Below are 220927 nucleotides of genomic sequence, written 5' to 3' on the forward strand. Positions count from 1 at the left end.
TACGCACTGGGGCTTGGGGAGGGAAGAAAGAATAAGACTGGCAACAGATGTTAGCTCATGGTGAATCTTCCCCGCAAAAAAACCCACACCACCACACCTTGGGCCAGGAAAAGTTTAGGAAAAAAAAGAAAAGAGTAGGGTCAGATCTGAGGGACAGGGTTTGGGTGACAGTTGAGTTTCAGGGTCAAGGTCAGAGTCTGGTTTAGCAATGAGTGAGTCAGGGTTACGGTCAGATTTAAGTGACTTTCAGGTTTGTGGTCAAAGTCAGGTTAAGAGACTGGCTGAGGATCGTCAGAGCGAACACAACGTCAGTGTTAGAATCAGGATGCGGTCAGTCAGGGTCACGGTGAGGGTCAGGATGAAGTTTGCAGAGTGAAGCTCCGATTCAGAGCCAGGGTTATGGTAAATGTGAGGGGCATAGTCAGGGTCAGGGTCTGCTCCACCAGTTAAACTTAGCGTCAGTCAGAGACATGGTTAGGAGAGGGTCAGGTGAGAACCTTGGTCAAGAGTGAGGTTCAGGGTGAAGGTCAAGTGTGGGCAGGAGCAGGGAAAGCATTAATCAAGAGTGAAGGTAAGGCTCAGGGTGCAAAGTGGAGTCAGGATTAGGGTGTGTGTGGTAGGTCGAGGTTCAGAGTCAAGTTAAGGGTATCAGGGTCATGGTCAAGCTGAAGGTCAACAATTCCTGCTCCACTTCCCAGCACCATATGCAGCTTTTGCAGATGCCACTGTCTGAAATGCTCTTCCCCCAATTTACCCATGTCTACCTCTCGCACCTGCTTGGGTCTTCAATGCTGCCTAACCCTCCCTGCCCCAGTCCACTGGGTACAAATGTGACGAAGGCAGGCATCTAGGACAGAATGTTTTGTTCACTGATGGTTCCTAAGCACTTATAAGAGTGTCTGGCACAGAGAAGGTACTCAATTACAGCTTGTTTAATAAACAATAAGTATGCATTAAAATACTGCCAGAAAATAAGTACATCTGGAAGTAAAATACAACGAACTGTCCGTAGTAGTTCTCTCTGGGGTAGAATTACAAGCAAGTTTCATGATCGATTTGATACATGTCCACATTTTGATTTTTAAAAATTAACATTTATTACTTCATAGTCACCAAAGATGGATCTTTCCATTTGGAGAGGAAACAAAGAGGTTTACATAAAGTTCCTGACACAGTGATTGGCTGAAGATACTCACTGAGCTGTAGCTATTACCTAAACCGCAGACAAGTGGCAGCCTTCCGGGAGTCCTGGCGCATCCTCCCAGAACCCTATCCTAGTTCCCTCACCTAAAGAGGAAAGACAGACTGAGAGGCAAGACACATGGAGTCTATTTATTCAACAGCAGCTTTGACGACGAAGCCTCAGCACTCTGAGTGGATCTATTTCCCCCACTTCCCTTCACTCTTTCCCCATGTGATTCTGTCCTTTAAGGGCTAGAGCTTGATGCGAAAAAGGCGACTGTCTTAGAGGTACTTATACACAACCTTTGATGGCACAGTTTGGAGGTGCAGACGCACAGGACACTTGTAAAAGTGGGAGAGCAGAGTTTCACTGTAGCCCACGAGGAAGTAGAACTTGTGTGCAGGCAGCTGCCTCAGGACCAGGGCACAGATCTCCACCTGGTTAGCCCGGCGCTTCAGGATAATCTGGTCGGCCAGGCAGCCCGGGAAGGTGCCCAGCATGAACTTGCGAAGGAAAACATCTTCCACCGTTCGCTCTGCAGCATGGGCCTCTCCATCCAGGTTACCTGATGAGAGAAGGGCACCAGGAGTTGGCCAGAACTCCAGAGACAACAGCCGAGAGCACTGGGCACTCAATTCCACCCCCCAACCCCGGCTTCTTCTCTTCTCTTCTGTAAGCAGAGTAAGAAGAATAACACTTTAAAGTCCAAAGTACGTTATTTCATTAAATTCCCAACCCAATCCTGTGAAGGAGGTGTTATCATTATCCCTGTTTTACAAAAGGGAAGACTGAGGCCCTAGCCAGGGCTCAAAACTCAGATGATCCCTCCATGTCTGGTCCCTTTCCCACTCTTTCTCAACTGACTGCCTTATTGAAGCAATGGTCAGCCATGGGCCAGAGAGATGAGGCCACCAGCCACTTCTGAGATTAGGGACATGAGCTCTCTCACCAGCGAGGGCCATGGCCTCAACCAGTGGATTCTCAGTGTGGACCCTGGAATCCCTGCACCTCTTAACTATCTGTTAAGAGTCTCCAGGGACCGGCCCGGTGGCACAGCAGTCAAGTGCGCGCATTCCGCTTCGGCGTTCCGGGGTTCGCTGGTTTGGATGCCGGGTGCGGACATGGCACCGCTTGGCAAGCCATGCTGTGGTAGGTGTCCCATATATAGAGTAGAGGAAGATGGGCATGATGCTGGCTCAGGGCCAGTCTTCCTCAGCAAAAAGAGGAGGATTGGCAGGGCTGGCCCCGTGGGCGAGTGGTTAAGTTCGCATGCTCCGCTGCAGGCAGCCCAGTGTTTCGTTGGTTCGAATCCTGGGCGTGGACATGGCACCGCTCATCAAACCACGCTGAGGCGGTGTCCCACATGCCACAACTAGAAGGACCCACAACGAAGAATATAGACCTATGTACTGGGGGGCTTTGGGGAGGAAAAATAAAAAGTTTAATAAAAAAAAAAGAGGAGGATTGGCAGCAGATGTTAGCTCAGGGCTAATCTTCCTCAAAAAAGAAAAAAAAAAGATACTGAGGTAAATAAGGTACTGTTCTTAAAAAAATGTATCCACCCCCACCGCAGACCCACAACCTGAAAAGGGTAGGGGACAAGAATCTGTATTTTAAGTTCTCTAGATTTAAGCATCTCAAACATTCAAGCTGAGAACTCTCATACTGAACAAAATACAGCTGATTCTCATTAATTCGCAGTAGTTATGTTCTATAAAGTCACCATGAACAACGAATTGCTCCTAGAGGAAACACACGGTTAGGTTTCTGCAAGCCTTTGGTTATAAAATGTTTGAAAACAGATAAATACATAACGTCGTTTCCTATGTGTGTCTGTTTAAAGACACCTTGGTTGTTACACATGGCTGGCTAACACTGAACTCGCAGCCAACAGCGCTGTAACTCACGCCTGAAGGAAGCTTATCCAACACACGTTTCCTCTGAAAGGCACATCACAGCCTTCTCCTGCTCAGAATCACTAGACAGTACTTCAGCATTACAGGCTATTTTAAGGCACTGGAATCACCAACAAAACCACAACACCGCGAAAATGTGGCACTAAGAGATCTCGAAAAGGACCTTGTTTACAGTATGAAAGCTGAAAGAAGGCAGAGAGCCTTGTTCAACCTCAGCTGGGAAGCTGCATGTGGGGTTGCTGCTCTGCCCATAACTGAGATAGAATGAATTCACAAATACAGAATCCGCGAATAATGGGGGTCCACTGCACATACTCGTAGAGAAAAACGTGTGCTTCGAGGGAAAACGTCAATGTTTAGAGCACACTCTTCCGGACCATCGGATTCTAGGGGGTTTCACGCCTTTCACTGCTTCTGAGCTATTTTACATCTCAGTAGATTAAAGATTATTGATAGCAATGCAAAATAATTCTTGTTTTTAGGAATGCAAATAATTTCGGTGGAGGTTTGAATCCTTGCTCCCTATGGAAAAAGCCAGTTTTGCATTCCATTCAAATACATTTCGACATTCCTGATCTACACGTCTCTGCTATTTTACTTGTTTGAACGTGTTTAAGTGATTTCTGACTCTCCCATTAATTCCTGAGTTGAACAAAACCTCTGACACGCGTTCATTTCGTGTTTGTGTGACAGTCACGAGTGAGAACTTCAGCTTCGGTGGGGCCTGGGGTCGTACCGCGGGCCTCCTAGCATGCTGTCGTCCTCTCCTGCCGCCCAGACAGCCATCGTCCCCTCACCTGTGTGCAGCGACAGCCAGCCCTTGCGGTGGGCGATGTGGTGAGGCGCGTGTGCCTCCTCATAGGTCACTGGCTTGTCCCCCTTGCTTACTCGGACTCGGGCCGCCCGGTTCTAGGAGCAAAGAGAGATCACGATTCCGTGCGCCCACCGCCCCTGACCCCGCCCCCGAGCCCCTCGGGTCCCCGCCCCGGCCCCGCCCCGAGCCCCCGAGCCCCCGAAACCCCCAATGCAGACCTCCGCCCCTGCACAGCGCCCACCCGGTCCCAGCCCTGGCCCCGGCCCCGGCCGCGCTCACCTTGGCGCAGACCGCGGAAGTGTGCAGGGCGCGCCAGGCGCACGGCAGCTCCCGGCTCCAGGGCAGCACCTGTGGAGGTCGGGGGGCGTGAGATGGAAACTGGGGCCCCCACCCCGTCCCGCCGGGCCACGCCCGCGTCGCCCACTTACCCGCGGCCCCAGCACCCGGCTGCACAAGGGCGCCGCCATCTTGGGCCGAGCGGAGCGCGCGGAGCGTACCACGGCGCCGCGCGGGGGACGGGGCGGGGCGGGGCGCCCCCAGAGTAAAGGTCAATCGTCGGAGGTCGCGCTGCGGACGAGACCAAATCGGAGCCGGCGCGGGGGTGCGCGCCGCTTGGCCGGGGCGGGGCCGCGCGAACGCGGGCGGCGACCCAAGTGAGGGCTGGCGGGGGTCTCGCGGCGCGCCCCCCGTTTGCGAGGTGGGCTGCGCGGGGCCGAGTCTTGCTGGGAGCTGGACCTTCCCGTGCCCCCGCCAACCTGTAACCCTTATCCTTGCCCCTCCACGTCCTGCAGCGGGCGTTGTTTGCCACGTATTCCAGATCCGGAAATTTGATGATGCGGAACGTGAGGTTTCCCCCTCAGAGAGCTCGCGCTGGGTGTCCTGAAGAGGGGACGGGCCGGAGGGAACAACGGCTGCTGAGTTGTCTGCAAATAATATTCTTAAAAAACCAACCAACCAACCAACCAACCCCCTCTGGCTTTTATCCACAAAGAAGAAACATGTTTTGGTTAAAACTTCACCCAATTCCTCAAGGATGAGTTATGTGGAGGGTAGGGTTTCACATGTGACCATACTGGCCTTGGGGAAGGAAATTTTAAGTCAGGGAGAAAAGGCTGGATGATAAGGAAATTCGTGGGGATATCACAGGGCTTGTAATAGTCAAACTAGAGCATTGCCACTGTAATTGGTACCCAGTAATTATTAATGTCAGAAAGAACCATAGCAACACTGGCTATCTTATTTCAGAACTCACCATAGGAATGGAAAAAACACGGGCTCTGGAGTCGGGCCCAGATGTAACAATCTGTGTGCAATTGAGCCTCAGTTCCATTTTCTATAAAGTGGGTTTTTCTGCCTCATAAAGCCGTTAGGATAAATAGCTGTTACTAGTTCTGTTAGTTCGAATCATGTGAAATTGCCAACATTTGGCCGTTTTTGACCTACGTCATTCATCCCAATGCTGCTTATATATGGCTGTGGTTTAATGGGAGGGAGAACCCGATTATCATCCATGAGGAGGGGAGGGAAATGCAGGCACAGATGGACGCTGAGTTGCCCAAGATCACACTGGGGAGGGGCAGAGAGGGCCCAAACCTAAGTCTCTTAGCTTCAGTCCAGTCCGTTGTCCATGATCAAGCTTCCTCTGACCACTCGAAGCCGGGTCCTCAGCCTGTAATAAAGGGACAGCATCTTTCATGCCCATTTCACTGGGACTGTTTTACTTCTAAATTTTTATTTTTTATTTTTTGAGGAAGATTAGCCCTGAGCTAACTACTGCCAGTCCTCCTCTTTTTTGCTGAGGAAGCCTGGCCCTGAGCTAACATCGTGCCCATCTTCCTCTACTTTAGACATGGGACGCCTACCACAGCATGGCGTGCCAAGCGATGCCATGTCCTCACCCGGGATCCGAATCTGCGAACCCCGGGCCGCCGAGAAGCGGAACGTGCGAACTTAACCGCTACACCACCGGGCTGGCACCTTAAATTTTTAAATCGTGGTCTCAAGGGGACAGAACAGGAATGAGAAGTTCTCCAATTACAATACTTTGCAAACATAAGAAGTTTCAACTTTTCCTGATGGGCTTTTAAACTGGTAGTATCTTTTTTTTTTTTAAGTTTCCATAAAGTTTTATAATTTGATAAGTTTTCTAATTCTGCTCCAAAGTGGTGAGGAACATAGAATCTGGTGTTTGAATTACTGCTTCCTGGCTGTGCAATTTAGGCAAGTGACTTTTCCTGAGCCTCACTTTCTCTCATCTGTAAAATGGGGACAGTGATGGTTGTTGTGAAAACTACATTGTGAAATGCCTGGCAGAGTCCCTGATATCTCCATTCTCACAGGGAGATGAGCTAGCTATTAAGGGTTCCTGAGAACTCACAGGAACACCACCCTTACCAGAGGAAAGGAGAAGAGGCTGGTTTTCCAGTAAAGGTGGTAAGTCGCCGACTTCTGTTGGACCAGCAGGAGGCAGTGCTGGCCAGGGGAGCCGGGGCTGTTGTGCTAGGGGTTCAAGTTTTGCGCTTGAGGGGATAGGCAATAACACAATCAAATTTGTGTTTTTCTTTATTCAAGCCACTCTTCCTTAGGTGTCTCCCAGGCATTCCAAACTGATGCAGATCTTTCCTGGTTCAAATATCCTGTTACCTACTTTTGTTTATTGTCTTTATTTATACCATGCCTTGTAAAAAGGGTTTCAGCTGGTTCCTTGATGAGGGGCACATGTGAGTGTGTTTGCGTGATTAAAAGAACTTAACGCAGCATTTTAATATAGTCGTATATATTGTTACATTGTTTTAAATCGCCAGTGGAAAAACTTTAATGGGATGTTTTATTTATCTGAAATTTCCATTTGTTAGTGTTCTGGCACTTTGCTTCTCCCATGAGTGCTGGAAAGGAAGCAGTATTGTCCAGGGTTTGCAGATCACAAGATGGAGGCTCAGACACTCACCTGAGGTGACAGAACTAGCAAAAGGCAGCAAGCCTTCCCGTTCCAAAGCATGTGCTCGTTCCGCCTCTGGGGTTCCACTGCATCAGTGGGTGGGGATGAGCGTTCAGAACCATGTAGGATGGGGGAATGGCCTGCCTTTCTGTGGCTGGGCGCAGACCGCTCAGGACTGGCCCTGCGGACTTCCTGGATATGGAGCAGCCACATCTAGAAACAAGTGACCCACACGAAGGGCCCACCTGCACCCCTGCTGGGAGGTCCGGACCAGAGTCCTGGGGAGATGGGGAGGTACAACTGTTTCTTCACCTCTGTTTTTCATGTTTGCTCTATGATAACCAGAGTCGCTTTTATGTTCTCAACTCTGGTTGCACGTTGGAGTCCTCTGGGCCCCAAACCACAAGTACGGAGAGGTGGTACGTGTGCTCTTTCAGTGCTCCTTAGATGATCCCGATGTGCAGCCAGTGTTGAGAAGCAGTGTCCTAAACTCCAAGGCTTGTGGGAAACTCCCAGAACTGATTGGTAGAGATCCTTTTTGGGGAGAGGGCTGTTGGATGATCCTTACTCCCCTTTTCTACCACAGGTCCTACAAGACCATGACAGCTCTCACTCTGGGGGGAGCGCCCTTAGTCCAGGCCCGCCTCTCTTGGGGCACAAGGCAGAGGAGGGGCCTGCTGGGTGGTCTGGACTTCTCTGAGACTCTGTCTGCTGGGTCCAGTGCAGGCCAAGGGCTCAGCTGTATCAGGACACAGCACTGGCCGGGCTGTGGGGCAACACTGTAGGAGAGGCAGACTGGGCCCACTTGGACTTGCAGAGCACAGTCCAGCCTGGGACATGGTGTTTATTTCCTAGAACTCACCAAAATCTAGCCTCCGGGAGGGGCACCCCAGCTGGAGACGTCTGCCTTCTTGTTGGCTGCGGGGCTGGCGGAGACAACCCCACTCTTGATGGTTCTCCTCACAAGACTGACCTCCCCTAACTCGGAACTGCTGACACTTTACATTTTGTAAACCTATGGCTTCTACATTACTCCTGGCAGTTTTCTCCCAATAACCAACCTGTTCACCAAGAAGAACCCCAGAGGCTGTCAGCTCTATTCTGGGAACTAGGTCAACCGTCCACTGAAACCGAGTTAAAGCAAGAGTCTTGATTCGTCCTCTTTCTCAAACAGGTAGCCAGCGGGGTCTACTCCCATGTCTCCCTCTGAGCTCCTGCTCTGTTCTCCCGCCCCCTCCTCTGTTGACGCACAGGAAGAAGGGGTAGGTTCACTGGGTTAGGTCCCAACTGTAATTACTGACTTCAGTTTGGGGCACCGAGGAACCCATTAGAAACACCCTGCGCCACACGGGGGCCCTGGGCTAAAAGTCAGAGCTCCACAGCTTTGGGTAGGTGGCGAGGAATGGGCCTCATGTGTGCCGGCAGTTGAGACCTCACTCCCTGGGTCTCAGACACCGTGCTAGATTTGGACACAAAAATGGGCGAGATGCCATGCCTTCCGTAGGGAGCTCAGACGGGGAGGGCAGAAAAGCAGACAAGTGAAATTAGGTTAAGATAAGGACCATAACAGGAGCACACAAAGGCCCCTGACCCCCTCAGGCGGCAGAATGGAGGTGGGCTGCCATCAGAAGCCGTCCTGAGGGAGAAGCGCTTGCCAGAGTCAGCCAGGAACAAGGACAGGTGGCAGGAGGCCCCAGGCAGATGGCATGAGTGAAGCCAGCGAGTCCAGAGTGTGGGTGCTATGGGGTGAGGGGTGGGAAGTTGCCAGAACCAGGATCAAGATGACCTTGGCTCTCTTCTGCAGTCCTGTCTCACTGGTGCTTGCAAAACCGCATCTGATGTAATTTTGTTGAAGTCTTAGGAACTCAGGATAGATTTACAGCCAAGATCATTTTTTTAATTACTGACTCAGAAGAAAAAAGGATTTTTCTTTACTGGGCTAATTCACATCTGAGGAGCTGGGGAGAGCTACCACATCAGGTTTAGATTGGTACAGATTTCTCAACACCAGCTCTTCTAGGTGCTGTGTTTCAGTAAATCTAAGATAACACTGATTAGAAGACACTGCTTTATATACCATTAAAGAAGAGAAATGGCTGCAAATTAATTTTAAAATACCACTGATTGATTACAAGATAAATCCTGTTTGGCATGTTAAAATGTTTGAGATTGATGTAGAAAGCAGGGAGTTTCCTTTGCAGGAGCCTCATGCAGACTGGTGTAGACACGGCTTCTGGTGCCTTGCTACATGCCCAGACCGGCTCCTCCAAAACCAGCCTTTGTGCACTCACCACAGAGCAGGTGCTAGTAGGGGGACTAAGGCCTAGCAAAGTGGAGTGATGGTGCTCAAGGCCCACGGTATTAGCAGGAAGCAAGGCCAAGGTTCAGACCCAGGCCAGCATCCTGCATGCTGGCTGAGGCAAGCTACTGCCCCTCTCCCAGGAGAAGTGCAGGCACTCTTGTGCTTGGTCTCAAAGACTCCCAGGCCCATTTACTCTAAGATCACTGACATGGTTCATGCTTTCACCAAAGTACACAGGTCCCCTGCAAGCAGCACTGTCCACCTTTCCATGTCTGAGTGGCTCTCGCATCACTAAGCTTGGCTCCAAGGACATTACTTGGCAAGTTCTGGGGCCTCTCAGACCATGAAGATGTCTTCAGGTCTGATGCTTGGGGGGCCCTCTGGCCGTGGTGAACCCAGAAATGGTGGGGCACACTGATGCTGTGTTTTGAGCTCCAGGGCGGCTAGGCAAGAACAGAATATTGTGGAAATTTGAATCACAACAGTGGCACTGACTTCAGGATCTGAAGATGAACCCCTTTAGCAGGTCATGGAATTGAAACATCAACCCCTAAACAAGGATGAAGGGAGCATCATAACTGACTCTTTCTGGAAAAATGACTCCGCTCCAGGGCAGCCTATACCTGAGAGGTGATGGTCTTTCGACACTGCTCAGGCAGTTCCAGAATTCCTTGGCTGCTTGACTGCGTGTCCTCCACAGTGGTCCTACCCAGGGCAACCTCTTGCTCAAAGTCTGTTACATCCGGTCTTTAGATTGGTCTGTTTTCAAAAGTTTAAATACTGTGGGCAAATGATGTAATTTCATAGTATCTTAGGTCCCGGGGATGTACAGAATAATTTTCCTGGTTACTAAGCAGTTATTAATCTATTTTGGATCCTGCATCCTTTTGAAAATCTTTGAAAGCTATGAACTCTTTCCCCAGGAAAAAAAAAAAAAAAGCACACACCTAATTTTCAGGAATTCAGTGACTGAAGCTTATCTTTGCACGATGTATAGACCCAGGGTAAAGACTCTTTGATTAATAAGGAACCAAGAGGGCTGCCTTCCCTGTTTCAGATTTCAGGAATAATAGAATCCATTTTTAAGGGAACTGGTTGACATTCAACAATTCTAAGAGAGTTTCCAGTGCCTGGACGCAGGGCCCAGGAGTGTCCTGGGTGAAATCCCTACAGTGCTGGAGAAGCACCTGGTAGGTTCCATGACTCTAGAGGGAGGAAGAAGACACGGTTTTGGTATTTCCAGGGGAACCAACATCTTAAAATTTGTTGTTATTTACGATCCAGGAAGAGATGAGTTTCTAGGGCCTGAAGATTAGAGATTCTTTTTGAGTTTCAGAAGGGAAAAGGTTTTCCTAAATTTATTAGCAAAATATAAACTGCTTCCAGCCTCGGTTTCACACGTCTAGATGCTGGTTACCAGAATGCAGGGGAAACATTTTTAACACCAAGGGAGCAGCAGGGGTAGCGTCCTGGGACTCCAGAAAAGGGACCAGTGAGTCTGCTGTTCAAGAAAGGGTTCCAGTCCCGAGGGCTCCCTTGCTGCGTCTGGCCAAAGGAGTACAAGGAACACAGAGGAGGACCTGGTTGCCACCTGGGGGCCTAGTTTCCCTGAAGTCACAAAATACAGAGGGAAGGAAGCCCCAAGCCTAAGCAGAGATTCCCGGAGCTCATGACACAGCGGGGGTTTGGGTCAGAGGCTCAGCGAGGTGACCCTGATCCTTGGGAAGGGCGAGCACAGGGAAAGCTTCCTGCTAAAGAATCGAGAGCGGAGGAGCCCTACATTCCAGCTTGAAAGGTGGCAAATGGGCCAGGGATATGAGGGAGGATGCCTGGCTCCAGAGACATGGAAGTGAGACGAAGGGCTAACACTGAGGGGCCAGGCTGGGGGTGAGCCTGGCAGCGTGGGAGTCTGGGGAAGATGAGCGGTCAGGAAGCAGAGGTGTAGGGCTGAGAGCACTGGCTTACCCGTCGGTGCCTCAATACCTCTGTGTGGCTGGGCTGTGCTGCTGAACTGCTCCAGGCCACCTCTCCTCATCCATCAAACGGGATGATGGTGGAGAGACCTCAGACTTACTGCCAAGACAGTTGGTTCAGTTTCCCAGCAACAGCCTGAGCAATGGATCTCCACTTAGAGAGGAACAGCAAGGCCTTTTCAGGCCCTTCTCTCAGGTGTCCAACATTTCAGACATTCTGTTTTGCATGCTCCTCAGACTGACACTGATCCTCTTCAGGAAACAGGAGAATTAAGGCACAGAGAGGAACCTTCCCATTACCATCATTTGTGCATGCATTAATTTCATTCATTCAACACACATTTATTAAGCGCCTACAGTGTGCCAGGCCCTGGGGGTACAAAGCTGGGTAATATCCAGCCCCTGCCCTCAGGGAGCGCACAGCCTAGGGGAGGGGCAGGCGTGAACAGGTAAGTCACCTGCACTGAGTGTTGTGGCAGAGGTGTAAACAGAGTGCTGCGGGGCGCGACAGAGCGAGCAGGAACTCTTCCTGGGGCGGGCAGGGAAGGCTTCACAGGTCAGTCAATAAATAGAGTGCCCCGGCAGCCCTGCGCTCCGCGGGCCCTCACTGAATGGCAGCATCGAGCCACCGAGGCTGGGGTTCGCCAGAGGAAAGGCCTCCCTCTGCTGCCTCAGGGCACCTGTCTGCCCGGGCTGCAGTGATGCAGAGCTGCTCTCCGCTCCAGGGGCAGATGGAAGAGGGCAGCTGCCCAAGAGGCCGAACCCCCAGGGGCCAGGAAAGGAGCTCAGAGACAGAGGACAAATTCTTGCTGTGTCTCCACCCCTAGCCCAGGGCCCCTAACGCTCCCGAGAGCATCTCGGAGCTGGTCTGTGAGGTGACTTCCTTTCTTAACACTGTTTAGGAAACTCCAGAGCTCTCTTCTCGTGTGGGTGGGGCACCAGCGCCCCTGAGGGGCCAGGCCCAGCCCCTCGCAGGCACCCCATCAGAGCAGGCCGCCCACAGCAGGCCTCCGGCAGCTGAACCTCTGTTCTCTCGACACTCACAGCCGTCTCACCAGCTCAATGAGCTGCTGAATGTTTTTGTTTTGGTTGGACAGGCCATTCCTGATGTTTTCTAGCAGGCATCTCTTCAGTTCAAAAATGGCTTCGCTGTACCCCAAGCTCACAGCAGCCATGGGAGGCACTCCGTGCCACAGGCCAGGGATGTGCCAAATGTGCTGCCTCTCAGGGTCACAAAAGGCCAGGTCAGCCAGCGTCCGGATGCCATCGCCCTGTTTCTCCATTTGTGCTGCAGCTCTGCTCACGTCACTGGGCTGATCCAGGAGCTGCCTCCTCTCTCTTGGCTTAGGGCCAGGGGCAGACACCTCATGAAGGTTCTGGTATACAAACTGATAGTTGGGCATGTGCCCCGTTTTTTCCAACCTCAGAAATGCATGCAGAATAGCTGGCGGAATGTCCCTTGTTTCAGCTAAACTGACCACGGTGACATTGCTCAGCCCCATAATCAAAGTGGCCAGGGAAGCCTCCAGCTCAAACCTCTCCCCAGCCGCGGTCAGGGTGCCCCCTATCAAGCCCCCTGAGTCTATCACCAGGATGTGGTCACAGCCCAGGTCCTGGCTGAAGCTCTCGGCCACCGTGATGAGCTGCATAAAGGCCCCTCGAGGACCACAGCCCCTCCCTGTGGCAAACCGCAGCCCGAACATGGTGTTGAGAAGGGTGGACTTGCCCGTGCCTGGCACACCCAGTGCCGACAGGACCACCAGCCGCGACCGTCTCTCCAGGCGGATGTGCAGCTCCTTCAGGAGCCCCGTGACCCAGCGCAGGGGAGTGCTCAGCGTGCTCCCATCGATCAGCTCCAGGGGGAGCCCTCTCAGCAGCAGCTCCAAGGCCAGGCCTGGGAAGTGGGCAAATCGCCTCTGGCCTGCTGGCAGCTTCCCTGCCTCCACAAGGCAGCTTTCTGCCTCGTAAAACTGTCCCATCTCCCGCAGGAAGTGCTCCACCCCCAGGGGCTCAGGCCAGAGCGCCTCACTGAAGTCCACGGCCCCACAGTGTTTTGGTCTCAGGGTAAGAATTGTCTCCGGAGGCTGTCTCAGCCTTGGCTGGGCCACCCGGGCCAGCCCCCACTCCATCCACCTCAGGAAGTACTGCTTCTCGCCCAGGGAGGGGCTGCTGACACCCGTGATGAACTCCTGCACCCCCCAGGCAGGGTCATGGCCATTCTGCTGCATTCGAAGTTCCAGTAAACGATGCCGCAGCTCAGCCCTGTGCTTCTCAGGAGGGTCCCCAGCCCACTGCACCTGGCAGAGCTCCTTCTCCACCTGGGCCGCCTTTCTCCAAGGATCCCCCTGCAGCCTCAGCTCATCCCTTCGGTAGGCATCCAAGTCTTTGATTTTCCTGGTGATCCGCTCCATCCGGTCTTTCGCTCGCTGACACTCCTCGCAGTCCTCATCGACCTTCAGCCCCAGCTTGCGGGCTGCATTCGCCATTTCCTCCAAAGACAACCTCCTGCAGGGGGACCGGGCCACGTGGGCCACGATGGAGCGGACCCTCCGCACAAAGCTCGCGCTGTCCGTGCTGCTGACCTTCACGAGGACGTGCGAGTGGTCCATCTTCAGCACAGGAATTAACTTGTTTAGGAATCTCAGATTTGTGTTTCGTTTCCCACGGTAGGGACTCAGGATGAAGTAGTATTTCGTGGCCGACCCCTTCATGGAGTACAGCAGTTTGTACTCCTTCTTACTGATGTTGTCAGTCAAGATGAACACCGCTGAGGAGATTTCTGTCAAGAGCTTAAACTGCAGCCAGTGAGACCCAATGTCGCCTCTCAGGTTCAGAAAGGCCACCGGCTCTGGGAAAATGTCCAAGTCTTCCCTGCCACTGGGAAGAAACCAGGAAATTTCCACCAGCCCGTCTGCAATCTCCCGAGGGTTTGTGCCCAAGTTCAGATCTCGATGCCAGAAGCAGTCCCGCTGCCGGTGGCCCGGGCTGAGCACGGCGTTGAGAAGCTGCGACTTGGAGTTGCTGCTGACCTCCATGCGCACGAAGGCAAAGGCGGGCGCCCGGAACAGGACCACGCTGTCTTCTCTGAAGCTGCCCACCCCCCTGGGGGGCTGTGACCACCAGGTCCGCACAATGCCCCTCATGGCCCACAGCAGAAACGTGTGGTAGTGGTTCTCTGAGTCGGGCAAAACGAGAGGGAGTGCAAACTGGCAGAGGGACATCTTTACCACGATTTCTTGTTGCAGGAAACTATCGGAGGAAAGCAGAAGGGCACAGAGAAGATCCAAGGGGTTCACAGGTGTGTCGGGGGTTGGCAGCTCAGAGAAGGAATAGATGTCCGCAGAGATGTCATCAGCCGTGTCCCAGTAAATAATCTCCTCTTCCATCTGGCTCTCCTTCTCCACAGGCCTGGCATCTGGGGGCACGTCCAGCACCATGGTAGTGTTCCTAGCTTCAGCATTGAGGGCCTGCAGCTTCCTGAGGAAATTCCAGGGCAAGTCTTTGGGAACCTGAGGAGCCCAGTTCTTCATGCTGTCACTACTAATCTGCAGGGAGTCCTGGAGGCTGAGTTTCTGGAGCTGGTAAGTCTCTAGTCCCAAAAGCGACAGCATTTCTTGCAGTCTGCTCCTCTCCACTGTGGAGAGAAATGAAGACATAAGTGCTCACCCTGCGTGTCAAGGGCTCAGGTTAGAGGTGGGGAGGGAGAGCCAGCGTGGGGGTTGGGAGATGGCCTCCTTCAAAGAGCAGGATATGGATATGCCTAGGCCCACCAGAGCCCAAGAAAGAGGTAAAATCACACCACCCAAGGCCCAAATGTAACCAGATACGTGTGATATTAGAGAGGAAATGTGACACTCAGGGGCGACATTAAGAACTGGAAGATTTCATGTCAAAGTCTACATGTCTGGTTTCTCTTCAAACCTGTAAGATCTAGCAACACAAGTCCAAATTTAATTGGCTAGAGTGAGCAGCTATGCACCCTCAATGTGGAACGCAGGCCCCGTTCTTCCAACACGCCCCTACTCCAAGATACTCCTGTGCTTCTGGCCCCACACTCCAGGCCCAGCAACAGGTTCCCTCGTCCTGACCCCACACTCCGGGCCCAGCAACAGGTTCCCTCATCCTGACCCCACACTCTGGGCCCAGCAACAGGTTCCCTCATCCTGACCCCACACTCCGGGCCCAGCAACAGGTTCCCTCGTCCTGACCCCACACTCCGGGCCCAGCAACAGGTTCCCTCATCCTGACCCCACACTCCGGGCCCAGCAACAGGTTCCCTCGTCCTGACCCCACACTCCGGGCCCAGCAACAGGTTCCCTCGTCCTGACCCCACACTCCGGGCCCAGCAACAGGTTCCCTCGTCCTGACCCCACACTCCGGGCCCAGCAACGGGTTCCCTCGTCCTGACCCCACACTCCAGGCCCAGCAACGGGTTCCCTCGTCCTGACCCCACACTCCGGGCCCAGCAACGGGTTCCCTCGTCCTGACCCCACACTCCGGGCCCAGCAACGGGTTCCCTCATCCTGACCCCACACTCCGGGCCCAGCAACAGGTTCCCTCGTCCTGACCCCACACTCCGGGCCCAGCAACAGGTTCCCTCATCCTGACCCCACACTCCAGGCCCAGCAACAGGTTCCCTCATCCTGACCCCACACTCTAGGCCCAGCAACAGGTTCCCTCGTCCTGACCCCACACTCTGGGCCCAGCAGGGGGTTCCCTCGTCCTGACCCCACACTCCGGGCCCAGCAACAGGTTCCCTCGTCCTGACCCCACACTCTGGGCCCAGCAACAGGTTCCCTCGTCCTGACCCCACACTCCAGGCCCAGCAGTGGGTTCCCTCATCCTGACCCCACACTCTGGGACCCCAGTGGGTTCCCTCACAGTGTCACCAGGAATTTCCCACAGCGGACACAATCACTGATTCACTCTGATTTTCTAGTTAATGTTTCTCTTTACAAATAAGTTGAAGAATTTTTAAAGGAAACAGGGAGTTACTACTAAGTATAGAGTGACAGAAATCATAGCTAAACAACCATCTTGCAAATCTGAAGCCAATAAGATGGTTTTAAGTTTTTACTGTATTAAAATATTTGGTAGAGATGATCATAAGTCTGCAATTATTTGTTCAGATCTTCAAATATCACTGAAAACCATATGAATTCTCACAAGCACTAGATGCTGAGAACAGTAATGCCCCTCCAACAGTTTTACCCACCACCCCTTTCTTGGCCACGGCATCTCACCAATTTTCATACTGCATATGATTAGTACATTTTAAATGTTAAATAAATTAACAAACTAAATAAATACAAATCCTGCTGAACTCAAGGATTTTCTCATTCCTTTCTCAAAAGAAGGAGCGACACCGGTGATGTTTCCTTAGCTGCTCAGATAACCAGCAAGAGGAAGCACAGGTGGCCAGCCCTCTGCTTGAGTCCCAAGAAGTCACAGGACGGGCTCAGGACCACTCCTGGGTGACCAGCAGGCTCAAAACACTGGGACTCAGGTGTCTCACTCCCCAGTAGGGGTCCACCTGCTACCTAATGTCTCTCTTCAGAAACCCCTCCTTCCCCAGGGGCTCAGAGTGCTCTACGCACAGAGGGGCTTTGGCATCGCCCCAGAGAGAACGAGCGCTGGTGAACTTGTTGCAGAAACGAAAGAACTGTGTGGGGAGAGACACACTGTAGTAGAAATCCTTCACGGGTGCTACTCAGGTTTCTGAGTTTTGCCTGAATGAAACCAGGAACATTGTGTTTCTTATCCAGACATGGAACAACCGTTTTGATTTTTTAAGCGGTGTGGTAGTTAAGTGCGACAGGAAAAAGCCAGAGTAAACAAACCTATTTATATATATACCCATGCCCAGTCCGTGACCCTTGGCAGATCTGTAAATGCAACCACTGGATCAGACGAATGGTTCTCAAACCTGGCTGTGCTTTAGAATCACTTTGGGAACTTGTTAAACATAAGATTCCTGGGCTTCCCCTCTCTGGCTGCTAACTCACGATGTTACTCTACATGGGAACAGCTCCCCGGGGGGGTGTTCTTCTGGCCATATTATTAATGGCACATAAACAGTTAATGGGCTAGGGGTGACTTGGATGCAGTCAGGTGTGGGAACCACCAGTATAGATGATGTCCTTCAAAAGGACAGGAAGCTAGAGCAGAGAAAAAAAACAGAGAGAAAACGCATACCTGCTGGAAAGTCACCGTCTTGAGCCTCATTCGTACCATCTAAAAAAGCAAAGGAAAATGAAGTGTCAATCCAATCAGGTGCCCTGGATTGACACAAATTAATTTAAGCTAAACTCAGAAGCCTCTCTCTTTCTAAGACAGCAACTTCTCCCAGTTGTTCGAAATATAAAATCCCAGTTCTTTTTCTTTTTTTTTTTAACTTCATTTTTTTTTCCTGCTTTTTCTCCCTAACCCCCCCAGTACATAGTTGCATATTTTAGTTGTGGGTCCTTCTACTTGTGGCACGTGGGACGCCACCTTAGCATGGCCTGACAAGTGGTGCCATGTCCGCGCCTAGGATCCGAACCAGCGAAACCCTGGGCCGCTGAAGCGGAGCGCACGAACTTAACCACTTGGCCACGGGGCCGGCCCCCCAGCTATTTTTCACTTTACCCATTCCCTCTCTCTTTCCCCAGTCCAATCTGTTGCCAAATCCTGTAGTTTCTACCTCCATAATGAAACTCGCAATCATCTCCTTCCATTTCTCTCCATTCCAAATCTGGAAGAAAAAAACACACACACATTTAGTTTTATCAGCAAGTTAGGACCTTTCTACCAAAAAGTTTAAGTGAGGATGTGGTGGCTAATGGTTATCTTTAGTGCTATTATTGGCTTCAGTTTTTCCTATGTAAATTTCATTTTTTTTCCAACCCAAAATATGACACAAAGTAGGAACAGCTAAACACAAGACAGTGATTTGCTCTAGGATATAGTCTTAGAGAATTTACTAAACTTTGTGAAAATAAAATATAAATAACTTCATGAAACTTACATAGGTTAATCTTTGATTTTAGAAACTATTTAAAATATAAGTTGATATAAATTCCTTGGCTCAATTTCAAGATTACTTCCTATGAACATTATTTGTATTCTGCCATCAGTTTTTGTAATCACTCATAATGATGCACATATATGGGGGGAGTGGGGAAGAGTTATAACCTACAAGTAAACTGCTATCTGTCCAAAGTCTCTAACATCATGATATGTCCATCAATACTAATATGTTACAGAATGTATTTAATTTAGTGCTATTCAGATATTTGCATTGGGGAAAAAGACCTTAAAACTCTATAGATGTGCTTACAAATGTGGGACGGTGGGAGCAAGACTTCTATGTGCATATTTTTATTGTTTTGACTTCTGATGTAAGTAAAAGTATCACCTATTCTAAAATTAAAATTGTATTTTTAAAGGTTTATGAATCAAGACAAGACTCTGACATTTTCAGATTTATTAATTCTTTCATGATTTCCATATAATCAGGTAAGTAAATCTGACATTTCAGACAGTCGTCTTTGATGTCTCTGGGAGACAGACATGAAGAGTAGGAATGAGGTAAACAGTAGAAAAGGGAGGGGACTCAGCAAGCAGGGGAGCATCAGAGAAGACACAGATGGTTCACATAGATCAAACCAAAATGCTAAGCAGTCTAAAGATATTTTATTCAAAGAGGAGAAAAGACATCAGCATTCTTCCAACAGATCCAAAATGCCATATGAGAAGACACCACGGTTGAAGAAGAGAACAGGAAAGCTAGAGAAGCCTGGGGTGGGGCTGAGGGGGCTCTAGGAGAGCAGTTTTGAGCTGAAATCAAGGAGGAAGCTTCAGACCCAGAAAAGACAGGACCTTGCTTTGTTAGGCATGGGAAACAGCTCTGATTTGGACCAGAGAGATAACAAGTAGGTGAAGGCAAAGGTGCTCAAAGTGGCCAAAGGGTCGGGCTATCAAACTGAGGAAACCGCTGACGAAGGGTGGGAGAGCCTAATGCTCCGCAGGCAGAGAACGCTGGAAGCCAAGATAAACATCGGTCATCAGCAGACCACAGAAGAGGTAGGAGAGGAGGCAGCAGGGCTTCAGGCAAGGACACAAGTCAGCAGCAAATATAGGGGCCAGCAAGGGCTAGGCACTGTGGGCCAAGGTCTCCACCTCCGCTATACTTCAGCTGGACAGGAAATAATTAGGATGGGACAGCTAAGCTCAAATGGGGCCGAGTGTGGGCCAGGTCCTACCACTGAAATGAGCTCTACACGGGGCAATTAAAACCATTCTTATCCATCAAATTGAATGACTTGTTCCCCTAATTATTATAATATCCAGTACTCATGCTATAGATCGTTTCACCAAATTTTGGAATACTTGTTATTGGGCAGTAAATGGACATTTAAAACACAATTTGACCCCTTACGGCTGTTAGTGTTAAGAATGAGCTATGGATACCTACATGCAAAAGAATGAAATTGAACTCCTACCTCACACCATATATAAAAATTAACTCAAAATGTATCAATGACCTAAATATAAGAGCTAAAACTACACAACTCTTAGAAGAAGACATGGGCGTAAGTCTCCATAACCTTGAATTTGGCAATGGATTCTTAGGTATGACACCAAGAGCAGAGGCAACAAAAGAAAAAACAGATAAACTAGACCTCATCAAAATAAAAATTTTGAGTGGTATCAAAGAACATTATCAAGAAAATGAAAAGAGAACCTACAGAATGGGAAAAAGTAGGTGCAAATCACATGTGATTAAGGTCTAGAATGTAAAATACACAAACAACTCTTACAACTTCACAACAAAAAAGACAAACAACTTGATTAAAAAATGGGCAAAGGACTTGAACAGACATTTCTCCAAAAAAGATATACAAAACAAGAACATGAAAAGATGCTCAACATTACTAGTCACTAGAGAAATGCTAATCAAAACTCCAATGAGATACCACTTCACACCTGCTAGGACGGTGATTTAAAAAAAAAACAAAACAGAAAATAACAAGTGTTGACAAGGATGGGGAAAAACTGGAAACCTCGTACATTTCTGGTGGGATTGTAAATGGTGCAGCTGCTGTGGAAAACAGTTTGGCTGATCCTCTAAAAGTTAAACATAGAATTGCCATTTGACTCAGCAATTCCACTCCTAGGTATATACCCCAAAGAACTCAAAGCAGGGACTCAAACAAGTACATGTACATGCACGTTCACGGCAGCACAATAGCCAAAAGGTGGAAACAACGCAGATGTCCACCAATGGATGAATGGATAAACAAAATGTGGCTATCCATAGAATGGAATATTATTCACTTGCAAAAACGAACAACATGGATTAACCCCAAAACATTTTGCTAGATCAAAGAAACTAAACACAAAAGGGCACATACTGTATGGTTCCATTTATAGGAAATATACAGAATAAACAAACAGAGACTTAGCATAGATTGGTGGTTGCTATGGGGGCTGGGAGGAGGGAGAGAGAAGGAGAAAATGCTTAATGGGTATAGTTTTACTTTCGAATGATGGAAATGTCTTGGAACTAAATAGATAAGAAGTACAACTTTGTGAATACACTAAATGCCACAGAATTACTCACTTTAAAGTGGTTTTTTTCTCCAATGTTTTATTCCTTTTAAAAAAAAAACCTTTTTTAATACATATAAAATTTACTATCTTAACCATGTTTAAGTGTACAGTTCAGTGGTGTTAAATATATTCACACAGTTGTGCAGACATCACCACCATCCATCCCCATAACTCTATTCATCTTGTAAATATGAAATTCTTTACCTATTCAACAATAACTTCCCATTCTTCTCTCCCCTCAGCCCCTGGCAACCACCATTATACTTTCTATCATTTTGACTACTCTAAGTACCTCATATAAGTGGACTCATACAGGGTTTGTCTTTTTGTGACAGACTTAGCATAGTGTTCTCAAGATTCATCCATGCTGTAGCATACTGCAGAATTTCCTTCCTTTTAAAGGCTAAATAATATTCCGTTGTATGTATATACCACGTTTGGTAATCTATTCATCAGTTAATGGACACTTGAGTTGCTTCCATGTTTTAGCTACTGTGAATAATGCTGCTATGAACATGGGTGTACAAATACCTCTTCGAGACCTTGCCTTCGATTCTTTTGAGTATATACCCAGAAATGGAGTTGCAGGATCATATGGTAATTCTATTTTTAATTTTTTGAAGAACCTCCATACTGTTTTCCACACTGGCTTCACCATTTTACATTTCCACCAACAATGCACAAGGGTTCCAATTTCTCCACATCCTCACCAACACTTTTTCTCTTCTGTCTTTTTGATAGTAGCCATCCTAGTGGATGTGACGTAGTATCTTATTGTAGTTCTGATTTGCATTTCCCTAATGATTAGTGATGTTGAGCATCTTTTCATGTGCTTATTGTCCATCTGTATATCTTCTTTGGAGAACTGTCTGTTTGAGTCCTTTGCCCATTTTTGAATCGTGTTGTTTTTTTGGTGTTGAGTTTTAGGAGCTCTCTATATTCTGATATTTTTTCTTTTGTTGCCTGAGCCTTTGGTGTCGTATCCAAGAAATTATTGCCAAATCCAAATTTGTGAAGCTTTTGTCCAATGTTTTCTTCCAAGATCAAGTTATATGTCTTAAATTTATGATTACATTGATCCCTTTTGAGTTAATTTTTATATACAGTGGTAGGTAAGGGTCCAACTTCACTCTTTTGCACCTGAATATCCAGTTTCCCCAGCAACGTTTGTTGAAAAGACTGTACTTTACCCATTGAATGGTCTTGACACCCTTGTCAAAAATCATTTGACTGTATATGTGACAGTTTATTTCTGGGCTCTCTTTGTCTGTATGTCTCTATCCAATACCACATTGTTTTGATTACCATAGATTTGTAGTAGGTCTTGAAATCAGGAAGTATGAGACCTCTGGTTTTGTTCTTCATTTTTGAAATTGTTTTCAAGATTGGCTATTCACTGTCCCTTGAGATTCCATATGAATTTTAGGATGAGTTTTTCTACTTCTGCAAAAAATGTCATTGGGTATTTGATAGGGATTGCATTGAATCTGTAGACAGCTTTGGGTAATACTGACATTTTAACAATATTAAGTGTTCCAATCCATGAACGTGGAATGTGTTTCATTTATTTACGTCTTCTTTAAAAACTGTTTTGTAATTTTATTGTACAAGTATTTCACCTCCTTGGTTAAGTTAATTCCTAAGTATTTTATTCTTTTTGGTACTATTATAAATGGAATTGTTTTTCTAATTTCCTTTTCGGGTTTTTCTTTCTTAGTGTATAGAAATGCAACTGATTTTTGTGTGCTGGCCTTGTATCCTGCTGCTTTGCTAAACTCAATTATTAGTTCTAACAGCCTTTTTGTGGATCTTTAGGATTTTCTACATATAAGATCACATCATCTGCAAACAGAAATAATTTTACTTCTTCTTTTCCAATTTGGATGCCTTTTATTTCTTCTTCTTGCCTAATTACTCTGGCTAGAACATCTAGTTCTATGTTGAATAGAAGTGGTGAAAGTGGGCACCCCTGCCTTGTTACTGATCTTAGAGGAAAAGCTTTCAGTCTTTCACCATTTAGTATTACGTTTGCTGTGGGTTGTTGATATATGGCATTTATTATGTGGAGGTACTTTCCATCTTTTCCTATTTTAAAGAGTGTTTTTATCATGAAAGGGCATTAAATTTTATCAAATGCTTTTTCTGCATCAATTGAGATGATCATGTGGTTTCTTTCCTTCATTTTGTTGAGGTAGTATATTACTTTGATTTTCTTATGTTGAACCATCCTTGAATTCCAGGAATAAATCTGACTTGGTCATGGTATATTGTCCTTTTAATATGCTGCTGAATTCTGTTTGCTGGTGTTTTGTTGAGGATTTTTGCATCAATGTTCATAAAGGATATGGTTCTGTAGTTTTCTTTTCTTGTAGTGTCTTTATCTGGCTTTGGTTTCAGGGTTATGCTGGCCTCAAGAATGAGTTAGGAAGAGTTCCCTCCTCTTCAATTTTTGGAAAAGTTTGAGAAGGACTAGTATTAGTTCTTTAAATGTTTGGTAGAATTCACCTGTAAAGCCATGAGGACCAGGGCTTTTCTTTGTTGGGAGATTTTTTTATTATTGATTCAGTCTCCTTACTAGTTATAGGTCTATTTGGATTTCTAATTCTTTATGATTCAGTCTTGGTAGGTTTTGTGTTTCCAGGACCTTGTCCGTTTTGTCTAGGTTACCCAATTTTTTGGCGTACAATTGTTCACACTACTTTCTCATAATCCTTTTTATTTCTGCAGAATAGGTAGTAATGTCCCCACTTTCATTTCTGATTTTAGTAATTTGAGTCCTTTCTTTTCTTCCTAGTCCATCTAGATAAGCTTTGTCAACTTTGTTGATCTTACTGAAGAACCAACTTTTGGTTTCAGTGATTTTCTCTATTGCTTTTCTATTCTCTATTTCATTGATTTCTACACTAATCTGTATTATTTCTCTCCTTTTGCTAGCTTTAGGTTTAGTTTGTTCTTTTTTTTCCTAGTCTCAAGTTGTAAAGTTAGGTTGTTGATATGAGATGTTTCCCGTTTTTAATGTAAGCATTTAGAGCTATACATTTCCCCCTTAATGCTGCTTTCACTGCATCTCATATGTTTGGTATGTTATGTTTCTGTTTTCATTTGTCTCTAAGTATTTTCTAATTTCCTTGTGATTCCTCTTCAAAAACAATTTTGTGAGCTTTTCAGTTTTCTTTATGTCATTGATTTCTAATTTCAACCCATTGTTGCCAGAGAAGACACTTTGTCTTATATTTATCTTTTTAAATCTATTGAAACTTAACTTGTGGCCCTATATATGATTTATACTGGAAAATGCCACATGTGTACTTGAGAAGAATGTGTATGTTGCTGTTGTTGGGTGGAGTGTTCTTTACATGTCTGTTAGATCTAGTTGGTTTACTGTGTTGTTTAAATCCTCTATTTCCTTACTTATCTTCTGTCCAGTTGTTCTATCCATTATTGTGAGCAGGGTATTGAAGTCTCCAACTCTAACTGTAGAACTGTCAATTTCTCCCTTCAATTCTGTCAGTTTTTGCTTCAAATATTTTGATGGTCTTCCATTAGGTGCATAAATGTTTATAATTGTTATGTTTTCTTGCTGTATTCAGCATTTTACTAATATGTAATGTCCTTCTTTGTCTCTTATACCTTTTGTGATTTAGAGCCTATTTTGTCTTTTATTGGTATAGCCACTCCTGGTCTCCATTGGTTACTATTTGCATGGAATATCTTTTTCCATCCTTTCACTTCCAAATGGTTTAATGTTTCTTGATCTTAAGTGAGTCTCTTGTAGACAGCATATAGTTGGATCATGTGTTTTTATCCATTCTGCCAATCTGTCCTATAATTGTAGTGTTTATCCACTTAAATTGAAAGAATTATAGACAAGGAGGAACTTACTTCTGTCACTGTGCTTTCTGTGATATCACTTTTTTGTCCTTTATTTCCTGCATTCCTATCTTCTTTTGTGTTTAATTGATTTTTGTAGTGAAATGTTTAAATTCCTTCTTAATTTCCTTTTGTGTATATTGTATACCTATTTGCCTTGTAGTTGCCATGGGGATTATATTTAACATCCTAAAGTTTTAGCACTCTATTTTGAATTTATAGCAGCTTAACTTCAATAACATACAAAAATTCTGCTCCTTTACACTCTGTCCCTACCCCCTTTTTGGTTGTGATGTCGCAAATTTACATCTTTATACAATGTGTGCCCCAAAACATAAACTAATAATTCTTTAAAATGCATTAGTCTCCTAAATTATGTAGAAAACAAGAGTTGGAATTACAAACCAAAGTTACAGTAATACCAACTGTCACATTATTTATTTTTCTTAAGTGTATTAGTTTCATAAATCATGTAGAAAACAAAAATAACAGCTACAAACTTGTTCTACTAATGCTAGTTATTATAACTGTCCATGTATTTACTCTTATTAAGATTGCTATTTCTCCATACAGCTTCAAGTTACTGTCCACTGTCCTTTCATTTGATCCTGCAGGACTCCCAGGAGCATTTCTTGCAGGACAGGTCTAGTGGTCAGGAAATCCCTCAGGTTTTGTTTATCTAGGAATGTCTTGATTTCTCCCTCACTTTTAAAGGACAACTTTGCTGGATTTAGAATTCTTGGTTGACAGTTTTCTTCTTTTAGCATTTGAATATATCTGCCCACTATCATCTGACCTCCAAAGTTTCTGATGAGAAATCTGCAGAAAATCTCTTTGAGGATCACTTGTATGTGATGACTGCCTTCTCTCTTGCTTGTTTCAAGATTTGCCCTTGGGCTTAGGCTTTTGAAAGTTTAATGATCATGTGTCTCAGTGTGGGTCTCTTTGAATTCATCTTCCTTGGGATCATTGAGCTTCATGGATGTTTATGTTCATGTCTCTCTTCAAATTTGGGAAGTTTTCAGCCATTATTTCTTCTAATATTCTCTCTGCCCCTTTTTCTCTCTCTTCTCCTTCTGGGACTCCCACAATGCATATCTTGGTCCTTTTGATGGTATCCCATAGGTCTCTTAGGCTCTATTTACATTTCTTCAATCTTTTCTCTTTCTGTTCCTCAACCTTGATAGTTTCCATTGTCCTATCTTCAAGTTCTCTGATTCATTGTTCTGCCCACTCAAATCTGCCTTTAAATCCTTCTAGTGATTTTTTTCATTTTGGTTATTGTACTTGTCAGTTCCAGAATTTTGTTTTGGTTTCTTGTTAGGTTTTCTATCTCTTCATTGATATTTCCATTTTGTTCACACATTATTTTCTTGACTTTGTCCATATCTTCCTTTAGTTCTTTCAGCATCTTTAAGACCATCATTTTAATGTCTTTGTCTAATACCTGTTCCAGTAAGTCTTTTTTCAGGGACAGATTCTGTTGTATTATTTATTTTCCTTTGAATGGGCCATGCTCTCCTCTTTCTTTGTGTGCCTTGTGATTTTTTGTTGAACACGGACATTTGAATCTAATAATGTGGTAACTTTGGAAATCAGATTCTCTCCCTTCCTCAGGGTTTGCTGTCTTTTGTTATTCTTTTAGTTTTTTTGATTGTTAGAGGCTGTCTCTGTGCTAAGGATCAGCCTGAGACATAAACTTAAGGTCTTCTCAGGTCTTTTCTGAGCCTTTTTCTGGGCATGCATAGTCACTTTCTAATTTTCCCTGTATAGGCAGTTGTTTTTGAATGTCCTAGTCTTTAATGTCTGGCTCCCAAAAGGGAAAAAGCCATAAGTTAACAGGGGAAGAGTGTTGGTCTTTTAAATCCCTTGGAAGTCATTTCGGCTGGAAGAGGAGGAGGGAAGTACAACAATGAGGGGAGGTGTAACAACAGTGGCTGCCCCACTCTTTGTTTGCACCTCTGTGCTCAGAAGCAGCAATCAGCAATGAGAGCACATCCCCAGTACTTGGAAGTCAGGGTTCTTTTTGCCTGCCCTGGCTCCTGCAAGCTTCTCCAGGATCATGTGCACAGCTGCTGCCACTTGGCTAGGAATAAGAAATGGGTAGTTGCTACTGTGCTAAGAGCTAAAATTGACCAAAATTAACTGCAATTTACCCTCCAGGTCTTCCCCTGGAAGCTGCAAGCCTTCAACAGACTCCAGAGTTCCAAAATGATCCCATCAGATAGATTCTGCTGGTGCAATGGTTGTCCAGGTGGGAAGAGGGATTCCTGGTGCTTCCTGCTCCATCATCTTCCCAGAAGCCTCTTAAATGGTTTAAAAAAAATTTTTTTAAAGAATGAGCTATGAAGTATACTCCTCAGACTTGAGATAAGGTAAATAAATTCTATAGGATGATTATATAAAGCACAAACCAGGCAAAACTAATCTGTGCTTGTAGAAGTTAGGAGAGTGTTAACTCCTGGCAAAGGACAGGGAAAGTGATTAGAAGCAGGGCTTCTGGGGTGATGGTTTTGTGTGGCTTCTTCATCAGGATGCTGGTTAACATAGGTCAGTTCATGTTTGTGAAAATTTATCGAGCTTGTAATATGGGAACTTTTCCATTTGTATATTATACTTCAATACAACTTTTTCTTTAATCCTATAGTTTGAAGAGCTTGCTTTAAGTCTTAAAAATAAAATATATGCAGAAGAGGAATTCACATACCTTAGGAAGAAAATTTGTTAAAATAATTAGAGGAGGCTTATTCACTGAAGAGATACATAGAGATGGAACTTTGGGGAAGGACCAGAGTGTCTCTGAGGCTCAGTTTCCTCAAATGAAACAAAAGACCAATAATAACTATCTTACAAGGTGGTTATAAAAACTAAATAAGACAACCCACCTCATAGAAGGCATCTGGTAAGGTAATTTCTTTTCCTCAGCCCACCCCCAAGCTTTCTTTCCTGTTTTCCTAGAGCAACACTCTCCAACAGAACTTCCTGTGATGAAGGAAATGTTCTCTATCTGCACTGTTCAATACGTAGCCACTAGCTACATGGTGGCTGAGCATTTAAAATATGGCTAGTGCAGCTAAGGAACTAAACGTTTAATTCTGTGTAATTTTAAATTGTGTGCCTAGTGGCTACTGTCCTGAAAAGCATGATTCTAGATCTTGAGAAACTGAAGGACTTTGGGCAATTACTGATTGATCCCAACTTTGCTGTAAGACTTGACTGACTAGCCATTAATTTCCATGGTGCCTACCTTCTAGAATTTAAGTTCCATTAAGATAAGGATTTTTGGCCATTTCATCTGTTATTGTTTACTAGATTCACAATGCCAGCACATAGTAAGTGGTCAATAAATATTTGTTTGATTGAATAAAATAAAACAAAATTTGACTAACCCTAACTTATTTGCATATTATTGTGGGGGTATTTTTGCATAACACTATTAATATCCAATAGGACACATTCATTTTGAGAAGGACCAAATTAAAGATAGATCTAAAATGAGTTACTAAGAGAAATTAAGATGTCTACAGTGTGGCCACCACATCTTAAAGTTGAAGTCATGAGGGGCAGCTGCAGCCCCACTGCGCAACTCCCAAGAAAGAAAAACCAGCTTATGTGGAGGACCATCACCAGAAAGACCACAAGCCCCAGTCTGCCCAGGACATTCCCAATTTATACCTGTTGTCCCAACAAAACACATCTTTCACTCTCAGAAGTGCCCAGTTTAGAAACTAGACAGTCACTGTAAACATGACTCAGGGTGGCAGTTATGACATGCTCACACTGGAATCATGTGTTCCTAGTAAACTGTGTAATAATCATCTGTTTAAAATTGAATCCTATTTTGAATGTATGACGGAAGCTTAAAAGACCTTTAGATGGAATCTTCTTGTAAAAAAAACCAAAGGCCTTATGCTTATTTATTTTTGAGGTCCGTGATCCCCAGCCCAGGGTGGTGCTAGAAACCCAAAGGGGTAGAAGAAACATATCTGCTTCACAGTGGGCCCAAGCCCAACCTTACCTGCAATGGCCACAGCTGTTCGTCTCTCAGATGCTTTTATTTCTGGGGCCACTTCTCCCAAATCTGAATGTCTGAAACAATTTCAGAAGAAAATTATAATTAAAATAAATACCACTTTCACCTATCAAATTGGCTGCATATCAAAATCTCTTGGGGAGCTTTTAAAAACCACAAATCCTGGTCACACCCCAGATCCTTGAAAGCAGAATATCGGAGCCAGGCCTGGCCATCACTGCTTTTAAAAGTGCCCTCCGTGATTCTAATGTGCAGCCACAGTTGAGAAACACTGGTCAAAACAACACCAGCACTCTCAAAAACTGTGGGCGAGAGCATAAATACAGCCATTCAGAAAGACATAAAAATATACATACCCTTTGACCAGTAATTCCACTTCTATCCTAAGGAAATAATTAAGATTTAGTTACAAGGATGTTGATGCCAGCTTTATATATAATAGCGAAAAATTGGACGCCTGTTAAAATCAAAGTCCAACAGCAGGGAATTATGGTACAGTCTTATTGTGCAACCATTACAAAATATTCTATGGATCTCATTTTGTGGACAAAAAGATGTTGGATGATATGTTACAGAATGATGTTAATATGTTCCTTAGTGGAGGGAAAATTTAGATTAAAGAACAGTATGTATAATGTGATTACAATTTAATAAAATTGTGCATATTTATCTACAGGTGTATAAAGGGAGATCTAGAAGGATGTTCATCAAAAGTTAATAGTGTGGCCAGGAAGGGATGAACCTGAATTCTTTTAAGTACGTTTGATAAGTATAGTCCATTTAAGAATAAACTGTTTTAGGTATCTCACAGGAACGAGTAAATGTGGTGATCTGGCAGGAGCCAGAGGTCCACTGTTGAAGAAAGGGCATACAAATCAGGAATTGAGGATGTCAGAGAAGGAACTTGCGGAGGGACACTGCATCGGAAGTACCAGTGTGAACTCGTGATCCTTCCATGCATGCTTGTGTGCATGTGTGTATGCACACTTGTGTGTGCATGCATGTATTTCCTGGCTACGGCCCCTGAAGGGCTGAGAAGCAAAGACACTCTTATAGCAATGAGCACACCGAGCACCCTTTAATGTCATTCCATGCGAAAGATAACAGGTCTCCTTGGAGAAACGGCTGACTCTGGAGCTGGGGCAGGGAAAGAATAAGATGAACCTGAGCATCTTATTTCAGAAAATAAGGAAGTGCTCCAAAAAGGGATGGGGCATGTCACAGGACACAGGAGCCAGCTTGAAGGGGCTCCCACTGCCAAGTTTGGGATAATTTGAGCATGAATATAATTAAATATAGTAATTAATTAAAAACCATCGAAAAATAGGAATTAATGAGTCCATATAGATAATAAATAGATAAACAAATGGGAGAGGAAGAAAGAGGGCTCTTGCTTACAACAGAACGCTAATGTGGAGGGGTGCTGCAGTTGGAATAGCATCACTTTGCAACCATCTTAGTCAAGCTTGGCTCAAGGAAGAAACATCAAGGAATGCCAGCTCCTGGAGGAAAATGTTGATGAAGTGCAAGATATGTCTCAAAATGTCTCCTCGCAGACTGCTTATTAGGTGCCAGGGAGAAAAAACCTAGTACTGGGGCCAGCCCGTGGCCGAGTGGTTAAGTTCGTGCACTCTGCTTTGGCAGCCCAGGGTTTTGTTGGTTCGGATCCTGGGTGGGGACATGGCACTGCTCATCAAGCCATGCTGAGGCAGCATCCCACATAGCACAACCAGAGGCACTCACAACTAGAATATACAACCATGTAGTGGGGGGCTTTGGGGAGAAGGAAAACAAAAGATTGGTAACAGTTGTTAGCTCAGGTGCCGATCTTTATAAAACAAACAAAAAACCTAGTACTTATACGTGACTGGGTGATCAAAGCCAGTGACAATGGGGACAGATGACCATTGTGTGCCCCCAGCTGTAGTACCCTGAGAAAGGACACAATGTAACCTATGCAGTATTCTGGCTGAGAACGTAGAACTCTAAAGTAATCATGTGGACAAACCCAAAATAAAGCGTTATGCCAGAGGGGGAGAACTGTATTATCCCAAAGTATGGATGTCATAAAAGACAAAACGATTGAGGAAATGTTCCAGATTAAGAGACATGAAAACAAAATGCAATACTTAATCCTAGACTGGATCCTAAACTAGAAGGAGAAATTTTGGGGTCCACTGACAAAAGTGAAATACGGGTGCTATCAATGTTAAATTTACTGACGTTGATAACTACTGTAGTTATGAAAGAGAATATCTCTGTTCTTAGGAAATAGACACTGAAGAATTTAGGCATAAAGGGTGATGATGTATGCAACTTATTCTGTAATAGTTAAGAAAAAAATTACATGTGTGCATTTTTACGTGTATGTGTGTGTATACAAGAGAGAAAGAACAATAAATGAGAATGGTAAATGAGTTAAAATGTTAAGAATAGGAGACTGGATAAGGGGTCTTTTTATTTTTGTAATTTATCTCTAAGAAATAATTTCCAAGTAAAAAGTTTAAAAAGTTAATAGTTTTCTATTTTTAAATAAAATTTAAACAAATTTCTGGCTAGTGTGATAGTTTATTTTGTCTTATTTGAATTTTTTTCAATAGAAGAAGCATGTATTGATTTAATAAAACCACAAGAGCTATTAAAAGGATGGTGAGTGGGGGGTCATGGCCAGAATAATATGTGGGTGCCCCAAGAAGACTCGATAATCAGGTAGGTGCCCTTCAAACCGACGTTCTTCCAATAACATACTTAAACTAGCTTGTGGCAGGCCCCCTCAGAGACAAGCGATCTCGTTCCACTTAATTCAACAGCAAGACAAACACTGTGTGTTCATCAAATCCACCTCCCAGAGGAAGTATCAGGACCCGTGCTTGTTATTCCAGCATGTTCCTTGGGGGGTCTCTTCCTCTGCTCTCTCTGAGGAGAGTTCCAATAACTAGAGTGGTCACTGCATTCATGGCTGTTTTGGCCTCTTTATAGTGCAGAGCACTAAGCAACTCTCTGACTTAGCTTGACACTGATTATTGATAAAAATGGAAATTTTCATCACCTTCTCTTCACTTTTCTGCAAAGAACATATGTTGCTTTTGTAATAAGGAAAAAAGTAACCTTAAAAAAAAGAAAACAACAAGTCAGTTAAAAGTAGTTCCCCAGAGGGGAAGAAGCAGGCCTGGCCGGGCAGCAGCCATGGGCACCATGCCTGCGACCCCAGGCAGGCAGGGGCCGGAGGACAGGAATTTACGGCCCAGGGCATTGCCAGTCCTCTTCCCACTGCACACGGGCTCTCAGGACACACTCTGCAGGTAGTTCCCAGGACAGGAGCTTAACTTCAACCCTTTCTTCCCACGCAAGAAAGCAGGGAACAAGAGTGACATTATCACAGGACGACCTTGAGTTTGTGCTAATTTATAAAAATATAAATAGAATTCTGTACTTTATTCTTGTCAACAAACTTCACACCTGATTGAGTCCCTGTGCTGTAAACTGAAGGCAGTGCCAAGCTTTGAGGAGAGAACAGCAACAGAATCTCACCTTTGTCCGGTGCTTTTTAATTTCCAACTCTGCTTTCAATACTCATATGGCCTGAATAGTGTCCCTGCAAATTCCTATTGAAACCCTACCTAATGTGACTGTATTTGGAGATGAAGCCTTTATGGGGGTAATTAAGGTTGAATGAGGTCCTAAGCGCGGGGCCCTCATCTGATGCAATTGGTGTCCTAGAAGAGAAGAACATCTCTATACGAGCTTGCTCTCTGCAGACACACAGAAAAGGCCATGTGAGGACACAGCAAGAAGGTGACTGCCTACTAGCCAGGGAGAGAGGCCTCAGGAGAAACCCAATCTGCCCACACCACGATCTGGGACTTCCAACCTCCAGAACTGCGAGAACTGAATGACTGTTAAGTCAGTCTGTGGTACTTTGTTATGGCAGCCCGAGCTGATTAATACAACACCCGAAACCATCCTGCAAGGTGGAAACAGGACCCAAAGAGGTCAGGCCAAGGGATTTGCCCAACATCACCAAGCTAGCAAGTACACAGCCAGAACCCAAACATGAATCTTCTGGTTCCCTTCTGGCTCATTATTTTTAAGGCTTAGATAGGTTTCAGGTAACTTATAATCACAGCTAGTAATTATAAAAACCAGCCCATCCGCCAACTCCACGTCCAGTCCTCTTCTCAGCATGCAGCCTTGCAAAGCCTCCTCCTGCCTGTCCACAGGCAGGCCAGACCAAGACAGCAAAAACCAACCACACTTCCAATGGCCCCAGACATGGGCAAGGGGGCCTTCTGTAAAGGAGATTTTGAAAATTACTAACATCATTAATATCTTTTTCTGATTCCAAATATAAGACAAGTATAAAATATGGAAAAGTACCAAGTGAATGCCTTTGCTCTTTGAAAATTACTCAATAGGTTATCCAATCCTCTCCCCTTTTTACTCTATTCATGTTGCTGCTGTTCATTCCATTAAATGATAAATAGGACTACACTCTACGTGCCCCGTTTTACTCCTTTATTAGGGGCTGTATAGGTTTCAGTCTCCTCCTGAGGCCCACCCCGGTCCTCTCAAGAACCCAGGGCATGCAGCCAAAAGTGGAACCCAGCTCAGGCACTGCCTGGGGACTGCCAGCCCAGAGGCCTGGCATGGGCGTGGGCTCCTGGTCTCCATGCTGCCCAGGCCTGTGGCCTCACGTGGTGGTGGCACCACAGCTCGCCTTCCCTCCTGGGGGCCCCTCCCCACACAGACTTCTCTTCAGGGAAAGGGGTGATCTGATCACCATCCTGAGGGCCCAGTGTGTCTAGCAATTCTTTCTCACTAAGTTAGTAAGTAGACATCCTGGTTGTACACAGGGCTCATTTCAAGTCTAGCAGGCGGAATCAAGACCCTGACAACTGCCTCACTGGCTTTTTCTCTAGGAGATGGGACAAGGCACACTTTCCTTGTCCTTTTTTCTTTTTCCAATTGCCCAGCAGAATTGCCTGAGGAGCTTTTCTACGCTGAGGAATTAATAAAAGAAACCTCAACTAAATTAGGGTCAGGAAGGCCTGTAGGGGGAGCCCTCACGCTCTATCACACATCGTCAATTACTCCAAACAGGCAGAGACAGCACACTTGCACCTCCACAGGACAGTGTTTACTACCTTACTAACCAACAGGGGGAAGGAAGATTTCTCTTTCCGCCCAGCAACAGCCCAGCCAACAAGAGACTATAGCACCCCAGCCAATGGGAAGCATCTACACTTTGGACGCCCAATTTCCTCCAATGGACTTTTTATTACAGCCCCTCCCCACTCCTCTTTCCCTGTGAAAGCAAGCTCCCCTCCTTTGATCTTCGGATTTGCCTCCTGTCTGCCATAGCCTGCACATCCCAAGTTGCAATTCTTTTGGTTGTTCCCAAATAAAGACATTTTGTGGGTAAAACAACTGGCCAATTCACTTTTTCAGTTGACATAAATGGTGCCAGAAAGTGGGATCCAAAGGAGGCAACCCCTGGAATCGAGCAAGGTACCCACACTGAGCCCCTTGTGCTCGTCGCTTCCATGAATCACCATCTACTTGCATTTTAGTGCATCTCCACTCCCTTTGCGTTTTGAGCTCTATTTCTTTATTTGGGATCAGGAGAGGCTTTGTCCTTACTAGTTCAAGGCTCTGTCCTTGAGTTCAAGGCTTCACTCCTGGGCAGTACTCAGTAATTTTCTGAAGCAGGCAGTGGGAGGGTTGCCTTTGGGGACTGAGCTTGCTGAGAATCCAGCAACTTTCTTTTGTTTTGGATTCCTTCTGGATTCAGGGCTGGGACTCCAGCAATTCTTGGGTTGTCAGAAGAATTTCAGAAATGGGATCTCAAGTCATCTAAAGGTTCTGAGGGAAACCCTCCTTCAGGGACCTTGGCCAGGTTTATGTTTAAGAACCAAGGGCTCCCTACATGCACATTTTTAACTAAGTGGGGTAAACGGACCAAGAATAGTCTGGAATTACAATGGCCATTATAGGGAGCTTTCAACCTCCTCAAACTTGTTTGTCTTAAAACCGAACTGGAAGACCACGGCTCTAAAATTAAACAAAATGAATGGTATGTTTATTGTAATTGGGACCTGGAGGCTTCCAACTGTGCACAAAACTCTAAAATTGCCTCACTACAAGATAATGTATCTAAATTAGCCAAGACAACTAAAAAACTGAGGGAAAACAAAATGGCTTCTCAAGTCTCAAGTTCCCTTGGGACCCCCTCCTTCTTTGTCTCAGGTGCCATGTTGTCTGTCTTCCCAGATTCCTTTGTCTCAGACTCTGCCCCAGCAGCCAGCTTGTGCTCAGACTTCACCCCTGATGCCATCTTCCTCTTTCTCTTTTGCCCCTCCACTCTTACTCGTTTATTAGGGCAAGATTTATTAGAAAAATACCATGCTGGGATTTCTTTCTCTCAGAAAGGGAAAAAAGTTCTAGAATTTGACAGCATACAAATAAAAATCTTCGGTTAAAAAAAAAAACTCTGGCCATCTAAGCAGTAACCTCAACTTTTAGTCTATCTGCCAGAAACACAGTTTGAATGCAACTCTTTCTTTGAGTTTTGTACCTGAGACATGACTAAGATTTTTGAAACAAGAGCTGTAAGATCTCCGTTTACATCTGTCTGTGTGTCTATGGAGGTATGATATGTGATTTTTTTTTTTTACCTCCAGATGGTATTGTCAAAATTAATTTGTAAAGGGGCTGGCCCCGTGGCCGAGTGGTTAAGTTCGCACGCTCCACTGCAGGCGGCCCAGTGTTTCGTTGGTTTGAATCCTGGGCGTGGACATGGCACTGCTCATCAAACCACGCTGAGGCAGCGTCCCACATGCCACAACTAGAAGGACCCACAACGAAGAATATACAACTATGTACCGGGGGGCTTTGGGGAGAAAAAAGAAAAAAATAAAATCTTTAAAAAAAAAATTAATTTGTAAAGAGCTCTATTTAATTATCTGAAAGAAAATGAAGCACTTATGTAAATCAAGTATACTCAGAAATATAGAAACTAACCCAAATGGGCCACCTTTATGTGATCTGGAATTAATCTTTAGTAAATAAAAGCTAGCTTAAGATTGTTGGTTTAACTGAAACAAGCATGTCTTTAGAGTTATCAACACTGAATATAATGCAGACACACAACTTGCATTCTACCTGAGTTTATTAGGTTCATGTTATCTCTGTTGCAAAAACAGTCAGCAAGGAAAATAACTTTAGATGATGGCTACCCGCTTTAATGTCACATGAAGTTTTTGTGAGTAATCTAAACATAATTGTTGGAAACAAATGATTTAGACAGACAAAAATGGCAGAAGAGTTTTTAGGAGCAGTAATTATATTTTACGGTATGTGTGCTCAAAAAATAGCTTCCAAAATCCTTTTGGTGACTTGAAACTTTAGAGGTTTGCTAAGTGAAATTAAATGATGGAATTTCATTGAATATCTGGATCATTTTCCAAACAAGATAAAATACTAAAACATTACTTACTGAACAGAGGTTCATCTACTGTTGGCTTTCTATTGCAAAGAAACTAAAGATAAATTTGGATCTGTCAGTAACCAAGTCTTGTGCCATACTGAAAGATTATAAATTTGCCAGCCCACAATTGCTTACTTCTTAGTTTTCACTGGAAATTAAGGATTCTAAGGGTAAAGAATTCTAATATATGTAACTAAAGCTACTATAAACAAAAAGGGAAACATCTTGGTATGCAAAGAAAGTAGGATGTGTGTTTTGGTAAAGGAAGGTGTAAGGAACAGAAATGCATTTTGCTGAAGTGGGAAAAAAGCAATTTTGTCCTACAGAGAGGCTGTTTATTTCAGAATGGGAAAGAGGAAAACATAGGACATAATCTGAATGTAAAAGAAAGTTGTAGACAGTTTACAGAAAGGAATCTTGGGAAAGGAATTTTATATGTGGTCAGGACTGGCTAAGACTGGAAAAAGTGAGTTTTAATATCAGAAGTAAGATGATGCAAAATTAAAATTTGGCTTTCTTTTCTGTGAAAGGACAAGGTTTTCTTGGCTTATTGGTCTGCTTTTAGTAACAAATTGTAAAAGCTTCTTTACCTTTTAAGTAATATACCTAGAAAACAGATTTTGTATTTTATCAAAATAATTTCCTGTGATGTTTTTATCAGGTCTTTAATTATACAGTCATGAGCCACATAACAACGTTTCAGTCAACACATATATGACGGTGGTTCCCTAAGATCTGTACCACATAGCCTAGGTGTGTAGTAGGTTATACCACCTAGGTTTGTGTATGTACACTCTATGATGTTTGCACAATGGCAAAATTGCCTAATGGCACATTTCTCAGAAGGTATCCCTGTCATTAAGTGACACATAACTGTACTTAGGAAAACTAAGCTTTCTTAATATTAAAGGAGTTAAGTTTTGCTTACAACTATGTAACCTTCTACATTTGCCTTTGAAATCTTTTATGGTTACTTTGGTCAAAGAGATATAATATTATCACTTGTAATTCTAGTTACTATCTAAAAATGTATGTCACAAAAATACACAAATTTCCCTTTCAGTTGCATTATGATGAATCCTTATCTGATCTCTACCCATTGCCTTTTTAAAAAATCTTTTGCCATTTACAGTTATTGTTTGACTCTGATGCTTTTACAAATATGTTTCATCTTCAAAGAGATTCATGGAGAAGACTTTGACAAGTACTCTGGAATATAAGTTTTTGATCAGTTTAAGATCATAATGATGAACTGGATAAGAATTTCTAAAACTCAAATGGAAGACTAAATGTTTTAATGTTTTGTTTTCCAGATGTGAAGGATCCCTTTTTTCTCCTCTCCTTTAAGCTATCTATAATTGACAGCAATTTGATAAAGTGTATCTTTACAACAAAGGTTGAAGCATTTATCTTTTTCTCCTTACCTGATCCCTCTAGAACTTGGAAACTCTTAAATATTCTCTTCATGACAATACATGTATTGGCATAAATTCAAAGAGAATCTATTCTCCTTATAACAGGACATAATTGGAAATAATGGCTAATGATACCAAGACTTTGATCAGATTATCATATTCAAGAGAGACGTATATAGACTCAGAAGTGACCAGATAGTTTTAAGGAGCTGCTGGGAAAAATCGATCTAGTACCTTTCTTACAAAGTTCCAGCAAAACAATCTTTAAAAAGTGAGCTTATATGGTTAATTGCTAGTCTTGCTGCACTTCAAGATCACTTCCAATGCTTATGACCTTGATGAAATATAGACTTTAGATGGGAAATGCCTGAGAGTTCTCCCTCCTAATCTTCCTTGTTACTCAAATGTGGCCTAAATGGTTTCTAATCATTGTGCACCTTCCTTCCAACATGGGACATAATAACCAGGAAATGTCCTTCCTGGCACTGAGGGACAAGACCACTACATGCAGAGAACCTGACTTTTCATCAGTGATGCTTTCAGAGAATGATCTTGATTGAAAGGGGAAAATGTGGAATTAATCAAAGCAACCGCAACTAGATTGGAGTTGAGAAGGCCTATAGGGGGAGCTCTCAAGTGCCATCATACATCTTTAATTACTTCAACCAGGAAGAGAATTATGTGTGCATCTCCACCAGGAAAGTGTTTACTACTCTACTACTCAGCAGGAGGAAGTAAGATTTCTCTCTCTGTCTAGCAACAGCCCAGCCAACGAGAGACTAGCACCCCAACCAAGCGGAAGCCTCTACACTTTGGATTCCCAGTTTCCTCCAATGGACTTTCTGTTTATTACAGCACCCCCTTCACTCCCCCTCTTTCTCTATAAAAGCAAGCTCCCTTCCTTTGCTCTCAGGATTTGCCTATGGTCTGCCATAGCTTGCATATCCTGAAGTGCAAGTCTTTTGGTTGTTTCAGAATAAACTCTTTTTGCAAATAAAACAACTGGCTGATTCTTTTGTTTTTCTGGTGAGGAAGATTGGCCCTGAGGTAACATCTATTGCCAGTCTTCCTCTACTTTGTATATGGGACACTGCCACAGCATGGCTTGATGAGCGGTGTGTAGGTCTGCACCCAGGATCCAAACCTGCAAACCCCAGGCCACCAAAGTGGAGCATAGGAACTTAACCACTACGCCACTGGGCTGCCCCCCCAATTCAGTTTTTACGTTAACAACTTACACCTGGAAATTCTGATTCAGGAGACCAGGGTGTTCCACACACGTTGACCCACCTCTGAAAATGGAGATGCCTACTAACACCTCAGAGTCAGGCACTCCTTGGACAGTGTCCCTCAATGCCCAGAATAAATTGTCCAAACCTTGCAAGCAAGGCTAATTCTTAGCAACGAAACCAGCTCCTTCAATGAGTGGTACCAATAAACCAAGACAGCACAGAAAACCATTCAAAACAGGAGTCGTCTAGATAAACACAGGTGCAATTGCTCACCACAGTGTAGTCAATGATATATTAATTGCTTTGGATAATAAAGAGTCGGACTCAATTTTTGCTGTTTGATGCTGGCAGTTTTCAGGAGCTGCCACTTTCCCTCCCGCCCCATATCTGGGCCAGCTGATGAGAGAGCCAGGGAGATCCTTCCTTTGTGCTGGCTGGGGACCCTCACCCCGTTACAACCGCCAAAACAAAACAAAACCCAAAGCCAGATGCTCTGCCCAGAAAGCCTCACTAAATCAGTAATAAACCTTTTCAAACCCTCTTGATGTGTGTTATGGGTTGAAGTGTGTCCCCCAAAAAGATATGCTTAAGTCCTAACCCTAGTCAAGTGAATGTGACTTTATTTGGAAATAGGGTCTTTGCAGATGTAAAAAGCTAAATTAAGATGAGGTCATACTGGGGTAGGCTGGGCCCTTAATGCAATGACTAGTATCCTTATAAGAGGAAAATTTGGATACATGGGGAGAAAAACGTGTGAAAATGGAGGTGGAGATTGGAGTGAAGCATCTACAATCCAAGGCAGACGAAGGACTGCTGGCAGCCACCAGAAGCTAGGAGAGAGGCATGGGACAGACTCTTCCTCAGAGCCTCCAGAAGGGACCAACCCTGCTGAAACCTTACTTTCAGACTCCTGGCATACAGAACTGTGGGAAATAAAATTTCTGTTTTTTGTAAGCCACCCGGTTTGTGGTACTTTGTTACAGCATCCCTAGCAAACTAATACAGTGTATGTGTGGCTCTTGACAGCTGTATTCGTTTCTGCCTTGTGTTGACATGCTGTTCTCCCCCATGTGTGTCTGTGTCTCTTCTCTGCTTCTTATAAGGGTGCCAGCCATTGGATTAGGGCCCACCCTAACCCAGTATGGCTGCATCTTAACAACCACATCTGCAAAGAGCCCATTTCCAAAAAAGGTCACATTCACAGGTCCTAGGGGTTAGGACTTTAACATGTTTCAGGAGGGACACAATTCAACCCACAACAAAATCCAACACAAAACTAGGGGCCATCCCACCTCTGCAGGATGACCACACATTCTGAGAAGTTTAAAACTCATCAGGAAGCAGTGGGGACTGCCTGAGAAAATGTAGTGAAAAGGTTCCATGGAGCAGCACATGAGGACAAACAGATGTCAGATATTATAATTCAGGTAACAGACAAGCAGCCAGCCCTGCTGGTCCAGTGATTAAGATCTGGTGCTCTCAGTGCCACAGCCCAGGTTCGTATCCCGGTCAGGGAACCACACCACCCAGCTGTTGGTCATCATACTGTGGTGGCTACGTGTTACTGTGATGCTGAAAGCTGTGCCACCTGTATTTCAAATACCATCAGGGTCACCCATGGTGGACAGGTTTCAGCGGAGCTTCCAGACTAGACAGACTAGGAAGAAGGACCTAGCCACCCACTTTTGAAAAAACTGGCCATGAAAACTCTGTGAATAACAGCAGAGTGTTGTCTGATACAGTGCTGGAAGGTGAGAGGATGGCACAAAAAGACCGGGCAGGGTTCTGCTCTGTTGGACACACGGTTGCTGGAGTAGGAATTGACTTGAGGGCACTAACAACAACAGACAAGCACTGTACAGCCTGGTAGTTTAGTCCCCAAAAACATGCTGGAGTGTGTGGGTAGCCTGTTGGGGGGTTGGGGGGACCCACTGTTGTCCTAATGCTTTTCTGCACCTGGAATCTCCTAAGGGCAGGAGAGGCGGCATACTAAGAATGGGTGTATTCCGCACATGCTGGCAATGATGTCCTGGCTGCTGGCGATGCCCTTTCAGCAGGGCCCTGGGGCGATCATCATTGCAACACCCTGGCCCAAGAGTGTTCCAGGACAGAAACGGCATAACGAGCAAGCAGTCTTTGTTCCGGGCTCGTGCAGGGGCCACCATACAAGAGGAGCCAGTTCTAATCCTCCAGGAGCCAAGGTTGGGAAGATATTATGTACACTCATTACACACACTCTACAAAACACACACATGATAACCTATAAAGCAAGGCTGCCCAGCCCTGCCCTGCACACCACGAGGCAGTCGATGTTCTCTTGGATTTATCCGCACATTTATTTACCGCTAGAACTCTTCTAGGAGTTTGGGATACATCAGTGAAGAAGGCAAATATCCCTGCTCTTAGCTTACATTCAACAAGCTGGGGCAGACTGACAATAAACCACTTTTAAAGGTTTTAAGCAGAGGATACACTGGAAGACATTAAGTGCTGCGGTAGAAAGAAGGCGCAGACTGGGATCAGGGGCTCGGAGTGTGGTGAATGGGGGACAGACTGCTGTAGCTAAAAGGGCGGTCAGGGTGGGCCTCCCGGAGAAGGGGACATGCGAGTACAGGCTTGGCAGGAGGTGAGGGCATAAGCCGTGCGGCTCCCCGGGGAGTGATCCAGGCAGAGGCACAGGCCAGCTACAGCCAAGGCCTGAAGGTGCTCAGGGATCAGCAGGAGGCCAGTGTGGCTGGCATGGAGGGAGCAGAAAGAAAGCAGTAGGAGAGGTCAGGGAAGACCGAGCTTTCTAGGCCATAGAAAGCTGGCTTTTACTCTGGAAGATGCTCTGAGTCCAAGGTAACATGCAATTCAAGAGATGACGAAGGTCAGACCTGGGTGGCAGCACCAGAGGGGACAACACAGGGCTGGGCTCTGAATGTCTCTGTGAAGGATTTCAGCAGACTGGACAGAGCGTGTGAGAAAGACAGAGTCCAGGAAACCTCCAAGTGTCCAGGCTCAATGGAGCCGCCACCATCTCAGATGGGAAGGTTGTGGGTGAAGAGGGCTGGAGGGGATCATGAGCAAGTTGGTGCCATGGAGAGCTGCACAGGCATTGGGGCTGGAAGGGGCTGGAGGACTGAGGAAAGTCAGCCCTCCACTGTGTACCTGAAAGACCACTGTAGGTTCCTTTCCCAAAGACACACACTCTACCTACAACAAAGGGAGAATCAACTTGTTATTTATCCACGGTAACAGAAAGAAATTATGGTCGGACAGACATGGAAAACCCAAAAAATCAACTGGAAAACTGCAAAGAAACAATGAGAGAATTTAGTAAGCTGGGGACATAAAACAATTTTTTAAAACCCCAACTGTCTTCCTGGATATAAACAGAAGTTTAGAAATGTAGAAGGAAATTCCCATTTATAACAACAACATAAGAGAAAATTTAAGATATATGTAATAAATGAGCAACATCTATGTGAAAAGAATTTCTAAATACTAAAGAATATAGAAGATTTGAACAAATGAAAGGGCATACCCTTTTTGGGGAAAGGAAGGCTTAACACGATTTTTTAAATCAATTCTCCCTGAATTAACCTGTAAGTGAATTTAGGTTCAAAAACAGATGAGCTGATTCTACGGAGAACAGTTTGTACAATAATCAGGAAAATCCTGAAAAAGAACAGTCATGAAGGAGGACAAAACCTGCCAGATAGTAAACACAGTACAAGCCACAGTAAATTAAGGCTTAGTGCTGGCTCATGAATAGACAGAGTTCAGTAAAAGGAGAGCCCAGAAATAGGCCCAAATACAGTTGGGAATTTCATCTCTGATCCAGGCAGCTCCGAGTATCTGCTGATTATTCAATTACAACAACCCGGGAAAACTAAAGGTAAATCCCTACTCCTTTCACCAAAATGAATACCAACTGGATCTAAGATTGAAATTCGAAAACAAAACAAAAAATGCACTGAAAGAAAATATTAAAGACTTATTTTTTTAAAAAAAGATCTCAGTAGAGAAAGCTTCATAAGTCAAAAGGCAAATGACAGACTGAGGGAAAGTATTTGCAACACAAACGACAAAGACTCGGTTTTTTGGTTTTTTTTTAATGTACGAAGATCTGCAAATCCATAAGAAAGAGCCAAGAATCAAAACAGAAATGAAAATGACAAAGACCATCCCCAAATGCATTTTGGGTTTAAAACAAAACAAGGAGGATCACACAGAACCCCCACTGCACCCTGCCACCCTGGGCAATGCAGTCCCAGTTCTCAGCTGGGAACAGGATGCAAGGCGCCTGAATTTTCTCTTAAGTCCCTTCTATGCCTTTTGAAATTTGTACCATGGGCATATATTACTTGCTTTTAAAAATAAGGCAACTAACAATTTTATAAAAAGTTATAATGCAGAGAATCTAAAACAGAACCACCATGTCTGAACATGAGCAGGAAAGGCCTTCCCAACAAGCAGGCAGCTCTCAGGATGCACAACCTCTGAGTGGGAACCCTTCTATAAAGCAAATGATCCACTTCTAAGTTGTTTCATTTCCAGGCATCTTTTGCAAAACCATAACTCAAGGCACAGCCGCTCTGCTAACACAACTTCTTACTCCAACGAACCATACAAACACATCCTTCCTTCAGCTTCATCTGGAGCACAGTGGAGAGACATGGCATGTGCTCTGTGGTCACAACAAAATACGGAACGCAACATTTTTGTTTGTGCCTCAGTAGCCAAATTTAAACCAACTATCCTTAATGGGGTCATTCTGCATCAAGTTTTAACTTGCACTGCTTAGCTAGGCCTCAGTTTCCTCATCTGTGTAATGGGTGTAATAACAGTACTTATAGGTTGGGTTGTTGTGAAGATTAAATAACATAATAGATGCAAAAGCACTTAGAATAACACACTTCTTGGAAGTAGGCAGGATCTAAATGGAAAAGAACATTCCCTTGGACTGTAAAGCCTTTGCCACTCGTGGTTCCGGGTAAGAGGCCCTCCTCTGAGCTGAGCAGAGGTTGGCTGCGTGGCGATTCCACCCATGGACAGCTAAGTCATGGCTGGTGAGCTGCTCTGAAGGGCTAGGGACACTGCAGCCTACAACACCCTCCTAGTTCTCCCATTTCACCCAGTGGGGACACACTGGGGTGGCTGCTGGCTCGTTGGGCAATTCAAGATCCAAAGTGGGAAAAGCATAATCTGCGTCCTGCGGGCAAAGCCATGTCCCTTCTTCAGAAGCCACAGCAGCTCCCGACCAGCTATGGGCTCCTGTTGGACTTCTCCCAGGAGCAGACACACACATTATCTGAGTTCCTCAGTGTTTCCTCTCCGCAGTGTGGCCTCTGGGCCTTTCCTCCCCTCCCTGGCCTGGCCAGAGCAGCCATCCTCCACCCAGCATGAAGAGCCCGGAGCTCTTCTGGCCCATTTGGACCAGGCCAGGCCCCAGTGGGAAAGCAGAGCCCTCCCCAGAAGGCAAAGCCCACGATCCTTTCCTTCCCCACAAAATGATGGTGTTGGGAGAGACTCTTCCTGGACAGGGAACACAAAAGGTTAAAATTAAGTCTTGGGTACTTTTGAGTATTCCGTGCTAACGGGAGTGCTTTCGGCTGTGAACGGAGGCGAGCCCTGAGAGGAGTGGCCAGGAGGGTGGATGAGGTCTCAAGTGGAGCTCCTTCACCTCCTGGGAGGGTCTCCTGACATTGCTCCTGGCCCAGCGCACAGACTACTCAAGCACTCAATGACCACATTTTCTGAAACAAAAACCTGAGGGGTATGAGTTCACTTATGGGATGTGGGTGGTTAGAACTGGATGTTACCAATAGGACCAAAGAAACTGCGACTATTTGTGAGGGAATACAAGGGGTCAGAGATGAAGTTTCTGTCTTTAAAGACAGGGTGAATGAAGATGCCATTAGCTTATTTCTTGACTCAATAATTCCACCAGACAAGGGCTGGCCCCGTGGCCGAGCGGTTAAGTTCGCACACTCTGCTGCAGGCGGCCCAGTGTTTCGTCGGTTCGAATCCTGGGTGCGGACATGGCACTGCTCATCGAGCCATGCTGAGGCAGCATCCCAAATGCCACAACTGGAAGGACCCACAACTAAGAATATACAACTATGTACTGGGGGGCTTTGGGGAGAAAAAGGAAAAAAAGTTAAAAAATCTTTATAAAAAAAGTAATAATTCCACCAGACAGCCTAACTTTTAAAGTTTGATGTCATCACCTGTTGGGAGGTAGAGAGAGACCTTACAATCTGGTGGTAGAAAAGAAAGGTGGTACAACTGTTTATGAGGATACTTTGGTAGTATCAATTAAAAAATGGAGAGGCTCCCTGACCACAAGCTCCAGTTCTATGTATCTACTCTAGAAACACACTTGTGCATGTCCAGAGGGAGACATCAGTGTGCAGCATTGTCATTCAGAGAAAACTGGAAACATTCTTAACTAAATAACATAACCATGCCATAGACTATTATAAAAATGTCAAAATTTAGATAGATCTGTTCCTTGTTCTGACATGGAAAGAATTTCAAAGCATACTGTTGGGTGAATAAAGCAAGCTGTGGAACAGTCTGAGAACATTTATGTAAAAAGAGCAAATCAACGGTTAAGATAGCAAAGTGTATTTTAATGTATTTTATAATATAAATCATAATTTTACAAAATATAATGTTTTAAATAATTTTAATATACCACAATAAAAAAATTGAGGGGAAAAACAGAGCAAAGAACAAACATAACATGCAGATGTCTGTCAGGATACTTGCCTAAGATGAGGTGGGGGTGGGGGTGACTCTAGCTGTATGCGTAAGGCTGTCTCTCTGATAAGAATAATGGCCTAATTAAAAATATATCAAAATTTTGGGGGCTGGCCCCGTGGCCGAGTGGTTAAGTTCGCACGCTCCGCTGCAGGCGGCCCAGTGTTTCGTTGGTTCGAATCCTGGGCGCGGACATGGCACTGCTCATCAAGCCACGGTGAGGCAGCGTCCCACATGCCACAACTAGAAGGACCCACAACAAAGAATATACAACTATGTACCAGGGGGCTTTGGGGAGAAAAAGGAAAAATAATAAAATCTTTAAAAATATATATATATATACCAAAATTTTAAGAGGAGCATCTATGGAAACTCCGGTTACGTGTGAATTTTATTCTCTCTTTTTTTGTTTTTCAAATTATCTACCATCAACAATCTGAAAAATATATATACTTTGCACAGGTAACCCAGGTTTGCTATCCCTCCAGGCGGGTGTGGAGAGATGGCTGTAACACTACTGAGGGTAGGAGCCCCTTCAAGATGGGCTACAAATGATGAAGCTCTTGGGCCCAGGAAAATACACACCCACCTCCAACACTGCATACAATTTCAGGGAACACAGGGACCCCGGAAGCCCACCCACGAATTGTGGACCCAGGGTTAAGAACCTCTGATTTAGACGACATTTAAAGCTGCAGAAATGGATGCAATCATGCAGAGAATGTGTGTTGGGATTAGCAGAGATGGACTATACAACCCAAGGAAACCCCAATAATGAAGGAACAGACACAGTAAGGAAGACACAAGATGGGGGCCATAGGAGTGGAAGGCAGTTGGTGGCAGGGTGATGAGCTCCATCTCTCCTGCCCCCTCGGCCTCCTCCACACTGGTGTCACACAGATCCTCCGGGAGCTCGAATGACAAACACCCTTCAGTGAGCGGGAGGCAGTGAGCCCACACACGAGGCAAGGGCCCACAGTCTGGCCCAGCCTCCTTCCCTGGCCTTTCTCCACTTAGCTCCAAACACACTGGGCTGTGGGTCATCTCAAATATATCCTTTCCTCTGATGCCTTCATTCTTGCCACTTCCTTTTGCATAATGCCTCACACCTTGGTAAGGGCCTCAAAAACTGTCAGGAAATCTTTCCTTCCCAACTCTCTTGTAGAGATTGTCACTTTGGAAATAACACGGGATTTGGAGGCTCCTCCACAAACAGCCCTGCAGAAATCATGGCTACCCTCCCAGCCCTGCCCTGAGTTTCTGGACTTGTTCCCAGAGCACCTAGTCAAGTCGGCTGAATGTCCGCTGATCAGCTGAGACAGGCCACAGGATCTCAGGAAGCCACGTCTCCCTGGCTGGACTCTGATCTACCAGTGAAGCCTGCAGAGTGGATACTTGGGGGTTACATCTAGAGATGTCAACTGTCCCCAAATTTGTACATAGCATAATAGGTGCATAATTCTCTCTATAAAATGAAATAAAGTATACCAAAAGTTTGTGACCTCAGCTTTGCAATGGGTACCCCTCAGGAAATTACAGATTAGTACCAACTGCAGACTCATGGGGTCACTCACAAATAGCTGGATCTGCAAATATCAAATCTGCATTATTGCCACCCACAGGGACACAGTTTAGTGTCTACTGGCTCACAGAAGGGCATACCAGTCCAGCAATAAGTCCATCTCTGACCCCTGTCTACAAAGTAGTGGGATTGGATGCCAAATGCACCCTCCCTTTTAAAATGCCTCATGGCAGCCCCACACAGGCTCAGCCATCCCTGCTGCCTCCAGGCCACTTGGCCTCACCCTTTCTGACAAGAGGGGCAGTACGCAGTGGAACCTTGAACCCCTGGGTGAATCACCCTGGCCTTCTGAGGGAGGGGCCGTTGTTTACTCTATTTATGAGCTCAAAGTACTGAGTACTTGGTGACCACTGCTCCCCAAACCGAGAAAGGCAGCAGGCAGAAAAAAAATGTCCATGACTTGGCTGGAGTCAAATCCAGCATGCTCCATTAAGGCCCACTGCACTGAGCAGCTCACTTCCTGGCATGGCTCAGGCCTCACCTGTAAGAGGCCTACTATCCATCCTCTCTACCCCACAGGCCTCTGCACCTGCAAATGCCCTTTTATGAAGTGTGAAGATTTACAACTTGAATTGCTATCACAGCCAGTAGGTCAAGATCCTCTGAATGGTGGACGAGGGTCAAACGAAGAATTTTACCAACTAAAGCAATGACCTTGAGACTAATTTTCCTCCTCTGTGAAGGTGCAGGTGTTGGATTAATTCTGTTATTCCCAGCTTTCATGACTAGTTAAATTACCAAAACAAAAAGTAATCATAATGAAATGCTGAGGTTTTATTTTGCAAGTAATGATGGAAAAAAACCACAACTCTGTGTGTCACCATCATTTCCTAAAAGAAGGAACATCTCAACAGGAAGACAGCAGAAGGGAGCTGATGTGAGAATTAGGGCAGCACCCTACCAGGGCCCGCGGCCCGGTCGACCGGGCGCCCCGGACCGGGCCGGCGCGGGGTCCCCCAGCCCGCGCTACTGACGTTCGGTCCGCGTCCCGACGGCGGTAAGAACCCAGCATCAACTCCAACGCGAGCAAGTGGGAAAAACAAGAGACGGAGGGCAGGGCGGCAGGCGCCGGCCGGCGCCCGGGGCGAAACGGCTCCGAGGCCTGGGGCGCGGGGGCCGCGCCGCGCACCCCGCCCTGCCGCCGGCCCCGGGCCCACGCCCCCGGATCCCGCCCCCGCGCCGCTCTCCTCCCCCCGCGCCCCCCGCCGCCCCCCGCCCCGGCCGCGGCCGCCCAAGGTCGGCGGGAGTGGGCCTGGGGCCTGGAGGCGGCAGGGGGCCGGGCCGGCCCGGGGCGGCGGGCGGGGGTCCCGCAGGCCGGCGAGAGGCCCGCACCCGCAGCCCCCACCCCGCAGCCCCCCCTCGCTGCCCGCAGCCCCCACCCTGGCGCGGCCCGAGCGCCGCACTCACCCGGGCGACGCCATGAGCGCGGCGAGGTCTCCGCGCTGCCACCGCCTCCGCTTCCTCCGCGCCGAGCGACTCCGCCGGGGAGGAGCCTCGCGCCGGCCACCGGCCGCCCGCCCGGGCCGCTCCAGGCGGCGGGGCTCGGGGAGGGGCCGGGGGTGCAGGGAGGGGTCCAGCGGCCCGCGGAGGGGGTCGGGGGGCGGCCGGGGACGGGGTGGGGAAGGGGCCCGGGGTCCACCCGAGAAGGGGTATGAGTGGGCCCGCAGCGCTCGGGGTGCAGCCGGGTATCGGCGGGGGGCGGGGTGTCCGTGGGCCTGGGGTCAGCTCAGCGGCCTGGGGGCGGCTGGCGCGCCGGCAGCACGGAGTCGGCACCCGGGCCGAGGGGGGCGGCCCACGTCGGCCTGCAGCCCGGACCCGCCCACCTGCCCAGGTGCCCCAGGTGCTCCCTCTCTGGGACTCGCCGGGAGGCTCCTCCGGTGCCAAACCACCCGAAAACCTGCCCTCGGGCCACGAAGCAGCTGCGGGACCCTGGTGAAGTCGACACCTCCCTGCGATTTGAGTTTAAGTTCCGTAAGAAAAGCCGCCTCTTTAGTCCAGGAGTGCAAGGCGTTGTTATTATTATTATTAAGCAAAACAATAGCTTTGCTATTTCTTACTTGCTGTGCTGTCTTGTGCGAGTTGCTGGCCTCTCTAAGCCGGTTACCCCGTAAAATGTGTGTAAAATCACATTGTGAAGCCCTAAGGACTGTGGGCACTTTTATTATTATTTACATTGCATTATTAAGCAATAACAATGAGTCTGGAATTCCTGCAGTGGTGTTTCGCAGCATCACTTGTGGGTACTTGACCTTCAGTTCCTGTCTCAGCAAAATGAGTTTTCAGAAATAATTGAGCTCTTGTAAGTGAAAACACTTAACAAAAAGCTCTGAACAATGTAAACCATTGTTGATCACATTTTTGTTATACTAAATATAATCAATAATCAGTATTTTATTATTTTTACCAATAAGAGTAAGAGGCAACAAAGCAGTGACTGAAAGCCTTGCCTCTGTAGCCAGAACACCTGGGTTGAAATCTGGGCTTCACTAATTACCAGCTCTGGAACCTCAGGCAAGATAGAAACGTCCCAGAACCCTAGTTTCCTCGTTTGAAAAACGGGGATAATAATAGGTTCCTTCCTCTCTCTGAGGGTTGAATGAGTTAATATTTATAAAGTGATTTAATACATTGCCTGGTACATGGTCTCGTTCCTTCCCTGAGAATCCATCCTTGTTCTCCTCAGTAAAATGGAAGCTCATAATTGCTGTCTTGAGTTCAGAAGATAATTAATGATCTGTAAATGTGAGCTGATAAGTAAAGCCACAGGGGTTTATGAGACCCAACTTAAATATAAATCCAAGAGGACTACGATTAGGAAGATTTGGGGGCGTGGGCAACCACTACATGGCCTGATTGAAGGCAGCAGTGATTGCCAGTGGAGTGAGGGAGGTCAGATAATATTTTTAAATAAATTTTATTGTAAAATATATTTTAAAATAATTAATATATGTTCACTGAAATTACATATTCTTCCTGAACATGAGTTTTAGTGGCTATGTGGCATTTCACAGCCAAACACACATTCTTCTCAAGTGCAAATGGAACATTCTCCAGGATAGACCAGATGTTAGACCACAAAACAAGTCTTAATAAATTTAAAAAGATTTAAATCATACAGAGTAACTTTTCTGATCACAAGAGATGAACCTAGACGCCAAAAATAGAAGGAAAACTGGAAAATTCACAAATATGTGGAAATTAAACAGTCTCAAACAAGTGATGCATTAAAGAATAAATCACAAGAGAATTAGAAAGCACTCTGACAAAAATTAAAAACAGTATACCAAAACTTATGTGAGGCAGCAAAATCAGTGCTAAGAGGGAATTTTATACCTGTAAATATCTGTTAAGAAAGATCTCAAATCAATAACTCTATACCTTAAGGAACAAAGAAATGAAGAGCTAACCAAACTCAAAGCTAGCAAAAGGAAGGAAATATTAAAGATTAGAGCAGACAAAACTAAAACAGAGAATAGAAAAACAATAGAGAAAAATCAATGAAATAAAAAGTTGATTCTTTGAAAAGATCAACAAAATTAACAAACCTTTAGCTAAACTCACCTAGAAAAAACGGAGAGAAGTCAAATTACTAAACTCAAAAATGAAAGTGGGGACGTTACTACTGATTCAAAAGAACTGTAAGAAGATACTATGAACAGATGTACACCAACAAATCGGATAACCCAAGTGAAAACAAGTTTTCTGGAAACACATAATCAACCATAACTGAATAATGAAGAAATAGAAAATCTGAATAGCTCTATAACAAGTAAAGATACTGAATTAGTAATCAAAAAACCTCCCAACAAAGAAAACCGTGGACCAGATGTCTTCACCAGTGAATTCTACCAAACATTTCAAGAAGAATTAACACCAATCCTTCTCTAACTCTTCAAAAAAAATTAAAGAGCACTTCTCATTTTATGAGGTCATTACCCTGATACCAAAGCCAAACAAAGACACTACAAGAAAACACAGACCAACATCCTTTATGAATATTGATATAAAAATTCTCAACAAAATACTAGCAAACAGAGTCCAGAAACATAAAAAAGGATTATACACCATGACCAAGTGGGACTTATTCCTGGAATGCAAGGATGGTTCAACATATGAAAATTGATTAGTGTAATATATGCATTAATATGATGAAGGAAAAAACCCACATGATCATCTCAATTCATGCAGAAAAAGCATTTGACAAAATTCAACAACTTTTCATGACAAAAACTCTCCAACTAGGAATAGAAGGGAACTTCTTCAGCATAATAGAGGCTGTATATGAAAAACCAGAGCTAACACCATCCTCAGTGGTGAAAGCCTGAAAGTTTTTCCCTGAAACAGAAACAAGAAAAAGATGCTCACTTTTGTCATTTCTGTTCAACATAGTGATGGAAATCCTATTCGGAGCAGTTAGGCAATAAATAGAAATAAAGAGGATCCAGACTGGAAAAGAAGAGGTAAAACTATTTCCGCTTAAAGATGACATGATCACGTGTGTACAAAGCCCTAAAGATTCCACAAAAACCAAACAACAACAACAATCTATTAGACCTAATAAACAAATTCAGGAAAATTGCAGATAACAAAGTCAAGACACAAAAATCAGTTGTGATGATGGCAGCAGGCCACATACCTGTGGACACGTGCAGCAGGCCTGCCCAGAGACCTCAGCAGTAGGTCCATCCATAGGTCCATCAGCCAGTCCACCCAGAATATTTGACCAGGCTGACTGAAGAGGTGTTTCCCTGCTGAAACCAGTCAGTAAAGACTAGAAAAGGTAACTGCTTCTTCAAACGCACAGATACCAAACCAAAGCTAAAAGGATCACAAAGAATCAGGCAAGTATAACACCACAAAGAAACCTAATAAAGCTCTAGTAACTAACTCTAAAGAAATGGAAATCCATGAACTCTTTGACAAAGAATTCAAAATAATCTTCTTAAGCTCAGTGAGAGAACAAAAACAGTCATCCCCGATGAACATAGATGAAAAATCCTCAACAAAATACTAGCAAACTGATTAAATGGCATATTAAAAAGATTGTATACCATGACCAAGTAAGATTTAGCCCTGGGATGTAAGATGGTTCAAATTATGCAAATCAATCAATGTGATACACCACATTAACAGAATGAAGAAAAAAAATCACATGATCATCTCAATAGATGCAGAAAAAGCATTTGACAAAATTCAACACCATTTCATAATAAAAACTCACAACAAAACAGGTATAGAAAGGACTTACCTTAACACAATAAAGGCCATTTATGAAAAGCCCACAGCTAATATTATACTCAATGATGAAAAGCTGAAAGCTTTCCCTCTAAAATCCAGAACGAGGCAAGGAGCCCAATCTTGCTTCTCCTATTCAACACAGTACTCTAAGTCCTAGATGTAGCAATTAAGCGAGAAAAAGAAATAAAAGGCATCCAAGTCAGAAAGGAAGAAGTAAAATTATCTCTTTGCAGATGACATGATCTTCTACACAGAAAGCCCTAAAGACTCCACACAAAAAAACTTTTAGAACCAATAAATGAGTTCAGTGAAGTTGCAGGATACAAAAATCAGTTGCATTTCTATATGCAAACAACAACCTATCCAAAAAGGAAATTAAGAAAACAATCTTATTTACAACAACATCAAAAAGAATAAAATACTTAGAAATAAATGTAACCAAGAAGGTGAAAGGCTTGTACACTTAAAACTTTAAAACCCTGAAGAAAGAAATTAAAGAAGACACCAAGAAATGGAAGGACATCCCATGTTTATGGATTGAAAGAATTAATATTGTTAAAATGTCCATACTACTCAAAGTGATCTACAGTTTCAATGCAATCCCTATCAAAATCCCAATGGCATTCTTTACAAAAATAGAAAAAATAATCCTAGAATTCCTTTGGAACCACAAAAGACCCCAAATGGCCAAAGCACTTTTGAGCAAGAAGAACAAAGCTGGGGGCATCACACTTCCCAATTTCAAAATGTTTTACAAAGCTACAGTAAAAATAGAGAGCCCAGAAATAAGTCCACACATCATCAACTGATCTTTGAGAAGGGTACCAAGAACACAAAATGGGGAAAGAACAGTCTCTTCAATAAACCGTGATGGGAAAACTGGATATCCACAGGCAGAAGAATGATGTTGGATCCATAACTCACACCATATACAAACATCAACTTAAAATGTATTAAAGACAAAAACATAAAACCAGAAACTATAAAACTCTTGGAAGAAAACATAGGGAAAAAGCTAAATATTGGAGTTGGCAATAATTTCTTGGATATGACACCAAAGCACAGGCAACAAAAGCAAAAATAGATAGGTAGGATTATATCAAACTAAAAAGTTACTGCACAGCCAAGGAAACAATCAACGAAATGAAAAGGCAACCTACGGAATGGAAGAAAATATTTGTAAACCATATATCTGATAAGAGGTTAACATCCAAAACATATAAGAAACTCCTATGATAAAAAACTCAACAATGAATAAACAACCTGATTAAAAAATGAGCAAAGGACCTGAATAGACATTCCTCAAAGGAAGACATATAAATGGCCAATAGCTATATCAAAGTGTTCAACATCACTAATCATTTGGGAAATGCAAATGAAAACCACAGTGAGATATCACCTCACTCCTGTTAGAATGGCTTTTATCAAAAAAACCACAGAGAACAAGTGTTGGTGAGGATGTTGAGAAATGGGATGCTGTGTACACTGTTGATAGGAATGTAAATTGGTGCAGCCACTACGGAAAAAGTATGGAGGTTCTTCAAAAAGTTGAATGTAGAAACACCATATGATCCAGCTATCCCACTATATGTTTGGTATTTATCCAAAAGTATTGAAGTCAATCTCAAAGAGATACCTGCACTTTCATGTTCATTGCAGCATCATTCCCAATAATCAAGATGTAGAAACAACCTAAATGTCAATGGATGAATGGATAAAGAAAATGTATATAAATTGTATATATAAATACAATGGAATATTAGTCAGCCTTTAAAAAGCAGCAAAGCCTGACATTTGCAACAACATAGATTTACCTGGAGGACATTATGCTAAGTGAAATAAGCCAGGCACAGAAGAACAAATACTGCATGATCCCACTTTTATGAGAAATCTAAATTAGTCAAATTCAGAACCAGAGCATAGAATAGTGGTTACCAGGGACTGTGAGGAGAGAAAAATGGAGAGGTGTTGGTTGGTCAAAGGGTAAAAGGTTTCAGTTATGCAAAATGAATAAGTTCTGGAGATCTACTGTACAACACAAGGCCTATAGTCAACAATACTGTATGATATACTTAAAACTTTGCTGAGAAGTAGTTCTTATGTTAAGTGCTCTTACCACAAAAGAAATATACATAATAAATAAACAGATAAATAAAGGGAAAGGAAACTTTTGGAAGTGATGGACAAGTTTATGGCCTTAATTGTACTGATGGTTTCACAGGTGTATACTTATCTCCAAGTTGTATATATTAGATATGTAGAGCTTTTTGCATGTCAATCATAATAAAGTAAAAAATGTTAGTTGTATTTCCAAACGCTAACAATGAGCAATACTAAAAGTAAATTAAGAAACCAATTCTATTTACATTATTATCAAAAAGAAAAATATTTAGAAATAAATTTATCCAAAGAGGGAAAAGATGTGAAAGCTGAAAACTACAAAACAATGTTGAAATTAAAGATATAAATAAATAGGAAGACATCCCATGTTCAGATTGTAAATCTTAATATTGTTAAGATGCTAACACTACCCAAAGCAATCTATAGGTTCAATGAAATTCCTATCAAAACCCTAACATTTTGGGGGCCAACCTGGTGGCACAGCAGTTAAGTTCGCATGTTCTGCTTCGGTGGCCCAAGGTTCGCTGGTTTGGATCCCAGGTGCAGACCTATGCACTGCTTGTCAAGCCATGCTGTGGCAGGTGTCCCACATATAAAGTAGAGGAAGATGGGCACAGATGCTAGCTCAGGGCAGTCTTCCTCAGCAAAAAGAGGAGGATTGGCAGCAGATGTTAGCTTAGGGCTAATCTTCCTTAAAAAATAAAATCCTGACAGTTTTTACAGAAATAGAAGAACGCATCCTAAAATTCACATGGAATCTCAAGGAACACTGAATAACCAAAACAGTCTTGAAAATGAAGAACAATATTGGAGGACTCTCACGTCCTGATTTCAAAACTAACTACAAAACTACAGTAATCAAAATAGTGTAGTACTAGCATAAAGACAGACATATAGATCAATGAAATAGAATAAAGAGCCCAGAAATAAACTCTCACATATATAGTCCAATATAATTTCGATTCAAGTGCTAAGACCATTCAATGTGGAAAGGATAGTCTTTTCAACAAATGGTGCTGAGAAAACTGGATATCTACATAGAGAAGAATGAAGTTGGACTCATACTTACATCATACATAGAAATTACTCAAGATGGACCACAGACCTAAACATGCAAGTTAAAACAATAGAAGTCTTGGAAGAAACACACAGGGGAAAAGCTTCATGACATTGGATTTGGCAATGACTTTTTTGGATATGGCAATGACTTTTTTGGATATGACAATGATAGTACAGGCAACAAAAGACAAAAATAGGTAAATTGGACTTAATGAAAATTAAAATTTTTTGTGCATCAAAGGACACTATCAAGAGAGTGAAAAGGCAACCTACAAAATGGGAGAAGATATTTGCAAATCTATATCTGATAAGGGATTAATATCCAAAATACCTAAGAAAGTCCTACAACTCAACAACAACAAAAAACTCAATTAAAAAATGAGAAAAGGACTTGAATAGACATTTCTCCAAGGAAGATATACTTAGGGCAAAGGAGTACATGAAAATACGCTTACCACCATTAGCCATTAAAGAAAGGAAAATAAAAACCACAATGAGATACTACTTTCCACATACCAAAATGGCTATAATCAAAACCACAGAAAATACCAAGGATGCAGAGAAATTGGGGCCCTCATACACTGTTGGTGGGGATGTAAAATGGTTTAGCCACTGTGGAAAAACAGTTTGGCAGTTGCTCAAAAAGCTAAACATGAAAAAAAAGGAAACTTGTTCTCAATTTCTATATTAAAAAAAAAAGCCAAACACAGAAATATTATATGACCCAGCAATTCCATTTCTGGGCATATACTCAAAAGAACTGAAAGCAGGAACTCAGATATTTGTACATCAGTGTTCATAGCAGCAATTATTCACAACAGCCAAAAGGTTTAAACAACCCAAATGCCCATCAACTACTGAATGAATAAACAAAATATAGTAGAAACATAAAAAAGAGCGTTATTCAGTCATAAGAAGAAATTCTGACACATACAACAGCATGGATGAACCTTGAAAACATGCTAAGTGAAATAAGCCAGAGACGAAAGGATAAATATTGCGTAATTCCACTTACATGAGGTACCTAGAATAGGCAAATTAGGAGAGACAGAAAGTAGATTACAGGTTACCAGGGGATGGGGACTTATTGCTTAGTAGGTAGAGTCCCGGGGGTGATTAAAAAAAAGTCTTGGAAATAGATAGTGATGTTGTGGTTGCACAACATTATGAATGTAATTAATGCCACTGAATTGTATACTTAAAAATGGTTAAAATGGTAAGTTTCATGTTGTATATATGTTACCACAACATTTTTTTTTAAAAAAAAGAGAATTAGAAATCTCAGAAATTTAAAAACATATTGTTGAAATAAAAGGTCTGAAAGAGTGGATTTTAATTATCAGAAAATACAGGCTACATACCTGATTTGACCCTAACACTAAAAAATTTAAAACTCTGGATAATTTTTTTAATATTAAAACTCTCCAATGAGTTGGTAGGAAAGCTGGGAATTCTCTAGTCAGGTCCCAAAAGCAAAGAAGTGAACTTAGAGAGCAACTGCAGCCTCCTTCTCCTTGGGAATCTTTGCCTTACCAGGTGAACCTGAGTTTGGGTTTTCACAGTCTTGGGTGTTTGAGGAACAGAAAACAACTCTCAGGACCCACCCAAGAAAGGACTGTAAAAGAATGGCCTCCATGCCTAAAGCTGGGACCCCAAAGGACCATACCCACAGTACTGACAGTGAAACAGAAATAAACTGGCCTTCACCCCAGATGAGAGTTGATCGTCTCCAATTTGGCTTAAAAGGATTACCTCTGAGAATACAGAAATGACAAGCGGCCCTCACATGGTTTTGCAGCCTCAGTTCATACCACCTGGGTAATCTGAAAATTGAGAAGTAACTTTAGAGTGATCCTGGTTTGGGAGTCCTTCCAGGAACCTGGCAGACACAAACATAAATCCCCTCTGGAAGAATCCACATTTATTCCAAGCTTCACATAATTTCTTTTTTTCCCTTAGTGGAAGTATAGTTGACATACAATATTATGTTCATTTCAGAATACACAGTGATTCGATATTTATATACATTACAAAATGATCACAAGTCTAGTAACCATCTGAGACCATACAAAGTTATTACAATATTATTGACTATATTCCCTATGCTGTATATTACATCCTTGTGACTCATTTATTTTATAACTGGAAGTTTGTACTTCTTAATCCCCTCTACCTGTTTCACCCAACCCCTCACCCGCCTCACTTCTGGCCACCACGAGTTTGTTCTCTCTATCTATGAGACAATTTGTTTTGTTTGTTTGTTTTACTTTTTAGATTCCACCTCAAAGAATTTCTGAAATAAAATTCCAAGAAAAATGAGCATCTGATAGTCAAAAATGACAAAAACAGAAACAAGGTACCATGAATGACAAAAAAACTGAAACAGACCTTCAAGAATTTCAGATAAATGGAATTATTAGGCACAGACTTTACAGTAATTATGTTTAATATTTTGAAAGAAATAAAAGATAATCTTGAATATATGTACAAAAAAAGAATGAGATTTGAAAACGAATCAAAACTTAAAGAAATAAAATATAATTAAATGGATGAGTTTAACAGCAAATTAGACAAACTGAAAAGAAATTAGTGAACTGGAATATAGAACTGAAAAGATTATCTGGAATGGAGCAAAAAGTCAAAGAGATGGAAAATATGAAGGGGTAAGAAACACAGAAGATAAGGTTAGCAGGTTTAACATATATGTGATTATGGACCCAGATGGGAAGAGAGAGAAAATGGAGAAGAAATATTTGAGAAGATAATGACTTAAGAATTTGCCAGAATTGATGAAAGACACAACTCACAGATTCAAAGAGCTAAACAAATCTCAAGCAGAACAAGTAAAAAGAAATCCACACCTGGTTACAAAAAAGTGAAATGAGTAACACCAAGAGGAGGTACTTTGGGCAAGAGGAAATTGGCAGATAGCAGATCTGGGCTGCAAGCGGTAGTAAAGAGCACAGAAAATAGCAACTGTGTGGGTAAATTTAAACATTGGCATTAAAAACAATGACAATAATAATAATATATCATGGGTTAAATAAAAAAAAAATTTAAAGCAAGAGAGGTAAGCAAAGTAATGATCCCCCAAAGATGCCCACATCTTAATTCCCATAACCTGTGAATATGTTATGTTACATGGAAAACGAAAATTAAGGTTGCAGATGGAATTAAGGTTGGTAATCAGCTGATTTTAATATGGGGAGATTATCTGGATTATTGGGGGGCGGCAATGTCATTACAAGGGTCCTAACAGGTGGGAAAGGGAGGCAGGAGAAAAGGTCAGAGTGATGGGTTGTAAGAACGACTTGACCTGCTGTTACTGGATTTGATGAATGAAGAAGAGGCCATGAGACAAGATGTACAGGCCACTTCTAGAGGCTGGCTAAGGCAAGAAAACAGATTCTCCCCTAGGGCGCTAGCAAGGAAGATAGACTTGCCAACACTTTGATTTTGGCTTGATGAGATCTGTATTGAACTTCTAACCTACTGAACTGGAAGATAATAAATTTGTGTTGTTTCAAGCCACTAAACTTGTGGTAATTTGTTACAGCGGCAATAGAAAACTAATACAAAGAGTTAAAATACGTGTCAACAATAGCATAATAGTCAGAATATGGAGTTAAAGTATTCTAAGGCTCTTTAATTTATTAAGGGTGTGAGTGGTGTGAAACCAGCTCAAAGCCATTTACAAGCCATTGCTACATGTCTCTGTCCAACTCCACATTCAGTGACGGTAGCTTGAAAGCAGCCATGATGAGAGTACTCCCATCACAGAAATAGGCAAAGGCTACAATCAGACTTTTATTTATTTTTTCATTTATTTATTTATTACTTTTTGTTTTAAGAGAGAGCATGTAGTAATTCTTAGAGTGAACAACGAAAGTATCATAGCCCTAACTCTAACTTCCAAACTGATGGGGGCAGGGAGTAACAGGTGAGAGATGAGAAAAAATATTGAATATATCCAAAAGAGGGCAAGAAAAGAGAAAAATAAACATGAAACAGGTAGTACAATAAAAAGTACAAAATAAGATGTTAGTTATAAATTGAAACATATCAGTAATTACAATCATGTAAATGTGCTAAATGTTCAAGTTAAAAGGCAAAGGTTGTCAGGCTGGATTTTTTTTTTAAGTGTATTACATGCGGTTAAAAAAGAACTTCTGAATCCTATTTCAATGTTGATATGCATTTAGGGAGGTATCAAGAAGTGAGAACGTACCCTAAACATGTAAGAATTTATCATTTTGGCTGATATTTTTTCTTTAAAAATAGCAGGAAGGGAATGTTAGCTCCCACACATCTGTAGCCTAAATAAGGGCACAATAAAAAGGCAATGATGAAAAACTTCTGAAGCATAAGGATACTGAGGTTGAAAGTAAATGGATAGAAAAAGATATTTATGGGAATTCTAACCAAAATAAAGTTGCTATAGCTACACTAATATCAAATGAAATAGACTTCAAGGCAAAGTCACTGCAAGTGATAAAGAGGGAGACTTCATAAAGATAAAATATTATTTCACCAAGCAGATACAGCAATTTTAAATTTGCATGTGCCTAACAATATAACCTTAAATATATAAAATAAACATTGATATAATTATGAAGAGAAATAAACTAATCTACCATCATGGTGGGAGATTTTAACACACCATTCAGTACTGAGAAAGACACAAAAAATCAGGTAAGAATATAGAATATATAAACAAAAACTTGACTTAAGGGACATTTTCAACGTACAGAATAGTTGCAGTGATTGTATAATATTCCCCTATGCTCTTCACTCAGCATCCCCTAATGTTAACATCTTACATAACCTAGTACAATTATCAAAATTAAGAAATTAACACTGTTGCAACACCACTAACTAAACTGTAGTTTAGTCACTGACCTTACTTAGATTTCACCAGTTTTCTCACTAATGTTCTTTTTTTGTTCCAAAATCCAATCCAAGATTCCACTTTAAATTTAGCTGTCATGTTTCCTTATTCTCTTCTAATCTGACAGTTCCTCAGTCTTTCCTTGTCTTTTATGTCCTTGACACTTTTGAAGAGTACACATCAGGTATTCTGAAGACTGTCTAGGTTTGCCTGATGTTATCTCATAAATAGGTTGAGGTTATGGATTTTGGAGAAGAATACTAAGAAAATGTTTCTCGAATTGTTCCAGCTGTGGCCAATGGCAACTCTTTCAGGTTGGCTCCTGTGTCTTTTTACGTGCCCTCATCCTTCTCCTTTTTCTAGCACTTCCTCACTTTCTGCCACCAACGAAACTTTAGAATTATCTTGTATTTTCCTTGCTCCAGCCCTGGAATCAACCATTTCTCCAAGGGGCCCTGGTCCCTTTAACTGGAGAATGGTATTTAGAAACCAAGATCTGGGTGCTGAGGGTGCTCATTGCTACTGGCGAGTTACTGTGTCTAGGCCCTCAGCTGAGAGAGCAAGGAAATGTGTGAATACTAAGTCATATATACGCACATCTGTATTTCTAAATCTATCTCTGTGTGTATATACATGTATATATAAACTAGTGTGTGTATGTGTGTGTGTATATATAGACGTGTGTATATATAGTCATGTGCCACATTAAGAAGTGTTGGCAAGGATGTGGAGAAACTGGAACCTTTGTGCAGTGGTACTGGGAATGTGAACTGGTGCAGTCATTGTGGAAAAAGTATGGCAGTCCTCAAAATATTAAACATAGATTTAATAATTGATCCAGCAGTTCCTCTTCTAGGTATATAGCTAAAAGAAATGAAGGGATGGACTCAAGCAGTTATCTGTATGTCAGCGTTCATAGAAGCATTATTCACAATAGCCAAAAGGTGGAAACAATCCAGTTGTCCATAAATGGATGAATGGATAAAGTATGATGTATACATACAATGGAATATTAGTCAGCCTTAAAAAAAGAATGAAATTCTGATACATGCTACAATGTGGATGTACCTTGAAGATATTATGCTAAGTGAAATAAACAAGGAAGTACAAATATTATATGAGTCCACTTGTATGAAGAACCTTAAATAGTCAAATACATAAAGACAGAAAGTAAAACAAAGATTACCAGGGGCTGAAGGGAGGGAGAATGGGGAGTTATTGTTTAATGGATGCAGAGTTTCAGTTTGAGATGATGAAAAAGTCCTGGATATGGTAACAGTGATGGTTGCACAACAGTGTGAATGTTCTTAATTCCACTGAACTGTACACTTAAAAATGGTTAAAATGGGAACTTTTATGTTATGTATATTTTACCAAAGTATGAAAATTTGCATATAAACAAAGAGTTCCTACTGATACCTCAGAATCTAATCCAGCACCACAGGGTAGCATTCCTCCTTTGTGTGCCTCTAACTTCTTTCTGTGACAGTGAGAAACCCGACTCTCATTGTCTATAATATATTTACCTATTTGTTATATATGTAAAGTAGTTTCAGAATTGCTAGCCCATATCCTGTGGGTTACAGAATGTGAGAAACAAATTTACCAACCAACATCAGTGTATATGGACAGTTTTTTTTGTCACTAGGCTTACAGTATCCAGTCAAAACACTGTTCTTGAAAGTTATATAGGTTAACCCCTTCCTTCCCATTCTCTTCAAGTGTGTATGTCACGTTTATAATACAGGTAAATTCATCTATCACAGTCGGCTTTCCATCTTGGGTTTCCCCAACAGCATGGTATTTTTTAATTTGCATATACTAAAATGTACTCTTTGTGGTATACAATTTTATGAGTTTTGACAGATGCATAGAGTTATGTATTCACCACCACACTTCCATCACCCAAAAAATTCCCTTGTGCTTTGTAGTCACCTTCTTCTCCCAACCCCAACTCCTGGCAACCACTAACCTTTATTCCATTACTATGGTTTGGCTCTTTCTAGAATGTCATATACATGGAATCATATAATTTCTATCTTTTTAAGTCTAACTTCTTTCATTCAGAATAATTATTTTTAGATAGTGATAAAATGGTAAAGATAAAAGGTCATAAAAATGAAATGTTAATTTCACCAGGAAGTTATAGCACATTTTAATTTGCATGTAACTAATAGTATTGCCTTAAAATACATACAGCAAACATTTATAGAATAATGAAAAGAAATAGATAAACATCGTAATGGAAGATTTTAACACATCATTCAGTACTTGAGAAACACACACAAAAAAATCCATAAGTTTGTAGAATACATGCAAAAAAACCCCTGACCTAACATACATATATAGGATATTGTACTCAACATCTATAGAATATACATTCTTTCAAGTGCATGTGAAACATTTTAAAACGTTAAATATATTTTCAATAAGTGATGCTAGGACAACTGGATATCCACATGCAAAAGAATGAAGTTGGACTCCTACCCTACACCATATACAAAAATTAACCAAAAATGGATCAAAGACCTAAATTTAAGAGCTAAAACTGTAAAAAACTTGAGAAGAAAACTGGTGCAAATCTTTATGACCTTGGAGTAGGCAACAGTTTCTTAGATTATGACAACTAAAAGCACAAGAAACCAAAGAAAAAACAGATAAATTGGATGGCACAAAATTTAAAAACTTTTGTGATTCAAAGGACATTGTCAAGAAAGTGAAAAGAGAACCCTTGGAATGGCAGAAAATACTTTCAAATAATATAGCTGACAAGAGTCTAGAATCCAGAATACATACAGAATTATTACAGCTTGACAATAAAAAGACAAATAATCCAATTTAAAAATGGGCAGAGGATTTGAGTAGACATTTCTCCAAAGAGATATACAGTGGCCAATAAGCACATGAAAAGATGCTCAAGATCCTGAGTCATTAGAGAAAAGCAAATCAAAGCCATATGAGATACCACTTCACACCCACCAAAATGGCTATAATCAAAACGACAAACAATAATAAGTGTTGATGAGGGTATGGAGAAATCAGAACTCTCATACATTGCTTGTGGGAATGGAAAATGGTGCAGCAACTTGGAAAACAGGGTGGCAGTTCCACAAAAAGCTAAACACAGAGTTACCTTTGGACTCAGCAATTCTACTCCTAGGTGTATACCCAGGAGAAATGAAAGCATGTGTCCAAACAAAAACATATGCACAAATGTTCATAGCACCATTATTTATAATAGCCAAAAAGAAGGAAAAACCCCCATGTCCATCACTGATAAACAAAATTATGGGATATATATATAATGGAATGTTATTTGGCCATAAAAAGTAATGGAGCACTCATACATGCTACAAAATGGATGAACCTTGAAAACCTTATAAGTAAAAGAAGCCAGAGACAAAAGGCCACATATTTTATGATCCATTTATATGAAATATCCAGAATAAGCAAATCCATAGAGACAGAAAGTAGATTAGTGGTTGCTAGGGGCTGGAGGGAGAGGAAAATGGACAGTGACTGCTTGTGGGTCTGGGGTTTCTTTTTGGAGTGAAGAAAATGTTCTGGAATTAGCTGGCTTGCCAAGTGGTGTCACGTTCCCACCTGGGATCTGAACCAGTGAACCCTGGGCCACGGCGGAAGTGGAACGTGGGCACTTAACCACTGCGCCACCAGCTGGCCCCTAATTGATTTCTGTTCTTACGTTTATTACTTGCTTATGTCTTGTTTTGATTTTTTCTAACTGTTGTAAAAACACATTACATAAATAGTACCAGCCTGACCATTTTTAAGAGTGCATTTCAGTAGTGTTAAGTCTATTCCCATTGTTGTGCAACAGATCTCCAGATCTTTTTCATCTTGCAAAATTGAAACTATACACCATTAAACAATTCTCCATTTTCCCCTGCCCCCAGCCCTTGGTAACCACCATTCTACTTTTTGTTTCTATGAATTTGACTATTTTAGATACCGCATGTATACAGTGGAATCTTATAGTATTTGTCTTTGTGTGGCTGGCTGATTTCACTTAGCACAATGTCCTCAAGGTAACTTTGTTGTGGTATGTGACAGGATTTCCTTCCTTTTTAAGGCTAAATAATATTCCATTGTATATACGTACCACATTTTTTTAATCCATTCATCCATCAATGGACATTTGGGCTGCTTCTATCTTTTGGCTATTGTGAATACACTGTTATGAATATGGGTGTACAAATATCTCTTTGAGACTCTGCTCTCAATTCTTTTGGATATATACCAAGAAGTGGGATTGAAGGATCATAGAGTAGTTCTATTTTTAATGTTTTGAGGAACCACCATACTGTTTTCCACAGCAGTCACACTGTTTTACAATTCCACCAACAGTGCACAAGTGTTCCAATTTCTCCACATCCTTATCAAGACTTATTGTTCTCTATTTTTTTTCATAGTAGCCAGCCTTACGGGTGGGAGGTGATATCTCATAGTTTTAATTTGCATTTCTCTAATGACTAATAATGTTGAACACCTTTTCGTATGTTTGTTGGCCATCTGTATCTTTTGGAGAAATGTCTATTGAAGTTCTTTGTCCATTTTCCAATCAGGTTACTTGGAGTTTTGTTGTTGTTGTTGTTGTTGTTGTTGAGGTGTAGGAGTTCTTCACGTAGTCTGAATATTAACCAAGGGGTCATCAGATATTTGATTTGCAAATATTTTCTCCAATTTCATAGGCTGCCTTTTTACTTTGTTGTTTGTGTCCTTTGATACAGTTTTTAAGTTTGGTGTAGTCCTATTTATCTATTCCTACTTGTTTAGATTTTAATTTGCCTTTTTCTAGATTTTTGAGGTGAAAAGTTGATTTTTAAATTTTTTATCTTTTATAAAATAATTTTTGATCATTGATTACTGCCTTTTCTTCCTTTTTCATATAGGCATTTAAAATGATAAATTTCCTAACCTTTTAGATACATGCCACAAATTTTGAAATGTTGTATTTTTATTATCAGTCAGTTAAAAACAATTTTGAGTCTTGAGATTCTCATGAGTTACTTAGAAGTGTGTTGTTTAACTTCAAAATATTTGGGGCTTTTCTACCAGCTAGAGAAAGATAATCTGTGTACGACTCCACTCATATGAGGAATTTAAAATTATGGACTAAGAACAGTTTAGTGGATACCAGGGGAAAGGTGGGGTGGAGGTGGGCCCAAAGGGTGAAGTGGTGCACCTACAACACCTACAACTAATGACAAACATTAATGTACAACTGAAATTTCACAAGATTGTCACCTATCATCAACTCAATAAAAAAAAATATTTGGGGCTTTTCTAGATATCATTTGTTATTGTTTTCTAATTTAACTCCATGGTGGTAGAGAACAGCCTGTGAGAACTCAGTCTTTTGAATGTTATTGTTTGATGGCCCAGCATTTGGTGTCTTTGTTGATTCAGGTTGCTATAACAAAATACCATCAACTGGGTAGCTTATAAACAGATATTTATTTCTCACAGTTCTGGAGGCTGGGAAGTTCAAGATCAAGGCGCCAGCATGGTCACATTCTAGTGGAGGCCCTCTTCCTGGCTAACAGCCAGTGCCTTCTGTGTCCTCACAGGGTGGAAGGGGCTAGGGAGCTCTGTAGAGCCTCTTTTATAAGAGCACTAATCCCATTCATGTAGGTTCCACCCTCAGGACCTAAGCACCTCCCAAAGGCTCCACCTCCCACACCATCATATGGGGCATTAGGACTTTAACATACGAATTTGTGGGGGGACACAAACATTCAGACCACGGCAGGGTCTATCTCAGTGGATGTTCCCTGTGCACTTGAAAAGTGTCTTCTGCTGTCATTGGGTGAAGTGTTCTATAAATGTCAATTAAGTCAAAGTGGTTGATGATGTTGTTCAAGTCTTCTGCATCTTTGTTGATTTTTTGCCTAGCTGTTCTATCAGTTACTGAGAGAGGGGAGTTAAAATCTTCAATTTTGATTGTGGATATATCCATTTCTCCTTTCATTTCTTTTTCTTTTTTTTTTTTTTTTGAGGAAGATTAGCCCTGAGCTAACGTTTGCTGCCAATCCTCCTCTTTTTGCTGAGGAAGACTGGCCCTGAGTTAACATCTGTACCCATCTTCCTCTACTTTATATTTGGTACGCCTGCCACAGCATGGCCTGACAAGCAGTGCATAGGTCTGCACCCAGGATCCGAACTGGTGAACCCCGGGCCGCTGAAGCAGAACGTGTGAACTTAACTGCTGCGCCACTGGGCTGGCCCCAATCTCCTTTCATTTCTGTCAGTTTTTTGCTTTATATATTTTGAAGTTCAATTATTAGGAGCATAGACATTTTTCATTGTTACATCTTCCTGATGAATTAATCCTTTTTCCACTATAAAATGCTCCTTTTTAATTCTGGGAATTAGACCAAGTATGGCCACTCCAGCCTTTTTATGTTTACTGTTTGCATGATATATCTTTTCCATTCAATTGCTTTCAACTTCTCTGTTTTTAAACTATAGCTTCATTGAGGTATAACTGACATACAGTAAACTGCACATCTTTAAAGTATATAATTTGAAAAGTTTTGATGTATGCATAAACACACAAAACCATCACCACAGTCAAGATAATGGATACATCCACAACCTCCAAAGTTTCCTCATGTTCCTTGTAATCCTTCCTCTTCCCTCCCCCACCCTCCTAAACCACTAATCTGCTTCAGTATATTTTCCATTTTCTAGAATTCTGTGTAGATGGAATCATTTTAGTATAAATGAAAAGAGATTTCTTAACTAGCAGACCTGCACTAGAAGAAATGCTCAAGGATGCCCTGTGGGCTGAAAGACAAGGAGTCAGCAATAACTGGGGCCCACAGGAAGGCCGGGCGCCACCCCCAGATGTCCTCCACGCAATGGGCTCAATGTAGCTGCTGCCCTGGCCACCAGGTCTTGGTTGTCCATTGAGGATCTGGGAAGAGTTTATATACAGTTTAGGGGTTCACTCCCTTGGCAGGGCCCTCTCCTGGAATTTCTCCCCGTTTTCTCAATCAAATTGAAGTTTTGAGGTCCCCAAGACCACCTAGCAGTACAAACCTGGGCTGGAAATTAGAAGTCACTTCAGGCTCCCACTTACCCTAGAGCCATAGGCCTTTGGGATTCAAATGTATTTAGACTCTGGTACAGGTCTTTGGTTTTGATTTTTGAGCCCATTACTCACAAGGCTGTCAAAACTGTAAGTCTGTTGTGAACATGGCTCAATTATCTTTTTTCTTTTCATTTTTTTTTTTTACTTCAGTGAAATACACATAAGATTTACCATCTTAACCACTTTTAAGTGTACAGTTCAATGGTATTAAATACATTCATATTGTTGTGCTACCATCACCACCATCAATCTCCAGAACTCTTTTCACCTTGCAAAACCAAAACTTTGTACTCATTAAACAACTCCCCATTCCGCCCTCTCCTTAGCCGCTGACAACCATCACTCTACTCTCCCTCTCTCTGAGTTTGTCTACTCTAAGTACTTCATATAAGCAAAATCATATATTATTTGTCTTTTTGTGATTGGCTTATTTCACTTAGCATAATGTCCTCAAGATTCATCCATTTTGTAGCGTATGTCAGAATTGCCTTCCTTTTTAAGGTAGAATAGTATTCCTTTGTATGTATATACCACTTTTCGCTTATCTATTCACCCATCAATGGACATTTGGGTTGCTTCCACTTCTTGACTACTGTGAATAACACTGCTACGAACATATACAGGGTGTTTAAATATCTCTTTGAGACCCTGCTTTCCATTCTTTCGGGTCTATACCCCAGAAGTGGAATTGCTGGATCAAATGGTAATTCTATGTTTACTTCTTTGAGGAACCGCCATACTATTTTCCACAGTGGCTGCACCATTTTACACTCTCACCACCAGTGCACAAGTTTCAACTTTTCTACATCCTCACCAACAGTTGTTATTTTGTTTTTGTTTTCTTTTTTTAAAGATCGGCACCTGAACTAACTGTTGTTCATCTTTTTTTTTCATTCTTCTCCCCAAAGCCCCTCAGTATATAGTTGTATATTGTAGCTGTGAGTGCCTCTGGCTGTGCCACGTGGGACACCGCCCCAGCATGGCCTGACAAGTGGTGTCATGTCCGTGCCCAGGATCTGAACCTGCAAAACCCCGGGCCACCGAAGCAGAGCACGCGAACTTAACCACTCGGCCACAGGCCGGCCTGTTTTCTGTTTTTTTGATGGGAGCCATCCTGACGGGTGTGAGAGGGTATCTCACTGTAGTTTTGATTTGTATTTCCTGAATTATTAGTGATGTTGAACATGTTTTCATGTGCTTATTGGCTATTTGTGTATCTTCTTTGGAGAAATGTCTATTCAAGTCCTTTGCCCACTTTTTAATCAAGTTTATTCTCTTGTTTAGTTTTAGAAGTTGTCTATATATTCTGGATACTAATCCCTGATGAAATATATGATTTGCAAATATTTTCTCCAATTTTGTGCAATGCCTTTTTACTTTGTTGGTAACTTTTGATGTACAAGGTTTTTAAATTTTCAAGAAATCCAATTAGTCTATTTTTATTTTCTTATTGTTTGTGCCTTTTTTGTGTCATATCCAAGAAATCAATAACAAATTCACTAACATGAAGCTTTTGCCCTATATTTTCTTCTAAGAGTTGTATAGCTTCAGGTCTTACATTTAGGTCATAGATCCATTTTGAATTGCTATGAACTGAATTATGTCCCACTCAAATTCCTATGTTTAAGCCCTAACCCCTCAAGTCAATACATTTGGAGATAGGGTCTTCAGGAGGTGATTAAGGTTACAGGAGGTCATAAGGGTGGGCCCTAATCCAACAGGGTTAATGTTCTTATAAGAGGAGGAAGAGAGATCAGAGCGCTTCCCTCCCACCCCTGCCCCACCCTGCCACCATACAAACTAAGGAAAGGCCACAGGAGTAAGCAAGAAGGCAGTTGTTTGCAAGGCGGGAAGAGAATCCTCCCCAGACACCAACCCTGCTGGCACCTTGATTTTGGATGTCCCAGCCACTGGAACTATTAGAAAATAAATTTACACTGTTCAGCCACCTAGTCAGTAGTATTTTGTGTTAGCAGCCCGAGCTAATACATGAGGTGATTTTTGTATATGGTGTTAGGGTCTAACTTCATTCTTTTGTGGATATCCAGTTTTCTCAGCACCATTTGGTGAAATAGTCTTAGCACCCTTGTTGAAAATCATTTGACCATCTATGTGAGGGTTTATTTCTGAGCTCTCCATTCTATTCCATTGGTCTATATTCTGGTCTTTATGCCAGTACCCTTATTTTGAATACTGTAGCTTCATAATAGATTTTGAAATCAGGACAGGTGAGTCTTCCAGCTTTGTGCTTTTTCAAGATTGTTTTACCTATACAGAGTCCCGTGAGATTCCATATGAATTTTAGGATGGGTTTTTCCATTTCAGCAAAAAACTGTCATTGGGGTTTTGATAAGGATTTCACTGAATCTGTAGATTTCCTTGGGAGTACTGACATTTAACAATATTAAGATTTCCAATGTGAACATGGAATGTACTTCCATTTATTTATGTATTCTTTAATTTCTTTTAGCAACATTTTGTAGTTTTCATTTTACAAGTATTTCACCTCCTTGCTTCCTAAGTATTACTAAGTATTTTCTTCTTTTTGATGCTAATGTAAAGGGAATTGTTTTCTTAATTTTGGAGGGAGTGTTCATTGTTAGTATATAGAAATGGAACTGATTTTTGTGTGTTGATTTTGTGTCCCGCGACTTTGCTAAGATTGTTGATTAGTTCCAACAATTTTTGTGCGTGTGTGAAACCTTTAGAGTTTTTTACCTGTGAGATCATATCATCTGCGTACAGAGATCGTTTTACTTCTTCCTTTCCAATTTGGATGTCTTCCATTTCCTTTGTTTCGCCTAATTGCTCTGGTTAGAACTTCCAAGTCTAGAAGTTGAACATAAGTGGTGAAAGTAGGCATCCTTGTCTTGTTCCTGATCTTAAAGGAAAAGTGTTCAGTCTTTCACTGGTGAGTATGATGTTCACTGTGAGTTTTTCATATATGGCTTTTATTAAGTTGAAGTATCCTTCTATTCATAGTTTGTTCAGCATTTTTATCATGAAAAGGTTAAATTGTGTCATGCTTTTTCTGCATCAGTTGAGGTGATCATGTGATTTTTTTTCCCTATCCTCTGTTAATGTGGTGTATTACAATGATTGATTTTCATATGTTGAATCATCCTTACATTCTAGGAATAAATATCACTTAGTCATGATCTTTTTCTTTGAGAGAAAACTTGTCACAAGGCAAATTTTATTTTACTTTTTTGAGTTACAAAAATATTAGCATGTGAAATATACAATCTAGTCCATGTAAGAGTAGTAGAGTAGTTGTAGCCATTTAAAAGTTATAAAGAATTTGGAAAAAGCAATTTATATACTAGTCTTAAAACACACAACAATTAATGAATAGTATACAACCGTTCAATTCAGTTACTGCTAGTTATATGCAGCCTTTAAAAAGTTTTAAAAAGCCAATCCAAAATAAGAATAAGCTCATTTTAAATAGGATATAATGAATATGTTTTGATCAGTACTACAAGAAGGTGTGATCTGAATTTCAGTTCCACCCTTTCTCCTATTTAATTCTCTTTCATTATTATATCAGAAATATAGTGTGTAATTTGGGGCAAGAGTAAATGAATTACTGGTTTTTAATTTTAGCGATAAGAAACAAACTTTGAATTGCAATGTGGAAAGAAAGTAAGCACATCTACATTAAAAAAATAAATTATAAGAATGGAAGAGAAGTTTAAAGTTTAACTGAAAACCAAAGTGAGGTTCTTCTCTTTAGAAGTTGAGACAAAATTAATCCACTTGTTCTTTTGAACTTTATGGATTTATAAATGTCTGCTGCTCTCTATTTTCTCTCTAAAAAGACAGAGTTAGCCACACAACAAGAACATGTTTTAAAACAGGTCTATTTGCTCAATGCCATATGGAAGAACAAATCATAAAATTAAATAATTTTAACTTTAAATAACTAAAAACTAATAGTAATATAAAATATAAGGAAAAATTACTCATTTGGGGAGTGGGTAATCCACAGGAGACTTTTGGCTTGAAGTTCACATGGGAGACTTAGAAGTTAATGGTGTCACAAAGAGATATTAACAGTTTTTTTTCCAACTTTCCTGTTAGACCCTGCTACAGAGTTAGGCTTATGGCTGACATTTTATCTCCATAAGTTCTCAAATAAATTGAGACATATATTGGTGATAAGTATGAGATGAAGTGGAAAAAACTTCAGAACAAAAGTGACACTCACTTTGGTGAGTATACTTATTACCTTAGTGATTTAAATCCTAAAAATAGGCTACATTTTTATGAGGTAGAAAACAAGTATCAAAAACTTACCATTTGGTCATCCATACTTACTTTGGGCTCCAGCCCTGGATTGCTACATTTCTCATTCCCTATTCTGTCATTAAAACTATTAGTCCTTCTACCATTCATTACCTAAAGTTATGGACCTGGAACTGCCAAGAAAAAGGTTTTTAAGAAGCTTTGCTTTGGGGCCAACCCTGGTGGCCTAGTGATTAACTTTGGCACGCTCCACTTTGGCAGCCTGGGTTCACTTCCCAGGCATGGACCTATACCACTCCCCAGTGGCTGTGCTGTGGTGGTGGTTCACATACAAAATAGAGGAAGGTTGGCCACAGATGTTAGCTCAGGGTGAATCTTCCTCAGCAAAAAGAAGAAAAAGAAGGAGAAGAAAAAGCAGCAGCAGCAGCTTTGCTTTTAAGTCACCAAATGTATCCCATATTCAGGTATCAAGTGAGAACATTTTGCACCTCTCTAGTTGATCTATTTACTTCATAAGAAAACATGCTAACGTAAAAGACATTACTTAACATGAAAAAGACTACTGCTTATCTCTATATGCAATTCCAATGTCAGAGTAGTTATGCAAACCTAAATTAGGGATGTTTTAATTGAACTGATTTGAAAAAACCATATATTAAAACTGCATTACCACTGTTTACTGAAAATAGGCAAGTGTTTTACTACAAAATTAACCTACTAGCAATAACAAAAAAAGCCCCACTTCCTCCCAGAGACTTACATTATGCTAATATCTCATAGATAACATTCTAGCAGGATTGAATTTCTGCAATAGGCTGGGCTCACAGTGAGCATGTCAGTATAGAGATCATGTGTTTAATACTGCTATGAGAATGCCATTAGTAGAATGTATACAAGGCATGTAAAAAACTAGCATTAAAGCTCTTAACAGCAAAAATCCAAAATGGCAGCTCCTAGAAAAGATGCTCCTAAGAATTTTAAAACTTAAAGAAATTTAGTTTCAGCATGAACTAGTTTATAGTGCCTCTACAATCAAATTAATTACTTCACACAAATTTCTGTAGCTGGAAATAATGAAACAAAGGAGTATGGAATTTTGCCACCTCTAACAACTAGCCCAATCTTGAAAATGGAAGCAATCACTTGCAATCTTCTACATGGTGTTGTTATGAGTGGACTGAGCAGTCAACAGGAAGTTCTGGTTGACGTAGTGTTGTTTGTTGCCATCCAACTTCACAGTTCCACTGGTCAAAACAAGAACTGTACTTTGGGCTTGGGTAGTGAACAGTTTGGCAATCTACCATATTGACTGGGAACATATCAAAAAAATTGGTTAACATTAGCCATTCCATATTAATAGGGCCTTGTCCATTTACAGCCTGATTGGTGCCCATCTCTTTAGTCCATTGTCCCACAGTAAATATTGACAAATTCCTCAGCATCTCTATATGCCTGATCTACGCAAGTTTTAAAATCGACAGACATGGCCATCAGGGAGCCCAGAGCAACCTGTTCCAGCAGAAGCAGTGACACTACATCCTCATGTGTCCAGCCCCCTTGGCATGCATGACTAGATTGTGGCTCCTCATGAAAATGGTCACTCTTTCCTTGGTGCCTTCTTCTGTCTCCCTGAGACCAGTCTTTTCTGAACTTCCACATAGTTTTAATCTTATTCTGTCTCTGGCTCTCCTCCCTTTAGCTCTAATTGCAGCTACTTCTCAGTGTTCCTTCTTTCCTCCTCTGCTCACCTCTTACTTGGTGTATAATCCTTTTAATATGCTGCTGAATTCAGTTTGTTAGTATTTTGTTGAGAAATTTTGCATCAATAATCATAAGGGATATTGTTCTGTAGTTTTCTTGTACTGTCTTTGTCTAGCTTTGGTATCAGGGCAATGCTGGCCTCCTAGAATGAGTTAGGAAGTGTTCCCTCCTCTTCAATTTTTTTGAGAAGTATGGGAAGAATTGGTTAGTTCTTCTCAAGATGTTGTACAGAATTAACCAGTGAAGCCGTCAGGCCCAGCGCTTTTCTGTCAGGAAATTTTTTATTATTGACTCAATGTCCTAGTTTTTATTATTGATTCAATGTCCTTATTAGTTATAGGTCTATTCAGATTTCCTATTTGTGATTCAGTCTTTGTAGGTTTTGTTTCTAGGAATCTGTCTATTTCATCCAGGTTATCCAATTTGTTCACATACAATTGCTTATAGTTCTTTTATAATCCTTTTCATTTCTGTAGAATTGGTAGCAATGTCTCCATTTTCATTTCTGACTTTAGTGAGTCTTTTCCCTTCCTGCTTTTTTTATTGAGCTAAAATACACACAACAAAAAATTTACCATCTTAACCATTTTAAAATGTACAGTTCAGTGGCATTAAATAAATTCACATTGTTGTGCAGCTATCACCACCATCCATCCCCATAACTCTTGTAAACCTAAAACTCTATACCTATTAAACAATAACTCCCCTTTCTCCCTTCCTCACAGCCTCTGGCAATCACTATTCTACTTTCTATCTTTATGATTTTCACTGGTCATACGATTTTCCCTCATATAAGTGAAATCATACAGTATTTATCTTTTCGTGACTAGCTTATTTCACTTAGCATAGTGTTCTCAAAGTACATCCATGTTGTGGCATATGGCAAAATTTCTTTGCTTTTTAAAGCTGAATAATATTCCTTTGTATGTATATACCGCATTTTGCCTACCCATTCATCAGCCCATGGACAACTTGGGTTGCTTCCATTTATTAACTATTGTGAATAATCCTGCTATGAACACAGGTGTACAAATATCTCTTTAAGACTCTACTTCCAATTCTTTTGGGGTTGTACCCAGAAGTAGAATTGCTGGGTCATAGAGTAATTCTATTTTCTTTTTTTAATATTTTATTTTTTTCCTTTTTCTCCCCAAAGCTCCCTGGTACATAGTTGTATATTCTTCATTGTGGGTCCTTCTAGTTGTGGCATGTGGGACGCTGCCTCAGCATGGTTTGATGAGCATTGCCATGTCCGTGCCCAGGATTCGAACCAACGAAACACTGGGCTGCCTGCAGCAGAACACGCGAACTTAACCACTCGGCCACGGGGCCAGCCCCGAGTAATACTATTTTTAATTTCTTGAGGAAACGCCACACTGTTTTCCACAGTGATTGCACCATTTTATGTTCCTATCAACAGGGCACGAGGAATTCAAATTCTCCACATCCTTGGTAACACTTGTGGTTTTTTCTTTTTTTGATAGCAGCCATCCTATTGGGTGTGAGGTGATATCTTACTGATTGTTTTGCATTTCTCTAATGATTAGTGACGTTCAGCATCTTCATATGCTTAGTGGCCATTTGTATATCTTCTATGGAAAAATGTCCATTCAAGTCTTTTGCCCATTTTTGAATCAGTTTCTTTGTTTTTCTGTTGTTGAGTTGTAGGACTTCTTTATATATTCACATATTAATCCCTATGAGATGTATAATTTGCAAATATTTTCACCCATTCTTTGGGTTGCCTTTTTACTCTGCAGATAGTGTCTATTGATGTACCGACTTTTAAATTTTCATAAAATCTGTCTATTTTTTATTTTGTTGCCTATGCTTTTGGTGTCATATCCAAGATATTACTGCCAAACCTAATGTGGTGAGCTTTTGTCCTATGTTTTCTTCTAAGGGTTTTATTGTTTTCAGTCTTACATTTAGATTCTTGACTCATTTTGCTAATTTTTGTATATGGTGTTAGGTAAGGGTCCAACTTCATTCTTTTCCACGTGGAGATCCAGTTTCGTTGAAGAGATGTCCTTTCCCCATTGAATGGTCTTGGCACCCTTGTTAAAAATGATTTGATAGTATATGTGAGGGTTTCTTTCTGAGCCCTCTACTCTATCCCATTAGTCTATATTAGTGTCTTTATATCAATAACGTACTACTTTGATTACTGTAGCTTTGTAGTAGGTTTTGAAATCAGGAACTGTGAGTCTTTTGGGTGTATTCTTTTTCAAGATTGTCCTGGTTATTCACTGCCCCTTGAGATTACATATGAATTTTAGAATGAGATTTTCTATTTCTGCAAGAAAAATGTCATTGGGATTTTGATAAAGATTACATTGAACCTGTGGATCACTTTGGGTAATACTGACATTTTAACAATATTAAGACTTCCAATCCATAAACATAGGATGGGTGTCCATTTATTTATCTCTTCTTTTATTCCTTTCAGCAATGTTTTGTAGTTTTCAATGTACAAGTCTTTCACTTCCTTGGTTAAGTTAATTCCTAAGTATTTTATTCTTTTTGATGCTATTCTAAGTGGAATTTCTTTTGTAATTTCCTTTTCAGGTTATTCACTGTTAATGTATGGAAATGCAACTGATTTTTGTGTATTGACTTTGTATTCTGGTACTTTGCTGAATTTACTTATTAGTTCTAACAGTTTTGTGGAGTCTTTAGTATTTTCTACATATAAGATCACATCATCATCTGCAAAGAGATAATTTTACTCCTTCCTTTTCAATTTGGATATCTTTCATTTCTTTTTCTTGCCCAATTGCTCTGAATAGAACTTTTAGTACTACATTGACTAGAAGTAGTAAAAGTGAGCACCCTTGCCTTATTCCTGATCTTAGAAGAAAGCCTTTCAGTCTTTCACCTTGAGTATTATGTTTGCTGTGGGTTTTCATTTATGACTTTTATTATGTGGAGGTAGTTTCCTTCTATTTCTAGTTTGTTGTGTTTATTATGAAAGGGTGTTGAATTTTGTCAAGTACTTTTTCTGCATCAATTGAGATGATCATGTGGTTTTCCCCCTTTCATTTTGTTGTAGTGTATTACATTGGTTGATTTTTGCACATTGAACCAGCCTTGCATCCCAAGAATAAATCCCACTTGGTCATGATATATAATCCTTTCAATATGCTGCTGAATTCTGTTTGCTGGTGTTTTGTTAAGGATTTTTGCATCAATGTTCATAAGGGATATTGGTCTGTAGTTTTCTTTTGTCATAGTGTCTTTGTCTGGCTTTGGTATCAAAGTTATGCTGGGCTCATAGAATGAGTTAGGACGTATTTGTTTGGCTTCAATTTTTTGGAAAAGTTTGAAAAGGAATAATATTAATTCTTCTTTAAATATCGGGTAGAATTCACCAGTGAAGCCATTAGAACCAGAGCTTTTCTTTCTGGAGAGATTTTTTATTATTGCTTCAATCTCCTTACTAGTTATAGGTCTATTCAGATTTTCTATTTCTCCGTGATTTGGTCTTGGAAAGTTTTCTGTTTCTAGGACTTTGTCCATTTCGTCTAGGTTATCCAATTTTTTTAGCATACAATTGTCCATAGTACTCTCCTATAATCCTTTTTATTTCTGTGGAATAGGTAATGTCCCCACTTTCATTTCTGGTTTTAGTACTTTGAATCTTCTCTCTTTTTTCCCTAGTCCATCTACCTAAAGGTTTGTCAATTTTGTTGATCTTAATGAAGAACCAGCTTTTGTTTTTATTGATGTTCTCTATTGCTTTTCTATTCTCTGTTGCATTGACTGCTACTCTAATCTTTATAACTTCCCTCCTTTTGCTAGCTTTGTGTTTATTTTGTTCTCTTTTCTCTAGTTCCTTAGGTTAGGTTGCTGTTTTGAGATCTTTCTTGTTTTTACTGTAAGCTTTTATAGCTATAAATTTCTCCCTTAGCACCACTTTCAATGCATCCCATAAATTTTGGTATAGTGTGTTTCTGTCTTCATTAACCTCTAAGTATCTTCTAATATCTTTGTGGCTTCTTCTGTAATCCTTTGATTATTTAAAAGTGTTTTGTTTATTTTCCACAATTTTGTGACTTTTCCAGTCTATGTTATTGACTTCTAACTTCATCCCATTGTGGTCAGAGAAGATACTTTGTATTATGTTTATTTTTTTCCATCTACTGAAACTTCATTTGTGGCCCTACATATGGTTATGGTCTATCCTGGAAAATGTCCCATGTACACTTGAGAAGAATGTGTATGCTGTTGTTGGGTGGAGTGTTCTGTATATGTCTGTTAGATCTAGTTGGTTTATTGTGCTAATTTATCTTCTGTTTGATTGTTCTATCTATTATCCTCAGTGGATTATGGAAGTCTACAACTATTACTGTACAGATATCTATACAGATATCTGCAGAGATGTCTATTTCTCCCTTCAATTCTGTCAGTTTTTGCTTCATATATTTTGATGGTCTATCATTTGGTGCATTAATGTTTATAATTGTTATCACTTCCTGCTGTACTGAAATATTTGTTTATATGTAATGTCCTTCTTTGTCTGTTGTAAATGTTTTTTATTTAAAGTCTATTTTGTCTGAAATTAATATAGCTGCTCCTGCTCTCTTTGGATTACTATTTGCATGGACTATCTTTCTCCATCCTTTCATTTTCAAACAATTTGTGTCTTTGGATCTCAAGTGAGTCTCTTGTAGACAGCATATAGTGGGATCATGTGTTTTTATACATTCTGCCAATCTCTGTCTTACGACTGTAGAGTTTAATCCATTTACATTTAAAGAATTATTGGTATGTAGGGACTTACTTCTGTCGTTGTGATAGTTGTTTTCTCTATGTCCTATAGCTTTTTTCTCCCTGATTTCCTGCATTCCTGTCTTCTTTTGTGTTTAGCTGATTTTTTGTAGTGAAATGTTTAAATTCCTTCTTAATTTCTTTTTGTGTATATTCTATAGCTGTTTGCTTTGTGGTTGTCAGGGGATTACATTGATATCCTAAAGTTGTAAACATTCCATTTTGAATTTACAGCAGCCTAACTTCAATAACACATGAGAACTCTACTCCTTTACACTCTGTCCCCAACCCTTTTAGTTGTCGATGTCACAAAATTACCTCTTTATGCATTGTGTGCTCAAAAACATAAACTGATAATTCCTTTAAATGCATTAGTCTCCTAAATTATGTAGAAAAAAAGATTTGGAGTTACAAACCAAAATTACAGTAACACTAGTTACTACATTAATAACTGCTTTTTCTTTAAATGTATTAGTCTCATAAATCCTGTAGAAAACAAAAAGTACAGTTACAAACCATTGTTACAATAACACTAACTTTCATAATTGTTTGTGTATTTATCTTTACTGAGATCTTTATTTCTCCTTATGTCTTCAGGTTACTGTCTAGTGTCCTTTCACTTTGCAGGATTCCCTTAAGCATTTTTTTGCAGGACAGGTCTAGTGGTCAGGAAATCCCTCAGCTTTTGTTTATCTATGAAGGTCTTGATTTCTCCCTCACTTTGGAAGGACAGTTTTGCTGGATTTAGGATTCTTCGTTGACAGACATTTTTCTTTTAGCACTTTGAATATATCCATCCACTGTCTTCTGGTCTTCAAAGTTTCTAATGAGAAATCTGCAGATAATCTCTTTGAGGATCACTTGTATGTGATGACTGGCTTCTCTTTTGCTTGTTTCAAGATGTGCCCTTTGTCTTTGGCATCTAAATTTGATTATAATGTGTGTCAGAGTGGGTATTTTTGAGTTCATCTTACTTGGAGTTCATTGAGCTTCATGGATGTTTATGTTCATGTCTTCAAATTTGGGACGTTTTCAGCTATTATTTCTTCAAATATTCTCTCTGCCCCTTTCTCTCTCTTCTCCTGGGATTCCCACAATGTATATGTTGGTGCTTTTGATGGTTTCCCATAGGCATCTAGGCTCTGACAGCTTTTCTTCATCTTTTCTCTTTCTGTTCCTCAGCCTCAATAATTTCCATTGTCCTGTCTCCAAGTTCACTGCTTCATTGTTGTGACTGCTCAAATCTGCCTTTAAATCCCACTAGTGATATTTTTCATTTCAGTTCCTATACTTTCCAGCCTCAGAATTTTGTTCTGGTTTCTTTTTAGGTTTCCTATCTCTTTATTGATATTTCTATTTTGTTCACACATCATTTTCTTGACTTTTTCCAGATCTTTTTTTAAATTCTTTCAGCATCTTTAAGACCACTATTTTAAAGTCTTTGTCTAATATATCTTCCAATAAGTCTTTTTCAGGGACACATTCTGTTATATTGTTTTTCCTTCCTTTGAACAGGACATACTTTCCTGTTTCTTTGTATGCCCTGTGACTTTTGCTGAACACTGGCCATTTGAATTTAATAATGTGGTAACTCTGGAAATCAGATTCTCCCCCTTCCTCAAGGTTTGCTGTTTTTTATTTTACTATTATTATTGTTCTTGTAGCCTCCCCATGCCTAGGATTAGCCTGAGGTGTAAACTTAATGTCTTCTTATGTCTTTTTTGAGCCTTTTCTTGGGCATGCACAGTCACTTTCTAATTTTCCCCCATATGCAGTTGTTTTTTTAATACCCTGGTCTTTAATATCTGGACCCAAAAAGGAAAAAAGCAAAAAATGAAGTGGGAGAAAAGACTGCCGGCCCTTTAAATATCCTAGAAGACACTCAATCCAGACTGGAGAGGGGCTTGCAATAATGGGAGGAGGTGCAACAATGGCTCTCCCGCCTCTTTATCTGCACCTCTGTGATCAGAAGCAGAAATCAGTGACCAGAGCACAGATCCCTATTTGGAGGACAGGGTCCTACTTGCTCCCCTACCCCTGCTTGGGCTCCCAGAAGCTGTGTCCAAGCTGCTCCAGGAACAAGTGCACAGATGCCTGCCACATGGCTGGGGGTTGGGGATGGATAGCTGCTACTGTTCTACGAGATGAAATTGACCAAAATTTACCACCCAAGCCTTCCCCTGAAAGTTGCAAGGTTCAACAGTCTCTAGAGTTCCAGGATAGTTAACATCAGATGATTCTGCCAATGCAATTGTTATCCAGATGGGAGACAGATTCCTGGTGCTTCCAACTCCACCATCTTCCCAGAATCCTCCTTAGTCTTTTTTTTTCTTAGTCAATCTAGGTAAGGGTTTGTGTATTTCATTCATCTTTTCAAAAAAATTTTGTTTGAATTTTCTCTACTGTTTTTCTATTCTATATTTTGTTCATCTCTGTTCTAATCTTTAGTATTTCCTTCCTTCTGCTGGCTTCAGGTTTAATTTCTCTGTCACTTCTGAAGGATAGTTTTGGAGGATAAAGGATTCTTGCTTGACAGTTTGGTTTTTTTTAAAGATTGGTGCCTGAGCTAACAACCGTTGCGAATCTTTTTTTTTTCTGCTTTTTCTCCCCAAATCCACCCAGTACATAATTGTCTATTTTTTTTAGTTGTGGGTCCTTCTAGTTGTGGCATGTGGGACACTGCCTCAGCATGGCCTAATGAGCGGCGCCATGTCTGCGCCTAGGATCCGAACCAGCAAAACCCTGGGCCGCTGAAGCACAGCACGTGAACTTAATCACTGGGCCATGGGACCAGCTCCTAGCCCACTGACTTCTGGCCTCCAATTTTCAGGTGAGAAATCTGCTGATAATCTTATTGAGGATATCTTTTATGTGACAAGCCACTGCTCTCTTGCTGCTCTCAAGATTCTCTTTGCCTTTTGCTTTTGACAGTTACATGACTCAGTGTGGCTCTCTGCAAATTCATCTTATGTGTAGCTTGTTAAGGTTCTTGGATGTTTATATTCATGTCTTCAAATGTGGGAAGTTTCCACGCATTATTTCTTCAAACAATTTCTGCCCCTGTCTCTCTCTTCTTCTGGGACTCCCAAAATGACTCCCAAAATGCATATGTTGATCCTCTTGAAAGTGTCCTACGGGTTCCTTAGGCTTTGTTCAATTTTGTTGAATCTTTATTCTTTCTGTTCATCAGACTTGATAATTTCAATTGTCCTATCTTTTAGTTCACTGGTTCTTTCTTCTGTCTTCTCAAGTCTGCCTTTGAATCCCTCTAGTGAATTTTTTATCTAAGTTATTCTACTTTTCAGTTCCAGAATTTTTTGGTATGTTCGTATACATTTTCCCTATTGACATTTCCATTTTGTTCAGATATCATTTCTTGACTTTCTCTATGTCTTCCTTTAGTTTTCCGAGCATCTTTAAGACAGCTGTTTCTGGGGCTGGCCTGGTGGTGCAGCAGTTACATTCGCACATTACGCTTCAGTGGCCCGAGGTTCGGCAGTTTGGATCCCAGGTGCGGACATGGCACTGCCTGGCAAGCCATGCTGTGGTAGGCATCCCACATATAAAATAGAGGAAGATGGGCATGGATGTTAGCTCAGGGCCTGTCTCCCTCAGCAAAAAGAGGAGAACTGGCAGCAGATATTAGCTCAGAGCTAATCTTTCTCAAAAAATAAATAAATAAATAAAAAATAAAAATAAGACAGTTGTTTCAAAGTCTTTGTCTAGTAGGTCTGCCATCTGGCCTTTCTCACCAGGCAGTTTTTGTTGAGGTTTTTTTTTTTTCTTTGAATGGGTCATACTTTCCTCTTTGCATATCTTGTAATTTTTTTCCTGAAAACTTGACATTTGAATCTAATAGTGTAAGTCTAGAAATGAGATTCTCCCCTTTACCCAGGGTTTCCTTTCTTTTGTTTTAGTTTATCTTTTTTAAAATTATTGTAGGCTGTTGCAGTGCCAGGAACCAGCCTGAGGTATAAAATTAAGGTCTTCTTGGGGCTTTCTGAGACAGTCCTCTTCCCTAGTCACACATGCTGGCTTTCTAAATTCCCCTGAATATGTGGTTACTTTTAAATGTCATAGTCCTCAAACGTTTGGCTCCCAACATTGGGAAAATAGATAAATAAAGATAAGGGGAAAGTGCCAGCTCTTTAAGTCTCCTGGAAATTGCTTTAGCTGTAAAGCAAGGGACTTGTGCCATGTGGGGAGGGGTACAGCAATGGCTGCCCACCTGTGTCTGTACTTCCATGATCAAAAGCAGCAAACAGCAATCAGAAAATAGATTTCTGGTATTTGGAGAACATCCTTATTGTCCATCCTGGCTCAGCAAGCTACATCTAAACTGCTCCTGGACAAAAGCATGTGACTGTCACAAAGCTGAGGGGGAGGGATGAGTGGTCACTGCTGAAATTGACCAAAATTAACTGCAATTTCCCATTCAAGCCATCTCCTGGAAGCTACAGTCTTTCAATAGACTCCAGACTTCTACCATAGTTATATGAAGCACATTCTGCCTGTACAATTGTCTGGGCAAGAAGAGAGATTCCTGGTGCTTCCTACTCTGTTATCTTCCCAGAATCCCATATCTCCTTTTAACTATTGCTGAATTCCACGTATTATGTCCTACTGAGAATTTCTGCATCTGTATTCATGAAAGATATTAATCCATAGTTTTCCTTTTTTGGATGGTCTTTGTATGGTTTTGGTATCAGGATAATACTGTCCTCATAAAATGAGTTGGGTAATCTCTCCTTTTCTTCTCAAAGAATCAACTTTTTATTTTCTCTTTTCAATTTCATTGATTTCTTCTTTTATTATTTACTTCCTTTTGCACCTCTGGGTTTATCTTGCTCTTCTTTTTATAGTATCATAAGGTGAGAGCACAGATGATTTTCTTGAGGCTTTCCCTTTTTTCTTTTTCTTTCTTTCTTTTTTTTTTTTTTGAGGAATATTAGCCCTGAGCTAACATCTGCTGCCAATCCTCCTCTTTTCACTGAGGAAGACTGGCCCTGAGCTAACATCCGTGCCCATCTTCCTCTACTTTATATGTGGGATGCCTGCCACAGCATGGCTTGACAAGTGGTGCATAGGTCCACACCCAGGATCTGAACTGGCAAACCCCAGGCTGCCAAAGCAGAACATGCGAACTTAACCACTGTGCCACCAGGCTGGCCCCCCTCTTTTCTAATACAAGAATTTGGTGCTATAAATTTTCCTCTCCACACACTTTAGCTACATCTCACAAATTTTGGTATGTTTTACTTTCATTTTCATCCAGTTCAATATGATTTTTATTTCTCTTGAGATTTCTTCTTTCACCCATACATTATTTAGTAATTTGTTGTTTAGTTTCCAACTGTTTGGAGATTTTCCTGTTATCTTTCTGTTACTGATTTCTATTTTGGTTCCACTGTGGTGACAACACACACAGTATGATTTCAATTATTTTAAATACATTAAAACTTACTTTATGGTCCTATCATGGTAAATGGTCTATCTTGGTGTACTGTCCACGGGAACTTGAAAAGAATGTGTATTCTGCTGTTGTTGGGTGAAGTGTTCTGTGTGTGTGTGTGTGCTGGATCCTATAGATTGATGGTACTGTTTGTTATTATATATCCTTATTTTCTGTGTAGTTCAATCAATTATTAAAAGAGGAATATTGAAGTCTCCAACTATAATCATGGATATGTCTATTTCTCTTCTCATTTGGCCCTATTTTTGCTTTATGTATTTAGCAGCTCTGTTGTTTGGTGCATACAAATTTAAGATTGCCATGTCTTCTTGATAGCCTGACCCTTTTATCATTATGAAATGCCCCTCTCTGTCCCTAGTAATTTTCTTTGCTCTGGAGTCTACTTTATCTGACATTAATATAGTCACTTCTGCTTTCTTTTGATTGTTTGCATTGCATATCATTTTCCATCTTTTTACTTTCAACCTATCTATACCATTACTTTTGAACTGAGTTTCTTGCGAGGAGCAAAGAGTAGGGTTCTGGGTTTTATTTTTCCACCCCAGAGCCCCAGTACATAGTTGTATATTATAGTTGTAAGTCTTTCTAGTTCTTCTATGTGAGCTGCTACCACTGCATGGCTACTGACAGATGAGTGGTGTGGTTCTGCACTCAGGAACTGAAGCCCAGCCGCTGAAGCAGAGTATGCTGACCTTCAACCACTAGGCCATCAGGGATGGCTCAGTAGGGTCCTGTTTTTTTTTTTTGAGGAAGATTAGCCCTGAGCTAACTACTGCCAGTCCTCCTCTTTTTGCTAAGACTGGCCCTGAGCTAACATCCATGTCCATCTTCCTCTACTTTATATGTGGGATGCCTACCACTGCATGGCTTTTGCCAAGCACTGCCATGTCCGCACCCGGGATCCGAACTGGCGAACCCCGGGCTGCCGAGAAGCGGAATGTGCGAACTTAACCGCTGCACCACCGGGCTGGCCCAAGGGTCCTGTTTTTTATTCATTCCTCTTTTTAATTGGTGTATTCAGAGATTTACGTTTAATATAATTACTGATATGCTAGGACTTCAGTGGGGTTTTTGTTTCATTTTGTTTTCCGTTTCTTTCCTCTGCTCTTCATTTCTGTTTTTTTCTGACTTCCTTCGTGTTACTTGTACCTTTTATTAAAATTCCATCTTATCAATAGTACTTTTGAATGTATCTCTGTACAGATATTTAGTAGTTGCTCTAGGTATTATATTATGCATACAGAACTTTTCAGTCCTCTGGTGTCGACATTTCACCAGGTTGAGTGAAGTGTAGGAATCTTAAAATCCTTTAAGTTCCTTTACTCTCTGTCATTTATAACACAATTGTCCTAAGTATTCCCCCTACACACCTTGAGATCCACATGAGACAACCTTACAATTTTTTTCAACAATCAAATATAATTTAGAAAACACAGGAAGAGAAAAAAATGCATTGTATTCAGTAGTATTTTTACCCTTTCTATTGTTCTATCTCACTTCCTGATGTTTTAAGAGCCCTTCTTTTATTATTTCCTTTCCAATACAAGAATGTCTTTAGCCTTTTTTTTTTTTAACGGTAGATCTGCTCTGCTGGTGACAAATCCTCTTACTTTTCCTTCATCTGAGAATGTCTTGATTTTCACTCTGTTCCTGAAGAATATTTTCACCAGATATAGAATTCTGAGTTACAGATCTTTGTTTTCACTACTTGAAATTGCCATGCCACTTCCTTCTGGTCTCTTTGGTTTCTGAAAAGAAATCTGCTGTAATTCAAGCTGTTTTTTACTTACAGGTAAAGTATTATTTCTTCCTGCTTTCAAGATTTTTTGTCTTTAGTTTTCAGAATTTTGACTGTGATGTATCTTGGCATGATCTTTTTTGCAGTGTATCCTATTTGGGGTTAGCTCAGCTTCTTGAATGTGTAGGTTTATATCTTTTGCCAAATTTGTGGATTTTTCAGCCATTACTTATTCAAATACTTTTTCAGCCCCATCTTCTTTCTCCTCTCCCTCTATGACTTAGATGAAATGACTGTTAGATCATTTGTTATACTGCCACAGGTCCTTGAGACATTATTTACTTTTTTTTCCAAACTATTTACTCTGTATTGTTCTATGGGTTAGTTTCTCTTGTTTTATCTTTACTTACACTGATCCTTTCCTCCATCATCCCCCCTCTGCTGTTGAGTCCATTAGTGAGTTTATTATTTCCTTTATTGTATTTTTCAGTTCTAAAATTTCCACTTGGTTCCTCTTTGTATTTTATATTTCTTTGCTGAGACTTTCTAATTTATTTGTTTCAACCATTTTTGTAATTGTTCATTAAAGCATTTTTATGATGCCTGCTTTAAAATATTTGTCAGGTAATTCCAATCTCTGTATCATTTCTGGTTTGGCATCTGATGATTGTCTTATCTTATTGTCTTACTCAAGTTGAGAGAGTCTTAGTTCTTGGCATGATGACTGATTTTCAATTGTACCCTGGACATTTAGGGCATTATGTTATGAGACTCTGGATCTCATTTAAATCTTCTGTTCTGCAGACCTCCTCTGACATCACACCAGCATAGGAAGGAAGACCCCACCTCATTAGTGCAAAGTGGAAGTCCACCACCCTGGCTGGGAGAGTGTATGATTAATTTTATGTGTCAACTTGATGGGGACACAGAATGCCCAGATAGCTGGTTAAAGATTTCTGGATGTGTCTGTGAGGGTGTTTCCAGAAGAGATTAGCATTTGAATTGGTGGACTGAGTAAAGCAGATAGTCCTGCCCAATGTAGGTGGGCATCATCCAATCTGTTGAGGGCCTGAATAGAACAAAAAGACAAAGTAAATTTAAATTGGCTCTCTGCCTGAATGCTTGAGCAAAGACATCAATCTTCTCTTGCCCTCAGTGCTCCTGATTATCAGGTCTTCAGACACAGATTGGAATCCACACCATTAGTTCCACAGCTCTCAGATCTTCAAACTATACCACCAGCTTTCCTGGATCTCCAGCTTGTAGATAGCAGATCATGGGATTTTTCAGCCTCCATAATCCTGTGAGCCAGTATCTTACATCTTTCACCTTCTTCCCACCCTCTCTAGTTTCTCTGAAGAACCATAATACAGAGGGGGAGGAATGCCTTGTATCTGCTCCCCATGTGACTTTCATAGACACTGTGAGGGGAGAAAGGTCTCATTACCACTGGACGGCCATGACAATCCCAGCTCCTCTTGGCCTTTTCTGACATCACCTCAACAAGGGAGGAGGACTGTCTCTACAACATGACTATCATGGAAGTCTAGGGTCCCCACTTAACCTTTGCTGATCGGGATGGGGCGCTATTTTGTTCCATTGTATTTGGCAGGAGTAAAGCAGTTATTGTCTGTAAGTTTTCTATCTTGCTAAGTTGCCTGGTCCTTTGGTGAAAGTGAGGCTTTTGTTGGGGCTTTTTTTTCCTGCTCGCACTGGTGTTTCCAGGTTGCTAGCTTCTCCAGCACCCAGTCCAGGATATATTGAGCTAAAAGAGAACTCACTGCCATGTCTCTCAGGTCCCAAAGTTCCTTACCAGTCTGCCATCTTCTCTCTACCAGAGTTTTCTTATGTTTTGGTAAAGCCCAATTTATTAGTGTTTTCTTTCATAGTTGGTGATTTATATTTAAAATACCTTTGTCAAACCCAAGGCCATAAAGATTTTCTATGTTTTTGCTAGAAGTTTTATAGTTTTAACCTAATTTAACAATTAGATCTAAGATCCACTCTTTTTAATCTTGGCGTATAGTATCAGATAAAGGTTGAAGTTACTTTTTATGCATATAGCTATCCAGCTGTTTCAGAGCCATTAGTTGAAAATATTTTTTCTCCACTGAATTGCACTGGTAACTGTATTAGTCCACTTGGGCTGCTATAAACAGAATACCATAGATTGCATGGCTTATAAACAACAGAAATTTCTCACAGTTCTAGAGGCTGGGAAGTCCCAGATCAAGGCACCAGCAGATTCAATATCTGGCAGGGCCCACTTCCTCGTTTACAGATGGCTCTCTTTGCACTGTATCCTCACATGGCTGAAGAGGCAAGGGAACTCTCTAGGGTCTCTTTTAAAATGGGACTAATGACATTCATGAGGACTCCGCCCTCATGACCTAGTCACTTCCAAAGGGCCCCACCTCCTAATACCACGACAGTGGGGGCTAGGATTTAATATATGAAATTTCAGGGACACATACATTCAGCCTATAGCAGCACCTTTTTCAAAAATAAATGTGTGGGTCTATTTCTGTACTCGCTATTCTTTTTCACTGACTAACCTATCTTTATGCCAACACCACAGCTTCTTAAACATGTAGCTTTATAGTATAGCTTGTAATCATATAGTTTGAGTCCTCCAACTTGTTCTTCTTCAAAGTTGGTTTGCTCATTCTGAGTCCTTGATGTATCCATATAAATATTAGAATCAGTTTGCCAATTTCCACCAAAAGAGCTTGCTGGGATTTTTATTTGGATTGTATTGAATATATAGACTAACTTAGGAAGAATTGATATCTTAAGAACAGTGAGTCTCCCAACCCATGAGCATGGTTTAGCTCTCTGTTACTTTGATTTTCTTTAATTTCTCCAAGCAATGTTTTATAGTTTTGTGTAAAGGTCTTCCACATCTTTTTTCAAATTTATTCATAAACAATTCATATTTTTCTTAGTACTGTAAATGGCATTAAAATTTTTCAATTTCTGATTGTTTGTTGCTGGCACATAGAAATACAACTGATGTGTGTATATTGATCTTGCATCTGTCACTGCCTAACTGTTAACAGTTCTAGAAGTTTTTGTAATCTCCCTCAGATTTTCTGTGTAGACAAGCATGCTATCTGAGATAAAGACAATTTTGCTTCTTTCCACTCTGTCTGCCTGTTTTCCTCTTGCCTTACAGAAATAGCTAGAACATCCAGTACAACAGTAGAGAGTAGTGACAGCAAACTTGCCTTATTCCTGATCTTTGCGGGGGGAAACATTTAGTCCTTCATCACTGTTATGGACTGAATGTTTATTTTCCCCCTAAAATTCATGTTGAAGCCCTAACCTCCAGTGTGGCTATATTTAGACATGGGACCTCTAAGGAAGTAATTACAGTCATGAATCACTTAGTGATGAGGATACTTTTGAGAGATGCATTATTAGGTGATTTTGTTGTTGTGCAAACATCATTGAGTGTACTTACACAAAGCGAGATGGTTTAGCCTACTATACACCTAGGCTATAAGGTACTAATCTTAAGGGACCACCATTGTATATGCAGTCCGTTGTTAACCGAAACATTATGTGGCACCTGACTGTAAGGTTAAATGAAGTCATGAAGGTGAGGCTCTGATCCAATAGGTCTCATGTCCTTATAAAACATCAGAGAGCTAGCACTCTCCACCAACCCCCACTCCCTGTGTTCACCCACCAATAAAGACCATGTGAAGATAAAGACAAAAATGAGGAGGCCATCTAGAAACCAGGAAGAGAGCCCTCACCAGAAACTAAGTCAGCCAGAACCTTGATCTTGGACTTCTAACCTCCAGAGCTGTCAGAAAATAAATTTATGCTGTTTAAAGTCACCTCATCTGTGGTATTTTCTAGGGCTGTCCTAGCAAACTAATACAGATTCCTTGGACTCAAGGATTTTCATGGGATTGCAGGTAAGCTATCAACCAGGATCATCCTAAGGCCTGAATAAAGAAGGATCAACTTCCAAGCTCATTCACATGGTGTTGGTAGGATTCAGTTCCTTGTGGGCTGTTGGACTGAGTGCCTTAGTTTTTTACTAGCTGTTTTGCCAGGAGGCCTCTCTCAGTTCCTTGGCACAGTGGCCTCTCCACAGGGAAGCTCACAATATGGCAGCTGGCTTCCATCAGAGGGAGGGAGAGGGAAAGAGAGAGGGAACGAGGCAGCAAGAAAACGAGAGGGAAAGAGAGGCTACCCAAGATAGAAGCCAGTCTTTTTCTTGCCCTAATCTCAGAAGTGACATCTCATCACCTTTCCAGTTAATTAGAAATGTCACTAAATCCAGCCCACACTAAAGGAGAGGAGATTATACAAGGGCCTGAATACTAGGACGTGGGGATTCTTGGGGGCCATCTTAGACATCTAGGACAATTTGAGCAATTTATAAAATAATACTAATGGATTAAAACTGATAGAATAAAAATACATGAGTCCACACTGATATAAACAAAATAACTGAATAAACAAATAAACAACAGAGAAAGAACAGCTCTTCCTTACAGTAGAATTCCTCTTAATAAATGCAGAAAGAAAACTAGAAAAAGAAAATTAACATTTGATAAACACCACAATAATAACTGCTGTAGGCAAGAATGGAATCTAAAATTAGTAGATCAAAGCATGATAAAAAATAAAGTATTCACATAGCTTCAAAGTTTCTCCCCACAAGCTACTTATTAATTTAAAAAGAGATTTTTTTATCTTCACTGTGTAGAAATCTGACAAATATCAACTTAACAAAGCGATCAGACTTAAGCAGTAATAAGACTTATAAATGTCACATCCCTCTGGTATGATGCACTAACAAGAGCAAAATATCACTCTGTAATAGGCTTGCCAAAAATGCATAACCTTAATCTTATCAATCAGAAAACCCAAACTAAAGGATATTCTACAAAATAACTTTCCCATACTCTTGAAAAGTGCCAAGGTCATCAAAGACAAAGAAAGACTAAAGAAGTGTCAGGGCCAGCCCGGTGGCGCAGCGGTTAAGTGTGCACGTTCCACTTCGGTGGCCCGGGGTTCACCAGTTTGGATCCTGGGTGCAGACATGGCACCGCTTGGCACGCCGTGGTGTGGCAGGCGTCCCACATACAAAGTAGAGGAAGAAGGGCACAGATGTTCACGCAGGGCCAGTATTCCTCAGCAAAAAAGAGGAGGATTAGCAGCAGTTAGCTCAGGGCTAATCTTCCTCAAAAGAAGAAAAGAAAAAGAATTGTGTAGGATGGCAGGATGCTAAGGTGACAAGATAAGCAAATACAACATGGGATCCTAAATCAGATCCTGGACCAGAAAAAGGCCATTAGTTCGACAATTAGCAAAATTTGAGTAAAGTCTGTAAATTAGTTAATAGTGTTGTATACACGTTACTTTTCTGGATTAGATAATTGTATTACAGTTATGTAATACGCTAACATTAGGGGAAGCTGGGTGAAGGGTTTACAAGAACTCTGCGTATTGTTGTTATTTTATTTTAAACAGTGTTACAGACACAAAATTCACCCATTAGCAATCACTCCCTATTCATCCCCTGGCCCCTCCCCCCAGCCCTAGGCAACCACTAATCTACTTTCTGTCTCTGTAGAGTTGCCTATTCTGGACATTTCACATAAATTAATCATATAATATGTGGCCTTTTATGACTGGCTTCTTTTATTTAGCATGTTTTCAAGGTTTATCGATTGTTATATGTTGCATTGTGTCCCCCCAAAACTTGTTGAAGTCCTAACCCCCAGTACCTGTGAATGTGACTTTATTTGAAAATCGGGTCTTTGCAGATATCAAGTTAAGATGAGGTCATTAGGGTGGACCCTAATCCACTACGATTGCGTCCTTACAAAAAGGGGAAATTCGGACACATAAATTGACACACAGAGAGAAGACAATGTCAAGACACAAGGAGAACACCAACTACAAGCCAAGGAATTCCTGAAGCTACCAGAAACTAGGAGAGAGATGTGGAAAGGATTCTCCCCCACAGCCCTCTGAAGGAACCAACCCCACCAATACCTTGATTTCTGACTTCTAACCTCCAAAACTGTGAGACAATAAATTTGTTAAGCCACCCAGTTTGTTGTACTTCGTTACAGAAACCCCAGCAATCTAATACATCCATGTTGTAGCGTATATCGGTACTTTGTTCTTTTTATTGCCAAAAATATTCCATTTTGCAGATATATTACATTTTATCCATTAAACATTTGGGTTGTTTCGACCTTGTGGCTAGTCCGAATCATGGTGCTACAGACATTTGTGTACAAGTTTCTGTGTCAACATGCTTTCATTTCTCTTGGGTATATACTTAAGAAAGGAATTGCAAGGTCATAGAACTTTAACTTTTTAAGGAGCTGCCAAACTGTTTTCCAAAGTAGCCGCACCAAAGTGGGATCTCATCAAGATGGCGGCGTAAGCAGCCTCTGAACTCATCTCCTCCCACAAACACAACCAGGTTACAACTATTTTTGGAAAAATTACCCTGGATAGAAAACTGAAAACTGGATAAAAAGAACTCCCTCAACAAGGGACAGTCCTAAGGCAAAGGAGCTGCACCATTTTACATTCCCACCAGTAAAGTGTGAAGGTTCCAAATTCTCCACATCCTCACCAACACTTGTTATGGGCTGTCCTTTTGATTATAGCTATCCTAGAGGGTGTAAAGTGGTATCGCACTGTGGCTTTGATTTGCATTTCCCTAATGACTAACAATATTGAGCTTTATATTTTATGTGCTTATTGGCCATTTCTATATATTCTTTGAAGAAATTCCTACTCAAATCCTTTGCTCAGTTTTTAATTAGCTTGTCTTTTCTATTGAGTTTTAAGAGTTCTTTATATATTCTGGACCCTTATCAAATACATGATCTGCAAAAATTTTCTCCCCTTCTGTGGGTTGTCTTTTTGCTTTCCTGATGGTGCTGTTCGAAGTTTCAAAAACTTCCACATTTTTATTAAGTCCAATTTACCAATTTTTATCTTTTTTTTGAGGAAGATTAGCCCTGAGGTAACATCTACTGCCAATCCTCGTCTTTTGGATGAGGAAGACTGGCCCTGAGCTCACATCTGTGCCCATCTTCCTCTTCTTTACATGTGGGACGCCTGCCACAGCATGGCTTGCCAAGCGGTGCCATGTCTGCACCCGGGACCCGAACCAGCGAACCCCCGGCCACTGAAGTGGAACGTGCGAACTTAACCACTGCACCACCAGGCTGGCCGTATCAATTTTTAAATCTTTTATTATATTTGCAACACTTCTGTACATCTGAAATTACTTCAAAATAAAAAACTACATATAAAAGTTTATGTAATAAGTTTAGAAGACTATGCACTAAACTACCAAAAGAAGTAGAAATGGAACTTTTCATTTGCTATTCAACCCAATTCTGTTTCTTTTCTTTTTTTTCTGGATTATACAAGCGATGTAGATTCTCTGTGGAAATTTTGGAAATTAACATCATTAGTAAACTCACCATCCAGAGATAACCATCATTGTCATTGAGGTTTATATTCTTAGACAAATATATAACCATTTATAAAAATTTAGGGTCATCTGTTCTGAGGGAAGAGCCATGTAAACAATGCAAGGAGGGATAACTCATGGACTAACAGGAAATTGTGCTGCAAAGTAACACCAAAGAGAGGTGCTCAGCCAGGGGCATTCAGGGGGATGTTGCTTGAGCCAGTTTTGCAAGGTGAGTGATGGCTCTGCTTTAGGGAAAAGAAAGAGGGAACTTTCCACACAGAGGGCAGCCAAGAGTAAAGGAAAGTAGTGGGGGCAGTGATGGAAACTCTCGATAGTAAGCCCAAGCTAGACCATACCAGATTTTGATGTGCCTTAGATGACACTGGATGTAATCCTTGCAGGCCATGGGGCATCCTTGAAGAGTTTTTGGTCAAGGGGCTGGGGACCATAGAATTGTCTATAATACACTTTATATTCTGACTGAATACACACATATAGGTGATTGTATGTTGGTCAGAGACAGCCCCAGATTACACCTTTGGGCCTAGAGTAATTATGTTGCACCCCCTTTGCCTCTCAAAAATGTCACATTGTGGAGGATAAATGTTATCATCTACACACATACACACAATGGAACTTTCACCATTCTTCCCTCTACTATGTGAGATGCACTAATATTTTGTATTCTATATTATTTCATTTTTTAAATGTTGGCTGCAACCCATTAAACTGATTTCATGACACTAATTGTTCCTAATCCACAGTTCGAAAAATTCTGACCTAGATGCCTGCCAGGTCTTGGGAAAATGGAAAGGAGAGAGAAAATCAGGTTTGGATATGCAGCGGAAGGCCGTGGTTCTCAACCCTGGCAGTGCCATCAAAATCACCTGAAGCATTACTGAAAATGCACATCTCCAGGCCCGCTGCATTTAAAGATTTGTCATGTGTATTTCTACGGAAAGAGCTGTAACATATTTGACACATAACACGTAAAAGGGCAGGAATACTTACAGACTTAAGTTCAGAGCAGAGCTGAGAACCACTACTTTCAGGAGTATGTGACAGCCTGGTAGGGAGCCCAGGAGGCGGGGACCGAGAGCACGGCCGCCGGCACCTCTTAAGTGCTCGGCGAGTCGCTATTATACCAGCGAGCGCCCCTCTCTCCGCCGGCCTCCCCAGGCCCTCGCTGACCCGGGGGGCAGGGCCGCAGCCGGCAGACAGGCGACACGGCCGCTCCCGCTCGCCAGGCTCACTCTGCTTGCCGGCGCCGGGACGCGCCAAACGCGGGGCGCCGGCCCCACAGTGCCCCGCGGCGCGCACGCGCAGGCAGCCGTTCCCGGCTTGCAGCGCTGCGCCGCGGCCGAGCCGGCAGCGGGCCGCCCCTGGCAGCCCGGGGCCGGGCCGCCCCCGTCCCCAGCAGCGGGGGTAGGATGGCGCTCAAGCGGATCCAGAAGGTAAGGGGCCCTCTCGCTCTCAGGCTTCTTGCGAGACCGAAGCGTCGGGGTCTGAAGGCTTGATTCGCGGGCGTGGGCGCCACAGCGCCCAAGCGAACAGCTGCCGAGGTGCACGCAGCACGGGCACACCTGCCAGGAAGGGAGGCGGAACGGCCACCGGCGCGGCCTTAAAAGGGCACGGCGCGGCGCGTGGGGCGGGGCCAGCGTTACGTGTGGCGGTGGGGCGGGACTGGAGGGGCGGGGCCGGCGTTACGTGGGGATTGCGTCATGCTGGCAGGTGAGCCAGTGGGCCGGTAGGCCTTGCGGGGGCGGCAGGACGTTTTTCCCGTTGCGCTTGCGGCGACCTTGGGACTCGGGATGCCTTCGTTGCCTGCCCTGGGCCGCGAGATGGCGCCAGTTGCCTGAGGAAGGAGGGCTTGCTCTTGTGGAAGTGTCTGGAGGGTTGAGCGGAGGAGTTGTGGTTGGAGCTGGGTCCTAAGGAATGAGTTGAAACTCTGCAGATGGAGAAGAGGGACAAGGGCGTTCCCTGCCACAGAGAGACCGCGTGACTCGGCTTGGGGCCCGGGGAGGATGACCGGAGCAGGATGCTGGAGCAGGGGATGGGAGTGGGTTAATGGGCCTGGGTCTTAGGGGCAGTGCTGGGGTAACTGTTTTTTTATCCTGTGTAACTGGGAGTCTTTATAGGGGGTTTATATATTGTCAAACTAAAAAGCAAATTCCTCTGTTGTTTTATCCTCAAAACAAGTTTATACCAGAACACCCAAAAGAAATGCAATTCAGGATGTACATGCTATGGCGAGCCATAGGCAAATCCGGAAAACAAAGGAGAGCTGCTTTTATAGAGAAAAAGGACTTGAGGGGGGGCTGTTCAAAATGAAAGTTCATTGCAGGAAGGTAAGAGTTCAGGGCAGCAATGGCTTCTCATTGGCTGAGTTTGTCATTTCTCATTGGCTGGGCTGTTGCCAGGCAGAGAGAGAAATCTCCCTTCAGTAGTAAGGTAGTTTTACTTCTTATCCAAGATGGAAGCAGGTCTCTTCCTGTTTGGTGTATAATGGGATGTGAGATTTCCCTCTACAAGGCTTCCCAACTCCAATTTAGTTAAGGTTTTTTAAATTAATTTCCACAATATTAACTAGAATTTGGAAAATGCACACAGTAGAAGAAAGAAAACATATTCCCAATTCTGCCACCTTACCATTTGTTGACATTCTAGCGTATCTACTACCAGGCTTTTTCCTTACTTTACAAAAAATAATCGTACTGTGTTTTGTATCCCACTTTTCCACATAGGATTAAAAGTGAGCATTTTCCATGTTGTGAAACAGTATTCATAATCATAATTTTTAACATTAACTTTCCATAAGAACATGACCAATAACTTATTTTATCATTATCTGTAGGGAGTAAACACATGGACATGGGTGTCAAGGGACCTAGGGTAGAGAATGAGGTCACCTATGGTAGGACTGGAGGCAAGGCGCTTACTCATTTCCAGCCTCTGTGTCCTACATGTTTACAGAGTTGTTTTGAGACTTAGATGATACATGTTTAACACGTACTTGGTATATATCAGGCACTCAATATGAGTTAACTGCCATTGATACTCTAAATTCTTCATAAAAGTGCTGTGATGAGCATCATTGCGCAGTAAGCTTAGGTTTGATTACCAGAGATGGAATTACAGGATCTCCAAGGGTATGACTCATTTTTTATAATTAGCCCTCCAAAAAGGATGTGTATTGGCAAATTATTCTCTGAAGGGGTTATCTGTCATCCTAGGACTTTGAACTAGTGAATCACATGCTCCGATCTGTGTTATAAAAATATCCTTCTGGTAGTGGTGTGGCCCAGAGTAGAGCAGAGACTGGAGGAGAGGCAGAGTAGAGGCTATTGTGAAAGTACAACAAAGGCTTTGCCAAAGTTAATGACGGTAGAATGGATCCCAAGGCAAGGGCAGTACTTGAGTGACCTGGCAGAAGTAGAATTGACAGGACTTAAAGAAGAGTTTGTAGTGAAAGTGAGAGAGGGAGGTACACAAGATGGATAACTGGGCGGATGGTGGTGTCATTGCCTAAGATGAGGAATCAGAAGTTTTGAGGACAGGGAGCAGGGTGGAGGAGATAAGGAGTGTAGGTTTGAACCTACCTGTTTGAACACTAGGCTGATAAGATTTCTAAAAGGCAGAACTAGGAGAAACAAGTTTGACCAGGAGGACGAGATGGCAACCATAGATATAAGCTAATTGAAGTCGTAAGGCCAGGGAGAACTTGCCTTGATTGGAATCAATAAAGGAAGAAACCAGAGCTGGCTTCCTGAGTATGTGACCCATATTGTCTCCATGTGCCCTTGGTTTAATGCTCTGCAGTTACTGTCTTGAAATTCTTAATAATTGTTGAAAAAGAGACCCTGCATTTTCATTTTGCATGAGGGCCCTGCAAATTATGTAACAAGTCCTGGGAGAAACAACGCAACTATGGGAAATACTAACTTGAAAAGTGTGTCCAGAGCACGGTGGTGAGAAGACACCGCTAGGGCAAGTTAGGAAGCCTTGGCTGGAAGTGACAGAGGCCCAGCTGCCCTGGCTACAGAGTTGGAGGTCCACAAGACTTTGGGAGAGACTTTGGGGCTCCTGCTCAGTTTCCCTAAGATTCTCTAGACTGAGCTGCTCTGGGCCCCACAGTCCGCTGGACATCCCCTAGGAAGAAAGAGACGCTGGCTTCCAGAAGTTCTCAGAAAGGCCAGCAAATCTTTTTCTTAACTTTGCCTCCTTGCTATGAGTTGTCACATGCTCATTCTTGAGCCACTGAATGCCAAGGCTACTCTTAGAATGTCTGGCTACTCTTAGACCTGGAGCTGAGGGTGAGTGTGCGTCTCCCGGGGGACCGGAACTGAACAGGAGCTCTGCAGGAAGGAGGAAGGCAAGTGGTGCCAGCAGTCTAAGGCCCGGGTCAGGACAGTGGCTTTGTGCTAGCTTCCCCCTTAGCTCCCAACCCACAGCCCTTGCCAACCAACTTCATCCCTTTTTTAAAAACTGTCTCCAAAGAGTTCAATATTTGTAGATGAACTTTCACTTTATTGATAAAATATTACCTTCAGTTAAACAAGAATGCTCATTTAAAAGATCTGAATATGTGTCAATGTAACCTTTCTAAATGTCTTCAATATGGACAGGGATTTATGTGGCAGCATTACGTTTATGTTTATACTGTATTAATGGCAATTAATTTTTGCGTTCTAAAGCAATACATGTTCTTTAAAGAAAATTTGGAAAATATCCCAAGATGCAGTTTCTTTTAGAAAGTCATCTATAGCCCTGTGAGATCATTGTGGTTAATTTAACATTTTGATAGATTTCATTCCAGTCTATTTGCTGTGTGTGTGTTTCTGATTGTCGTAGTCACATGGTACATCAAATTTTACATTCTGCCTTTTTCCCATCTTTTTTCCTTAAGATTGTATCATAACATTTTCTCTTGTTACTCCATAGTCTTTAGAAACCATAATTTCCTTTTTTTCGTTTTTAAAGATTTTGTTTTCCTTTTTCTCCCCAAAGGCCCCTGGTACATAGTTGTATATTTTCAGTTGTGGGTCCTTCTAGTTGTGGCATGTGGGATGCCGCCTCAGCATGGCCTGATGAGTGGTGCCATGTCCGCGCCCAGAATCCGAACCCATGAAACCCTGGGCCGCCGAAGCGGAGCGCAAGAACTTAACCACTCAGCCACGGGGCTGGCCCCATAGAAACTATAATTTTCAATGATTGCATAATGCTTGATTTAGTTTTTCAAAACAAGTTTAGTTAACGTTTTCTGATTATAAATGGTAATTGTTCTGTAGAGAGATCTCGGAAAATCAGGAAAGTATAAATAATACTGTATTTTATCTGCTCTAAGATGAACATTTTTTCACATCTCTGAAATTGGGATGCTTCTTAAAATCACTGTCAGCCAGGCAGCAGTTGTGACTTAGTTGTCACCATTTGTTTGCATGAACCAGATGATGGCAGTGCATACTGATGTAAGTGTATTGTTGGTGTGTTGACTTTAATTGCTTTGAAAATGTCTTCAAAAAGATACTGTGATTTAGCACTGAAAAGAAAAGCTTTTGTGAACACAGGCACAGAAACAAAACAGTGGGAAGTCAACTTTATATTCATGGAACAAATATTTATTGTTAGAGCAAAGACTGCAATTCCCTCTTTCCCTGCCAAGCCAGCCAGTGCTCCGTAGACCCCAGAAAGGAAGGTGCCATCGACCCTCAAGTCAGTGAGGCTGGGTCACCTTTACCTGCTGAGGTTTGTGCAAAGAGATTGTGTATCATGGACTTTGCAGAATGGGTATCAATGGCTTGGAAGAAAACTCCAGAAACAATAGTGGAAGTCTCTTTAAGAATCACCACATCACCACTGCCTGGAAAGCACACAGGATGATTGTGAGGACGTCCATGACCCAGGGCTGGCATTGGACTCTAAATGGGAAGAAACAATTTCTTTCACTTGAATTTCTTTTTTTTTTTTGTATGCATAAGTGATACTTGATTAAAAAAACAAAATGAAACCTATGTCCAAGTAAGCTTAAAAGAGTTCTTTCAATAAAAATAATTTAAAAATAAAATTAAAAGTTTTAAGTGTGAAGAAAACATTCGGTCTTAGTTTAATTGCCAGTGTGTTTTCTTTCTTAGTTGTACATAAAATAAAATCGTGACTGACAACTGGTGCCATCTTGCATTCGATGAAACGAGGCAACAGAGCTGAGCGTGTCCAGTGGTTTGCTTAGCTGCTCTCCTCTGTAACACACAAGACTTTTCTCTTTCCTTTTCTGAGGGAAAATAATTATTACACAATTTTAACATGCATATTCCTTTACAACTAATAAAATAGTTTATTTATGTACTTATTGAATAGGTAATAAATCCCCATAGTTCAAAACTCAAAAGGTACAGAAAGGTCAACAGGGAAAAGTCTCCCTTCTGCATCCTCAGCCATCCAGCTCCTCTCCCCGGGGTCAACCGGTGTTAGGAGGTTCTTCAGTATTCTTCCAGGACTAGACAGCTTCCACGCAGTCCTCATCCCTCTTTTTACGACACTGATGAAAGCATCCTCTATGCACTGCCTCATTGATTCTTTACTGGGTGCACTGGTGTACATTATACACATTACAAAATTTATAGCCTTACAGTAGTGCTGGCCAACTGGCAGGCAACTGTTATCATTACAACTTAACAGATAATTATACTGAGGCCCAAAGAGATCAAAGTGACATTCTCAGTGACGGAGCTGGGACTCAGGTCTGCTGGCCCCTATTAGGTAAGCAGAGGAATGCAATATAGGAGTGAACTGTTTTCTCTCAAATCACACTATTCTTCCTTCAAATGCCAGTTAGCATTTAAAACTCCTTGGTGCTGGTTGGAATCTATCAACAGAGACCCACTTCTGGTCGTTGAGGAATCGTTAAATCTTAGTAACCATTCACCACACCCCTAAAGAGGGACATGCATTCTAGGGACGGGAACAGCCTGTGCAAACGTGTGGAGGTGTGGAGAAATCTGGTGAGCTAGGGGCAATTAGCCTGTACTGCCAGCTTTTCCTGCCCCCAACTGTTCATAAAGTCTCTCTAGGATTTGCCTTTAACAGTCCTTCTGTCAAAGAGCTCATTCGTTCAAGCAGCATCGCAGAGGGTATAAACAATCCCCTACAGGTGGTGGTGAAAGTAGGTGCTGAGGGCACAGCACAGAGATGAGCAGGACTGTTCTGCTCAAGTTTCTGTAGCCATATGGCATTTCTGAGCATGTCCTCGGGTCCCCTTGCATGACCTTAGTTGTTCCCCAAGTTCATTTCTACTGTGACGACTAGCAATGCTGCTTACAGAGTGCTTACCAAGTGCAACCATTTAGATCCATCAGATACTGAGAACTGACCAGTGCTGTTTAACCTTCTGAGAGAAAGCGTGGCCTTGATTGGTAGCACTTGCTGACTTCTGCAATGTCAATACTCCCACCACGGCCAATTATATTTGGGGGGAAATGGATGGCCAGAGAGGCAGTGGTTACTAGAATGATCAGCATGCCCAGACATAAAGTGGGATGAGGAGGAACTCTGGATGAGCTCAGTTTCAGGTTTAGTTCAGGTAAGGTGGAATGTCATCAGCCAGGGTTGAACTTCATGCATGTACAGCAGACCTTGGAGTTTGCCATCCCTTGAGGAGTTTCCCTGCCACCCAATGGACCATTACTTGTGCCTCCTTCCTTCCCTTTAGAACCTTTCTGGAAACCCCAAGAAATTTACCCAGATATGGAACCTGGGGAGGATGGGGAATATTAGGAAGCATGCAAGCTAGAGTTTGAGAGTCACTGCCCAAAGGCTTGGGCCTTGAGGCTCGTGCTGGGCCAGGATACCTTTTGGGGGTTGTGGCCAGAAGTTGGTGTCCCATAAAGGGAATCCAGTTATGGTGAATTTCCTGTTCCCCTGTTGGTACATCGGGTAGCATTGCTAGGCTTACTCGCATGTCCTTAGTCTCGGCTCAGAGCTCTAGGGCTTGCCACGCACCCAGGAGAGGTAGAGTAAGTGAAATACGGGAGCCCTGCCCTTGATTGAGCCCCTCCTCTTGGCTGAAAGTTTCCATGTATTAACTCAGGAGCCCAGAGCTAAAACCCTGCCCCTGCCCTTCTCCACCTGAGTTGGGGAAAGGCTAGGCTTGAGCGTAAGGCAAACGCGCTGGAGACTCCTCTCCCTGCCCTCTTCCAGCTTTGTGACCTTGAGCAAGTAACTTAACTCTTTACATTTCCATTTCCTGACTTGTAAAATGGAAATGGTAATGCCTACTTCTCAGATATCTTTGCAGCCTTGAGCAGACCCTCAGGTCACTCATTTTCATTGGCCAGGCCAACCCCCCCCACCCCACCCCCCACCACCACCAGAGCCTAGGAGCCCTTCCCACCAGGAGAATGCACTTCTGGCCCAGAGGTGTGGGCTAGAGCAGCATCCCCAAGGCACACACCAGCTGAGCTCGCTGTCTTTTTTGTTCTAGGAATTAACCGACTTGCAGAGGGATCCCCCTGCCCAGTGCTCCGCAGGACCTGTGGGAGATGATTGTAAGTAGTTTTCAGTGCTCCAGATCAAATTTATCAGCCCGGCAGTCTTTTAAGGTTTTTTGTTGTTTTCCCTTCATTTGCTCGTGAAGTGCTTTCTCATTAGAAACATTGAGACCGTCACCTGGCTAGTTAAGATACTGCCAGAAACCACCACCTCCCTCCGCTGGGGCACGAGATAGCTATCTTGTCCCGAGGTACACTGGCTTCTGGAAAGTGCCTCTGACCAACTAAAACTTGGGTGTTTGTGTAAAAACGGTCATGAAGCTAGTCGTGGAGGACCTGCTGCTGCTGTATTTGAGGGTGGAGCTGGAAGGTTGGTGAGGGGCAGGGGGCCTCCTCCTTGCCTCTGCCAAGGGGAGGGGACAGTTCCTGTTCTTTTCTCCCCCTTCAGCACTTCCCTAAGGGAGACTGAAGAAGCAGCACTGGCCAGGCCAGAGGCCAAGTGGCCCAGCCCATGGCTTCCCCAAATCCATACTCTGCTCCACACCTCACCTCTACTCTCTGAGATTCTTAGGCTCTGGGACACTCATCCTTTCCTGGAGGCTGCAGTAGCTGCAGCTGTAGGAAAAATAGGTGGGGAAGGGAGAGGCTGTGTGTCAAAGAGCGTGGTGCCTTCTAAGGACAGCAAAGAATTAAAAACAGGGACTCAAACAGAACTTGTATGCCAGTTCTGTCATTGCACCATTATTTACAGTCGCCCAAAGGTGCCCAAGTGCCCATGAACAGATGAATGAAGCAAAGTGTGGTATGTACATCCAATAGTGTATTATTTAGCCATAAAAAGAAATGAAGTTCTGACATAAGCTACAACATGGATGAACCTTGAGAACAGGATGCTAAGTGAAATAAGCCAGAAACAAAAGAACAAATGTTGTATGATTCCGTTTATATGAAATAGCTAGACTAGGCAAATTCATAGAGACAGAAAGCAGAGTAGAGGCTCATGGAAGCTGAAGGGAGGTAAAAATGGGGAATTATTTCATGGTACAGGATTCCTGTCTGGAGTGAAGAAAAAGAAACTTTGTCTATATAATGGTGGCGGTTGCACAACAGTGCAAATGCGTTTAATGCCACTGAATTGTACACTTAAAAATGGCTAAAATGACATATTTTATGTTACATGTTTTTTTCACTTTTGTTATTGTTAAAATACACATAGCATAGTTTACCATCTTAACCATCTTTAATGTCCAGTTCAGTGCATTAAACACAATCACCTTATTGTGCAGCCATCACCACCATCCATGCCCACAATTTTTCATCTTGTAAACTGAAACTCTGTAGCATTAAATGCTAACTCTCCATTGTGTTACATATTTTACTACAATAAAAAAGAGAGAAATTTCACAAAGTTGGAAGAAAAGAGGAGGTGGTGTCCCCTGCATGTGTGCGTATACATCCTGTGGGCTGAGGCTTAGAGCTAGGGTGAGCTGGGGTGGGGGGCAGGCGGAGCTGCTGAGCAGAGAGGCTCCACAGGTGTTATGTGAGAGTTGAATGAGCAAGGGTAGCTTTAGTTCCACTGTTTTCTGGCCCTGCTTGTCACCCAATCTGTGGCATCCTTCCGAGGACCCCAGGTCTCCATAGCATACGTTCCCCTCTTACCTGTCACTTAAGATCCCATCAAATTAGGGTTACTGGTAAGATTGAATTGGTTCTAATTTAGCCTTAGCTTTCTAAAGGCTCCCTCGATGCTTGCTCTGCACCACGCACACTCTCCCTTCACCATGGCCCTGTGCTGGGAGGCAGCTGTCATTCTTGGAGAGGCTAGCTAGCATCAAGGCCGCCCTCATACTCAGTACCTCAGTGGATGGGGTTTGTACAGTCTTGGACACTAGCTAACCTTTTGGGGCCATTTCATGCCTGCTCTGTGGGCAAATAGCTCCTTTCCAGCATCGCTCTGCAGTTTCCTTCCTCTTCCTCTCTCTTTTGGGGACTTTTCTTCTGCCTGTGCCCCCAAGCCCTCCTTAGCCCCCAGCAGCCCTCAGGGGTTAAAGTGAATGGGACCAGACGGTCCCAAACTGCTCACCAGAAGGAGCCTCTTTTATTAGCTATCCCTCCCCATGGACTGTTATTTAATAAGGAGTTCCATTCCATATTATTATTAGGCAAAGGTAGATCTGTTAACCACAGCTAATAGTTAGCATGAATTGGAATAAAAACATCAAAAGCAAAAGAAGTGACGCTTCCATCGACTCAGGCAGCCGTCTCACAGATGAAGGTGTTGTCTTCAGTCACATTTCTTTGAAATATTGAGAAAGGTCATGTGCCGTCTTGACTGCGTTTAGACATGTAGAGGTTTGGGGAACCTCGCCTTTAATCCCGGCACTCACCTTCCTCACGCCTCAGCAATTTCCTGTCCTGCTGTCAGGGGTAGAGTCTGTGGGTATTTGAAGGAGTGGCAGGAAACCCAGGACAGGACCAGGTGTGGAACTTTGGGCTAATTCCACCCCATGATGGATCATAAGACAAAATCCATAGAGAACAACGGACCCCTCACATGGTCTCAGAAGCCACTCCAGTGGGTGGGCAGGCACTTCCCACAGAGACTAAATTGCCCTGGGAGCCTCGGAGGTGAGTCACTGGCCCTCCAATGACTGGGCCAGCCTTGCTGAGAGGACAGGAGCTTTCGTAGGGATGGGTAGAGTGGTAAATGTAGCCTGAGACGCCAGGGAGGGTCCCAGGCATGATGTGCGGCCAGAGAAGGCTCTGACCCACCAGTGAGGGAGCCCAGCCTGACTGCCAAAGGTGGGGGGACCTGGAAGGGAAGAACAGAGGGGCTTGTCTAGGCCCATCCCCAGGTCCCCAGGGCACAGGGCCCTGCCTTGGGACTATGTGGAAAAGGACACAGATGGAAGGTGGCCCCACTGAGGCCAGAAGTGAGGGCAGTATTGTGCGGACGATACCCTCTGACCTGAGCAGCTCCCTTTTGGTGGAGTAGACGTGTTTGTTGGGAAGTGTCTCACATTCCCATCTCTCTTTTGTCTTGCAGTGTTCCACTGGCAGGCCACCATCATGGGCCCGGTAGGTAGTCGCTGCTGCGTGCACCACCCCAGCTTCGCTTCCTGCACTTTACGCTTTTGTGCGTGCACTAATCTGCCTTCTGTGTCTTGTCCTTCTAGAATGACAGTCCTTACCAAGGAGGCGTTTTCTTCCTGACCATCCACTTTCCTACAGATTACCCTTTCAAGCCCCCAAAGGTGAGGACAGGGACAGCGTGTAATGAGGGGCCTTTTCAAGTCACTGCTGCACATGGGGCTTCTCCCACCTCCAGGGTTACAGCCTCTCAGGACTTTAAACTCTGGACTTTCACCATCGATCCCTGTTGTGGTGAGGGCCTCCCTACAGAAACCACACTTTCAGCAGTGCTCCTCTTGTTGCGGCTGAGTCTGGCCAGGTCTCGGGCTGCAGTCCCCTTCTCTGCGGTCCCTTTCAGTCTAGGACAGGGGTTCTCAGCCCCTGTCCCAGTGACATCGGGCAATGTCCTGGGATATTTTGGGTTGTTAAAACCTGAGGTAGGGGGTGGGGAGGGGATTGCTACTAGTTCCAGGAGGCTGCTCAACACCCTACAGTGCACAGGACAACCTTGAATGTCAGTAGGTGGAGACACCCTGGTCTAGGGCCCTGGCTAGTCACCACCCTTCCCACGCACTCAGTTTCCTGTATCAAGTTACAAGAGTAGTGGGCCTTCCTTTGCCTTCACACACACCCCAGCCCATCAGTGGGGCCTCAAGAGAGGACAGTGCCACCAATAGGAAGGGGAAGCCTGAGGGGAGCTACTCCACCCTGCCTCACTCCCCTGGGCACCACACAGCCCTGCCCAGGGGAGTCCTGCCTCAAGAGGCTCATAGTCCTATCAGGGAGACTTTTGGTATGAGAGCTGGCCGGTGCTGAGGAGAAGCACAGAGAGGGAGGTGGGACAGGATGATGAGAGTGGGTGGCAGCAGGAGCCAGGGGGCTGGGGTGGATCTTCCTGAGCATGGGGGGATCACAAGCCTGTGTGCAGGGGTGGAGAGAAGGCCAGAGGGGTGGCCTGAGGACTTGTGTGGGCATTGACTTCTCTGCTGCAGCAAGGAGCAGAGGCTAAGTGGGGCCAAGGCTGGGATCATGGGGACAGGACAGGTGGCATGAAGGTGGGAGAAGAGGCAAATTCTGGGGTGTTCAAAGGTGGAGCTGACAGGACGGGCTGCAGGTCAGATGTAGTCATCCAGCAGTGTGTATGTGATTCACCTCATTTTTAACATCTTTTATTTTTCTGATTGCAAAACTGGTATAAATGGATTTTTTTTTTTTTTTTGACAAAGATTAGCCCCGAGCTAACTGCTGCCAATCCTCCTCTTTTCGCTGAGGAAGACTGGCCCCGAGCTAACATCCGTACCTATCTTCCTCTACTTTATATGTGGGATGCCTACCACAGCATGGCGTGCCAAGTAGTGCCGTGTCCGTACCCGGGATCCAAACCGGTGAACCCCGGGCCGTCGAAGGGGAATGTGCACACTTAACCGCTGCACCACAGGGCCGGCCCCTAAATGGATTATTTTTAAATTAGAACATTGGAGAACTAACTAATGTACAGATAGGAATCAGTCTCCTATAAACCTACATGGAGAAGACCACAGCTAACAGCCCGGTATACATTCCTCCAGGTTTTTTCTGCATATGCCAATACATATTTTTCTTTTCTTTTTTTAAAATAAAAATATCAATTGTGGTCGTGAACGAGAAAACTGAGGCTTTGAGGGGCACGTCATTTCCTGGAAATGGCACAGCTCATAGAGGAGGGGGACACTTGAACCCAGATGTGTCAGCTTATTTTTTAAAAACATTTTATTTTGAATTAATCTTAGAGAAAAGCTGCAGAAATAGTACAGAGTTTCCATGTGTGTCTCATCCAGCTTTTCCTGAAGTCAACATCTTAGGTTACTATAGTACAATTATCAAAACCAGGAAATCACTGTTGGCCACAATGCTCTGAACCAAACTGACGACCTTATTCAAATTTTACCAGTTTCCACTAATGATCTAGGACCCTGCGTGGATTTATTGCCATATCTAGTTCATCTTCACAATCTGTAACAGTGCCTCAATTTCCCCGGTCTTTTATGACCTTGGTGCTTTTGAGGAGTGTTGATTAATTATGTTGTCAAATGTCCCTCATTTGGGGTTTGTGTGATGTTTTCTCAGGATTGGACTGAGGTGGTGCATTTTGGCAAGACGTGTCAGGGCCCCATATCTCAGCCCGTGATGTGTCTCACTACCCTGAGGTTGGCCTTGATGGCTCCGTTTGAGTCAGACCCTCAGCCCTGTGTGTACATTGTATCTGAGCCTGTGTGAAGAAGCCTCTCTGGGCTCTCAGCCACAGCTCTGCCCAGGCATTGCCACCAGAGGCCACCCAATGCCTCAGTATTTTAAATCACGGGTAAATGTGGTCAGGATTCTGGAGACCTTGCCAGCTTTTAGCAGAGGAGAATGGAGTGTGCTGGGCGGGGAGGGACAGATACTAAAATAACTCTGCCAGATTCCAGGGGGTTTGGTTGAAAAGGCGTGCTTCATGGTCACTAATCCACCCCTCCCTCCCCTTTCCCTGTTGGGAGCTGCAGTGTCTTATAAAGTAGTAATTTTCCAGCTTATCTCCTTGTTAGCATGTGAGCAGCTGAGGATCTTTCTTAAAATAAACAGATAGGGTGTAGTCCTGTATATCTGTTGGGCATTTTCAGGATCCCTAATTGCCCAAGGGCAAAGCAAACACAGTGGCTATTATTACAAGAGGAAGAAGTAAGCTCTGAGAGTTAGGACCACTTTAACAAGGAGGGATGTGAGCTGAAAGGTGAGAGTAATGCTCTACAATTGAAGAAAGTCTCTGTCTTTTTAAAATCTCCTTCCACGGGAGAACAAGATAAAGTAGATTGATGTTTTGGCAGGAATTTTCTGACTCTAAAGGGGGAATCTAGCAACATTGCGTGATCTTCTTTATAGGAGATGTTGAAGAATAAGGCAGATACTTAACTGTCTGAGACGCTTTGGAAGTTTGACCCTTCCTGGGACAAATCATTTGGTACTAGATGACAAACCTCACATGTACACAGTCTTCCTCTCCCCATATTCTAAAGTAAGTGCTTTTCTTAAAAAACAACACTATTTTATAAACTATTTTAGGCATGCAAAATACTGTAGATAACAACAGGATGGACACCCACGCATCCACCATCCAGCCTAAGAATTCCATTATTCAAGAAGACTTCCAAGTCCTTGTCACTGCCCCTCTTACTGCTCCTCAGAGCGCACTGCTTTGGGAGACATGCTGTCAGTCCCCCATGTGCAGAACAAGAACCCAGCAGGGAATGGTCAGGGGTCTTCTCTCGGGGTGGCCCCTCCTCTATCCCTTTAGGGTTCAGGATTGGGGGCCAGCTCACCCAGGACTGTGCAGGGCCAGGTACGGCCCAGCAGCAGTCACTTCTGCCCTAGTTGGTTCATATTCCAGACAGACACTGTCTAGGACGTCCCTGTGGTCTGCCTGACTTAAGGTCCCTCGTCTCTGCAGGTTGCTTTCACGACCAAAATTTATCACCCCAACATCAACAGCAACGGCAGCATCTGCCTCGACATCCTGCGGTCCCAGTGGTCTCCAGCACTGACAGTATCAAAAGGTAGCCGCATGTGGCTCTGACATGCTTCACGTGCCCTGCCTTGTGCCTGCCCGCTCACACAGCAGCGTTTCTACCCCATGTTCCTGGGAGGAAACGGAGGCTCAGAGAGAGCAGGCAGCTCCCCACGGCCCACGGTCACAGCTGTAGGGGAGGAATCCAGGTTATGTTCTTCCCCATGGATCAGTGCTCCAGCCAGACTGTCGCATGGGTGCAAGAAGGAAATATTGATCCTGTTTATACTTTTTATCTAGAAATAAGAAAGGCGAATATCACATTACCTTCTCTGTTCCTTCATTTATTCGTTCATCCAACATGGATTATGATTCAGCCCTGAAGGAGGGAGATACAGGGTCTGTCCCCCTGGAGAAATCCTCCCTCCCCAGAGCAGTGTGTTTGTTGAGCACTGGTCTTTGGATGAGGCTGAAGAAACCAGTCCAAACTGGGTTTTATTTATGCAGATATTCCTTCTGAACTAAGATGGGCTGAACGTGGCTGTGTGTGCACTGAGACCTGAATGTAGACGGTGTGAGCGTCCTGTCAGTGGGTCGAGTGGGATGGCGAAAAAATGAACCAAGAGAAACAGAGTCGCAGAGCCCAAGAAATAAGAAGAGAGGAGCGTGAGGCAATGGAGGCAGCAGAGCTTCAGGCAGCCGAGAGGGGCCGTGAGGCACCCGGGCAGCTGGTGGGAGGAGACTTTTGAAGACTCTGCATCCAGCGGGAAAGCTGCACCCACCACCCACCCCCCTGACCCCCAGATGGTGGTGCAAATCCCTGTGGTGGCAGAGCGAGCTCCAAAACTCAGGCATTTGAGAGACAGCCCAATGTCTTGCGAGGTGACTCCATACCCAGGAGCCTCCTCCTCTCTGAGCTGAACCCTCACCCCACTGCCCCGGAAGTACTAGGAGGAAGGGCCATGACAGTCTACCAGCTTCATGTGCCTTTGGCTGTGGGGGGCAGGACACTTCCCAAGCCTGAAGGAGGGCGAGCAAATCAGAGTGGCAGGGCGTAGGCCCTGAAGTGTGGAAGGAAGCAGGGCACGCACAGGTGGAGCCCACCAGCCCTCCCATGACATGGCCTCTGAGCTCAGAAGAGCAGGCAAGTAGAATATCTTTAAAAGGGTAAACCGCCCCTCCCACCTGTAGCTTACCTGTGGGGGACTGTGGTCAGGACTTGAATGGACTCACTTAAGTGAGGATGACACTTGTTTGCGGTCATACGGTGGGTCCAGGGCAAAGCCAGGAATGACAGTACCTTTCCGCCTGGGGCCCTAAGAATCTTGGCAGCACAGTTCCCTCCGCTCCTCACCGCAGCGCTGGTGGGGTGAGGGTCCTCAGGTCCAGAGCGTGCCGGGAGGGCTCAGGGCGGGACAGTGCACATTTGCTTGGCAATCAGACCTGGTTCAAAATCTTGTTTTTTCCAATATGCTGGGTCTTCCAAGTGACCTTGGACAAGTTACCCTGAATGCTCCAGTTCCCATTTCCTTATTAGTAAACAGTGCCTGTGGGACCAGACAGCAAAGGGGGGTTGTTTAGAGCTGAAGACAGCAACGCCTCATTGAGCAGAGCAGGGAGTGAGGGCCAGCACCACGGGAGGGCATGCCCTGGAGCAGATGCTTCTGAGACTGGATTGCACAAGGATAAAATGGCCATTCAGCCAATGGCTGCCAAAGCAAACACTCTCATGACTATTGGGGTGTCAAGCAGAAGAATTTTGAGGGGGCGTTGAAGGGAAGACAATGGGTCTGTCAATACAGAGCTTGAGTTGGGGGCTCACTGGACCTGGGGCGACCTGAGCTTCATGGCTGAGCTGACCTCCTTTTCTTTTCTTCCCAGTTCTCTTATCCATCTGTTCCCTGCTCTGCGACCCCAACCCTGACGACCCTCTGGTGCCAGAGATAGCCCACACCTACAAGGCCGACAGAGAAAAGTACGTGTCCTCTTTGGGTTGCCTCAGGCCTTGGCTGCCCCAGGTACCTCCTTGCGGTACCCACCCTGAGCTGGTGCTTCCAGGCTAACCAGGTTCCCTCAGACAGCTTCCTGCTATGCCAAGCCCATGCAATGCGTGAGCCCTCGGCTTGGACTCCTGGCTCTCTCACTAACATTTCCTTTGACTCTGAGGAGGGAGAAAGAGAGAAAAGCTGTTCACCGTCCTGGATAGCTCATCAACTGCTACTACTGAACCCTAAGATATCATTGCCAAGCCTGCCCTTGAGGCCAGCAAGGTCAGTCGTCAACCAAGAATGGACTCAGAAGGATCTCACAGCAAGAAAATTCTGGATTAAATTATAAGGTTTATGGCATAAGACAAGGGGGTGTCTGATCAGATACATCCAGGATGAGGCCAGGGCCAGTCGAGGTGGGAAACACTGCCATGGTCAGTTTACTGACGGGGGCTCAGAAGTCAGCCGTGTGTTGCTGTTTTACCGACAAACTCTCACTGTCAGCTCTCTGTTTAAACACCGATTACCAGCCCAGAATTGTAGAATTCTGCCCCATTTGACTAGGCATGAATTGTGCACTGTAGCATGGGGGGAATGTCTATGGCTAGTGAAGCAGGTACAGGGAATGACTCACCTTCACTGTCGATAATGCCTGAGCATTGACAGCATGGTGAGAAAGGGTAGGAGAGGCAGGGGCCCAGGCATCAGGGGCAGTGGCCTTATGAGGTGCACTGGATCTGTGTATGGTGTGGGGTGGGGGTAGGGGGTAATTGCTGGCTCTTTTAAAGAACATCTCCAGTGACTCTTTTAGTTTGTTACTTCTCTTCTGTCCAAAGAGATTACAATAGAATGTGGTTATTCCAATTTATATTTTTCTTGAAACCTTTATAGGTCTCATTATTTCCCTCACTGAGTTTTCCTGAATGACAAAGTGATTTTTAATTGGCTAGGTTTTAAACTGTATTATTTTAACACTTGTTATAAGATATTTTAGACATGCCAAAAGTGATTTTTTTTCATTGCCTCCTCCAACTACAAATCTCTCTTACTTAGAGTCTCATGGCATCAGATCTTATTACAATAATGAGGATAAATGTGCACACTTACATAGCCCTATATGGGTGCCAGGTCTGCTTCATGGCTGCTGAGGGTGGCACTGACTCACACTCCAGTGGCCAGGCTCCAAAGCCTGGATCTTGGAGTCCACGTGCTGGACAGCCTGGGACTATTCCAAGCTGACTTCTGTATCTCTTCCTGATCCTCAAGCATCCATGTTGTAGGACAGGAGAGAGGAAGGGAGGAGGCTTGTGGCATTATTAAATCTTCCACAGCAGATAGTTATGGAGAACCATCAGGACTCACCAAGCTAGGGGTTTATGGCCACAAATGACATATTCTTGCTCCAGGCAGTCTTTACTGTACTCATTCATCAGTCCGAGATGTTTGATAAGAAGCAGCAGCATCTCCTGTGCATTAGTTCTGTTCTCTACTCTGCATTGAGAGGAAGTGACCATTCTGAGTAAGGGTGTCACCCACTTCTGCTTTTTTCTTCCAGGTACAACAGACTAGCAAGAGAATGGACACAGAAATATGCTATGTAAGTGCCTCAGAGGTTTTAATGGGAGACACTGTCCAAGTGAAGCTAGCCAGGCAAAGAGGGCCTCTCCTGACACTGAAGCTGTTGGCCGAGCCACTCACAGATCGTCATCTCTTCTGCAAACAAATGTTGGTCACCCACTTTCTCCAACTGCAGCCTGTTGGTACCACTGTCAGCCATCATGGCTTTGACAACGTCACATTTTGATGCCAAATCAATAGCCACTGTTAGGATTTGCGGCCTTCCTGGCTACACTGGAATCAGTCCCTCTGCCCCAAATCACTGCTCGTCTCTTGTGGGGACAGTGTCCTGTACGCCTCCCCTGCTCAGCCTCACTCAGAGTGACACTGCTTGCCATGGTGCCACATGAGAGCCTCGGCCTGACCCCTCACCATGTGCTCTTTGCTTCTAGAACTCAGTGCCATCCTGGAGCCCAAGGCAGAGTGGGCAGGCTTCCCTCACACCCCATCTGCGGCAAACTGTGTCCCAAGGAGTCCCAGCTTATCCCAGGAGGCTCCTGGGAATTGGCAACAGTGTCACTGGGAAGTGGAGCCCTCGCCCTGCAGCTCCCACCGGTCTTGCTCTGCAGTGTCACACGCTGGCATTCTCCCCTCACACGCAGAAGCACCAAATAGAATGTCAAGATATAAAGCCCATATCTCCCCATGAGAGATGCCTTTTTAGAAGCAAGAGCAAAATTATGAAACCTGGAGAGATTTGAGTTATGGTTTTCTATGTGAAGTTTTTCACCACCCCGACCTTCTCCCAGTCAGAGCCTACACTACGTCCAAGTGCAAGCCGTTCACAGACCAGAACACAGGGAGAGGGAGAGACTTTTAAATGTAAATAAAAATGTAATTCACTCGTAACCCTAAATGATAACTGACATTTAAGTCTACTTTTTTTTCTAAGCAGAACAGAAGATACGGAAACTTTTAACAGGTCCTTCAGAGCCTTGAATTAGCTAGCCTGTTGGGTAACTGGCCTCCTCTCAAGTTTCTGATGTAACACATTTGAAGGGTCGCCCTTAGATTTCAGAGCTTTGAGATTAGGTTAGCTAGGAGAAGGGCAGGAAAGGGGTTATTCTAATTTAACTTCCAAAGAGGGAGGAAAATTGAGGAGCTTCAAAGCTCTCAAGTCCAATTTGGCCTGGTCTTTTCTAAGTGGCTTACAAAGCTGGTCTCCCCCGACCCAGGACAGCCATGGAAGTAATGCATGGGTAAGTAGGAGCAGGGGGGTGGAGAAGCAGTAAAATTCTGCAACCAAATGGCCAGATGCAGCCGTTGCAGGGCTGTGGAGTTTGAAAGGAAGCCTACAGACTTTGTCCCTGGGGATCAGCAAAAGGTGACCATGGGAGGTTGATCTGCTCCAGAAACTCCCAAGTTGGAGCACGACTTCACTGCTGACGCTTTCCAGCGAGAACGCTGGGATTGGTCACGCCACTGCTTCCTCAACAAAGCAGGCAGCAGTCGGAGCCTGGTCTGCTTTTCCTTTATGGGGGTCCCCATTGGGATCCTCTTACCATGAGGCTACTTTTTGGGTTCCATGGGCCCCGTTCCCTGCCTCTCACCCTGGTAAGGATTGCCTTTTTAACTTTTGCCTCTTTGCTACCCCTTTGGTCTTTGCTTAAACAAAATGATAAATTTGAACAGATGAGGAGAATGCCATTATTGCAGTATTCCCTGGGAAGGCTACCAGCATACAGCTCTGTCACTTCCGGCAGTGGTCACGGTGCACCTTGGAGCCAAGAACACAAAGCATGGAAAGATGGGGTGGATTCACATTTCAAAGACAAGTCAGAGGCTGAGAGAGGAAAGATCCAGGCCCAAGCTGGTGTTGAGACGGTGGGTGCCATACTTGGCCTTTCCAGAGTAATAGCTTATGACTCCCCAGAAGCTGATGAATTTTCTCACTCCAGTCAAAATTTCCCCGTGCCTGCTCCTCTGTTGGAGATGCGTAGTAGGGAAAGTAATATCAGCCCTTTGGGATGCCCTGTGTAAATTATCATTCACCCTTTGTAAGCCTATGTTGTGCTCTGTACCTGCCAGACCCCTTGGAGAGGCCACCACAGTGGTGCTCCACAGGCCTGTCCCCAGCAAATCTAGACTCTCAGCCTGGGAAACTCATCTGTTTGTTATGCCTTCTAGGACTCAGGTCAGCTTGAAGAACAGGCTTCTTAGGTTGAAAATCTTATTTTAAGATGCACTGTGGTACAGGTGGCCCCGATGTAACCCACATGAGCAGATGTCATGTTTCCACAGCGAGTCCCAGGTCAGCAACTGGATAGCACATCCAAAAAAGCCAGTGCAGGGTGATATGTTTTTCTCTGTGGACCAGAGAGATCAGAGAGATGCATGATCTTAAGCAACTGATCCACCATGAGCAAATGACTGTTTACTGAGGCTGGAAGTGCCTGGGTTTGCTGGATGGTGCTGAGATCTTGATCCTTTGTCAGGCTCCAGGAACACCTAGGAGTTTCAAGAATATGGCAAAGGGTCAAAGTCTCCAGACAAGGGATTAAAATGCCAGAACACAATGTCCAACAGGCCTGGCAGCTTGCAGCTGAGCCGTAAGTCAGTGCCGTGGGATTCCACACCACCTCACTGCAGATGCTCAAGGATGGGCAGGTTTATGTTCCCGAAATTCAGGAGAAAGTCTCCTTAAGTGCCAGAGAGGTACTTGTGGACTGTTCTGCAGAATCCTGGCCTAACATCTGTCCCTGGTACCCAATGTGGGGCAGAGAAGGAGCATCAAGATCAGCATGAGCCACTTGTCTCTCCTGTGCCTCCATTCCTCCTGCCAGCTCTTCTCGCTGTGACGCGCACTTCCTCTCCAGCAGTGCTGGGTAAGGGCTGGACCTGGATTAGATCTAGCCATGAAAGCTGGTCCTCTGAGAAATGGAGGACATGGCTGCCAGCACCCCCAAGACAGCAGCCTGGTGCCCTGTGGGCATGGGCAGCAGGCCCTCCCTTCCGGAGCACTTGCCCCCTCACCTGTCCATTGGCCAGAGGAGGGAGGACCTATTGTTCTCCCTGGCCAGTCTGTTGGCCTCATTGTCCCCACCACCCAGGTTTCTGCCTGTTGACAGAGAGATTTTATTAATAACAAAACCAAAAAGCTATAGAGAATCTGCAAAACCCCCCATCAGACCAGATAGCAGCTTCTTGATTTTCCCAAAAAATGTCTCCTTCCTTCTCCATCCCCCACCCACTTCTCCCAGGCCCCCACTCCCCCCACCCCTCTTCAGACAGGCCCACCGGCTGGGCTCCACTTTAGGAGGAAATGACAGAGCTGCCTCTCGGAGCCTGCCTCTCACCCCTGCTGCCTGCCCACCCTCCCCACTGCCTCACCCCCGCCCACCACAACAGCTCAAGGGGCTGGCCATGGTCTCCCAGCCGTTACTGCTGGCCAGTCATCCTAATCCCTTTCTAATGACGTTCAATGGCTTCATCCAAGCATTGATCGAGCACTTACCACATGCAAGGTATGGAGGGGAGGGGAGGGAAGAATTATAAAAAGAAAGCATGAAATGGCTGCCTTCTGGGAGCCCACTGGGGAGACCCCAGGTGGAGAAGGCCTCAGGAAGAAGGGAGGACTCAGGTTGGACTGGGAGGAGGGCCCTGCAGGCAGAGGGAGCGCTGCAGTGATGGCTGGGCTTGGAACAAGCACAGCACGTTCTAGGAGCTGGCTCAGCACCCGAGGATTTCCCAAACCAAAGCCCTGTTACCTTCCAGGAGCCATGGCGTGGGGGCACCTTCCCAGAGCATTGTTGAGGGTGGAGGGGTGGCAGAACGAATACGAATTTTCATATTAAGTAGATGGCAGAATAAATAAGCTGGTGCGTGAGACCATCTCACACCCTAGATCCCCAGGAAACAAGCACTGTTATTGGACCAGGGACCTTTTAGTGGCACAGACACAGGCACAAAGCTGCCTCTACCCTTCCATCCTTGTGAAGAAAGGAAAGAAGTCCTGTTAGGCCTGGGCCTCGCCTTGCCTCAGAGAGTGTTCCTCAGGAGCAATAATGGCCTGTCCAGGGCCCAAGAGGGCCAGCGGTGCTCAAGGGGCAAAATGATCCACCAGCTCCAGAAACAAGGATGGGGCTGGAAGCATAGGCTGGACTGTGGTCAAGGCAAGGAATATAAGGCTGGCCACCCCTGTGGGGGAAGCTGGCCCTTTCCTCATTCGGTGTCAATGCCTAGCAATGCACGCTTGGGAGGCCTTCACCCTGAAACAGGAGGGACTGAGAACCTGTCAACATCTTTGGGTGAAAATGTCAGCAAAGTTCTAGTGAAACTGCAAAATCCCATCAGCTGTGTCTTCTTTTCCCTTTGAGGCTTTCGGGGTTTCTGCCGGCTGCTTGCTCTGCCCCACCCCCCGCCCCAGCAGGGAGCTTGGCTGAAGCATGCGTGTCTCTAGGTCTTCTGGGTTGACGCTTCATGTAAGACCTGAGAAGCCAGAGACCCTCACAATAGCTATGTGAGCAGCAAGCACGCCCGGTCTGTGGTCTTTGTAAATGGTTAAGGTGGCAGGAAGAACACTACTCCTCCTGAAGGATGCTTTGCCCTTCCTGTGAGCCACCTCGTACTGACTTGTGGCTGCCCCTCAGGGCCAAGCCTTATGATGAGCAGTCATAAGCCCACTCTCCTCCTGAGGGCCTGAGTCCCAAACCAGGGTCAGGACTGCAGCCCTCCCACGTCCTTGCCATTGACTGCTTACTCTCTGTTCAAATCCCAACAGGGACTCAGATAGGAAGGTTTTTTTTTTTTAATCTCTCAAGATGTAAAGTATTTGTTTACTAGATTCCACTTACCATGCAGCATAAACAAGTTTTCTTTTTAGGGCAGGCAAAGCAATGATTCCACTTCTCTAACTCCGTAGTAATGTGTCCACGCGTGGCTGGGGCAGAGAGATGTAATCCTGGTAGTTTTTAAGACAATCATTTTCTTGCTAATTGACATTTCTGTTGATGAAGACCTGAATAAACAGCTATTCTTTCTTACTGATTGCTATGGTCTGAATGATTGTGTCCCCCCAAATTCCAATGTTGACATCTTAACCCCCAAGGTGATGATCTTAGGAGGTGGGGCCTTTGGGAGATAATTAGGTCATGAGGGTGGAGCCTTCATGAATGGCATTAGTGTACTTATAAAAGAGACCCCAAAGAGCTCCCTTGCCCCTTCCACCACATGAGGACACTGCAAGAATATGGCCACCTATGGACCAGGAAGTGGATGCTCACCAGACACTGAATCCACTGGTGTCATGATATTAGACTTCCAGCCTCCAGCACTGTGAGAAATAAGTGTCTGTGGTTTTTTTTTTTTAAAGATTTTATTTTTTTCCTTTTTATCCCCAAAGCCCCCAGGGACATAGTTGTATATTCTTCGTCGTGGGTCCTTCTAGTCTTGGCATGTGGGACGCTGCCTCAGCGTGGTTTGATGAGCAGTGCCATGTCCGTGCCCAGGATTCGAACCAACGAAACACTGGGCCACCTGCAGCGGAGCGCACAAACATAACCACTCGGCCACTGGGCCAGCCCCGTGTCTGTGGTTTACAAGCCTCTGAGGCTGTGGTATTTGTTATAGCAGCCAGAAGAGACAAAGACACTGGTCTTACTGTGCTTCTCAGACTGTTCTTTTTCTTAATGCCATTGGTTCCTTCTAGATGGTTGGCTCCAGAGGGAGTCTGACAGCAAGATCCTCCCTCCACACTTGGACTCAGGCATCTTTAGGACACGGTCAACTGCCCTTAGTGTGGAGGACACTGACCATTCAGGGCTCTGGTTCTGTGCCCCGGATCTGTCATCTAACCCACCAGGAGAGCATCAAGAAGTAAAGCAGATCTGAGTTTATCCACATGCAAGAAAAGTATAGAGGCTTGTGCAAATAGCAGAGCAGTTAGTTCAGGAGGAGAGAGGAGTCCCAGGAATGACCTCTGGAGACATCTCACATTCTCAAAATGCGGAAAACCAACCAAAAAGAGAGAGAGGCCAAAAGGAAACAGGAACACTTGAAAGCAGGAGTGGGAGGGAGACGGATGTGGAGATGGTGTACACACAGCAGCCAGCCAAAGGGACCTTTTTGAAAACATCTCCAGATCACATCGTCTCTCTTTAAAGCCCAGCAGAGATTTGGTTACACCTAGAAGAAAACCCAGAGTCCTTCCCCTGACCCCCAGGGTCCCACGGGATCCAGCCTCCTCCCACGTCTCCTTCCCTCTCCTTCACCCTGTGCTCCACCCTCAGGCCCATTAGGCTGGCTCCCACCTCAGAGCCCCCACACACCTTGTTCCCTCTGCCTGGAACACCTCTACCCAGAGCTTCCATAGCCACACCTCCCCACCCCGGTTCCTATATCCAGTCTCTGCTCCAGTGTACCTTCTCAGAGAGGCTTTCCCTGGCCTGTCAAGCTGAACTAGGTTCCCTCACCCTAGAGCAGGAAGTGGAATCCGGGCGCTCTCACACTCCCACACCAGGGACCCCTCCCCATAGCTTCTCTCAGTGGAGCCTGGATCTCCCTGATTTTTCCTCATTAGTGTCGATGAACCTGGTCACCACAATGAGCTGATCTACTTCCAAAACAAAGAGACCTGTTTCTTTGGCCTGCACAGCCTGATTCAGGCAACGTGCGGTTCTCCCTAAGTTGACTAAAATGTTGAAAAGTACTCCCAGACCTCCGTAGGGGTCCAGGGACCCCAGGCTGGGGACTGGCAGCCAAGTGGATGAAGGACACTGGTATTTAGGAGGTGTTTAGATAGGAACATTCCCAGAGAAGAAAGAGAAAACAAAGACACGTGGGGTCAAAGAGAAGAATGCAGAAGACCCATAAGACCGCGGCCGAACTTTCCCCGGAATGTGGGGGGGTTGTGACTGGAGTGGAGCAGGAAATCACCTGACAGTCAGGTCTGAGAGAAAAACAAGGACAGCAGAGATGTTACTGAAGAAAAAAAGACTAGAAATTGGGAGAGCTGGGAGGCCCCATTACTAAAATTCATTTTTCCAATGCAAACACAGTAGTGAAGGCAAAGTGGGGAAATGGGGACAACAGCATGTTGTACAAGAGAAGACCCAGGATGGATTGGGGGACAGAGGGAGGCTGCAGATGGGAGCCGCTAAAGGGAAGGAGGGTTTGGCCAGGACCTAAGACTTCCCCATTTGGGGACAGGGTAACTGCTTTGCCCAGCAGAGAGATGTCAGAGCTTCTGCTGTAAAAGAAGCAACAATGATGTAGACAGATATAAAAATGGACGTAAATGAACAACGTTTCTACCCAAATAAGGTTTACAAGTCCTTATCGGCAAAATCCAGACCCCAACTCTTTAAGATTTTGGTAACTCGTTTGGCAGCAATACCTGACGTGAATTGCCCTAAGGCCATTTAGGGTCTTTCTACAACCCGGTTAGCTGATTTTTCACAGACATCACCGCAGAAGTATGAACGTGTTTGATTACCAGATGCTGCCCAGGTTCAATATTACTTTTCTGAAATCTGAAAAACTCTGAATTCCGGGGCTGGCCACGTGGCCGAGTGGTTAAGTTCGTGCGCTCCACTGCAGGCGGCCCAGTGTTTTGTTGGTTCGAATCCTGGGCACGGACATGGCACTGCTCATCAAACCACGCTGAGGTGGCGTCCCACATGCCACAACTAGAAGGACCCACAACAAAGAGTGTACAACTATGTACCGGGGGGCTTTGGGGAGAAAAAGGAAAAAGTAAAATCTTTAAAAAAAAAACAAAAGAAAAAAAACCCTCTGAATTCCAAAGCCCGTCTAAGGGACTACGGGACTGTTGGGTCTGTATTTTAGGGAGGTGGGGAGTTCTTTGGGGCAAGGAAGGAAGCTGTGAGCTGCCTTGGGCCCTGGCATGTCTCCTGGTTTCCCTCCAGGCAGGTCAGTCGTGACTGGCACATTTGTGCATGGAAGGAACTGGTGCTCCCTGCAGGAAGGAAGCCGGTTGAGATATTGTGGGCCCCTTCCCTTGAAGCTGAGCACAAAGTTAAAAAATCTTTCCTAGATCAAAAAACTTTGAGATAAGCTTTGCTAACTGCAGCTGCGCATATTCAGCATAACCAACTGTTTAAAACTAACCAGGTCCTTCTGTCCCTCCTTAGTATATGAGTGAGCTGTCTTTCCCAGGTAGTCAAGGTCCAAACATCAAGATTCAGCCTCACAAGGCCAAACACAGGCTGAAGATGAAAACTAACCAGAAAAGTCCAAACAGTCAAGGGAAAAGAAATCTAGTCTTCGAGGCCAAACACATGCTGGGGGGAAGGCGCCAACCAGCACGGCCACATGCTCCCCGCCCCTTCCTAAAACCCCAGCACACACTCTCCCTCCCCTACCTAAAACCCTAAAAACTCCTACCTTTTTCCCTTTGACAAATTGAAATGGCAAGCAGTAGGATATATTGGAGTATATGAGGAAGCCATTTGGTATAAGCCTAATTCAGCCTGACTTTGTTTTTTCCAAAAGGGCCTTATGTGGCCGTTGAGCACGCATTGTACATCTGCTTTAAACATTTACTATGGCAGGAACAAATGCCCTTAAGATAAAGGTGCAACTCCGCCCCCCCCCCCCCCATACATTGTCGTTTCCTTAAGGATAAGCATCTTTCCTTAGGCTAGGAACTGATTGCTGTGCTCATCTGTGACAACCCAGCTTGAGACAACAGAACTGCCACCTTGTTGTGTCCACAGAGATAGCAGACCTACCTGCTGTGTCCATCAATCGCTGTGCCGCCAGAACAGTCTCATGACTATTGTAAAAGGGACATTTCAATCACATGTGAAATATCTTCTTTGGGGTGCCGACGAAAATAATCCATAACCAATCTATAAATGAAAATTTGGGTGAGTTTATTCTGAGCTTAAATCTGAGGATTATAACCTGGGGCCTTTCTTCCCGAAGGAAGAAAGGGCATCAAAGAAGTGGGGTGCACAGAGTGGTTATATACCCCCAGAGAGGATGTTTCACATAGGATTGAAATGTCCCTTTTACAATAGTCGCGAGACTGCTCTGTCGGCACAGCAATTGATGAAACAGCAGGTAGGTCTGCTGTTTCAGTGAACACAGCAGGGTGGCCAGTCTGTTGTCTCCAGTTGAGTGGTCACAGGTGAGCTGAGTGGTCAAAGGTGAGTGCAGCTGATGCGGGGTCTGTGAGCCGAGGAGTCGAAAGAAAGATTTCTTAGACTCTTAAGATCTGGCAGTAGTGCTCTTTTATTTAGAGAGTAGAATAGCATGGGGACAGGACCCACGGGCAGGCAGAGCTGGTGCGTGGGGACAGGACCCACGGGCAGTCAGAGCTCCTGCTGCTGCCCCGAGTTGAGGGTTAGGGCTAAATTTAAGGCATAGGTATGTGAGTCATCTCTTTACGAAGACAAAGGAAAGAACATGAAAAAAAGTTAAAATGGTATCAGTGCAGGTGGGGTCTGGTCGTTGGGTGATCCCATGACTTTTAGACAAGAATCAAATCGGATTAAGTAAAGGTCAGAAGCCACCACCCTAAATCAGTTACATGAGATTGCCAGACAGCAACCAACTTAAGTTCTTGCCTTCCCCATTAAGAGTTTCTAGGGACAAGGTCATCTCTCCTCTTCTTCCTGGTACAGAGAGGGAGGCACCTTTTACAGATAGAGATTTACCTTACAAATGTAAATGTGTCCCAACAAGGGCAAGTTCCATTCCCCAGAGCCTCCTTCCCTGTCCCAGTTTATCAAAAGCAATCAGCCCCAAACAATCCCGATGCCAAAGAGACATATCCTGGGGTGGCCAATTTCAGGTCCCTACAAGGTCATCCCCCCTTCCTTCACAAACGCAAATGTCTCAAAAGAGCAAGCAAAATTCCAGTCCTCGGAGCCTGCTTCTCATCTACAGTTCTAAAAGTAACCAGCCTAAAAATCCTCATCATAAACCATTTTAAAATTAAGCAGCCTAAAAATCCTCATCACAGCAATTAGTTCCTAGCCTAAGGAAAGATGCTTATCCCTAAGGAAATGCCAGTGTGGGGGGAAGTTGCACCTTTATCTCAAGGGCCTTTCATCGGGCCATAGGAAATGTCTAAGCAGATATACAATGTGTGCTCAATAGCCACAGTTAGGCCCTTTTGGAAAAAACAAAGTCAGGCCAAATTAGGTTTATACCAAATGGCTTCCTCATATACTCCAATATATCCTATTGCTTGCCATTTTTATTTGTCAGGGATATATAACCACTCTGTACCCACTTCTTTGGTGCCCTTTCTTCCTTTGGGAAGAAAGGCCTTGGGCTATGTGGTCCTCACATTTTAGCTCAGAATAAACTCATCCAAATTTTCATTTATAGATTGGTTATGGATTATTTTTGTTGATACCTTCTGGGAGGTAGATCTGAACTCCTCTCCTTGTCTGGCTGCCTTTTGATAATACTAAACTTCTTTCCTTGCCACAAGCCTGGTGTTTCAGGGTTTTTTCCTTTATTGGCCCTACCATGCCGTGGGTAAATGAACCTGTGTTTGGGCTGGTAACACCCTCAGTCGGCCAGGGCCTGGAAAGAATAGGATGAGCACCAGGCACTTTCCTCCGCTACCTCATCCTCAACCAAACTAGAGGGGGAAATGCAGGTGAGGTCGAGGAAGCTCGACACCACTTTGAGTTAGGTTTGCGCTGGTGTGATATTGATGAGGATCTTTAGGCTGGTTAATTTTAAAACTGCAGATGAGAAGCAGGCTCCGAGGAGCAGAGTTTGCTTGCCCTTTGTTGAGAAACATTTACATTTGTAAGGGAAACCTCCATCTGTAAAGATGCCTCCCTCTCTGTGCCAGGAAGAAGGTGGGATGGCCTTATCTCTGGAAACTCTTAATGGGGAAGGCAAGGACTTAAGCTGTTTACTGTCTGGCAACCTCATGTAACTGATGCCCCGCCCCCCCTCCCCAAATCCTCCTTTGTCTGTAGCTGAAGATAATACTTAAGCGGTGACTTCTGCCATTGACTCAATCCGGTTTGATTCTTATCTAAAAGTTGTGGGACCGCCCAATGGCCGGACCCTACCGGCACTGGTACCATTTTAACTTTTTTTTGTCTTGTAAAGAGATAACTCACATACCTATGCCTTAAATTTAGCCTTACTCTCCACCCATGTTGGCAGCAGAAGCTGCGGCAGCAGCAGCTCCCCATGGCAGCAGCGGCTCCTCCTGCCCATGGGCCCTGTCCCCACACAGCAGCTCTGACTGCCCATGGGTCCTGTCCGCATGCTATTCCATACTATTCTCTAAAAAAAGCACTACTGCCAGATCTTGAGAGTCCAAGAAATCTTTCTTTCGACTCCTCGGCTCACTGACCCGGCATCACTATCACTCTGTTTTCATTTGAGTCATTAATTCATGCATGCTTCATTCATAGATCAAACTTCTGTTGAGGGTCCACACAGAGGCTCCAGGAATTCCGTGTGGAGGGAGACTCATGAATTTGAGATTCTCAAATAAGTGCATGAAGGGTCGGCCCAGCGGTACAGCAGTTAAGTTCGCAGGTTCAGATCCCGGGTGCAGACATGGCACCACTTGCCAAGCCACGCTGTGGCAGGCATCCCACATAAGTAGAGGAAGATGGGCACAGATGTTAGCTCAGGGCCAATCTTCCTCAAAAAAAAAAAGTGCATTAATTGTGACAACAGTTACGACACATACGCACGGTGCTCCGAGAGAGCAGCTATCAGGAAGCTTGGTTGGGTGCCTGGGCCAGACCCACAAGGCGAGCCTCCGGCTGAACGGGGCAGAGCACAGGGAACGGCGCAGACGGACGCACCCTCCCTCTTCCTCCGATCCGGCGTTGGAAGGTTCCCACCCCTCCCGCGGGGCTTTTCCGACGCCCGACTGGGAGACGCCCGCTTGCCCCGCCCCGCCCCGCCCACACAGCTTCCGCTTCCGGCCGTCAGGGAGGGCGGGGCTTCCTCTCATCGGGGGCGGGCCGGGCGCAGAAGCTGCAGGAGCGGCGAGAGCACCGCGGGGGCGGCCATGGCTGTAAACCTGAGCCGGAACGGGCCAGCTCTGCAAGAGGCCTACGTGCGGGTGGTCACTGAGAAGTCCCCAACCGACTGGTGGGCGTCGAGGCGGGCTGGGCCGGGCGCGGGCCGGGGGCGGGGGAACCAGGAGGCGCGGAGCCGCGCGGCCGCAGGTGAACCGGGGCTCACCTGCCTGCCCCACACCTGTGCCGCCTCCGAGAGGTGCTGTCTGCATCCTCGTCACCCCGTGCCCCGCCGTGCGTGGGAACGTTAAACTGGGCTTGGGGGCCCAGTGAGTCGCCAGCCCTTCCCCCCGCCCTGGCCTCGGGTCTCCACTCCGCGGGCCTCCATGTTGGGTTCTGTATCTGGCTCTGCTTGGTGGCTTCCCAGCTTCTCCTTTCTTGCCCCGGACTTCCCTGCACGGAGGGGCCCTCCACAGCCCTCCGTGAGAAAGCGGAAGCCACGCCTGCCTTCTTCCAAACGCTGTGTTCAGGGGTGGGCCTCGGAGTGCGGTCTGGAAGCCTGGCTGGGAATGGGAGCCTTGCCCCGGAGGCTTCAGACAAGGAGGTCGGGGGTTTGATCCCTGGTTTTCTGTGAATGTGGGTTTCAGAAACCTCCGTTCTTCAAAGAATACTCTTTCCTGTGCCTGAGCCATGGGGAGATGAAGGAAACAAGGATGCTGGCTACCTATGTTTAAGAAGGTCCCATCTTCCCTCCGCCTCCCTGTGATAGCCTGCGATAGGCTGTCAGTGTTTAGGTCTTCTCATGCAGTGGATGGGGCTTTATAGTACTGGAAGCCTGGATCTGAAGTCTCTGAGATAGCCCTGGGCATCCCACACACAGGGTCAGCTCTTTGTTGGGCAAGCAGTGGTAGCTGTGTGAGGCAATTCTCTGTAACTTTCCCATTTGCTTAAATTGCTTTCACTTACCAATTTTGGGCACTTCCGGTTCTAAGAAATATGCTGAGTATGATGGACTAAGGTGATCGGCTTTGGGGAGCCTTTTCCCATTGCCTGGAACAGGGCCCGCTGGCACGGCTGTGCTAATGTGACTAGTTCATCTCCACTTGTCAAGTGCTCCTGCTTTCTCATCTGCTTTCCCTGGTGCCCAGCACAGAGTGGCTTTCATATAGTGTACTATTGTGACACTGAGGACTCAGTAGCCTTCCCTTTCCTTCAGCCCTGGCCTTTTGGGGAAGAGCTTCTGAACACGAGCTGCCTAGGTCTGCTGAATCTGCAGACTCCTTTTGTGCCTGGGGCGCAGTCGATGTGGGCGCCCCGCATGGCTCTTGTCCACAATTTTTCAGAGGAGCCAAGCAGGACGTCCTCTGTTTGGAACACATCTATTCTAATTAGGGAAGGATGTCTGGTAACAAATAGGAATTCTCTGCCTTCTCTTCTTTATAATTCCTCAGAAGTTCACCCATCCAGCAGGCACTGTTACTTCTCTGAGGAGAGTTCTAGATGTCAGCCACCTACCCGGCCCCACTTCTATTCTCAGGGGACTCTTAGGCCTCTGCTGTTACTCCAACCCTGTTAAAAGTACCTCCACACTGAGAGCCCCATTTTCACATCCATGTGAGGCCACCTGACGTTAGAGCCTGGAAGCATCTTTGCCCCTCCGCAGTCCTGCCCACTTAGGGGTGTGCTCCTTTATGTGTGCTTAATCATCTGGTGTAGCCCTTTCTGGGCCTCTTAATGGGTGTTCCCTCCAGGTATGTCTTCATCCTCAGTCTTAGGTACTGTCACTGGTTTGGGGGGTGATATCCCACAGTGCAGCCGGCAGTTCAGGCTTCCCTCTGCAGGCCTCCCGTGTTTCCAGCCTGTTCTTGGGCTTCTTACCGGAGCTGTGTGCTACCACCTGGGACGCCATCTCCTCTTTGTCCCTCATGAGGGTGCCGAGCCTCCTCTTTCCTCTCACCTAGTCAGAGCGCACCCATCTCACCAGTCTCCTCACTCTCTCCCAGGCTGCATGACTCCAGGTTATACCACTCAGCAGCATGATCCCCTGACCTCTGCCCTCATTGTCACAGCCATTAAGTATCTCACCAGATACTGTGTGGCAGGTCCCCACTCACTAGCTGAAAAAATATCTGGACCATGTCACTTCCTTGCTTAAACTCTACAGTGGCTTCCTGTTGCACATTAAATATAGCCTAGACTCCTCGCCGTGGCTGACAGGCCCTGCATGGCTGGGCTCTTGGCCTCCCTTCCTGCTGGCCCCTCCTGTTTACCACATTGTGGCCACACCTGTTTACACCACTCTAGCCACCTTTCTCTTCCTCAAACTTGCCAGCTGGTTCCTCAGAGCCCTTGCTGCTGCTTCTCCCTGGAGTGCCCTTCCATGTCATCCTTGGGGCTCCCCAGACTTCACTTCTCATCTCTAAGGTTACCTTCTTGGAGAGGCCTTCCTTGATTTCTAGCTTCCTGGCTGTAGTCACATCTTCCTATGTCCCTGTCTGACTTCCTCTGGACACGTGCCAGACTCCTTATTGGTTTTCTTGACCTTTCTCTCTTCACAGGAAGGGATGAGGTAGGCCCTCTGTCTGTCCTTGGGGCAGTAGATACTCAGATGAAGGATGGACTGAGGAGATACAGAAAAGGTGGTATTGGATATCAGAGCCAGAAGAGGTGATTTCCAGCTGGGTGGATCGTGCAAGGTCTCACATGTAGAGTGGGTGGCATTGGGCCAGGTCTGAAGCCAGGTGGAGTGGGGAACAGCCACAGTGTCAGCTTTCCATCTTGGCTCTTTCTCTTGGTTCCCCAAGTTGTTCTTCCCCTAGGTCGTGGCAGGTTTGTCCCCCTCGTGTACCCACTGCACTATCTGACAGTATGTTACTGTTGATTTGTGTATTTCTCTTTGTCTCCCGGTAGAAAGTGAGTTCCATGGGCGGAGCCTCTTAGGGATTCTTCCTTGCTTTATTCCCATGACTAGCAAGCAGCAGGTTCTCAGTACATGGTTTTGGAAGGAAGGATTGAATTGTAAGGTGCTCCATACTCCTTGTGATGTGCACAGGCTGGCATGCCATTTTTTTTTTTTTTCCATGTTGATTTGAAAGAAGCATAGAACTCGACTGAATGTGGGAATGAGCCTCTGAACTGGGATCATTCAAGAAGGTGGCTCAGCCTGGAGCCCAGAGTGGAGGGGTAGGTGGCAGGCACGCAGCATGGCTCTTAGCAGCTGCTAGATCCCTTCTTGGAAGAGCTGGGCCGAGCGGCCACCTTTGTCCCCTGCTGCTTGTCCGGTGTCTCCATCTTCTGCAGCCAGGGTTTTATAGCCTTTGAGAGAAATGGGACTCTTTCCTGCAGGAGAAGGGCTGGCCAGGACTCCGGCCTCCAGAGTCTGGACATCCACCACTTCCCATGTCGTCTTTTCCTGTTTCTCTGAGTGTTCCTTTTGGTGTCTTTCCTTCTGTATTCCCTTTCCTCTCCTGGGAAGCAGTGGGTCTTTCGTCGCAGCCTATGCTCCTACCAGCTAGATCTGCTGGGCTGGGTCTTCTTTCTTCCTATTTTCTCAGGCATAGGCAGCTCTGCCCAGTGGCGTTAGCAAGGCCCTGGGGAAGCCGAGTGCTCGCTGATTTGGTTCCTGTCAGACTGTCGCCCCAGGAGCTCCTGTCTGGCAGGCCTCAACAGCCTGTGCTTGGCAGCATGGGGAGATGGCGCACTAGATCGGGTTTTGCCTTTGACTTGAGGTGGTGCTGATGGCTGTGCTCTGTGCGGACTGCAGGGAAGCCACCTCTTCCAGAAAGTTCTCCTTGAGTAACCTTTGTTCTGATCAAGGGACCTTCCATGGCCCAGATTTAATAAAATTTACCATATTTCCTCAACACTTCTCGGGCACAAGTATATAAATCCGAGTCTTTTTTAGAGTTCCTATGAATAGTCTTAGAGGAGAAGAAAGGTGTGGCCCACGGTCACCTGTGGAAGGTTAATGCTCTGCTAGATGTAGCACTTGCCCTGTGAGGGGCTGACTTCATGTGGAGTTGTGGCCCCTGTGGTTTCTGATGCCGTATGCAACCTGTAAAAGTCTGTGTTTGCCGGAAGAGTCCCGAGCCCAGAGAGAACTGCTCCACCAACCCTTGCGGCTTTCTGGAAGGCGGAGCAGACATGCATAAGGGTATCAGGCAGCCTTCCAAGGTGCCTGATGTGTGTATTCCTCCTTCCTGCTTCTCCTTGGGGTGCTTTGGATGCAGTATCTTTGTCTTTTCACATCCACGTACCTGGTAGCCAGGGGAGTATTTCACACACAAATGTATAGAAAGTTGCCATAAAACTTTTCTGCTTCGTGTTCCTTGAAGTAGATGTGGGCTCACTGTCTCCATAGGTTTCTCCCTCACAACAAGCTCCTGTGGTGAGTCAGGCTGGCCTCATCCCAGCTTCAAAGCTGAGAAGGTGCAGCTCTGGGAGGCCCAGTGGCCTACTGAGACCCCGCCTAGTAGGTCAAGTAGGGCCCGTGTCAGCCCACAGTGTTACTGAGCTGAGCTCTTTGGGGTGTGGCAAGAAGCCTTGGTGGGTAGCGCGAGGGCAGACAGCACCCAACGCACTGGCTACAGAGCCTGTTTGTCTTGTTTCAGGGCTCTCTTTACTTATGAAGGCAACAGCAATGACATCCGTGTGGCTGGCACTGGGGGTGAGTATGACCACATGAGGAAGCAGATGGGCTCTTGGAGGCATCAGGAGGCAGGAGACGGGGAGGGAGGGTGAGGTGTGTGACGGGGAGAGAGTTGTGACAGTCAGTGCTCCATCTTGACTGGCATTTCAGCCTTCACAGCAGGAAGAAGGGGGCTCAGGGCTCACAAATGTCCCTTGCATGTGGCGTGATTGCACTGACATCTCCCTCAGCTAAAGATGGACCCACCTCATGTCAGTGTCAATGTTGGGGAATTCCTGGTCCCCTTATCAGGATGTGGACAAGGCACAGTGGCTACAGCCAGCCAGGCGGAACAGGGGGCTCCGCCGAGCAATATGGGGTCCCCACCACTCACACTTCTGGCCTGCTCTGGGTTTCACATGTTTCTAAGTGAAAATAACTCCTTGGCTTTCTGCACCTGGTGGTGCAGGGCAGCACTGCTCTCTCTGCGTGTTGTAGTTGAGGAGAGCTGAGCTGAGAAACAGGCTGGCCCCCTCCAGCTCTCAGGCAGCCCATGGCCTGGCCCATGCTGCATTCCTAGCCCTGGCTGCAGCTTGGGGGCTGGCAGTCCCACAGAACTGGGTACTGGTGGAGCAGGAGAAGGTACATACTCATCCTTCTGTCTGTCTTCTTCCTTGTGGGCTCAGTGTACGCAGGGGCTCACCCTCACCAAGGAGAGGTAGCATCAGTGCACGTGGTCAGCCGGGACAGGGTTGACCTGGAAAAGTGCTACTTGGATACAGGGTGACAGGAGGTCTCTGCAGGAAAGACAGGCTCTTGGCTGGCGCTGGGCAGAGGCTGTCAGAGTGCTGGGCCAGAGACGGTGGGCTATAACCTGCAGTCCCCCAGCTGATACTCCTGACTCCTCCCTGTGCTCAAGGCCAGCTCACCTGACACAAGTGACACAGCTCTTATTCGCCAGCATGTTCTCTGCTTGCCACACGAGTGGTTCTGGTGACTTGTTGATAGAAAGCCCTTCCCTCTTTCAAGCACCTCTCCCTGATGGTCCTGTTTCTAGAGACTGCCACTGATCGTGTTCTCATGGGAGTTGCAGAGTTCAGCAGCCACGTTCCTACTGCCATCCCCAGTGGTACTCATGGGGCTCTGCCCTGGGTGCCCAGAGCAGGGGCGCAGGACTGCCCAGGTTCTTGGAGCCCAATAGCCAGAATCCCTGAGCCATGCCTCCTTGTAACATGAGAAGCTTTGGAGACCTGATAAGAACTGCAAACTCTAGTACATGCTGGGGCCCACAGCCTCAGTGTCAGGGGCGAATGGCCTAGGGTGGCCCACTCCTGTGCCCCTATCACTCCTGCATCCTCACTCGGAGAGTCTAAGATCTGAGCCCGTGCACTGCTGTGGGACATTCCCATTTGCTTGGGACGCTCTGGGTGGCCCTGGAGTCTGAGCAGACACGTGGGTGAGGGCGAGGTGAGTCACAGGAGGCCCTTTGTAGGGTCCAGGCAGTGGTAAAATAGTCACAGAGACCCTCCATTTGGAAGTCTGGTGCCTGATATGTAGTAGAAATGAGATTTTTATTTCTAGAATTACCTGTGGGTTTACAGGAGTGGTTTTTAGACTAGTGTGGGTAAAACAAAAATCAGCTGAGGTGCTTGCCACAAGTGCAGATCCTGGATCCTACCAGCTCTCATCAATCAGCTTAGTTGGGGTGGGCCCAGGAATGGGCTTCTGACGCAGGTGGGGCTGAGAACGTGGTGCAGAGGCAGCTTGGGTTTCCTTTCCTGGTGCACTGGGTGCCGGGGTAGACAGGTATGCCTGGGCCACCTCTCACCCTCTTTGTGACTGCTGCAGAGGGGGGCCTGGAGGAGATGGTGGAGGAGCTCAACAGTGGGAAGGTGATGTACGCCTTCTGCAGGGTGAAGGACCCCAACTCCGGCCTGCCCAAGTTTGTCCTCATCAACTGGGTATGTGAAACTTGAGAGCTCCGAGTTCTCGTCTAGGCGTGACTCAGGAAAGATCCCTTTTCTTCTTTCCCCCTTACCCTTTCATGATTCGAGCAGAGGAGGACTTGATTATAGGATAGCTTGGTGAATCAACAGAATAGTGGATTAATTCATTGTGGCCCAAAGAATACCTGGGGCCTTGGCTAGCATAGAATTCACCCTCCAAGCCCAGAATTACTCCTGCAAAGTGGGATACAAACCAGCACACTTGTCTTTGTCCCCCTTAGGATAGTCGTTCTGAGGGAGCAGAGGGCCTGGAGAAGAGCTGGGAAGGCAGGACATGGGCTCTAATGGAACAGAGCCCCCTGGGTTGGGACTAGGGAATTCAGAGGTGACCACCCACAGTGGAAGCTGGTAGCTGTCCTGCTCCAAGAACCTCTCTGACTTAAGAGGTGTGGGTCTCACCTTGTCCTTTGCTTTGGGGATGCAGCTTTCTCATTCCTGGGACCCAGGGAAGCTGCTGAGTCCTGGGGAGGGCACTGGCTTAGCGAGGAGGCCTGGGTCATATCCGGGAATTGGAGGGTCATGGTGGGTGTGTTGTGTTGCAGACGGGCGAGGGCGTGAATGATGTGCGGAAGGGAGCATGCGCCAACCATGTCAGCACCATGGCCAGCTTCTTGAAGGTGAGAGCTGCTCCCAAACGGCCTCACAGGGTTCGCCAGGCACCAGGCTTCCTTGGTGTGAGTGGGAATTTCAGCCAGAGTAGGAAGTGTGCCCCACGTCCCCATACTCCATTTGGACTTCAGGGCATGACCAGAGACTGCTCAACTCTTGCTCGGCAGGTGCGCAGGAGGCCAGGATGTGGCCAGAGCCACCTGCAGGCTGGCCTCAGTGGGGAAGAACAATGGACTACAAGGAGGACCGTGCTAGAGCTGGTCCTGGGGCAAGGCGAGGCCTTGGGGTCTGTTTGTTTTATGAGTACTGTAAACATTTGGCAGTGTTGTCAGGATTTGGAGACAAGGGAAAGCTGTTTATGCCCAATACCTCAACATGCATACTCCCTTTGATACATCCCTTTCCAGTCCATTTCTGCTTGGATTTATGTCAGTCATCATATAACGAAACCTGGTTTAGTTTCAAAAGCGTTTGCTGTTCGCTTGTCAGGTAACTTTTTGCATTTCTTTGGTTACCGACAAGGAGACTCGGGACTTTGATTTCTGGTTCTGCCAATGCTTCCTTACATACGCCTCAGTTTCTCCATCAAGGAGCTGAAAGAGGAACCCGAGTTTATTGGATATTTAGCAACAGCGAGGTCGTGTGTCTGCCTTCTCAGGAAGAAGTCGGTGGCTCACTTTTTGTAGAAAATGTGCTTGTTTCCAGATGCCTCTTAAGGTTAGTTTTCATTGATTAGAAAGAGGCCCTTTAATGCCTGAGCTGCCTACTGAAGTGCAACCACAGAACAAGCCACGGGGCCATGGAGCACAAGGGCCTCACACACGAGCTGGGGAAAGTACAAGGGGTTTGCCTCAAGGTAGTTTGTCTGAGGCCTTAGGGAGAGTGTGCCTCGTTTCCCAGCGGGGTCTCCTGACCCTGAGCCCCATGCAGCCAATGTCTGTGCTATGCAGACTGCAGTGTGTGGCCTGTCCTCTCCTGGAGTTGCAGTGCCTCTCATTAAGTGCTGCTCCTGCTGCAGGGGGCCCACGTGACCATCAACGCAAGGGCCGAGGAGGATGTGGAGCCCGAGTGCATCATGCAGAAGGTGGCCAGGGCCTCAGGTGCCAACTACACCTTCCACAAGGAGAGCAGCCGCTTCCAGGACACGGGCCCCCAGGCCCCAGTGGTGAGTGCTGCCTGGGCCAAGGGCGGTGGGGGAGGAGAGTGCAGTTCCCAGTGTCCAGACGGGCTGGACCTGCCCTCGGTGCTTATCCCTTGCGGGTCTGGGCTCCTACCTGCCTAGCTTCCAGTCCCCGAGCCGGATCAAGGTGCAGATGGTGACTGCATGCCTGCCGGGAGCAGGAGCTGCCTCCTGGTGAGGCAAGTGGTAGTGGGCATGAGGAGCGGCCCTTGACTCTGCCTGGTGGTTTGACTGGCTCTTCTGGAGCCTCTTATGCCAGCTTTGTGTGGTCAGAGGCTCTCTGCAGGGACAGTTTAGCCACCCTCAAGGCCGTGCCACCAGTGTGTCCTCCATAGCCCTGGACGGTGGCTGCTATGGAGGAACTTCAAGTGGCAGACAAGGCAGGCCCCTTCAAGTTGTGGCCAGACACCTATGGGCCTGGGGCCCTGGTGCTGGGTGGGGAGCCAGGTCCCCTGATGCATAGCTGGGGTCTGTGGAGATTCCGTGGGCACTGCCGTGGCAGTCAGCTATCTGAGGCTGATAGACCGGCCTCCTGGGAATGGCCCCTGGTTTCCATCCCCAAGGGCCTGGAGCAGCCGCAGAGCCTCCAGTGTTGTCTGGGTTGAGCTTCTGCTTGGCGGTTTCCAGAACCTTCCAGGCCATCTTGGTATCAGTCTCCTTGGGGCTCACTGGGCCACCACTACTGCCTCTGCCAGCTGCCAGCCTAATGGTTCTTGCCTGTAGTCTGTGCTCCGGCCAATGGCCTTGTAGTGAATCTTCTGTCCTTCACAGGGCTCTGTGTACCAGAAGACCAACGCTGTATCTGAGATCAAAAGAGTTGGCAAAGACAGCTTCTGGGCCAAAGCAGAGGTGAGTGCTGCCTGGGCACCATGACAGTAGCTGACACTTGTAGAGCGTCTCCTATGTGCCAGGCAGGTAGTGAGTATTTTACTCGCTGTGTCTCAGTTTTTTTTACAATAAGCTTGTAGAGCAAATGTTTTTGTTAGTAACTGTTTACAGATGGTCAAACTGAGACTTAGAGGGGTTAAGTAACAAGACGAGTGAGTGTCACTCGAGCCCACACTTGACCATGTCACTGTGCAGGCTGCCTGGGCAGAATGGGGCAAGGGCAGTGCAGGGGCTGAGCGGGGCAGGCGGGTGCGGCTCTCCCTGCAGAAGGAAGAGGAAAACCGCAGGCAGGAGGAGAAACGGCGGCTGGAGCAGGAGCGGCAGCAGCTGGAGCAGGAGCGGCGGGAGCGGGAGCTGCGTGAGGCCGCACGCCGCGAGCAGCTCTATCTGGAGCAGGATGGCGAAGCCGGCCCCCAGAGGTAAGGCCCCAGAGGAGAGGTGGGTGGCTGCCACCTGGGGCCTGCCTTGGGGCCTTCTCTGCTTCTCCCTGGGAGCATCCCCTGGAGGCAGGCGAGGAGTGGGCTGGGGCTGGGCTGCAGCTCTTCCCTCTGCCCTCCCAGCAGGAAGTATGAGCAGCAGGAAGTGGTTTCGAGGAACAGAGAAGAGCAGGTGAGACTTGGACGTGCCCACCCAAAGGGGCCAGTCACAGTAACTCGTGGGAGTCCCCCATCTGCTGGGGCTCGTCATGGACAGGCCTGGAGGCTGCCTGCTGTGCGCCACGGCAGCCATCGGGGTTTCTTCTGACACACGGGCCCAGCGCAGCAGGCCTAAGGGAGGGGGTTACTGCAAGGGTCCTGCAGCCAGCTGGGGCAGATTGGAACCTGGCACACATGTTGGTACATCAGACATGGCAGTGGAGGGGAGAGCGAAGGGCAGAAGCTCAGCCTGGCGAGGACCTCAGCCTGGTCCTAGAAGAGGCCTGTGAGCCCCTCAGCTCCAGGGTTTTGCATCCTGGCTGCCCCCCACAGCTGCCGGGAGCCAGGCAGGCTGATAGGCTCCTGGGTCCTCACGCACTGCTGGTCCACGTGTGCTCCCCCAGGAGCCTGTCTGTCAACAGCCAGCACACCCACGGGAGATTTTCAAGCAGAAGGAGAGGGCCATGTCTACCACATCTATCCCCAGCCCCCAGCCAGGTGAGACTTCCCTCTGGGCCTAGCCATGAGGCAGGGCAGACAGGTGGGGAGCCTGGGGTCCCAGTGTAGGACCCTCTGAGGTAGTGACAGATGTGTCAGAAGTTGACAGGCAAATGCATAAGGAGAGCCTGTGCTCATGAGGGCAGCTTCTGGGAGGGGGAGCCTGGGACCCAGGTGTCCCTTTCTACCCTTGGCCTTGTCCTACAGAGACCTGGTGGGAGAGGAGGGGCCATGTGTGGCTCCAGAGTGGAGGCCTGTCCAGCCCCAGCCCTGTAAACCCTGGAACAGTTCACATGTTGGGCTGTTAGCTAGATCCCAGCGGCCTGCATCAGTCACCTTTCTGGCCCCCAGAGGACACAGGACTGCACTTGCTGCTGGCCAGCTCTCCCATACTGCACGTGGCCCCTGAGGGGCTGCTTAGAGCATACTGGTGTGTGAGTGTGATGTGTACACACCAGGCTGTGGTTCTGTAGCTGCCATGTGTCCCTATGTGCCCTTGTGTGACGGCCACTATCTCAGGACGGGTCCACCCTCTGGGCAGTGCAGGACACAGAAAAGGTGGAGACTGCACATTCTTCCCCCTTTCCAGCTGCATGATGTCCTGTGTGTTTACCGTTGGTTTGCAGGCAAGCTGAGGAGCCCCTTCCTGCAGAAGCAGCTCACCCAGCCAGAGCCCACCCTGGTCAGGGAGCCAACTCAGGCCACGTCAAGGCCCAGGGCAGGCAAGCCATGGCCATCCCGAGGTGGCTGTGGGAGGGAGCCGGGGGATGTCCTCTCCCCTCCCTGGGGTCCAAGCAGGCTGTGTCCTCCCATGCAGATCTCCGTGAGGAGCCGGCACCCAGCGCCCCTCCTGGTCCAGTGCAGGCAGAAGAGGAGGCCGTGTATGAGGAGCCCCCAGAGCAGGAGACCCTCTATGAGGAGCCCCCAATGGTGGGTTCCCTGCAGCAGGGCAAGGCTGTGCATGGGCCACGTGCCGTACTGATGGTGGGATACCTGGCTATTCCATGGCTCACTGCGCATGGATGATCTTAGCAGTTTTGGAGCAGCCCCACCGTCCACATGCCCTGCCTCTTTCCCCAGGCCTCTGAGTTCTGACCTTGGGCAGGGCCAAGTCTGTGCTAACCAGGAGCCCTAACTTCTCTTCTTCTTTCCTGTCCATGGGCAGGTGCAGCAAGATCCTGGCTCTGAGCATGTAGACCCCTACCCGGGTCTGAGTGGGAAAGGGCTTTGTGCCCGGGCCCTTTACGACTACCAGGCAGGTAACGTGCTGTGGCCCAGCCACCTCAGACCACAGGGCCCGGGATCAGGAAATAGGGTTCTGGGGCTCCCTCGGGGGGACAGCCTCAGGTGGTGGTAGAAGACAGGAGGGTGAGAGGGGAGAGTGGGGTGGACACTTCCAGTTGCCAGCTGTGTTCTAGAGCCTGAAGGTATAACTAGAGAGATGAGCCAGGCCTAGACTCTGGTGCCCCAGGTGACCCTGGGTGGAGGCCTTGGGGAGCAGGCTGATGTGTGGAAGTACTGTACTCCAGCCTTTTGCTGGAACAGTAGGCCCAGAGCAAGACCCTATAGGAAGGTGTATTTTGGGGACAGCATTGGGACAGGCTGGGGTTGGCACCCAGGGCCCCAGGGCCCCCAGTGTAGCATCTGGGCTCACCCTCTTTGCAGCCGACGAGACTGAGATCTCCTTTGACCCTGAGAACCTCATCACGGGCATCGAGGTGATCGACGAAGGCTGGTGGCGTGGCTATGGGCCCGATGGCCACTTTGGCATGTTTCCCGCCAACTATGTAGAGCTCATTGAGTGAGGACCCTCCACTGCTGGCCAAGGCTGAGGCCCATCCTTCCCTTCCCCACCCTGACGTGGTTTCCTTCTTGCTGGAGGAGGTGGCATGAGAGTTGGGTGCGGCACCCTTCCAGGAATGAGACCCCGCCGCCTCCCATGAGGACAAGCCCTCGGGCTCCCTCTGTCTTGAGTGGCTCAGCCTGTCACCCCAAATGCAGCAATAACCTGGTAATTCTAAAACATGCTTCCAGCAGCCTCCCAGGCCCTCCCAACCAGCCTGGCCTTGACCCCAACAGAGGACATTGAGCAGAGCCCTGCCCACGGCCAGCCCCTTGGTGACCTCTGCCTAAGGAGAATAGCACTGCCAAGCTGTAGGGTCTGAGCAGGGGCATCTAAAGGCCTCCTCTGTACTTCCTGTTTCTCCTTTTCCTCTTGGCTCTAAGGGGTGGTGGCTACAGCGTTTGGTAACCCTTGGGAACAGTGAACTTAGAGTTTATGACCAAAGTCAGAGTGGGTCCTCACAGTGTGAGGAGCGTAGTTCATCTTTTTGGATCCTCTCTTTACTCCCCCTTCCCTGCCCCTCTGCCTGGGCTGGGGGCACTGGGGACAGAAATGACCAATCCCCCATCTGAGTGTGTTAAGGAAGATGTGAAAACATCAACGGACACAACGTGACCTTCCGTGTGGCTCACTCCTGTCTGCTGGCCTATGTGCGCCTCTCAGCTGATTCCAGTTCAGGAAAAGTAACCAGAGTGGCCTGCGCCTGCTGTCTTCCCTCTACCTCTGTGCCAGCCTGCCCATTTCTGCCTTTGAAGTAAGAATTGCCCCACATAGGCCCCAGCTCTGATCACCCTGTCATAGCCTGAATGCCCCTCTGTGGAAACAAACCCTTGCGTGGGTGTCTGTGGTGTGCGTGTGTGTGCACCACTGGCCGACCCTTAGCCACCTGGAAGAGGCATAAATGTTAAGTTGTGACTGAAGTCAGCCTCCTGCGTTTCACTTCTCTGGGAGGGGCCAAAGGCCACCCTGCTCCCTGCTACGTAGAGCCTCCGCCCATGCGGGACAGAGCGTGTGTGCCCGTGGGTGTGGAGTGAGTGAGGTGCCTGGAACATTACAGTTCCTCCTGTGCCTTGGGAAGCGCTAGGTGGAAGCGGCTTGGGGTGAAGGCTGTGCTGTGGAGGTCACTGGACCCAGGTGGTGGCCAAGCCCTGTGCCTCCTTCCCACCTGGTGACAGGTGGCCTGTCCTGTTTGCCCCTTAGGCAGAGCTGCAGGCAGGCCTCACTGTGTCCTGATTTCTCTCTCATGAAGATGACAGGCCTCAGCTATGGAGGCCCCATGAGTCAGGTTGCCAACTTTGAGGCCACCTGTTGGCTGATCTGTGCCCAGACAAGGGGACACTCAGGAGGCAGGGCTCAGGGTACCACCTTCTCTGCCTGCCCTAGGGCTGCAGGGACAGCAGGGGACAACCCATTTGAAGGAAGCTGGCCACGAAGCGGTGTCCTAGCTGCAGTCCTCATTCACCACGGGGAGGGCTTGGTCACTTGAACACCCCCTAGGTAACCCTAGGCACCCTGATTCTAGAGCAAGGTTACCAAGTGGCTCCTCAGCTTTGAGTGTCACCATAGGGGCTTGTTAGGAGCTACCTGATAGCCACGGATGGGGACGAGGCTCCTTCCCCTGGTTCCTGGGGTCCCCACACCTAATAGGGTGCGCTGGGCCGGCAGCAGGGGCCAGGCCCCCTGGGGCAGCATTTGTGGAAGCCCAGGTTCCAGGCCTGTGGAGCCAGCCCTGAGTGAGTGCTAGGGGGTGGGCATGTGCCAGGCATGCTGGGGCCACGCTGGACTCAAGGCAGTGGGAGGAGCAGCCTTTATTGCCAGAGCCCACCCTTCACTTGGCCTTGCCCTGGGCAGCCACGGCCTCCATGGCCTTCCGTACAGTCTCCTCGTCACCCAGGAACCGCATGGGCTTGGTGGGCTTCAGTGCTGCGTCCAGCTCATACACGATGGGGATCCCCGTGGGCAGGTTCAGGTCCATGATGGCCTGGTCGGACATCCCTGGAACGGAGGAACAGTCCTTAACCACTCCCAGCCTGTCCACTAGGCAGCTGCCTGCTCTTGCATTCAGCCGCCTCCGTGACCTTTATGAGCCACAGACCTGGTTGGCTGGCAGAAACCGTCCCGCCCTGACAGCAAGGCCACAGAAATGTGCCTAGAGAAGGTCAAGGCAGAACTGAGTGAGACAGAGCGACATACAGAAATAGCCGTGGTAAACCGAAGATTGAGCCGCCGTGACCTGGGGTGGCACCATCAGTCTCCTCAGCCTGATGGGAACTCTGGCCAGACCAGTGGATGTTTGGGTTCAAGAAAGACGGTAGACGTTTGGTTTCTAGAGAGTTCTAAATTCTAGACATCCTGAGCAGAGGAGCAGGAGTGCTCCTGAGAAAGGAGGTAGAGGAGGAACAGGGAGGAGGAACAGGGAGAAGGGCCTCCCCTGGCCAAGGTGGACAGGAGGCTGCCAGGTGGAAAGGGTAAGGTTTCCTGGGGAAACCCGACCCTGCCGGCCTCTGCAGCCCCTGGCCTGGAATAGCAGCTGACCTTTAGTATTCCTGTCACCCCACTCTCTCGGCGTAAGGAAGGCTTAAGAGTGTGTTCTCTGGGCAGTGGGAGACCCTAGTCACATTCACCTTGGTGCATCCTTTTCTCCCAGACAGGGCTGAGAGGCATGTGGGCTGCAGGAAGCCCCCAGAAGGGAGGGGCAGAAGATGGTCGTTCCATCTCCTGGGCTCAGCACCTGGTGCGAGGCGTTTCTGTGGCCACAGCATCCTGGGGAGGGCAGACAGGCTGGCCAGGGCTCAGGCCTGCTTGTCTGTGCTCTGGCCAGCTCCCCATCAACTCCCAGGAGCAGAAAGGTTAGGGCCCATCACCCTACCTGTGTTCCCCTTCCCACCGTCTCAACAGGTGTGAAGGCCATTCAGATGCAAACTTAGACTGTGCTGATGTCTGAAAATCCTGTGGGCCCCTGGAACTGTCTCAGGTGGTAGTCGAAGGAAGCCAGCAGAGCTGCCCGTCATGTGAGGAGAGTCTGCCCTCTGCTCTTTAGTGGGAACCCCACTACCATCCTTGAGTGAGTGGGTGTGAGCTGGGGTCCTGGGAACTAGAGGTGGTGGGGCCCTGCCCCCTGTCCTGCCCCATATCCAGCAGCAGGCAGTACTGGGAGGAGCCCCATGAGGCCCCCACAACCAACCCCAGAGGGGGTGGTTGAGGCCCAGCGAGTCAAGTGACTTGTCTAGGGTCACTCATCAAATGGATTTGGAGCCAGACAGCCCTGCCTTTTCCCAGCTGGGTCCTTGGGTAATATACCACTCCTGAGCCTTCCCACCTCCCCCAGGGTTTGTGTCGGAAACTGGGCCAGCCCTGGGCCCCTCAGCCCCTGTGGCAATGTTTTTACTCACAGTCTTCAGAAGGAGACTCATTTTACACAGTATCCTAGTACATATGTGGAAATGAAACAAAAACGTGCAAAGCAGTTTTTTAAATGGTTTCTCAGCCCTCCCAGTTCAATTCTCTTTGAAAGCTGCACCCCTGGGCACTGACATCTGCAAAGCTGCCTCAACCAGGCAGCAGGAACTTTGCTGAAATGAGAAGCTGGGGGCTGACTGGTTCAGGGGTCAGAGTGTCACCTCCTCCCCCCACCTCCACCCACACCCCATGGGAGCGTGGCTCTCACCTTCCAGATGCTTGACGATGCCCCGAAGGCTGTTCCCGTGGGCCGCGATGAGCACTCTCTTGCCAGCCTTGATTTGGGGGGCGATCTCCTCATTCCAGAAGGGCAGGGCCCGGGCAATGGTGTCCTTGAGGCTCTCGCAAGTGGGCAGTTCCCCAGGCTTCAGGCCTGCATACCGACGCTCCTGGGGGCATTCACATTGCTGTTCCCTCCCCAGACAGCAGCCCCCCAACTTGGGCTCCCATCCTTGAGGCTCCCACCCCCAGGCCTTCCCTCCTGTGCCCTGAGCAGCCCACCTTGCTGATGGAGCTGTAGTAGGGGTGCTTCTCATCCATGGGGGGTGGAGGGATGTCAAAGGAGCGCCTCCAGATCTTCACCTGCTCCTCCCCGTGTTTGGCGGCTGTCTCCGCCTTGTTGAGGCCTGTGAGGCCCCCATAGTGCCGCTCATTGAGACGCCAGGTGCGCACCACAGGCAGCCACATCTGGTCCGTGCCATCCAGGATGGTCCAGAGGGTGCGGATGGCCCGCTTCAGCACCGACGTGTAGCAGATGTCGAACTCCATCTTGGCGTCCTTGATGGCATGGGCTCCCCTCTTGGCCTCCTCGGCCCCCTTCTCGCTCAGCTCTGCATCAAACCAGCCACAGAAGCGGTTCTCCTGGTTCCAGGTGCTCTCGCCGTGCCGAACCATCACGAGGCGGTGGGTGGCCATGGCTGTGGCGGTGGGGACCGTGACGGTCTCTGAACAGGGACAGCTGCCTCCCAGGCACCCCAGCTTTATAGTAGTCTGTCCCCAGCCCCCACCCTGGCCAACTGCCACTCAGCATTCCAGGCCCGACAGGCGGCGGCAGGTGGCCAGTAGCAAAGCTTTGGTGGGGAGGGCGCTGAACTGGACTTAAAATAGCCCTGCCAGCCACCAGTCCCCACACGCTAGAGCTCAGGCTAAGTAGGGCTGGGTTGGGCTGCTGAGCAGGGCTGAGGGTGAAGGGCAGAAGTCAGGGCCTCTGACAAGCCTGAGAGGTGGGGGCTAGCAGGAACAGAGGGTCTCTCCAGGGAAAGACTCTCCCTGAGGTCAGGGCTCTCAGCCCCATGAACCCCTCCCTGCTCCCAGGGGGCCTGACACACACTCAGGCAGAGGCACAAAAAAGTCCAAACTGATTTCTCCTAGTCACTCTTAACACAACTGGGCAGAAGCTTGCATTCCAGTAAGGAAACTGGCCTCGTGTCAAGGGGAGCCAAGGGATGTGTGTGTGCACACATGTGTGTGTTTGCCCATGCACATGTGTGCATATGCACACACGAACATGTGTGCACACATGTGCGTGTGCCTGTCACATGTGTGTGCATGTAGTGTGCATATGTGAGCTGCCTGTGTCTGTGTTGCATATGTGCATGCATGTGCTTATGTGCACATGTACAAGGGTATGTCTCTTGCATGTGTGTGCACGTGTGTGCTTATGTGTGAACTGCCAGGAGCTTCTCCCAGTGGCTCTGCTCTGCCCACCTCGGAGTTGGGGGGCTACATATTGGCAGGGGTCCCTCAGGAGTCCTAACCCCCCTCCCCATGTCCCTCTGCCCTGGCCGGCCCTACCCTCAGGATGAGCCCTGCAGGAGCCTGGAGCTGATGGCCAGGCTGGGAGGGGCTGCGATATCATCTCCACTAGTCCCCAAAAGGGGCAGAGGAGGGGAAAAGGTCACTGTGGGCAGAGCCAGGGGAGAAGGTAGGGGCTGTAGCCCTGGGGAGAGAGGTCTGGCCTTGCAGGAGAGGGCACTGGGCAGCAGTGTGGGCAGGGGCCAAGGCCCAGCCAGACAGAGCTGGGTTTCCAGGACAAGCAGTGGAGCTGGAGGTCTGGTTGCCTGGGCCAGTGGGGAGCAGGAGTCCCTTTCTCTCTTCTCGTGTCCCTTCGTCAAGTTTTTGTCCACATCTGCCACATTCTCCCACCCTACGTGCCTTCACCCCAAGCCAGGCTCACCCCTCCCAGCTGAAAACACCTTTAAAAAAAAAAAGAAATCTAGGATTCATGTGCCTGAGGGGTTCCCGGAATCAGAGGTACTAGTTGTTAGGTTCATGCCCAGATGGCAGGAGCACCCAGAGGTAGACTGAGGTTGGAGCTGGGGACAATGTGGAGTTGGGTCCAGTCCCAGGACTTCTGCAGTCAGGTTTTGGGGGTGTAGGGGAGGAAGACATTTCCTCTACCCTCTCTGGGTTCTTCTGGCCAGAGACGAATTAAATTTACATGAGACAGAATAACAGGAGAAAATTAAACAAAGCTTTATAACATGTATACATGGGAGAGGCTCAGGCAAGCTGAGCAACTCACCAAAATGGCTGAAGCCACTACCTTAAATACCATCTTCAGTTAACAACAAAGGAGGCTGTTGGGGGTGGAGGGTGAGTCGATCATGGGAGATTACCACACAAGTACAGTAAACAAATGCAGATTTAAGTCCTTGCCTTTGGCATTGATTAAGAGTTTCTAGAGATAAGGTCATCCCCCCTTCTTCCCTGTACAGAGAGGGAGACAACTTTACAGATGGAGATTTCCTTTACAATGTAAATATCTCCTAACAAAGGGCAAGCAAGTTCCACTCCTCAGAGCCTCCTTCCCGTCTGCAGTTTATTAAAAGTAACCAGCCCGAAATAATCCACATGCCAAAGAGACATATCTTGGGGTGGCCAATTCCAGGCCCCCACAGGGGACAAGGGCCACTGGGGCAGGACTTGTGAGGAAACAAGCAGAGCTGTGAGGTCAAGATGTCAAGTCACAGCTTCACCCTCATGAAGGTGCCAGTCCAGGGCCCCCCACCTTCTCCCACACCACTGCCCACGTGACCACACCCTCACCCGGCCAGGCTTCTGAAAATGGAAAAGTGTGGGTGGAAAGCCAGCCGAGGGGTCAGCCACCTCTATACTTGGGCTTGAGTGTGTGAGAACCCCCAACATGCCTCCCTCCAGCCCTCTGCCCACCCAGGGGAGAGGCGCCTGAGATGGAGGCTGGCACTGGAGGCCACCCTGCAGTCTTGCTCCTCCAGCTCTGTCCTCGTCCAAGCCACATCTCCTGATTTATGGTCTACTTTTTGTCCTCTTGACCACTGGCCAGGCCCTGGGGGTCCAGGAGGGAGTCAGGCGGGAAAGTCACATTCCAGTAGGGGAGGATAGTCAAGCAACTCAACAGGCTATTCTAGCTCGTCCTGGTAACTAGGAAAGAGTCAAATAAGGGATAGGGAGACATGGGAGGGGAGAGGGCTGCAACTGTCGGTAGGGGGCAGGGGGCTACAAACAGCCCCTCAGAGGTGACATTTGAGTAGAAACATCAGAATGCAAAGGACTCAACTATGATGAGTCCTAGGGGGAGAGCATTCCAGGCAGAGGAACCAGCAAACAGAACAGCAAACAGGCATGTGGCAGAGAGGCACGGAGGGGCTGGGCCTGCGTCCTGATGTGGCAGGAATCACTGGAACGTTTAAAGCACAGTTATATTTTTAAAGTCACTTGCGGCTGTGGGGAAAATGACTTGTGTGGAGGCAGGAGTGGAAGCCTGGTTAGGCTGGAGGCGGTGGCTTTGGGTTAGGTGAGAACAACGAGGCTGCTTGGCCTGGGCTGGGTGCAGATGGGGTGGCAAGGAGCCACTGGACTGGGGAGCCTCGCTGCCAACTGGAGGAGGAACACAGCAAAGAGGGCCAGGGGATGCCTTGCTGCCTGTCTGAGGGATGTCAAGAATGCTGGGGACCTCAAACGAGGGTCAGGACTGGGGAGGTGACACCCAGTTTCTGAACTTTAGCTCCAGCCTGACTTTTATGCATCCAACAAGGAGTCATCAGGGATGTCGGTGTGCCCGGGCAGCTCAGGAAAGGCCCTGCCATGGGGTCTCCATACCCCGTAAGGGAGACAGACAACATGCAAGGATTGCGTGGTGGGCGGCAGTGAGGGCCCCAGAGAAGGAAGCAGCGGGGCAGGAGGGCTGCTGTTTCAACAGGATGGTCCTGGGAACGTGGAGTGAGCACCCTCCACTGGTCTCTCTGCTTGATCACAACTGTAAACCCTGGACAGACTCTCAGAGAACTGTGAAAAGTAAGTAGCAGCAGGTGAGTGAGGCAAGGAGACCAGATTCAGAGTTCCATGGAACAGTGGCAAATTGACCATTTTTTTTTCTTCCACAATTGCCCAGCCTGGACATGAAGGCAGCTTGAAACCTGGAAGTGCAACCAGAGTGGACAAAGGGCTCCAGAGGATCCTTCTGGTCCAAGGAGCAGAAATGAAGCCCTTACAGGTGGGGCGCAGGGGGCGGGGGAATCCCCTGATTTGTTCCCATCGTCCCCACCCCAGCTCCTGGGCAATATTGTGGAGATGGCATGGTGATGGCAGCGTCAGCTGGGCAGGCAGCTGAAACCCTGAGAGGGGAGCTACCCTCTAACCAGGGGAGCTGAGGCCACAAGAGTGTTTGGCAACTACCCGCTGCTTTCTCTTTGCCCTCCTGAAGCTGAGGCCTGGATGCAGCTGCAGGAGCTGTGCAGCAGGATGCGGAAACGAAGGCCCTGGGTTTGTGGCCAGAGGTCTTGGAAAGCAGGCCCCAGGGATCCAGTAAAGTTACAGATGAATTCCTGGGTTCCCTGCCAAGCTGCCCAAGTGGGATCTGACCCTAGATGCACACCACAGGCCTCAGGCTGACCACTGGGTGGTGCAGACAGACCCAGGACAGATCTGACTGGTAGTCAAACACGTTATACATTGAGCTGGAATCACAGCCCACAGAAGACAGGTGACCTGATTGCCTGGCAAAACAGCACAATCAACATTCTCCTTAGGAGTTAAATAGGATCCAGACTCTCAACATAATTCAAAATATCTAGGACACTTTTGCGTGTGGCTGTCCAGTTTTCCCAATAAAATTTATTAAAAGGACTGTTCTTTCCCCATTGAATATTCTTGGCTCCTCTGTTGTAAGGTATTTGATCACATATGTGTGGGTTTATTTCTGAGCTCTCTATTCTGTTCCACTGATCTATTTGTCTGTTTTTATGCCAGTACCATACTATTTTGCTTACTATAGCTTTGTAATATAGTTTGAAATCAGAAAGTGTGATGCCTCTAGCTTTGTTCCTCTTTCTCAAAATTGCTTTGGCCGTTCATGGTCTTTTGTGTTTCCATACAAATTTTAGGATTGTTTTTTCTATTTTGATAAAAATTCCATTGGAATCTTGATAGGGACTGCATTGAATCTGTAGATTGCTTTGGGTAGTATGGACATTTTAACAGTATTAATTCTTCCAATCATGAACATGGAATGTCTTTTCGTTTATTTGTATCTTCTTCAATTTCTTTTATCAATGTCTTAGTTTTCGGTGTAGAAGTCTTTCACCTTGTTGGTTAAATTTATTTCTAGGTATTTTATTCTTTTTGATGCAATCGTAAATGGAATTGTTTTCTTAATTTCTCTTTCTGATGGTTCGTTGTTAGTGTATAAAAACACAGCTGATTTTTGTATACTGATTTTGTATCCTGCAACTTTACTGAATTTTTTAATTTGTTCTTAACATATTTTTGGTGGAGTCTTTAGAATTTTCTATATATAACATCATATCATCTACAGAGAGAAAATTTTACTTCTGATTAAATGACTTTTATTTATTTTTCTTGTCTAATTGCTGTGGCTAGGACTTCTGGTACTATGTTGAATAAAAGTGGCAAGAGTGGGCATCCTTTTCTTGTTCTTGATCTTAGAGGAAAAGCTTTCAGCTTTTCACTGTTGAGTATGATGTTAGCTGTGGGCTTATCATATATGGCCTTTACTATGTTGAGACACGTTCCTTCTATACCCACTTTGTTGAGAGTTTTTACCATAAATGGATGTTAAATTTTGTCAAGTGTTTTTTCAGCATCTATTGAGATGATTACATGATTTTTATCCTTCATTTGGTTAATGTGGTGTGTCACACTGATTTGTGGCTGTTGAACCATCCTTGCATCTCTGGAATAAATCCCATTTGATCATGGTGTATGATCTTTTTAATGAGCTGTTAAATTTGGTTTGCTGATATTTTGCTGAGGATTTTTGCATCTATATTCATCAGGGATATTGGCCTGTACTTTTCTTTTCCTGTGGCAGCCTTGTCTGGTTTTGGTATCAGGGTAATGCTGGTCTCATAAAATAAGGCTGCACATAATCCCTCCTCTTCTGTTTTTTGGAAGAGTTGGAGGAGGATTGGTATTAATTCTTCTTTAAATGTTTGGTGGAATTCACAAGTGAAGCCATCTGGTCCTGGACTTCTGTTTGTTAGGAGGTTTTTGATTACTGATTCAATCTCCTTACTACTAATTGGTCTGTTCAGATTTTCTATTTCGTCACCCTAGTGGTGTGAAATATCTCATTGTGGTTTCCATTTGCATTTTCCTAATAACTAATGATGTTGAGCATCTTTTCATGTGTTTATTGGCCATTTGTATACATTCTTTGGAGGAACTTCTATTCAGGCCCTTTGCCCATTTTTTAAATGAGTTGTCTTTTTGTTGTTGAGTCATGAGAGGTTTTTTTAAAAAATCGTATTCTGGATACTAGACTTTTCCCAGAATAGAGGATCTGCAAATATTTTCTCTCATTCTTTGGATTGTATTTTCACTTTCTTAATGGTGTCCTTTGAAGCTCAAAAGTTTTAATTTTGATAAAGTCCAATTTATTATTTTTTTCTTTGGTTGCTTGTGCTTTTGATGTCATATTTAAGAAACCATTGCCATGATGATGAAGGTTTACTCCTAAGTTTTCTTCTAAGAGTTTTATAGTTTTAGCTGTTACATTTAGGTTGTTAATCACTTTGAGTTAATTTTTTAATATAGAGTGAGGTAAGGGGCAACTTTGTTGTTTCACATGTGAATATCCAGTTATCCCAGCATCATTTGTTGAAGAGATTATATTTCCCCCCATTGAATTCTTTTGGCACCCTTGTTGAAAATCAATTGAACGTAAGTGTGAGGGTTTATTCCTGGACTGTCAGTTCTATTCTCTTGACCCATATCTCTGTCCTTTTTCCAGTATCTTATCCACAGTCATCTTGGTTATCCATTTGTACAAAACTTTGTACAAAGTTTTGAAATTGGGAAGTGAGTCCTCTAGCTTTGTTTAATCTTTTTCAAATATTTTCTTAGCTATTCTGGGTCCCTTGATTTTCCCTATGAATTTTAGGATCAGCTTGGCAATTTCTACAAAGAAACTGGTTGGGACTTTGATAGAAATTGCGTTGAATCTGTAGATCAATTTGAGGATTATTGCCATATTAACAATACTGTCTTCCAATCCATAAACATGGGGTGCCTTTTCATTATTTAGATTTCTTTTGGTTTCTTTCTGTGATGTTTTACAGTTTTCAGAACATAAGTTTTGTACTTTTGTTAAATATATTCCGAAGTATTTTACTCTTTTGATGTTATTGTAAGTGGAATTATTTTGTTAATTTCATTTCTGATTGTTCATTGCTAGTGTATAGACAATTGATTTTTGTATACTGCAACCTTCCTGAACTCGTTTATTAGTTCTAATAGTCTTTTGGTGGATTCCTTAGGATTTTCTATATACAAGGCCATGCCATCTCGTGAAGAGAAAGAGAGTGTGTTACTTCTTCCTTTCCAATCTGGATGCCTTTTCTTTTCTTTTCTTTTCTTTTTTTTTTTTTTTTTTTTTGAGGAAGATTAGCTCTGAGCTAACTTCTGCTGACAATTGTCCTCTTTTTGCTGAGGAAGACAGGCCCTGAGCTAACATCCGTGCCCATCTTCCTCTACTTTATATGTGGGACACCTACCACAGCATGGCTTGCCAAGTGGTGCTATGTCCATACCTGGGATCCAAACCAGTGAACCCTGGGCCCCCGAAGTGGAACATGCACACTTAACTGCTGCGCCACCGGGCCAGCCCCATATTTCTTTTTCTTGCCTAATTACCCTGGCTAGAACCTCCAGTACAATTTGAATAGACTTGAATACTTGAATACATTGAAAGCCCCATCAGACAGTGTTATAAATTCAGCCATTATGTATATATATATTTAAAGAGCTGAAGAGGCAAAGAATAGACTCATATTTATGCAGATTTTTACCATTTATGTTGTTCTTCCTGCATTCCTGATGCTCTGAGTTTCCCTCTGGTATCATTTCTCTTCTGTTTGAAAAACTTCCTTTAACATTTCTTTTAGAACAGATGCTCTGATTATGAATTCTCTTAGTTTGTCTTCATCTGAGAATGTCTTTATTTCATCTTCATTCCTGAAGGGTATTTTTGCTGGATACAGACTTCTTGGACCAGAATTCTTTCCTTTTAACAGTTTAAAAATGTTGTTCTCCTTCTTTCTGGCCTCCATGCTTTCTGGTGAGAAATCCACAGTCTTTCAAACAGTTGTTCCCCTACATGAAATGCATCATTTTTCTTGGCTGATTTTAGAATTTTTCTTGGTCTTTAGTTTTCAGAAGTTTTTTTTATGTATCTAGGCTTGGGTTTTTGTTGTTGTTGTTTATTTTTATTGTGGTTCACTGCACTTCCTGAATATGTAAGTTTCTATCTTTTCCCAAACTATTGTTAAGTTTACTGACTCTCCTGTCATTTCCATTCTGTTATTAAGCCTATCCAGTGGACTTTAAATTTTGGTTATTTTACTTTTCAGTTCTAAAATTTCCATTTTGTTCCCTTTATATCTTGTTTCTTGACTGATACTTTCTATCTTTTCATTCATTTTAAGAATGTTTACCAATACTTGGGGGCTGGCCCCGTGGCCGAGTGGTTAAGTTCGCGCGCTCCGCTGCAGGCGGCCCAGTGTTTCGTTGGTTCGAATCCTGGGCGCGGACATGGCACTGCTCGTCAGACCACGCTGAGGCAGCGTCCCACATGCCACAACTAGAAGAACCCACAACGAAGAATACACAACTATGTACCGGGGGGCTTTGGGGAGAAAAAGGAAAAAAATAAAATCTTTAAAACAAAACAAAACAAAAAAAAAAAAAAAAAAAAGAATGTTTACCAATACTTTTTGAAGCATGGTTATTATAGCTGCTGTAAAGTCTTTATCTGATAATTCTAATATCTATGTCATATCAGGGTGGGCATCTGTTGTCTTTTTTCTTACATGTTGAAATTTCCCAGGTTTTCATACACTCATTAATTTTGGATTGTATCCTGGATTTTGTTTTTCATCTAACAAATTTTTATGAACTGTATTACAGAGGTACATTCCAGTTGCCAGGATACAAAGATAAAACATAGAATTCCTGCTGTCATGGAGCTTACAGCTACAGTCTAGGAAAGACCCAGACAAACAATTACAGAAGAATCAATCAGGGTTCTCAAAGAAACATGAACTAGTAAGGATGGCAGTGCCAGAGGAGTGGATAAATTAGAGAAGCAGGGGCTTGGGAGAAGTGACATAAGGACTGAAATATGAGAGCTGAGCAGGGAGTAGCCAGGAAGGGTTTCCCACAAGAAGGGGGAAAAAGGGAAGCATGGAAGGTAGAGAGTGGAGTGCTTGCTTCCTGGGACCTGATACAATTTCCCCCACACCCCAGCCCCCGGCAACCATTTTTCTTCTTTCTGTTTCTATGAGTTTTACTTTTTAAAAATATTCCACATATAAGTGGTACCATGCAGTATTTGTGTTTCTCTGTCTGGCTTATTTCACTTAGTATAATTCCCTCAAGGTCCATCCATGTTGTCACAAATGGCAGGATGTCTTCCTTTCTCATGGCTGAATAATATTCATTGTATATGTATGTACCACATCTTCTTTATCCATTCATCCATTGATGGACGCTTAGGTTGTTCGCATATCTTGGCTATTATGAAGAATGTTGCGATAAAAATGGGAGTGCATAGGGGGCAGCCCAGTGGCATTGTGGTTAAGTTCGTGTGCTCTGCTTTGGCAGCCCAGGGTTTGCCGTTTTGGATTCCTGGGCATGTACCTACACACAACTTTTCAAGCCATGCTGTGGCAGGCATCCCACATATAAAAAATAGAGGAAGATGGGTACTGATGTTAGCTCAGGGCCAATCTTCCTCAGCAAAAAGAACAGTATTGGCAGCGGATGTACATTCTCAGGACTAATCTAAAAAAAATAAAAAAGGAGTGTATATATCTCTCTGAAATCCCATTTTCATTTCCTTTGGGTATATACCCAGAAGTGGAATTGCTGGATCACATGGTAGGTCTATTTTCAAATTTTTGAGGAACTTTCCTATTGTTTTCCATAGTGGTTGAACCAATTTACATTCCCACCAACTGTGTATAGGGTTCCCTTTTCTCGACACCCTCACACAGCACTCGTTATCTCTTGTCTTCTTGAAGATAGCCATTCTAACAGGTGTGAGGTGTTATTGTGATTTTGATTTGTATTTCCATGATGATTAGTGATGTTGAACACCTTTTCATATACCTGTTGGCCATTTGTATGTGTTCTTTGGAAAATGTCTATTCAGATCCTCTGCCCATTTTTAATTGATTATGTTTATTCTTTTTGCAATTTAGTTGTATGAATTCTTTATATATTTTGGCTATCAGATATGTGATTTGCAAATGTTTTCTCCCATTCAGTAGGCTCCCTGTTCATTCTGTTTATGGTTTCCTTTGCTGTGTAGTTTTTTAGTTTGATGTAGTCCCACTTGTTTGTTTTTGTTGCCTTTGCTTTTGATGTGAAATCAAAAAAATTGTTGCAAAGACCAATGTCAGGGAGCTTACCCTGTATGTTTTGTTCTAGAAGTTTTCTGGTTTCAGGTCTTATGTTCAAGCCTTTAATCCATTCTGAACTGATTTTTGGTGTGGTACAAGCCCAGAGGCTGGGGAACCTTAAGTACCTACCAGGACTTCCTTCCCTACTAAGGCATAGGCTTCCAGATACACTTGATTGCTCAACATCATTAGTTATTAGGGAAATGCAAATGAAAACCACAGTGAGATATTTCACACTGCTAGGGTGGTTATAATAAAAAAGACAAACCAAGGATGTGAAAAAAATGGAACCCTCACATACTGCTGAGGGAATGTAAAATGATGCAGCTGCTTTGGAAAAACAGTCTGGGCGCTCCTCAAAAAGTTAAACACAGAGTTACCATATAACCTAGCAATTTCACTTTTAGGTGGATATGCCCAAGAGAAATGAAAACGTCCCCCACAAAAACTTGTACACAACTGTTCATAGCAGCATTATTCATAATAGCTAAAAAGTGAAAATAACCTGAATGTCAATCAACTAATAAATGTATAAATAAAATGTGGTCCATCCATACAATGGAATATTATTCAGCCATAAAAGGGAATGAAGTCCCGACACATGCTACAACATGGATGCACCTGAGACAACATTATGCTAAGTGAAAGAAGGAAGACACAAAAGACCACATGTTGTATGATATTCTTTATACAGAATGTCCAGAATAGGCAGATCTATAGGGATAGAAAGTAGATTAGTGGTTGCCTAAGGCTGGGGGCGGAAGGCATAGTATAGGGAGGTTGAAAGATGATGGCTAAAGTGTACAGAGTTTCTTTTTAGGGTAAAAAATGTTCTAAAAGTGTGATGATGGTTGCACAACTCTGTGAATATACTAAAAACCACTGAATTGTGCACTTTAAATGGGTGAATTGTATAGTATGTGAATTATATCTCAATAAAGCTGTTTAAAAAACAGTAAAAGGTATGAAGGAAAAGAATACACCATGCAAACACTAATCAAAATAAATCTGGAATGGCTATATTAGTATCAGACAAAGTAGACTTCAGAGCAAGAAAAATCATCAGAAATAACAGGATGTTATATAATGATGATACTAAGAAGGCATAACAATCCTACAACAGAGTTTTGAAATACATGAAGCATAATCTTATGTTACTGAATGGAGGAACAGACAAATCTACAATTACAGTTTGAGACTTCAGGACTCCTCTCTCAGTAACCAATAGAACAAGGAGACAGAAAATAAGAAAGAATATAGAAGAACTGAACAATAATGTCCACCAACTATACATAATTGACATTTATAAAACATTCCATCCAACAGAGTACACATGGAACATTCACCAAGATAGACAATATCCTGGATCTAAAACAGATCTTGACAAATTTAAATGAGTTAAAATCATACCTAGCATGTTCTATGATCATAATGGAATTCAATTAATAATCAATAATGGAAAGATTAACAGGAAAATCTTCCAATACTGGACATTGAACCCAACACTGTTCTAAATAATCCATGGGTCAAAGAGCCAGTCTCAAGGGAAATTAGAAAATATTATGAGTGAAAATGAAAATACAAAATACCAAAATTATGGGATGCAGCTAAAGTAGTGCTTGGAGAGGGAATTTAGAGTATTATATGCTTAAATTAGAAAAGAAGACAGGTCTCAAATCAAAATCAAAGCTGCTACCACAAGCAGAAACAAGGTAATAATAAAGATAAGAGCAGAAATCAATGAAATTAACAAAGAAGGGGGAAAAAATCAATGAACACAAAAGCTGGTTGTTTGAAAAGATCAATATAATTATTAAGCCTCTGGCTAGATAAGAAAGAATGATTGATTGATTTGATATTACCAATATCAGGAAAGAAAGGAAGGACATTCTTACAGGCAAATGACATTAAAAGGGTAACAAGGGCATAGAGTACTACAAGCAACTCTACATACATAAATTCAGTAACTCAGATAAAATGGACCAATTCCTTGAATGTCACAAACTACCAAAACTCACCCAAGAGAAATAGGTAATCTGAATAGTCCTGTATCTATTAAAGGAATTGAATTCATAGGTTAAAAACTTTCAAAAAAGAACTCTGTAGGCCCAGAAGTTTTCACTGGTGCATTATATCAAACTTGAAAGACAAAATAATAATTCTACACAATCTCTTCCAGAAAACAAAAGAGAAGGGAACACTTCCCAACAAAGTTTATGAAGTCAGTGATAACCTGATACCAAACCAGATAAAGGCAGTACAGGAACAGAAAACTAGAGGCCAATATCCTTCATGAACATAGACACAAAAATCATCCACAAAATACTAGCAAATCAACCCTAGTGACACATGAAAAATAATAATACACCAAGACCAAATGGGATTTATCCCAGGAAGGGAAAGCTGGCTCAATATTCCATAAACCAACCAATGTTACAGTTAAAGAAAAATTTAACATGATCATATCACTTGCAGAAAAAGCATCTGATAAAATTCAACACCCAATCATTGTAAAAACTCTCAGAAACCTAGGAATAAAAATGGACTTCCGCAACCTGATAAAGGGTGTCTATAAAAACCCTACCTCTAACATCATACTTAATGGTGAAACATTGAAACCTAAGATTAAGAACAAAGCAAAGATACCCATTCTTACCACTCCTATGCAACACGGTACTGGAAGCCCTTGCCAGTGCAATAAGGTAAGAAAAAGAAAGAAAAGGCATCCAGATTGGAAAAAGAGAAATGAAATTTTTCCTATTCACAGACATGATTATTTATGTAGACAGCTGAATGAAATCCACTAAAAATCTTTTAAAACTAAAAGATTTGTAAGGTTTCAGGATACAAGATCAACACAAGAAAATCAATTGATTTCTATATGCTAGCAATGAACAACTAGAAACCGAAACAAAATTGTGTAATAGCTCCAAGAGAATGAAATGATTAGGTATAAATCTAAAAAAACGTGCTGGGTCTGTATGTGGAAAAACTACAAAACACTGATGAAAAAAATCAAAGAAGACCAAAATAAATGGAAAGACAAACTGTGTTCATGAATTGAAAGATTCAATATAGTTAAGATGTTAGTTTCCCCAAATTGTTCTAGATTCAGTGCAATTCCAGTCAAAATACCAAAAGATTATTTTTAGATACAAACAAGCTGACTCAAAAGTTTATATGGAAAGTCAAAGGAAACAGAATAGCCAAAACAATGTTAAAAAGAACCAAGTTAGAGGACTCACACTACCTCATATTAAGCATTACTCTAAAATTCAAGTTAATCAAATTAAAATTGTCTTTTTGAAGTGATAGACACGGAGATAAATGGAACAGAATAGAATCCAGAAATAGCGCCACACAAAAACAGCCAACTGATTTTTTACAAAGGTTCAAGGGCAATTCAGTAGACAAAGGACAGTGTTTCCAACAGATGGCGCTAGAACAATTGGGCATCCGTATGCAAATAAATGAACCTCAATCTAAACCCACACTTTAAACAAAAATTAGATCATAAATCTAAATGTAAACTGTAAAACTACAGAGGAAAACAGAGAAAATGTTTGTAACTTGGGGTTAGAGACATGACCCAAAAGTATGAGGGAAAAAAACCTGGTAAATTGATAAACTGGTAACCTAGACTTTATCAAAATTAAAATCTTCTGCTCTGAAAAATACATTAGTAAGAGAATGAAAAGATAATCTACATACTGGGAGAAAATATTTACAAATCACGTAACTAGCAAAGGACTTATGTACAAAATGCATGAAGAACTTTCAAAATTCAATAGTAAGAAAACAAATTAATTTTTTTTAATAGGCAAAAAACTTGGATGCTCCACCAGAGAATATACAGACGGCAAATAAGCTGATGAAAAAATGCTTGACATGGTAAGATGTTAGAGGAATGCAAATTAAAGCCACAGTCAGCTCCTGCTCCATACCTACTAGAGCAGTTACACAAATACTGGAAATAGCACGTGCTGGCAAGGATACGGAGCACCAGGCTGCTGGAAAATGTGAACGTACATGTGTGGCTCACATTGCTAGAGGACTGCAAGATGATACGTGCACTCTGGAAAACAACTGACACTTTCTTATAAAGTTAAACACACACCATGTAACCCAGTAATCTTATGTCTTAGAGAAATGAAAACCTATGTTCACACAAAAACCTGGATATGCCTGTCTATAGCTGGTCTATTCATAATCAGCAAAACCTGGAAACAACTCAAGTGTTCTTCAGCAGGTGATGGAGAAACTGTGGACTGTCCATGGCCTGGAATACTATATGCAGTAAGAAATACGCAGTAATGCAATATGCAGTAAGAAAGCAGACTAGCAGCAACCTGGCTGGATCTCAGAGGCATTATGCTGAGTGAGAGGGGCCAGGCTCAAAAGGTTAGATGTAGTATTGTTCTACTTATGTGACGTTCTGGGGAAGGCAAACCACAGGGACGTAGAACAACCAGATGAGTGGGTCAGGGGTGGGGGAAGATGTGACCATATGGGACAGCATGAAGGGCTGTCCCGATTTTGGTGGAGGTGAATGAGTCTACATGTGTGTAAAAACTCATAAAACTACACCAGGAGTCACTTGACTACATGTTAAATTTAAAAAATATTCTTTAATGTGGTGAGTGGTCAGGGAAGTCCCCATTTGACAAAGAGACTTTTGAGTCAGAAGAGCAATTTCAAGTGGATGGTCTGGCGATGGCAAAGGCCCTGAGGTCAGAGCATGCCTGAGGATTTGAGGAAGGACACCAAGCAGCCAGCCGCCCTCGGTGAGAGGGTGAGCCACCCACTGGCTGTGTGGGTGTCTGGGGCAGTAGGGGTGGGAAAGCAGCGAGACAGGAAGACACCTGGTTTGTTCACAGAGCAGCAGGGACAAGTGGCTCCTGAGAGAGGGAACAAGCAGGAGGGGAGGCTGGTGTGGGGAGCAGATATGGTAGGTCCCTGGGGCCACTATGAGGACTTTGAATTTACTGGGTGAGGAGGGGAACCGCTGGAGGGCTTTGAGCAAGCAGTGACACACATGACCTATTTTTAAAAGACTTCTGAGAACAGACCTTACAAGGGCAAAGACAGAGAGGGGAAGCCTGGTTGGGGGGTGCGGGGCTGACCGGGCAGGAGGCTGGCAGGTGTTGAAAGTTCTCTTCCTCCCAACTCCCTACCCGTGGCCCTCTCCTCCTCCAGATAGCGGCTGCACCCCACTGTAGACTCCTAGCCAGCAAGAGCTCCAGCCGCCCCCTCCCTGCTTGGAGGCCCCAGGCTGGAAGCTGCCAATCAGGCACTGTGCCAAGCACTTGCCGGCCACCGCATCAGGCTCTCCAGCAACCTCATGAAGAAGGCCCTGTTCAGGTCCCCACTGTACAGAGGAGGAGCCTGAGGCCTCTGGCCCAGGGTCACACAGCCATGATGCCCCTACCTCACCAACCCCCCACAGTGGAGGGGGGCCACGCACCCAGGCAGGACTGACCTCTGGGCAGAACCAGGCACCACGCTCCCCAGTCACTCACACCAGCAGCACATTCAGAGAACAGGGCTTGGTTCGTCCCATGTGCTCATTTTATTACACCTTTGACTGGGTGTGGGTGAGGGAGTGGTGGTCCACACAGGTGGGGCTCCCCCTTGGGAGGGGTGAGGACATGGGGCAGCAGTGCATCTTCTGCCTGGAGACAGTCAGTGGCCAAGGGCATCCACAGGGTCTGCCTTGCCGAGTGGCCCCCCCGCTTCTCAAGAGTGGAAGGGGGGGCTAGTGGATAGGATCAGGCATTTCTCTGCTCTGGAGGAAGGTACTCAAGGCCCAGGTGTCTGAAGATGTCTTCCTCAGAAGCCGCATGGAAAAATGTCTTCTGCAAGGCAAGGAGGGGCATTAGGGCCTGGGAGCCATGCCCACCACGGCAGCAGCTTCCCCAAGAGGCATGGGGAGGAGCTGGAAGGACAGGCAGAGCCAACTCCAGGGTGGGGTGCGACCTGAGGGCCCCGTGGGCTCCAGGCTGCACCCCAGGAACACACCTGCTCTGGATCAAACAGCCCATGGCTATTCAGCCGCAGCCCCCGCTCCTTCCAGCTGAAGCGGCGCAGCTCTCGCTCAAAATGCTGGGGAAGAAGCGACTGCATCAGCAGGGCCGCCAGCCCCAGACCCCAGGGCCAGCCCCAGCAGCCCACTCCCTACCCTGGAGCCAGTCCAGCCAAGCAGGGCAAAGGGGAACTGGCTGATGGGGACAGCCACCAGGTCCACCCGCACGGCCTTCCAGGCGGGGCAGGGCCGCTGGTGCCCCCCGACAGCAGACCCTGGGGGTTGCGGTAGGCGGAAAATGCAGAAACTCCTCTCAAAGGCGTCCATGGTGTGGCTCTGCTGGGTCAGGTGGGTGGGGTCTTCACTGCGGTGGTGCTGGTGGTACAGGACAAGGCCCTAGGGAGAAAGCAGGCGTGGAGGCGTGGCCGGGCACTGCCACGTGGGGCTGGGAGAGCAGGAGCTGGCTTCCTAGCAGCTCTCTCAGGAGGGGGAGCAGGAAGCCCCTCACCTGCTTCTTCAGGCAGCACATCACTCTGGGCAGCAGCCCCGCCTCCCGGCCCTCCTCGGGGTGGGTGATGAGGAAGTCCACGTCGTGGCCCTGCAACTTCCCCCTGAGGGGGCCAGTCTGACTCCTGGGCCCGACCTGGGGACACGGCCTCCGTGTTCTCCCGAGGCCCGTCAGTGCGGGAAGGCCCACCTCAGCATCCCCAGCTCAGGCGCCTTCACTGGGGAGGGTCTGGAGCCAAGCTGGAGGTCACTTCAGGCCCCCTTACCTCCGGAAGCCGCCAGTCAGCGTGACAGTGGCCCCAGGAAGGGCCTGCCCCACAGCTGCCTCCACTACCTGCTGCAGGGCCTCCAGGTCGGGCCGCTGGACCAGGGCGCTCAGGTCCTGGTAGTGCTGGAGTCCTGTGGGCGGCACAGCTCTCCTGACCCTCCCCGCCCTGCCCTCTCGGTCCATCTCTCCACTGTCCCCTCCTCCCTTTTAAACATCGAACTTTTATTTTGAGATAACTGTAGATTCACATACAGTTGAAAAAAGTAACAGAGGTCCCTTGTGCCCTGTACCCAGATTCTCCCAGTGGTAACATCTTGCAGAACTATTGTACATCACACCAGGTAGTGACGGTGACACAATCAAGACACAGACTGTCTCTTTTAATGCCTCAGTATTCCCATCCATGAAATGGGACCAGGAGGTGATAAAAAGACGTGAAGAGGATGCCTCTGCCACTCAGAAACACCTGGCCTTGGCCCAAGTCCATCTCCTGACCCGTCAGAGGAATCAGTGTACCTTCCACACGCAGTTAGGAGAGGTTTAAGTGTAGGAGTAATGGCACCCAGCAGAGTAAGTGCTCAGTAAGAGCTGCGGGCCATTCCTGTCTCTACCGTGTCATGGGAAGAGGTGACTGGAATTAGCAGGTGTTACCATGTGATGCTCCACTGGACACACGGCTCTGCAGGTCTCACTTCCCGCTGACCGACCAGGCAACTCTCCCAGGACCCCCAGGTGGCCTCCTCTCCCCGACCTCCCGGGAAGTTGTTTAAAGAGGCGGTGGGTGCTGGGCTGCAGGGCTGCTTCAGCAGGGTCCCCAACCCAGGCCACACGGAAAGCACGGAGCATGTCCTCAACACCGCTCCCCGCGGGCCTCACAGGGAGGAGCTCAGGGAATCCCACTTCACAGAGAAGGTAACCGAGGCTCAGAGAAGTTAAGTCTCAGGGTCACAGCCACCTACCTAGTAAGTAGCAGAGACGGGACTCAAGCCCAGACCTAACAAACTCTCAAGTTCACCTTCTTTCCACTGCATGGTGCCACCTCCCACTAGCAGGCCCCTCACTGAGCCTCTCCTACCTCAAAGCTCGTCTGCCATCAGTCAGTGGGCCAGGGAGCCAAGCACAACGGCGAACTGTGCCCGGGCCCAGGCTGTTCAGACATGCCCTTCTCTGCCTGGAATCAGGAGTAAGAGGCCCACGCCTGGGCCAGGTCCAAGTCTAACCAGGAGGCCCTGAATGTCACAGCAGCTACTGTGACCATCATCACTCACTGAAAGGTCTGCAACGGATCCTGATTCAGCTGGGTGGACACCCCGGGAACCCACCAAGATGCCTGCCTGCCACTGGGATCCCTTCGCACTGGCCCGGTTCGCAGTCATACAGGCAGCCATCAGCACATGCAGTGTGTCAGCGCTAAAGGCTTCGTGGCGTGGAAAGCCCAGGGCCCAGCCCTCTCTCACAGGGCTCACCTGCTTTCTGCTGCTGGGTCAGTCTCTGGGGCTGCCCTCGGAGGTCGTCCAGGGTCCGCAGCCCTTCCCGGTACCACCGGTCAGCAGTCCTTACTCCAACCCCAAAGATCTGGGTGAAGAGCTGTCCAGAGGAGGAGCACAGCGCAGTGAGGAGCGAAGCTCCTACAGCCAGATGCAGACGGCGACACTGATGTGTGAAGGGCGTGTCCTAGGCCAGCAGCACTGCGGCGTTGCACCAGTGGCTTCATTAAGTCATCACACAGCCTAGCAAGTGGCATCTTCACTTGGACTTTTTGAGTTTAAGCAACCTGCCCAAAGCCGCACAGCGAGTGCACCAGCAGGATCCAAGCCCCGAGCCTGGCCTACGCAGCCCACCCTCACAGGGGACGGCAGGGAAAGAACCCATGCGTACCCCTTCTCTGGGCCTTGGACTCCTCCTCTAGGAAAGGCCCCCCCGGAACGTGTACAGTTCTAGCCTGTGATCCCACCACCACTCAAACAGCCATCCTGACAGTCTCTCAGTCTCTGGGAAACCACGTCGCTCCCACCCGTCAGCAGCTAAAACTTATCACTGTGCTTCTTCTCCTTAACAAACAGCAAAGCCACAGGCAGTTAACAAGCAGAGGGTTGTTTTAACAGGACGTGGAGAGAATGCAAGCCTGGGGCTGGCTGGGGCTCTGTTCCAGGCGCACGCAGCAGGTGTCACTGCCCGACCATAGGTCAGCACAGACGTCCAGGCCAGTGGAAACGACGCTGCTGGAGCCGACCTCTCCTGGCGTGCCTGCCTTCCCTCACACCGGTCTCCACACCACAGGGTGGGCCCCGACCCCGGCCCAAGCAAGTCACCTGTCTCTTCCCCACCTACAGCTTGTTGGTCAGGGGTAGACCCTGCCCCAGGCCGGCCACTCAGAGCCCCTCCTCAGGAATTTTTAGAACTGAAACAGGTCAGGCCCATGCAGTGGTAGAGACTGTAACGCGTGGCAGGGGCCATGTCTCGACTGGTGGAGGTGGCCAGCATGCAGAGAGGAGGAAGAAGCACCTGCGCACTCGAGTCCCTGAGCCCTGCCCCCTGCAGCCCGGCTGCAGCCCTGCCCTTTCTGGGCTGTGCTGGCCATCCTTCCTTGATCCCTGAAGCAAGAGCATGAGCTGGATCACTGTCACTGTCAGCAACAGAATCCTGATGGAAAAGTGCTGAGAATAACCTAATTATATTGTTTACAACAATAGACTTCTCATCATTACCGTACTTCGCTGCGGGCCTGGGTGCCTCTCGGGCTCCAGGGTGCCCAGGAGGAGGCAGCACGGAGGGGAGGAGGCAGCGGCTCTGCCCTCTCGACACTTCCCCACTCGCTAACTCCTGTGTCACCCCCACACTCCCCCGCCCCTGGCCCATTCTCTGCCTGAGCCCCTCCGTCCTCCACACGTGGCTCCTCTCCCTCTTTGAAGCCCCCCTGTTGATTCTCACAACATTCTGGATGACCTCCCACCCCGCCAGGGAGGCCCGACTTCCCCAACGGTCACTGTGTGACAACCTCCAGCCACAAAACCAGTTGTCAGGGCCCCCACAAGAGCTGGGGCGGCTCCACATGAGATCAGAGGTGAGCAGGGAGAGCAGGAAGGTGCGGTGTGGACACAGGCGGACGACACCAAGAAATCAGCGTGTAAGATCATCAAACAGTGCAGCCTTGCAGACTCAGTCATCGCCTGACACCCATGAAAAGATCACGTTTTGTTCAGCATGGTCTAAGGAACCAGAGCATGTAATATACTTGAGAATATTCTGTCAATGCTTCAATAAGAACAGATGGTGCTGAGTGATCTAGAAAATCCCCTGTGCTCAAAACAGGCTTCTCCTTGCCCTCTCCATTTGGCTGCCTTGTGCATATCAGGTATCAGCTTAGCTGCCACTTCCTCAGCGAGACCTTCTCTAACCCCTGGGCGGGGCCAGCAGCCCCTGCTTGCCTCCCGTACATGGCGTGAACTGTGCTGTCATTCTGACAGACTGTGGGCTGTGTGCCCCTCCTGGGAACTGCTCTGCACATACCTTCATGGTCTGGTACCTCTCTGAGAGCCGGACCCTCTCCACCTCCTCACACACTCCATGTTCCAGCAGCTCCTGTGGGAAGAGACAAAGCCTGAGCGGAGAGAAAGCAGAGCCGGGGGCCAAGGACAGGCAGAACCCCAGCACTCAGCAGGGGACTTTGTGGTATCAGGATCCAGTGGGACTTGGAAATGGAGCCTGTGCCCAGGGAGGCAACCAAAGCTTCTGGTTTCAAAGCCCCTCAGACCTGGGGCCATGGGTCATTTCTCGGATATGTAAACAACTGCTTTTCAAACATTCTGATGAATTCAACCCGACTTCACTGAAAAGCGTAACTGGATTCAAAAGTATCATTCTGTCACAATGTATTCTCCCAGTGGTAAGTGTACAAAAGGACAACTTCACATTTTGGGCCCTCAAATACTTTGTATTTTAAAAAGAGGTACTTCTCTTCCACCATCCGAGGCAGTCTGGCCGATGCCAACCATGCCAGCCACCCCCAGCAGCTCCCTTCGTTGAGTCTTCTCAGCCACCCTGAGAGGTGTCTTGCCACAAGCCTGGGGCCTGCCTCCGCAGCTGGGCTCTGAACCGAGCCACCTGCTCTTACTGCGCTCCACGGCCTGCTCACCCACCCACTCGTGTTCACACCTCCACCCTGCTACGGGTGGTCGGCACATACCTGGACGACCCTGCAGGAGTGTTCTCCAAAGTGGGGCAGCCCCTGCAGCTGGCTCAGGGCTGTGACTGGGCTGGGAAGGGCCTTGAGCACGGAGGCTGCTCTGCAGAAGGAGAGGAAGCGGCCTTCACTGCCTTCAAAGCCCGCTGCCTCTGCCAGCGTCTCCAGAGCCTCCTGCAGGGAGGGACCCTTGGTGAGGGGCAGGGTGGGTGGGGTGCCTCACCCAACCCTCCAGCTGCCACCCACCTGTCCCCAGGGCTGGGACAGGGCTCACCGAGAGGCTGGTGTTGTAGTGTGTGAGGGGTGTGCGACGCTGGCAGGCGTAGGACGGCATCCACACTGGGCTTGGCAGCCCCTTCCTGGGCATGGCCACCTGGGGATGAGCAATGTACAGGCCACTTGGAGGCTGCAGGGCTGGCAGGGCCAGGCAGCCCCTGAAGCCTTGCCTCTTCTGGGCGGTCACCTAGGGCTCTAGGGACAGAAGGAGCCCGCTGAGAGGGCAAAACTCTCACAGGCAGAGGTGGTGCTGCCCTGCAGAGCAGGCCAAGGACAGGCTCTTCAGGCCAGGGTATAGTAGTAACGCCACCAGCCAAGCCTCATGGCGCACTCTTCCTGCCGTCATGCATGCTGCATGTGCTCTACCTCCAGAAATCCTCTCACCCAAGGGAGCTAGGGGTGGTTTTCACCCCCACCTCAACAGACAGGGACACTGAGGCCTCAGGGCTCACAGGCAGAGCCAGGATTTGAACGTGGGCAGCCCGGCTCTGAGCCCACGCCTGCATCCCCCAGCTCTGCTCACCAGGAAGCACGGAGCTGGGGTGGAGGCATGAACCTCACAGGACTCTGAGTTCAGCCTCCTGCCGGCCCTTGAGTCATCTCACTTGGGGTCTCAGTCTCACCTACTTGGTGAGAAAGAAAGGCTTCAAGAAGCTAGAAATAAATGAGCTGCAAGGGAGTCTGCGGGACTGGTGAGAGCAGAAGCTGGGATGGCCTGGCCCCTGGTGGTCTGGGCAGAGCCCTCAGTCCCCACCTCATCTGAAGGACCCTGAGGCACTGTTGCCACATCACCCATCCCACTGAGCTATGGCCTGCACTGGGGCCTTCTCTGTGGCCCCTACCCTAATCCTCCAGCTGGCTCACCTCCAGGCGGTGCCGGCACTCCACAGGCACGGGCTGCCCAGCTGCCATGCTCTCTGTGAACCAGCTTATATCCAGCAGCGCTGGGTGAGTGCAGCCTGGGGGAAAGGCCGCCACCCTGCGCTCCTGCCAGCAGATGGCCTCCTCGGCAGAAGTCTGCTCCATCACCACGTGTGTCACCTCGGGGCTGGCCAGAGAGTGGGGAGGGTCAAGTCCAGAGCCCTTTCCCAGGCCCACATCCTTCCTGCCTTGCTCCATACTTCTAAGCCTTTGCTCTTACTGTCCCCTCTGCCTGGTGAGCACCGATTCATTCTTCAAATGTCACTTCCTCAGAAAGACTTCCAAGCCCCTTCTCCTGGCAGACGACCACCTCTACCCTCCAGCACCTGCAGAGCTGGGGTTCTCTGCTCCAGCTACCACAAGCCCAGCCGGATTTTGTGTTAACTTGTCTGTCTCCCTCTCCAGGGGGTCTTCATCTAAGTGCTGGGGCCAGACTGCTTGGGTTTGAAACTCAGCTCTGCCACATACTTGCTGTGTGCCCTTGGGCATGGCACTCACTTCTCTGTACTTTGATTTCCTCCTCTGTAAAGCAGAGAAAATAACTTATCTACCTTGTGGGGTGTGTAAAGATTAAACGAGCTAATAAGCAAAAAAGCTTAGATAGAGCCCAGCACACACAAAGCTGCTATCACCATCCTCGCCTGAGTGGGTCTGGCACACCCCTGGGATTGTTAAGTTAAAAAAAAAAAAAAACAACTGCAGGAGGACCGGACTGGCCCCCGACTCATTTGCCGCTTCAACTTCAAAACTATGGGAAACCTGCTCCATTACTCTCAGCATCACCTCTATGGCCGGTTTTTTCTTTTTAAGATTGGCACCTGAGCTAACATCTGTTGCCAATCTCCTTTTTTTCTTCTTCTCCCCAAAGCCCCCCCAGTACATAGTCGTATATTCTAACTGCGGGGTCCTTCTGGTTGTGCTGCGTGGGACGCGCCTCAACGTGGCCTGAGGAGCGGTGCTAGGTCGGCGCCCACGATCTGAAGCGGCCAAAATTCTGGGCCACGGAAGCCCAGAGTGGGAACTCAACCACTCGGCCACAGGGCTGCCGCTATTTTTTGCCGCTCTTGGAGCCGAACTCAAGTCACTTTCTCAGCCCTGAGGTGAGAGGAGAAGTGTTTGGCCAACAGGGCAAGATGGATTCATCTAGGACAGAGGGCTGTCAGCCAATGACGCCGTTTACCAACCGCCCGGCTCCTTACACAGCCTCTGGCATACGTTCTCTCCTTATCCTACAGAATACTAATTGTTAGCACCCTTCACAGAAGAGGAAATGGAGAGAAAGGCCACTTGACCATGAAATGCCAGAGCTAACTTGGAACCCGAAAGCCTCAGGCGCCAGCGCGCCCCGGGGTCAGCTGTGTGCGAGCCGTTTCGGATCTCACCATCCGCAGCTGTAAAGACACCGCATGTGAACGCGGCTGGTCAGCGCCAGGTTCCCAGCACGGGCATTCTGTCTTAGGCCACCACATCACGCAGCGGGGTCCTCCGGCCCACCGGGCACGAGGGCATGGCGACACCGACACGGTGTCCCGCTCCCCGGGGAGGCGGGACCGTGGGTGCCGCACCCAACCCTCGCCCCCCGGGGAGAAGGTCCCGCCGGGCCCCGAGCTTCGCCACGACGGCGCACCTGTAGGCGTCCAGGACGCGGAAGCCCTTGGAGAGCGCCAGGCGTGTGAGGAAAGCCCGGCGGCTGCGGCCCATGCGCGGCTCGGCCAGGTAGATGGCGACGCCGGGGAAGCGCGCGGCGGACGGGGCGGCGGCGCCGGGGGACCCGACCCGTGTTCGCCGCCGTTTCGGGAGCATCTGGGCCCCGACGGCAAACGTCGCCCAAGGAAGGCAAAGGAAGGCGAGCCGGGCGGAAGGAACGTGGGCTGAAGTCGGAAGGAAGACGGACGGAAGCCGACTGGAAGGGGGCGTGGCCCGGCGCCACAACGAGGCAGGCCCCGCCCCCCGGCCGCTCGGAGCGCGGTGGAGGCGCCGGCTCCCACCGCATTGGGTGTCCTGGCCGTTGGGCGCCGGAGGCCCCGCCTCTATGCAAATAGAAACAGAGGACACGCCTGTTATTTAAATTATTCTCGCGGACAGTCCCGTCGGGCTCCTGGGACCCCGGAAGGGAGAGACCCGAGATGGGGGCGGGAGGTTGGAATCCGTCCTCGGCGGGGAGCGAATGGAGGGATCCGTTCTCGGCAGCGAGGGAACAAGGGGTCTGTCCTCGGCGGGGCGGGAGGTTAGGGGAACGGCCCGAGCCCCTCCTCGCCGCCCCCTGCGGCCGGGCCGACCGCACCAGGGTCGCGGGCTGGGCGCGTGGGCCGCGGGATGCTGGCGGCGCGGGGGCGCGAGCTCGGAACGTGCGAGTGGAGCAGCCGCTTCCAACTCCTGGAAAGGTTTTTTCAGTCGAATGGCGTTAGGACAATTGGCTGGCCATTTGGAAAAATAGAAGTTGGCTCCCCCCCTCACTTCTTAACACCAAAATAAAATCCAGATGAACCAAACATTCAAATCTAAAAGGAAACAAAAAAACGTACTGGAGAGTTGGTGAATGTTTTCTAGTCTGAGTTATCACGATAAACCTGGAGATGCTGAAGGAAAAGAATAACTTGACTACATACAAATTTAAAGTGTATTAAAATTAAGACGCAAACCGAGGGAAAAGCGTGACCCTTTTTTGAAATTGTCTAATTCCTGTAGTTATGAAATCGTCCGCAACAAATAAGAAAAAGACAACAGTCTAATGGAAAAAGCGGCAAGGACACCAGTAGGCGATTCACAGAAGAAATGCTACTCAAACTTAGACAAGATTGCCTGACCTATCCAATCATTAGAGAAGTGCACATTAAAATGAGAATATCTTCACCTGTCGCATTATCAAACATTTAAAAAATTGATCACACACATTGAAGATGGGAGGGAACTGGCAATTTGTAGGAGAGGCTTTTTGGAAGCCAACAAAATGAAAACAGAAATCACACCCAGCAGCTCCTTTTCCAAGATTGGAATTGCGTTGACTAGATGGGGCTGGGAAAGCTGACGTGACAACACTCAGTGTTCCTGTGCGTCTCTTATTTTCAGGCACTTTGCTTTGGAATCTCTTGATTACAGCAGTGTAGCCATGCTCAGACTGACAGATGGGACAGGCCAGGTGTGACCCTTGTTCCCCACCCTCCCCTTGATCTTCTCCCCCTGCCTCCTTTCTGTGTCACATGCAGTGGGCACAGGGCTGAAGAGGCAGGTGTCTGAGCCCAGGCCTCCTCTCCACCTCCCACAGGGCTCCCAGCTGCCCTCCTGGGTCCCAGGACACGCACTCCGCAGCCAGGAGGCCTGGGTTGTGGCTCCTCTCTCATCACCCTGCACTCTTTTCTCCTCTGCCACCAGGAATGGGGAGCTCCCCAGGCCTCTGTAAGGGGTCAGAGCTTAGTTCCCCAACTGTGGGTCCCGCCTCTCCTCAGGGAGCAGCTGTCTATCCCTTAAAATCATTCCCTTTCCTCTTCATGTCCTCTGTCTCTGCTGGCCAGGGCACCTGGGTTCCCTCCTGGGGAGGCAGAGGCAGCTTTTAATTACCCATCATACCTGAATATTTAAAACACTGGGCAACTGGCAAAAATGAGGGACACCAAGCCTTCTACAGGCCCGGGGAGGTTTTGTTAGGGGGGCGGTAGCTCTCACTGCCCACTGAGTGGAGGCCGGAGCACCAGTGGGCAAGGCCATGGCCTTGATGGGTGCTGTGCTCCTCTCCTGCCCTCCCTGGACCACCAGGTTACCGCCCAGCCAGTTGGGAAGCGGAGACCTCAGCCCTTTCTTTCCAGAAAACCTGGCTTGGGGTTCCCAGACACCCACATCCCCAGCCTCTTGCTCCCCATGCTGAGACCACCCCCCAAAAGTCAGAGAGGCTGCACAGATGACCTCCTGGCTGGGCCCTTTCAGCTGCCCTGAGTGTGCACTGCGGCTGTCTCATGCTGTGTTTTGGGTTAGTTTTACCCCGATGTATGAGCTTGCATTTTTCCAAGATGAATCTCATTGAGCTGTTTCCTGTTCCCACTTCCAGATGGAAGAAATCCCCGGGGGTGTTTTTCACTTGCATGACCTTTGCAAACCTCCCCGTGGAGCGCCTTCTTTGAAGTTCACTTCAGTGCTGTTGCGCCTGTCCTTGGCCTGTGGAACCAGGATTCTGCCCTGGCTCTGGGGCCTGCCTCTCCCATTGTCCAGTCTCCTGCAGGCTGCTTGCCAGCAGCATTCCGGAGAGCATGTGGTCAGACTGCTGATGCTGCTGGACTGGAGCTCCTGAGGGCTGCTGGCCCGGATGCTGTTGCCTCTGGGGCGGGCCCTCGGCCTTCCTGAGCTACCCACCACATCATTGTGGGTTTGGGTTACCTGGTCTATCAGTCAGCTCGGGCTGACATAACAAAATACCGCAGACGGTCGGTTTAAACAACAGAAACTTACTTCTCACAGTTCTGGAGGCTGGAAGTCCAGGCCAAGGTGCCGGCAAGGTAGGTTTTATTCTGAAGCCTCCTCTTTGGGCTTGTAGATGGCTGTCATCTCACTGTGTGCTCTTGTGACCTCTTTGTGCATTTGTGGGGAGAGAGAGAGATCTCTTCCTCCTTCTATTAGGACGCCAGTCCTATCAAATTAGGACCCCACCCTTATGACCTCATTTTACCTTCTTGCCTCCTAAAAGCCCATCTCCAAATACAGTCATATTGGGGGCTAGGACTTTAACATATGGATTTCAGTCTAAAGCACCCGGCATATTTGTGTCCTGTAGCTGCTGTAACAAATTATGATAAACTGCATGGCTTAACTGCTGGCCCTGTGGTGTAGTGCATAAGTTCCGCAAGCTCTGCTTTGGTGGCCCAGGTTTGCAGGTTCAGATCCCAGGTGCAGACCCACACCCCTCCTCAGCCATGGCAGCAACCCACGTGTAAAGTGGAGAAAGATTGGCACAGATGTTAGCTCAGGGCTACTCTTCCTCAAGCCAAAAGAAAAAAGAGGACGATTGGCCACAGATGTTAGCTCAGGGCTAATCTTCCTCAGCAAAAAACCCCCAAAACCAAAAAAGACCAGAAATTTGTTCTCTGCCAGTTCTGGAGGCCAGAAGTCTTAAGATCAAGGTGTGGGGAGGGCCTCCCTCCTTCTGAAGGCTCCAGGGGAGGATCCTTCTGGCCCCCTCCAGCTTCTGGGGGCTCCTGGCATTCCTGGGCTTGTGGCCACGTGCCTCCATCTCTGCCTTGTCTCCAGTGGCCTGCCCGCTGTACCTTCCTCTTTTCTTGTAAAGGCACCAGTCACTGGATTTAAGACCCATCCTAATTCATTTGAAAATTCTTAATTACGTCTGCAAAGACCCTTATTCCAAGTAAGATCACAGTCTGAGGTTCCAGGTGGACATGAATTTTGGGGGGCCACCATTCAACCCACTACGCTGAGCCCACGGCTCTGACCCTAGCTCAGTGCTCGGCTCTGCTGACGGGCTCCAGGACCCGGGCCAGGCAGCTGACCTTCCCTGATCTGCAGAGATCCATCAGAGCCACAGACTTGGGTTTCTGACAGCAGTAGACGTGCTGGTGTTGGGGGCTGCAGCTTACTAAGGGCCCGGCACATTATGTAACAAAAAGAGATCCTTTATTTTTGACAAACTGTATTGCCTTTTAAGGAGGAGGTGGGTCCCTTTGCTTGATGGAGGGTGTCTTAGTCCGTTTGGGCTGCTATCCCAAATACCACAGCCTGGGTGGCTTGTAAACCACAGACATGAATTCCTCGCGGTTCTGGAAGCTGGGAGTGTGAGATGAGGGTGCCGGCAGGTTCAGAGTTGGTGAGGGCTCTCTCAAGAGTTGTAGGCTTCTCACGGTGTCCTCACATGTCAGAAGGGGTGAGGCACCTCTTTTATGAGGGCACTAATCCATCCAGGAGGGCTCCACTCTCGTGACCTAATCACCTCCCAAAGGCCCACCTCCTAACGCCAGCACCTTGGCCAGCAGGATTCCAACTTGTGACTTTGGGAGGGACACAAACAGACAGGCTCTGTATAAGAAAGAGGTGGGGGGATGGGGCCTGCCGCAGCATCTGGAGCGCGAAGACTGGGCCAGAGATGAGAAGAAGCCTGACGCCCTCCTGCCATGGGGACTTGGCCTGAGAATGATGGAGAAGAGAAACGTCCTTGAAATGAAGGTTCTTTGGGTTCATTTGTCCAACCAGCCCTGGCTAATGGTTGGCAATGGGGGAAGGGCCAAGGGTTCCAAAAGTTCCAAAAGGCGTATGAGAAGAGGGCTGTTTGCCGACCCGAATGCCACTGCAAATTGACAAAGTTGTCCGCTCTTTCCACCACAGATGATTCCATTTATATAAGGGCACAATATGATGTTATTACATTCTTCTTTTTCCTTCTTCTTCTCCCCAAAGCCCCCAGAACATAGTTGTATATTCTAGTTGTAGGTCCTTCTGGCTGTACTATGTGGGATGCCACCTCAGCATGGCCTGGTGAGCGGTGCCATGTCCGCACCCAAGATCTGAACTGGTGAAACCCTGGGCCGCTGAAGCAGCGCGCACGTGCGAACTTAACCACTCAGCCACGGGGCCGGCCCCTGATGTTATTACATTCTTGAATGAACAGACCCAATATGATTTATTTAGATATTTTCCCACTTACTACTGTTATCATCAAAATAAAACACAGACGTGACCACAGGGAGTTCCAGTTATTGGCTTCAGGGAGAGCCCTGGGCTGGAGAGTGTGGCTGAAAGCCCAAGGTGTTCACGGATGGCGGCCCAGGGGGTGGAGGGTTTGGAGAGGTCAGACAGGGAGGCAGCAGGCTGCCCCAGGACACAGGCGGGTCAAGGTCCGAGTTGGTCCTTCACTGAGGTGGCAGCTTAGGAGGGTGTCCACGGTCAGGGCGCCATGCAGATGGAAGGGGGTGGAGTCTGGGTGCAGTGGGGCGGGGGCATCCTAGTCAGGAGAACTGCTGACGCTGTGGAGGGCTTGGTGTAGGCCAAGTGTTATGCGGATTAGTTGTTATATTTTTATTCTCTTCTCAGTTGTACAGAATTGGTACTACAAGCACACCTCGGAGATATTGCAGGTTTCCAGACCACCACAATAAAACGAATATCACAATAAAGGGAGTCACAAATCTTTTGGTTTCCCTGTGTATAAAAGTTATGTTTACACTGTACCGTAGTCTATTAAGTGTCCAATAGCATTATGTCTAAAAACAATGTTCAGCGAGTTGTAATCTTTTTGCTGGTGGAGGGTCTTATAAAAAACACAATATCTGCAAAGTGTGATAAAGTGAGGTCTGCCTGTACTGTCACATTTCCCATCTTACAGATAGAGAAACTGAGGCTTGAGCTAAAGTACTGTTTCCAAGGTTACAGCACACACAGAGGCACAACTATCATTTAAGCACTGGCTGTTTGACTTCCGAGCATCCTCTCAACCATTCATTCAACAAAATTGTGGGGCCAGCCCTGTGGCATAGTGGTTAAGTTCGAGCACTCTGCTTGAGTGGCCTGGGGTTCCCAGATTCGGATCCCAGGTGTGGACCTATGCACTGCTCATCAAGCCATGCTGTGGCAGCATCCCACATACGAAAAATAGAGGAAGATTGGCACAGATGTCAGCTCAGGGACAATCTTCCTCAAGCAAAAAGAGGAAGATTGGCAACAGATGTTAGCTCAGGGCCAATCTTCCTCACCAAAAAAGAAAAAAAAAATGGTGTTGCGCACCAAGTCCTGTGCTAAGTGCAGGGGGGTACAGCATACAAGACATACAGAAATCTCTGCCTTTGTTGCATTTTTGTGGAGGCAACACAGACAGACAACAAACAGGGAGAACGTGTACTGTGCCAGATGGTGCAGTTGGGTATAGTGGGCATGGCTGCACGAGCCCCTCTCCCTGATACCCCCTTTTTCAGTGTGCCTCTAATGCTCTCCCCAGCAGGAAGAGGGGCTAGTCCCCTCCTCTAATTGTGGGTTGGCCCTAGGACTTGCTTGGACCAACAGAGTGTAGCAGAAGCGACATGGCGGGACCTGTGGGCTTAGCCTGAAGAGGACTGGCAGCTTCGAGCTCTGTGCTCCTGAAGGCAGCTGCCATGGCAAGAAGCTCGGGCTCACCTATGGGTGATGAGAGGCCACATGAAGAGAGAACCGAGGTGCCAGGGTGAGTCCAGCTTCCTGCTGACCGCCATTGCGTGGGATGGCACGTAGCCGGTGGAACGGTGAGCTCACAGAATCATGAGGAATAATCTGTCACCGCTGCTTTAAGCCGTTCAGCTTTGGGGCAGTTTGTTACACAGCAACAGATAACGAAGCAATGTCCATCCATGACAAGACAAGACAGGGACCTGTGTGGCTGGCGCAGAGCAAGCAGGGAAGGGGCAGAAAGTGAGGCCCCTTGGCCACTGAAAGGCCTTTGACTTCCACCCGGCAGAGAGGAGAGGCTTGGAGCAGAGGTGGGACGACCCGCTCAGCTTGCACAGACTCCCTGCCGCTGTCTGGAGAGCAGACTGAGGGGCAAGGGCAGAGCCAGGAGACCCCTCTGAGAGGCCTCTGCACTCATCCAGGTAAGCGGGGATGGTGACCCCACCAGGTGAGGCGTGTGAGTAGAACCGACCAGACTGGTCAGCAGGTTGAATCTGGCTGTCAGAGAGAAAAAGGAAGGATTCGCTTCAGCCACAGAAAGGCTGGCCTTACTGTGTCCTGAGATGGGGCAGCTTGTGGGAGCTCAGGAGTAGGGCTTCGAACAGGTACCCTGAGACCACACAGAAACCAAGGGAGGGGGTGAGGGTGCAGTGTGACAGATGCAGCCAGCACCCAGGAGGGGTGCCGTCTGCAGCCTCAGGTTAGCGGGGCCTCCGGGCGAGGAGAGCACCAGGAGATGCAGAGGATGTGTGAGCACTGAGTGCGGGCTCCCCCAAATCAGAGGAGGGAGACTGACCCAGGGCAGGGGAAAACTGGGCCAGGAGGTGGCCTAGAATCCAAGTGGAAAGGCTTTCAAAGAGGAAGGGTGAGCAATTGTACAGATGCCTGTCGGGTCACCTAAGATGAGGACCGAGGAGTGACCGGTCGCTGGAGGTCTGACCCGGCGGTTCTGGTGGTGAGCGGGCCAGGGCCTGCCCTCCTCTCCTGCAGACACCCTCCGTCCTCTTCGAGGTGATACTTGGCTTCTGTCACGAGTTATTTAAGTCGCTGAACCAAGCCAAGCCCCAGTGTCCTCTTTTGTAAACCCGGGTTATGCCACCCGCCTGCACAGGGCTGATGTGCAAATGAAATGTGAGCTGACACACAGAGGAAACAGAGCAATCACAGCACATGGGCCTTATTTGGATCCTGACTCAAACAAATAAACTGTAAAAAATAAAATGTATCAGGCGGTTGGGGAAGTGTGCCCCGTGATTGATATTAATATTGGACTTTAAAGGAATTGTGGTTGACAGTGATAATAGGTTATGTTAGAGAGAGAGACAAGGAGAGTCTGTTCTTTCAGAAATAGACAAGAAAATATTTTCTGGTGAAATCATATGATGTCTGGGATTTGCTTCAAAATTATGTTGAGGTGGAGGAAAGGGTGGGGCACAGAAGGAAGAAGACGGGCCAGTGACGGCAGGGGCTCTGTGTATCGTCTCTCCGCTTCTGCATATGTTTGAAATTTTAATAATGAAATGTTTTTTAAGTGTGTGCACGTACACACAGTGAGGTCAGCACTCTCTGCCAGGTGCTGTTCTAAGCACCCTACATGTGTCAGCTCACTGATGCCCAGGACATTCCTGTCAGTGGATGACATCCATGTTCCCATCTGCTGGGAAGGAGATAGAGACACAGAGAGGTCAAGTAACTTGCCGGAGTTTGCACAGCTAGTGAACAGCAGTGTTGGGATGTTGTCTTGGAATAACATTCCTGTGTTCTCCTTTATCCAGGTTGTCACCTGTGCTCCTGACGGCCCGGCTATAAATTGGGGTTCCCATAAACCCCTCCTCGAATTTGATAATTTGTTAGAACGGCTCATGGGACTCAGGAAAACAGTTTACTCACCAGATTACCAGCTCATCACAAAGGATGTTAAAGGATATGAATGAACAGCTAGATGAAGAGATACATAGGGCGAGATCCGGAAGGGTCCCAAGCGCAGGAGCTTCTGTCCCCGTGGAGCTGGGGTGCGCCACCCTCACATGGAAGTGTTCACCAACCAGAAGCTCTCTGAACCCATACTTTAGGGATTTTTGGGGAGGCTCCCTCATGCAGGTGTGATCCATCATCAACTCTGGCTCCGGCTCCTCTCCCTTCGCCAGAGGATGGGGGCTGGGCTGAAAGGTCCAACCTCCTAATCCCAGCGCGGTCTGGTGACCAGCCCCCATCCAGGAGCCATCCAGGAGCCCACCCAGAATCGCCTCATTAGAACAAAAGATGTTCCTTTCATCCAGGAAATTCCGGGGTTTTAGGAGTTCTGTGTCAGGGACCCAGAGGCAGAGACCAGTATGTATATTTCCTATTATTTCACAGACACGACCCAGGAAGCCTGGCTCCATCACAGATCTCCTGATCTGTGCACTTCCAGAAACCTGGACGAGTATGTGACAAACTGCTACTTGTTCTCTCTGGGAGGTGGGATGGTCTGAAATTCAATAAAACATACACTCGTTTTGTTATTTTGCCTATTTGTGCTTTCTAATTTTCCTGCAATAAGCACACACCACTTGCTTAGTAAAGAACTTTGAAGTGACGAGAGTGTTCCATGGACCCACAGCCAGCAGCCAGAGGAGTCACAGCTTTGGCAGGGTGGGGTGCTGAGTTCTGCCTTCCTGCCCTGGGGTGCAGGGGTGGGGTGGGAGTGGGGCCTGCGGGGGCATCAGCCACCCTGAGACTCCCAGTCCTCATCTCACTTCTGTTGGCCCACAGCTGGCAGGATTCCAGACCCAGCAGCGAGGTTGGTGGGACCGGCTGGTGTCCAGCCTGGCACAGGCACTCGGGGCCATGCATGGATATGTGTGTCTGCGGCCTTGCCAGCCCCATAAGCACAGGCACATTTTAGGACATGGCATCTCAAAGGGGGATAGGGCAAAGTGGCCGCCACAATGTCACATATGACCCTTTCATCAAACCTGGGTGGGGTGGGTCGTTGTCCCACTTCTGCCCACACATGCTCCCTGGTGAGTCTGCCCTTCCCCTCACCCATCAGTCACCCCAAATCCACAGTACTCAGCTCATGCCCCTGGTTTCTGGAATGTGTGACCAGCTGCCTACAGGGCAGGCCCCCATGCTGGTCTGCCCCCCTTTCCCCTGTAACTGCTCTTCTCATGGGCCCTTCTCGGATCCCCACCTGTCAGTTCCCATCCAGTAGCCTCGCTGGCTCCTCCTTCAGCATCTACAGGGCCAAGGTCTTGTGGGCCCTGCCCCAGCATCATCCCCAGCCTGGCATCCTTGCACCCCACGGCCCCTCTGCCCTCCACATCTCCACTCAGCTGCGTGAAGCCCCACTGCCCACAGGGCAGAACCCAAGCACGAGCTGGCTTCCAGGGGCCACTGACCTACTCAGGCCTCACGCCACCCTCAGCCCCTGCCCACACGGTGCCCGTCCTTCTGAAATCCCTCCGGCTGCTCCCCGACAGCAGAGTCTTCTGGGCCTTGGCACACGCGGTCCCCTCTCCCAGGATACCATCCCTTCCCTGCAGTGACTTGCCTGGCTCATCCCACTCACTCTTTCCTCCAGGAAGTCTGTGCTCGTCCCCAAGCCCGGTTGGACCCCTGCGTGTCCCCAGCCCACTGGGCTGTAGCATCTGTCTCCTCTGCTGAAGAGAAGGCTCCCGGGGGCAGGGGCCCTCCCTGTGTGGGCTCAGGGTGGCCATGCCCACACTCGGAGCCAGTATGAATGCTTTCTGCTGGGCAAGTTGTCCTGGCACTAAATGCACACATCTGACTCTTGCTGCCCTCAACAAGCGCTGCTCTCCAGGAGAAACCCCTGTGCCCATGGTAAGCCTTCGCAGCCTGGGGCCGGCGCCACTGAGCTCACATGTCACCCACCCCCCTACATACCAGAGACCCTGTGGGCCAGCCTCGGATGCACACAGGATGGTGATCTCCCAGAATTCCAGGTCTTTGGGTTTCTGAATCTGACCCCTCACTCCTTGGGACTGTGTTTGTATGTAGGACTATGAGCCGGTGATTTAAAAGTGGGAAAAGGGTCTGGGCCTGTGGTGGGTGAGGGCCTGAGTGGTGTGGACTGGGATGGGACACGTGTTGTAAAGGCCCCACCACTGAAGTGGGGGAGGAGGAGGAGGAGCCAGCCTGGAAGTCTGCGTACCCCTAACCCTGTCCAGGAGAAGGAGGTCACGAAGGGCGCTGTGGCGGCCTTGGGTGATCAGGGGCCTGGCGACAGTGCCAGATGTAGGAACAGCTGCCTGGCACGGAGGAAATGGAAAAATGAGTGTGAACAGCTCCTTCAAGAGCTCGGTTGTGAAGAGGAAGATAGAGATGGGGAGGGCAGCTACAGGTCTTAGCCCTGAGAGCTCTGGGCACCACAGTGGCCTGGGGGGCGTCCTGACACCCCTCTCTAATGGCAGGAGCTGTGGTGCTGGGGGAGCAGGCCTGCTGGGGGTCCCCTTCTTTTCGGGGAGCTGGCTGCCGCTTCTTGTTTTCATTGGCTGGGCTTCTGGCTCAGGTCTGCAGGCAAACAGGCAAGAATGTGAGTAACTTACACACAAACTGATTATCAAATTGCTGATACCACGATTTGTTTCTTATTCTCATACTTTCCTGGGAGTTCAGCTTTTACACCCTCCTCTACCAGATACTGGGGTTTTTTTTTTACACCTTCCTAAGATTTTAGTAATCTTACCAGACACAAATATGAAAAGAATATCATTGGTAGCGAAGACTGTTAATTATTCCTCAGCATCTATTATCTCCTTCTTCTTTGGTAACAGAACCCCTGACATTTAGCTGGTACGAGGCCTTTGGAAAAAGACTATACTTCTCAGCTTCCCTTGTAGATGGGTATGGCCTGTGCCCAAGTTCTGGCCAAGACTGATGGAATGAACTTGGAGCTTTATGTGAGATTCTAGAAAGTGTTCTTAAAGGAAGAGATTGGGCTCTACTATTATTTCTTTTCCTCCTTTCTGCTGGTTGAGAAGATGCAATGATGGCTGGATCTCAAGCAGCTATTTTGCACCCTTGAGATGGAAGCCCTATGTTGAGAATGGGAGAACAACAAAATGAAAGGAGCCAGAATCTCTGACGATTGTTAGGCTGCCATACCAGTTCCGGACTGCTTACCTCTGGATTTTGTTTATGTGAGAGAATAAATTTCTATCCTATTTTAGCTATTGTTACATTGGGTTTGCCATCACTCACAGCTGATCCTAATCTTAACTGATAAGCCATTGCAGATAAATGGAAGTTGCAGGTTCTGAGTTGTCAATCAATTGTCCCTTAGTTGGGACACAGGACTTCTCTGTGCTATATGAGATGATTCAAACCTGAGTCTCTTGTATTAGACTGAGTTATTTTTTTTTTCCAGGAAGATTAGCCCTGAGCTGACATCTGCTGCCAATCCTCCTCTTTTTCCTGAGGAAGACTGGCCCTGAGCTAACATCTGTGTCCATCTTCCTCTACTTTATACGTGGATGCCTACCACAGCATGGCTTGCCAAGCCGTGCCATGCCCGCACCTGGGATCCGAACCGGCAAACCCTGGGATGCCAAAGCAGAACACGCGCTTAACTGCTGTGCCACCGGGCCGGCCCCGACTGAGTTTCTCTTTATATTAAAGTTTTACTTGCTAGGTTCTGGAGCTCTTAAGTCCTATCTTTCAAGGAGATTTTCAATTTTGGAGGCTTTGTATCTCTTCCAGAAATGAGTTAGTCAGGCAGTACCTGACCCACTGTCCTCTCAATGATGTTGGCCTCATCTATCAGCATTCTTAAGCATATGCATGTTACTTATCAGTGTCTTATTATGCTTAGTTGGGGTTTGTTTTCAGGCAGAGATGCTTCCTCCTGGGAGACAGGACCTGTGCGGTTTATCAGGACCCTCTGGGCGCTCACCCACGGCCAAGCTCCTCCCACGGCCAGTACTGACCACGCTCCTGTCCTCGGCACAGTTCCAGCTGGTTGTCTGTCTCAGAAGATCCTGTTGAGGTATTTATCCTGTAGTTAGGCATTTAATAGATATGTACTCAGGGCTTCTGTGTGCCAGGCCTGCTCCAAGCATGGGAGACACGGTTGTCAATATCACCGCCCCAATCCTGGGCCTCGTGAAGCCGGCGCTGCTGGTGGGAAGACAGATAATAAACCCGCAAGATAAGTTTTGGCTACTGCTGAGTCACCAACCACCCAGTTCAGCAGATTAAAACAATCATGTTTATTAACTCACATGCCTGCCAGCTGTCCAGGCAGCTCTGCCCGCCTGAGCCCGGCTGGGCTGCTCTCGCTGGTCTCCTGCACCTGTCCCGCTGCCCGGGTGGCGGTCTCGCATGCCACGGCTTTGCCCCCGGTGGTCTCCGCCTCCCGCAGGCTAGCCCGGGTGTGCTCTCATGGTTCTGGAGGGCTGAGGGGAGAGGGGACTCTGCAGTGCTTTTTCAAGCCTCTCCTTGAGCCAGTTTGTTCCTGTGCCACTGGCTGAGCCAGAGGGAGGGGCGCACAGGCGCACGGCAGGGCCAGGGGCACTGGCAGGCCACTTGACTGGAGCTGTTAGGCCCCAGCAGGCCAACATGTGAGAGAGAAAGCAGGAGAGTGGGCTAGGGCCTTCCGGCAGATATTGGGGAGGGCTGACGTTTCACACAGGGAGGTGAGGAAGCTTCAGTGAGAAGGGGGCTTTGAGTAAGGGCCCAAAGGCAATGACATCCGAGGAAGGGGCGCAGCAGGCAGATGGAACAGCACGTCCCCTGAAGCAGGATGTGCCAACTGTTTTGCTGGGATTTCCTCCCACTAAAATGGGCAATGTGTTATGTTAGTCTGGGTGCGCCAGGGCAGGCCTTCTTGGGGGCTATCACACACCCGAAGTCCCCATGGATGGGTTGGACATGTGAGGCTTATCACCTCCAGAGCCACATGTTTCTCCTGCCTTGCACCTCGGGGCAGGAAAGTCTGTCCTGGGGGTGGGGGTTGGGGCACATGCTCATTATAAGGCTGGCATCCAGTTTCCCGAGAAGACGGGCCCAGGGCCTACCCAACCTCAGGTCCTCTTGTGGCTCCTGGGGAGGGGAGCTGGTGCAGCCATGTTTGGGCGCACAGCTGACCCTCTGGCTGCAGCTGATTGGAATAAGGCGTAGGCTGGAGTCCAGTCGCCTGGTCGGAGCCTCTCTGGGAAACATGTGAGCTGAAGTGCCGAGGTGTGGAGGGGCGTGGGTGGACAGTGGAGGCTGGGCTACAGAGGAGAGCAGAGGATCTCTGTCCTACCGGGCACCTATGGGATGGCCTTTCGGGGCTCAGCTGCTTTAGATATTGATAAGGGTTCTCCAGAGGAACACACCCTATAGCGTAAAGAGACAGAAAGAGATTTATTAGGAAGGATTGGCTCAGTCGATTACAGAGGCTAAGTCTTGCTGTCTGCCATCTGCAAGCTGGAGGCCGGGAGAGCCCGTGGTGTCATTCAGTCCAAACCTGAAGGCCTGAGAACCAGGGGAGCTGATGTCCGAGAGCAGGAGAGGACATCTCAGTTCAAGCAGAGATGGGGGCCCACCGCCTGCAGGAGGGCCGGCTGCTTTTCTCAGTCCGCTGGTTCAGATCAGTCGATTGCTTCTGGAAACACCTGCACAGACACACACAGAAATAATTTTTTACCAGCTCTCTGAGCAGCCCTCAGCCCAGTCAGAGGAACCATAAAATTTGCCATCACAGTGGGATTCTGTTCTTTGCGGCCAAATGATCCTGAATGAGAGAGACTTCCCAGCACTGCCCGTGCCAGGAGGTTTCTAATCTTTGAGGATTTGATACAGGAAAAGTAGTACTCAGTATGTTTTAATTTGCATTTTCGTAATTTTTAGTGAGATCAACATTTTTGCCTATGTTTATTGGCCGCTTAATGTTTCTTCTTCTGTGAATTGCCCGATTCCGTCTCCTAGCTCACTTTGAAAAAGGGAAATAAAGTCAAATTGGTTTTAAAAATGTAAAGAACTTTATTTAGCAGCTTCCCTTTATTGAAGACTTACTGGTTTTGGGGCACAGCTTTCTAGATTTATCTCAATGAATCCTTGTGCCATTTTCATGAGGTAGTGGTAGTGTCATTGTTGTCCCACTGTAGGGAGGAGAGAAACTGAGGCTCAGAGAGGCTCTGGGGCCGCGGGAAGCTCCTGAAATGCTGGCTTCCTGACCCACGGCTACAGATCCCTTCCCGGCATTTGGTTTGCCTTTTAATTTCTTGTTCAGCATATTTGGAACAGAAAGCTAAAACTTTTATGCAACCCAAGTTCCCGAGCCTTCCTTCTACAGTTTCTGCTTAGAAACACTTCCCCCACAAAGAATATAAACACAGATTCTTATGTTTTCTTTTAATATTTTGATGGTTTCTCTTAGCATCTCCAGCTCTAATCTGCTGGGAGTTCATTTGGATGAAGGAGTGAGGTACGGTCAACATTCTTTTTTTTCACTGCACCCTCTTTGGAGTGGAACGACCTGCCTTTCCCCTCGGACGTAACAGTGGCTGATTGTCACACTAGCTGCCACATGTCCTGGTCCCAGTCTGCAGGCTGCAGAATTACTCATGGCACTGGAAGCCGCCTCCCGCCCCCTGCCTGTCAGTGCCCCCGCAGCTGCGGTGACCCCCCGTCTCCCCAGGGGCTGGGCGCTGCGGTGAGTGGAAGGAATTCGGGTGAACTCTGCTCGCTCAGCAGTCCAGGCCCAGGGAGCTGGGCGGGGGCACTGGGCTGTGGAAAATCACATGTGGTTTTCAAGTTGTCGGAAACGAAGAAAATGGTTCTGCCAGTTGTGCGGACGGCTAGACACTGTCTGGGAGACCCCAGGTCCTGTGGCTCTGGGAACCACCCTCCTTGTGGGCCCCAGCAGTCTGACCCCTCTGGTAACATCCAGACTGCAGACAAGAGGGTGTTTCTAGAGGCCTCCCCTGAGGGAGCAGCAGAGAGACAGGACGGGCCTGGGTCCTTCTCCCTTGTTCCCTGGAGGCAGATCCCGGACTCCAGGAGACTGGGAGGGGCCGGGACCTGAGCCTGGGCCTTGCTGTCCAGAGCCCAGGGTTCCCGGGCCTTCCTTACATTCATGCTGCCCAGCTGGGCAGTGGAGGAAGGGCCCACTCGGGCGTGTCAGTGTCGTGGCTTCACCTCCCCCGAGGCCCGACCTTCTGTGTCTGAGCTGCTGCCTCAGAGACCCCAGGCACTTTAGGGGGTCTCCTCCGGGCCTCCCAGGCTCTGCTCCTGCTTGCCCCATCGCTGTGTCCTGAGGCTGCCCCAGCTAGAACTCCAGCATGTTGGTCCTGCGGGCGGGTGAGTTTCCCACCTCTGCCCAGGCTGAGGCACCAGGGCGGCTCCTGGTGATGCTTGGGCCTCAGTGAAAGGGGCTGGTGCCACTGTGGCCCCGTGGCCAGAGGCTGTGGAGTCCGGGTGGAAAGAGCCTCAGAAGTCCTCGCCTGGACCTTCCGTGTCACTGACACGCTGTGACCTGGACCCATCACTTCTCCCTGGGCCTCAATTTCATCACTTAGAAATGGGGAAAGACGGTGCACACACTCACTCAGCATTAATCACTGCCCAAGCTGCTGGCGGGGCCACGGTCTGAGACACAGTGACTGACGTTCAAAGTCACTGAAGAGGGTAGAGTCTCTTTTGCTGGAGTACCCCCTCCCTTTCTCCCACTTCCCAGGGTGTCAGTGCCCTCCCTCCCCTGTGCCCTCTGTCCCAGGCGGGCCAGTCACTGACTTCCTGTTCCCGCTGGCCTGAACATCTTCAGAGGAAGGTTACATCCATGATTGTTGGATCTCTGGGCCACGTTCAGGCTGGCACCTTGTTGAAAGTTCCGTAAAGACCTGCCCAGTGAACCAGCGAGCCACAGCCTGGGACACACACCCATAGAGGCATGCACAAATGCCTAGGGACCCAGAGGCGAGGCGGCTGGTGCTGGGGCAGAGGAGGGCAGGGCAGGGTGTGGATTGGGGACTGGGAGGTGGAGGGCGATGAGATCACGGACTTTCTGGCCACAGAGACATGGGGTGAGGCAGTCTCCTGCTGAAATGGCTGGCAGGTCCTGGCAGGATGGCCTGGGGACATCTTTTTGGGTACTCAGGCAGCTGAGATGTGGTGTCCGTGGGTGCAGATTTTCTGCTGAAACCTTTAGAGTAGATGAGTTCCCTGAGAGCCCCAGAGCACGGCTCTTCCCTGTAGAGGCCAGTAGAACGTCTTCAGGGAGGGGCCACCCAGGGCTCAGGGCGACCTCCTCGAGGGGTCCCCACATTCCAGGGCATGGAGAGAGTGCTTAGATGGAGCCACTCCCTGTCTCCACCTCCTGGAGAGGTGTGGTCACCATGTTTAAAGCAGGAACCCTGAGGTCCGGTGAGAGGAAGGAGAATGGCCCCCCCCCGCTCCCCGCCCCCCCCCCCCCCGAAGTCACCAGCAGGGGGTGGGGGGCATCCAGGGATGTGACTGACTCTCATGCCTCCCAAGGCTCAGCCTAGCATTGCCTCGAGGTCTGAACTGTCTGTGCTGCAAAGATAGATACGCTCGCTGCTTGACCAGGACCATCCGAATGGGAGACCCTTCCTATTGGGGTGGAGGGCGGTGGGCGGTCATGGAGACACCCGCCTCTTATAGCCTGAGTTAGCTGAGGTCATCATTTCATCATTTGAAGACTGGCTCTGGGATGGCCGGGAGGAAGCAGGAAACCCCCTCTCAGCCCTGCCCCAGGCCCATCCTGGGGTTTCCTTCTCACCACAGGGAGTAGTCTGAAGGCATGAACAAGGCAAGCCCAATCTAAATCAAAGCTTCCATTTCTCATGTGATTCACAGCGTCTTCCCTCCCTATCCCCGTGGGACTGACCCCGCCATTGTGGAAGAGGGTGGGTTCCATTCCTTCCCATTCCTGCTCACCTCTTCGCTGCCTCCCAATGTGGGTCACCCCAACCCCACCCTGCTGGGGACAGGGAGGGGCATGACTGAAAGGGGCAAAGTGGCCTTGATGCCCACCACGTGACATCTTTGCCTCCACGTCCCCCGCCCTCCACGGCAGCCCAAAGGCCCTCTGCAATGTCTCTGCTCCTGACCTTGGGGGGGCACCCACCCCCAGCTCTCTCTCCTGGGGCCTCCCACCCTTGCAGGCAGCCCTCCTGGCTTGTTTCTTTCTCGATGGCCTCAGAGGTGTGCTCTTGGCCCTTGAGCCAAACAGGCCCGACCTGCCTGGCTGGGGGGGTGTGGGGGTGTGTGGTGTGAGACGGCAGGCCACGCCCTTCCTCCTTGCCCTGCATCAGTGGGCTCCACGGCCTCACCCTCAGCTCCATGCACCCTCTTCAGCCCTTGTGTCAGGCTCCCTCAAGAACTCTCCTTTCCCACTTGGAAGCAGCGAGGGGAGGCCCACCAGGGTGAGATGTCACCTTCCCTCTCCCTGTCAAGCCCAGTCTTGCTGCAGCCCCTTAGGAAAACCTTCAGTGAGAGGGGGGGAAATGTCCTGCCTTCTCTCAGGAAGCTGGAGGTGGGAGGCGGGATGGGGGGCCCCAGGGTGTCCAGCAGACCCCAGACTAGCTCATGAGAACCCTTGGACATGGACACAGACCACCACCCTGTGGCAGGGGGCACTGGACCCTGGAAGGGTCAGCAGCAGCCATAGGAGGCCACTAGCCTCCCACCCCTCCACCTGCCTCTTCCTGGCCTGGGCTCCTGCCCTTGGGGAGTTTGGTTCAGATGCTGTGCTGCTCAGCAGATGGGCCTCCTGACATGGCCTGTGGTTGCCTCCCGGCCCTGGGTAGAGCCCCAGGCCCAGGTCTTAGGGACTTCCTGGGTGTGGGTCTTAAAGCTAAGTGGGGTCTCAGCCCCACTCACTGATGGTGGTGTACTGGCCTGGCATGGAGAACAGTCACCCCTTCTCCCCACCTGCCCGGACCCTCCTGGGCCAAAGGCCCCCAACTTCCTGGCCTCCTGGGGGCCCAGTGCCCCCTGAGGCCTTTGCTCATACTCCCGTTGGTGACTCACTGTGACTGAGGAAAAGATTGTTTCTATTCCTTTTTAATTTTTTTATGGCTTCTATTTTCCCTGGCAGAGGATCTTGGGCCCAAATCCCATCCATGTGGGAGCCAGCTGAACTCGGGAGCCGTTCCCAGGGAAGTGACGTGCCACAGCCGCCCCCAGCCTTGGGCCTCCCTGCTTGATACACTCAACTGGGGGCAACGGAGCAAATTCCAAGACAAAGTTTTGAGAACAATGATTCAGAGGCTCGTAGAGGACATTTATGGGTAAGAGCTTGCTTCATCCTACTGGACCAGCCTGGGGACACATGGCAGGGCGAGGATGGTGCAGGGACAAGGAGGTCTGACTGGGGGAGGGGCTCCACAAACCTAGGTCAGTGGACTTGGTCTCTGAGGGGACGTGACAAGACTGGGGAGCCAGCGGGTTGTGAGTGCTGAAATGGTGCTAGGCGCAGCACGTGCATGGTCCCCTTTCACTGCACCATGAGGGCAGGGGAGACAGGGGAGCAGGGAGGTTACTTGCTGTGATCAGATGGCCAGGAGGACAGAGCTGGGATGTGACCCTAGGGACCAGCTCTTGACACAGCCCCACTGCCTTTGTAAGTGTGAACAAGGGCGAGCCAGAACAAAGCGGAGGAAGGGCCTTGAAAGGAAGAGGTGGGAGGAGGCAGAGCCCCCTGGGTCCTGCTCCCAGTCAGGGGCTGAGCCAGCAGCTGACCGAGGCTGCGTGCAGGGCCTGGATGCTTCCCAGCCTGCTTTTCCTCTTTCCCTTTGCCTGGAGGTCCAAACTCTGCTTGTCAATCATCCCAGGGGCTCCTGGGTTTTCCCACCTGACTACTTCACTGGGCCAAACCCTCACAGATGACCTTGGGTCTGGGCTGACTGCCGCTAAACTTGCCCCATGGGCTCCTTGTGTGCTTTTTCTGGCTTCCTTATTTCTTCAGGGAGGAATGTTCTGGGAGCTTTGGCCTTAGGTGTGATACCCATTTGGGGTCAGCCAACGTTTGCCCTTCGAGAAGCCTTATGGAAACACCAGGCACACAGGTCATAAATCCCTATGCCAGCGCCCATACAGACATTACTAACAGAGCTGGGATTCTCTGATTACCCAGTCTATGTGCCCCCTGGGTCCATATGGTAGCTGGAGCTATTGTAAACAGTTTTTAAAAACTGTGTTCTGACAAGTGGAAGGAGAGAAATGGCTGTTTGTCCATGTTGGGATCTCAGCTGGTGGGAAAGCAGCATATCCCTTGAGGTGAGGCAATGCTCATTGTGGGAAACAGCATAAGAAATTGTAGGGGAGGGGACCTGACCCCAGACATTTGCGCCTCCTGGTTGGGTGGCCAGTGTCTGTTTCCAGGGCACGTCCCCCCACACAGCTTTGTTGGGTTGAAGGCACTCATCCTCTCTCCCCAGCTGGTCAATGTCCTCAGGGGCTGTGCCTGATCTCCTATGTGGTTGTGGCCCCCACATCTTCCACACGGAGCTGGGTTCCCCGGCCTTGCCCCTGAAATCTTCCCTTGCTCTGACCTGGCTTCACCTGAGGCTGTGCCATCTGCTCGTGAGGCCAGAGAAGTGGGTTGCTGCCTCCTACCTCCTTGTCAGGGTTCTTAATCTGGGATCCAGGCATCCCTCCCTAGGTGCAGGACTGCAGGGGTGGGCAAGAAGCCCCTGAACTTGGATGGAAATCGCTGTAAGGGCTGAGTTCCTCCACACCCCTGACAGCCCATTCCTATGGATTACACATACAATTTAATAAAATTTGAAAGGAATCTCTCCCCTCCCTGCTCCACCTCTGCCTGCCTCCCAAGTTGCCCTTGGGAGGGGACAGGAGCTTACATGGGGGCTCCTACCCCCAGCAGAGAAGTCATCCTGCCCTGAGGACAGTTTTGCACCTGCTCCTCTCACTAATGAGGGGGTTCCCAAAGTGCGGTCCCTCCTCAGAGTCGGGCTTGTCTGGACCTGGGAGGTTAGCTGGATGTCTGAATGAAGGCTGGTGACAGTTTGCAGAGCTGCCAGGCCAAGGCTCCAGAGAGAGGGTAGGATGGGTTGGCTAGGCACACTCACGACCCTTCTGAGGCCGGAGATGGAGAGGGTCCCCGAGGCCAGAGTCCGCAGCTTAGCTCTCTATTAGGGTTCCCGGTCACCTCCAGTGGGCTTGATGGCATCTCCCCTCCTGGTCCTGGCTGACTTGGGGGCGGTGCCACGGACGAAGCGAGACAGGGGTGTCGGCCCCCTCGGACCCGCACCCTCAGGACCTCCCATTTCCCCGACCCTCCTTCCCCGCAGGCCCTCCTTCCTAGGCGCAGGCCTCCGGCCCGGGACACCGCCCGCAGTTCCCGCTTCGGAAGTGCCCAGCGCGCGGCGCCCGGACTGCTCCGCCCCCCGCAGCCCCTCCGTCCACGCCCGGCTCCTCCTCCTCCTCCTCCTTCCTGGGGGTTGGGGAGCCGGCTCCGGAAGCCCTGGCGCCCCCGCCCCGGCCGCCACTGGAGCTTTGGAGAGGGCGGTCCGCGCGGGAGCGTGCCTCGCGGGGCCGGAGCTCCCAGCCGCCGCCAGCGCCTCGGAACCCCCGGACCACCCCTGAGCTCCCACCGACCCCTGAGCCACTGCCTGGCTCCGAAGCCCCTGCGCCTCGCCCCAGAGCCCCCCGCCTGCCCCTCCCCGGAGCCTCCCGCGCCCCATCCCGGAGGCCCTCGCCCGCCCTCCCAGAGCCCCCCGTCCCCATAGCCCCCCTCCCCGCACCCCTGCCCCCTGGGGCCCCCCACGCCCCTGCCCCCCGGAGCCCCCGCGCCCCTGCCCCCGAGGCGTGCCGTGGCCATGGCGGCTGTGCGCGGGGCGCCCCTGCTCGGCTGCCTCCTGGCGCTGCTGGCGCTGTGCCCCGGGGGGCGCGCGCAGACGGTGCTGACCGACGACGAGATAGAGGAGTTCCTCGAGGGCTTTCTGTCGGAGCTGGATCCCGAGCCCCGCGAGGACGACGTGGAGGCCCCGCCGCCCCCCGAGCCCACCCCGCGCGTCCGCAAAGCCCAGACGGGGGGCAAGCCGGGGGCGCGTCCAGGGGCGGCCAGAGAGGGAGAGGGTAAGAGCCCGGGGCAGGGGTGGCCCCCCGCCGCGTGATGGGGAGCCTCGGGGCGCCCTGCACCTCAGGTGAGAATGGCGGCCTCGGCGGGGTTTGGCCGCTGTCCAGTCTGCCCAGCGTGAGGAATGGCTCGGTAAGGCACCAGAGAGAGCCCAGATGTCTGGCGGGACACTGTGCCAGGCAGAGGTCAGGGCTGGCTTGTAGCCCTTCGGGCGTGGAGGCTCGCCCAGCAGGTCTGCTGCCTGGTGGCTTGAGTCGTCCCAGTCCCTCATTCCCAGGGACTAGGCTTGAGTCAGCAGGGGACTTTGCTGCCCCCTCCCCAGGTCTCTGCTGTGAACCACCGCGCTGTCCTAATCGGGCACTCGGCCAGTTTGTGGCACACGCTCACCATGCCCATGCTGCTGCCACGGTCCTAGCCTCAGGCTTTCCCTGGGAGGGGTCCCCAGCACCCTCCAGCCTGGCCTTCTCCAGGACCCCCTGTGGGCAAGACTTTCCCGGAGCAGCCAGGCAGTGGGTAGTCTCAGGTTATTGTGAGGATTGAATGAGGTGATAACATCACCAAAGCATTTAGCCCAGGGCCTCTTACATAAGCACTTGTCAATAAATCTTAGCTGTTTTTTGTGACCTGAGGGTGGCAAGGGTCTTGTTAATCTCTCTCTCCCAGGAGACTCCAAGCCACCATCCATCATTCCTGAGGTCAGCAGCCCCTCCCTCTAGATGTTTCCTGGCTCCTCCCCAGCTCCTGGGAAACAGGTCCTGGGACCCACTAAGGCTCCCCCACACCCAGCTCCCATTCCAGGCTACTGTCCCAACCTCTTGGATGCTGCTGTGGCAGCCCCATTCTCCTGTCTGTCTGCATTTTGTAAATTTCCTTGTGTTTCTGCCTTGTGAGCCGCCCCCCCCACCATTAAATTCTCAACAACATTTGCCCAGGGTCCTGGAGGATTCCCACAGGCAGCCCCATGCCCTGCCCCTGCTTCCTCCCCCAGGCTCTGAGATGTTGGAGCAGCCGCAGCACCTGCCTGTCCCTCTGTCCTCTGTGTGGCCCCAGGACCCCTACTGCTTATGGCTTCCAACCTGCCCCAGACCCCTTACTTCTGGATAGAGGATTGCCCACGATGCCCCTTTTCTCTGAAGCTTTTCTTGCCCCTGCAGGGAGCTTCTGGGAGGCCCCGTGCCCATGCCCTGTACTTTGTGTGGCAGTTCGCAGGGATGAGACCCCCTCCCCCCCCGCCCCGGCCTTAGACTGGGCGCTCCCCCAGGCCTGGGTGGCTTAGTCACCTCTATGCCCCTCCCATCCCCAGCAGAGAACAGTGCTCCCTGTCTGGCCGAGTGGACATGTGGGGAAGGAGGGGATTGTCAGGGGCCCCTGTTGAGGTTTTGGCAGGTGGGAGCTGAGTTACCCAGGCCAAGATGTGGTGGTGACGGCATAGACTCGCAGACAGAAAGCCTGGGTTCCAATCCCAGCTCTGCCACGATGGCAAGGCACTTAACCTCTCAGTTTCCCGCCTTAGGAAGCATGGGACTAACAGGAGCCCCTACAGCCCAGGTTGTGGACACCTTGGGGGGCCACATGGGGTGGAGAGTGGGCTCTTTGTTGATTTGAACTAAATCTGCATCTTGGACAGCACCTCCAGAAAAGGTCAAAGACAAAGGAAAGAAAGGGAAGAAGGACAAAGGCCCCAAGGCCACCAAGCAGCCCCTGGAGGGGTCCCCCAGACCACCCAAGAAGCCCAAGGAGAAGCCACCTAAGGCCACCAAGAAGCCCAAGGAGAAGCCACCCAAGGCCACCAAGAAGCCCAAGGAGAAGCCACCTAAGGCCACCAAGAAGCCCAAGGAGAAGCCACCCAAGGCCACTAAGAAGCCCGTGGCTGGGAAGAGGCTGCCCACCCCAACCCCCTCAGAAACCCCGTGGTGGCCACTGCCCCGACCCCCCGGCCCCGGGCCCGAGGAGAAGCTGCCCCAGGAGGGAGGTGTGTGCTGGGCTCTTCCAGGGCTGTGGGGCTCTGACCTGCTGGGCTGCAGGGGTGGGTGGGGGTGGGGGGCAGGTCCCTGGGCTCCCGCTTTCTGCAGACCCTCAGGGCCCTCTGGACAGGGTGACAGGGTGAACTCTGGGACCTCGTTGTTGTCATGATCGGCAGTCTGTTGGAGCTCCGGCAGTACCACTGCCTCCCCTCAGTAGGGGAGGGCTTGCTGGCCTTGTGGGTGGGGCTGGCTCTCCACTGTCCTGGGATCTGTCCCCAGGCCCCACCCAAAGGCCCCCTCCCCGCCCCCATGTGTCGCTGGGCTCTGAGCCTGCGGGGTGGCCTCCTGCTGGGGCAGCTTTGTGGCTCCCCAGAAAGCCACCCAGCTCTCTGGCCCAGGGAATACCAGCTGGGTGCTGAGGACCAGAGAAGCTCAGGCCTCCTGGGAGCAAGCCGAGGCTTTCGGGGTGTCAGGAAGAGCCAGGTTTTGTGTCAGCTCAACATGCAGCCGGTGGTCAGGGCAGGCTTCCCATCCATCTGTTTCTGGGGTTTGCGTTGCAGGGGGGGCCCTCCCAAGTCCCTGGCAAGGGCCAGGAGGAGAGACCGATGTGGAGCACCAGCCTGGTGAGTGGGCGCCGTCCACCTGGCCTCGGGGGCCACCCGCCCTGGCTTTCCAGGGTGGGCCTTGGGGGGGTGGTCAGTGAGTGTCCATCAACGAGGCAGCCACGAGCGTTTTCCCCCAGAGCTGGAGGAGGAGACCGAGCAGCCCACGCTGGACTACAACGACCAGATAGAGAGGGAGGACTATGAGGACTGTGAGTAGGACCCCCACCGCCCAGATCCCAACCCCTGCCCGGGGGTCCACTGATGGTCCACCCAGAGGCCCCACCCTCCCAGCCCCGCTGCCTTCTGAGGAGGGGCCTTGGCCCAGCTCAGAGCCCACCCTCCCCCTAGTTGAGTACATCCGGCGCCAGAAGCAGCCCAGGCCGCCCCCCAGCAGGAGGAGGCCTGAGAGGCCCTGGCCTGAGCGCCCTGAGGAGAAGCCGGAGCTGCCCAGGCCAGGGGTCAAGGCCCCAGAGGAGGAGGAGGAGAGGATCGGTAGGCTGGGGGCAGACAGGGGAGGGGGCACTGGGCGAGGAGGGCTCTGGCCCACTCTTGCCTCCCACCTCCACAGAGCTGCCTCTGAAGCCGCTGCCACCCCCGCCACTTCCTGACTATGGAGATGGCTACGGGGTCCCCGACTATGACGACAGTGAGTGCCCATTACACCCCAGGATCCGAGGCCAGGCCGACCACCTTGGAACTCCAGCTTGGTGGCCGTTACCTCACCACCCCTCCCACCCCCACTCCCCTCCTGGTTCCTGGCTCCTGACTTGCTCTTCCCTCCAGACTTTTCTTCCCGAGCCCCAGTGAGCTCCTCTCTGTCCCTCCTGCCCTCCAGTCCTACTCACCCCTCTTTCGCCCCACAGGACTCCCACCCCTTCAAGGCAACCGCCTTCCTCTCCTTCCTGCTCCTTGGCCCTGTGCCTTCAATTCGCCCTTCCTGGGCCTTGGGCCTTTTCCCTGCCCCCAGGCTCCCCGCCAACTCCTCTAACCCTGGGCCTAGCTCAGCCCTTCAGACCACCCTTTTCCTGGACACAGGTGCCAGTTGTCGCTTGAGGTGTGTGCCCACATCCCACTCCCTGCCCAGCCTCATCCTGAACCTTTCCCCAGGCCAAGCCCCCCTGCTGGGCCAGGCTGGTGACTTTTCCAGGGTTTTGTTCACTCCACTTGTGCCCAGGCAGCCTCCTCTTCCAGGAGGACCCTCCCTCCTTCTCTCAGCCTTTCTGGATTCTTCAAGCCTCACCTCGATCCTACTTCCTCGTCGTGTTCTCCCTCCTGCCCAGTCCTGCCCGCTGGGATCCTGTGAACCCAGGACCTCTGGCTCACGGTGTGGGGCCCTGGGAGCAGCTCTGGGCCTTCTCAGTAGGGTTCTCCCTCCCTGCAGTGGACTATTACTTCCGGCCTCCGAGGCCCCAGAAGCCCTACACAGAGCTGGAAACAGATGAAGAGAAGGAGGGGCTGAGTGAGTGAAACCAAGCTGTTCCCACCCCACCTGCCCCCAGTGCAGGCCTGACCCCCATCCCACCTGCCCCCAGTGCAGGCCTGACCCTCACTCTGCCCCCCCTCAGCCTAACCCCCACCCCCAAATGTCCCCCGAAGCCCAGGGCTAAGCTGACAGGCCCCTTCCACCTTCCTCTCTTCAGAGAAACCCAAAAAGGAGGGCGGCAGCCCCAAGGAGGAGGAGACGGATGACAAATGGACTGTGGAGAAGGGCAAGGACCCCAAAGGTACATGTCTGGGGGCTGAGGGCAGGGCCCACAGAGCCTGGGTCCCTGTGGGACACCGGCTGCACTTGTGGATGCTCCGGGACCCTCGGCGCCACATCCTCCCTTTGTTGTCCCCCAGGGCCCCGGAAGGGTGAGGAGTTGGAGGAGGAGTGGGCTCCAACAGAGAAAGTCAGTGAGTGAGGGGCCCTGGGGGTGTGGGGATGTCGGGGGCAAGGGGGGGCTGGGGGACCGTGGGGAGCGGGTATGGGGGTTGGGGTGTGTGTGTGGGGCTGCGGGTGGGTATGGGGACTGGGGGCATGTTTGGGGGCTGGCGGGGTGTATGGGGGCTGGGGCTGTGTATCGGGGGGCCTGGCAGTGTATGTGGGGGAGGGGGCTAGAGGTTATGTGGGGGTGTGTGAGGGCAGGGGGGCCATGTGGCCACAGCAGGGTAAGGGTGCTGAGACAAGTGACCCATCCAAGGCCACACATGGGTCCCAAACTGGTATTTCCTGATGGTGCTCCAGGGCTCCAGAACCCTTTCCTGCTCTTAAATTCTTGGGGCCCAGAAGGGAGGGGTCCTGGAGCATATCTGCCCTGGGCCTGACCCAGGAACAGAGCTGGTGGCACAAGGCAGGTGTGCAGCTGGGCCCAATACAGAGGATGCCTGTGACTGGCTGGCCCTGGGGTGGCTGTGCCTGTGATTTCATGTAAGCCCCATGACCCCTTAGAGCCTGGCATCATCAGCCCATTCTCCAGATGGGGAAGCTGAGGCACAGGGAAGGGAAGCACAGGCTGGGGCGGAGGGGAGTGGGCTCTGGGCCCCTTGGTTCTGGGTTTTGTGGAGGGAGGGATGGAGCCAGTGGGCCACCAGCCTGGGGTGCCGTGTCCCTAGAGTGCCCCCCCATCGGGATGGAGTCGCACCATATCGAGGACAACCAGATCCGGGCCTCCTCCATGCTGCGCCACGGCCTGGGGGCACAGCGTGGCCGGCTCAACATCCAGGTGGGTGTCGGGGACAGGCCCACCTACCAGCTGGGCAGAGAGCTCCTCCACCTTCTCAGCCTCTCCACCACCCGTGACAGGCTGGTGCCACTGAGGACGACTACTATGATGGGGCATGGTGTGCCGAGGATGACGCTCAGACCCAGTGGATTGAGGTGGACACCAGAAGGACCACTAAGTTCACGGGTGTCATCACCCAGGGCCGTGACTCCAGCATCCAGTATGTCAACCAGGCTCACAGGCACTTGGTAGGGGACGGGTGGCTCCAGGCACAGCTGGGTCCCATTAGAGACATTCCCCTGGGCCCTCCAGGGCCCTTTTCCCTGCTCCTGGGCCATGGCTAGTCAGCTCTCCATGTCCAGTTGAGCAAACCACTCCTCCACAGCCGCACAGCAAGCATAGGAACTGCTCCTGACGCCCAGGCCCAGACCACACACCCCTGCTAGCTGAGTTCTTGGGCCCAGAAGAGGGGGCTCAGGCTGCTGGAGGCCTGGGAGTGAGGCAGGGAAATCAGCCTTGCCCTGACTGCTGTCCCCTCCCCAGTGACGATTTTGTGACCTCCTTCTTCGTGGGCTTCAGCAATGATAGCCAAACATGGGTGATGTACACCAATGGCTACGAGGAAATGGTAGGCACCCAAGCCCTCAGCTCTGCTCCCATTGTCTGGGCTGCGGGTGGACTCTCGACCAGGGTGGGTTGCTGCTGAGGCCCGCCTCTCCCCAGACCTTCCACGGCAATGTGGACAAGGACACACCTGTGCTGAGTGAGCTCCCGGAGCCAGTGGTGGCCCGCTTCATCCGCATCTACCCACTCACCTGGAACGGCAGCCTGTGCATGCGCCTGGAGGTGCTGGGGTGCCCCGTGTCCCGTGAGTGCAGGGGGCTGGAGGGGCTCGCAGGGGCGGCTGGGGCAACCTGGGTGGGCTGGCAGGTGGCGGGCTCAGGGCCCTGCCTGCCCATCCTCTGCAGCCGTTCACAGCTACTACACACAGAATGAGGTAGTGACCACTGACAATCTGGATTTCCGGCACCACAGCTACAAGGACATGCGCCAGGTGGGGTCCTGCCCTGGGGCCAGGGGTTGTGTCCAGGGACTGGGGGGGTCATGTCTGGGTGCTGGGGATCCTGTCCAGAGGCGGGGCTCAAGGGTAATGGGAGCCATATGCAGTGCTCCGTGAGCTCTGCTCCCATCCCAGGCAAGCTGAGAGGCCAGCCTTCTCCTCAAGGAGGAGGAACTCCCAAGGCCCCTCCCTCCAGCACTAGGACCTGAGAGGGGCTGGCGTCACTGGCAGGGGCTGCTCCTACCACAGAGAACCTCCCCACAGAGCAGACCCAGGGCATGGGAGAGGCCGTGGTCACGGGGTAGGCTGGCACTTGCTACATCCCGGGCTATATAACTCGTGTACCCTCTGGTGCCCAGCTGATGAAGGTGGTGAACGAAGAGTGCCCCACCATCACCCGCACTTACAGCCTGGGAAAGAGCTCACGCGGGCTCAAGATCTATGCCATGGAAATCTCAGACAACCCTGGAGACCATGAGCTGGGTGAGGGCCCCCACAACCCCTGGAGGCCTGGCCCTCCTCCCACGGATTAGAGACAAGGCCCTGGCACCGCAGCTGGGCCTGTGCCATTGATGTTCCCAGCTCACCACCTTCTGCCTGTCCTTGGACCCCCTCTAGGGGACCCAGTCTGCCTTGCTGGGCCCTACGAGCCTCAGCTGCTTCCCAGCTCCCTGGGTGTAAGGCCAGTTTGGGTCCTTCCACATCTCTCTAGGGCTTTGGGAGGCTGGGTAGTTGCTGAGGCTCCCGCCCTTGCAGGGGAGCCCGAGTTTCGCTACACAGCTGGGATCCATGGCAATGAGGTGCTGGGCCGTGAGCTGCTGCTGCTGCTCATGCAGTACCTGTGCCGTGAATACCGCGACGGGAACCCCCGTGTGCGCAGCCTGGTGCAGGACACGCGCATCCACCTGGTGCCCTCACTGAACCCTGATGGCTACGAAGTGGCAGCGCAGATGGTGAGTTGGGGGGTGTTGGGGCCAGGGCAGGGGTCAGGCTGGAGGGGGTGGGCCAGGGGAACTGCAGCAGCAGGGGGCAGGGCTGGGGAGCGGGCCACTGATGCTGACCCTGCTGCCGGCTCCCCCAGGGCTCAGAGTTTGGGAACTGGGCGCTAGGGCTGTGGACCGAGGAGGGCTTTGACATCTATGAAGACTTCCCGGATCTCAACTCTGTGCTCTGGGGAGCTGAGGAGAGGAAATGGGTCCCCTACCGGGTTCCTAACAATAACCTGCCCATCCCTGAACGCTACCTCTCCCCAGATGCCACGGTGAGCCCACAGCCTGGCTAACAGGGCCTGGGGGTGGACTGGGGGTGCCTGAGCCTGGGTGCTGAGACTGAGGGGCTTGGAGAGACAGAGGGGGTGTGAGTACTATGTTGGGGTCTGCGTGGAGGGTGTTGGAAGCTGCAGCATAGACCTCAGCACTGGCCACCCCCAGGTATCCACGGAGGTCCGGGCCATCATTGCCTGGATGGAGAAGAACCCCTTTGTGTTGGGGGCAAACCTGAATGGCGGTGAGCGGCTGGTGTCCTACCCCTACGACATGGCCCGCACACCCAGCCAGGAGCAGCTGCTGGCTGCGGCCATGGCAGCCGCCCGGGGAGAGGACGAGGACGAGGCATCTGAGGTCCAGGAGACCCCAGACCACGCCATCTTCCGCTGGCTGGCCATCTCCTTTGCCTCCGCTCACCTCACCATGACTGAGCCCTACCGGGGAGGGTGCCAAGCACAGGACTACACCAGCGGCATGGGCATCGTCAACGGGGCCAAGTGGAATCCCCGATCTGGGAGTGAGTCAGCCTGGGAGGGGCCATGGTGGGGCGTCTGGTGTGGGGCAGGGATGACCAGGTTCTGTGTCTGCCCTGCCCAGCTATCAATGACTTCAGTTACCTGCACACCAATTGCCTGGAGCTCTCCATCTACCTGGGCTGTGACAAGTTCCCTCACGAGAGTGAGCTGCCTCGAGAGTGGGAGAACAACAAGGAAGCTCTGCTCACCTTCATGGAGCAGGTGGGGGGCAGCTTGGGGGGCTGCATCCGGGAGAGGTTGATGAAGGGTCGGGACGGGGAGCAGGGGAGCAACAGGCCGTGAGGGGTCTCCATGTGGACACCAGCCCTTGCTTCCTTCCGCAGGTTCACCGTGGCATCAAGGGGGTTGTGACAGATGAGCAGGGCATCCCTATTGCCAATGCCACCATCTCCGTGAGTGGCATTAACCACGGTGTGAAGACAGGTACCTGTGTGCACCTTCCTGAGGTGGGGGGCCAAATCTGGGTATGGTCTTGGCAAGGCAGGTCAGGCCTGCCCAGCAGGTCCCTGCTCTCTGGGACCCCATCAGGGAAGGTGTACCCTGGCCAGAGGGAGGGCTGAGGGGGCTGGGGGATCTCAGAGAAGAAGGTTGGGGGATCTGACGGAGGAGGGCTGGGCGATTGAGAGCGGAGGGCTGGGCGATCTCAGAAAGGAGGGCTGGGGCCTGGGAGGCGGGACTCTTGAGCAGCCGAATCTGTCCTCCCTCTGCAGCAAGTGGTGGTGATTACTGGCGCATCCTGAACCCGGGTGAGTACCGCGTGACAGCTCACGCAGAGGGCTACACCCCCAGCGCCAAGACCTGCAACGTGGATTATGACATCGGGGCCACCCAGTGCAACTTCATCCTGGCGCGCTCTAACTGGAAGCGCATCCGGGAGATCTTGGCCATGAACGGGAACCGGCCTATCCCACACATTGACCCATCACGCCCCATGACCCCCCAGCAGCGACGCATGCAGCGCCGCCGGCTGCAGCACCGGCTGCGAATGCGTGAACAGATGCGGCTCCGTCGCCTCAATGCCACTGCAAGCCCAGCCACGTCCCCCACATCGCCCCCAACATCGCCCCCCACCACCCCCACACTGCTCCCCACCCCTACCCTCGCCCCCTCACCCGCCCCAAGCTCCACCCTGGGGCCCTGGCACTTTATACCCGAGACCACGGCCAACTGGGAGGAGTCAGAGACTGAGACCTACACGGAGGTGGTGACGGAGTTTGGGACAGAGCTGGGGCCTGAGGAGGAGGAGGAGGAGGAGATGGTCACGGGCCCGGAGTTCCCCTTCACCACAGCCGAGACCTACACAGTGAACTTCGGGGACTTCTGAGAACAGGTCTCCCAACGCTGAGCACGCGCCAGTTGTCATGTCACCTCGGCCAGCTCAGCAGCCATCAGCACACGGAAGGCCCCCTGGTGTGGGCCGGGCCAGGAGGGGGCATGAATGTGACCAAGCCCTCTGAGCCTGGGTCTGCGTCAGGCTTCTGCTCCGCCTGCTGGCCCCGTAGAGGACAGGCTGCTGCAGGGCTGGGGTAGGGGCAGGCCGAGCGAGCCCAAGAGGCAGACTTCTCGACACTTGCCCAGGCCACACCAATAAACCAAGCTCACGGCACATGTGTGGCTGACCGCTCGCCCTTCTGACCAGCTCGGGGAAAGGGGAGGAGGAAGGAGCCTTACATGCACTGTGGGCTCTCTCACAGGAGGGCCCTGGCCCAGCACCAGGTCGCCCAGAAGCTCAACACTGGTAAATGGTCGGGCTTTATTTACAAAGCAAAAGCTGCTACAGTGCTGATGTTGCAGGGAATGAATGGCCAGGGGCCTCTCTGGACAGGGCTCCTGTGTGAGTCAGGGGCCCAGACCCAGGCCTCCCAGGTCCTCGTCCTCTGCCCCGAAGCCTGAGAAGCTGATGGGCTGGCAGGCCAGGCTGCGCAGGTTTACGAGGCAGGCAGTCTGTGTGGTGCTGAAGTCTGGGACGGCCACCAGCAGCACCGTCTGGTCCTCGGGGCCTGCAAAGAAGCCATGTGGGAACCCACCTTAGGTCCTGGGTGAGCCCTTCTCGAAGGGAAGTCACCAGAAGTAAACAGAAGTCCCCCATCAGCACTATGGGAGTGCTGACCAGAGGAGCTCCTTTGGACTGGAAATAAGAAGGGCTAAGGAGATCACCAAGGTCAAAGGCTAAAGCCACACTGACCAGAGGTGAGCTCTGGCACCAATAGGTGTGGACAATTTCAGTCAGCCGGTCACCAGGAAGAGCCTGGGCCGTCTACCCCCAGGGCCGGGGGAACTGGAGTGTAGTTTTTCTTCTCTGTGAGCCTTATCCCCAGTTGAGGGAGTGCCTTGTGATAGCCCAGGCCTTGGCCCCCAGAAGGCAAAACTTACCTCGGATGATTTTGGAGCCAAAGCTGGGGGTGTTGCCACAGAAGTAGACGTGAGGGCACTCGGGAAAGACAAACGGGTCAGTCTTGTAGAAAGGGTAGCAGCCTGGAGAAGACAGGCCTCAGCTGAGAGCGGGCTTCTCACCTCACACTACGGACACAGGGGGGCTGTCTTGTAGAGGACGGGGAGCGCCACCCCTGCTCGCTTGCTCTGTCTCTGTCTCTCTTAATGCTGGTAGCAGCCTCGCCAAATGTGACAACAAAAACGCCTCTGGACATTGCCACGTGATCCCAGGGGCAGGTTAGTGTACCCTGCTGCCTTCGCCCTTCTGGGTGGCCACTGGGGCAGGGCGCAGTGGTCTCACCAGCCCAGGCTCCCAAAATGCTCCCATGGCCTTCAGCTCTGAGCAGGGCCATGGCCACAGACAATACAGAGGTAAGGTCCCAAAGCAGCTTCCAGAACAGTGTCAAGCTTTCAGGCTCTTCCTCAGACAGGTCACAGCAAAGCTGCTGAGTGCACATCCATGCTGGGAACCCTCAGCACCAAGGGACCGTCAGGCCTTCCCTGGTCCTTCGGTTCCACCCCATGTGGCTGAGTCCCATTACCTAGGGTGTCAGGGGCTGTGGGGCTGATGTGACGGACTCGCAGGGTCCACTCCAGGATCTCCAAGTGATCCTCCATGCCGCTGTACCGGAAAATGTCACTCACGTTCTGTCCTGATGTCCCCAGGAATCTGCAAGGCGAGGCGAGGCTGATCCCCACCCTGGGAGCTGCCATCTGCACCCCTCCCACGGCGGCCGGCCCAGAGCCCACCTGATGCTCTCATGGGGTGTGTCCCAAGTTAACCTTGACAAAGAGCCCAGTTCTACATGGGCCCTTTGCAGCCCTGAACCCAACCTTCCCCTCCTGGTGCCACTGAGGCAAAAGGCTGGAGTATGGCTGTGCTGGCTACCTGACTCCATCGATGGTGGCCTGGTAGGGGTTGGTGACCAGCTGGAGCGTGGAGTAGGCAGTGGCCAGTGGGAACATGCAGGGGTGCAGAGGCTGCTGGGGGAGCGTGTAGTTGGTTGGGTCAAATTCACCTGGCATCACGTCCACGGGCACCGAGGCCTGGAGGGCACAGGGGCAGGGGAGCTTGCAGGGCCCAGCACCCTCCACACGCAGCCCTGCCGGAGCCCCCTCCACCTCCCCTTTCCTGGCCCGCCTTCCAGTGCCTCAAAGACTCCACTCCCAGTCACCGGCCAGCCCCCAGCTCACTCACACTCAGCTGCAGGAGGATCTCATCCAGCATCTTGACGGCCTCCACACTGGCTGCCTGGGTTTTCTTCGTTAGGTACTTGGCCTGGGGGTGGAAGCCCACAGGCTATCAGGCCTCAAGTGAGGCTGACATCAAAGGGGTACCCAGAGCCTGCCTGGAGGGCTGAGAGCAGAGCGAAGCCCCACGCACAGGGGGCAGTAAGAGTTCTGTGCCACAGGCCACCCAGTACCCTCAGAAAGCAGGGCGTGGAATGAGGCTGGGCCTCCAACACAGGCGGTCCTAGTGTCACTGCTGGACGCTTCCCACTAGACCTGCAAGACCCCGTGCCCCAACTCTCCTTGGGGAAGAAAGGGCTTGATGCACACAGGTAGGCACCATACCTTGTTGATGGAATCTCTGCTCTGGGTGTTGTGGCTGAGGAGGTTCCCAGCGAGGATGACCCGGGAGACGTGGGCGGCGCTGCACTGCTCCCCTTCGTCCCCGAGCTGCCCCGTCACCACGTCCACCAGCAGCTGGGTGCCCAGCAGGCTCTCGCCCCCACCTCCACCCAGGCCCAGACCGGACACCAGCAGCACAAACCTGTGGGAGAAGGCAGTGTCCTCTTGGGCACCAAGAAAGCAGGTGGCCCCCGAGGCAGGCTGCGTGGAGCCAACAGCGGAGCTCCGTTGCCGTCATGGGTGGGCAGGGAAGATGGAGCCTGACAACTGTGATTCCCCTGGACCAGCGACCAGGGCCCCTGAGCACCTGCTCCTTACCTGTCTGTGTCAAGGAGGGGTGCGGGCTTCTGAGGAGCAAGCTCTGCAAAGCAATGGTCCTCCACCTGGAACTTCCCATCGTCTCCCACAGAGCCGAGCACAGCCAGGACCGTCCCTGGGGAGCAGCAGTGTCATGCCCTGGAAAGGGGAGCCCGAGGGGCTGCCACTTCTTTCCAGTCACCTAAACAGCAAAACCAGCCGGTTCTCGTCTGCCATGCTGGCAAATTCTCACTTAAGACTCAGGATGGAGTGTCTGCTTCTTGGGGTCACTGTCTTCAAGTGGAGGTGGGAGGAACTGATCCCCTGCATGGATCTCACCCACTACCTGAACCCAAACTCACTGCTCCAGGAATGCAGGGGTGCACCAGCACCCAGCTGCACAGGCCACTCCCTCCCCACTCCCCACCTGTGACCAGCTTTGACACGTCGATGGTGCCTTCCAGTTTGATACGCTGCAATTCATCTTCCAAGATCAGCTCATCATCTGGGTGGATGTATTTGCTCCGAGGCGGCTGAGGAAGCAGGTTGTGCTGGAATTCGGAGATGGGAGGTAGTCTTGGGGCCAGAGCCCACCAAGGCTTCTGGGCAACATCAGTGAGATGACAGTGTAGCCCCCGACCCCCAGTGGCAGACAGCCCAGTCCCGAATCCCTGGGGCCAAGGCAAGTGGCCCCATTGGTATCCCCAGGGAAGTGTTCCAGGGGAGGCCCACATGAGCCGGCCGGCCTCACCTCCTCGCTGACCTCCCGCAGGATGGAGGGCTGGAGCGGCATAGCCTTGAAGAGGGTCCCCACCACACAGCACTTCTCCCCAGGCTGCAGTTCACACAGCTTCTTTATTTGGACTCCACTGCCTGGGGCACGAGGGGCATGAGCTCAGAAGCCAGGTGGCCCTCCCACCACCCCCACGGGGCACTGTAACAGGCCTCACTGAGCACTGCAGCCCAGGACCCCACCCTGTGCCAGGAAGGAGAGAACATCAAGTGCAAGGACTCCCTGGGCCTAAGGATCACTTGGCCCCGGGAGGACAGAGGGACTCTGGACATGGCTGGGCCCTGGATGCCAAGTGTCCTAATAAGAGAAGCAGACACGCAAAGAGAGCGATGTGAAGATGGGGCAGAGACGAGTGACGTGGCCACAAGCCCAGGAAGGAAGAGGCAAGGAAGGATCCCCTGTCAGCCTCCGGAGGGAGACTGGCCCTGCTGACACCCAGATTTCGCACTTCTGGCTTCCAGGACTGGGAGAATAAATTTGTGTTGTTTTAAGCCACCTGGTTTGTGGCTTTACTGTTTGCTACAGCAGCTACAGGAAACGAACACAAAGTTATTATCTCACGTATACCTAAATTATAACACTGATTCTTAGAAATTATGAGGCATGCCAAGTCTCAACACAGCCCTGGCCTAAAAATATTACAACTTCCTTTAAGAGTCTGGATTCTTCCACTTGCCCCACAAATGCCTCATTCTCTAAAAACAGAGATGCCCCAAATTCACACTACATATCCCCATCCATCCCGTCCTGTGCCCTGTGGAGGCAGGCAGCCTTGTTTACCAGAGCACCTGGGTCCTGAAGAACAACACATGGGAAGCATTGGGGGACACACAGAAAGACAGGCATGGAAGACGCTACCCACAGGGTCACTTGGGCAGAGGAGGCAGGAGCACAAGTCCCAGCTGCCCATGGATTTGTTAGTACAGACCCCAAGACCGGAGGAAAACGCTGTCAGGTGGTAATGGGATAACGCGGATGCAGGCCCAGCCCCTTCCTTAGCTCAGCTGACTCCAGCACAGGCCCCTCCTGCCCTGAAATAACCAAGAACATTCCGCAGATATACACCCTGGGGAGTGGAGGGGAGTAATTCAAAATAAGGTAAGGCGAGCACCAGCATGGGACAGAAATGCCAAACGCCAACAGAAACAATAGATCCCAAAGCACCGGCGTCTGCCGAGCCTCACACAGCCCAGGTGGCCGTGCCAAGCACTGGGCACGGAACTCTTCCACCCCTAGCAACACGCCACAGTAGGTATTACTGCCCCACCATATGGTTGAGGAAACTGAGGCACAGAGATTAAGTAACACATCCAAGGTTCACAGTTGGGGTCCAATGTGTGTGCCTTAGCACCAGGCAGAACCACATATCCCTGTGCTGACGGCAGGACATCCGTCTGTCAGGGCGGCATGTGGGCAGCAGTCCAGGCCCCAGCACCGAGAGTGAACACAAAGGCCCATCCTCACCCTCACTGAGCTCACAGTCCAGAGGGAGAGAGAGAACCGCACTCAACGACGGATTAGCCACTGTGACAAATGCCATGAACTAACGAGGCTGAGGCAGAAGATAGGGAGAAGGCCCCACTGGCTGAGGTAGCTTCTCGAAGCACCGGACATCTAAGTTGAGGTCATGAGGGAAGACTGGGAAAAGAGCATGCCAGGCAAAGGGAAAGCCAACAGCAAGAAAGGGCATGGCATGTTCAGGAAAGTCTTGAGGGGAGAGAGGCCAATTCCGAGATGGGCTGAGCTCTGGTGAGGAGGGCCTGCCACACAGAAAAGGACACGGAGGTGTTCTGGGCAAGGCCAGCATCAACCACAAGTAAACGATGCTGCCTGCCATCCACTGCCCAGCCAGGGCCCCATTCATCGTGGGCCGCTGTCTGAATTCCTGAGCCCAGTCTGTGAGCAGAATAAAATGGCTGTTTTGGGTCACTGGGGAGCTTTGTGAGCGGCACCAGTCACTGGAAGAGAAATCTGGTATGAGATAGGGTGCTGCTGTAAAGAATTTAAAAAGTGGCATTGACACTGGGCCCAAGGAGAGTGTCCCTGTAGGCTTTGAGGAAAGTGAGGAAAGGCCAGTGGGAGCCAGAGGAAGGAGACCCTTGTTATGTGGTGGAGGAGAGGCTAGGAGATCCGGGCTGTGACCTCCTGGCTACCTATAATAAAACCAGAGGCCACCCAGTGGCTTGGTGGGATGGGAAGGGCCCGAGTGTCAGTGCTTCCCAAGTGATTCCAACCAGGAAGTGGTGCAACCAGGGCTGAGACCACGAGCCTGGTGCTGGGGGGCAATAAAAATGAATAAGACATGGTCTCACCTACAAAATTTCAGTTTAGAAACATAGAGATGAAATGAAAACTACATGGAAAGCCACTCTTGTAAACAGTAAGGATGGCTAACGGAGCATCACCCAAAAGTTGAAGGTGGGGTTCACCTGCTTCACCGCCAAGAATAACTTAACTGCAAGAGAGATCGCCAAGGACGAAACGGGAAAAAAGAAAAAGGTGTGCATTGCCCAGGCCACTTGATTACAAAAGACAAAGGAGCCCAAGGGACAGGAGGTTCATGCCCAGCAGCCATGGAAGCACTTCCCCAAACTCGTGACTTACCCCAGCGCTGTTGGGCCCGGCTCACCAGGAAGGGCCGCATTTGGATGAGGCGGGTGGCATAAATGTGGGCATACTGCCGGCCAAAGCTGCGCTCCCCGAGCCGGAACGGCTGCGAGGAGTTGGTGTAAGTCGCCACAGGCACCCGGGCAAAGGTGGCATTGTTGGCTGTTGGTGGGGACAGAAGAGTGTGGGCCCTCTGGGCAGCCTGCTCAGAAAACATGGCTGTGCTCGACGTGTCCAGACCGCTGTGCCCAGGCCAAGGAAGAGGTGATCACTGTGAGAACACAAACGCATTCCTGCAATCCCTGCGCACCACCATGGCAGCAGCTTTCCCAGTGTATCTCCACTGCGCCCACAAGGCACGGGCGAGGAGGGGAGGAGGGGAGGAGGGGAGGAGGGGAGGAGGGGAGGAGGGGAGGAGGGGAGGAGGGGAGGAGGGGAGGAGGGGAGGAGGGGAGGAGCTGCAGCCTGCACCAGACAGGAGTCCGAAGAGCAGCTGGAAATTGACGGCGCTGGACACCAGCGGCTCGTCCTGTAACCCTCATCCAAAAAGGGAGACAAAGACAGCTAGCAGACATCTCTTCCACCTGAAGCTCTCTAAACCCATTTCAGGTGTCCACTCCCTGCTCCACACCTCCACCTGGGGAACTACCAGGGTCTCAAATCCTACATGCCTCAAATGGAATTCCTCACCTGCCCCCTTCCAGCTCACCAGCAACTGCACCATCTCAGGGCATGAGGCCAGCCTTATTATTACATAAGCCTATAAAATAAGCCTATTATTAAGTAATAAAAATAAACACAACATAAATCAGTCACTCCTCTGCTCAAAACTCTCCAAAGGTTCCCTATTTCACTGAATAAAGCCCCAAGTCCCTAGATCGGCCTAGGAGATCTGCCCTGCCAGTCCTGTCCTCATGTCCCCCCACCAGGAGGCCCGCTCTTTTCCCACATCCTACCCCCACGCGCGGCTCCGTGGCTCCTCACTCAAACCCACCTTCTCCAACTCCCACCCTCTCGGCACTTCTGCTTCTCCAGTGTTTATCGTTTCCCACGTATTTACCTTCTAACCACTGACACATTTTAAGTTTATTGTCTGCCTCCTTTGACATGAACATAAGCTCCAGGAGAGCAGAGGTACCAGCACCTGACCCCACTTTCCAGCAGCAGCCACGAGCCCCACTGAGATGTGCTGCAGGTGGGTTTCCAAGAACCGCGCAGGGAGCAGATGCGCGATGGGATGATGAGTCTGCACGTCATGAGTTAAACAAGATGCAGCACTAAACTCATCTTCGCCTCTTTCAGTTGCCCTTTTAGTGGAGCCATTAGGTGGCTTGTAGCCTATCTCCATTGGACAGCTCTGGGCTGGGCCCCAAACTGAATTAACTTTCGGCCCAAACGTGCAGAGCGACGGCGCCACGCCGGCCGCAGTCCCAGAAGAAGCCCCCGGCCGGGACCAGCGCTCTGGGGTCGGCTCAGGGGTGACAATAGAGACCCTGCGCCCACACACACCGCTCACGCCACACAGGAGGCCCAGAGCGCAGACCCCGCCACCCCACGCGGCCCGGGCGACTCGGGATCCCACTCACCTCGCCGCGCGCCGCGGCCCGCCCACCCCCGCGCGCCGCATCCCGCCAATCCGCGCGCCACACCACGCCCATTGCCGACTCTCACCAATCGCCGCGCGCCCTGCCCCGTCCATCACAGCACGGCCCGCCCACTGCCGCGCGTCGCATCCCGCCAACCCGCCCGCCCCGCCCCGCCCTTCACAGAATCTAACCAATAGCCGCGCGCTATGCTCCATCCCATCGCCACGAGGCCCGCCCACCAACGCGGGCCGCAGCCCGCCAATCTGTGGGCCCCGCCCGTCAATTGCGGCATTCAGCCAATCCGCGCGCGCTGTGCGTGCGCCGAGTCACGCCCCCAGTTTCCGGGACAACAAGGGACGGGGCTAGCGCCCCGGAACCGCTACGCTTGAGTTCGCCGCGTCGCGGGTACCGGGCCCCAGGGGAGGCGAGGCCCAACGGTCGTCATGCCTTTCCGATAGTTGATGCCGCTAGTGCTACCCCAGGACCGGGGTGGGCGCCCGACTGCGGTGTACGCCAGTGCTGGCAACAGGGTGGGAGGATTGAGGCCGGAGCGCCGAGGGCACGGCCCGGGACTGGGATCCAGGCCGGCAGAGGAGGGTTTAGGGTTAGGCTTAGGTTTAGATTTAGGGTTAGGGAAGCAGATACGCTGCCTAAGGCCCTCCCCCAGGGCCACAGCCCTGCGCAGGCTCCACCCAACATTCCAGTCTTTAGTCCTGACTGCCCGTCGTCATCTACACTCCTTCCTGTCCACGGAGTTGTTTTCCGTGCTGTCCCTCACTTCGGGGTGCTCTTTTCCACATCTCCACTAGTCCATGGAATTTCTAAGCGAGCCCGAGTGGCCCTTCCCCGTGAAGCTTTCCTCGCCACTCCCACTAGCACGGGGATTCTGTCTCGGGCACTCTTGAGCACATGCTGTTCTCACTGTGCATCGTTTGTCAAGTCCCGGTCTTATCCCCACAACAAAATGGGTAATAATAATAGATAACACATAAAAGCGCTTACTGTGGATCTGCCACTGTTCTCAGTTCTTGACACGTTAATTCATCTAATCCTCAAGTAACCCTTTGAAGATGAGGAAACTGAGGCACAGAGAGGTCACACAGCTAGTGAGTAACAGCTGGGATTCACATCAAGGCAGCCTGACTCCTAGCTGTAACCTTATACCTGTGCAGGGCTTCCGCTTGTACAGGTACCGCCCCCAAGGTCAGCTGAATTACCAGCTAATTACCCATTACCTCTCCACTCCCACCCCTGCCATTTGATAAGGAGTTTGTCAAACATCTGTGCAATTCAGAGTGAACTGGATAAGCCAGCCCTTGGAGGATATGTGGGAACCTAGTCTAGTTCACTTATCACAGTGCCTGGCACATGGAGACTCCCAGTTCAGCCTATATTTGTTGAATGAATGGATGAGAAGGGTTTTTTTTTTTTGCCAGGCAATGTGCTAAATGTCTTAAGAGCATTATCTCATTGAATCTTACTATACCCTTATGAGGCAGGTACTATTATCATCTCCATTTTACGGAAAGGTTCGTCGTTGCACAGGGTCACACAGCCAGGAAGCCAGGGGCCAGCATTTGAACCTACCTGCCTGATTCTCCAGCGGAGTGCTCAGACGTACAGCTGTGTAGCCTCTTCATTGCCGCTGGCAGGCCTGTATCAGGCACACAGATGGGGCAGCTGAGGGGTCTGGGATGGACCTCTAGGCAACAGTCATGTTGCCTAGTCATGTTGCAGTAGGAATGATGGGGACTCTGGAAGGGTGAGGACAGATGAGTGGGTGTATTTCCATGGGGTGCGGCCCTGTTGGGGGCTAACATAATACCTTCCCTAACCCTCCTCCTCTTGCTGTCTGCAAGAATGGAAAGGCTAAATATTGATTTTCCTGGCCTCCCTGGTAGCCAAGCAAAGCAATGAGATCAGATCTGGCAGAGACATAAGGCAGGGGGGATGGGGGGGGGGGGTGGGGTGGGGGGGGCTTCTGAGAAATCTGCTTTTGTGATAAAAGGGAGGGGTGCAGGCTGCTGCCCTTCCCCCTCCTTCTGTCTTGAATACAGTACATGGTAGTGTCCTGTGACCATGGGAAAATCCCAGAGATGCCGACCCGGGTACCACTTAGCTATGGCTCCAAGCCATCGATTGCTGCCTTCTTATTTCATGGCAAAAAATGAACCTTATTTGTTTTCTCCACTTTGGGTTTTCTGAATGTGAAAACAAAGATATTCTTAAATGGAATATGCAGGTACATAAGAGGGCAAAGGCACAGAAGTGGTGCCTTTTGGATTGGGCCCCTCAAAATAAGTACTGGTTTCCTTTGAAAGCAAGGGCTGGGTGAGAATGGCATTACAGGAGAAGGCCTTCTATGATGCTCACTAATGTGTTCTTTTTTAACAAAATTTTATTGTGGTAAGGTATTGTAGGGGAGGAAGACATTTCCTCTACCCACTCTGGGTTCTTCTGGCCGGAGACTGAATCGAATTCACATGAGACAGAATAACAGGAGAAAATTATAAACAAAGCTTTATAACATATAAAGCTTTATAACACATACATGGGAGAGGCTCAGGCTAACTGAGAAACTCGCCAAAATGGCTGAAGCCAAAATGGCTGAAGCCCCCAGCTTAAATATCATCTTCAGCTAAAGACAAAGGAGGATGTTGGGGGTGGGGGGAGTCAATCATGGGAGATTACCACACAAGTACAGTAAACAAGAGTCAGGTTATTATGCAGATTTAAGTCCTTGCCTTCTGCATTGATAAGAATTTCTAGAGACAAAGTCATCCCTCCTTCCTGGTACAGAGAGGGAGACACACTTACAGATGGAGATTTCCTTTACAATGTAAATGTCTCTTAACAAAGGGTAAGTAAATTCTACTTTTCAGAGTTTCTTTCCTGTCTGCAGTTTTTAAAAGCAATCAGCTCAAAATAATCCTCATGCCAAAGAGACATATCTTGGGGTGGGCAATTCCAGTCCCTCACAGTATATAAAAGATTTGCCATTTTAACCATTTTGAAGTGTGCAATTTAGTGGCATTAAGTATATTCACATTCATGTGCAACTATCACCACCATTCATCTCCAGAACTTTTTCATCTTCCCACACTGAATCCCTGTTCCCATTAAACACTATCTGCCCATCCCCCATCCGTCCCCTGTTATTCTCTAATCTACTTTCTGTCTCTAGGATTGTAGTGACTCTAGGGCCCTCGTACAAGTGGACTCATACAATATTTGTCTTTCTGTGACTGGCTTATTTCTCTCAGCATAATATCTTCAAGATACATCCATGTTGTAGCGTGTATCAGAATTTCCTTCTTTCTATGGGTGAATAGTATTCCACTGTGTGTGTATAACACATTTTATTTATCCATTCATCTGTCAATGAATATTTGGGTTGCTTCCCCCTTTTGGCTTTTGTGAATAATGCTGCTATGAGCACGGGTGTACAAATATCTGTTTGAGGCCCTGCTTTCAATTCTTTGGGGTATATACCAATAAGTGGAATTGCTGGGTCAGATGTTAATTCTACGTTTAATTTTTTGAGGAACTGCCATACTGTTTTCCACAACAGCTGCACCATTTTACATTCCCACTAATGCTGCACAAGGGTTCCAATTTCTCCACATCCTTACCAACACTTGTTTTCTGTGTTGATAGTAACCATCCTAATGGGGGTGAAGTGATATCTCACCTTAGTTTTGATTTGCATTTCCCTAACAATTAGTGATGTTGAACACCTTTTCGGCCATCTGTATATTTAGGAAGAAATTTTCATTTAAGTGCTTTGCCCATTTTTAAATTGGGTTGTGTTTTTGTTGTTGAGTTTTAGGAGTTCTTTATTTTGGATATTAATCCCTTATCAGATATGTGATTTGCAAATATTTTCTCCCTTTCTATGGGTTGCTGTTTACTCTGTTGATAGTGTCCTTTAATGCACAAAAGTTTTGAATTTTGATGAAGTCCAATTTGTCCACTTTTTCTTTTGTCATCTGTGCCTTTGGTGCATATCCAAGGAATCATTGTCAAATCCAATGTCATGAAGTTTTTCCCCTATGCTTTCTTCTAAGAGTTTTATAGCTTTAGCTCTTCAGTTAAGGTTTTTGATCTATCTAGGGTTAAGTTTTGTATATGATGTTAAGTAAGGGTCCAACTATTTTACATGTGGAGTTCCAGTTTTCCCAGTGCCATTTGTTGAAAAGACTGTCCTTTCTCCATCGAATGGTCTTGGTACTCTTGTCAAAAATTATTCGACCATATATGCAAGGATTTATTTCTGGACTATCTATTTCTTTGGTCCAAATGTCTTTATGCCAGTATCATGCTGTTTTGATTATTGCAGCTTTGTAGTAGATTTTGAAACCAGGAAGTGTGAGTCCTCCAATTTTGTTCTTTTTCAAGATTGTTTTGGCTATTCGGGACCCTTTGAGATCCCATATGGATTTTAGGATGGATTTTTCTATTCTGTAAAAAATGTCCTTGGGATATTGATAGGGATTGCATTGAATCTGTAGATCACTTTGAGTAGTACTGACACCTTAACAATATTAAATCTTCCAATACATGAACATAGTATGTCTTTCCATTATGTCTTTAATTTTTTTCAGCAAGGTTTTGTAGTTTTCAGTGTACAAGTGTTTCACCTCCTTGGTTAAGCAAATTCCTAAGTATTTTTTTTGTGTGTGATATTGTAAAGGGATTTTCAAAATTTCCTTTTCAGATTTTTCATCATTAATGTATAGAAATGCAACTGATTTTTTGTCTGTTTTTTTAATTGAGCTATAATTGACATACAACATTATATTAGTTTCAGGTATACAACATAAAGATTTCGTATTTGTATATATTGCAAAATGATCACTACAATAAGTCTAGTTAACATCCATCACTGCATGTAGTTACAGACAGAACTATTTTTTTCTTGTGATGAGAACTTTTAGGATCTACTCTTTTAGCAACTTTCAAATATGCAATATAGCATTATCAACTATAGTCACCATGCTGTACATTATATCCTCATGACATTTATTTTATAACTGGAAATTTGTACCTTTTGACCCCCTTCACCCATTTCACCTACCCTCCCACCCCCACCCCCACCCTGGCAATCCTCAATCTGTTCTCTGTATCTATGAGCTTGGGTTTTGTTTTGTTTTGTTTTTTAGATTCCCCGTGTAAGTGAGATCATACTATATTTGTCTTTCTCTGTTTGACTGATTTCACTTAGCATAATGCCCTCAAATTCCACCCATCTTGTTGCAAATGGCAACATTTTTATGGCTGAATAATATTCCATTACATATATATATACACATACATGGAATATACATGTATATGTAATATATATATTATATATATATATATATACATATATATATATCTTATTTTTCTATCATCGATCAGTGGGCACTTAGGTTGTTTCTATATCTTGGCTATTGTAAATAATGCTGCAGTGAACACGGGGGTGCATATATCTTTTCAAGTTAGTGTTTTTGTTTCTTTAGATAAATACCAAGAAGTGGAATTGCTGGATCATATGGTAGTTCTATTTTTAATTTTCTGAGAAAAGTCTATACTGTTTGCCACAGTGGCTGTACCAATTTACATTGCCACCAAGAGTGCACAAGTGTTCCCTTTTCTCTGCATCCTCACCAACACTTGTTATTTCTGAAATGCTACTGACTTTTGTGTTGACTTTGTGTCCTGCAACTTTGCTGAATTCATTTATTAGTTCTAATGTGTTTTTCTTGTGTAATCATTATGATTTTCTACATATAAGATAATGTCATCTGCAAACAGATAGTTTTACTTCTTCCTTTCCAATTTGGAAGCTTTTCATTTACTTTTCTTGCTTGATTGCTTTGGCTAGAACCTCCAGTGCCATGTTGAAAAGACGTGATGAAAGTGGGCATCTTTGTCTTATTCCTGATTTTAGAGGAAAAGCTTTAAATCTTTTACCATTGAGTCTGATATTAACTGTGGGTTTTTCATATTTGGATTTTATTATTTGAGGTACTTTCTATTCTTAGTTTGTTGATTTTTTTTTTTATCATGAAAGGGTGTAGAATTTTGTCAAATACTTTTTCTGCATCAATTGAGATGATCATGTGTTTTTTTTTCCTTCTTTCTGTTAATATGGTGTATTACACTGATCAATTTTGGTGTGTCCAACCATTCTTGCATTCCATAAATAAATTCCACTAGGTGGATTTACATACGATTTGGTGGAGTTACAAACCAAAGTCACAGTAATAGCTGAGTTGGAAAGACACACTCCTGTTGTGCTTCTCCTTTTCCCACACACTCACAATACTTCCAACACAAGATGTATGGGTTTTACACACATCAAACAATTCTCTGTGACAACTAGCTGGGTGTCCTATAATTCACTTCAATTCTCACACCATCTACCTGGAGTTATTGTCAGATCCCATAAGTTAAGGGCTTAGATCCACAAGACGGGACCTCACCTCACACACCAACCTCAAGTCCCACGTTGTTACCTGTACTTCTGACCAACTGGCTATAAATCAGTGGTCCTACAACCCCCTCCCTTGAGTTCAATACTTTGCTGGAATGGCTCACAGAACTCAGGGAAACACTCGTATTTATATAAAATATTTATATTTTATTATACAATAAACTTTATAAATATATATGACTATATAAAAATAAGTATATGAGATAAATATATAAATAAACATATATAACTTTATATTTACATAAAATATTTATATTTTATTATATAATAAAGGATATGACAAAGGATATGGATTAATAGCCAAACAAAGAGATATATAGGGTGAGGTCAGGAAGGGTCCCAAGTCCAGGAGCTTCTGTACCCATGGAGTTGGAGCATACCACCCTCCTGGTACATGGATTTGTTCACCAACTCTGAAGCTCTCTGAACCTCATGCTTTTGAGATTTTTATGGACACTTCATCATGTAGGTGTGATCCATTATTAACTCAGTCTCCAGCCCCTCTCTGCACCCCAGAGGATGGGGACTGGGGCTGAAAGTTCCAAGCTCCTAATCATGGCTTGGTCTTTCTGATGGCCAGCCCCCATTGAAGAGCCCACCCAGAGTTGCCTCATCAGACCAAAAGACACTCCTTTCACCCAGGAAATTCCAAGGGATTTAGGAGCTCTGTGTCAGCAGCCAGAGGAAGAGACCAATATATAGTCTATTATTTCACACTAGCTTTTATAATTGTCCATGTATTTACCTTTACCGGGAATTTATTTCTTCTTTCAGTTTTGAGTTACTGTCCAGTGTCCTTTCATTTCTACCTGAAGGACTCCCTTTAGCTTTTGTTGCAGGGAAAGTCTAGTGGTAATGAACTCCCTCAGCTTTTGCTTATCTGGAAATGTCTTCGTTTTATTTCCATATTTGAAAGACAGTTTTGCCAGATGTGGGATTCTTGATTGATGGCTTTATCTTTTAACTCTTTGAATAAATCAACCCACTGCCTTTTGACCTCCAAAGTTTCTGATAAGAAATCTGCTGACAATCTTTTTGAGGACCCCTTGTATGTGGTGAGTTGCTTCTCTCCTTGCCACTTTTAAGATTTTCCCTGTGTCTTTGTCTTTCAGCAGTTTGATTAAAATGTGACTCAGTGTGGGTCTCTCTGAATTGTTCTGGCTTGGAGTTTGTTGAGTTTCTTGGATGTTTGTATTCCTGTCTTTAATCAAATTTGTTATTTTTTGGGCCATTATTTCTTCAGATAGTCTCTTTGCCCCTTTCTCCCTCCTCATGGAACTCTCACAAATTGTATGTTGGTCCACTTGATGGTGTCCCACAGGCCTTTAGGCTCTGTTCACTTTTCTTAATTGCTTATTTTTTCTGTTTCTCAGGCTCAATAATTTCAGTTTTCCTATCTTCAAGTTTACTAATTCTTTCTGTTCAAGTCTACTTTGGAATGCCTCTAGAGGATTTTTCATTACAGTTATTGTACTTTTTAAAAATAGACTTTATTTTTAGAGCAGTTTTGGTTCACAGCAAAATTGAGTGGAAGATACAGAGATTTCCCATATGTTCCCTGACCCCAACATACATAGCCTTGCCCATTATCAATATCCTCCACCAGAGTGATACATTTGTTACAATTGATGAACCTACATTGACACATCATTGTCACCCAAAGTCCATAGTTCAAATTAGGGTTCACTCTTAGTGTTGTACATTCTATCGGTTTGGACAAATGTATAATGTATCCACCATTATAGTATCATACAGATACTGCCCTTAAATATCCTCTGTGCTCCAGCTATTCCTCCCTCCCCCTTCCCCGTAACCCCCGTAATCACTGAACTTTTTTACTGCCTCCATAATTTTGCCTTTTCCAGAATATCATATAGTTGGAATCATTAAGTATGTCACATTTTCAGGTTGGCTTCTTTCCCTCAGTAATATGCATTTAAGATTCCTCCATGTCTTTTAATGGCTTGATAGTTCATTTCTTTTTAGTGCTGAATAATATTTCATTGTCTGGATGTACCACAGTTCATTTATCCATTCACCTACTGAAAGACATCTCAGTTGCTTCCAAGTTTTGGGAATCATGAATAAAGTTGCTATTAACATCTGTGTGCAGGTTTTTGTGTGGACATAGGTTTTCAACTCCTTTGGATAAATACCAAGGAGCATGATTGCGGGAATGTATGGTAAGTGTATTTAATGTTGTAATAAATTGCCATACTGTCTTTCAAAGTGGCTATTCCATTTACACTCCTACCAGCAATGTATGAGAGTTCCTGTTGCTCCATATCCTCGTGAACATTTGATGGTGTTAGTGTTCTCAATTTTGACCATTCTAATAGATGCATAGAGGTATCTCATTATTGTTCTAATTTGCATTTCCCTGCTGATATTTGATTTGGAACGTGTTCTCATATGCTTGTTTGACATCTCTACGTATTCTTTGGTGAGATGTCAAGGTCTTTTGCCTAGTTTTTAATTGTATGGTTTGTTTTTTTAGTTTTAAGAGTTGTCTATTTTGGATAACAGTCCTTTATCAGATGTTTTTCAAATATTTTATTCCAGTCTGTTGCTTGTATTTTCATTCTCTTGACAGTATCTTTCACAGACAGAAAATTTTAATTTTAATAAAATCAGCTTATCAATTCTTTCTTTCATGGATCATGTCTTTGGTGTTGTATCTAAACATTCATTCCCAAACCCAAGGTCATCTGGATTTCCTCCTATGATATCTTCTAGGAGTTTTATAGTTTTGCATCTTACACTTACCTCTGTGGTCCATTTTGAGGTAATTTTTATGAAGGGTGTAAAATCTGTGGCTAGATTTCATTATTTTGCATGTTGTTATCCATTTGTTCTAGCACCATTTGTTGAAAAGACTATCTTTTCTGCATTTTATTGCCTTTGCTCTTTTGTCAGAGATCAGTTGATTATGTGGGTCTATTTCTGGACTCTCTATTCTATTCTATTGATCTATTTGTCTATTCTTTTGCCCAAATCACACTGTCTTGGTTACTGTAGCTTTATAGTAGGTCTTGAAGTCGGGTAGTGTCAGTCCTCCTATTTTGCTATTCCCCTTCGATATTGTGTTAGCTATTCTAGATCTTTTGCCTCTCCACATAAACTTTAGAATCAGTTTGTCTATATACATAAAAATAACTTTCTGGGATTTTTGATTGGGAGTGCACTGAACCTGTAGATCAAATTGGGAAGAACTGACATCTTGGCAATATTGCCTCTTCCTATCCATGTACATGGATTATGTCTCCATTTATTTAGTTCTTTTTTGATATCTTTCATCAGAGTTTCATACTTTTCCTCATTTAGATCTTGAACATATTTTGTTAGATTTATACGTAAGTATTTAATTTTTGGGGAGTGCTAATGTAAATGATATTTTGTTTTTAATTTCAAATTCGACTTACTCATTGCTGATAGTCAGGAAAGCAACTGACTTTTGTATATTAACCTTGCATCCTGCAACCTTGCTGTAATTGCTAATTAGGTCCAGATTTTTTTGCTGACTCTTTCAGATTTTCTGCATAGATGATCATGTGATCTGTGAACAAAGACAGTTTTATTTCTTCCTTCACAATCGGCATATCTTTTATTCCTTTTTTTGGCGGGGGGAGGGGTCTTATTGCATTAGCTTGGACTGTTGAAAAGCAGTGGTGAGAGGAGACATCTTTGCCTTGTTCCTGATCTTAGTGTAAAATCTCTGAGTTTCTTACCATTAAATATGATGATAACTGTAGGTTTTTGTAGGTATTCTTTACCAAGTTGAGGAAGTTCCCCTCTATTCCTAGTTTACTGAGAGCTGTTATCATGAGTGGGTGCTGGATTTTGTCAAATACTTTTTCTGCATCTGTTAATATGGTCTTGTGATTTTTCTTCTTTAGCCCTTGATGTGATAGATTACATTATTCGATTTTTAAATGTTGAACCAGCCTTGCATACCTGGGATAAATCCCACTTGGTCATGGTATATAATTCTTTTCAAACATTGTTGGATTCAATTTGCTAATTTTTTTTAGGACTTTTGCATGTGTGTTCCTGAGAGATATTGGTCTGTACTTTTCATTTTTTGTAATGTCTTTGTCTGGTTTTGGTGTTAAAGTGATACTGACCTCATAGAATGAGTTAGAAAGTATTTCCCATGCTTCTATCTTCTGAAAGAGATTGTGGAGAACTGGTATAATTTATTCCTTAAATGTTTGGTATAATTCACCAGTGAACCCACCTGGGCCTAGCTTGTTCTATTTGGGAAGGTTATTAATTATTGACTCAATTTCTTTAATAAATACAGGCCTATTCAGATTGTCTATTTCTTCTTGTGTGGGTTTTGGCAGATTGCATCTTTCAAGGAATTGTTCCATTTCATCTAGGTTATCAAATTTGTGGGCATAGAATTTGCTATAGATGGAATGTTTGTGTCTCCCCAAAATTCATATGTTGAAACCTAATCCCAAATGTGATAGTATTTGGAAGATGGGGCATTTGGGAGTGAATAGGTCGTGAGGGTGGAACCCTCATGAATAGGATTAGTACCCTTATAAAAGAGACCCCAGAGGCCTCCCTTGCCCCTTCTGTCATGTTAGGACACAGCATGAAGACAGCCATCTATGAATCAGGAAATGGGTTCTCACCAGACACCAAATATGCTGGAGTCTTGATCTTGAACTTCCCAGCCTCTAGAACTGTGAGAAATAATTTTCTATTGTTTCTTAGCCACCCAGTCTATGGTATTGTGTTATAGCAGCCTGAATGGACTAAGACAGTGCTTTATATAGTATTCTTTAATCATCCTTTTAATGTCCATAGGATCTGTAATGATAACCCTTCTTTCATTTCTGATGTTAATAATTTGTGTTCTTTTTTTCTTAGTTAGCCTGGCTAGAGATTTATCAGTTTTATTGATCTTTTTGGAGAACTGATTTTGGTTTCATTGATTTTCTCTATTGATTTTTTTTTTCATTTCATCGAGTTCTGCCCTAATTTTTATTATTTCTTTTCTTCTGCTTACTTTGGATTTAATTTGTTCTTCTTTTTCTACTTTCCTAAGGTGGAAGTTTAGATGATTGATTTGAGATCTTTCTTTTTTTCTAATTTATGCATTCAATGCTATAAATTTCCCTCAAAGCACTACTTCTGCCGCATCCCACAAATTTTAATAAGTTGTATTTTCATTTTCATTTAATTAAAATATTTTTAAACTGCTCTTGAGATTTCTCCTTTGATCCATGTATTATTTAGAAGTGCATTGTTTAATCTCAAAGTACTTTGGGATTTTCCAGCTGTCTTTCTGTTATCAATTTCTAGTTGATTTCCACTGTGGTCTGAGAGCAGACATTATGTGATTCTATTCTTTGAAATTTGTTAAGCTGTGTTTTGTGGCCCAGAATGTGGTCTATCTTAGTGAAAGGTATTGTTCTTTTAGCTCCAGAATTTTTTTTGTTTTCTGTTTTCTGTCATTTTGTTGATAGTTTTTTTTATTCATACGTGATTTTCTTGGCTTTTTCATCTTTTTCAGCTCTTTGAGCATCTTCAGGACAGTTGTTTTAAAGTCTTTGTCTGGTCAGTCGGCCACCTGGCCTTTCTCAGGGATGATTTCTGTTGGTATGTTTTTTCCTTTGTGTTCCCTGTGATGTTTTTGTTGAATGTGGACATTTGAATCTTAATGGTAACTCTGAAAATCAGATTCTTCCCCCTCCCCTAAGCTTGCTGTTTTTGTTTTAGGGTGTCTCTGTGCTAGGGATCAGCCAGAGGTGAAAATTTGAGTCTTCTCAGGTCTTTCTGAGCCTGTATCTTTCCTGGCATGTGCAGTGGCTTTCTAAACTCCCTTGTGTGTGCAGTTACTTTTGAATGTCCTAGTCCTTAAATGTCTGGCTCCTAAAAGAGGAAAAAAAGAAAAATGTAGGAAAAAAAGGGGAAAAGAAAACACTGGCCCTTTAAGCCCCTTGTAGCCACTTCAGCTAGAAGGGGTTGAAGCAATGGTGGAGAAGCGGGGACTATGTCACAACAGTGGCAGCTGCCTCTGTGTCTGCACCTCCATGATCAGAAGCAGCATTCAGCGATCAGAATTCAAACCCCTGATATCTGGAGGATGAGGTCTTTATTGCTCACTTCAGCTCCTGAAAGCCACTTGAGGAACACTGAGGCCAACAGCTGGAGCCAGGATTGGGGCAGGAAAACTTGAACTGCAGTTGAGAAATTGCTAGGGACGTCACCATGGACAAACCTGAAAGTTAAAAATGACAGGGCAGGTCAGTCTTGGGGGGGGGGGGCCCACACTTTTATGAGCTTTACCTCCAGGGGCCCCACCAGGTTGTCACAGTAAAGATCTGATAAAAACAGTGAAGATCTGGAAGCACGCGGGGAAGACAGCCATTTTGAAATATGCCAGAGCATTCCATTCTTCTTAAGAAGACCTGCCCACAAGGGAAACTGGTTTACCAGAGCCTAACTGACTTGGGGAATGGCAACAGCCAACTCCAGCCCCCTCTAACCTTCCTGTCTCACCTGAGGGGTGTTGGAGGAGGGCATTGAGAGGACATGACTGTTAGTTGACCCTTGAGCTGGACCCGGGCAATCAGAGGCTCCTCACCCCTCCCCTGTCCTTGGAATGTATGCTCTGCCCACTGTTCCCACAGTGGGAGCCATTTTCAAAGACACAGCCTTGAGACAGTAATGTATTGTTGAGGCCATCTGGGCGGCATACGTGACTGAAGCCCCTTGAGGCCTCTATATAAACCTCCAAGATTTGGGGGGCAGGTGTGGAGATGTACGTGTCTTGCAGCCGCCCAAGACAAGCCTTGTAGAGATTTCCCTGGTTTATTAAAACTGCCACCTACCAATCTGGAATAGTCCGCCTCTTTCTTTAGTCTCTCCTTGCCCTCCACGTAGGGAGGCCAGTTTGCAAACCAGCACATGACCTGTCTTCTCACGTTTCCTGCTTCATGACCTTGGGACTCAGCAGTGTAAGAAGACATTGCAGAAATCAAACAAGCAAAAAGAGTAAATATTTCAATACTATCTGAACATTTCCAGTTTCTTATAGGGTCTAAGGAAATGATTAAATTTCTTGATAATGATACTTGTGTTCCTAAAAGTAGTTTTTTCCATAAGTCTAATGATAAATTTGTAAATTAGTGTAAAATTGTAAATTAGTGTGAAATGAAGGAAAGTTATCACCATCATCTCAAAACATTTATTGTACATTTATGGTATGAAGTAGGAACAGAAATGGATATGCAAAGAGGCAGACGTGGTGGTTCTTGGCTTCCCCAAAGAGTGTCACTTAGACGACACAACAGGCTACACTAGGAGATAGGCTGGTTTGAACCATCCGAGCCTCATGGCAGGGCATATAGGATGGGGCCACATCACTCGGCTGGGGCAGGGTATGGGGCAATCCAGGAGCCTCAGTGGAGCAAACGAGCAGGGAAGGCCTGAGCAAAAGTGAAGGCACAATGGACCAGGGCTAGTGATCCTGGAGATGGAGAGCCCATACTGGGAAGTCCTGGGAGGCGGGGCGGGTGGGCGTAAGCTCTGAAAGCCAGGCTGCTTTGAGTTATTCTTTGGTCATGAGAAACCTGGCTCAGGACATGGTGGGCATAAGACCAAGATGGAGGCCATCCTCATAGCTGTGGGATGGTGTGCCCTGCATGGGACTGAGGCTTGAAATGACACCTGGCCCTGAAGTTAGGCAGAGCCAGCTACAGTTCAGTGGTGGGTGAAGGGCAGGTGTATCACGTGGCCATGGCCAACTTAAACCAAAGATAGTTGATTAGTTGGATATTAAGGATGCACAAAATTGGTGGGAGGTTGAAGGTGGCTTTGGGAGCAGATGGGAACTACAGGTGGGCCAAGAAGCCAGGGAGCACAGCAGTCCTCTCTCTATCTAGAATTCTCTGATCCAATGCCAACCTTGGGATGGATGGCCCCAGAGTTCTCTCTGCCTTTGGATTATGGGCTCAAGAAGCAGAGTCTGGGAGAGGTTGTCCAGTTGGCTGGGCCAAGTGCCTGCTGCCTGCTGTGTAGCTGAGGCCTGAACCCCTAGGCCTTTGTAGGATTGGTTACAGGAACTACCCCCACCAAATCCACATGCAGTCCAAGAGAAGTAACTCCCCAACAGGAATCAGTGCTGTCGGGAAGGGGACAGTGCTGGGCTGTAAATGACCACTGTCCACTGCAAGGCACCTCCATGTAAGATGGAGACAGAAAGCTATGGGCATCTGTGGGAAGGATCCTGGGTGCCAGGCTGGCAGCTGGAGTCTGTGCTATGGAGGTCCCTGTGGCTAAGAGCAAGGTGAGGCCGACTTGGAGGGTGGGACCCCGGGCAGGTACAAGGCTGGCCTACTCCCCAGAGTCTGGCCTGAGGTGGGGACTTGGGTCCTGATCGCAAGTCACAGAAACCAACTGGAGGCAACTTAAGCAAAAAGTGGGTTTTGTTACAAGGGTATAGCCCTGCGGGACTATGGGCAGGAAGGGTGGCCCCTTGTATTTGTCGCTTGGCCTTGGGGCCTGTGCCTCTGCTCCCCTCCACTCCTATCTCTCTCTCTCTCCCTGTATGTCCCTCTAGGAGCAGCGGCCACCTCAGTCCCACCCCAAGGCCCAAGGCAGGAGGCCCCATCTCCCAAGGCTGCCACTGCCTGACCCTGTGGGTGTTGCAGGGAGGGGGGACCACAGCAAGGGGGTTCTGGGTGGAGCCCGGCAGGAACTTGGGGTGGCTCAGGAGGTGAAGGGGTGGGGGTTGGAGGGTCAGGAGGGAAGCACAAAAGAGGACCAGGTGGGGCCTAGCCAGCCATAAGAGGGGAGGAGGAGGAGGCAGCAGAGAGTTAAGGAGGAGTCCCAGGAGAAGAATGGTGGAAGTGTTGCTGACAGCAGAGTAGGGCAGGCAGGGTGATAAGGTTCTATTTTGGGATGTGGTGTCAGTGGCACATCCCTGTAAGGATGTGTGACAGACGCGAGGAGGGCCGATGGGGAGAGGCAGGGGTGAGGTGAGTTGGTAGGTGGGAGGTGAGAGGCTGTTCCAGACTCCTGGGGTGGCTGAGACGAGGGCATTGAAGGGCAGAGTGTGGTGGAGGGGGATGGGACAGAAGAGAGAGGATCCGGCAGGGGGAGTTCTCCCTTCTCCCCGCAGCCACCCTCCTCTTCCTCCGTCTCCCAAGGGGCAGGACCCACACCAAGTGCCTTCACTAGGGAGGGCACAAATTGCGGAGGGCACAAATTGCTGAGGCCGCAGACTCCAGGGGCCCACAGTCTACAAAAGCTCCCAGTCTCTGCCTCCAGAAGCCTGGAGATTCGTCATATCACTTAATCATTCACTAGACCTTGCCCGGCTCCTGTCGTGTGCCAGGCATGGTGCCGGGGGCAGTATGAGACAGCCACCCAGTCCTTGCGCTGCTCATGGGAAGCCGTGGTGCCTGGTTGACCTAAGTCAGGGTGGGCCAGGCAAGCCCTCGGAGGAACATGGCCCAGACCTGAGGCAGGAGATGGCTCCCTTGAGGAGGGGACCTGTGCTGGGGCCTGAAGCCCGAGGAGGTCAGGAAGCCAGAGGGAGGGTGGTTCCAGGGGGCCACAGCCTTGCTGACTGCCGGAGCTGTTCCAGCACCTTCTAGCTCAGCTCCCTCCAGCCTGGACTCCGAGCACCTCCACACCCTGTGCCCTCCATCAGAGGACCCACCAGTAAGTCTCTAACCAAAAACCATAGGTGCCTGGGGTACGAGTGAGCAGTGAGCCAGGTGGAGCGGGTCTCATTTCCTATAACAGGAGGTCAAAATGAAGAAAAGAATCTCAATTTTTAGTTCATCCTTCTGAAAGCTTTGGCAGTGCTCTTGTTTGTCTTCATCAGGACAGAGGATAAGAGGATGCTCCACTCGTCTGTTGCTGCGAACAAGCCTCGCCCAGTCTTCCTGGCTGACAGCCACAGCACCTCCTTACTCCCCATGTGCTGTGGGTGCCCCGGCAGCTCAGCGTTCTTCTGGCCTGAGCTTGGACGTGGCCAGCTGACTGGGGCTGGGGGTCCGACAGTCTCAGTCCCAAGTGTCTAGACTCAGGGGGATGGCCAGGCCAGTCTCTCATGTGATCTTCTATCCTGGGCTTTGTCTCAGCATGGTGACCTCCAGCTTCCAAGAAACTGAGGGCAGAGCCACAAGGCTGCTTGAGACCAACAAGCCCCCAGCCAGCCCAGGTTCTGGAGCAAAGAAAGAGGCTCAGCCTCCTGATGGGAGCGGCTCCACACCAACTTGACACCCTGAGTGCCTTAACTGTCATGTGGTTTCCCTCCATGGTATGCAGATGGGCTGTGGCTTCCGGGGGCTCTGCCACCTCAAGCCGAGTGTCAACTCCTTTGGCCTTGCCGCACTTCGAAGCCCCTCACCTCCCTTTCTGCTAGGAAATTGTGAGGTCACCTGTGTAGACAGCACTAGCTCACCCTCCAATCTGTTTGCATGTCCTCCATCTGCACATTTAATCAGAGAAAGAAATGAAGCAACGCAGTGGCCCCTGCCCTGTGGACGTGCCTGGTGGTCCTGAACTGAAACCAGTGTCACGGGGTGCTTACTCTGGGCTGACCTCAGCAGAAGAGGCCGGGAGGGTATAGGGGGTGCTGTCAAGAGGTGTGCAAACGTCTTTATTTTCAGCCCCTGGATATGTGTGGGGCCTGGAAACCTCCAGGGGTGAGGACTCAGCATGCCTGTGGGCTCTCCAGGGCCATCTGTGGCCAGTTTATTCTCCTGGAGAGGGGGACCCAGACCTGTAGACTTAGGGACTTACTCTTAGACTTACTCTGCTCTGGGATCAGTCTGCATGAAGATGAACAGCAGATTCAAACCTGGCTCTGCCACCTCTGGACTGTGTGTGGCCTTGGACAGGTTGCTTAACCACGTGGTGCCTCAGTTTCTCTATCTGTGAGGTGGGGATAATGGTCCTACCGTGTTGGTTAGGACTAGGTTCTGCTATAAGTATAAAAAACTCCAACTAACAGGGCTTCAATCACATAGAAGCTTATTTCTCTTTGTGTAAGATATGGACGGAAGGTGTAGGTATTGGGTGGTGCCCCCAAGTGTCAGGGACCCAGCTGGGTCAGGCTCACAGCTCCCTACACCCCTGGGGGTCGTGTGCCAGCCATGTTCCAGGGAGAGAGGTGGAGGAGGGCACACATCTGTCTCTTAAGGTCAAAACTGCCACACAATATGGGCTCTGACACCCACCTGGTCACAACTACCAGCGAGTGAGACTAGAAGTGTAGTCTTGACTCTGGAGCCAGAGGCTGGGGATGAAAGGCCTGCCACGTGTGGCTCACGAAGGTGCTGGGTGCCACGCCTGGCCCAGGAGTGCTCA

At 47.6% G+C, this 220927-nt stretch overlaps 8 protein-coding genes, 2 long non-coding RNA genes and 1 pseudogene across 39 annotated transcripts; 5 read left to right on the forward strand and 6 right to left on the reverse strand.

Moving 5' to 3' along the window:
- Nucleotides 1-917: 917 nt before the first annotated feature.
- On the reverse strand, nt 918-4945 carry MRPS24 (mitochondrial ribosomal protein S24). The gene is made up of 4 exons (XM_008527286.2): nt 4342-4945; nt 4193-4261; nt 3897-4008; nt 918-1748 (listed from the first exon to the last, which is right to left on the reverse strand). Exons 1-4 carry the CDS (start codon nt 4378-4380, stop codon nt 1465-1467), a joined length of 504 nt encoding a protein of 167 aa, XP_008525508.1. The 5' UTR covers nt 4381-4945; the 3' UTR covers nt 918-1464.
- On the forward strand, nt 4772-6678 carry LOC139082992 (uncharacterized). The gene is made up of 2 exons (XR_011539424.1): nt 4772-4962; nt 5761-6678. It is a non-coding gene; the product is annotated as an uncharacterized lncRNA (long non-coding RNA).
- Nucleotides 6679-11447: 4769 nt separating this feature from the next.
- URGCP (upregulator of cell proliferation) lies at nt 11448-94273 on the reverse strand. Of its 13 annotated transcripts, XM_070617225.1 has the most exons (8): nt 93981-94101; nt 70227-70337; nt 28980-29006; nt 28609-28679; nt 26747-26896; nt 17809-17859; nt 17322-17360; nt 11448-14760 (listed from the first exon to the last, which is right to left on the reverse strand). In XM_070617225.1, exons 6-8 carry the CDS (start codon nt 17840-17842, stop codon nt 12167-12169), a joined length of 2667 nt encoding a protein of 888 aa, XP_070473326.1. In that variant the 5' UTR covers nt 17843-17859; nt 26747-26896; nt 28609-28679; nt 28980-29006; nt 70227-70337; nt 93981-94101; the 3' UTR covers nt 11448-12166. The 13 variants fall into 13 exon arrangements, with proteins under 13 accessions (XP_070473326.1, XP_070473320.1, XP_070473324.1 ...); XM_070617219.1 differs by lacking the exon at nt 26747-26896 and having other exon boundaries at nt 93981-94273; XM_070617223.1 differs by lacking the exon at nt 70227-70337 and having other exon boundaries at nt 93981-94225.
- LOC103555612 (NTF2-related export protein 2-like) lies at nt 72722-73554 on the reverse strand (annotated as a pseudogene).
- Nucleotides 94274-94290: 17 nt separating the features above from the next.
- Nucleotides 94291-112565, forward strand: UBE2D4 (ubiquitin conjugating enzyme E2 D4). 4 transcript variants are annotated; one of them, XM_070617234.1, is made up of 9 exons: nt 94347-94423; nt 101446-101509; nt 104499-104530; nt 104629-104706; nt 107483-107615; nt 108048-108153; nt 109986-110079; nt 111648-111689; nt 112102-112565. In XM_070617234.1, exons 5-9 carry the CDS (start codon nt 107583-107585, stop codon nt 112322-112324), a joined length of 498 nt encoding a protein of 165 aa, XP_070473335.1. In that variant the 5' UTR covers nt 94347-94423; nt 101446-101509; nt 104499-104530; nt 104629-104706; nt 107483-107582; the 3' UTR covers nt 112325-112565. The 4 variants fall into 4 exon arrangements, with proteins under 4 accessions (XP_008525503.1, XP_008525506.1, XP_008525505.1 ...); XM_008527281.2 differs by lacking the exon at nt 107483-107615 and having other exon boundaries at nt 94291-94423; XM_008527284.2 differs by lacking the exons at nt 107483-107615; nt 112102-112565 and having other exon boundaries at nt 94291-94423; nt 111648-111735.
- A 10827-nt stretch (nt 112566-123392) lies between these two features.
- On the forward strand, nt 123393-136830 carry DBNL (drebrin like). 2 transcript variants are annotated; one of them, XM_070617233.1, is made up of 13 exons: nt 123393-123757; nt 128235-128290; nt 130100-130212; nt 130800-130874; nt 131885-132031; nt 132818-132895; nt 133202-133353; nt 133495-133543; nt 133974-134067; nt 134694-134789; nt 134885-134997; nt 135233-135326; nt 135733-136830. In XM_070617233.1, the coding sequence occupies exons 1-13, from the start codon at nt 123675-123677 to the stop codon at nt 135870-135872; spliced, it is 1290 nt and encodes a 429-aa protein (XP_070473334.1). In that variant the 5' UTR covers nt 123393-123674; the 3' UTR covers nt 135873-136830. The 2 variants fall into 2 exon arrangements, with proteins under 2 accessions (XP_070473334.1, XP_070473333.1); XM_070617232.1 differs by having other exon boundaries at nt 123407-123757; nt 133498-133543.
- An 872-nt stretch (nt 136831-137702) lies between these two features.
- PGAM2 (phosphoglycerate mutase 2) lies at nt 137703-140788 on the reverse strand. Of its 2 annotated transcripts, none has more exons than XR_011539419.1 (3): nt 139871-140531; nt 138535-139758; nt 137703-137905 (listed from the first exon to the last, which is right to left on the reverse strand). XR_011539419.1 is itself a non-coding variant. In XM_008527271.2 (3 exons), exons 1-3 carry the CDS (start codon nt 140282-140284, stop codon nt 137739-137741), a joined length of 762 nt encoding a protein of 253 aa, XP_008525493.1. In that variant the 5' UTR covers nt 140285-140788; the 3' UTR covers nt 137703-137738. The 2 variants fall into 2 exon arrangements, 1 of the variants encoding a protein (XP_008525493.1); XM_008527271.2 differs by having other exon boundaries at nt 139578-139758; nt 139871-140788.
- Nucleotides 140789-143506: 2718 nt separating this feature from the next.
- On the forward strand, nt 143507-154444 carry LOC139082991 (uncharacterized). 2 transcript variants are annotated; one of them, XR_011539421.1, is made up of 3 exons: nt 143507-143644; nt 143742-143843; nt 154091-154444. It is a non-coding gene; the product is annotated as an uncharacterized lncRNA (long non-coding RNA). The 2 variants fall into 2 exon arrangements; XR_011539422.1 differs by lacking the exon at nt 154091-154444 and adding an exon at nt 144054-144489.
- A 1372-nt stretch (nt 154445-155816) lies between these two features.
- Nucleotides 155817-164406, reverse strand: POLM (DNA polymerase mu). 5 transcript variants are annotated; one of them, XM_008527269.2, is made up of 11 exons: nt 164075-164406; nt 162391-162574; nt 161525-161623; nt 161254-161424; nt 160578-160649; nt 158534-158654; nt 157066-157198; nt 156801-156903; nt 156449-156688; nt 156289-156372; nt 155817-156125 (listed from the first exon to the last, which is right to left on the reverse strand). In XM_008527269.2, exons 1-11 carry the CDS (start codon nt 164248-164250, stop codon nt 156039-156041), a joined length of 1470 nt encoding a protein of 489 aa, XP_008525491.2. In that variant the 5' UTR covers nt 164251-164406; the 3' UTR covers nt 155817-156038. The 5 variants fall into 5 exon arrangements, with proteins under 5 accessions (XP_008525491.2, XP_070473331.1, XP_070473329.1 ...); XM_070617230.1 differs by having other exon boundaries at nt 163830-164369; XM_070617228.1 differs by having other exon boundaries at nt 161254-161439; nt 164075-164356.
- Nucleotides 164407-182699: 18293 nt separating this feature from the next.
- On the forward strand, nt 182700-195367 carry AEBP1 (AE binding protein 1). Its single transcript, XM_070615498.1, has 22 exons — nt 182700-182816; nt 184839-185625; nt 187254-187598; nt 188151-188213; nt 188333-188404; nt 188544-188687; nt 188764-188841; nt 189577-189654; nt 189836-189919; nt 190038-190091; nt 190791-190900; nt 190981-191120; nt 191444-191528; nt 191624-191768; nt 191869-191954; nt 192320-192443; nt 192717-192913; nt 193042-193221; nt 193391-193742; nt 193823-193962; nt 194085-194184; nt 194472-195367. Exons 2-22 carry the CDS (start codon nt 185367-185369, stop codon nt 195083-195085), a joined length of 3450 nt encoding a protein of 1149 aa, XP_070471599.1. The 5' UTR covers nt 182700-182816; nt 184839-185366; the 3' UTR covers nt 195086-195367.
- Nucleotides 195368-195495: 128 nt separating this feature from the next.
- POLD2 (DNA polymerase delta 2, accessory subunit) lies at nt 195496-204277 on the reverse strand. Of its 8 annotated transcripts, none has more exons than XM_070615501.1 (12): nt 203110-203160; nt 202214-202283; nt 201521-201794; nt 198875-198996; nt 198551-198674; nt 198145-198259; nt 197770-197968; nt 197393-197473; nt 197084-197241; nt 196737-196864; nt 196135-196236; nt 195496-195761 (listed from the first exon to the last, which is right to left on the reverse strand). In XM_070615501.1, exons 3-12 carry the CDS (start codon nt 201738-201740, stop codon nt 195601-195603), a joined length of 1410 nt encoding a protein of 469 aa, XP_070471602.1. In that variant the 5' UTR covers nt 201741-201794; nt 202214-202283; nt 203110-203160; the 3' UTR covers nt 195496-195600. The 8 variants fall into 8 exon arrangements, with proteins under 8 accessions (XP_070471602.1, XP_070471603.1, XP_070471604.1 ...); XM_070615502.1 differs by having other exon boundaries at nt 203033-203115; XM_070615503.1 differs by having other exon boundaries at nt 202214-202296; nt 203033-203115.
- Nucleotides 204278-220927: the final 16650 nt, after the last annotated feature.

This window comes from Equus przewalskii, chromosome 4 (assembly GCF_037783145.1).
Source record: "Equus przewalskii isolate Varuska chromosome 4, EquPr2, whole genome shotgun sequence".
Taxonomy (NCBI): Eukaryota; Metazoa; Chordata; class Mammalia; order Perissodactyla; family Equidae; genus Equus; species Equus przewalskii.

Bases quoted from the DNA above. Each gene is read 5' to 3' on its own strand.
- PGAM2 (XM_008527271.2), bottom strand. From the start codon at position 140,284: ATGGCCACCCACCGCCTCGTGATGGTTCGGCACGGCGAGAGCACCTGG. The intron at 139,759-139,870 runs GTGGGCTGCTCA...GAATGCCCCCAG, and splicing joins ACTACAGCTCCATCAGCAAG to GAGCGTCGGTATGCAGGCCT. The intron at 137,906-139,577 runs GTGAGAGCCACG...CCTCCGTTCCAG, and splicing joins CATCGTCAAGCATCTGGAAG to GGATGTCCGACCAGGCCATC.
- MRPS24 (XM_008527286.2), bottom strand. From the start codon at position 4,380: ATGGCGGCGCCCTTGTGCAGCCGGGTGCTGGGGCCGCGG. The intron at 4,262-4,341 runs GTAAGTGGGCGA...CGACCTCCACAG, and splicing joins GCCGGGTGCTGGGGCCGCGG to GTGCTGCCCTGGAGCCGGGA. The intron at 1,749-3,896 runs GTGAGGGGACGA...TTCTCTCATCAG, and splicing joins CTGGCTGTCGCTGCACACAG to GTAACCTGGATGGAGAGGCC.
- URGCP (XM_070617217.1), bottom strand. The intron at 28,680-28,979 runs GTATGTATATTT...AAATTGTTTCAG, and splicing joins GTGGAATTACTGGTCAAAGG to ACATTCAGATTTGGGAGAAG. The intron at 17,361-17,808 runs GTAGAAACTACA...TTGCTTTTTTAG, and splicing joins TTGCGAGTTTCATTATGGAG to ATGGTACGAATGAGGCTCAA.
- DBNL (XM_070617233.1), top strand. From the start codon at position 123,675: ATGGCTGTAAACCTGAGCCGGAACGGGCCAGCTCTGCAAGAGGCCTAC. The intron at 123,758-128,234 runs GTGGGCGTCGAG...GTCTTGTTTCAG, and splicing joins GAGAAGTCCCCAACCGACTG to GGCTCTCTTTACTTATGAAG. The intron at 132,032-132,817 runs GTGAGTGCTGCC...TGTCCTTCACAG, and splicing joins CGGGCCCCCAGGCCCCAGTG to GGCTCTGTGTACCAGAAGAC.
- AEBP1 (XM_070615498.1), top strand. From the start codon at position 185,367: ATGGCGGCTGTGCGCGGGGCGCCCCTGCTCGGCTGCCTCCTGGCGCTG. The intron at 188,688-188,763 runs GTAGGCTGGGGG...CCACCTCCACAG, and splicing joins GGAGGAGGAGGAGAGGATCG to AGCTGCCTCTGAAGCCGCTG. The intron at 192,914-193,041 runs GTGAGTTGGGGG...CGGCTCCCCCAG, and splicing joins ACGAAGTGGCAGCGCAGATG to GGCTCAGAGTTTGGGAACTG.
- POLD2 (XM_070615506.1), bottom strand. From the start codon at position 201,740: ATGTTTTCTGAGCAGGCTGCCCAGAGGGCCCACACTCTTCTGTCCCCA. The intron at 197,969-198,144 runs GTAAGGAGCAGG...CTTCTCCCACAG, and splicing joins CCCCTCCTTGACACAGACAG to GTTTGTGCTGCTGGTGTCCG. The intron at 195,762-196,134 runs GTAAGTTTTGCC...GCTTCTTTGCAG, and splicing joins TGGCTCCAAAATCATCCGAG to GCCCCGAGGACCAGACGGTG.
- POLM (XM_070617228.1), bottom strand. From the start codon at position 164,250: ATGCTCCCGAAACGGCGGCGAACACGGGTCGGGTCCCCCGGCGCCGCC. The intron at 160,650-161,253 runs GTATGTGCCGAC...CTCTTCCCACAG, and splicing joins ACTCCTGCAGGGTCGTCCAG to GAGCTGCTGGAACATGGAGT. The intron at 156,126-156,288 runs GTGTGTTCCTGG...CTTGCCTTGCAG, and splicing joins GGCTGTTTGATCCAGAGCAG to AAGACATTTTTCCATGCGGC.
- UBE2D4 (XM_008527281.2), top strand. From the start codon at position 94,400: ATGGCGCTCAAGCGGATCCAGAAG. The intron at 104,707-108,047 runs GTGAGGACAGGG...TCGTCTCTGCAG, and splicing joins ACCCTTTCAAGCCCCCAAAG to GTTGCTTTCACGACCAAAAT. The intron at 110,080-111,647 runs GTACGTGTCCTC...TTTTTCTTCCAG, and splicing joins TACAAGGCCGACAGAGAAAA to GTACAACAGACTAGCAAGAG.